The sequence below is a fragment of the Cupressus sempervirens genome, chromosome 9, assembly GCF_028749045.1.
Source record: "Cupressus sempervirens isolate cs-2001-9-10 chromosome 9, ASM2874904v1, whole genome shotgun sequence".
NCBI classification, from domain to species: domain Eukaryota; kingdom Viridiplantae; phylum Streptophyta; class Pinopsida; order Cupressales; family Cupressaceae; genus Cupressus; species Cupressus sempervirens.
Genome location: NC_143126.1, coordinates 804,216,096 through 804,504,453, shown reverse-complemented (window position 1 = coordinate 804,504,453; position 288,358 = coordinate 804,216,096). Strand labels below are relative to the sequence as shown.

General features: G+C 36.9%; 1 protein-coding gene and 1 long non-coding RNA gene across 5 annotated transcripts; both read left to right on the top strand.

The window, feature by feature from the left end:
• The first annotated feature begins 60,777 nt into the window (after positions 1–60,777).
• Positions 60,778–278,078, top strand: LOC149541146 (uncharacterized protein At3g49140-like). 4 transcript variants are annotated; one of them, XM_089802135.1, is made up of 12 exons: positions 60,778–60,872; positions 84,981–85,119; positions 158,135–158,372; positions 158,494–158,596; positions 158,730–158,797; positions 158,901–159,041; positions 159,157–159,273; positions 203,942–204,259; positions 205,261–205,399; positions 257,819–257,914; positions 276,930–277,092; positions 277,294–278,078. In XM_089802135.1, exons 1-10 carry the CDS (start codon positions 60,806–60,808, stop codon positions 257,842–257,844), a joined length of 1,356 nt encoding a protein of 451 aa, XP_089658261.1. In that variant the 5' UTR covers positions 60,778–60,805; the 3' UTR covers positions 257,845–257,914; positions 276,930–277,092; positions 277,294–278,078. The 4 variants fall into 4 exon arrangements, with proteins under 4 accessions (XP_089658261.1, XP_089658260.1, XP_089658259.1 ...); XM_089802134.1 differs by having other exon boundaries at positions 276,930–277,186; XM_089802133.1 differs by having other exon boundaries at positions 205,261–205,413.
• Positions 278,079–278,301: 223 nt separating this feature from the next.
• Positions 278,302–278,780, top strand: LOC149541145 (uncharacterized). Its single transcript, XR_016356478.1, has 2 exons — positions 278,302–278,409; positions 278,517–278,780. It is a non-coding gene; the product is annotated as an uncharacterized LOC149541145 (long non-coding RNA).
• Positions 278,781–288,358: the final 9,578 nt, after the last annotated feature.

The window sequence follows — 288,358 nt, the reverse complement described above, 5'->3', positions numbered from 1 at the left end:
CATAGTGCCTACCGACTGATGGAAGCACAATGTTTACCGAGTGATACAAGCATAGTGTTTACTAAGTAATGAAAGTATAATGTTTACCGAGTGAAAGCAAGGTAAATGAAGGGTTCAATTTTTATCGAGTGATACTATATCCACCGAGTCTCCAATGGTTACCGAGTTCAAAACTATGTCAGGTGATTAGTATGGACCAAGCCTTCACTTCTACCAAGTACATGATGATCCTGAGTAATGCAATGGAGGTCGAGTATCAGAAGGTCATCGAGTTAGTTTAGTGAAATCAAGTTATTTATTGTTTGGCTGAGTCGATAATATTTTGTTCAGTTGTGTTTTAGCCAACCTTTCAATTGTAATTATTGGAATAGTATATATGTAATGTATTATATCATTTTCAAGATGAATGTGATATGGATCAAGGAATAAAAAGAGACATGTAATGTTTTGAGAAGTGTAAATGTGAATCAACAGAAGAGCAGAATATTCAGCAAGGTCTACAAGGAGTAGTAAAGATTTATCAGTCACAAGAGGTGATCTATACTTCAAAGATCTAATCAGCAAATCAAGTTTGTAAGTAGATCTACTATTTCATCCTAATAGGTGAATCAGTTTTGTAAATCCTTTAACAGTGTAGACTTAAAAGTCGTTGTATAAATCTCCTAAAAGAGTGCATACTTTAGTGTATGTTTGTAAATCCTCTAACAAGGTGGACCTAGCAGTCCTTTATGCTCCTAACAGGGCAGATCACTAGAAGTGGTCAATGTAAGCCTTAACAGGCCAACTTCATACTACAGTAATGAAGTTTTGGGGGTATCATCCCCACCCTAGTTTTACTTTCTATTTGGAAGGTTTCTGGGTCACCAAATCACTGTGTACATGTGCTATGGATGTTTGATTTCTCATATATGTAGTAGATTAGATGAATGAATGGTGAATAGTTAAAATGTTTAATTGTTCAAAGTTTTGAGGTTACTGATTCACCCCTTCCCTCTCAGTAACCTATCATATCTTAAATATTTCCAACAAAAGGTATTAAAATGCAACTGCATCCATTTTAAGATGATATAATTAATAAGTTTGGTAAATGTGAAAAATATGATAGAGAAATTGTTAAATTTGGGAATGATGCTCCATGTCATTTGAAAGGAAGAGGTCCATTGATGTTGAACAAGAAAATCAAATATAATGATGCTAATTGGGTTCAAAGACCACAGTAACACTTGTTGAGTGTTGCACAACTAAATAACATTGGTCACAAATTGGAATTTCAAAATAGGAAAGTAAAGGTCTATGATTATGGACTTATGGTTGGTACTGGAGAAAAACCAAGAGGTAACTTATTTTACCAAGACCTACTATAAGTACATGTTTGTTTATTAGAATTAAAGATGTATGGTTGTGGAATAAGAAATTATGTCATTTTAACTTTGAAAATATTGTCAAATGAGTAGAAAGAAGAGAGTGAAAGGCTTACCAAGATTCATTAACCTGATAATTCCATGTGTAAATAGTGTCAACTTGGAAAGATGACCAAGTCTAGTTTTTATAGTAAGTCACATTCATCTAATGAAATACTGGAGTTAGTTCATGTTGATTTGTGTGGTGCTATGAAAGTTGAAAGCTACTAAGGAGATAAATACTTCATACTATTTTTTGATAATTATTCAAGAAAGGTGACAATCATATTTTTAAAGTTGAAATCCTATGAATTTCAAATGTTCAAGTTATACAAGGCTAGAGTTGAAAAGGAAACTAGTAAAAATTTGAAAAATTTGAGATCTGATAGAGGTGGTGACTTTATTTCTGATCAATTCACTAATATTTATGTTGAGCATGGAATTAAGAGACAACTATCTACACTGAGGACTCCATAGTAGGATGGGATTGTAAGAGAAGGAACATATCCATTGTTGATTGTGCTTGAAGACCACTTATTGAAAATGGAGTTGAACACATGTTCTGGAAAGAGCCTTTAAGTACTATTGTTTACACCCTCAACTAAGTCTAGTTGAAGAAAGAAACAAACAAGAGACCATATGAACTCTGGTATGGTTATACACCAAATGTAAGTTATTTCAAAATCTTTGAAAGTAGGTGCTATATTCATAAAGATGCAAGGAATGGGAAATTTGATTCAAAAGGTGATGAAGGTATATTCCTAGGTTACTCTACTAGGAGCAAGGCTTACAAATGTTTGAACAAGGTGACTAAAACTATGATTGAAAGTAAAAATATTATAATTGATGAGTTTGAATATAAGAATGATGATTTTTAAAGTAATTAGATATTTCCTAATTAACTCTAGTTTTCTTAAGTTAAATTTTAGGAATCTAATAATTAATTCTTTTATTAATTATTATGATGTAAGCTAGGTTAGACTTTTTTAGGGTTTCAATCTCCTTTATAAGAAAAATCTCTCTTTGTAATAATTAATTAATTTAATTTTGATAATGGAAATATTTTTTTGCTTATCAAGAATGTCTCATCTATGGATCTAGAAATTCCAGCCTCCATAGCTTTTTCCTTCTCTCTTTCTATGAAGTTGTTTGCAGAAAGGTGATTCTTGGGAGTTATGGGGTTGATCTTTCATCAACTTCAACATGGTATCAAAGCTCCAAATCTTCATGCCCCTATTCTATTCTTGAGAGATTTAGCACTAGGTTTTTTAGATCTATCACTTTTAGAGGATTTTGTATTGGGTTTAGGGGGATTTTTTTTTGGAGTGCTTTGAGTGCAAATGGACATCACCATTGAGCTTAGAGCACTCAAAAACCCCCATTTCCATAGAAAATACATCCAGTTTGGACACTGTTGAAATCTGAGGTAATTTTGTTTACACCTAGGCAATATAGCCTTGGTATGTAAAATGAGGTCACAATTATTATATTTTTTAAAAATAGAACTATAATTTTTTTGATATTTATTGTATAAAAAAAATAGAAGCTGATTAATTAAAAAAGGGTTCTTGGGCTTTTTTCTCCTTTGATCCTTGGCTCTACGCGTGATTAATAATCAAGTTAGCTTGTGTCCTTTCTGACAGAGACTGGGCACAACACATTTTTTCATGCGATCTTCCTTTTTTTGGTGCACCTTCTATTTGTGATTGGGCATCGTTTTTGGCACATATACCCATGCCTATCCTTGTTTTGGATGGGCACCATATTCATTGAGTGCCTTATTCTTTTATTGGAGAAGAAGCACATTTTAGTCGTTCCTGCTCACCCCTCTCCAAGGAATTTTTTTTGGGTGTTATCAACTTGGGATATGACCGCATAACATGTTTATGGGTCACCATTGGTGGTTTGTGAAACCCCTTATTGGTTTCATGCAGAGGGTGGATTTTGTGGCCAAAATTTTTTGGTGGGTTCGATAATTGTTTGATGGCTTGGAAGGATATGTTTCAAATGGTGTTTGGCAAAATATTTTTTGGGATCCAAATTGTGTGTGTTTGGACTACTCCATTTCCCGTGTCCACACATTTTTAACTTGGAGGAAAATTTATTTTTGGGCTTTTTCCTTGGTCCACAGTTTATGGCCTTCTCCTCCTTGCTGGAAGGTCCTCCTCCTTTGGAGATTGCATGTGTTTGGAGAAGGCATGACCAATCCTGCTTGGACGTCAACCTCTATGCAAGGACATCCACCTTGGGACACATGGACACCTTTTTTTCCACATATTTTTGCCATTTTTTTTTTTTGATTTTATGATCACCAAGCACATGCAAGGGGCTTCATCTTGGTGGCACTTTGGGTGCCAAAGGCTTCATTTGAAGCCCCTAGGCTACCGTCATGGGTGCCAATGGGCTTTGAATGAAGCTCATAGGATTTTGTTTTGGGTGCCAGGGGCTTCACTCAAAGCCCCTAGTCGGCCCAAATTTTTTAAAAAATAAAAATTGTTTGATATTAAAAAAAAATTGTCTTCATTTTTTAAATCAATACACAAAAGGCTTAGAAGGAATTCCTTGTTTTTGAAGAAAAAGGAAGAAGAGTGAAGACCATTTCAAATATTTTGATAGTTTTTTGAAGACCAACTTGACAATTCAAAATATTTTGATAATTTTTTGAAAATCAAAGATGGGACAACAACAAGAAAGATAAAGTAAATATGTAAGAAATAGATCAATTAATGCAAAATAGAGAAATCATGAGAAAAAATTAGCATATTATCACAAAAAAAGAGAACGTAAGTACATGTGTAAATTCATATGGATGTGTATATTTGCAATTTTATAATTAATTTTCTAAATTTATTTATTTATATGCATGTAGGTCTTAACAAACAATCACAAGACAAGAAAATATATGTTGAAGAAGATTTGAGTCATGACAATCTAGGACATAACAATCCAAGACATAACAATCCATGATATGATAATTCAAGACATGAATCAATGGAACTTGGAGAAGGGTCAGGATCAATTTCCCAAATTGGTATGGATGAATGCATAAGACTAGCCACAAGTTTAAAGACAAATACTAGTCATTGAAATTTAGATCATTTACTTACAATGGATGTGAATAAATTGGAATTACTTGTTGATATTAAATCATTAAGTCTTTCCAAAAAAAGAGCTTTGAATAAGATTGTAAAAGATATAGAAAGTAAATTTGATGTTTTGGAAACACTTAAAAAAAAGTCAAGTACTTTCTCATGTTCTTTTATGGAAAAACTTAGAAGATTCATTAAAATTTCTAGGAGTAGACACAACATAAAAAAAGAGAAAATTTTCTAACATGCAAAGTGATATTGAAAATGTTAAGAAAGAAGAAAACTCGAAGTAAAGATAAGAGCATTACAAGAAGAATTATGTTGCAATCTATTCTTGGTAGTAGTATACCCCAAAATAGACAAATATCTTAAATTTCACCACATATTAGTTTTAGTATAAAAACCATATCAAAATATATTAAGAGGAGAATGATTTTGGATGCTAGCACTTTGGAAGGAAATCGGGAAATTATATGTAGAGCCCCTCGTTGTGATATGATTGATGATAGAATTAAAAATTTGGTAATATTATTTTGGAATGATAATACTTGTCCTTCATCAAATACTAGAGACGTTCTTAGACATAGGATTAGACCTAACCTTTATGAACATCATATAAAACACTGGTTTGACATAACACAACATGAAATTTATGTCTTATTTTGTAGTTCAAATCCTGATATCAAGATTGGGCAGACATTATTTGAAAGATTGAAGCCAAAATATGTTTGGAGAAACAAAGTGTTTGAAATATTTTGTTGTCATTATCATATTGAATATGATCTCCACTATCAAGTTTATTAGAAATTTATAGAAGAAAAATTGTGTTATAAAAATGCCCCTCCTAGAAGATGATCCTGTTGGTCAAATCAATTGCATTAGAGGAACATGTGACACGTGTTCTAATCTGACTCTTTTTCCTTTGAATAATGAAGATATTGATGCCACAAAAATTATAACTTGCAAGGGTTACAAGCATGTAACGAATCAAACTAAATCTGGGAAAGCATAAAAAAGATTAGAATATGTTGAAGAGGAGATGATTATTGGAGCATTTATGGACAAATTTAAAATTTTGATATAACTATATATTCATCATGCATTTTTTGCAAAGTGGAAAGCACAACAATTTCAAACACTTAGAGATAAATTCCCACTTGGAACCATTTTATCAATTGTTGACTTTGCAAAAAACTATTCATTTGTTCATCAAAAGGTTTTTCAATTAGACTACTTTTTTTTAGATTAGGTAACTATTATGGTACAAGTGTGCTATTGTCATGCACAGTTAGATTTGGATGGTATTCAAAGCACAGTTGAAGCATAAGTCATCAAAAAAGAATATCACTTCTACATAAGTGATGATAAAGAACATGATGTTCATTATGTAGAACATTATTTTAAGATTTTTTTTGCATATATCAAAGAAAGAGGCATAAGTATCGATAAACATTATCTTAGGTTAGATGGGTGTCTTGCACAATTCAAATCATCTTGACCATTTTATGCACTTTGTCAATATCATTGTGATGAAAACATACCATATGTATAGAGTTTATTTGAAAGTGAACATGGAAAAGGTGAACATGATGGTGTTGGAGCTTGTATTAAACGTGCTCTACGAAAGTATCAAATGAATTATAAGGGAGTTCATATAAATAATGCACATGACATTGTTGAATGGTGCAAGAAACATTTTACATCAAATGAGGTTGGCGCATCATCAAGAGTGAGTCAAATAGTACCATGTAGAGTCTTTTGGGAGATATTAGGTAAATGTACATGCCCATGTGTGTGTGTGTGTGTGTGTGTGTGTGTGTGTGTGTGTGTGTGTATTCTCTTAAATCTAATTTAAGTTATACATGTCTCTATTTTTTTGTATATATTAAATATGGGTCTTCATGTGTGGATAGAAAAACTATGCATGGTTGCAAGAGGATAGAAAAATGACGATCCTTACATTCCATTATGAGTACCAATTATCACAGTTGGACATTGTACATAAGAGACTATTCATGTTTTTGTTGTTATTGCATTGCTGAGAATTACAATGAATGCATCATTTAAGATCGTGGATATGTAGGTCTATGGAATTTGGTGCCACTTGTTGTTACTGATATAGATAATAGAGATGAAGATGAAAACTTTGATGATATTCCTTTGAATTCTACTAATTATAACCATATATTTGGGCTAGTTTGAATTGTAAGTAAAATTCTAAAAATAATAAATTTATATATATTAAAGTCATAAAGAAATTTTAGAGCACAATATACATGTATGATATTTAAATTGTGTGTACAAGCGAAGTCTTTGCAATTATTGCTGATCCTAGAAATGTAGAAGGAGTAAGTTACTATTTATTGTGTTACACTGCAGAAAGGATGAAGTTATTTGAACCTGAAGAAAGTGATGGGATGTTTTTTTTTTAAAGAGGGGTAAACACTTTGACTTGGAGCTATGAACCAATGAGGCCACAAATGGGGGACCTCATCCCCATGAGATTTGAACCTTGATGGCAAGGATAACAACGCAACAACTTAACCATCACAACATCCCACTCTTGGCAAAGAAAGTGATGGGATGTTATTCCCTATAGGTACATGCATTAAATTAACTAAAATATGTGAACATTTATATTTAAATGATGAATTTATCTATTACATGTATGTACATTAAATTAACTTTTAAATGCATGGTATGCAGGTTCAGTTGTTTTGGAGGGAACATATCTCAGGCAACACAAATTGTTGAAACATGGAATTCACTTTGTTGATTACCAATCTGAAAATAATGTCCTTCAATATAGTCACTATGTTATTGCCACGTCCATTTCTCTACATCCAGTTAAACATAAAGGTGGATGTCAAAAGTGGAGATTAGATACTGAGGACCAAGAGAGAGTATTAAATGTTCTTCATGAGTGTGTGGAACCACCTGGAACCACTTGACAAATTTCATATTTGTAGCACTTGCTTAGATATTTCATATGTCCAGGACTTGCTATTATTAATACTTCATATTTCTAGCTCAAGGAGAGAGAAAGTATGAGGAGAAAGAAACTGAGAAGAGAGAGATATATCAAGGAGAAAGAGAAAGTGATGAGAGAGATAGTGAAGAGAGAGATCAAGGAGAGATAAAGTGTGAGGAGAAAGAAAGTGAGAAGAGAGAGAAAGTAAGAATAGGGAGAAAGTGCGAGAAAAGAGAAAGTAAGGAGAGAGAAGTGAGAGGAGAGAGATCAAGGAGAGAAAGTAAGAAGAGAAGAGAGTGTGAGGAGAGAAAAATTGTTGAGAGAGAAAGTGAAGAGAGAGAGAGATTTCAAGGATAGAGAAAGTGTGAGGAGAGAGAAAGTGAGAAGAGAGAGAAAGTAAGAAGAGGGAGAGTGAGAGGAGAGAGAGAAAGTGTGAGGAGAGCAAAAGTGATGAGAGAGAAAGTAAGGTGAGAGAAGTGAGAGGAGAGAGAGAGTTAAAGGAGAGAGAAAGTAAGAAGAGGGAGGGAGAGTGTGAGGAGAGAGAAAGTGAGAAGAGAGAGAAAGTAAGAAGAGGGAGAGTGTGAGGAAATAAAGAAAGTAAGGAGAGAGAGAGTTCAAGGAGAGAGAGAAAGTGAGAAGAGAGAGAGAGAGAGAGATTTTTCTAGATATTGAAGGTAATTTAAAAAAAAAAAATTCATCTAGAGTTTTAAATAATTTTTTATTTTCTATATCTAATCCTATTGTTGGTTTTCTACATGTAATCATATTTTTGGTTTTCTACATCTAATCATATTTTTGGGTTTTATTGTTTACCTACCTAGCATTTTATATAGACTAAACATATTATTTCTTTCATTGACTACAATTTTATTAATATCGTCTAACATTTAAACTAAAATTCAACATATAAACATAAAATTAATCATTGTATACTAAAAATAGTAAAATACTCATTAAAAAAACTAAATATTCATAAAAACTACTTTAATAATTCATCAAATTCAACTAAATATTTATTAAAAATAACTAAATAATCATTAAAAATACAAAAATTAACATACCTAGTATGTTGAATGCTTGAAGGAGTTTGAAAATGGTAACCTAGCATGATGATGCAATTGAAGATGTCACAAACTTCGCTCCAAGCCCTATTGCAAAATTGTCGCCATGATAATAAAGAGTAAACTGGTAAAATGACTTCTTAAAAGCCATTTTTGGTCATTGCATAGGGTTTCAAAGGGCTTCAAAGGAAGCCCTTGGCTTCACTCAAAGCCCAAGCGGTCTTGTAAGCGAAGCCCACAGCTTTGCTCAAAGTCGTATCCACATGACTTTGATCAAATCCATGTGGAGGCTTCAATAGAAGCCTTGGCTTCGCTCGAAACCACCTAAAATCATTTTTTCCACTTTTTAGCTAATTTGTTCATGATGAGAAGTGGGAACAAGTTGTGTGGTCTTACCCCAAATGCTAGATCATGTTGACCAAATCTCATTCATGCCTTAATCGGTAGCCTTAACCATGGATCAGATATTGGAAATTCATGCTATGTTTGGGAAACACACTTATTTGGGTCTCTAACTTTTGACTTCTTTGGAAATTTGGAGCTTATCTTTGCACATTTTTTGGCATGGGCCTTGCATTGAACTTACACATGTAGTTTCACCATCATATGATGGATTTGGAAAACTCTATCTTTGACAGTGCCACCTCAATTGTCAGACTCTTCTTTGTCATATTGAGCACAAGTAGCTTTGGTCAGTGCTAGGAGGACTAATGGTTTGGTCAAGTGCTTTGAACGACACTTCGTCATGACCCACGCTACAAACATTACCACATGGATGTCACAAATTTTTACCTTTGACTTCACCTCCAATTGGGCATTATATTTGCTCCACACAGGTACCTTTTTGGCCACATCAACAACATGCACTAGTACATTTGAGTCCATTTTTTGACCATTAATGGTCAAAATTTTGACCCAATTTTTGACCAAACTTCGACCAACTTCAACCAACCCATTGGTCGGAATTTTTTCGGTCAAAATTTTGGCCACATCAGCAACATGCACTAGTACATTTGAGTCCATTTTTTGAACAACCTTATGTTGATCAAAATTTCGACCAATACATTGGTCGAAAAACCTCAATTGCCATTTGCAAGTTCTGACAGGAATTGGTCAAAATTTCGACCAACAAAGGTAGAAATTTCCACCAATGAAGGTCAAAAGTTTTGACCAAGCAAGGTAGAAATTTTGACCAATGAGCGTTAAAAATTTTGTGGATTAAGGTAGAAATTTCGACCAATGAAGGTCAAAAATTTTGACTAGTGAAGGTCGAAAATTTTGACCAATGAAGGTAGAAATTTCGACCAACGAAGGTCAAAGAAGTTGAACCAAAAAAAGTAGAAATTTTGACCAATAAAGGTCAAAAATTTTGACCAACGAAGGTAGAAATTTCTACCAACAGAAAGGTGTAAATTTTTTTCAGGCATTCTATAAAACAGTCACATGTCTTGCGTATGATATGACATTTTGCATGCATCCTGCACTCTCTCATCCGGCTGATGATGGATTACGGAGAGTGATCTAAAAAAATTATGCTAAAAAACACACACAATCAAATCCAAAATGAACTTGCATTAAAAATGGATTGTGGAAATCTGATATTGTTAATTTTGCATGCATGTCTACCAGGACAAATATATGTTTAAGTTGTGATTGTCCTGGTAGACATGCATGCAATTTTACCAATATCAGATTTCCACAATCCATTTGTAGTGCATGTTCATTTTGGATTTGATTGTGTGTTTTTTAGCATTATAGTTTTAGATCACTCTACGTAATCCATCATTAGCCGGATGAGAGAGAGTGCAGGATATATGCAAAATGTCATATCATACGCAAGACATGTGACTGTTTTATAGAATGCCTGAAAAAAAATTTACCAGTGAGTTGGTCAAAATTTTGACCAGATAAATTTTGACCAATGGGTTGGTCAAATTTGGTCGAAAATTTGATCAATGAAGGTTGAAAAATGAACCCAAATGCACTAGTATGCTCGCCAAGTTGACTCTTTGAGTTCGATCATCAAGTCACCCCACCAAAGTACCTCAACAAGGTCAATCTTTAGGTCTGCTCATCGAGCTTACTCACCAAGTCAGCTCGCCATGTCACATCTCTAAGTGGCCTCGCTAAGTCGGCTCGCCAACTTTCCCCACCAAGTTGCCACTTTAAGCCCACTCACCATGTTAGATCGCCATGCTGGCTCCCAGCCAAGTCAGCTCACCAAGCTGAAAATTGAAGTATGCTCACCAAGTCGACTCTCTAAGTTTTCTCACCAAGTCTGCCTCCTAGGCCAACTCTCCAGGTCAGCTCACCAAGTCACCCCCACCCAGTCACCTCAATGAGTTGACTCATTAAGTCAGCTCACGAAGTCGACTCACCCAATGGTTTTACCACCTTGCCCCACCAAGTGAGCTCACTTGGTGTGCTTATGAAGTTGCCCCATACAGTTGCTTCTCTAAGCTCACTCACCATGTAAACTCACTTGGTTGGCACGCCAAGTTTTGTCATCAAGTCACCCCACCAAAGCACCTCATCAAGGTTAGTCTTTAAGTACACTTAGTAGGTCAGCTCACCAAGTTGCTTCACGAAGTCGCCTCACCAAGTGGCCTCGATAAGTCAACTCACCAACTTGCACCACCAAGTTGCCACTTTAAGTCGACTCGCCATATCAGCTTGCCAAGATGACTCTCATAGTCAGCTCACCAAGCTGACAATTCAAGTACGCTCACCAAGTCAACTCTTTAAGTTTGCTCACCAAGTCTGCCCTAGGTCAACTCTCTAGGTCAGCCCACCAAGTCACCCCCACCGAGTCACCTCAACGAGTTGACTCTTTAAGTCAGCTCACCAAGTCTATTGTTCAAGTACGCACGCCAGGTCAGCTCGCCAAGCCCACCAAGTCATGTCACCAAGTTGATTGTTCCAGCTTTGTTACTTTTATACCAACTATTGACTTGACCTATCAGAGGCTCTGCAAATGATTCTTCTTTTACATTGACTGAAGGAAGTGTATAGCCTAAAATTTTTTTTGTACTTGTAGAGTTAAGGGCACTACTGAAAAATGGCCCAATTCTTGATGTTGATGGTTGAACTTCCTAAAATAAGAAAAGACGACATCAATGCATCAAGAAAATTGTTATGTGCTCTACTTTTCTAACAGAAATATTGGAAAAGCACCCAAATGCTATTGTAATAATCAATGAAGCACACAAAATAATAATATGAAAGATTAAATTGTATAATGAACATATAACCCAGTCAGACTTAAGCTAAGAAATATGACATAACTTCACATTTCATTACTTTGTAAGTCTAATAAGCAAGAAAGCCAACCTGGTTTAACATAGTTTTTCCAATTATAGTTACCTTTTGGTCAACTTAACTAAATTGCTAATATAATAATATTTTTAGCTCAAAAAAGGGACATGTCCCCTTCTCTGTCTTAATGCATATTAAAAACTTGGTGTATGCAATGTAAAGGCAAAAGGCGATTCAATGATCATTAGCCATGCCATTCAAAGCAGGAGATTTTCAAACTGGACAAGCATCAATATTAAACAAAAACATTCACTTATCCTATATTGTCAGAGCCCTTTCCCTACACCATGTATATAGACTTTAGAGAAATCAATGATGAAGCAACTAATCAACTAACTATACCATTGATAAAGAAGTGGAGTGCGTAATTGACAAACTTGTAGATGCGTAGAAATCTTTTGATACTACAAAATTATTAAAAAGTTGTTGTCTCCAGCATTGATCTTCAATCATATAGTTTGGAAAAGGGTAAAATTTCATAGGATTTGGCCTTACATGATAAATTATTGATGAGCAGCATTGGTGACTTGAGAAGCATGCAAATAAACTGATTTCATAAAGAAACATAATGGGTGAGTACAAAAACTGTAATGACATTTATGTAGGAAGAATTATGAACATTAAGTTGAAAGTGACATCTATGCTAGTTGTGATATTCATATTTGTTGATATATGACAGCTACGGTCAAATTATCTTCATAACAAGTCTGAAACTATACCAGCTTCATATCTAAGTAAGTTGAATCATGTGCATAATATATATATTCAATATCTTGTATATGGATCAATTATATTGGATTCAGTGAGTTACTGAACACCAACTAATCGTGACCTTTCACAATTAAGAGCCATGACCGATCCTAAAGTTTCTATTGAATATAATATATATGCTTTCCTGATGGGAAGATACACATTGAAATCAATAAATGTGACATACTTCCTACAGTTTGAAGATCATCATATTTGCAGAACAATACTTATCATCTTAATCAACTATCTCATTTTAGCTGGTATCACAGCAAAATCTGGGAGACATAAAAGTTACAGTAGGATAGTCAATTGGCAGGTGAAAAGGATTCTAGTTGTCCTATATGAAAATAACTTCATGAAGCGATAATGGAAGAAGGGCATTAACATTAGAGGAAGTATTTCAACACCTTCTTAAAATTGCAATATTAGAGCCACTCGATCTTAGGGGTCTTTCGAAGGACTAAACTTGAATAAAAAATGGATTGCTAATAAACTTGAACTTATTATGAATATTTGGAGCACAGGTGCTGAGACAAGGAAGTGAGAGCACATGTCCCAAGTTTCAGATCTCCTACACAGTGTTGTGAGATCAATGTTTGGACGTGTACTTGTGTACGTCATAGTATAGGATGGAAAGCTTCAATGATGAATCAGAAGTCTATGTCACTCATGAATGTATATACAATGCTTCTTCACTCTTCGCATGGATGTCTTAGCATCTGTGGCACATTTTGGGACCACTTGTAGCTCCCAATCCATGTTCAGGTTGTTGAACACTACAAAACTCAGGCGAGTTAGGCAATCAATTATCAATGTTGTGATAGATGCAAAACATGTTCAACATTATTGTTTGCACTTCAATGTTGCTGAACATCAGAGGGAGATAAGATGGACAATGCCAAGAAGAGATATTGGAGAGTGTTCAATGTCAATGCTCATGGGCACCATGACTTGGGAATGTTAGAATGTCAATGGTTGATTAATGTCAGTGCTCAAGTCAGCACCAAATGTGGGCACTGTCGATGTTTGATGTTTGTTCTGGCATTGCAGATTAATAAAATTTTGGATCACATGATGCTTGAATATGGTTGCTTAAAGGAAATGTCACATGATGTGCTTAATCTGATGATACAATGTTCTGGGAACATTCTGCACATCAAATGTCTAGTACAATCAACATTGAGATGATTTCTTTCAAGGCACAGTAGAATATACTGAGCACTCCCTATTTAAAGATGAGGATTTGCAATGAACATGGTAGATGCTTGCAGATGATGCAAATTTAAGAGAAATACTCATCTTTCCAAGCACTTGTTGAATGGACTTTAGGGATGACACGACAGTGCTGAGCTGGAGATGTATCATTGGGTTTGATGGATCTATATGCTATTGGGGGATTGGGCTTGTTGGGTGGATGTGCAATGCTATGACAAAGCTCTGCAATAATTGACTTCTCTAGATTGAAGATAAAGATTCATGGTGGCTTGGTGTAGATAGCTCAGCCATGATATGAATGCTACCTATGTGACTCAGCTGATCATTTGGAGCAGATTGGGTGGTTGCCAGGAGAGATATAAAGTAATAAACTTTGCATCAAATCAATCGGAGCTCTTGATTAATATCTTTCTTGTGATTTGATTGATTGCATTTGTACCTACTGAGAAATCACCATAACATATGAGGCAATCATTGTTGGGTAGTACGAGCAGTCATCTAAGAAATTATCGCCATGCAAGATTACAGAATCATAATCAGAAGAAATAGTGAACGAGATCAGAAATGATGAGTATGGGTTATCTAGAAAAGATTGAAAAGACTTTGAAGGGTTACTTGGCTTATTGTGGATTTGGACTCTTTTCTTACCTAAAGCAGTTGCAGCATTGGGAATCTTCTTCATTTGGTTTTATCAGCAATATCTACAAACTTGAGCTCACATGCACTAATTGACCTACCTAAGGAAGGAATTGTGGAGCATGATATCAGTGATAGGATAATGGATTATCTTAGTATTCCTCAGATGAATCAATTAACTGGATGGCACAAACTACAAGGGAATGAGCCTCGTGATAATGGAAAATTGATGATAGTGTGATAAGGAAGAGAATTCAATAATAGAGGCTAAGTATACTTTATTTTCTAAGTATACTAACTTCTGCTAATTCTACTAACTGCTACTGATAATGGGGCTCCAGGACTGCCACTCCTTGTCCATGCTTGCATTGTATTATTCTTAATGAGAAGGGTTCAAAAAAGAAGACATTCCATCCAGGCAGACCAAAAGGTCAAAGGAATAACCTCCAACTCGAGCACCTGAAACAACACAAACAAAACCGAAGTAACATAACAAAGTAGAAAGTCTACATGTAAAACTGAGCAAATAGAAGCTAGCAACAAGTATGTAAGGAAGGGTTGGGTACTCCTAAAGAAATCTCTCCATGTAGATAAAAATGTTCCTAGTCTAAAACTCATGGACATGTAACAAAGATTTTGGAACTATTATCCCTTGCTTAGCCACCTCAAAAGCATGCTTACAAGTGGCTTTGTCAACTGGCCTTTTCCTTCACTTGATCGTACACTCTTTGTATTCTTTTCCTTTTATGTTCTTGGCTATTTGGATATCTATGATAGCTTGAACTTCTTTTCTCTTTAGGGGCAGTTATCATACCCACCTTTTCTTGTAACCTTTTGAAGCTGCTCCTTGTTTTCACAATTTTGTTATTGCTAACAATAATATGAATCAATATAATGATCATTAGAAAGGACTGAATTCACTAAATCATATTAACGAAGTAGAATTTTCTAAAATATAATGTTGTTTCACATGATGATACTTTATATAAAAACCCTACTCAAATTATATTTTCATCTAATACAAACTAATTCAACTCTCTCTACCTCAAGAAACTTGAAGTCTGGTTGAAGAGTGAAACAGATTCCTTCTTGAGTCAGCAATGAGTGAATAACAAGAGAAAACCTTTCAGGTATGCGTATTGGATACTGGTACACGAGTCTGTTGAATTTTTCTGCAAATAGAGACTACACATTAATTTCATTAAAAACGAGATTGCCAATAGGAGTTACAACACATGAAAATTAAGAGAATAAATATAAGACTAAAGAGAGTGGAGGACATGAGGATCACTCTTTTCAATTCTAAATAATATCTTTTGAATTAAGAAATTGATCTCCATGTTGTTGACATCAACAAGGAATACAATGGAAGAGGACACATTTGATGTCCATGCTGCTGACATCGACAGGCATATAATCTGGCATTGACACAATGTCCATATTGGTGTGCATCTAAAACCATTCACATTCTATAAAAGGAGATTCTGCATCACTACATAGAGTAACTCAGAGAAACTAAACTAAAAAAATCCAAGGGTCTTTTTTAATACATTGAAGAGAATAGAGACACTCCAAATCTATTCTGTTATTGAAGAGTACAATATAGACAGAAAATGAAGCTATGGTGCAGAATTTATGTAGAAGATACTGACCTGATGTTAATTATTTATTAACAAAGTGCTCTAGTCGTCAATATCCTTAAGACTGAATCAAAAGCATTTTTGTAGTAAAATCATGCATCTAGAATTAGAAACAAAACAAATTAGAGAAAATGTCTTGTACCCTAGATAACTATGGTGCCTATTTGTAAAAAAAAAACATTGTAAATTACGATTTTGTACTAGACCATGTTGATTGTTGCATAACAAGAGAGTTTTTTGAGTTTCTATCAGCGCTCTAAACTGCAAGTTTAAGTCAAGGAATTGCTCATCTGTCTCATATAATTCATCTGATGTCATATTATATATCATAAACACAATATTATATACCCTTGTATTATTTACACATTTCTAGAACTAAGAAGTTTTTCAGTGTCTTGAGCTATAGACAGAATCAGTTTTTATCATGCATCAGACAATCAAATTTTAGTTGAGCCATGGACAAAAGCTATTTTTATTCACAAATCAATCTGGATATTGTGCTAGATATCTTTTGAACGGCAACCATTTCCATGAAAGAATTTGAGCATACATAAGACTTGCACAGGGGAAGCTAAAACGAAAAAAATCCATTTGATGCTTAAATGTTTAGGGAATAATCAATGGAACAATGAAAGCACCCACAAGGCCAGAAAATTGATATGGGCATTGGAAATATAGGCTACCAGATATCTTGGTTCTCACAATGTAAACCACTTTAATGAAAAAATTTAGCAGTCATTAAGTTTTGCAGACAGAAAGCTGAAAAGAATAATATAATTGATGTATAAATGCTTGCAAAGTCGAAGGATCAATAAAGCACCTACAGAGTCAGAAAAATCATAAATGATAGAATAAACATTAGAAATAAAGGTACGATTAAGTAAAAAATTTCATTACATCTCATATAGTAGATTCAGAATTACAGCCCATTGATATATCAAAGACTTCAAAAATAATTTGGCATCAACCGTACAAATTATTTGGGTCACCAGCACAGAAAACAATATTTTCATTAAAAGAGTTATTTGAGCTTAAAAAGGCTAGTTATGACAACATCAAAAGATATAAATGAGTTAAGGTCTCTAATAAAACAGCTAGTAGAGATATCTGTTATTAAATATGAAGATATTCAAATTGTATAATTGAACAAGTTAATCCTGAATATAATAATATTACATTTCACTTGGTATGCTTATTTCAGAATTGTTCGGTACTATGGTTTCTACTCTCTAGTAGAAGAAAAAAAATTACTTAAGATGAAATCCAACAAGATGTAGGTTTTGGAAGAGCAACTAGAAAAAAAGTTGGCAAGAGTGGGCATTAAACTTGCACCATGAACACTGATAGTATTTACCATAGCATGCTAATTCAGAGATTATCAAGAGTCAAGGGCAAGTCAAATTATTACCAAAAATTGCATAGAATTGTCTCTAATTTACAGTGAATACTGACTAATATTCTTAAGCTTAGTTTGAGGCTTGAGCATCAGAAGTATTAAAAGAATGAAAACAAACTAGGAAAATTGATGATCTACAATAATGAAAATTACTCAGAAGCCAAATGAGACAAATTGCAGTAAATTGCAAGGGTTGGAATAAGTGTTGATAAGTTTACCAGTAACAGTCCTAAAATTAAAGTCAGCGAGTCCTTTCCCAATAGAATTCTACCATATCGCTTCTAACGCTAGAACAATAGGAGCTACATCTGTACCAGGAGCCAGAAATCCCAGCCTTGTAAAATCATTTGCCATTTCTACATAATCTTCATTCACAGCATGGACAACTGCATCGATCAAGATTTGTTTATTTTGCTGAGACAACACAATCAAACAAGAGATATTAATTCATTGTTGAGCAATAAATCCACCAGTTATCTCTCCTCTCTCAGACAGGTATAAAATTCAGTTGGTTTCAATTCTACAGATCTAAAAAATACCTTCTAAGACTTTCAGTTAAATCAAGCCACATCTAAGATAAATAAATTAAAAATGAAAAAAGCATCCCCAAAGCATTTGGATGAATTTTGGCATTAAAAATCAGAAAAAGAAAACACTTCTTTCTTAGAATTCTCTTTGCCAAAGCAGCAATATGGGGGGGGGGAGGCACAAGGTTTAAATTCATGTCTATGGACAATAAGATTGAAATGAAGTTCTGCATGGGAAAAGATTTGGCAATAAAAAGGCTCAAAACTTAGAGGAATGGATTAAAATATTTCTTAAAATAGTGAAAATTAAATATGATACAATACATCCATTTAGACAACATGATTTTATCTTTTCTTCCTGTCACTTCTTAAATTTCCATTGGTTGATTGCTTGGGCAGAACCCACATCCATCTATGCAACTTTTGAAATTTGGAACTTATGCATATTATGGTGTTATGACAATATGATATTATGATGAATTTGTAATATCTTAACATTTTAATTTTCAACTCTCGACCATACGAGAAACCTACAATTTTTTAATATGTCAAGCTTACAATTTTCAATTTATGACCTCACACGAATACACCATGTCATGATATCTTAGCTCTATTATTTGAAGCCCCTGATCATATGGAATGTCATGACATCGTAATAGTCAAACTCTATCCTTCTGATCTTATGGCTATAGTGTAGCATCTTACATCTTCCTCCTTAGTGTCCCAACTCCACCAAATTCATAGATTCGTCATATTTTGTGCCTAATTAGACAAATTCATCATCAATTTCATCCTATGAGGACTTTTGATATGAAACCCCCAAATTCAAGCCTTAAAACCCTCAAAATCAAGGGTATCACCAATCTAGGTCAAGCACACACTTCCAGGATCTAAAAATTAAGATTCACCATCCACTCATCATGTCTTCAAAGAATATCAAATAAAAAGTATACCTTGTTAAGCCAGATGTACGGCTGCATAACACCTAGCACTCATTTGGGTACCCAAATTAGTCGTTCCAGCACTCAACTTTGCATTTCTTTCACAATAACCTGAAAATCTTCACTTTTCTGGCATATTAGAGGTTATTTGGGCATGTTAGTGCTATGGGTTCCATCCCAAGAAGCAGTTAAGAGTACACATTGGATGGAACCCTCATTTCTTCATGTTAAACTAGGCAAAACTGTGACTTTTGGCGTGACAGCAGCAATAAAGACAACCCCTAGATTAGTGACCCCAAAACCAAGGGTTTGGTGGAAAATGTGTTGTGTAAAGGTTAGAACCTTAAAATCTTGAAAATATATTATTTCTCAACCCCTAGAAGGATTGTTTCACCCTTTCGAATCGTAGGGTTCAGTGGAGTTGTGCGTTGCTGTGTAAAATTGGAGAATTAGGCCTAGTGTGGATAGGCTAGGGGTATCGGATCTTGGGTATGGTACAAAAGGGTTGATATTGAAACTTAGGGAGGATGTATAGATCCCAAAAGGGTATCTTAATCAGGTTTTAGTTTCTGTAGTTGTTTGGGAACTATTGGAGAGAAATCCAAATTAGTGACTGGTGAGGGCTACTAGCTTTAAGGCTAGATATGAATGTTGGGTAAGAGATTAGTTGTCCAAAATGAATGGATGGATGGAACATGGTGGAAAGGCCACGAGGAGACAATTCACAAAGGAAGAATGAAGGTTGAAGCCTTGGAAGAAGTTATGGTGTTTGGGAAACTCTAAGTGCACTTGGGGTAGCATGGAAGGTAAGTCATTGAGGGGACATTGGAGTAAAGAATTGTTGCTAAATGAATGGATTTGCTATCTCATATGAATAATATGGATACCACACACCACCTCTGCATCATAGAGTAAGAGTGCATTGCGCTTGTTATGGCGCTTGAGAATGCAGTTTCTTCATGTGATGCATTGGTCTTGGGGATCAATCTCGATTCGGTGTCAATGTTGGGATTTCTCAACAAGAAGCAACGAAACTGGTTGGGATTCACTGGAGTGACCTTGGAAGATATAAGGATGAAAGTTTTAGATGTTTAGGTGTTATTCACCATTTGACTAGTCACTTTGTGTCCCTGTTTCATCTAGAGATTGATTGGGACAAGATTCTTAATAAGGATTGGAGCATTGATCAAATTGGTACACTTGAGATCGTTGCTTGGCAATCCTTGGTGAAGGAAGGCTCACTCCTTTAATTGTGAACTTATTGGTTGGTTGTAGACCAGCCACACCACTCTGTAGTTTTCCATAATAGTAGAGAGTTGGCAAGTTCTTCTTGGCCAAGGTGGGGAGAGTTCATAGTCTCAGACTTGTGCAGGCTTCTTCCAGCCACTTCTGAGGCAATCTGGACTGAGGCATTACTCAAAATTTATGCTAAGACTATAGGCCAGTCCTATGCTTCGAATAGAGTGTTGAAATTGGTGATATCAAAATGTATTTCACAAATTCATGTTATGGGCAACAGTAGTCGTGGATCATTTTAGACCTACCACATGCGAAGTGACCATTTTATGTTAGTTTGAGCTTCACTTGGTTTCAAGAATACTATAATATTCTCTACTTAACAAGGCCAACCACGTGAAGGTGGAAGCTCGTCTAGCCTCACCCCCCTCCCCCTAACATCAATCTAAAGTACCCATTATCATCTAATTACATACTTCATTGATTCATTCATCCATTTATGAACCATAACATTCAATCAATACAATCACATAGCATTCATTAATATGATATAAAATTCATTAATACACAATACTAATCAAGACTTCATTAAGACATAACAATATTCATTAACATAAGATAAAAATTAGTATTAATATGCATCATTCATACATAATTACTTAAAACAAAGTTCTTTCATTATCCAACAAGGTTTTTGAAAGAAGATTTTTAAAACATCACTTCTTCTTTTTGTTTTTATGAGCTCTCTTAAGAAAAGTGCTCATAGGAGCATCCATATCTGCATCATTCTCCTCCTCTTCTAGCACGTGTAATGTCAAATTATGATGGCTCCTTCTCTTTGCAAGAGCAGAAGGCTGCTGCACTAAAGGGGGCTCTGTTGCAAGAACAAGTGAATGGGATAAATTGGCATACTCTTTTTCTTTTTTTAACTGTTACCAGTCTATAATTAAGTACTAGTACAACATAACATGCATTTTTCTTACCTGACAATGCCACATCATGTACATTAACATTTTGATCCGCCACCACGTCAACATGTTGAACACTTGGAACATGTTCCACTCCTTCGACATGATGTTCAACATGCTCTGAAATATTCAAAAAAATATTATCATGAGTGATGGATTCATTTTGAGCACTGCACATGAAATATGAGTCAATAAATTTGACTCAAATACTACACAGTTAAATCATGATAGCAATATCAAAATATTTACTCTATGAGATTTGTTAGAACAAATGATTTATCAAAGTACAAAGTTGGAAATCATTATCAACTACTGATCAAAAGCTTAAAGATCCCTATTTTAAAATAATGAATATGTTTCAGCAACCAGAGATAATCTTTAAAGTAGTGTTAGAGAAATAAGAACAAAACTATGTGAATGATCCAAATCATATAATAAATTGCCTTGCCAATCTATAAACCTGGTTCTCATTGCTCAAGAATACCCTAAATACATAATACAAGAAATGAAAACTACTATGATTTAATAAACAACAAATAGCCAAGAGAAAAGTCTCAGCTCAAACAAACAAAATCTCATGTACATTGCAATGGAATTGATTAGCAACACAAACACACCTTCCAATGATGAAAACTATAGTTATGGATTTTCAAATCATACAGTAAAATAGTCTCAACGATCTGAAGACCTGGTGGTAATGGCTCACAAACTAATATCAGTCTTTAAACAATACATTTTCTAAAAGATTTGCACAATGAGCATAGAATATATGTTTTGATAAGAGCATGCTTGGACAATAAATGGAAGGAGAACATTTCATATTTCTGATTGCATAATTAATTTCCAATAGCAAATTAATACCTCCACCACTATAATGCACATTATGGCCTTCACCACGAGCAGGTTCTGTGGTAGGATATGAAGGCTGCAATAAAATGTTATGCACATTGTTATGTAGTCAATTTATGTTCAAAAATAATACCAAAAAAGAAAAGGATCAACTATTCAATTTCATTTACTTTTCATCTAACCAATTTACCTATGAGATATCATTTGGTGAATTGGATTCTTGAGCAAGGCTTATAGATTCTTTGAGTAGGCGTGCAGCCACAAATTTATAGCCTTCCTTCAAGGCAAGTTTTCTATCTTCATCTGTGACCTCCACATTGAATTCTGTGCCCTGTATTTTTTGCTTAATATCATCAGTTTTGTATGTATGGTTTCACTAAACAAAATTGTTTGCAACATTATATTAAAAAAAATTATTTCATATCATTGCTCCTACTTACAACTCGAGACTGGAGATTCATATAGCCACTAGAGCCAAGTTGTGTTGGCCAAACTTTTCTACTCTCGCTTTTGTAGCCACGAATGTGTCCTGCAATTTATGAACAATTTCAAACATCTTAGATTATATATTTACAAATATGAATAATTAGTGCATGATTACAATGTACTTAATACTATCATGACATACCTCTTTTTGCCCTGTGTTGCTTCATTACCTCTATCTTCAGATTGCCTTTTCTCCTTTGCATCTTCTACTATTTCATTCCACTCCATTGGTGGAATCATAGCTGGACGGTCGTACTTTGGGTTATCCTTAAGAGCCCTTCTATATTGATCCCTCACAGTCTTTATATGCTTTTCTACTCTTTTGAGAAGTAGGCCATTGTCAAACATGTATTTTCCAAATTTCTCGTCAAAAGATGCAATGAGCTGCTTTTTTAATTCCATGGTTTGTAAATTCCACCTTTTTAAAAACAAATAGATTGTTAGATCAATAGCTTTAATATATTACAGTAAATGATAGAAAAGAAAAATTATGTAGAAATGATATGAAACTACGTACCTTTTACGTATGGTGGGTCTGAATAGTCTCAATGTCATATGAAAAAGATGTTCAAAGAAAACATTATTACCTACAAAAACATAAAGGATTTATTAGTCCAAAATGAGTAATATAAAAATAGATTTTTTTTACACTTTAAATAAAAACAATTTTAAAGCACCTGGAAGCTTTCGTTCTCTTAACAAAAACATAGTTTTCTTATTCAGCAATAATGTCCCTTCATATGAACTAGTACTAATGACACGAACTGCTCCAGGAAATGGATCAACTTCACTAGTACTGCTCTCTGCTAGTCTATCAACTGAAACATCGTGACAATTAAAGTAGACACCAAATGAATTAAAGCATACTTATGGATATAATCAAATTGAAGAAATTGACTAGCAAAAATGTTTTTTCCTCGCATTCCATTAAGGATTTAATTCGGGATAATCAAATAGTGTATTAAAGATACCATATTTTTAGAATTCATGATATATTGTTGTTTATGTTTATGATAAGATAATGTGTGATTTTTAATCATCTATGTTTAGGATAGCTTTCAATGGTCCATGGTCTGTTATCACAATGACAGTTCAAGAATATAAAAGTATCTATGCACATACATCGTACAGAAACATCGTAGAGAAACATAAAATACAAAATTAAAATATATTTTTTAAATGATGTTTCAGTTTACTTTTGGATTCAAAGGTTAGACTGTTTTTTCCATGTGAATCTGAAACATTAATTCAAAAAGTAGCACAAAATCTTGCCTACGTAGTACAATGTATGTATGTATGTATGTATGCATGTGTTTGTGTGTATGCAAGCTTCTGTAGACATCATTTAAGCACTGATATGCTACTTCGAAGTTCATCAACTTGTACAAATACATTACAAAATATAGAAAAACAAGGTTTTACCAGTTCTAGTGGGCATAGATGAAGATGTTTGCATGGCCCTTGTTGCCGACAATGCACTAGGCAATAGTGGACCAACAACCGAAGGAGGAGTCTGCACATCATAATGAGCTAAGGAAATACAATATTTTTAGCAAAGACATTTGCAATGGATAAAGATCAAATTGGATACTAGCTAGAAATGTCCACAAAAAAAAAGTAAGTGTTATAATGTTTATGAAAACAAAGTGCTACTTACACGAAGGTTGTGCGCAACGACCATCACCATGTTCACCATATGATGTCACAAATGGCACAAATATCTATACAAGTACACATAAAATTAGAGATCAAGATCCATAAGATAGTATAAAATATTCATATCTATTGAACTTCTATTATTGCTTTAGTCGAATTACTGCTTACCTGCAAAGATTGGATTCTACGGCCCAATTCCATTCTCAGTGCCTCTTTCTCCTCACTTTTGTCACCCTCGATGATAATGTTAACAAGTTCATCAGTGTATCTTTGCTTGATTTGCTGGGTGATGAACACAGGGTCAGTACTAAGGGCGATGTTATGTAGATATGAAGCTCATATTTCATATCGCATTTGATCAGCAGTCATTCTAGCTTTTTCCTATCATTTGTGACATTAAATATCAGTAAAATTTCATCAAAAAAACTCCAAAGCCATAAAGAAAAGAACATAATAATATGACATTTGTTTCTATATTAACATTTAAATTTACAATATTTAATGTTTACCTCTACTAAAGGTGTCTGAGATGGTGCATCCATATCGCCCTGTGAAAAAAATTAGTAACTCTTAGAAATCAACAACGAAATTAAAGTAATAGACTTACCAAAAAAAATATTAATAATAAAGTAGATTGTATATGTAAATCATTTGTCTTAAGTTATAAATTGAGTGTAACTAATGTGTATATCTAAAAAAAAATTGACATGTTCTACTTAATTTTTATATGTGCACATATGGTTTACAAAGAAAAGTTTGGTCGTACAAAACCCCATCATAGTTGACATTGATCCTAGCTGGACATTTCATTGATCATCATGATCTTCATCCATGTCATCATCATCACCATCTTCATCACCATCATCATCATCTTCATCACCATCATCATCATCACCATCATCGCCATGATCATGATCGTCATCAACATCATCATCATCATTATCACCATTATCGTCAGCATGACCAAAATCATCACCATCTTCTTCATCTTCACCACTGGGTAACTATTGTTCCTGATAATCATTTACTTCCTCTTCTACTTCTTCAATTTCTTCTTCTTCGATCACATTATACTTTACCGGCCTTCCTCTTAGGTCATGTCTAACAACAAATGACCAACCTGGTTTCTGTGGAACACCAAAATAAAACACTTGCTCGCACTGGCTTGGAAGAACATAGGGCTCATCTTCGATTGGCTCAAATGACCTTGTATTAATCATAGTAAATCCACTATCATGTTCAATAACAGTCCTATCAGGATCATTTCGATTCAGTCGTAACCTGAACCATTTGACGACAAATAGAACTATTTTGAATGAATTAAAGTCACACTCAAGTATATCATCCAAAATGCCATAGTATTAATTTTCAGATCATTGAGGATGTATGTCAGTTCTAGATGAAATATTGGTGACCGCGAAGACAGCACTTATCCCAGAATCACACGTTTTCTTCGTTTCATCTGACTTTTTGGTGCGGAATTTATAGCCATGGTAGTACATAGCTTTGTGGTGTTTGACCTGCAATTATTCAAACATGTCAAGAATATTTGCATCGATCTGTGAGTTGATATTAAACTTATGTGTAATGATTACTAATCTTATGCATACCTTTGTATCTCTTAAGCCATATATTAGATCAAGTACCATTTCTGTAACATTGGGATCTCCATTACGATGAGCTTCTTTAACCAATGATACAACACCATCCCATGTTAATGAGCGACCATTTTATTGAGACTGCTCAATCCATACCGTCATCCAATCAAGATTGTTTGCAATATACAAGTGCAGTGCATCCCACTCACGACCAACTATAAGGAAGACAATTACACTAGTTAGAAACAACTTATATATATTGATAATGAATAATAATTATTAAAATACAAAAAAAAAAACTTATAATTACGTGTCACCCTCCTCAATCTACCTTTCCCCCTCAGGTACTCCCCTTCGAATTTGTCATTAGAGTTGGGATCCCAAATGCGATCTACATGGATATCTATTGCAAACTTTGGAAGATATTCAGTAATGTACACCATGGCCTGGTATATCATATATCCCTCTATCATAGAACCCTCAGGACGTGCTCTTTGTCGAACCAAGCCCTTCATAAATTTCAAGTGCCTCTCAACCATCCACATTGATCTAGCTTGTATAGGTCCACACAATTCAATCTCCTCAACTTGATGTATGAGGTAGTGTTCTTGAGCATTGAAAAAGGTTGGAGGTAAACAATTTTGCATTTCACACATAAGCTGTGGAATTTTTTTCTTCCAGTATTTTATGTCTTTTTTGTCAATTTCTTTAGACGATAACCACCTAAAAGAGATTCAACACACAAAACCACATAAACGAGATTTCAAATAAAATTATACAATAGATTTAAGAGACATCTACAAATCTAAGAAAAGACACTTCTAACCTCGTGTATTTTCCAAGATCATATATAACTTATTTAATATTGTTGTCAAACTGTTGTGGAAGGGATAGAGGTAGGACGAACTGCAATCATTAAAAATGATCATTTCAATATATTATTAAATAATGCAATAGGTAGTACATTCAATCTTACAAATATATTGTAAATGGAGAACATGACTTACCTTGAGGAAGGTATGCCAATCATGTGTTTTCAACCCAGGCCCAAAATCACCTTTCTTTGATAGAAGAGTGCTTATATTTGCAGCAAACCCTGTTGGAAATTTTGTTTTTTTTTATGACTTCTTTTAATGCATCACTCTGTTGCTTCGTTAATAACCAAGGAAGGGCGTTTGTATTTATGCAGTCTCCATTGCTATTTGATTCAATGGAAGCTTTTAGTGCATGATTGGATTCATGAATGTCGGTACAAATTTTGGCAATTTGTTCTCTGTCACGCCTTCCATCCAACATTTTCTAGTGTCTCTATTACATTCTTTCCAATATGCATAGTATCAAACAAATGCGCAATTGGGAGATCCTTGTAGTACGGTAACCTACTAAATTGAGTAGGATAACTTTTCATTCCTCTAGGAAGTTGGTCATTGATGCCTTGAAGACCTTCACAAGCATCAATTACAACATTAGTAACTATAAGACAATATCAAAATACAAATTTTAAACTTCGAACGACAAATTGGATATTACCTCGACAATTTAGTCGATCATATTCCAACTTCCATAAATGAGGTGTCATTCTTCGTGGCCTTGATGATGTCTCTTCTTTCCCATTGAAAAGATGTTTTTTGGCAATTCGATACCTATGATTACTGTGGAGAAAGTGTCTAAATTCATCAAACACCTGCTTTCTTAAAGTTCTCGAATGACGAGATTTCATCTTCGGACCACAAACTGGACATGCGAATTTTCCCTTTGTCTGAAGACCTACAAGATCATGTAGAAGTGGATCATGTACAATTATCATGCGCAACTTAAACATTTGATAGTAATGTGTAAGCATTATAACAAACCAAAAATATGTGATATTAACAATATAACATACCACAAAAATGAGTTAACCTAGGGGCATCATGTATTGTCCATACAAGCATTGCATGGAATTGAAATTGTCGATGTCCTATCGGTCTAGAGATGTCATACATAGTGATGCCATTCCATAATTTCAACAACTCGTCAATCAGGGGCTCAATATACACATTCATATCTTTCACTTGGTATTTACCTAGCAATTGAATGAACATAAACATTACATTATTATTATGACCATTTTCATGCGCTATTTATAAATTAATTTAGATAACTATAAAATGATAAAAATACCTGGCACAATCATTGACAACATTATGTGCTCCCTCTTTATGGACATCCAAGGAGGAATGTTATTATTAATAACAAAAATAGGCCACACTGAGTAAACAGATCTCATATCTCCATATGGATTGACACCGTTCGCTGCCAATGAAAGCTTCAAATTACGAGGTTCTTCTTTAAAGTGTGACCATGTTTCTTCTATCTCTTTAAATGCAAAACCATCGGTAGGAATTCGCATAATGTCATCCTGACTTCTATTGCGTGCATGGTAATCCATAAATTGTGCCAAGGTAGCACACCTGAATAACCGTTGAAGACGTGGAATAATGGGAATGTACCGAAGAACCTTGTGAGGCACTTTTTTTGTTATTTGATCTGACCGATATCTACTACTATGACAATCAGGGCATTCTACTGCAAATTCATATTGATTATGATATAGAATGTGATAATTGGGACATGCATGTATTGTTTGATACTTCATTCCAATCTGATCCATAATGTTACATAATTCTCGGTATGAACGAGGCAAAATGTTTGATGGTGGTAACAAAAACTCACTAATCAACCTACAACAACAAATATGCATTGTTAATATAATGAATAGTAATTGTATGCTAACATTGACAATGACAAAAATGACATACCTTAGCATACGTGACATTGCTACATTAGATATACCATTCATAACCTTTAAGTTCACCAACAACACTATAGCCGAGAGTAGAGTTGTTTGGCAGCCTTCGTATAAGGGCTCGTGTGCCTTCTCAAGAAAAGGTATATCAAGACCATCTTTATCATCATTATTAGATTCGCTAGTACCATCATTGTGAGCCTCTTCATCACCTGCCCCAATACCATCTTCTTCAATCATGTCCTCTGGCACATTATCATCTTCTTCCATGAGAGTGTTATCCTCAACTTGGATATTCACACCTCCATCTTCCTCCAGTAGGAAATCCACATTCAGTAATGGATGAAAATCGTGGCCCCCTTCAACATGACCATGTTGCCTACAATGACTCTGGACTGTTGTGATTAGAATTCTTCGAGTCTTTAAGCCTTTACACTTCTTGCAAGGACAATAACATTTATTAGGTTTTCCTCAGAACTGAGCCCACAATGCAGCCATTGTCTCATTTTGTTCAGCATTCATATTGTTAGGCGTGGTCTTTCTTCACAGGAAAATACATCTACAAATAAATTGGACATCATGTGATTAATGTTTATATCTGCACATACGATTTTTCTTGATTAATGTTTTCAAATGTAACTAAACTGATCCTATAATTTCTAGAAGGCGTAGATGTTTGCAAAATGTGCAGTACCACCCTTCTACCAAAAAAACACACCTAGTATAGAATAATGGATAAGATCAAGACAATAATAATACTGGTCCTTCTATTGATACGCCTTTTGAAGGTTGAATAAGGTCATAATTTTGCTAACCCACTCTGTTTTATTTGCTATACTTTCTGCTTTTAGCACAATTGCACTATGTGCTGGAATAGAAAGCCATGAAACAAATATCAGCAACCATTTGAGCATAGAAGGTGCCAATTTAATATACAAATATGTGCACTTGCAGTTTGAAACTTGAACCCCAAAAAGACACACACCTTTTAGTACTATTCTGTATGAAACCTTGTTGTTGATTTTGAATGTAAGACTTATAGCTACAGCATCAGAACCATTTGCCTTTTTTGAGTTTTTAGAACTTGATTTAGCTAGAGCTGGAGAATCAAAAGTACCATCATTAATTCATTTATTCAAAGACATTAATTCATTAAAAAGTTTTGTGGTGCTTGCTAGATAATGAAGAAAACCAAATACTCCATATAAAATTACACAATGGATAAACAGACAGAAACAGTCAATCTCATTTTTTCATTACTTGATTTAGAAGTTTAAAGGTTCCAATTACAAAATAATTTTTGTATCCTTCGGGGAACTTTTGAAAAAGACCAAAAGCCTTTACAATCACAAGAGATCAACTTATAGTATACTTAAATGTTAGTAAAGATCTGCATTGTAAAGTTTCCTAGAAGTGACTGGCGCACATTACAATTACTATGCCACTTAGGCACCACGATATTGCCACATAGGCACTACGATAAACTTAACCATTTCTATTACTATGCCACTAGCGTAAGAGTCCTACACCTTATCAGTCAAATGCTACAACTCTTGTCATCTTGGTGTGACCCTTGACTAGAGGTGTATCCAACATCTTAGGATTGTCCTACAGTTGAACTAGTGTACCTAGGAAAAGGATTTCAGAACTATGAAGTTAACCTCTCATCCTATCCCACTTGATCTTAAGTCATGTTCGATCATGGGGTTACTAAGGAATAAGATTCCCTCCTTTGGTATTCGAATCCTAGAGATACATGAATTTAACTTCTAATTACAACTGTTGAAGAACATCATCTCATAAATTATAATGATTCTTGTCCATGGATTAGTTTGGTAAGTGTAATTGTAATTTAAAACTTGGCTCCAATGGATCAAATGTCGCTATACTTGGAATTGCCCCACATTTTGTCCATTTGTAAGTTTGATCTGATAATTTAGAATTCATAAAATAGTTGAAAGTGTTATAATTTTCTAAATAGAAGAAATATCTTCTACCATCATGCTACATGCTAGAAGGGAGAGAGAACATACAAAATCTAGTTGTGTTACTGGTAGAGTCCTTTGACTGTTAAAGTATCACTTTCATATGCTTTGACTTTTGAGACACAAAAATTCAAAGCTCATTGTTAAGATAGTTTCATATTATAGCAGATGATTTTTTTTCCATTTACATATTTTATTTTCACATTAAATTCAGTCTCTTTGGTTTTGTCCATCCTATTGTCAACTGATGCAATGGTTTCTTCTTCTAGAGTATTTAGTCAGTTTTCTTATTTAAAAACTATGGTGATTAGCACTACCATTTTTTATTAACAAAAAGGATATACAACATACTAGTAAATGATGTCATTACAATTTTCTCAAGGTTTATTATTTCTAGGTTGTGTATGTTACTATCTAGGCTCAAAAGTTTAGTCTTTTTGAAGATTATCTTATAGGAAGAATTATTAATGTTTATATTTCAAGAAGAATGTAAAGTAAAAATGTAGACATGAATACCTTCTTGGGCATGCTATAACTATAGAAGATTCAAGATCACATATGGAAAGTTTTAAAGTAGAATAAAGAATTGATAGTCTCTAGGGAGCTACAGCTAAGAGGTTAGGAATTTTGTACATTCTAACTATATATGTTAAGGAATCTTAATGGAAAGATCAAATTAAAGTAAGATTTTAGAGATATTGGCTACAATTAACATGCCAAAACCTTTGAGAGTTATATGAGGCATAGGCGACTTGTAGATGGAAATGTATGCTAGAAAACTTGGTGCAGTTCTTTATTACTTGAGAGGGGATCTCAGTGATAACAATCAGTCACTACCTATGCAGTATTCTACATTAATGCAAACCTGCACCAAACACCAGCAAAAGGAAGGAAACAGAGCTAAATTTGCATAGTCTACTCACAGCACCCACCTGTAGACACTTGGACCATTCTTGGCTCAATTTGTAAATCTCATTAAGAATGGTTCCAATTTTTGCCATCACTAGATAACAAAGAGGGATGTCAGAGTCATTGCTAGTTTTTTCACCATTCTTTATGCTGAAACAAAGATTTAGAAATGCTTGTAATAAAATCTATCGGATCGCACATGTAAAATTCAAAATAATATACATCCACTATTCATGTCACGTCATCCCCAAAATAAATGAAGATGCATAAAATAAATGCAACAATACTAATAAAAAGAGGATGGGGATAAACTAAACGTAGAAAAATGCTTCTAAATTGTCTAAAAGGCTCACTTAGATATAAACAGCGGGGAAAGACTTCTTTTGAAGGCATGGAAGACTAGATAATCATAAGATAACCATAGTAAATTCTGGCCTAAGATATAAGACAGTTCTGATATGCATAAAGGGAGCATAGGAATTAAGGAAGGATTGATGGAAGAAGGGAGGGGAAGATAGTAAGGAAGTACCTTCATTTGGTCAACAATGATGAAGAGTTTGACCTTATTTGAAGGGTGGTAATTGTGAAAGGTTGTGACCAATGCAAGGGGCACATGTGGTGAATAGAAGTGACTCTTACATTGTAAGATATAAAGAAGAGGTTTTGTTTGAGGAGGGCATCCAAGGGAGATAAAGTTGGGGAATAACATATTAATTTAAAGTGGTGATTCAATTTTTATGACAGGTGTTGAACCTTCCATGAATAATATATAAAAGAAGAAAAATTTTTATGATCATTTACCATTCATCACTTCCAAATACATTAAATCAACACACAATCATCACTCCTCAATTTATGAATTACAACATTCATTTAGTCATCATTCACTAACTATCAAATTGTCAAATCAAAGGAAATCATTCTATCATTCATCAAACATCAGTTGGGAATAAAACAGACTTGCAATCAATTCTTCAATTAATTCAATCTATGTGCCTGCTTTATGTAGCTTATCTTGCAAAGCCCGTTCATAAAAGGAGTGTAAGCAATAACATCAGGTGGAATTTCTTTCATGTCCATTTTTTCCCACAGTTTAAAAGCTTGTTCTACATTACCATTCTTGAGATGTTCATCAATCAATACACTGTGTACAGTTTTGTCACGAATCAAACCTTCTCCAAACATTTCCCTCAAAAGCAAATGTGCCTCCTGTATATTACCTTCCTTGCATAACCCAATTGTAAGAGTAGTATAAGTAATCACATGAGGCAAAATACCACTCTTTACCATATTATCAAATAGTTTGAATGCAACACTTGTGCAGGAAACCCTGCAGTGTCCAACAATAATGATATTATAAGTAAAGTTTTTTGGAGCCAGACCATTTAGAATTAGTTGGTTTAAGAGTCTGACTGCTTCTTCTAGCCTGCCAGCTCTACAATGACCTGAAATGAGCTGTAAGTGCACATATTAGGAGGTATGTTCCTTTCAAGTATGTAATGTAATATTTGATTGCCTAGCTTTTCTCTGCCAAACTTGAAATAACAAGCAATGAGAGTGTTGATCCCTAGAGCAACCTAGCTAATGTTGACAGAGAAATGTGCTTGGACATTGCAGGAGTGGATTGAACTTCAAGAAATTAATTTGGATTGTGTTAAGTATTTAAGGAAGATGAGAATTCTATGATAGTTGAGCAGCTATATGTGCTGATGAAGATTTCTCTATTTTTTATCAGAGTGTTGAGCATTAACATTGATGTAGCCCTACTCTCTCGATAGAGAAATCAATTAACCAAGATAAAAAGGAGATTGGTGTTAGGATTTCCTTATTTGCTTGCCTAAATGTTTGTCTTAGGCTTCCTTTGGCCCTTACGGCTAAGAAATTTTGTGCTAGCAAATCAACTTCTGAGCATCATACCTGTCAGGACGATATGCTATATTGCAGCTTGTGTAATGTGGAGGTATGTTTTAGATATGTAAAACTTTTCTAAATTGAATTTTTTTATCAAAATCTATAATTAGTGTGGATATTAAATTATTATCACCTAACATACCAATACTAATCTTCTTTAGTTTCAATATATTTTGGTTAAATAATCTGTCGTTGCCTATGCAAGTGAAGGAGAAATGGATCCCAACTCCATCTATTTACAATCAAGTCATATTTTCTAGCTAAAAAATCCTTGTAGAACATTTTTGATGGATGCAAACACTTTTGATCAACAAGGTTTAATAATAAAGCATATGACAAGATTGCATATTAATTTAATGTGAGCATATATATACACAACCATATCACTAAAGAATCCCACTATCTATGCCCTGAATGACATGATGCAAATCCTTTCACTATATGCCAAATATAAAAAATATATCAAGAGACTGCACTCTACGCTTTAGATCTAAAGAATTTTGTTGCTTGCTTCAAAATTATAGTGGTCAATTACTTGGAAATAATGGTACAATTGAACAACCACCACTAGAAATTATGTTCGAAATAACACAACTTAGAAGGAAAATACCATCAAATCGCCTTTTGTTCAAAATACCATCAAGTTAAAGCCTTTTGCCGCATACTCCTGCAAATCCCAGTGGTAGGCCCGTACCGGCCTAAAGAAACAATAGGCCGCTAGAGCAGTTGTTTATCTTCCACCAGCCCAGGAAGTTGTTTACCTTGAATCCACGGCGGAATAGCAGAGACAGTTGATCGGGTGGACCGGGAAGTGGTGTGCACGAGTCTTCTGGGTGCAATACAATAAGATTAGGGCGGCAAACATAACGTATTTCAAGTTTTCGTTAAAGATGAACTAGGAAGTTGTTTACCTTGAATCCGCGACAGAATAGCAGAGACAGTTGATCGGGTGGACCGAGAAGTGGTGTGCACAAGTCTTCTGGGCGCAATACAATAAGATTAGGGCGAAAAACATAACGTATTTCAAGTTTTCATTAAAGATGAACCCGTGTTGGTTGAAATTTCGACCAACACTTGTGTTGGTCAAAATTTTGACCAACACGGGTTCATCTTTAACCAAAACTCATCACAATTCGACCAAATTGACCCCAAATTTTCAAATGGTCAAAAGTTTTGGTCAAAATTTTGAGTCAAATGTACTAGTGGATCTACTCTTCTTCCTATTTTTCTCATAGTCTTGAGCACCATCTTCTGATCCACAGACCCAACAACTATTATCTTGTGCATGCTCATCTCCATGTCCACAGTTTGCACACCTACAGAGTGTTATGACAGAATTATCAGCTAAAGTTTGAATGATTTAACATATCTTATTTAATACCCTCCTTCCTTAGTTTCTCCATATTGATATTTTCTTTGGCAACAGTTCAAACAACAACAATTTTCATTCCACACATTGTAGCACTTGCAGGATTCATTCCATGAGTTGAGACAGTAATGATAGAAGTTTTGATGCCCATCTCCCCTTGCTTAACGATAAGCATATAACCTTTACAATATAAAGGAATGGAGCATCCTCAACATTAACAGTGCCCAATTTCTTTAATCCACTAATAAATGTTCACGCCAAACCATGTACACATTCTACATTTTTTTTCAATCCTTCCAGACCATGATAGATTGCATACATAGAAGATATATTGTAATTAATGCCTATATCATGTAGATATTTCTAGTGGCATTATCTTGCCTAATGTGTTGCTCCCTTGTCTACATTTCCATCCTTAGCACAGGATTCCTATGGGAATCCACATTAACTCCAATAATCCTCCCAGACATCATTCATTTTTACTCTTAAGATGTAACCAAGCAATATAAATGAGGGGACCCCATAGTCCAGGGGGACACCAAATCTTTGAGAAGACCCAAAGATGATATCCACCCCAAATTGTTTTGTGCTGGTCTCATTTTTAGCTTGTCGCATGTTTCCCTAGTAAGACTCTGTGTTGCCTCCCATTATGACTCTAGTGCCCATCGGATAATGCATTAGTTTTTGGGAGATCTTGGGTTCATTCTTTACTTCCTTTGCAGTCCTTGACCCCAGTTAGAATTAGTTGTGCAATTGTTTCACCATACTAAGTATTGGTTCTATCTTATATCTCCTCTTAAACTATTGTAAAAGACTTAGCGGAACAGTAGTTGAAGTCATCGTATAGTGATCCATTATGTACAATGTGAGTCATATGGGTACAAAGTGGAGAGTTTCACCACTCTGTACATTTATGGGTGTCTCATACACTATGAAGTGGCAAGCACGTGCAGGTTGAGGTGAGTCCTACGAGGCATTTTTGTATACTATGAAGTAGTCATACAAGAAATATCACCCACCAGTACATCACATATTGCATTGGACTACCAAGTTCAATTATTCTTATGTGCACAATACATCAAGCAAATTTAAAAAGAAAAAGACCCTTCACCCTTTTTTCTAGTAAAAAACTGGCATAATTGTTCATGATTTTCTTGATATTGGATTTGTCTAAAAATGAAAAATACTTCTTGGGCTTTGAGGTCAGGCTGAAGTTTTATGTAGTTTCAAACAAACAAAAGTCTCTCAAAAGAAGAAATCCCAGTTCGTGGCCAAGGAAGAAATTAGAGGATGGAACCTGGTTTCATGCGCATGGATTTTATTCATAGCCATGGACTCGCAGATCTACAACAGAGTAAGTTCTCCCTAACTGTGCTTTCTTAATCATCATTGAGATTTTGAGTAGAAGATTTTGACAAGGAAAAAGTGGATCCAAGGTACAGAACTGTATATTCATTGTGTATTAAGCAGCTTCAGACAATGAGTAACCTTCAGTTCCTTAGCTGTGGGAGAATGCATACAAAATGGGGAGCTCGAATGCTTCAAATTAATATGATATGCTTCAAACAAACTTTGAAAAATATAATGTTACATTCTTCCTTACTGAAATTTAAAGGCATCTATTGGTTCATTGGAAGAAATAGAAGTTTCAAGCTTAAAAAAGGATAAACTAGGGCACGCCCACGGCTTCCACTGTTACAGCAAGTCATTCTTCCTAAATACTCCACCAATCGATCTTAGCTCAGAAAGAAAATGGATGAATGAAGACAAGAGAAACTTACAAAGAGGACCAATCGATCTTAGCGTTTCACAGTGAGGACCGATCTTTGGCGTTCAAAGGGCGAAAACCATTTTTGCAAGAAGCTCCTGTGTGCGGGCAATTTCATGACAATGAAATGCGAAAGCCCTTTTTGAGTTTTGCATTATAAGCCTGTGTTGGTCGAAATTTCGACCAACACGGGAATGGATTTTTAAAAAAAGATGTTTTCCTTTCAGATTTTGACTAATGTAAAACATTTTAATGGATGGTCAAAATTCTTGGTTGAAAAATAGGGTCAAATGTACATGTGATGACTAATGTGACTCAAAGATCTCCTTGGCCTTCATGCACCCTTAATACCTACCATTAAACACATTTTTCAATAGCCCATGCCAAGTCAACAACACTATTTTTGAGAAGCAGTTTCGTAAGATCCATCGATAGTTTCATATCCAAGGCTTTATGGTTGCATAGGTAGTTTTAAGCTTTCTTTGCAGTGGTTTTTTTTTTTTTTAATGGTCTAATTCCATGCAGGCTACTTTTGACATGTTGGAATTGTTTATCCAACACATGCATTTTTTTAAAACCCGTGGCATTTCATTAGCTACCAAATTTTTTCTTCTGGCACTGACCCTTTTCTCGACATGTATTTTCAGCAATCAAATATTCTTTTTTCAATAGGGGTCATTTTTGTAGGATTTGAGCAAATACGCCAATCAAATCCATGAAGCCCAAGAAAACCTGAATGCAGAAAACCTGTCACGGAGAAGAAAAAGACAAGAAGAGGCAAGGGTTTGATCTAAAAATTGAAAAAGTGTATTTAGATGAAGAAAAATATTATTCAACTGATTCAATAATTTACAATCAATCCTTATAAAGGAGATCAAAACCCGAAAAGGATAACCTAAAGCCTTAAAAAGCTAAGTTGCACATTATAATTAATTAAATATTAATTATATGCACCTACAAGATAGCTAAAGAAAACTAGAGTAATTAATAAGTGAAAACAACTAATTACTCTAACACCCCCCCTTAAGTGAAATTCAGGAGATAAGCTAACCTAGCACAGCTATGAAAGCGGAAAAATGGGTCCTAGCAACAAGGCCTTATCAGGTACCCAATACAAGGAAATCTCTGTAAACCGAAGAAATAGAGAAAACCACATGGAAAAAACCCTACTCCAAAAAGAGATAGCAGAGAATGTTCTAGAAGATAAGAACAAAGAGAGATCATGAAGAGAACATTGAAGCATGAAGAAGCCACAAAACTTTGTAAAAAAGAAACTGTTGATCTGTAGAACCTCCACAGAAATAGAAGGCATGAACTGAGCATGTCTATATGGTAGATGATCCATCTCATCGAAATGCATAGGTGGCTAACCACTACAATCGCCTAGTATATAGGATTAGGTACTAAATACATAGCTCACACTAATGAACCATCAAACCAAGGAAGCATTAGAACAATAGAATAACCCCCCCCCCCTTAATACGGATGGGGAAGGTGAAAGGAAACTAAAAAGGTGGGCCAAAAATCCCCTACAACACAGGAACCAAACACATCGAGAGTAAGGTATAAACACCTATAAAGGCACCTGTCACTAACACTGCATGAGGCAAAAGAGGAAGAGGCAACAAAATCGGCAAACAACTATCCCCCCCATGGAACTTTATAAAATAGTGCGAGTACAACAAATCACAATGATGAAAACAATCCCAAAATGCAAGAGTGGTACTTTATCTTAGTGTGTTTGAAAAAATATGCTTACAAATGATATCAACAATGATCAGAAAAGATATAAGATTGGTACAATAGAAAATACAAGCCAAAATAAAGCATCAGAAGCAACAAAATTGATCTTTGAACCTGAAACAACCAAGATATCAACAAAATGTAAAACTGCAGAAGATTAAATAGAATGTGCCTAGAGTAGAATCTAGAACAACAACTAGCATCACTGAAAAAAGCACAAAAATAGCTTTCTAATGATATAAAGAAGTCCCAAATTAGAGATCAGATGCTCAAGATACGCCTCCCGGAGTGCAAAATAGAACATCCAACTTTGATTACCAAAATAGACAAACAAACTGCATCAAAATTCAAAAACACCTACACAAATATCTCTATCTCATAGCCATCTTTCTGGCACATTTTTTGGATTGAAAAAATACGTCTGTATGCTCAAGTTAGGAAGAAAAAATCAATAGGGCCTCTAAAAGATGCAAAAAAATATTATTTTTTAATAAAAATAATTAAAAAATTAAAAAAACAATTGCCGCCGCACAACTGGTAGAGCAGCGACCGAGGTGGTGGGTAGGTGGATGGTTGTTGTAGGCAGAGCTACGATGAGGTCGTGGCGAGAGCCACTAGCAGGCCGCCAGCGGTAATTACTAGCGATGGTTGCCAGTGGTGACCACTAACAGTTTCGCTGCAGCGTGCTAATCGCGACAGGCAAAAAATTGCTCTTTTTTTTTTGTTGTTGCAATTTTTGTTGGATTTTGTACCTCGAATTGTGTGTAGAGCTCATATAGCCCTGCCGACAAAATTTTTTTGCCTCCCAAATCAACATTGTCCAAATCAGACAAATTTTATATGGAAATGGGGGTTATGATGCCTTCTGAATCCATTCATGAGATCTGTTTAGCCTCAAACAACTCTAAAAATTGGTGACCCCCTATTTTCTCAGAAAAACTCAAAAAAAACCAAATCTGATCTGCCAAACCCTTGTTCTCCCTTTTTCTCAAAATATCGAACAAGCTATAATAGATCTGGCCCTAATACAATGTAGCATTTGAGAAAATATGCCAATCAAATCCATGAAGCCAAAGAAAACTTGCATGCAGAAAACATGTCATGGAGAAGAAAAAGACAAGAAGAGGCAAGGGTTTGATTTGAAAACTGAAAAAGTGTATTCAGACGGAGAAAAATATTATTCAATGGATTCAATAATTTACAAAGAGATCAATCCTTATAAAGGAGATCGAAACCCAAAAAGGGTAACCTAAAGCCTAAAAAAGCTAGGTTGCACATTATAATTAATAAAATATTAATTATATGCACCTACGAGATAGCTTAAGAAAACTAGTGTAATAGGCAACTTATTTAATTAAATCAGAGTGATTCAATTAATAAGTGAAAATAACTAATTACTTTAACAATTTTCTTGCATTTTTTTGCCTTGATGGCTATTTGACTGTCAAATTTGGGCTCATCACTTGTTGATATCAATGCCATGTCAACATTGCATCATCAACTTGTTTGCCCTTCAAACTCTGTTTGGACCTATCTTCATATGTTTGCTCATATCTTGAGCATACAAACTCCATTTTCTTAAAACAACATATCACCAAAAATATGGTTTTGAGCTTGTTCCAGTGGTATAGGTGATTTTCAATTTTAATGTTTTTTATGGCTTTTTCTTCTGTCAAAGTCAGGGGTACAATGTTGCCTGGGAGACATATCTTGAGCCTACAATCTCTGATCTGGGAATTATTTATATCGTTAGAAAGGTCTTTTTGAGATCTTTTTAGTGATGCTAGTTTTTTTTTCTAGATTCTTCTCTAAGCACGTTCTATTTAGTCTTTTGCATTTTTGCATTTTGGTGGATATCTTGGTTGTTTTAGGTCTGGGGATGGATTCTATTGCTTCAAATGATTCATCATGACTTGTACTATCTATTGTATTAGTCTTATGTCTCTTTTGGTCTATTAGACATCATTTGTATGCATTATTGCAAACACATTGAGATAAAGTGCCATATTCCATCTATATTTTTGTCTCGGTAGTTTTGCCTTATTTTGCCTTCTGATTTGAGTAGTTTCATCTAAGGACACTCATACAAATTATTATATTATTAGGATTCACCATATCTTGTGCCTTATTGTATATACACTATTATGATTAAAGTGCCATGGGGGATTGATGTTTTTCCTTTGTTTGTCATCTTCCTTTGTCTAGTGAGTTTTCCTTCTGTGAAATTAACCATGTGATGTGTCTAAGATTGATCACCTCAGCACACACATATGTATTCTTTTATTCATCTTGATCATAGTTCCTTGATATGTAGTTCTATCAGCCCACTTTTCTAGTTGCATGTCACCTCACCCTTGTCTGGATTATGGGGGTTCTTCTATTTTTTTCTCATGCTTCCTTGATTTGATGGAGTGATCTATGTATTCAGTATTTGTTCCTATGTACTAGGTGGATGCAGTGTTTGGGTACCTATGCATTTCAGTGAGATAGATCATTTACCATATAGAAACTCTTCTTTTCTTTCCTACTTTGGTTACAACCTTTCATGTCAAATGATTAGCTCTTTAGGCTTTGGTGTTTCATTCCATTTTTATCTTCGAGCTCAATTATTTTCCATTGTGTGCCTCCTTATTCGATGTAGATTACAATCTTCTCTACCTAGTCAAGTTTTATTTCGGTGGAGGTTCTTTAGATTAGTAGTTACTTTTGATAAAGCTTTACAACTTCTACATGCTTCAGTGGTATCCTTCATGGTCATCTTTGGTTCCTATCTTCTAGAAATTTCCCTTGTTTAGAGGCTTCTTTAGTCACTCACTAGTTTCTTTCAACATGATTTTCCATCTCTTTTTGTCGAGACCCAATTCTTCTCTCATCAGGCCTTGTTATCGAGACCCAATTCTTCTTTCAATAGTAGTTTCTAGGTTTTTAGTTACTACCAAAGTTTATCTTAAGGGGGCATGTTAGGGTAATTAGATATTTCCTAATTAACTCTAGTTTTCTTAAGATAAACTTTAGGCATCTAATAATTAATTCTTTTACTAATTATTATGATGCAACCTAGGTTAGACCTTTTAAGGGTTTCGATCTCCTTTACAAGGATGATCTCTCTTTGTAATAATTAATTGATTCAGTTTTGATAATAATAATCTCTTTTTTGCCCATCAAGAATGTCTTATCTATGGATCTAAGAATTCTAGCCTCCATAGCTTTTTGGTTCTCTCTTTCTCTGATAGGTGTTTTCATGTAGGTGATTCTTGGGAGTTGTAAGGTTAAACTTTCATCAACTTCAACAATGAGGAGATAAAGAAGGAACCTTAGGGTTACAATAAATTTGTATGTATTTATGATAATGCACTTGCTACTATACCTGAGCACCAAATAAAGTCATTACAGTGGAACATCAAGAAATAAAAATAAGTTATCAAGCATTAGTCCACATTACCTGAACCATAGAGAAAAATAACCCAAGTAGAATGCTAAGCCCCAGTCGAGTGAAGATAATGTTGGAGATCATAGAGTTGAACCAATACTAGCAAAGTATATCAGAAGGAATCATTCACAATATCAAATAATTGAAGACAAGAGTACTAGAATCATGACAAGAAGTAAGGTAAATGATTGCATATGTCTGATTGTTGAATTTGAGTTGAGAATTGTGAAAGTTTAACTTGATAATGTGTTAGAATATATAGTCTACCAATATAAGTGAGAGGGAGGGGGTGAATCAATTATCCAACTAATATCACAATTATCAACCTTATTAAACTTTAACCATATGAGCAATATAATCAAAAATCACAACAAGATACTCATGCACAATAACACCATATATGTTAACTAGGGAACCCCTTGATCAGAGAGAAAACCCCAGAGCAGATGGTACCCACAAGATGATGTACTAATATAAATATTCTTTGTCAGAGGATGGACCATGTTAGGAGTTTATAACAACATTTAGTACATATCAGTCCTTATTAGGAGACTTTATATCCTTATTAGGAGATTCCAACCCTATTAGGAGTTGTGGAAGAAAGTTGGACCTACTATCTAAACAGATTCAAAGGCAAGATCAATGAAGCCACCATCCAAATGATCTCTATATTATTTCTTGTACAATAATAGAAATGAATTGTACTTCCTCTTTCTCTATCTTTTCAACCAAACTTTTACTTCTTCCAATCTTGTAACCAGATCAAAAAACTCACATCCAATAATCTCTTGAATTTCTTACTTGCATTTAGTAAACACTTTGCTACTTTTCGCACTTTGCACTCAATATAATACTTGATTCGTCGCACTTACAAACAAGGAAAACATCTTTCCTTTATACCCTATCTTCAAAATAATTCCTTGAGTTAGCCTTGAGGATTTCCCAATTAATTATAATAAGATAATTAATTAATTCATAATTATAAGAGCATTTTTGGCTCACAATATATACAAAACTTCACACGTGCGACTTCATGACCTACACACTTTCTAACATTACCATCAAACTATCATTGGTCATTGGCTGACCACACATCACAAGATTATATCATTCTCAAATAATATAATGAAAACATTTAAAATGACTTCTCATGTACTTTGTCTCTATACTGCTCTTTGTAAATTAGGTATAACTTTCGTACATCTTTGACTTACGTGTTGCACATTAAACCTCAGCATCAAGACACTAGAATGAATATGTTTAAGAACATGAATCACTAGAAAATCAAAATATTGTCCATACAACTAAGATCTTTGCCTGCTACTTTGCCAGTCTTTACAAACTTACTGCTATGCTAACATCAATGAAAAACACAATCATGAATTATCTACTCTGGAGGGTGATTCTTTATTAGATTCCTATTAGGGGTTGGAGTTGACATCTCAACTCTAGGTCCAAACCTCTTTGCTCTCCTCGTTTCTCAATAATTTTCACATCATTTTGCAGATCATTGTTAGTCTCAAAGAAAACTTCAACATTTTTTCTAATCATTCTAGAATTATCTTCTTCTTCATTTAAATTGTAATCTAGCATATTTTCCTTAGTTCTAAACCTTTCATCAATCTTTACATTTATGTAGTCAACTATTGTCTTAGTTCTATGATTAAAACATTTGTATGCCTTGTTTTTCAATGGATAACCAAGAAACATACCTTCATCACTTCTTGGATCAAACTTACCAACATCATCATCTCTCTTAATATAATACTTGCTTCCATATATTCTGAAATACTTAACTAGTGGTGAATGACCAAACCATAGTTCATAAGGTGTCTTGCTCAGATACTTTGTTCATAGTGTACATTGTAGTATTGACTGCTTCTCTCCAAAATGTCTTGGATACATCATTCTCAAACAACATTGCTCTTGTTGCCTCTGCTACTGATCTATTTCTTCTTTCTACAATCCCATCGAGTCCAGGTGTTCAAGGTGAAGATACTATCTTTTGATTCCATTCTCTTCTCAAAACATGTTAAACTCTCTAGGGATGAATTTTCCTCCTCTATCTGATCTCATACATTTTATTTTAACACTAGATTCATTTTCAACTCTATTCTTAAATATCTTAAACTTCTCAAAAGCATCAGACCTCTCTTTAAGAAATGTTACCCACATCATTCTAGTGAAATCATCAACAAAAATCATGAAATACCTTTCACTATAGAATCATCTTGTTCTAGAAGGACCACTCGGATCTATGTGAACAATCTCTAGCTTCTCTATGGTAGAGAACTTCTTGCCGAGAAAAAGACACCTTCTTCTGCTTAGCCAAAATATTTTCTTTGCAAACCACGTTAGTAGGCTTTATTATCTTAGGAAAATTACAATATTATCAAAGTTTATATGATAGAATCTCCTATTCTATAACCAACTATTATCTAATTTAGAAACCAAAAATGTTATTTCAATGGGATTCAACTGAAATACACTACCTCTAAACCTAGTTCCAATTCTAATAATCTTACCATCCTTATCCTTGATAGTGATGAATTGCAATTGATACCCTTTGTCCACCAACTATCCAACACTCAACAAATAATATTTTAATCCATCAACAAAATGAACATCGTCAGTGTTAGTTCTTCCATCTATAGTAATGGATTCAATCCTTGTAATATGATAGGTTGCATTGTTACCAACTCTAACAATACCTCCATCACAGTCTTTAAATTTAAAAAAACATATTCATATCACCAATCATGATGTGAACAACCACTATCTATTATCCAATCAAATTTCTTATCAACTTGGGAAACTAGAGCCATTTCTTCTCTAATTTCTCTATCAATATCATCTTCCTTAATAGCTACAAATCTTTGCTCATAATCACTTTCACTTTGACCTCTTTCATCAAATTCCTCTTCTTCATTAGAATACAAACAGTTCCTAGGTATCCTAGGATGGAACTTTCCCTTATACTTTTTCTTTCTTTTAGGATATTTAGATGCATAATGACCAAACTCATTACATGTCCAACATTTAAATATATTCTTACCATCATTTTCTCTTCTCACAAGAACTGTTATACCTTCTTCAATCTTCTTGTCTTAATTAGATCTAGTTCTACTAATACTAGAGAAATCTCCATGTGTACTTGCACTTCTAGACATATTTAAGGCACTAAAAGTTGTCTCCACTTTTGTCAGTTCTTCTGATTGCCTTAGACCTAGTTGTGCTTCTTCTAATATTCCAAGCAACTTTTCCCTAGTAAACTCCTTAGTGCAAGGTATAAGTAGTTGAATCATCTAAGCTACTTGCTTGAATAGTGGTGTCAAAATCTTCAAGACTTTCCACACAACCTCATCTTCTTCCTTCTTTCCACAATATGTCTTGATTCCTATAACAATCTCTAAAATCCTACCAATATAGCTTCTTACAAATTCATCTTCCATTATGTTAGCATCTTAAAATGCACATATCTAATTCTGCAATCGTACTCTTTTTCTTATATGTATCACCTTCAAAAATAGATTCTAATGCTTTCCAAATCTTATGAGACATTTCTAGTGATTTTACCTAACTATATTCATTCTCTAGAAGAGCTAGTAGTAAATATTCTCTAGCTCTCATATTGCACATGAACAAATATCTCTCTGCTTCACTACATTCTTCAAGTTTATCTTCTTTGGCAATTGTCTTTTCACTCTTCATCAAGAGCCAATAACCTGGACCCATATACAACAAATGAGTCTTCATCTTCTCATTACAACTATCATAGTTGGCCCTATCAAATCTAGGACTATCCTTTCTGAAAAGATTCACTATCGATCTCCCAAAGTTGTTAAGATTATCCTTCAAGGACCTGATGCTCTAATACTAATTGTTAGAATATATAGTCCACCAATATAACTGGGGGGTTTGAATTAGTTATCCAATTAATATCACAATTATCAACCTTATTAAACTTTTACAATATGAGCAATATAATCAAAAACCACAACAAGATACTCATGCACAATAACACCAGATATGTTTGTTAGAATATATAGTCCACTAATATAAATGAGAGGGGGGGGGGGGGGGGGTGGGGTTGAGGTGAATCAGTTATCCAACTAATATGATCAATAACAACTTTAATCAATTTTAACCATATGAGTAATGTAAATTGAAACCACAACGAGATACTCATACACAATAAGAAAAGATATGTTAACTAGGGAAACCCTTGATCAGAAGGAAAACCTTGGTGGGGGTGATACCCACAAGATGATGTACTAATATAAATATTCCTTGTTAGAGGATGGACCCTATTAGGAGTCTATTACAACATTTAGTACATATGAGTCCCTGTTAGGAGACTTTGAGTCCTTGTTAAAAGATTCCAAGCCCAATAGGAGTTATGGAAGACAGCTAGAACCACTGCCCAAACAACTTCAAGGGTAAGACCAATGAACCCACTATCCAAATGATCTTTGTATTATTCCTTGTAGAATGATATAAGTGAATTGTACTTCCTCTATCTCTGTCCTCTCAACTAGACTTTTGCTCCTTTAAATCTTGTAACTAGATTTCAAACTATGCATCCAATAATCCCTTAGATCACTTATAGGCATTTAGTAAGCACTCTCCTCCTTTTCACATTTCACACTTCTTACATCAATAGATACACAAATACTCCATTCTCCAATTAAGGAAAACATCTTTCCTTTATACCACATCTTCATAATAATTCCTTGAGTCGACCTTGAGGTTTTTCAAATTAATTAAAATAAGATAATTAATTATTTACAATTACAATATCAATGTCAACTCATTGTCTATACAAAACTTCACACGTGCAATACTAAGGCTTGCACACTCTCTGATGTCATCACCTGACTGGGCATCTCTTCATTTTGTCTTAGATGAAAGATAGCAAATAAATATCAAGAACTTATTTCCCAATACTCTATAACTAAAGTACTCTCAATAAATTAGGTACAACTTCCATACATATTCGACTTAGGCTTTCCACACTTTGCCACATTATGAGGACACTATGTTGTCCATGTCCATAACTACACATGACCAAAAAATCAAACCATTGTCTGTACCATCAAGAGCTCTATCTCAATACTCTACCAATCTTTATAGAAACCATGCTATGTTGACATCAATGACAAACACAATCATGAATGCAAAATATTAATACTCTCCAATGCTTAGGATTCTCCCTCAATGTACTATCATCAACATTCATGCTAACAATGTTAACTAGGAAAACCCTTGATCAGAGGGAAAACCCTGATGGGGATGGTACTCACAAGATGATGTATTAATATAAATATTCCTTCTCAGAGGATAGACCCTGTTAGGAGTCTATAACAACATTAAGTACTTATCAGTCCCTATTTGGAGACTTTGAATCCATGTTAGGAGATTCCAACCCTATTAGGAGTTGTAGAAGACAGCTGGACCCACTGCCCAAACAACTTCAAGGGAAATATTAATGAACCCACTGTCCAAATGATCTCTATATTATTCCTTGTATAATAATAGAAACGAATTGTACTTCCTTTCTCTTTCTCTATCTTGTCAACCAGACTTCTTCTCTTTCTAATCTTGTAACCAGATAACAAAACTTGCATCGAATAATCCCTTGGATCGCTTACTCGCATTTAGTAACACTGTACTCCTTTTCACACTTCACCCTCAATACAATACTTGATTCATTGCACTTACAAACAAGGAAAACATCATTCCTTTATAGTCTATCTTCAAAATAATTCATTGAGTTGGTCTTGAGGCTTTCCCAATTAATTATTATAAGATAATTAATTAATTTGTGATTATAATAGCATTGTTAGCTCATAGTATATACAAAACTTCACATGTGCCACTTTAGGACCTGTGCACTTGCTGGTGTCACCATCAGGCTATAATCAATCATTGGCTGACCACACATCACCATATTATATTATTGTCAAAGGATATAATGCAAACATCAAAAATGGCTTCTCAAGTAATCTATCTCTATACTACTCTTTGTAAATCAGGTATAACTTCCATATATCTTCAACTTACCTGTTGTGCAATAAACCTCACCATTAGGACACTATAATGAACATGTCCAAGAATGTGCATCGCCAAACAATCAAAATATTGTCCATACAACTAACATCTCTATCTGCTACTTTTCTAGTCTCCACATACTTACTGCTATGTTGACATCAATGACAAACACAATCATGAATGCAGCATGTCAGTACTCTCCAATGCTTAAGATACTCCCCTAGTGTAGTGTCATCAATATTCATGCTAACATAATGATGATTAGATCAATGTTATGAATGAAGAAATAAATCAAATTGAGAAGAAAAACACATGGACATTTGTATTGAGACCTAAGGACAAAAATGTGATGGAACCAAATGTATATTCAGGAACAAATTGGATGAGAAAGGTGATGTTGAGAAGAACAAAGCCATATTACTTTGTAAAGGTTATTCCCAAGAAGAAGGAATTGATTATGGTGATACTTTTGCACCTGTAGCTAGATTGGAAGGAGTTAGAACCTTGTTGGCTTATGCAACTTACAAGAGATCTAACGTCTATCAAATGGGTGTTAAGTTTGTGGTTTCTAATGGAATATTGGAAAAAGATGTATACATAGAACAACCTAAAGGATTTGTGGATAAAAATTAGAAGTACCTAGTATGTAAACTAAAAAAAGCACTATATAGATTGAAGCAAGAACTAAGAGCATGGTATGAAAGATTGCATTCATATTTGATCAATATTGTATTTGTTAGAACAAGTGAAACACAATAACTTGTACTTGATAAGTGAAGATGAAAAAAAAGTTCTAATAGCTAAAATATTTGTTGATGATATTATATTTAGTGGTAATGATTTGTTGATCAAATGAGCAAAGAATTTGAGATATCTATGTTTGGTGAGATAAAAAAAATCATTGGTTTACAAGTTCATCAAACATAAGGTGGTATATATGTGACCCAACCTAAGTACATAAAGGAGATGTTGAAGAAATTTGGTATGGATGAATCAAAGCCAGTTGGTACACCCATGGTCACTAAAAGAAAATTATCTAAGAAAGATATACGGTGAAGTGAATTAGACACTATATAGATCAATGATAGGGAGGTTGCAATATGTTGTACACAATAAACTTGATATTGCATGTGTAGTTGCAATAGTTACAAGATTTCCATCTAGTCCTAAGGAGACACATATGAGTGCAATTAAGAGGATAATATGATACTTGAAAGGAACAAAAGATTATGGATTATGGTACAAACAAGAAGGTGATTTTTAACATAAAGTTTATAACGATGCTAAATGGGTAGGAAAGATGGATGAAAGAAACATTGCTAGTGAGGGAGCCTTCTTTTTAGGAAAAAGACTAATTACATGGTTGAGCAAGAAATAAAATTGTTTATCCCAATCTACTGTTGAAGCTGAGTATGTTGTTATTGCTATTAGCTATTCAAATATTGTATGGATTAAGAAATTTCTAGAAGGCATGCAAGAGGAAGTAACTAGGCCTATTACCATCTATTATGACAACATAAATACTATAAACATATCAAAGAATCTTATGATACATGCAAAAAAAACACGCATATTTGTCAAGTATCATTACTTGAAAGAACAAGTTAAATTGAAACAAGTGAGGCTAGAGTATGTGAAGTCTAAGGAACAAATTATAGATATATTCACAAAACCATTGCCTAAGGATTCTTTTGAGTACCTTAGAGGTAAGCTAGGGTCCTTCCACTATCTGTGGTTCACTAGGAGAACATGCATACTACATCAATTATGAGAATATCTTTCAAGATTTGATGCAAAGAGTTCACTTTTTAGTGACTGTTTCCTGAAGTTTTGAAGGTGGTTATAATGAAAAAAAAAAGGAATCAGTACATGCAATGTGCAAGGTATCACTTATAGTTACCTTTAGCATTACTATCAAAGGGGGAGAGAACATGAAGAAAGGGGAGAGATTGCAATGACATTAGGAGATGATCTGAAATATAAGAGGGAGATTACTATGAAGAAAGGAAAAGAAGAACAAGAAAAGGAGAACATCAAATGACTTCTCTCAAAGGAAGTGATTGGAAGGATTGAAAGATTGTTGAGACAAAGAGGATGTTGAACTAGAGGAGTACACCCAAAGGGGGACATGTGAAGAACCTAATGTTGAACTTGTTGTAGAGAACCTTAATGAAGTCAAAGAGCTTAAGATGTGATTTGAATTTTATGTTTTTTTTAATTTCATAATGTAATCTTATGTAATGTGATATCTTATGTATTTTTTGTTTCCATTAATGCCAAAGAGTGACATTTCTATCCCCAGTTGATAATGTCATTAATACATCTCAAAGAGTCATATCAATATTTATGTTGTCATTGATGTCAAGCCTTAGTTGGTTATACATTATGCTAGTTGAATAGAGTGCAATATCATTTTATTAATGAAGAGGATTTGGTTGATGAAGAGGATTTGAAGGAAGTATGATGAAGTAAGTGTTAATAAGTGTATGGTATTCAATGACCACTTGAATGAGCTAGACTATGACATTATAATGTTTGTTTGATTGTTTTACATGATTTGATTAAGTGTTGATATTATGTATAAGAAAGAAAGTTTGGTAAGTGAATGTATAACTATAATATTCACTAAGCTACTATAGTTGTCACTGAGCACCTGAAGAAGAAATGAAGAATGTCAAGTGCCAACGAAGAAATTACAAGATTGGTTGAGTCTAGTGTTGACTGAGCGAGATGTAATGTTGACCGAGCAATGAACAAAATAAAAGATTTAATTAGAGGCTGACATTTGATGAAAATAAAGAAAGTTTTAAAAATTTCAAAGAAAAGGATGAAGTTAGTTATGAGGTCAATGGCTAGAGAAATTCACGAGAGATATAATGAAGGAGATTTCCTATTTTCAAAATAAGCACAAATTTTATGGTGAAGAAGTATTAATCGAGTGTCTAGATTCAATGAAGTTGAGCATATTGAAGATCTATGATCATGATTAAGTGGAAAAAAATGGATATGATGGAATGACAAAGCTAGAAGACTACTATTTAAAGGATGAGCATGGTGTTCATCATTACTGAGCAAGTGGAAGAAGTTGAAGAAGAAATTGATAGCTGGAGGATAACTGAGTGAGCTACATTATGAAGATCAAGCAAAAAAAATGCTAAGTTGATGTGTAAAATATGTGAATTAGCCAAAAAGATATCAGAGGACAGAGATTGAGTGAAAACTAAGATTTGAACAAAGTGGGTAGTACTAAACCTAACAGATCATTTCATCATTGCTCTCTAATTATTATAGCGTAAAAGTATCTTAATCAAGTAGACCTAATAGCCTTTTGAAATCCTATATTGTATCATTCAATAGTAATGTTCATAATTCCTTTAAAAGAGACCATTCTTTAGAAGTGTCAAATAATTAATAAGGTCTAGATGATTTTTGGTGGAAACCCTCTAATAAGGTAACATACAATGACCTGTATGTAACCTTTGACAAGGTTGGCTCCTCACAGAGCTCATTCTAGAAGAGTGAAAATTTTGAGTTTCCAGTTCCTAGGTGCTTTTTCCCTTTACAAGGTTTCCATATGAAATACTTGTGTCAAATTGTGTGGATGTTTATTGAGTCTCAAGCTATTTCATTTTTATTGCTTATTGTTGCAACTCGATAGAATCTAGAAACGTTATATTGTTATTCAATAAATTGAGGAAATGAAGTTAACAATTTAATGCAAATGATTTATCACTTTAGATTGTGATGTACGATATAGTTACCGGGTTATTGATATGAAAGATATAAGTGTTTGAATTGGTGGAAAGTGGTTTTAAGGCCTATAAGATAACTAGCTATAATTAATCCCCCCAAGTTATCTAACAATATGCATGTATAATGTAGGATAGCTTTAAAAATATGATAGATTTTTAATTGGAAAAGTTATTTTTGATAACTTGGATAAAAAAGAAGGAAGACGAATGTGCAGATCCTCTTGCTCAATTAGGGAATCCTCTACTAATCTCAATCAATAGAATATTCTACTTAAATATATGGATCGAATTAGAAATCGAATGGATGGGAGCCTTAAAATCTTGGAGCCAAGTTCATTCTTGCTGAAAATCATCAAAAACCTCTTGAATTCACCTTGGTGTTGATTTTTACTCTTAAGATGATAACATGTACTCAAATTGATGGATGTCATGTGATGTGAAAATGGGGGGGAGCCTTCTTTTATAGTAATTTTGAGGTCCAATATTGAGAGGGTCGAGTGTATTGGGAAGGAAAAAATTGAAATATCCTAAAACGGGCCCTAATGTTCCATAAAATCCTTAGCTATAGATTCACCTTGACCTATACCTGTATATAGGTTGTACATGTGGTACTTATACTTAAGAGGGCCTAATTAAAGGGGTAAACTTTGGGATCTTAGGTGCATAAGCAATTCGAAGAGAAACTGAAAGGACATGCAAAAAGAAGAAGTATAACCAAATATATAGTCTATAGCTACAATGGGGCCCAATAACTCCTTTAGCTTCCAAATTAATAAGAGTTAACTTTTTATAATGGTATAAGATTGATACAAATTGAAAATTCAATATCCTTCAACCACCACTTAACCCTAGTCAGTTATTTTGTAGTGTTTCTTACTCCTATCCACTCCTTTCATAGTTTTGTAAGAAAAACTTTAAACAATTCTCCTATTTATTGAATAAATAATATTATTTATTTTATAAATTCTCAAATAATTTTCTTTTTATTTCTACTAATAACCTTTTTTTCAATTGGTAAATGACCGAAGCCTTGTTTAGTATAACAATTTAATAAAAAGACAACATAGTATCTTTGTTCAAATGGGCACTGGTAGGAAAGAATGGAGGAGAAAACCTCCAGTCTTGCCCGAGACTATAGTCCTTTATTATTACATAATTAAAAGGGGTATACCCCAGTCTCAAAATTTTAATTTTGTTTTGTTTTATATACAATATAATTGATAAGATTCCCATCTGAATATTTTTGAATATATTGATCTTAATTACATATATCTTATACTTTTTAATGGCTAGGGAGTGAATGATAAAGATATGTTGATCTTCGTTTCTCTGCAATAGGCTAATCCTCTGCAAATCTGGATAATGTGATTACACCTTGCTAATCTATTGATACGTATTGGAACTCAAATATTACATTAGTTCTATTAGAAAATAATCATCAGAATGGATCTCCTATTTTCTAGTCTAGAAATCCTTATGATATATGGTTCCTGATATTTTTTTTTGTTTAAATAAACTTACTTTACCTCTATCATAATATCCACCTATTCTTAATACATATGTCTTTCAACCTCTTTGATTAGTGTTTTATACTTAGTCAATTATTAGGAATTCCTCTTTAAGTAGTATTAATTTGGTAGATTTATCCTTAAGACTAAATTTCCTAATTCCTTAGATTTAGCAAGATAATCTTCTAATCAAAATTGAGCCCAATTTGAGAGGAAAATCTCTACTATAGCCTTTGTTTATAAAGTACATGACCAAAAAGATGATAATTCAGATAACATTTTGCTTCTTTTTAATTTGTCTTATTGTTCCTTTACTTAAGTTAGGATGCATTTCACATGTTTTAAATTCCTAGTGAGCCCAAATCTTATGGTTTGAAACTTGAAGGTTTAATAAAGCAAATACGGCTCAATGTTGATCCAAGGGTTATATTTATACATTATATGCATCTAACATTCTGATATAATATAAACTCTTACATCAATAAAATCAATCCAATGAAATACAAAATCCAATTGCACCCAAATCGTATACTATATTGATATATGGAGCAATATAATTGATCTTTCAAAGGTTACACATAACATAACTATACAGACTGAATTATATATTTGATATCAGTTGATAACAATATCCAATACTATAGAGGATGAAACCTTGCTGCAAAAATGGTTTCATCCTTAGAAATTCTACTATACCCAACACGAAAAAAGGGGGGCAGAAAGGAGATTCATATATAAAAGGGGAGAAACCAGACTGCCTATGATACCCAAAAATATTAGGCTTTTCTTTAAGAGATGACCAAGGGATCCTAGAAAAAACATAGAAAGGGATCACATGAAGAAGATCTGGGACACAAGAGAAGATTATCTTAGCTCTAAGAAGAAAACTGACCCAAGCCCCAAAATAACATGGTTTTAAATAATACTGCTAATAGTATATGGCCTACAACCTATATATCAAAAAACCTAAACCTCCTCCTTCTTCAAGCATATCATAATGGTTTCAGAAGCTTCCATAATATTTGTCACTTGGCTCCCTAGTGGGAAGATAGACACAGTCTTTTCTTTGCTTCACTTGTATAGGTTCTGAAGGATGAACTCTACATTGTTGAGATTATCCCACTCCACCCCAGGTTTGATATATGCAAAATACATATTCAAATAATTCTAGAGCCACTCCATGTTCTGTTCCTCCACAATCCCTCACCAACACAGTAGGCAAAAATGTTGGCTTCCATCTTCAACCACTCTTGAAAAAATAGAACATTTTCCCTAATTGATAGGATAGGACATCTATAAATAGTCACTAGCCCTAAGATTCCTGGTGCATGATTTATATAGACCTTTAGAAGGGGAATCCTCAACTGAGTGTTTATGCTACAAACTGCATTTTCCAAGCCCTGTAGTCAAGTAGAGTCAAAGACATTATGACAGAGGGAGATAATCTCAAAATGATCAATGTTTTCCCTAACTAAACATGCAATGAAGGACCATAAGACCGAGCTGTTGGTATGCCAAGTAAAGTTGTAATTGAAAATATGCTCACCTAAGCCTCTGCTAATGACAACCCTGTCACAAATCATCCATGGGATTAAGGATTCTATTCAACCTTTCTAGCTTTACATTTCCCCTAAATGCCATGGTTAGAGTTTCAAGGGCATGAAAGACTACTATTGTCATTTCCATTTGTTATAGAGACTAGGTACAAATAACATGGAAGACACAAATAAGATAGTACATTAGAAGAGAAATCCTCTTTTACAAAGGATACCATAATCGAAGGATCTAGAGACAACAAGATATTTTGGGATGAAAGTTTCATGATTGATAGCCAACTGTCGAGACCATGATAAGTAATGCTCCATACTCCTCACTGCTAAACATAAATAGATTAAATCTAAAGGTTAATGGGCTTAGAAAGGAAAAATAAAAAAGTTGAGGAAAAGTTAGGATAAAATTTAAATGCAATGTCAAATGTTTAAATGTCTTGATGTATTATAATATCCTCCCCATCCACTCCCTTATTTGCAAGGAGATATGCTTTTTTGTTTCCTTCTCTAAATATATACTAAATTATAGTTATTTCTAATAAATCTAATAAATTTAATACTTTTTCAACTTTTGAATTCAGTACCCAATTTGGGGTTTTCCTTTTCCTTAAAGCATTAAGTACAATTTTGGAGTCCCCTTCGATTATAAGTTTCTTAATTCCTAATTTTAAGCTCAATTGAAGCCCTTCTTGGAGAGATTTTAATTTTGCTAAATTGTTCGTGATGAATCATATAGGATTTTATCTTTTAATGACCCATTTTTCAAAGTCGGAGTTGATGATGCAATCTATTCCTACTTTTTCAAGATTTCCCTTAGAAGCTCCATTAGAATTTAATTTATACCAACCATTTGGTAGAGATTCCCATTTACATTCCATTCTAGCTTTCTTATTTTGTTTATTGCATACTAGATATGGATTAATATGTTTGTTAGAATTTCTCTTCATTTCGCTGTCCCATTTTGTGAAAGTTCCTTCGTCTTTCACTATTCTTCTTAAATGATTATTCACGACTTCAATAATATAGGCTTCAATTTTGTTGAGTAGTGTTGAGATGTCGAGTTTCAAGTCACATAAAATCCATATGTTCCTTTCTTCTCAGATATCCCGCATAAGGATGGAAGGACTAATATTCCAAAGTTTTCCATAGATTTTAAAATAGCTTCCATTAGGCCATCCTAATAGAAGACTCTCAATATTCCCAGGTAGGGGAGAGGTCCAACTAAGCTTTTTTTTGGAGCCACTCCCAACATTTTGTTCCATACGAACATTGGATTGAAAGATGTTCAGTAGTTTTGCTTTATTGTTTACATAGATAGCACCTTGACAGTCCCTTAATTCCTATCTTCCTAAGTCTATCTGTTGTTAGAATCCTCTTTTGTATTGCTGCCCAAAGGAAGATTCCTACTTTTGGTAGACATATTGAATCTCAGCATAATTCGAGAGGCATATTACTAGCTTCCCATCTTTGTGATTGGATTATTAGGATGTATCCTCTTTTAACGTTGTATCTCCCATCTTTAGAAGCTCCCCAAATGTGTTTGTCTCTCCTTTCTTTATGATTGACCTTTCGAAGTTTATGAGTTTCTTCTAACATCTTTTTTTTTCCTTAGGTTCCAAAACTATATTTTCCATGGATTTTTATTCCCACATATCTTTCCCATTCTCCTTCATTAGTTGTTTAAAATTGCTTACCTTAGCTCCCCATAAACTTATTAAAGTGTATTTTGCATTGGTCGGGATGTTTAAGTTATCTAGTGGGGGGAGTCCATTCCATGAATCTTCCTAGAATAACGCTTCTTCTAAACCTATATCCCAGGTTATATATCTGCTAATAAGTGATTGACATTTTGCAATGAAGTTCCAATTTTCTAATCCTTTTGGTAAGTTACACATCCTAAAAAGGGATGTGAGATCCTATTCATTTAGATATTTCTTACACATGATTTTTACCCACTTTTTCTTCTGTTGTTGATATATTCGCCATACTAGTTTTGCTCCTAATGCTTCATTTTTCTAGTTGAGGTTTTTTATCCCTAAGCCCTCAATTCTTTGGGTTGCAAATATTATCCCATTTTATTAGGGCCATTTTCTTTTTTTCGTCTGAATCATTCTAGAAGAGACTTCTAAGTTTCCCTTCTAGATTTTTATTCACTTTTTTGGATAACGGGAGGCAAGACATTTGATATGCGGGGATTATTGACAAAATATCTTTAATTTTTGTTGCTTTTCCTCCCTTAGTTAACCATTTTCCTCCAATGAGTGCTAAGTGTTCCATTTATTCTCATAAGAGATCTATTCGTGTTGAATCACTACTCATGAAACATGGGTCAATGAGTTTGACTCAAAAATCACATAGTTAAATCCTAATAGAAATATCACAATTTGATTTCTTGTCGAAATTATCTCCTACTTATCAATTGATGAGCTTAAGGGGCTTTCTAATGAATGGTTCATAAGGCACAACACTAGGTGAAGGTTTTGCAAATGGGTTTGTAAGCTTTGGGCTTAACCATGGAGGAAACTCCGTAGTTCAACGTGCCCAAGCTGGAGTAGTACTTGGATGGGTGACCTCCTAGGAAGTCCCAGTGCTTCACCTCTATGAGCATCACCTAGATCCAATGAGTGCTAAGTGTTCCATTTATTCTTATGAGAGATAGATTCATGTTGAATCACTACTCATGAAACATGGGTCAATGAGTTTGACTCAAAAATCACACAGTTAAATCCTGATAGAACTATCACAATTTGACTTGCTGTGGAAATTATCTCCTACTTAATTGATGAGCGTAAGGGGCTTTCTAATGGATGGTTCATAAGGCACAACACTTGGTGAAGGTTTGCAAATGGGGTTGCAAGCTTTAGGTTTAACTATGGAGGAAACTCCATAGTTAAGCTCGCTCAGGCTAGAGTAGTACTGGGATGGGTGACCTCCCGAGAAGTCCCAGTGCTTCATCCCTGTGAGCATCACCTAGATCCAATGAGTGCAAAGTGTTCCATTTATTCTCATGAGAGATGGATTCATGTTGAATCACTACTCATGAAACACGGGTCAATGAGTTTGACTCAAAAATCACATAGTTAAATCCTGATAGAGATATCACAAGAACTAACATAGCCAATCAATCTTGGTACTGTAGAATCTCCCAAAACCATACATGTGGTTCAATCTTTAGCAACAAAGGAAAAAGATCAATCAATTTTTCTAAGAGAAAAAGGTCAATTTTGTATGGACTTATGCTAACATGCCTGGACTCGATACATAGTTTGTTATGCACCATCTCTCCATAGCTCCTGGAATCAAGCTCATTAAACAAAAATTGAGAAAAATGCATCCACATGTGGTCCTATTGGTGAAAGTTGAGTTAGAAAAACTCCTGAGCACCAAATTCATTAGAGCTATTGATATTGCCGAATGGATCTCAAACATTGTTCCTATTTCTAAACATGAAAAACCTATTTGGGTGTGTACTAGTTTTTGAGACCTTAATAAAGCTTGCCTCAAGGATGATTTTTCACTACTAAACACAGATATGTAGTGAACATGACTGTGGGCTATGAAATGTATTCCCTCATGGATGGCTTCTCAAGATATAATCAAATAAAGATAGCTCCCGAGGATTAGGGAAAATGACTTTACATGTGCATGGGAAACCTTTTGCTGGAACGTCAGACCTATTGGTTTAAAAAATGCAGGAGCTATATACTATAGAGTCATGACCACAATCTTTCATGATATGATGCATAAAAACATGGAGGATTGTATTGATGACACCCTAACAAAATCTAAACAATGAAGCACTCACTTATCTGACCTGAGTTTGATACTAGACCACATGGAACAATTTCAACTTAGGCTTAATCTAAAAAAGTGTGCTTTTGGTGTCACATCTGGAAAATTGTTAGGGTACATAATCTCAGCTAAGAGGATAGAAGTTGATCCAAGAAAGGCACAGGCAATTATGGAGATGCCACCTTTCAGGAACATTAGTCAACTAAAGAGTTTCATTGAGAGGTTCATCTCTCAATTAGCTGATAGATCAAAACTATTTAACAAAAATCTACATAAAGGATCAATATGCATACATATCGAAGAATGTGAGAAAAACTTGGTTCATCAAAGCTACCTATTCTCATGCCTATGATTCAAGGGAAGCCATTGATTCTCTACATTCAGCTAATACAAATTCCCTAGGCGCTCTAGGAGCACAACACAATGAGAATGGGAAAGAAAGAGCCATATACTACATCAACCACACATTGGTCGCTTATGAGCTTAATTACAACAACATTGAGAAAACTTGTCTAGCTATAGTGTTTGTGTCACAAAAACTTCGCTGCTACATGCTCGCACATACAACGCAACCGGTTGCCAAAATTGACCCTTTGAAGTATCTCTTGAGTAAGGCTGTGCTTACGAGTAGACTATCAAAATGAATGATGATTCTTTTTGAATTTAGCATTCAATATGTTAAACGTAAGACCATCAAAAGATAGGTTATTGCTGATCAATTGGCTAAGTTCCCCATCACAAATAGTGCTCTTATGTAGATTGACTTCCTAAATGCTTCTATCATGTATGTTACAGAAAGAACTTAGAGGATGTTCTTTGATGGGTCATATACTCAAAATGGCGCTAGTGCTAGAATTATGTTTGTTACACCTCATGGCTACACCATTCCAAAATCCTACAAATTGCTATTTCAATGCACAAATAGTATAGCTAAATATGAAGCCCTGCTTAATGGAATCAAGCTAGCTCTTGAATGAAGAATAATAGAGCTCCATATCTATGGAGATTCCCAACTTGTCATCAATCAAGTGAACAATGAGTACCAAACTAAAGATGACAAGCTAATACCTTACAAGAAATTGATTAATGCCTTGAGGAATTACTTCACATTTGTTATTTCCTAGCAAATTCCTAGGGCAAAAAACAAGGATGTTGATGTTATGGCAACTTTGGCGTCTATCTTGCAATTACAAGAGCATGAATCACGCTTTCAGTTCCTGGTGGAAGAACTATGCCATCTGGCTTATGCTTCCCCTGATGACCAAGTAATTTGTACTATTGTCGATCATGATTCCTCCCTCTATTCTACAATCTTCTCCTATTTGCGAGACCAAAAAATCTCTAAAGATCTTACACGCAATGAAATGCCGGCTTATCCGCAATGCCTCTCACCACTAACTCGATTAATACATTATTTAAGGAAACTTGACAACATGGATAGCCAATGTTGGCCAAAATTGCAATGAAAGAGGACTTGGCTTGTAGGAAGAAGACTTGGATGAAACAAAACATAAAGTGGTTGAGCACGTGGAATATCAAGTTGCAAAAGTGTCCTAACACTAACACAGAAATACATAAGTTCATCAAGGGAAAATTTCAAACTGCCATGTGGTCTCTTAACATGGATCGGAAAAAGACACATTATATTAAAGTTTTCAATCCTTCTATTGGGCATGGGGATCAAGCATATATGGGGCCAACTATTAATCGTAAGGCTAGGATGTTAATTGCTTAGTTAAGGATTGGAGCACATCCTCTAAGATGCAAGACTTGTAGATGGAAGAAGCCTAAAGAGGAGTGGGAGGAGAGGATATGCAAATTCTGAAGAAAAAGGGTGGTTGAGACAGAATGTCATTTTTTTACTGATTGCAAGGCATATGAGGATATTCGGGCTCAATACATGGTCATCTTAGTAAGCTTACATAGTTTGTTCGATGATGATAAAATACGACACATTGTTGGTTTGATTGTCAAGACTCATAGTAGGAGGTTGGATCTGGAAAAATACGACACATTGTTGGTTTGATTGTCAAGACTCATAGTAGGAGGTTGGATTTGGAAATGAATCTGGATTAATGCTTCTGATTTGTGATCTTTAGATTGATGATTTCGTGGACATCATTAAGATCCTTCATTCATTCATTATACATCTACAATTCCTTACAAAGAGACGCGGGAAAAAAAAACTGCAGACATGCATTCTTTGGGATAATATCTTAGTTGTTCACCAATGAAAGTGGGTTTTCTTTCCTACGCGGAAATGTAGAAATATGACGTGGCCAACACTGCTGTACATTAGTGCAATATGCGATATCCGCCCCCAGAGCATATTCCTCAGTCGTGATAAGAAGCGCATTCTGGAGGTCTTTATATGCCGTTAAAATACCTCGATCTCTCATCTTCTAGTGCGTAAATGATAAACGGCTGTTTTGACGCCGTTAAATATCCGAAACAATAAATGGAGGTCTAAATGTAACTTTAAAAAACAGAAGCAGTAAAACTAGCAAATAAAACCATGGTGTGTCTGCCTATGAGTATCGGATTTAGTTGCAGCAGCAAAATCTCTTCTCTGCTCTCGCCAGGTAATTTTGACCTCACCAATTTGGTGTTGTAGTCGCATTTGCGTCTAATTTTCTGGCTATCGTCGTCTAATTGCCTCTACACTGAGAAGAACACATTCGGGGATTGGTTTTTTTTTTTCGTTTTCTGAATTCAGAGTTCAATAATTGTGACAAATTAAGAAAGTCTAGTTGAGGTGAATTTGCCCGACGAATCTGTGCCCACTTCTCTAAATTTGGAGTAACAATTTACTGGATTGATGTGTTTATCAATAAGAGTTTGATATTTCTATCAATTGCGTGTAGTTTTCGTAAGACAAATTTGTCTTGCTAGTCTGTGTCCATTCTCTAACAGTACAACGCTGAAGTTGCCATTTCCATTATACTTGGAAAGATATTTGGGAACTGTGGTGGCTTTTTAGGCAATGGTTAGATATGTGGTATCATGATATTAGGCTGGGTTCCTACGGAGGGGGAACGGTCCTAAAAATTTCAGTGAATGTTGTTAAAGATTTTTAGGATTGTTTTAAAGCTGGTGGTTTTATAAATTTTGTAGTATTGTTGGGGCTTAAAAGTTAAGTTCCAAAATTTTGATTGTATCATATATTTTGTAGATTTAGGCTGGATTCTATGGGAGGGGGCTTCCTTCAAAATAGAGTTGAAGTTGTTAGAAATAATTTAGAAACATATTAAAGCTGTTGGTCCCATGAATTTTATAATGTAACTAAACTTAAAAGTTTAAACTTCAAAATTAAAGGAAGTTGGCAGTCTCATGAATATAGTAAAATTGTTTTTCATACTTTGTGCATAAAAAATATTAAATAAGAAACATCTTCTCATCAAAGTTATTTTCTTAGAAAAATCTGAACTTAGATATTTGACAAATGGCAGATAACATTTCTAAGCTGGTGGGGCAATATCTAGTCCTAGCTCATTTTTACCGGCTCAAATATGCAACTGCAAAAAGTAGTAGCTTCTATATTTTAGGAGAGGACTACAAATAATCTCGAAGCAATTTTGTTTTGTTTTGTTCATGAGACCTCTTGATGCAAGAGCATCCTTGGTTTAAGGGCAATCTTGCATCACCCAAAAATATTTCTATTTCTAGTTTTGTGTTTTCAATGAGGGCTATATTTGTGCAGAGTTGTTATTTGTGGAAGCTTGTCAATTTTTAGTAAGTGGGTCTTATATGTTCAGATTTCTAATCTCATGTGTGGAGGTTTATGTTAGACATATCAGCCTGCCAGATGAGTTTCATTGTCATATCATATGTATTAATGCAGTTATTGGAGATTTCTGGTATGAACTTTGGCTATCCAAACTTCAGGCTCAGCGATGAAGGCCTAAATGGCTCCAAAATGAGGTTGAACCTTGGTTGATAGACATTTGCACTTTACATAGTTGTAGAACTTTAGCCGCCATTTTCGAAAAGGGGTTATAATAGCCCATTAGGTCAGCGGTTTGTTAGTTATGGTCTATAGAAGTGGGTCATCCAAAAACATAATTTGTAAATTGTTTTGAGTCAATTATATGTAATAAAGTGTAATAAAATAATATAATTATGAGATTGTTCAACCTCAAGAGTTAGGGCTTAGTGTCTAGAACCTTTCTGGGTGGTGAAAAATGCCTATATAAGGAAGGCCGGTAGGTTGTCTAGGCTAGTTCTAGGTGATAGTAGCAGCTCTGTTTAGCAGAGTGTTGTAAGGAAGAGGCCCATGTGGGTTTCCATGTGGGTTTTCATATTGTAATTCTGAATTCTATTGTAATGTCCTTTTTTTAGCATTCATAGCATGATGTTGTCGTTAGCCTATTTCCCCACGGTCCCGTAGGCTAACCAGGACATCAAAAGGGCTTAGAGGCCATTTGGCCTAAATAGTTTCAGTTGCAGGTCTTTCTGAGGGGTTTTGAGGCAACTTTGGGCATACTTACTATTTATAGTAAGTCATCTTGGGCATGGGTGGACACCCAGTGGCAGCGGTATGTCGATGGTAATTGTTTAAAATCGGCAAGAAGACTTGTTTATCATTGATAAGATTTGTTTTGCATTGATAAAGCTATTTTATAAAGTTAAATTTAAATATTTAACTTTATTAATACATAGACTATAGTTTGTGGGAAATATTTAAATTAAAAGAGTCCCTTTTATTTTATAACACATTGGAGACATAAGTTACATAAAGGGAGTTATGTTTTATCCCACATTGAGAAAACGAAGGATGGAGCTCTTGTGAGAACATTATAAAAGAAATGGAAGAGCTTCTTTTAAGCATGGTTGGAAATATCAAAGAAATTGGAGAATTTTTTGCAGGTTATGTCTCAATAGTTTGAAGGACGAAATCCTTTCAAGCTGAAAATCTTGATGCCATTGAAAGATATGTTCTTGAGATTCAACAGGGTAGCAATCCGAAAAAGCAGAAACGAAAAAGCAGTCTGGAAAAGTGGAACCGAAAAAGCAGGCGGAAAAAGCGGAATCGAAAAAGCAAGCGGAAAAAGCGGAACTGAAAAAGCAGGTGGAAAAAGCGGAATCGAAAAAGCAAGTGGAAAAAGCGGAACCGAAAAAGCAGGCCGAAAAAGCAATTCAAAAAAGTAAAGCAGAAGGGGCAGCATTGAAGGAAAATTATTACAGCCATCTACAACCAGGTTTCCTTTTTAGTATTGTTTTTTTTAGGGTATTATAAGTTTCAGCTGTAAGTGTGCATTATACCAGCATTGTCATTTTGGTAATCCATGTAAATGCCAAAGTCTTGGCCATACTTTATGAGCATTGTATTAGAAATTTGATTGCAATAAAAAATATAATAGTTGCTGGTGTCATTTAAGCAATTCAATCTCATTATTTATCAGCTAGATAGTTTGCATACCAACTGTTTGCAAAAATGCCAGTTGGCTGTTGGTGTTCTTTTCTCATGCTTAGATCATAATATATGCACTGAATATTGTCAAAATTAGGAGCACACTCATGTTAGGTCATTGTGTAGTTCATTGTAATCTTCTATCACTAGATTCTCACTGATGCAAATTGGAAAAAAGTTATTTAAAGCAAGCTGAAATACTATATCAGTCATACGTCCCTTGCATGTGAATTGTTTGATAAAATTCCTTGAGCTTTCATCAGCTTTTTTTGAGGGCAGATTTGAGGAGGGTTATTATAGCGGTATCAGAGCTTGCTTGCAAAGTGTTTGACGAAATGTCAAACAACTGAAGTATAAAGATTTTTGGTGTTTGAAGGAGTTATAACTTGTTGGGGTTATTACAGTGGTATCAGAGCTATAAGTCCTGCCATCCTGTGGAGGTCTTATAGGGAATTTGGATTAGCCAGAGAGAGAAAAATGTTTGACAAAATGAATGCCGGTTCAGATCAGGGAAAGGAAAGATTCTTACAATTATTAGACACCTCAGCACAGGGACAACGATCAGCAGAGCAAAGAGCATAGGACCAGAGTCAGAGATTTGAGCTTATGATGCAGGTGATGGCTCGTCAAATGGGGTTGAATGCTAATGTGGTTGGAGGAAATAATCAGAATGGTAATAATCAGGATGGGGCACATAATGGAGGCGAGCAAGTTGAGAACAATTTCGGTCATGCACCCCAGCAAACTAGGACAGTGAGTTCGAGGCCCATGGTTCCAACATTTTCTCCTAGAGCTCTAGAGCAGCCCGTACCAGAGCCCCAGATCACTGATATACAAGACCACCTGAGGAGAGATTGGGAAGCCGGAGGTCCAGATTTTACTGCTGCAATTACCTTTAGGGAGTATATAGATGTGCGGATGAAGCATATGCCTCGTGGACATGACAAGAACCAGAGCTATGAGCTACGGAAGAAAGTAGGGAAACTTCAATTACCATATTATGATGGCTCGGAGAAGTCTACAGCAAGAGCTTGGGTTCAAAGGCTTGACACATACTTTCAAATGAACCCTATGCCTGAGGAAGAAGCTATGAAGTATGTAGCAATTCACCTGGATGGGTTAGCACACGAGTGGTGGCATCATGGTATGGTCACTATGGGTCATGCACACATTACCTCATATGTGGAGTTTAAGGAGAGACTGATTGAACGTTTTGATAGGCCTAAGGATCGTACCTTCCCTATGACAGGCGAAAACTTGTATGAGGAGTTTAACAGACATGCAGATTCGATACAGGGAGACTTCAGCACATCTTCAAGTAATGGTTTATCTGCATCATCTTCACAGGCAGAAGGGGTTTCAGATGTTGTGCAGGTTGAGCCAATTGCATCAGAAGGTGATATCATAGGCACACCGGATTGCATGATTGACACAGATAGTGATTCCAGTACAGTTGGGCTAGATGAAGTTACAGCAGTTGAGGATACTGTCATGTTTGAGGATAGTACAGTTGATCAGAAAGTGAGCATTCAGGACTTTGCAGAAAATGAGTATCAAGCACAGTTGGATGCTTCTTCAGATGAGATAGAGGCTAGTAGCTCTTCACTTGGTTTGGCAAGCCAGCTGAAGACAAGGGACAAGGATATTGTCACGGCTTTATCTCATCATGACAGGATACATGGATTGATTGAGAATCACATTTGGATGATTCAACTGCAGGAGAGACAGAAAGGAGTCACAACAGGTTCTTCTTGTGACGACTTACAATAGATCAAGGAAGATGCAGTGAAGAAGGAGGAGAAGGAGGTTGACCGGCTTTTTCATGAGCTGGAGGATACTCGAAATTCCTTGGTGTGTACTCGGTTGGCTCTCCAGGATTCTGAGAGACACGTGGACGAGCTTTGTCTTGAGGTGAGTTTAGTTCGGAAGTTAGCGCGTATAGCAGGGACTCAGTTTTCTTTTACAATTGAGTCACATGATGATGATATGAGTATGTCTAGCATTCACACTCCGGATTCAAAGATTGTAGACAGGTGCGTGAAGTCAGTTGGTATTGTTCACATACTCAGGTGAGAAGTTTACTTGAATTGACAGCTAGTTTCCATTCATGGATTAGATGTTGGGATCCTTATCTTAGTACTTGGGATTGTTTTGACCAGAGATATTTATCATTCCTTGGTAGTAGTATCTATTGCACCATCATGGACTTGATTAGTAGTTTGCCAGGTGTAGTTCTCATCCATGCCAGCAACTTGTTTGATGTTGGAATTAGTTTTTACACACCTGTGTTGGGCATTGTTCATATATCCAGTCGACCATTCTTGTTGGAATGGGTTGATGATCTCTCATATATGATAGAGTTTACAGAAGAGTCCCAGGATCCGAGTATTACAGATGATAGCTATTCCGAGGTTACTCCTTTGGACAGTGTACCAGGGATAGAGTATAGGAGTTCGACTAGTCGGCACAATCATGTGTCTAGTTAGCTAAGAGTTGGCGAGCGAGACATTTCTATCGTTTGCGAGCATTTCGATGCTGCTCGTCAGTTGTTAGCAATTTATGGATGGGGTTCTCCTACTAGTGATGAGGAGGGAGGCAATTATCTTTCCTTGACAGAGATCCACTCTTTATGGGAGGCTATTTGGATTCTGAGACAAAATTATATGCAGTTGGTAGCTGCCAGAGGTTATCTTATGGAGTGGGGGAGTACAACATACGATGCATTATTGGCCAAGGAAGATGAGGTGAGTGAGCTTACTCAGCAGCCCGAGGTGTCTTCTGAGATTCTTGAGAGTACACAGTTGGCTTTCGAGGAGTCACAGTTTCATTTGGCTAAGGTGACCATGGAGTTAGAGCGACTTCAGTCTTTACCAGATTCTGTACAATCACGGACTGTGGTGTCTAGTGATCCGCGGATGTCCATGGTCGAGGTTGATAGAGGTAGTGGAGATGAGGATATATCTGCCCACGACACTACTATTGGCATATTTGGTCCATTTCCACTGGAGGCAGGTTCAACTGAGTTGGGCACTACAACTGAGCATTGTGATATGTTTGACTTGGAGGGCACAGAGACTAGTGATGTTGTTGTTGATTCTGCACTCTTGGCTATATCATCCTCTGACTTAGCTGATGATCAGTCACAGTTGGTCATATCACGTCTGCAAGATGAGTCTTTGACTGAGATTGGTTCTTTTTACTGGCATTATACTAAAGGATATGTTCATCGGTTTGCTTTTGATCCATGTGTTGAGGAGTTGATGGCAGACAGGTTTGGACTGGGCTCTCATTTTTGCTATCTACCGTGTAATGACTATTTACTATCAGTAGTGCATGGGTGTTATGGTTATGAGACAATGGCCGGTAATCTGCAGAGTTGTGTTAACTGTAGCAGATGTACAGTGTGTGGATTCTCTGTATTTGGTGCAGTTTCATGTGGGAGTGGTCACTATTGTAGCAGAGTTGGAGTGTGCATTCCACATAACACGGTGGGTTGTGTGGATGGTGTTTATTATGTTGACAGTTTGGGTGATCTACTCTACTTGGGGTCTAATATTTTGAGAGTTTGTGCCTCATGGGTTCCTGCCTGTGGCAGTAGTGGATTTGGAGTTCAATTGCACCGTGATTCACGATTCATTTATGGATTCCTCTTGGTTAATTTTCACAGGTTGTTGCAGGAGCCTATGTTGACTGACAGCACTATAGTTCATGACTACATTTGGGATCCAGGTGGATTGATTGGGTTATTGTTCGACCATTGCTTGGGGACAAGCAATTTTGGGAAGGGTAGACTGTAATGTCCCCTTTTTAGCATTCATAGCATGATGTTGTCGTTAGCCTATTTCCCCACGGTCCCGTAGGCTAACTAGGACATCAAAAGGGCTTAGAGGCCATTTGGCCTAGATAGTTTCAGTTGCAGGTCTTTCTGAGGGGTTTTGAGGCAATTTTGGGCATATTTACTATTTATAGTAAGTCATCTTGGGCATGGGTGGACACCCAATGGCAGTGGTATGTCGATGGTAATTGTTTAAAATCGGCAAGAAGACTTGTTTATCATTGATAAGATTTGTTTTGCATTGATAAAGCTATTTTATAAAGTTAAATTTAAATATTTAACTTTATTAATACATAGACTATAGTTTGTGGGAAATATTTAAATTAAAAGAGTCTCTTTTATTTTATAACACATTGGAGACATAAGTTACATAAAGGGAGTTATGTTTTATCCCACATTGAGAAAACGAAGGATGGAGCTCTTGTGAGAACACTATAAAAGAAATGGAAGAGCTTCTTTTAAGCATGGTTGGAAATATCAAAGAAATTGGAGAATTTTTTGGAGGTTATGTCTCAATAGTTTGAAGGACGAAATCCCTTCAAGCTGAAAATCTTGACGCCATTGAAAGATATGGTCTTGAGATTCAACAGGGTAGCAATCCGAAAAAGTAGAAACGAAAAAGCAGTCTGAAAAAGCGGAACCGAAAAAGCAGGCGGAAAAAGCGGAATCGAAAAAGCAAGTGGAAAAAGTGGAATTGAAAAAGCAGGCGGAAAAAGCGGAATCGAAAAAGCAAGCAGAAAAAGTGGAACCGAAAAAGCAGGCCAAAAAAGCAGTTCAAAAAAGTAAAGTAGAAGGGGCAGCATTGAAGGAAAACTATTACAGCCATCTACAACCAGGTTCCCTTGTTAGTATTTTTTTTTTAGGGTATTATAAGTTTCAGCTGTAAGTGTGCATTATACCAGCATTGTCATTTTGGTAATCCATGTAAATGCCAAAGTCTTGGCCATACTTTATGAGCATTGTATTAGAAATTTGATTGCAATAAAAAAGATAATAGTTGCTGGTGTCATTTAAGCAATTCAATCTCATTATTTATCAGCTAGATAGTTTGCATACCAACTGTTTGCAAAAATGCCAGTTGGCTGTAGGTGTTCTTTTCTCATGCTTAGATCATAATATATGCACTGAATATTGTCAAAATTAGGAGCACACTCATGTTAGGTCATTGTGTAGTTCATTGTAATCTTCTATCACTTGATTCTCATTGATGCAAATTGGAAAAAAGTCATTTAAAGCAAGCTGAAATACTATATCAGTCATACGTCCCTTGCATGCGAATTGTTTGATAAAATTCCTTGAGCTTTCATCAGCATTTTTTGAGGGTAGATTTGAGGAGGGTTATTACAGTGGTATCAGAGCTTGCTTGCAAAGTGTTTGACGAAATGTCAAACAACCGAAGTATAAAGATTTTTGGTGTTTGAAGGAGTTATAACCTGTTGGGGTTATTACATCTATAATTCCACATCTGTGGAGATAATAAGAAGCCCATATTTTGTTCTTTCAATTCACTGTTGTTTTTGCATTTTTGTGGTATTAAGGGGAACAACCTTCATCACATTTTCTATTAAAATAGAAGGCAACATCGATATCAAATAAGATTCAACTTATCTATCAACATTTCCTTCAATCACCACAAAAATGGTATAGATTTATAAAATAGATTGATAATAATGCTGATTCCATAAAGAATCGATAATATGGTTATTGCCCAAGTGCATCACCAATAGTCATTTACAAATCATTCGTTATGTCGTTAACCAATGGTTAGGCAATAATCATAATCGAAGAAGCATCATTAAGCAATGAAAGCATTCATTGATGTTGGGATGTATCCCATTTGCGTTACTATTCATTGAAAACTAAGGATATCTGAAGACTTCTGCAACATCACTTGAGCATCGAATGTGATTAAGGGTACTCCCCTTATTAACATAAACTAACACAACAAAATAGAGAAATACCAACAATTTGGAAGAACAAGAAATCGGCTTCTTATTATATCCAATAAAATGAAATTACAATATTCAACAACATGAAATGCAAAGCCACATGGACATTTTCCTTACAATATTTTGCAAGCTAGAGCCACCATATACATCCCCAAAACTCCCCTAGATAACTGTACGAACCTTGATTATATGAGCACTTTTTATCTGCTCAAGAAGTTTCTAAAAATTTTAACCCTAAACTTTGAGACCGACCAACCCTTAGATATTATTATTTATATTTAATTACATTAGAGTAGGCCCCAAACAACTTTAGAACCCAAAACAAACTTTGAAGGAAATTCATTTTTGTCCATTTTAGGTAGCGCAACTTCTGGAGACCATAACTCATCGCCACCTACTCCAGTTGACTATTATGACCCCATTTCTGAAATACCACAGATTTCTCTGCAATGTTAGAGGATTGTTACACATGTATTGGTACTGCCATTTAGTTTTGGTATGTGTTTTTCAAGTACAGTGATTTCTTGCATATATACATGGTTTAAGACAAGAAGAGGCACATGTCTATTCATTAATTTAAGATTAATAATTAGACAATAGTTATTATAAGATTACATATATGTATACACACACACACATTAATTGTCTAATGATTAATAATCATAATAATCAATCATTCCAATGTATCTCGTGGGTAAATCAATCCGACTAAACCTACCAAACATCAACACTCCCTCTTATCTAGGGAGGATAAACACAAGATCGATATTACGCCATTGGTAGTATTAGGAATGACAAATTTTAAGGATATCTGTGATCAGACAATATCCACCATTTTGATATCGTGATTATTGGCTTGCAGAATATCAACATATTATATTCACCAATTACTCAATAAGGTTTGATATCATGAGTATTGGTCTTCTAGAATATCGAAACATGATGTTCAAGAAGTACTTAAAAAGGTTTGATATCACATCTGATAACATGTGTATCCGTCTTCCAGAATATTGATACATGATATTTACCAATTACTCAATAATGGTTTGATATCACATCTGATATCTTGGTCTTCTAAAATATTGACACATGATATTCATCAAGTACAAAAAAATGTTTATAAGGTATGTGCACATGTATTTTCATAATGTATACCATATAAACATCCACCATACAAAGTATAATCTATCATGATTTGCATAGACATTGTAAGATATCCATCATAATAGAAAATTAAGTTATTGCAAGAGCGTCACCTTTCAATAATTTCTGCAAATATGAGTAATGATCATTTGGAAGTTGTCACTTCCTCATGATGTACACAAGGGGTAGGCCCATTAAAATCATAGTCACTCACAGAGACTTTTGAACTCCCTCTGAATATCAATCCTCTGAGCTCCTCAACCAAAGTTGCCTTTGATGAAGTGTCATACTCCTTTTGAATCGGATATCAATCCTCCTTTTCCCGCAAGAACATTCTTGGAGGAAAGATCAAGGCACATAGCTTTTATAGTATGTATTAGAATTTAAAAATAATTCTATATAACAATAATATCATTCCAATAAAATAATACCGAAGATAGAAAAATATACTTATCGCTTTCCTTATCTGTACATCAACATCCATGATGCAATCTTTTGTACTTCTTAGTTCGTCCTCTTGATACTAATATCAATACTCCCTTTGAAGTTATAATTCTGAACCATATATCTTTTATTTTCAACACACTTCCACTCACATGTTCTCAATTTCTCTATGTTCTGATATATATGCATATCAGATTAAAAATCTGAATATATATATTCGCTTGTCTTGTGTAATATTCTATTCTCCCTCCTTGTACTCGGGTACTTAGTGGAGATTTACTCATTTGTCTCTATTTCGTTATTGCCCACAACGTATCATTTACTTCTACAATATTTGTGCTGTCATTATTGTGTCAGATTACTTCTGACTGCGAACCCTGCTTTCTTTCCCCATATGTTAGGTATATTTGTGCATTAAAAAACCTGTATGTATAATTTCATTATTGAGCCTTGCTGACAGTATATACTTGAAATATTGTAACCTATATTCGATATCAGTCAATCGACATTTGTCACCTATGTTACTAATTTCTATTCTCCAATTGGTGCGTAATCGGCTCCCTGCTGATTAAAATGCAGTCATTGTATTGTTAAATTAAAAGCCCATCAAGGGAATTCAAATCAAATTTATAGGGAAGACAAAGTTTTTGGAAGTTATTGCAGGCAGTTTGTAAGTAGCCTTCCTTTTTTCGGATGTGACTTGGAATGCCAAAGTAAATGCCAATATGCTTTAAGTACTTTTAAAGAACCCCAGAAAATCTGTGTGTGTGATTTGTTCCTTCAAAATTGCATTTTGTTCCAGGACTCAACACATTAATGCTCAGAGTTTCCAAGTGAATCACAACTAACATAGTGCAGAATTTTCATGGATCATAGACGACTTTAATTGCTTCAATCAATAAGTTCTTTATGTTGCATATTGTACATTGATATATTCAAATACCACAACATTTAGTGTCAATTGCATATTTTCATTATAAATAAAAAACATAATACATAATCAATCTGTCACTCAGTGATAGAATGCATTTCTCATATCATAGAGATTCATTATCAAACATTATCATTGCCATATATAGTATCAGATAAGCTTAGGTATACATTTATCTTCTATAAGTTTCTTAAAACATTAACAATTGATATAATAAAGAAGGGCAAATGGAGTAACAATCCCAATATTATCTTTATAGCTAAAAGGGGATATTACAATTGTTATTAGAACCTAAAATCTTGTTATATTATGAAGTTGATGAGCGAGAAGGAATTTAGAACTTAACTTACAAACAACATGATCAATTTGTCACTATCAGTTATAGAATACGTTTCTCATATTCTATAGATTCATTATCAGACGTTATCATTTCCATATAAACATACTGTGAAATTCATAATAATATATTGGATTTGGTCATTGTTGGACTACTATTATTTGCATATAGTATCAGATAACCATATATATTTATTTATTGCTATTTGCATATTGTATCAGATAACCATAGACATTCATTTATCTTCCATTAGTTGCTTAAAACATTAATAACTGATATTGCAAGGAAGGGCAATTGAAGTAATGAGTCCTGAAATTATCTTTGTAGCTAAAAAAGGGATATTACAATTGGTATCAAAGCCTACACTCTTGTTATATTGTGAAGTTGATGAGTGAGAATGAACTCAAATCTATCTTCCACAGAATATTCTGAAAAAATGTAAAACACAAAGAAGCAATAGATGAGGAAGGTGATCTGAACAAAAAGTTAGACCTGATCTTTATAGAGAAAAGGGAGACTCAAAATGGGTTAGCACGACTAGTGGACATTTAAACTAACATATTAATAAATATATTAAAAAATAGTGGGGTAGTGAATGGACACAAAGACAATCTCAAAATGGGAATCCAAAAAGTAAAGCATCTGCATCAAATTCAAGGCCTGAAATTCCCACATTTACTACCCAAAATGGTCAATCAAAAGAAGCCGAACCAACCATTGTAGAGTTACAAGACCATTTCAAAGAAGATTGGATCGTTGTCAAATGGAGATCTGATTAAAAGAATACATGGATCTAAGGATAAACCACCTTCCCCATAAAGGAAACAAAGAGGAACTTTCAAACTTAAAAGGGAGGTGGGCGACTAAATATTCCATATTTTAATGTGTTGGAAAAAACTATAGCGAGGGCATGGGTGTAGAAACTAGATACTTTCAATTAAACCCCATGACAGAAGAGGAGGCCATAAAATATGTAGCATTCCATTTGGATGGAGTGACCCATAAATGGTGGTATCATTGAATGACAACTATGGGGCATCCCAAGTTACATCCTATATAGAAGTTACAAAAAGATTAATAGAAAGATTTGATAACGAGGACCCAAAATTACATCTCAAAGAACTAACCCAAGTCAAACAAAAGGGATTAATTGAGTAACATATTGTGGAATTTCAAAGAATTTTTGTTCTAATAACTGACATATGTGAAAGATGATTGGTCATCCAGTTCATGGATGGCTTAATGGATCCACTCAAAGGATGGGTCAATGAACTAAATCCTAGTTCCTTACAAGAAGCAATCAAGAAAGCAATAGACATGGACCTAGGATCTAACAAGAGCAATGCCCCATCTAGAGAAATACCAACTCCCAAGAAACCAACCAATTATAACTACGAACAAAGCGAATCCCATCAAATTCAAATTAGACATGGAGACAAGACAAGAATTACAGAGGAAATTATGCTTCAATTCCAAAGAACCCAGGGTTCTAAGACATCGATGCATGGGAAAAGGACAAATCCATTTTATCAAGGTTAGACCCAACCGTGAAGGAGAGAACGATGATATTGACAGTGATGACAATGATTCCAATGATGAGGCTAAGCCACCCTTGTGTACAAAGAAACAAAGGAAATTCTATCAAATTCAAATTAGACATGAAGACGAGCAAGAATCAAGGAGGACATTGTGCTTCACTGACTAAGAACCATGGGTACTAGGACATCGATGCATGGGAAATGGACATCCATTTTATCAAGTTTAGACCTATTGTTGTGAATTTTGTTCCACTACAACATGTAGAATCAAACACTCAATGTTTCAAAGTGGAAAACTAAATATTCAATCCTGTCTTGAATAAGGTCACATTTTATGCTAAACTTGCAATGTAAGATCGTGAAATGATTTCCAGGTTCCTTCAATTGTGGATGCTCGCTTAATGAAATGATGTTGACTTAAAACAAAAGGTGGACTCTCCAGATGCAATTGCATGATTTAAAAAAATCATGTTATATTTTAATGTTGACATTCACTTTTTGAAAAATATAACATAAATTCACTTTATGTTATGTTTTTAAGTTGCTTTATCATTTAAATTTGTCACATAAAGTAACTATAGAGTACTTTATGTTATATTTTCATGTTGAGTTGCAATTTTTTAAATTTTCATTAAGTGCTTTATTAACTATATAGCTTGATTTATTTTTTAGTTAGTTTATGTTTTTTTTAAACATCTAAGTTAAATATTACTTTTTGAAATGATATCTGCAATAATTAAACTATATAGTGTAAATGTTATTTTTGACCCAATTGAGTGATATTTTCTCAAAAATCAATTAGAAATGTGCTTAATTGATCACTTAAGTTGTGCGTATACATGTTTTTCAACTTGTTTACATGTATATGCCTCTAGAGTCTAAGATTTTGCACGAGAAAGACATTTTGAAATACTTTAAACATGTAAATACATGTATTTTAAAATATGCAATGGGTTTCCTAGAATGCGACTTGCATCTAAAGGCCTCTTCAAAACATGCAGTGACCCTCCAAGAGTGTGATTTTGCATTACATGTTTGCGTTTGACAAATTTAAAACATGTAATGCCTCGCCTAGAATGCAATTTGCATCTAGACTCCAAATGCATACTTTTTAAAACACAGAAATGCACTCCAAGAGTGCGATTTGCATAAGAGACTAAGTTTCATGCCATTTAAAACATGCAAACTCCCTTATAGAGTTTGATTTTCCTTTGAAACACATGCAAATGCATCTCAAGACCACAAATTTGTAAAAGAGGGCAAAATTGTTCATGTTCTTGCTCTCCAAGAACACGTTTTTGCTAAGAAACTCCAGATCCGCCCATGATATGGCTCAAAATTTATGAGTCCAAGGTCGTTTTTTCCTTTTTATGCATTCTTATGCTGTAGACGTTGAATCTCATGCAAAAAACTCTTTATTTCATGGTGTTTTGAGACTTTTTTTTGCAAAAAATGCTTTGATTTGGGGCAATTTTGATCACGTTTTTGCTCAAATAAGAATCGTTTTGAGGTTTTGAGCCTTATACTTTCTAGCAAAGAACACATTTTTGCCATTCATTGTCATAAATGACTTATATCCTGGCATTCCAAGAACACGCTTTTGGCAAAAAACGTCCCTCTATTTGATATTTAGCAAAAATAATTTGTGTATTGGAGGTAAGAGACAACGTTTTTGGCATATTCATGCAAAAGCATCCATTCATGGCTCATTAATGTCCATCACTTGCAAAGTTGAAGGATTCGATATAGTTATTTGTGGATTCAAAGTTGGAGAACTTTTCTTTAAACCTATCAATCCTCTACATTTGGCTTTTTGATCACCAAGTAAGTTAAAGTTTTCAATTTTTATGCCATTTCATTACATCTTCCCATTCATCTTTGTACATTTGTCTCAAGATGTGCCATGTAAAGAGCAATTTTTCTTTAAATAAGATGAGAACTTCCATTTTTTAGTGTTTAGAATTTTCCCAAATTCTAAATTCGAATTTGCATAGGAGAACAACTTTGTTCTTGTCATGTTTGAGTCAAAAACCAAAGGTATGTTTTTGTTTTGTTGTTTGCTTGCTGTTTTCTTTTGCTCTTTTGAATAAGCTAAGGTTCTTTCCCAAGAATAAAAGAGCATTCTTCACCATTTCTCTTCTCACCTTTTCATGCAAGTGCATCACACCATTTCATATTCCACCAACACATGCCAAAGCACATCGCATCTATTTTCCAATTTATGCAAATACATTCATTTACATTTACATGTAATCTCATTCTCTATCCGCATTTACATGTAACTACCTCCATACCCACTTACATGTAATTCCATACTCCGAACCTAATTACATGTTTACATCAAGTCATGATTACATGTACATCACTTTACATGTAATTGCATCCAGAGAATTCGATTTTGGTAGAAGGTCACTCTTTAAACACCCAAGTCACCCTTTGCATACATCCATATGCATCCCAACTTGCATTCTTGGCCATACCCACAAAAACCCATTATTGCCCACATGCAATCCATCCTTCTAAGTCTGACTTTGGTCCTTTCCATCCAAATACATATGCTTTCCGGTTCATTTCCAGCCATCATACTTTGAAAACTCATTCCTCATGGATTCGTCATTGAAACTCAAATCCAAAAGTTTTCATGGATCCAATCTCATTGGAAGATGTTTTCATCTTCATGTTGCGGCGCACTCTTCAAGACATGTCAGAACTTCTTCAAAGAACAGAGACATCTCGTCGAGAAGATATGCTTTGATCCTCAAGAAGATGTAATTCATTTGGTCTGCATTTTCCCAATGGCTGTCCAAGAACTTGAGTTTGTGTAAGAATGCACTAGGCAAAGTGAGTTAAAGGTGCTGATGGAAAGTTGTTTTGAGTTTACATTTGGACACCATCGAGAAGGTTTTTAAAGTGTCAGAGACTCCAAAATGTGCCAATCTACAAAGGAGAATTCACAACTCGAACGAGTAAAAACTTGGTCATATCAAGTTTTCACATGACAACGGTAATTCATCAAAGAGAGTCAGGCTATCAAAAGATGCAACACGATGATTATCAAGGTGAATGTAGTGGCACAAAATACAAGAACTCTCAATCTTGTGATCATCAGAGATTGCATTATCAAGTGCAAGGCCTTTGCCAACAATTTACGAGATTGATCCATTCAGAATCAACAATCTAAACTTTTTCTTCTAGTGTTTTTATGTTTTTTGTTGGAGAGAATGAATTACATGAAATTATGTGATTATATGTAATTTGATTGCATAACATTATGACACATAATCCAATAATTTTTCTCACCTAGTTTGACAAGGTCAAAGTTAGTTGAGTTGCTCCCACTTTTTCCTCCTTTTTCTCAACTCCTTTGCCTATATAAAGGAGTGTCCCCTCATTGTAAAAATCATGTTTTGTTGTATACAAGAAAGCTCTGCCAAACTTGTGCAAGCATAATTTTGATTGTATAGTGCGAATTTGGGAGAAAAGTGAACAAAAGAAGCAATTGGATTCAGAGCTTTGATTGTAGTTTGTGCTTATTGTCTTTGATTCATGTTATTATTGTGTGTTTAGTCATAGAGCATAGTGAGTTAAGAAGCAATCAGAGCTAAAGCTTTAATTGGGAGTGGTTGCGGTAATACATAGATTAGAAGCTTTGACTGTAGCTTGTGTTACCATCTCAAATTAACGAAAAATAGTTAGAATTTCCCTACTTTTGGAAGTCTTTGTGCCCCAATGGTAGAGGTTTGTCTTATAGAATCGATAGAACTAAAAATAAGTTATAGAATAGAGATCGTTTACTTCTAGAAGTCTTTGCGCCTCAATGGTAGTGATTTTTCTTATAAATTAGACAAACAAGACTTAGAGCCAAACCAATGTGCTTTCAATCAATCTTTGAGTTGGTGTTGGTTTATCGGTATCACCGTTTCTAGCTATTAGATAGAAGTGTAGTTAGAGATTTCATCTTGCTCATTACTCACTCTGCAGGTAAATGGATTCTTTTCTAAAAGTTAAGAGGAAAGAATATTGATAACAACCCTTACAAATCTCTCAACTTCTTGCTTACCTTGAGTTGATCCAAGGAACAGTGAGAAGGGGGAGCCTTCTGTTGAAGGTGGGAGAGACTTTGTCTCATACGTTGTGGCTAGTCATTCTATTTTGCAACTGGATTTTTCACAAAATTGTTGGTTGCAAAATGTCCACCCAACAACTAAGATATACCATTTCAGCCAGAGCTTGCACCATACTGATGTAGATACTTGCAAATAAATTTCTTCTATGTCTTCCATCTTGAACTTTCATAGATAAAAGCTTAAAGCTATTGAGACAGATAACTCAGGCTATACTAATTATATTTTTGCTTCAAGCGAAGCCTTTAGCTATTTGGATCTTGCTTGCAAGTATAAGAGAAGAAAAACATATTTAACGTAAGCAACCTCCTAATGAAGTAAACAAATTCCATTGAATCTCAAAGTAAAAATATCAATTCTTTTTTGTATTAAATCACTTTGTAATATCCTTGTCCAAATCTGATTGAAAACTTGCTTTATTTGCTTTTAGAAATTTTGTCAAACACTTGTACAACAGAGGGATATATGATTGATTTTATTTTCAGTTTGTTTTCAGAATAAGAAAGATGACTTCTAATATCATAGGATGACTGAAAATGACTTTTCTTCCGCTTAGTCTACACCTAACATGACATGCAACTCTTTTTTTGTTTTTTCTTGATGCAATATATGACATTTGTTTAATGCAAATTAACACTTACAGCCAAGTGACATTATGTCAAACAATTGGCATGCAAACTAACATTATATTTCAAACTTCAAAATTGATATTTTGCTGATATAAAAATTCTGATATAAAATCAGGTTACAATGCCTTCGACAATCTAACTAGATTGTCCATACAGAACCATGTAGATGTATTTTCAAATAATGCATCAACATGAAGACAAAATGAAGGGAACCTGAGATTGGTAGGCAGCTTTAAAATTGTTATTCCTGTAGCAATGACATTGTTCACAATTCTTGTAGCGATGGCACTATAGCAGATGGGTATAAACTTCCTAATATGCCTCCGAATTAGCTGCTTAACTCCTTCGAAAGTGCAGATAAAATGAGGGCATCGAATGAACCTTAAATCTGAAGTGTATCTTTTTCATGAATTGCTGCAAAAACTCATTAAGCTTCAATGAGATGACTGAAATATCACCTCAGCAAATGCAACAATATCAGCTGATAGTTTCATAGCCTCAAAGTTGCCAATCAAAAAGAATTATCGTTCTCAATGATTGAAATGTCCTGCAGAAACCCTTGGCTCCACAAGTGCACAAGCAAGTGTCAATATCAAACTTGGATGCCCTACAATGAGGCTATCTCCTCTATTTGTTCTATTCTTTCACCCCTTCTAGAAGAACATAAACTTTTATTTTATTGCACTTTTCTAGAAGCTTCCTCCTTTCCAACAATAATTAGTTGTGCTTCTAGAAGATTCCCTTTTACATATAATATAATATTATTTTAGTGACTTATGATTTAATATTTATTTGAGTCATTTTTAAATTAAATTAATTAAATATAAAGTGACCTTTTAATTTTTAAATTATTTAATGACTTTATAAGAAATTAATTTACCTTATTTCTCCACTTAGCCTTCAAAGAATGAAAGACTAAGAACTCCATTGAGAGGCTAAAAAGATGGGGACATTACAGTCCGCCCTTCTGGAAATTGCATGTCCCCCAGCAATCTCAACTCTGGATGTTGCAAAATCTCTTCACTCTCCCATGTAGCATCCTCAATAGGTAGGTCCTTCCATTTAATCAAATATTCTCTAATGACACGGCTTCTCAACTGCTTCTCTCTAAAATCTAATATAGTCTCTGGTATCAAAATCAACTTACCCTCATCATCTAAGGGTGGTAGAACCGTAGAAGGAACCACATGATGTCCCAATGCCTTCTTGAGGCGTGATACATGGAAAATATTGTGCACTTTGCTGTCCGCTGGCAACTCTAGCATGTAAGCCACCTCCCCCACACGCCTAATGACTCGGAAGGGTCCATAGTATCGTGGCTTGAGCTTCTCTGCACCACTCTTCTTGAGAGTAGACTGTTTGTAAGGCTGTAACATCAAATACACCATGTCCCCAACCTTAAAAGAGCATTCCACTCTCTTCTGATCTGCATACTATTTTTGTTGGTTTTGTGCCTTCCGGATATTTTCACGAAGAGCCCTCATGATATCATGATTTTCCTATAACATGTCTCCAACACTAGGCACTCTACTATCACTCATCAACAAATCAAGAAAGCTAGGAGCCTCATAACCATACAAGGCCATGAATGGTGTCATCTGAATAGAAAGATGGTAAGTGGTATTGTAGTAGTACTCACAAAGGTATATCCACTTAACCCACCCTTTTTGTTGCCCAACAATATAATTTCTGAGGTATCCTTCCACCCATTTGTTGACTATCTCCATCTGTCCATTTGTTTGAGGGTGGTAACTAGTACTTGGAGAAAGCTCGGTCCGACACAATCTAAAAGGCTCCTGCTAGAAGTTGCTCATAGACCGATTGTCGTGGTCACTAACAATGTTTCGTGGTAATCCATGCAATCTAAACACCTCACAAAAAAATAGTTTGGCAACCTGTGTGGCTGAATATGAAATAGTGACCGGAAAGAAATGTGCAAACTTTGTCAAATCTGTAAGTGGTGCTGCATGGTGAGAATACCCATTGACAAATTTGCGATAGAATCCACATAAGCCCAAAAATCCTCTAAGTTGTGTCAGATTCGTCGGAGTAGGCCACTCAACAATTGCCTTGACCTTGTCTAGATCCATCCGAACTCTTTCAGTACTAATGATGTGACCCAAATATAATAATTCTATCATGCCCAAGTCACATTTAGATTCCTTGGCATATAGAGATTTGTTACCAAGAATACCCAAAACTATGTCAAGATGTGCAAGATGCTCTTCCCATGTCCTGCTATAAACCAAGATATCATCAAAGAAGACTAACACAAATTGCCTCAACTGTGAATGAAATACCCTGTTCATAGTAGACTAGAATGTAGCAGGTGCATTGGTTAGCCCAAATGGCATAACCACAAACTCAAAATGTCCACAGTGGCAACAAAAAGCTGTCTTCTTAATATCTTCTTCACTCACACGAATTTGGTGGTAACCCGATCTTAGATCAATTTTGGAGAAGTGCTTGACACCATGCAATTCATCAATGAACTCATCAATCCTTGGAATGGGATATCTGTTCTTGATTGTTCTCTTGTTAAGCATTCTATAATCAATACACATCTTTAGAGTACCATCTTTCTTTTTAACCAATACCACTGATGAAGCAAAAGGTGACTTGGTCTAATATGGTCCATAGCTAGCAACTCCTTGATAGTTTTTTCTATCTCATCTTTGAGCCGCTTAGGTGCTTGTAGGGAGTGACTATCATGGGCTTAGGACCCTCCTCCAATTCGATGATGTGCTCTATCCCTCTATCTGGAGGTCTACCGGGTGGAATCTTGCTAAAGACCTTATCATGCTTGATCCTCAACTCTTGTATATCAGGAGGATAAACAGGTTTTTGCTGCTCTTCCTGTGTTGACTTCAAAACACAACCTGCTGCCTACTCAACCATGTCATGACGCAAGAGATGTTCCATTTTTCTGAAAGAAAGTCTTGCATTTGGTGTGTTTGAGTGCTTTCAACACATGAGTTTTTCCATCCATCTCAAATCTCATTTCCATCTCATGAAGGTTGAGGGTGAATATTCCTATGTCATGTAACCATGTCATTCCCAAAACCATATCTATGTCTCCCATGTTCACCACATAAAAATCTGCCTTGAACTCATAATTATTCAAGCGCATGGGCAAATTTGAAATCATCTTGTCACACCTAAGAGTGTAACCATCAGCAACCTTAACTCGAATTCTCTTAAACTCCTTAGTGTGTATACCATGCCTCTCAACAAGCCTAGCATCAATGCAATTGTGTGTCGCACTTGTATCAAGAAGGGTAGTAATCTTTTGACCAGCAAAAACCCCTCACATCCTAAAAGACCCTTCTCGTTGAATACTTGTGAGACGAGCCTCTTTAAGCTTCACTTCTTCCTCTAATTCTTCATCATGTTCTGGTTTTTTTGATTCTAAATCATTAATTTCAGATTGCTGATCTGAATCAAAATCTTCAATTAGTGCCCACATTGCACGATTTGACTTCCCCTTAGGTTTCATAGGGCAGTCATGGTTAATATCATATGGTCCCTTACAATAGAAGCATAGTTTCCTCTTCCTTAAATCATTAAGAGTCTCACGGTCAAACAGAAAAGTAGACTTACCTTTAGCTTTGTCCTCTTTTTTAGGAAACTTCTTGTTGTCACGATTGGAAAATGTTCCCTTTGATGTAAACTTGCTGGTAGGGGTAGTGAACTCCATGCTTTGTGCCTTCTTCATTGCTTCCTGTAGTGAGAGAGGATCAAAAGTTTTCAACCAACTCTTCAATGGCTCCATCAATCCTTCCATGAATAAGACTACCAATCTTCTTTCACTGATGTTAGCAACCATGACTGATAACTATTGGAAGTCATTCACATAAGTATCAAGGGAACCATGTTGTTTTAGTTGTGCCAATTCACGGAAACTCACCTTAGGATCTTTGACATCAAACCTTTCAATCAGCCTATTGGTAGACTCCTCATATGTAGTGATAAGGTTGTGTCCAAGAGTGACTAACCCATGATACCACCACTCATGAGCAGCTCTTTCAAGATGTAGTGTGGCAAATCTTATGACATCCTCTTCAGGCATTGGTCTCAAAGAAAGATAATTATCAAGCTTTTGAAGCCAAGACCTAGCTGTGCATTTGTTACTTCCATCATAGTAAGGCATGGAAATCTTACCAAGTGTTTGTTGATAGTCATTTCTTGGAGCATAGTGATCATTCCTTCCTCTTCTCCTATTTCTTTGATTCATGAATTGATCAAATGTCTATATTTCTCTCATATCAAGAGGGAGAGTGGTATACTCCAAGTATGCCTGCCTAACTTTGTCTCCAAAAGAAACAGCTAGAGCAACATGTGGTTGTTCTTCTCTTGGTGTAAAGGTGGGAAAAAGAGGCCTAGGGGCTAATCCTCTAGTATCTTCAGCATGATGTATAGACCTTTCCTCATTAACACCACTATGTTCAGCTGTGTTTTGATTTTGAGTGGCTTGCTGATCCATTTATGCTAATAAGCGTGACATCATATCAAGCATAGTATCAAATTTCCTTTCAACTCTTGCATCTCTATTTTCTTCTTCTGCCATATTTTGAACTATTTTTCTGGTATCTCTTTCTCTTAATGCTTCTGAGAATGTATCCCCTTCAACCTGAGGATTCTGATATTGTTGTCTCCGTTGTTCCCTACTATAATATCTGATTTCTCTCTCACTCATCTACTATTTGACTGATCACAGGATGGCAGGATGAAAGCTCTGATACCACTGTAATATCCCTGTTCATATCTGATTGAAAACTTGCTATATTTGCTTTTAGAAATTTTGTTAAACACTTGTACAGCAGAGGGATATATGACTGATTTTATTTTCAGTTTGTTTTTAGAATAAAAAAGATGACTTCTAATATCATAGGATGACTGAAAAATGACTTCTCTTCCGCTTAGTCTATACCTAACATGAAATACAACTCTTTTTTTGTTTTTTCTTGATGCAATATATGACATCTATTCAATGCAAATTAACACTTACAGCCAAGTGACATTATGTCAAAAAGTTGGCATGCAAACTAATATTATATTTCAAACTTCAAAATTGATATTTTGCTGATATAAAAATTCTGATATAAAATCAGGTTACAATACCTTCGACAATCTAACTAGACTGTCCATATAGAACCATGTAGATGTATTTTCAAATAATGCATAAACGTGAAGACAAAATGAAGGGAACCTGAGATTGGTAGATAGCTTTAAAACTATTATTCCTATAGCGATGACATTGTTCACGATTCCTGTAGTGATGACACTGTAGCAGATGGGTATAAACTTCCTAATATGCCTTTGAATCAGTTGCTTAACTCTTTCCAAAGTGCAGATAAAATGAGGGCATCGAATGACCCTTAACTTTGAAGTGTATTTTCTTCATGAATTGCTGCAAAAACTCATTAAGCTTCAATGAGATGACTGAAATATCATCTCCAACAAATGCAACAATATCAGCGGATAGTTTCACAGCCTCAAAGTTGCCAATCAAAGAGAATTATCGTTCTCAATGACTGAAATGTTCTGCAAAAACCTTTGGCTCCACAAGTGCACAAGCAAGTGTCAATATCAAATCTGAATGCCCTACAATAAGGCTCTCTCCTCTATTTATTCTATTCCTTCACTCCTTCTAGAAGAACATAAAATATTATTTTATTGCACTTTTCTAGAAGCTTCCTTCTTTCCAACAATAATTAGTTGTGCTTCTAGAAGATTCCCTTTTTCATATAATATAATATTATTTTAGTGACTTATGATTTAATATTTATTTTTGTCACTTTTTAATTAAATTAATTAAATATAAAGTCACCTTTTAATTTTTAAATTATTTAATGACTTTATAAGAAATTAATTTAATTATTTCACCTTATTTCTCCACTTAGCCTTCAAAGAATGAAAGGCTAAGAACTCCATTGAGAGGCTAAAAATATGGGGACATTACACACTTTTCATTGGCTGTATCATCTCTATTTTATGTCATCCATTTCAAGTTTTCCACCTGTCTGTAATTTATGAAGAAAAAATGTATAAAATAGTTAAGCACATGTAGTGAACTTGAAGTGCTATTAGTTAAGGAAATGTGAATCATTGAAGGTGGTCCATAATGTTGCTTGACATTTATCAAGCAAAAGGAAGGTCTTTGCAGAAACATAGAATATAATTTTTGAAAAATGCAAGTTTGAAGCTGAAAGCAGTTAATTTGGAAACATTATGCTCAAATCGTATATGTCATTATGTCCTCCCTATATCCAATTGGAACTTTTTCTTACAGAAATTTTATTTCATTTTGTAAAATCAACAAGTTCAATGATTGCTAATTGTTTATGCAGGTGGCAGTTTGACAGTGCTTTGCCAGGGTTTAGAAGATTTTGGTTGGTCTCAGTTTGGTTGCCAAATTAGCCAAAAAAGAGCATCTTATGCAGGGAAGAGGCATACACTTGGAGGCAGCAAGCCAACTAGTTACATGAGGTATTTTTTACTAGAATATGATTGTTCATCAATACTTGCCAATACCTAAGGTCAAGGTTGTGGATTTCCATGGTGTATTTAGAACAGTCAAGCATCTGCATTATGCAGTGGTCTGCAGATGTCAGCTGGAAAGTAGTTTATGTCTTTTTTCTTATTTTAATAAAACTTTAAGATTACATTAATGACAATTTATTCGATAGGTATCATCCAGAAAAGTTGATAAGTACTGGTATAAGTTTAGTCTTTTCATCATTTTTTTATTATCTTCACGAGTGGCCAAGAGTGGTCACTGGGCTAAGAAAAGTACATGTTACTCAAAGTGCACTATGAAAGTGATTCAGACTTGATCAGTAATCCTTTGGATAACACACTAAATTGCAGAAACTTAAATGTGTTATTAAGGCAGTGAACTGAGACTAAGGAAGATAAACCCAATAAACATGATGGCACTGCAATGGTGCAAATGGAAATGTTATGGTAAATGGTAATTTTTAAATTTTTTTGAGACTGGTAATGGGCCGGAGCATATATCAACATGATGCTTGAGTAGACTTGAACCCAAGACCTCCTAGATGAAAGGCTCACAACTTACCGTTGTACTGTGGGGTGTTCCCTATATTATGGTAAATGGTAATTACTTGAGAAGAGAGTAACCTTTTTTTAAAGATGTAAGTCGCAACATTCTGTTTCAACATACAGATAATTTTTTAAGCTATTTCCAGTGAGAAATAAAATAATCTATCAAACAAAAACAGACAGCCTGGGAAATTGAGGAGTCACGTACCAAGTGTTACATAAGAAAGTGAAACTGAAAACACCCTACTGTGACATAAAATTTGTTAGAACGCTACATATTGTATTTGTTAAAGTTTCAAACTGCATTTTTGTATTTCATGATTTCAGGGACACTTTTGTGTATTTAGAAGGGTATGTTACATCTAAAATGCTTCATTTTGATTGACTGATTGTACGGCAGAACTCAGGCTTTTTGTCACTCTACAATTTCAGATTCCAATTAATTGAAACCTAATTGCAGAAACAAAAAACAAAACCATTCTTACAGATATACTACATTGAATGCTATGGAAAATATGGGATTTTTCCTATTGAATAGAATTGGGCTTTATAAAAGCCATGAACTAGTTCAACTTCCCAAACTTCTCGACAACTAACTGATAAACGAACATATTATTTACTGACTTAAACATTTATTTATATATTGATATTAAATGTGATTTTTTAATTTAATTCTAACCTGTTAGCACAGTGAGACACAATAAAAATTCCAACACAATTATTGGTGAAGGAAGTTATTTTTAAAAATATTTGTCCCAAACCACCACTTAGACTAGAAATTGCTTCCACTTTCAAAATATGACGCATATAATTTTGATATGGTGTAATTTCCCGAAATAATTAGATGACTCAATTAAATTAATTAAGTGGTCCCAATTTAGTGATAATATTTTATGGGCCCTTTTAATTAATTACTTTAATTATAACATAAAAAGTAATAAGCTATTATTGGCTTGTTTGTAATCCTTTGTGAAACTTTTGGGAGCCCTTTATAAGGTTGTGTTGGCATTGGAGGAAGTACTGTGAAGTTTTATTTTCTTGTGTATTTGCAATTCCAGTAGGAATTGGGTCTTTTATTGCAGTTTTGGAGGTGCAAGACCCTCCTTATTTAGTATTCACAGTTTTGGTTGGAATTACTCCTTACCATATTTAGCCTATTTTCCAATTGTGTGAAATCTTCACTTGAAGACAAATTTGATTTAATTTGAGATATATAACTTGAAAATACACATTATCTATTTCTTGCAATTCATTCTGGTGGTTGGTGAGTGGTCTTTGTTAGAATTTATTCATCAATAATATATTTGGTGTTTGTGAACCATATAGTGGACTCATCAATTTAGGGTGTTGAGGTAACCAAAGGGGTACCAAAGCGGAGTTGAAGGGATACTGAAGGGGTACGAAGGGAGCCCGAAGTGGTGCTGATAGGGGCTAAGTGTTGAAGGGAGTCGAAGGACACTGAAGAGACACCAGAGGGAGTCAAAGGTATATTGAAGGGGTACAAAGGGAGTTGAAGGGATATTGAAGGGAACTAAAGTGGTGCTGAAGGGAGCTGAAGGGTACGGGGTGAAGAGGAAGCTATTGAAGGGGAACTTGTCATATGATAACATTACATATACCAGGAACATGAATAGTGAAAAGTCTACCAAGGAGGAACCATTGAAGGAGGAAGTAAAAGTAGGGAAGGACAATGACTTTGTGTTTACCATAGGGATGGGAAGGGCATCGACGATGGTAGAGATGGAGATTATGGGGTGCAAATTGACCAATACTGTTGTGGATGGAGGCTTAGGTGTTAATGTCCTCTCTAAAGAAACTTGGAAGGCTCTTGGGAAACCAATCCTTTGGTCATCCACTTTCCAGTTGGCAGGAGTAGATCAATATGGGATCAAGCCCATTGGGACCTTAATGAGACAAAAAGTGGTGATTAGGACACAACAATTCTTCCTAGATTTTTTAGTGATTTCCCTAGAGAAGAAGGGTTACAATGCATGACTAGGGAGAGGATGGTTAATCTCAATAAAAGTAAATCACATCTGCAAGAAAGTTACCCTTTCTATTGAAGTAGATAGTTTGAAATACACAATTGACTTAACTAGCCAGTTTGTAAATCAGGAGCTTGCATATGATTTAGAATCCGGGGGAGCGGATGGCAATGGAATTAAGCTAGATGAAGAAAGCATTCTACGGCTAGGAAAATGTTTAGAAGATTAAACAAGTTCCTTCAACGATCTTTTTCATTGGCAATTTGGGGATTATGAAGTGTTGCAACTGGAGTGCAATATGTTGTAGATTCAAGAGATGGAACCTGATGAAGGCTATCTAGGGTGTTACAAGGAGCACATAGAAGGCATGACCTCAATTGATGATACCCCAGTACATACTTTCCATAAGGACAAAAGAATAGAGTACGATGAGGCTAAGATGGAGGAATTGGAAAGACAGGAGTCTTTTATTATTTATTCCATAGATGTAAAAGAAAAAAGCCAGCCGGAGGTAATAAAAGAGAAAATAAAAGAGAAGGTAGAGGAGAGGAAGATAAAAGGAAGGACTAAAGAGAAAATAATAAAATCAAAATGCAACCCTAAAATAAAACAATGCTACGGGCAACAAAAAATCACATACCAAGGAACACTGCACATAGCTTTGGAGCACGAGTATGAAAATTAGGAGTACGTAAGGGAATTGTAGTACGAAGAACATTCTTCGTATATAGGATTGGAATACGGAGGCATGATAGAGTACAAAGGACTGCCGTACGACCAACAATAAGAGGACAACTTGATGCACGAGTATCAGAGGGACAATTCTTGTATGATGGAGGGAAGATGGGACAAAGGCTAGGACTTCATGCAACAGTCCGCGTATGTGTATAGACAATAGGACAACCATGTATGGTTAGTTATAGTGGAGAAGCCTGTAGGAAAGATGCTGTTACGAAGGATGTTGGTATGAAGAATGCTGGTACAAAGATTTTGGTATGAAGGATGCTAGTATAGAGGATGTTGGTATGGAAGATGCCTGTATAGAGGATGCTAGTATGAATGATGTTGGCATCGAGAATGCTGGTACAAAGGATATTAGTACAAAGAATGCTAGTATGGAGAATGTTGGTACAGATGATGTTGGTACGGAGAATGATGGTGTAGAGGATGTTGGTACAAAGGATGTGGGTATGGAGGATGTTGGCACATAAAATGCTGGTATGGAGGATGATGGTACGAAGGATGTTGGTTTGAAGGATGCTAGTATGGAGGATGCTGGTGCAAAGGATGTTGGTACAAAAAGTATTGTGGATGCTATAGACGAAGTCCGTACAGAGAAAGTGCTGCTGAAGGACAAAGAGGAGGGGATGAGGAGCAGATACAGAAGAACCAAGTGGACAAAAAATCCCTCAATGGGTCACAAAACAAATTTCCCTTCCTGTGAACTGTATTGCTTCGGATCAGTTGCCTCACACCAAGATGATAGATCTCTGATGCCATAGGAAGGCTGCACATAGCATTAGACTGGAGACACCAGAAGGCATAGAGGTGGCTTAGCCAATTTCCCTGTTGGTTCAATCTACAAGCAAGAAGGAAGAGAAAAATGGGAAGCCCATAGAGGGAATGTGTACAGGAGAGAAAGTAGCACAAGATGAGGACACAGTGTTGGTAGAAGTAGATAAATTGTTTGGAAAATTTGAAATGATACATCCCCCTTCACCAAATCCCTTTGAGATGAAGATAGAAGATCGAATGGAAACTCAAGGGGAGTACATGGACCCATTAGCAACAAGAATGACAACACTTTCATTTGAGCTAAGCAAATGGCCGCGGAGCGCGATATACAACGTATTCACAAATGGGCATCCAATCCAGGGACATCCTTCTACCCTACTTCTTGGAGTACAGTTTTCTTTTGGGTTTCTTGTTGGATAGTTGTCGAGAAGATGACTTCCTTTTTTGGGGACATAAATGTAGGGCATAATAATACTTTAATACTTTGATGTAATTAAAGATAATTAGTATTGGGTTCGGGTAGTTAGGTAGCAAGGGGATGCGTCAGTTGGTCTTCATAACCAATTGTCTTCTATTTAAGACCATTGGAACATGAACAATGTACTTTTTGTTTTGGTAATCAATAAAATATTTGGTTTCCCTTGCAACCTTTGGTACGTGTGCTATTGGTATTAAATGCTTTGTTGATACATACTTTATTGTTCAGTTTGGTAACCATTCTACAAGAAACAACCCTAAACAGGAGAGTTTACAAAACTGCCAAACAATTAGTGGTTCGTAGTTGTCGAAAAGCAGCTCAGCACCAAAGGATAACTATCTGTGTGCGAGAAGAGAATTTCTTTATATTTACTTTTGGAAGAGATGAAGATTCTAAGAGTAAAATTCAAACAATCTGCTTGGGGAGAAACGATAAATCTAAAAGTAAAAATGAGTCAAACACTGATCATGGTGAAGGAATTATGCCTTTGGTGATCTATTGTTTTTTCTCTTAGCTCCCTCTAAATTTTCCCTAAATTGCCACCTAAAGTAGAAAGTGCTCATTGCATGTCCAAAAAGAAAAACATAACAATGATATGAAAAAAATATTAAGTTTTGGAAAATGTTGAAGAAAATGAAGCAACATTATCCTAAATTGCAATGCTCTATAATCCAAAGCTCTGACATGAAATTCAAGAAGTTCCTTGTTATGTACCATGATTTCACTATTTGCCTCATAGAGAGGTTCCCTTTCTATGTAGACTATTGTATGCAATATTTTTAAGAACACAAAGTTTCGAATTGTATTTTTTTCTTTCTTATAGTTTAAGGTTGGCATTAATAATTATTATCATAGTTAAAAAATATAAAGTCGAAAAAAATTGAGGGACCCAAATTTGATTCAGCTTCAGCGAGTTGACAAATTTGGAAACTTACAAATAATTTAAAATCCTTAGGAAAACATAACTTTGTGCAAAATACAATTACAAAATATTGTAGATAAGTTAGCAAAACACCGAGGAATTGTTTTTCTATTTTATTTGAATGCTGAAAAAATATAATATTGCATCATTGTGTGAATACAAGACCAACCAATAAATATAATATTTTTTATGATTTATGAAAACTTAAGCACAAGTTCAAATGTGGATGTTCTTTTAGATTGCTCCAGTATTAGATATCTTGGTGAATGCTTACAATATGAAAATCCTTCGTTATCTTTGGAGATTGCATCATGTTTTGTGTGGTTGTTTCTGCATGGCGAAGCAAAGCTTGTTTTAAGGAATTCTAATATCCAAGGATCATCCATTTCTATTATTGTCTTTAGGAAGTAGCGTTGACACTCTAAACCCTTTTTTAGTTTTCTTTTAAGTTCAAGTTGGTTGAAGAACTCAAGTTCTAGTCACTTTGAGGGAGAATAATTGATCAAGTCCAATAACATCTATGTAGGCCCCCTCGTGATTACCAATTAGATCACGTCATATTACTGAGTCATATCCAACACAAATTCACATAATCTCATATTGTTTAGCATTTCAGGTTTCCTTGTTCAAGAGGGGATAGGATAGTGTTTTATTTTGCATGTTGTGGTTACAAAACTCACATCAATAAGTACTAGGCATGTTTTATATCTCCGTGTTCCAATTGGATAGAAAAATGCATATAGTTGTGAATTTCAAAACTTATTTGAGTGAGATGGTTGTATGCAACAGTATTATATGAAGCCTATTATAAGTTGAATCTTGGTTGTGTATGATGGTACACTATTGTACAAGTTGCTATGTTGGATTGTATACATGACTTAAATTTGGTATAATGTTCAACTTTAATGTACTTAATGTCAAATGTTGATAAAGTACCCTTTGTTGAGTGGGCTGTTGATGGATTGAGCATTTGTCTCCTATTTTGTCCCTTTCACATAGCTAAAGAATTTATAATATTTTAAGTGGCCCTGATCACTTCATTTTATACAATTATAAAACTCTTGAGTGTAATGTCCCCAATTTTTAATGTAATAATTAAATTAAATTAATTAATTAACTGGTCCCTGAATTTAAATAATATAATAAAAGGACCTTTAATTGGTTACTTTAATTAATTAATATGGGCCCATGTTAATATTTGTATTTGTGGTTCTGATTGAAATAATATATCTCAGACCTATTTTAATTTTTAGTTGCCATATTACCTCCTTCCATCCATACTCCTCCCTCCATCTGTACCTCCCCCTCCATCCGCCATACTACCCCCTCCATTTGTACTCCTCCCTCCATCCATCATTCGTACTATCCCCCCTCCGTACTATATACACTTCCATATTCCACTTTTCATACTTCATACATTTTCATTCCCTTCATACTTCAATTTTGATCTTCCACTACCAACCACCATACTAGGGTCCTCTTCATTGTACGTACGCCACAGTTCATAGATCCCTCCATATTCACAAAAAGTTTGACGTAGTCTTTTATCCACTGCCTCTTTGTTCGAACAAGGGACATTACAGTGGTATCAAAGCTGGTGATTTTGCCAGCCTATTGGGAGAATGGAGAACTTTGACTTGGATTACACTATGGCTTAATTTCCATCCGATTGGAGGGCACATTTGTTAGTTGAATACTCCAAGAATACTTTTGTGTGCCAACTGTTGGATGGTCAAGTGTAGGATGATAGGTACAAGGTGGTTGGCAATGTCATTTACCACAAAGACAAAATCTATTTGGTACCCGAATCGAAGATGAAGGAAATGATTATGGAAGAAGGTACTTGCACAAATAACATTAAAGCAATGCTCGACAATCAACTTGATGGAACTTTGGGTTCTACCAGCAACCCTCTGAATAAGCAAGCTCTACCGGTAGTTGTTCAGCCTCCTGGTGATGCAGATTCGATCGAGGATTATTTGCAAGAGCAATCTTTACAGTTGGTTGATTATGAAATCTATTCCCTAGTGGCAATCATGATGGATTGCGCAGATGAATTTCAAGTCTGGGATCTTGGTGACTCAGGACGGAACAATATTAATATCAGAGTGGCGTAGCGGAGCCTGAATGATGGTCTACTCATCTCAATTGAATTCAATTATGCACATGTGATCCGAAAGAAGCATGGAGTTTTCAGCAATTTGCATCTGCGCATGGTTTGGGATCTTGGAGTTTGCATATTGCTTGAGGACAAGCAATCTTTGGCTGGTGAGGATTTGTAATGACCCCAATTTTTAATGTAATAATTTAATTTAATTAATTTAAATAATATAATAAAAGGACCTTTAATTAGTTACTTTAATTAATTAATACGGGCCCAAGTTAATATTTATATTTGTGGTTTTGAATGATTTAATATAACTTGGACCTATTTTAATTTTTAGTGTTCGTTGGTAAGTGTTCCCATCGGCTATCTTTGTAACCCTCGAAAAGGTTTCCCCGATGGGTATTTAAGCATGGCTTGTAGGTAGTAGTTGGTATGCGATTTGGATTATTTTTCTTTGTACTGCGAATTCCTTTTGGAGTTCTCTACTGTTCGCCATTTTGGAAGTGAAAGATTTTCCCTACTTGGCTTTCTGGTTTGGGTGGGATTCAACCCTCACCTTATTTCGTTGCCTGTAATACTTTGCTTGGATTTGAAAAATCAGAGCTCCATCTTTTTTTGTTAGTGTTAATTGGAGAATATCGGTACTTAATATCTAGTCATGCTTGGCATTTATTTGATGGAGTTGTGTTCTAATATTATTTGCATATGAGTTTGTATGCTATTTCCAATTTCTGTACAATACCTGAAGTACTCCTCCATCCACCTCCCTTTGTACCTCTCCCTCCAATCATACTTCTCCATCCGTACTCCTCCCTCCATTCGTACTCTTTCCTCCATCTGCCATACTACCTCCCTCCATCTACCTCCCTCTATACCTCTCCCTCCAATCGTACTCCTCCATCTGTACTCCTCCCTCCATCTGTCATACTACCTGTATATGCTACTTTAGTATGTTAGAAACACCAAATTAAAACAATAAAAAACATTTGCATACTAATTTAACATAACTTCATGAGAGACAAAGTGAAGTCCTCAAATGAGAATATGAGCCATGGATAGGCTCTCTCAATGAGGATGATCACTTGATGTAGAGGTGTGTCTAATAGTTAAGATGGCTTGATTATGTATGTATGCTCAAATGCTCAAATGGGCTTCAATGGAGGATTTTTGATAGATTTTGGTGAATGGATTTGATGTAAAAATGGCTTCTCAAAATGGCATTATGGCTTTACTTTCTAGATTGTGTTGTTTTTGCAAAAGGGAAGGATCCAATTTATAGGCAAGAGGCTTGAGGGATGGAGGGCTAAGATGGAAGGAAAGGAGAAAGCTTATGGAGGGCTCAGATTGAATGAGAGGAGAGCACATGGATTGTGCTTCCTTACAGCCAATCAGGGAGTGACACATGTCACAGGGTGAGAGGATGGAAGAAAGGGCAAGGATGAGTCAACAAAGGAGGCTCAAGGGATAATATCTTCATAAAGACCCTTCATAAGTGCTTTGTAAGAGCATTGAAGGAGAGTGTAAGAGATATTTGAGGGTCATTTATGTTGGAGGGTGAGGAATTTTGACTTGGGTTGGATTAGGAAGGTTTTAAGCTTGCTTAGGATTGTGCAAATGATTAGAGGATGGATTAGGATGGTTTAAGATTAGCTTAGGGATAGGCAAGTGGATGGCAATAAATGAGGGTGGGTGAAGGTGGAGATATTTGTTAACTTTGGCTTGGGTTAGCAAGTCTTAACCCATATTTAGGGAATGTGACAAGGTTAGGAGGGGATTAGAATTAGGATTAAAGATAAGGATTGACATCTTCTAGAACAGTGTAGGCTTTGGATGATGATGAAGACTTTCTAGAAGAGTCTAGAACTTCCTAGGATGAGGATAAAAAAGATTTTTAAGAAATAAATAAAGTTTTATTTATTTCAAGGGTTTGGGTTGAGGAGATATTTATTAAAATATTTTTAATAAACATGAGGATTAATATTTAATCTTAATTAAATATTTTGAGTTGGGATTAGGGGTAGGCAATGATGGGATTAGTCTTTAATCAAAATTAAAGAAGGATTAGAAGATTTTGGAAGAGGTTAGTGGTTTTAAGGAAATTGGCCAAGTTTTGGGCAAAAAAAAAAAAATTATTTATTTTGAAATTTTTGGTCAATTTATTAATTAAATAATTAATAAATAAGGAAATAATGTTTAAATAAAATTTAAACATTTTTGGGAGGGATTCCTTAATTAAATATTTTTAATTAAGATAAAGGGATTTAATGGCATAAAAATAAATAAATAAATTAAATAAATAATTAATTAATAAATGATGATGTCATCAAGAACTTTTTTTAGAAAATAAAAATATTTTATTTTTTAAAAGATTTTTAGATGTCTACATTTTGCCCCTCTTTGATGTGATGCCGCAAGTGGCATGGCATCAAAGATAAGAAAATAAGATGCCCAAGGCTAGAGTAGAAGAGGAGACGATAGACTGCGAGATGCCCCCTCAAGAAGGTGGCGGGGAGAGAAAGCAAGGCTCAATGGCTTCTTGAAAAGTACAAGAATCTTGGCGGGTGGGAGGATGAAGAGTGGCTTAAGAGAAGAGGTTTAGTTAGCTCAAACTCTCACTATGGGAGAATGATAAAGGGGAAAATCAGAGGCACAAGAGTAAATAAGCTTAAGACTTTCAGGATTGGGGGGAGGATGAAGGAGCAGAGCGCTAAAAAGGAATCCAGGATAGGGAGATGGATGATGGGATGATAAAGCTGATGCAATAGGATTTCAAAGAGCTAGATTGGCGAGAGATGGGTTTCGGAGATCCCTAGGACTAGGATTGTGGATCTCGAAAGATGAGGCTTGGTGGATTGATTTGATTGGTGGATCCTAAGACTAGGATTGTGGATCCCTAAAGCTAAGAGTGATGATTGATTCAAAGAGATACTGATGCATAAGCTGGGGTAGGAGAGACAGATGCTAGATATGGATGGGGAATAATGGAGATGAAGGGATTCCATTGAAGCTTTTTGAGCGGGGGGATACTTCAAAGAGAAGTACCACCATGTAGTTGAGCACTAGATTTGCTATAGGACTGTTGGTTAATCGCCAAGGTTACCAAGAACATCAAGGCCTTTTCACCAACCGTTCAAAGGACTGACAGACTTGACTCAAAACAAACACACAAGGATTGCCCCAGTAGCACACATGAATCCTAGAGGAAGCAGCGTGGAAATGACATTGGGTAACCCACAAGCAGAAAAGAAAAACAAACAAAAGACTTGATCAAAACCTTACGCTCAAATTGCCCCATTCACAGTATACCATGATATGGAAGATCGTGGCAACCTTGAGGAGGGAACAAAAAGATTGCTTGGAAAAGATACTTCAAGACCCAAAAGGAAGATTCCAAATCAAAAGAAAGGGAAAATTCAAAAAAGAACCGTTTGCCAATGAGATGGGTAGGACGAGGTACTAACGGACCAAGATCAGACATGAGAAAAGCTATATCCTACAAGGATCTATCCGAGAGCACCTAAGCTGATGGATCTGGATGAGTCATGTGTCTGGCAAGCTGAACTAAGAAGGATAACACTTTGGTGACAGGAGATCTAGCTAAAGGATGCATTGGAATAGCTAACCAAGGGTTGTGCGATGTGTGCAAGATGCTGATCAAGGATGAACTAACACGAAAGCTGAATAGATACAAATGGTACTAAGCTAAACAGGATGTACAAGCTGACAGACCAAGATACGTTACAAATGTACAAGGTTGTTCATGTTTGGGTTTTGTGAGATGGAAATGTTTTAGAGTGTGTTGGATGGATAGTTGGATAATTTGATGGTTTTGTGAAAAGCTTAAGGAAAATGGGATTCTTTTTGTGCATGTGATAGGATACAAACTAGGATACAAGATTATTGACAAGCTGAAATATGGTACGAGTTTTGGACAAGATTTGGATATACAAGCTATGATACAAGGGATGATACAAGATTTACAAGGTATGATACAAGCTTTGGTACAAGATTTACAAGCTGAGGTACAAGATTTACAAACTGTACAAGAGGTATTTACAAGCTTCATTAGATGTTGGATATTTGGTTGGAACACCAAGGGAACAAACAGGTGGTTTATGGGATGGTGAGTGGATGGATGAGGGTTAGGATAGGGATAGATAATGGATTAGTCTTAGTACACAAGGCACTTGAATTACCAGGTTTTCACCAAGGTACCTATCCAAGGCGCTTGAATTGCCAAGTTTTCACCATTGGACGCTTATTTCTCTTTACTATTTTTTTTGTATTTTTCAAAAGCTGGGTATACCAAGGATCTTCAAGCATAGAACTTCTTGAGATGAATGATGTTAGTAGGATCATTCAAGAGTTCTTCTAGTGTAGATAGCTGATAGGCTCTGGAGCCGAAAGAATCAGTGACAACATAAGGGCCAAGCCATGTAGGTTCAAACTTACCTTTCTTGTCTTGATTTGCTTGGACTTTCATGTTTTCTTTGAGGACCATGTCGCTCGGCTGAAAGTGTCGGGGAAGCACCTTCTTATTGAAGTTCCTTTTGAGACGAGATTGATAGACTGTGAGGTGATCATAGGCGTGTTGTCGCTTTTCGTCTAGGAGATCTAGCTGGGTGAGCCGAGCTACTCTGTATTCTTCATCTGATATTTGCCCTCGCAAAGATATGCGCAAGGAGGGAAGTTCAACCTCTATGGGTAGTACCGCTTCGGCACCATAGACTAGGGAGTATGGATTTGTTCCTGTGGATTTACGGAAGGAGGTTTGATAGGCCCATAGGGCTGGATTTATTTGTAGGTGCCAATCGTGGCCGAAATCATTGACAACTTTCTTTAGGATTTTGAGGAGGGTTTTGTTAGTTGCCTTTGCCTGGTCGTTACCTTGTGGGAAATATGGGCTAGAAAAGTGGTGATGGATGTGAAGGGAAGTGCATAGTTCTTCCATGTTGAGATTTTCAAAGTTACCTCCGTGGTTGGTAAAGATGGTGGATGGGATGCTGAAGCGGCAAACAATGTGGTACAAGATGAACTTGGAGACCTGAACTCCTGTAGCTGAGACTAGGGGGACTGCTTCCACCCATTTAGCTGTTATTATCCATTTATTTCCATCAGATGAGAGAGGTGTGATAGTTTCAACTAGATCAAGGCCCCAACATGCAAAGGGCCAAGGTGGTGCAATAGGCTGTAGATCTTGTGCTGGAGCGTGCACAAGATTGGCGTGCTGCTGACATGGGAGACATTTTCTGACAAAGTCACAGGAGTTTTCTTCGATGGCAGGTCAATAGTAGCCTGCTCTAAGGATTTGTTGCGCTAGGACAATACCACTCGTGTGGGCACCGCAAAGTCCGGAGTGTACTTCTTTTAACATCATCGCGGCCTCGTTTTGGTCTAAACACCTAGAGAGAGTATTGTGATTACCCCAACGATATAGGGTATTGGCTATGATGACATAGCGGGATGATTTTCAGATGAGGTTTTGGCGTTGGGTTTGTGTGAGGTGAGGGGATATGATACCATCTTTAAGGTAAGCATGGATTTCATGGTACCAAGGGGATTGAGGACCAACCAAGATGCAAACACGATTTGAATCCTCATTTGCATAGGTGGGTGTGAGGAGCTGCTCGACTAAAAACTCATACTCCATAGCCGCTTGGGAAATTTCCAAAAGCAAGCCGATAGTAGCCATAGCGTCCGCTGCCTTGTTCTGCATTCGAGGCACTTGTATAAACTGAAGCTTTGTAAAATGCTGGGTTAGCTGATCAACTAGCTCTTTGTAAGGTAATAGCTTTTCATCTTTGGTTTGATATTCATTTAGGACTTGCTTGATGATGAGCTGAGAATCACCAAAGATTTGTAACTCAGTGATGTTCCATTCTATGGCTATCTTTAATTCTGCTATGAGAGCCTCATATTCAGCTATATTGTTGGTGCTAGGGAATTGTAGCTTAAAAGCTTTTGGAATGTAATCTCCTTGAGGTGTGACCAACAATATTCCTGCCTCTAATTCATGAGATGTGTATGAGCCATCAAAATAAAGTTTCCATGGGGGCTGTTCTTCAATTAGACAGATATGTTCATCTGGAAATTCTGTGATCAAAGGATATGTATCTACTAGAGGTGCATCAGCTAGGTGATCTGCTATAGCTTGCCCTTTGATTGCCTTTCTATCCACATACTGGATGTCAAATTCGCTAAGGAGCATAACCCATTTGGCCAAACGGCCTGTAACTCTTGTTCTAGAGAGCATATACTTGAGAGGATCAATTTTGGATACTAGCTGGACGGTATGACTTAGCATGTAGTGGCAAAGCTTTTGAGTTGAGAAAACAATTACCAAACAAGCTTTTTCCATAGGAGTGTAATTGAGTTGATAACCAACTAGGGTTCTACTGATATAGTAGATGGCTCTTTCTCTGCCGTAGTCATCGTGCTGTGCTAGAAGTGCCCCTAGAGCAATAGGCGTTGCTGATATGTACAAGATGAAGGGACGACTAGGAACTAGTGGAACCAAGATAGGGGGATTGGCGAGATACTGCTTGAGCTGATCGAAGCTGCGTTGACATAAAGAATCCCACTTGAAGTTCTCATCTTTCTTTAGTAGATGTGCAAATGGCGTACACTTATCTGCAAGCTGGGAGATGAAGCGCCAGATGGATTGAAGCTTTCCCTGAAGAGTACGAAGCTGTCGCAGTGTCTGGGGAGGAGGCATGTCTAAGATAGCCTTGACCTTCTTGGGGTTGATCTCTATACCTCGTTTACAAAGTATAAAGCCTAGAAGCTTGCCAGATGTGACCCCAAAGACACATTTCTTGGGATTCAGCATGAGATGATATTTGGCTAACCTATCAAAGACCTTCTCCAGGTCAGCAAGATGATCCATGAAGGTGTGAGATTTAACCAGGATATCATCCACATAATCTTCCAAAATGCTATGGATAAGATCATGGAAAATGGCTGTCATAGCTCTTTGATAGGTAGCCCTAGCATTCTCTAGACCAAAAGGCATCATGTTGTAGCAAAAGGTTCCCCAAGGGGTAGTGAATGCTGTCTTATGTTGATCCTCTTTTGCAATCTTGATTTGATTATATCCAGAAAATCCATCCATGAGGGACAAAATTTCATGTCCAGCTGTAAGGTCTACAATCATATCTATGTTCGGTAAGGGAAAATCATCTTTTGGACAAGCTTTGTTAAGATCTCTAAAATTAGTGCAGATTCTGATGTCACCAGAAGGCTTAGTGACGGGGACCATGTTGGAGATCCACTCTGAGTAGTCGATAGGTCGGATAACCTTAGCAGCTAACATTCTTTCTAATTCAGCTTTAACTAGTAATGCCACCTTGGGGTGCATTTTTCTAAGCTTTTGTCTGACGGGCCTGATCTTTGGATCAACTGCAAGATGATGAACTACCAGCTTTCGATCAAGTCCTGGCATGTCCTGATATGACCATGCAAATCGACCGATGTACTCTCTTAAGACCTCAAAGAGGAGGTCAGATTGTTCTTGCGATAGGGATGCAGCAATGTGAACAAGTCTGGGGATTTCTAAAGAACCGATGTTGACTTCTCTAGTATCCTCAATTAGAATAGAAGACACCTCTGGTTGATTATCTTGAGGAGGTAATGCTAAATCCTCATGTTTTGCTTGTGACTCTGGATTTTCTTGCTGAGGGGCTCTTTTCGCTGCCTTAGCTAGTCTTGGATTCGCCTTAGTTCCAGTTTTGGGTGTATCGGAACTAGGTTGGGGATTTTCTCCAAAATACCCCTTGGGATCTAGCTTATAGATATAGGCAGAATCTAGCTTTGTTTGCTTGTGAGGAGTTTTGGCTCCCATGAATCTCATAAGCACTTCCTCTGATGTGAACTCATCAATGTGTATGATGCTTGGTTGGTCCCAATCTATGAGTTCAGCGTGAGCGAGTGGTAGGTCGATGAAATGGATGGATAGTTCTTGGAGAATAGAGTCTCCCAGGGAGATTTGGTCTGGGATATCGTCGTAGGCTCTCTTTTCAACTTCCTCCGGAATGTCTTCGATTTCTACAAGGTCACGATGGATGTTCAAAAAAGCATGACCATCCGTATTGGTGCCCCCAGTTGTGGGTATGCCAAAGCCTAGACCTAACTTCTTTTCCCGTTTGTGTGCTTTGATGGGACACTGCATGCCTCTTTCCTCTGGTCCTAGACCACCACCTTGATAGTTCCATTTTTCAGTGATGAGCTTATGTGCTTGGGGATACTTCTGGCTGAAGTGATCAAGGCGTGCTTGATTTCTTGGAGGTGCATCTTTATGTAACCAATTGTTGATATCCAGAGTGAGCTCCTCATGAAGAGGGATTCTCGAGGATACAAAGGTTGTTGGGCCAAGCTGTGTGTATTGAGGAGGTGGAGTCTCTTTGGCTCTATGATATGTGGGTCGTCCATTGGTGTGTGGATCAAGTGGCAATGCACCAACTGCAAATGCATCAGACAGGCTATACTCTTTACAACCTTTGTTGTTGATCTTTAGGGTAGATAGGGTGGAGGCGAGGATGGTTTCTGGGTCATTACAGGTGTTGGATGAACTGACGATGGATTGGCGGATTTCGATGCCAAGGCAATAGTTTGTATATGAGGCTTCAACTGCATTGCAATAAGCAAAGGGTTTTGGATTGGCATGGATGGTCACTTCAGTGCCCTGATCCGAAAATTTGAGGCACTGATGATATGTGGATGGAACGGCTTTCATGGCATGGATCCATGGGCGTCCAAGGAGGATGTTAAATGGTAGGTTTAGATTGACAACATGGCAAATTATTTCTTGGATGACCGGCCCAACCTTGATGGGTAGCAAAACTGTTCCCTCTGTGGTTCTCTCCAGATTATTATAAGCTTTAATGGTGATAACCTCATTGATGATATCTGCCTCAGTATACCTAGCTTGTTTTATGAATTTTAGAGTGCAAATATTCAAGGCTGATCCATTATCTATCATTACTCTTTTTACGACGAAATTGGATACCATAATGGCTATGCTTAGTGGAAGGGTGTGATCTGGCTCGACTACGGGTTTGTCAGTGGGCTTGAATGATAAGGCACATGAGGATGAAAGGTGTCCAACAAGATTACGAAAATCAGTCGCATTGATATCCGAAGGGACACGGGATTCTATGAGAGCACTATCAAGGATGTCTTTGTACACAGGACTAGTGAGGAGAAGGTCTAAAATGGAGATTTGGGCTAGCATGTTCCCAAGGTGTTCCAAGATATTGTACTGGCTTTTTGATGGAGCTGATGATGTTGTTGGGGTTGATAGTGCTGATGGGACTGATGGGGCTGCGATGTTCAATCGCGCTCTTCGAGTGGTGACTGCACACTCATTGTTTGGGCCTTGGATATTGATAACATTGACAGAAGGCTCTTTCTCAGATATACAACCTATGAGGCTACCATAGTCTATGTAGGATGAAGTGTGGTCATTGTTCTTCCCATGTTGTTGGTTTGGCTAGCGGTTGTTGGTGTTGTTGTTATTGGTTTGGATGGGTGCTTTTCCAGGATTTTGGTTGTTGTGAGGAGGAAAAGCATTTTGATAGATCTGCAAGCCTGCATTGGGAGAGGTTTGTGCTCCAACTGTGATTTCTTTCCGATCAATGAGGTCCTGCACATAATCTTTCAGCTTCATGCATCTGAGGGTGGTGTGCCCTTTCACCCTATGAAACTTGCAATACTCATTCTCTATACCATGCAACTTTGGATTGGCCTGGGTCGATTTGTTGGGTAGGAGGAAATTTGATGAGGTTTTCCTTGACTAATTTCTCAAAAATGACATCCAATGGCTCACCAAGGGGTGTATAGTTTCGAGGTGCAGGTTGGAACTTGGGCTTTGGTCTTGCAGCTACATTGATGACATTAGCTTGATTGTTAGACCCTTGAAAGTTGGGCTTTGGATTGTGGCTTTGAAAGCTTTTCTGATTCTGCTGTTGGTTGTTGATAGCTTGTTGATTGTTTGGTTGATAAGGTGGGTTGGACTGATTTTGGGAAGGACCAACAGTATTCACATGTCTGGTGTTAGTGACCCCATCTGTTGCAACGTGCTTGTTTTTGTTCCAATACCTAGACTTGTCATTTGAATGTGTTTGATTTTGGTTGGCTTCCTTGTAAATCTTGACCACACCATCTTTAATGAGTCCTTGCTCAAGGATCATTCCTTTTTCTTTGATATCTTTGTAGGTCTGCAAACAATTCATGGTCATGTGGTGAGCTAAGCTGGGATGGGCATTATCAATAAACATTTTCACCAAATGGCGCTCTGGCAGGGTGCAAGATATGCGGGTGGTAAGGGTTTTCCATCTTTGCAGATATTCACCAAGACTTTCTCCACCTTTTTGCTTGGTGTGGACAAGATCAACCACTGATAATTCTGTCTCTACAAGATGGGCATATTGGGCTACAAATGCCTCAGACAATTCAGCAAAGTTTTTGATTGTGCCATATGGGATTCTATAAAACCATTCAAGAGCTGGTTCGGCCAAACTTTTAGGGAAGAGGCGCAAAAGGAAGACGTCACTGTATGCCACTTCTTGGCAGTGCATGTAAAATTCTTTGATATGTGTGACAGAGTCTCCTTTTCCTCTAAATTTATCAAACTTGGGTATCTCAAAGTGTTTGGGAAATGGTGTCATGGTAATGGCTCTGTCAAATGGGTAAGGACACACATTCTCAAACTTGAAGGTTTTTGGGTCATTTCTCTCTTGGATGTTCTTCAAAGCTGTCTTCATGGCTTCCCATTCTGAATTAATCGGTGATGGCTGTGGTGCCTCCACTGTAGGAGCACTCTGAAGGAGATATGCGTTGAATGGTGCAATTGAATATGGATGGCTTTGAGGTATGGGCTGGTAGGGATTGTACATGGCTTGGGCAACTGAATGGTGGATGATGGGTTGCTGAGGTGGAGGTGCCACATATTGCTGCATGTGTTGCGAGGCTTGCTATTGATAGTGGATTTGAGGTTGGGATTGAGGAACATAAGCTGGCTGTGGGATAAATGGATTGCTTTGTGGAGGTAAGGTATAAGATGGTTGTGAAGCTTGGGGAAAGGATGGGGGAGCTTGTGGAACTTGACTTTCGATTTGAGGAGTTTGATCAATATATGTGGGTTGTGCCCCCATTTGGGAGGGTATCTGCATGGCAAAAGAGGCCAAGTAATTGGTGGTTGGTGGTGGTGGATTTCCTCCTAGAAGTGGCATAGCAAAATAGTTAGTAATAGGAGGTAATGGATTAGTTGGTAGTGGAGGTGGTGGGAATTGAAAGCTTGGAAATGGAATTGATGGGGTTTGATAGCTTGGTGGTTGGATTTGAAAGCTTGGTAGAGGGGTGGCAGGAGCTTGGGTCACTTGAGAGCTTGACAGAACATTTGTAGTAGCTTGTGGAGTTTGATAGCTTTGTGAAGTGAGGGCAGTAGCTTGTGGATTTGTGGCTGATGGCACTGAGCTCCAAGGACCTAGTGGAAATGATGGAATTGTGCTCTGAGCTGAGGTAAACAAGCTGGGGGTGATGAAAGGTTGATTACTTGGCCCCATGGGTGGCATCCCGGTTGTATATTGCTGAGGTTGGCCAAAGATGCTAGCACTGATTTGGGAGATGGGTGGATTTGGAAGGCTGGGTTGGAGAGCAGCAACAACAATAGTGAAGGGAGTGAATGATGAGGTGTTTTGGGTGAAGGGGGTTTGGGATGGAGTGGTATGGACCAGTGGTGGAGTGGTGGTAGTTGGATTGGCTTGTGGAATGGAGATTTCAACTTGAGTTGGTATGTTTGGGTCTGTTAGATCATATGAGGTGGGTTGAGGCTCTTCTTTTGGCATATACAAAGGATGATTTGGATCATAAGAGCCTATGGGTGGTGGCAGCTGCCCAAATAGAGGGTGAGAAGAATCTAATAAGGGAGGAGGTCTTCCAAAATCGAAGGCTCCTACATTGTCCCTCTGAAAGTTTGCCATGATTGTTTCTTTGTTCTTGTCTATAATGGCGTTCACCAATACTTCATTTCCTGGTTGGTTCATGAAAGCTTCAATGTCAGTAGGTGATGGTATAGTGTTCTCTGGGCTGAAGGATGGTTGAGTGCTCAAGGGGAGTGATGTTGTTTGATCCAAATGATAGGGCTCCATTGTTTCCTTCTTCTTGGCTAAGCGAGTGACGGGTGGCATGAAAATGTTCCTAGGGATGAGGTGCAACAAATGTTGATGGATGCAAAAGGGGGGAGGCTTTTCTATGCAAATGATTTCCTAGGCTGAGGCAAAGCTATATGACAAACCTAAGGAAGATTGGGTTGGGGATTCTAACTTCAAAAATATGTTGCCAAAGCACGAAAGGTCTGCTTTCCTATGTGCAAGCTTGGTGGTGATTGTGTCAACTTAAGGATAGACTGATGATCACTTGGAAAAAACACGAGATTGACCACTTGTGGATCCCAACCTTTAGCTTAAGGTAATGAGGGATGACAAGTGATAAGGCTAGATTACCCTAGACAAATCTCTGTCAGAGAGATAACCTTGGTGAGACCACTGGATTTGCAATATGATAGGAAAAGCAAGTTTTGGCAATGTGACAACAATTTTGAAGGCTTGGATGTGAACTTTTTGATTGCTGGCTAGACGGTTTGATTCTAAGGCAAAGAACTAGACGAGATGGATGAGCTAAAATGCTTAAAGGGATAACCTAGAATGGTTGGCTTTCCTACAAAGATGACTCTAATGTGAAGTTTATGCAAGAAGATGTGGAGAAACAAGGGGGCCTAATCATAGAAATCATGCCTAGTTGGTAAGACATAAGCAGGGTTAACTCTTGGATGTTTGCTAAATCTGATAGTGCGATCTAACCAGGCGTCCTGAAGGGCTTCGTCGACAGCTTTGTCTTCTGCTTTGTGGAGTTTGGTAATTCAAGGGCTTGGTGTTACTTCCTTTCTCTTGGCTGAAATTTCTTGGTATACCTGAGATGGCTTGAGTTTGGCTTTGTGAAACTTCTGTTTGGGTTTGGGTTGTTCTGACATAAATTCTTGAATCTGCTTGGCTTTGAGAGATCTTGGTTGTTTTGCTTCAACGTGTTCAACTTCTGAAACAGGCAGTGACTACGCTAAGTGTGCCCTAAGCTAGGATTGACCAAGTTTGACAAACATTCATTCAACAAGTAAAAGATCAAGCAATAGATAGGAACAACCAGATAGAAGTTTTGATTCTCAGAAGACAGTAACTGTGCTGTGGAGTGTATATTCTACAAATGTTTCGATCAGTCACTTCAAACACATTAACATCCTAGATGGTTGTCTACAAGGCTGACAGTTGGTTTAGCTAGGGAGTCCTCGATATACCCAAGGTACGTGAGGCCCAAATCCGTAGATGAAACCAAAACAATGTCACACAGCCCAGAGGAGCGGTAACCCACTTCTCTTTCACTTCTCAAGGGTATAAAGTTCCTTGAGGCTTAGCCCGAGTGACAAAATTTTGATCCCAAGAGAGGTGTCTTTGGATTCACCTCTCGATCTTTATACTCTGCCAGAACGCTGGAGTTGAGGTCGTCCCAAGGGGTGATGAAATCCCCAAGCAGGCCTCCTAAAAGCTAAGACAAGATTTTGGATCCTAATCTTATGCACCCAAGATGGCCTCGAAAGACAACAAGGGGAGAGAAGACTTGGATGATCTTGGGCTAAAAGATAGAGTTCTTTTCCAACTAACGCTTTAAGTTTTTTGATCTAGACCTTTTGAAAACACACGTGATTTAAGATGCAAAGGTTCAATTCCAATTTGAAATGCGCGAACAAAAGAGAAGTGATCGAAGAATGAATACACCAAGAAGATTTAGGGTCAACAAAAAGTAAACTCGTGCGCCAGGAGGCCCTCCACGTCAAGTATCGATTGATTTTCTTTAAAGCATTCAAGATTGAGTGTGAGTTTGTTTTAAGTCCAAAACAAAGATGTGTGTAAAGCTCGATTTCAAGTGCGCGCCCGGAGGCCCTCCACGTCAAGATTTGTTCAATTTTTATGCCCAAATGAAGTGTTAGCAAGACTAATGTGCATTCAAGAAATTTTCTATCTTAGAAAAATCAATAAAAACTCAAGTGAGTGGAATTTGATTTTTGTGGAGCACTTAACACCTTCTTAGGTAGACCCATCCCCATATATGGCGCTGATATTGCAACCAATGGTTAGAATGATGGGTGATTAAAGAGGGTGAGTCCAACAACAAATTCACTCAAAGTGTCTTTATTTGTTTTTATAACTTAGAAAGTTTCTAAAATGTGGATTCTTTTTATGCCCCAAAAGATGATTATGTGATCTATGGCATTCAAGATTGGATTTGTTGTTTTAATCATGCATTCATTAAAAAAACAAACTTGATTTTTATCCATGACACTCAAGAGTGATTTTAGCAACATGCATTCAAAGACAAGTGATTAAATATTCAAGTTTTTTCCTTTGAGCATTCAAGATTGAGATTTTGCGTGTTGTTTTAAGAACTTTGAAGTGCTTTGTTTTAACCTTAGATCATTCAAGATTGTTTTGGACTCAAAAGTGAAAATGACTCTTTGGACTTTGGTTTTCATTCAAGATTTTGTGTTCTAGTTTGCATGTTTTAAGCCTAAAATAATGATTTTTGATGCATGAAAAACTTAGGAAACATTCAAGATTTTGCAACAAGACATTTGTTTGGAACAAATAACAAAGCTTTTAGGACAATTTTGGCAACCATTTAGGACTCTTAGTTTTCATGAGATTTTAAAAAGAACTTTAAAATATTTGCAAATGAGGTTCATTTTATCCTTGATTGATGCTTTGAGTTTGATTTAGATTTTAGTGTGCACTTAGTGTTGATTTTGAACCTTTTGAAATGGAAACTTGAAGTTCTTTTCAAATTCCCAAAAATGAAGTGTTCCTAACTTTGCATGAATGCATCTAAAACCTTGATGTTGCAAGGATGCAAATGATTGGATTGGTTTAGTTCAACTTGTTAAAAGATTTTTTTTTTTGGCAAATTTTTAGTTTTTAATGGATTTAAGTATGATTTGGGGGTTCATTTTAAGCACTTAAAAAAAAAAGTGTGTATGATTTTGCTTCCTTAAAAAAAAAAGGCCAAGATCCCTCAAGAAGAAGAAGAAGAAGTAGACAAAATAGAAGAATATAGACAAGAAGAGGAAAAAGAATTCCAAGTGCTCTGTCCACCTATAAGCTTGAAAAATCTGCAAACACTATGAGATAGACTATGAGTTCCTTTGTCTTCTTCATGTTTATGTGGACTTGCAAAACCAATTTATGCAATCCTACCAATCACAAAAACAAGCAAAATAAGCCAAAATAAGCAAATGACATACAAAACTTGACTAAAAAAGCTAATGAAGACGACCCATGCGGGGTCCCACCGGGCGTGCCAAAATGTATATGCTACTTTAGTATGTTAGAAACACCAAATTAAAACAATCAAAAACATTTGTATACTAATTTAACATAACTTCATGAGAGACAAAGTGGAGTCCTCAAATGAGAATATGAGCCATGGATAGGCTCTCTCAATGAGGATGATCACTTGATGTAGAGGTGTGTCTAATAGCTAAGATGGCTTGATTATGTATGTATGCTCAAATGCTCAAATGGGCTTCAATGGAGGATTTTTGATAGATTTTGGTGAATGAATTTGATGTAAAAATGGCTTCTCAAAATGACATTATAGCTTTACTTTCTAGATTGTGTTGTTTTTGCAAAAGGGAAGGATCCAATTTATAGGCAAGAGGCTTGAGGGATGGAGGGCTAAGATGGAAGGAAAGGAGAAAGCTTATGGAGGGCTCAGATTGAATGAGAGGAGAGCACATGGATTGTGCTTCCTTACAGCCAATCAGGGAGTGACACATGTCACAGGGTGAGAGGATGGAGGAAAGGGCAAGGATGAGTCAACAAAGGAGGCTCAAGGGATAATATCTTCATAAAGACCCTTCATAAGTGCTTTGTAAGAGCATTGAAGGAGAGTGTAAGAGATATTTGAGGGTTATTTATGTTGGAGGGTGAGGAATTTCGACTTGGGTTGGATTAGGAAGGTTTTAAGCTTGCTTACGATTGTGCAAATGATTAGAGGATGGATTAGGATGGTTTAGGATTAGCTTAGGGATAGGCAAGTGGATGGCAATAAATGAGGGTGGGTGAAGGAGGAGATATTTGTTAACTTTGGCTTGGGTTAGCAAGTCTTAACCCATGTTTAGGGAATGTGACAAGGTTAGGAGGGGATTAGGATTAGGATTAAAGATAAGGATTGACATCTTCTAGAAGAGTGTAGGCTTTGGATGAGGATGAAGACTTTCTAGAAGAGTCTAGAACTTCCTAGGATGAGGATAAAAAAGGTTTTTAGGAAATAAATAAAGTTTTATTTATTTCAAGGGTTTGGGTTGAGGAGATATTTATTAAAATATTTTTAATAAACATGAGGATTAATATTTAATCTTAATTAAATATTTTGAGTTGGGATTAGGGTTAGGAAATGATGGGATTAGCCTTTAATCGAAATTAAAGAAGGATTAGAAGATTTTGGAAGAGGTTAGTGGTCTTAAAGAAATTGGCTAAGTTCTGGGCAAAAAATAAATAAATAATTTATTTTGAGAATTTTGGTCAATTTATTAACTAAATAATTAATAAATAAGGAAATAATGTTTAAATAAGATTTAAACATTTTTGGGAGGGATTCCTTAATTAAATATTTTTAATTAAGATAAAGGGATTTAATGGCATAAAAATAAATAAATAAATAAAATAAATAATTAATAAATACATGATGATGTCATCAGGGACTTTTTTCAGAAAGTAAAAATATTTTATTTTCTAAAGGATTTTTAGGTGTCTACACTACCTCCCTCCACTTGTACTCCCTCCATTCGTACTCCTCCCTCCATCTGCTGTACTACCTCCCTCCATCCATACTCCTCCATCCACCTCCCTCTATACCTTTCTCTCCAATCGTACTCCTCCCTTCACTTGTCGTTCTACCTCTGTCCATCCATACTCCCTCCATTCGTACTCCTCCCTCCTTTTGCCTTACTACCTCCCTCCATTTGTACTCCATCCATCCATACTTTCCCCAACATCTACCGTACTACCTCCTTCCATACGTACTCCATCTATTCGTACTCCTCCCTCCATCTGTCATACTACCCCCTCCATTTGTACTCCTCCCTCCATCTGTCATTCGTACAACCCCCCTCCGCACTCCTCCATACACTTCCATGTTTCGCATTTCATATTCCATACATTTTCATTCCCTTCGTACTTCAATTTTGATCTTCCACTATCAACTACCATACTAGGGTCCTCTTCACCGTACATACGCCACAGTTCACAGATCCCTTCGTATTCATAAAAAGTTTGACGTACGGTCTTGTACCCACCTTCTCTTTGCCCGGACAAGGGACATTACATTGAGGTCATTCTAACAATTAATTTCACATACATCTACTATTGGCAATGAGGAATGAGTTTTTTGGTACAATTTCACCATCTACATTTTATCCAAACAAATAGAGCATCAGTTTTTGGTGTATTACAAGTGAAACTTTTTGTATAACTAAGCACCATAGTCCTCCATTGCTTGTAATAATTTGGATGGTTGCCACATATTCTGGCAAGATCCTAACAACCTTCTAATCAAGTGATAATGAATCCTATACCTTATTTGAAAAAAATGATTCCAATCATTCTTTAACATGGTAGGAATCTTTGCATAGTCAGAAATACTATTATACAGAAATATGTTTTTCAATTCTCAAAACAATTGTCCACTACATGCGCATCAAAATTTCCTTCAAAAAGAGGGACAAGTACAATTGTAAATTCAATCTCTATCATCTGGCTATTTATCCACTTGTATATTATTTAGGTTCTATGTAAAGTTAGGATTTTTTTTAATTCAAATGTAGGGAGGGTGGTGAGTACTTTGGATGCAATTTTAAAAGAATTTTTAAATACCTGGATGGAAAAGCCAACTAAAATATAATTAAATAATTTGAAGGGCTCAAAAAAGGAAACTACAAAAAGAGATCAAGATACAAGGCAATTGATCTTATATGCCATTCACTTTTCCTTCCAAATTGGAATTTGAAGTATTCAAGGATGAATGTCCATGATGTGGGAGATGTTGAGGACAAAAATCCTTTTGGTGTTCATTTTTTGGATTTGAGCACAAAAGCCCTACAATACACTAGAGGTGATTCCATCTAGGAATCACAATGTTTCCTCATTTGTAAGGCATGCAATTAGAGATCGGAGATGAGATTAGAATTAGTTTAGATTAGCTAAGGGAGAGACTTGGAGAAATTGTTGCCATAATGCTATCAAAGTAATTGCTGATTCATTGTTGGTCTTCATGGTGAATTTCTTGTGTCGCTTTGGAGTATTGCATGGTTTCTACATTTCCTCGGTAGGATTGTGTTTCATGTTCAGTAGATGGAGTTTAGTTGAATGGGAGATATTTTGGATGCATCTTTGGTGAATTTGCTTAAAAAAAACTACTAATTGCTTGCTGATTGTAAGTATCCCTTGCGTGGTTGAATGGCATAAAATCATGAGCTTAACTCTAATTATTGCTTGCACATTGATATGCATCGATGGATGGTGTAAATGAAATGACAATAGTTTGAACATCTTACATCTATCTTAGGAGATTGCACTAGCTTCATTGATGTCAATGGATGAACTAAGTCTAGTAGAATCACACAAAGATGTTCAATGTCTTGCATTCTAGGAACAAAATAGCTTCCTAAACCCTTTCCCTTTGTAGTTTTTTGTTAGAAGTAGTTGATATCCATAGATTGGACAACGTAAGTCCCTTAGTGATACCCATCATGTCACATCATTATAACTGAGTGAAAGTCTACAATAAGAAGGAAGCTCGAGGTTGTCTCCTTTGATTACAAAATTCATCTACATTGTTTGGCATATGAGCATCCTTATTCAAGAGAGAGTTGGAGATTTGGTGTTTTATCCTAGAATACTAAATATTTAGTTCTGCATCCTGTAGTGGAGTAAAATTAACATCAACAACCCCATAGGGCTTCTAGAAACACTCTTAGCCAATAGTCCTTGTCAACTTGACTGCTTGCTACGAAAATAGTCTAATATGTCTTCCAGTGCCTTGTAGGTTCTTTAGACCCATTCCTTGTCAAACGTGGTAGTGTTTTTCAACCCACATTTGGACTTGTCGAAGGAGTCACCATCTTTCTCGCCTGTTTGCTCCTTTTGTGTGTTAGACATAGGTGGACTAATTTGACCCCACTATTTCTCCAATGCTTTTCTTCTGCTCTTAGCCACACATGCATCCTCTATATGTACACTTGTAACATCCTTAACACCTCAAGTACTTCCAAGCTCTAATTCATACGTGTTATCCCTTCGTCCGAGATTCTATGGTTCAGATCCTCTAATTATAGGTTCTCTTGAAATGGATAGATTTTCAATGTTGTGTAATTTGTTTGTTGTTTCAAGACATCCTTTTTTGCACTCAGCATTCAATGTTAATTGTATGGAGGGCTTCAACTTGGGAATCATCGGACTAGTTTTCCTGAAATGATTCTCAGAATCTTCTCCTTTATTCTCTTTGTTCTACAATTCTCGAAGATCATTTGATTGCTTGGTGTTGAACAATGTCTGGCCTCATCTCGCCTTTGTATTAAAAGGCATAAAACACACAATAGTGACCCTATTTCTTAAGACAATGATGCCAAATTTTTATTTAATGTCCTCATTTCTAAGGTTGAATACAATAAATCATATTAAAGATAATAATAAATAAATGAATGAATATTAAATATATTGTTTATTGTTATAATATAATATTATATCAATTGATATAATAGTAATATAGTTGACTATTAGTATTAATAATATAATATTGGTTATATTAATAAATGAATTAAAAAAATTAAATAATAAAAATAAGAAATATAAAATCTATAAGATTTAATAAGTTTAAATTCAAGAATTAAACTTATTAAAAGATGTCAAAGATCATATACTAGTATAATATGTTAAATAATAATCGAAGTATAAATAAACAATTAATTACTAAATGAATTCATTTAGTAGTAATAATAATTCTTTGATTATGAAAGTATTCCTAAAGATAGGGAGATGAGGATAGCAGCTACAAAGTTGAGAGGCCATGCTTCTCTTTGGTGGGAACACTTGCAAATTGATAGACAAAGAGGAGGAAACTAAAAGATCAAGACTCTGATAAAGATGGTTGGTAAGTTGAAAAAGAAATTCCTTCCTATTGGTTATCAAGTTAATTTGTTGAGATTAATGCAAAATTTGAGACAGAATGACATGACTGTGAAAGATTACACTGAGAAATTCTATAAGTTGGATATTAGATCTAGACATGTCGACGACGAGGTTGAGAATGTTGCTAGATATTTGAATGGTCTGAGGACTTCTATACAAGATGAGATTAGCTTTGTAAAGATGGAAAGTGTTGAAGAAGCATACTTGTACATTTTGAGAGATGAAGAAATTTTGACAAAGAAACATGAGAAGAGACAGAGAGCAAGAGGTGGAAGATTTTAGAGGAGCAGAGGTGGATTTTGTGGAGAAAGTAGCAAATTTGATGGTACACTTCATGATAGAGGTAAATCTGAATGGAAAGATGATAATGCTAATAGAGGAAGAGGTAACTACATTAGAGGTAATTCTTTCACTTACCCTAGTAATAACAATAGTGGAAAGAGGGAAGATAGATCTTGGTTGTAAAGGAATTTGTTCTGAATGTGGAAAGGACATAGTGCTTTTAAATGCACATTGTCTGGAAAGAAGTTAGGAGGTAGTAGCAAAAATGCTTTGATTCAAGAGGAAGCTATTGATCCTCCGAATGAATTTGAGAATGGAGAGAACTTGACGATGAGAAGAACTTTGTGGAATGAGCAGTTGGATGATGGACCTGTTTTGAGGAAAAATCTTTTTGAAACAAGATTGAGGTAAATGTTGTAAAGTGATCATTGACACTGGTAGTTCTGATAATTTGACATCTGAAGAATTGGTATTTAGGTTGAAGTTGCAGAGATTGGAGCACCCTAACCCTTTTCATATTGCTTGGGTCAAGAATGAACATAAATTACTAGTAAGTGAATGATGCCTTGAAATTTAGAATTGGGAACTAGTTTGATGAAGTTTTGTGCGATATCATGCCTACGGATTGTTGTCATATACTTTTGGAAGACCTTGGCAGTATGATAGGAAAGCTTTGCATGATGGAAGATTGAAACAATATACTATTTGGCTGATGGGAAGAAACAAGTATTGTTACCTTTGATTGAGAAAATTGAGGAGAAATAGTATTGTACTATAGTTAGAATTTGTTTGGTCGAAGGAAATCAATTTGTTAAAAAGATGAAGAGACAAAATGTTTTCTTTGCTTTGATTCCTAGAAAGATTGAGAAACAGGATGAACTTGAGCATGCACCTAAGGTTAGATCTTTGTTGGCTGAATTTCAAGATATTATTTTTGATAATGTACCTGATGGATTAGCCCCTGTGAGAAGTATAAGTCATCGTATGAATTTGATACTTGGAGCTAGTTTTCCTAATAAAGCCCCACATAAATTGACACCTGCAAAGAATGAAGGTTTTAATAGACAAGTGCAAAAATTGCTTGAGAAAGGTTTGATTAGAGAAAGTTTGAGTTTGTGTGCAATACCTATTGTATTGGCACCTAAGAAGAATGGAGAATGGAGGATGTACATTGATTCTAGAGCTATAAACATAATAACAATTAAGTACAAATTTCCCTTGCCTAGGATGGATGACATTATGAATGGATTGAGTGGAGCAAATTACTAAACAAAGATTGATTTAAAGAGTGGATATGATCAAATTAGGATCAGAGAAAGAGATGAATAGAAGTTTTCCTTTTAAGACTAATGAAGGTTTGTATGAGCGGTTGGTTAAACCTTTTGGTTTAAGTAATGCACCTAATACTTTTATGAGGTTGATGAGTGAGGTTTTGAAAAAGTTCTTGGGAAAGTTTGTGCTGTTTACCGTACAGGGTAAGAAACTCAACACATGTAGTATATCATGATTCAACGCAGAACAAATACTTTATTCATGTATGCACTCAATGGTTACAATCCAAATATAATGACTACAATGATGATTCCAAAGTCCATCTCAGACGTGTACATATACCTTTCCGAAGGGGTGACTCAAGCGTCACACGCCTGTTTGGATACTATTCTACCCGTCAGCTACACTATACATTTTATTGACTACATCCCCCTTAAAGAAAAGTCATCTCCGGACGACAATTACAAAACATCCGAGGGAGATTAACAAAACGGGATACATTAACTGACTAACTACAACAAGATAAATCTGTTTCTGTTACACCACTTTACATTCGTCTTGTGCCTGCACCAAACTGGTCTCCAAACCACAGTGCATTTGTAGCCTTTGCTAACACAATATTGTCTCCTTAGCTGACTTTGATAGCCACCCGTGCCGCTTTCTTTGCTTCCAACTCCTAGGTACACTGAGCCAAGTGTCATCGTACTGCCTTCAATTGCATGATCAGCTCCTGAGCTCTCTATGCATCCACCAAGACAGCCTCATGTCCAAACACCTACTTTGAGTGCCACCTCTGACACAAACACTCCATGCCTATAGCAGCTCTAGGTCTCATCAACCAATCACACTTCCCACGATTGATAACCGCACCGATTGGGGGTCGGGGCATTGCCCCCAGCCGGGTCGAGGGGCAGCGTCCTCGCGGGGTCCTGGGCCAGACTATTTTTGTGATTTTCTTCCGATTCCACACTCTTTGAGCTAACCACTTGTGTTTTCTACTTGTTTATGTCTTTCCCTTCCCTTCGGCATCATACCTTTATTCATTCTGAACATTTTTTATTTGTCGTCGTCTTTTTTTTTTTTTTGCTCTTCCACTTCTTCTTTCCTGCAAACTTCATTTGTTCCTCTGCTGGGTTGGGTCAGTTATCCCTCGACACACAAAAATTCTTCTCCTTCCCTGTACGAATTCGTATGGCTTTCCCTCAAGCTTTGTGAATCGGCTATAGCAATTCCTCTTCCTTACTGAATTGGCTCCTCTTGTGATGGTACGGCTTGGCTTCCTCTTTGATTGGCCGTATGGATTGTTTTTCTTCTCTTGTATGAAATTTACTATTTTGTCTTGGCTTTATGCTTGTCTTTCCCTCCTCTTGTTCTTTTCAGAATACGTTGTACGGTTTTTTAGTTATTTTGAAGGAAATTTAACTCCTTACATCGTACGGCTATGTATCTTCCTTCCTATTTCGACATACGACATCCATACGGCTCTCAATTTACAGCAGCTTCCCCACACCGTATGGTATATACCGTGCAGACTTCAGCCCTCTCCTACATATGTAGTATGGCCCACCATTCCTCCAGCTTGGTTAAGTGTCGTACGGCTTCTGCTCTCTCCTGGCTATTAACATATGGTCTTTATCTTTTGCTCCTCCTATGAAAATCTCCATACGACTATTGTTTAACACACTTTTAATACCTCCATCCATACAACCTTTATATAGGTCCCAATGCTTATGTAAAGTTTTTTCAATCGTACGCTGCTCTCCACTGGCCGTATGGTCTATAGTATCCTATCATTCTTGGCCGTATGGTCTTCAATTTTCTTCCTTAGAAAGTATGTTTTCCTAGCCGTATGGTCTTCAATTTTCTTCCTCCTGCATTCCTCCTATGGCCGTACGGCTCCCAATTCCTCCTGTGCTCTTCCTCTGGCCATACGATCTCTTCCTTCTATCTTCTAGCGTATGGTGACCACCTTCAGAATGTCTTTACCTAGCCGTACAGTCTTTATCTTTCTGTCTTCTAGTGTATGGTGACCATCTTCAAAATGTCTTTACCTAGCCGTTCGGTCTTTATATTTCTATCTTACCATACGGTGGCTTTATCTTTTCATCTTAATATGTCTTGTTCTGTCTTAAGGTCATATGACAGGCCGTACTTCTTATTGCTTGTAATGTCTATAGTTCCACCATCATATTCAAAATTTATTTCTTGTTCCTTCCTGTTTTTATTACTTTATTACTGCGTAGTTTAAAACTATAGTTTATTACTTCGTACTTAAAAACTATGTTTAACTCCACATTTTATATACATATATACATTTATACATTATTTACAGTTGTTGTTTCTTTCTTAGTTGTACATTATTTCGGCGAAGGACCATTCCTTTCATGGTATATTTTTAACTTCAATCCATTTACTAGACTTGGTATTTCTTTTCCGTCCAGTGTCCATAACTTAATTGCTTTGTTATAGCCAACTTCTCGTATCTTGTACGGCTTGACCCATTTGACTTTGAACTTTCCAGATTTGATTTCATTCTATCCGTTATACTTCAATACTAACTGGCCCGGTTGAAAGTTGTTTAATTTTAAGTGCTTATCAGGCCATGCCTTCAGCCGATTTTGTGCAACTTTCGTGGCCCATGTTGCATAGTTCTTATTCATTCGGTACGGCCGCTTCCGTATGGGGACTGCACCTTCGATCAATGGTATCCGGTGAACACATAGCTCCGGTGGCACTCCTTTTAAGTCTTTATATGTCCAAGCAAAAACATCCTTGTACTCCATGAATATTCTGAATGCTGCCACGTTCAACACTGGGTTCCAATCATCTCCTACAAGAATGTTCTTTGGATTTTCCTCATCACCCAAATTCATTGTTTTCACTGTAGGCTCTTCACACTTCAGTGGTTTATCTTTACTGAACGTATGGACTGGTGTTTCATCCACTTGTGCTTCTCCCTCCTTCAGTTCATTGTACTCCTTCGGGAACTCATTGCCTACTTTTTCTTCCTCGACACTCAACATGTTGCAGCTCGGAAAGACCTCATAATCTTCCATTTGCCAGTGTAGCAGTCCGTTCACCAAATCTAGGTCGTCATCAATTGACCCTCCTAATCTCAACACCCCTTCTTCAGCTGGTTCCATCCTCTTTTTACCTTCGTCATCACTCTCGCCTTCTCCTTCTAAGTCCGACGACGTTGCTTCCTCCTCTACCATTTGTGTATGCAAATCGATTATGAATCTCCTGCCTCATCTCTCCATGGACAGGGTGTTCCGTTTCCAATCACGCTTTACCTTTGCCTTCACTAGCCACCCCCATCCTAGGATGGCGTCGTACCCTCTTCTCTTCAGTGGAATGACCACAAAATCTAGTAAGAATGGTTGTGTCCCAATTGTTACCGGCTGTGCCATCAATGTTCCCAATGACTTTATCCCATGCTGATTTGTTGTAACTCAAAAGGTGGCCAAGGTATGGGTTGTCGAAGCTTTTTCCAAATATCTTTTGGCAACACGTTCACCCCCGATCCTTCGTTTACAATTGTATCCGTCAGCACAGTACCCAAAATGCCCATCTCTACTATTGCCGGGTGTCTTCTTGTTGTAAGTGCCAGTAGCATCAGGTCTGTTGCTGCCGTCGTCGTTTCCTTACTATCCTTTGCTTCCTTCGTCACTCTTGGGAATGGCGTCATATTTATAATAGCCGAACGCAACTGTGGCATCATTAGGAGGTCATTTAGTTTAATCGACACTTCTATTTACATTGTTTGTTTCACCATGTTTTGTTCCGCCAAGTTTCTTTTCGAAGTTTCGGCAGTGTCCTTTACTTGTGACTTCTCTGCTTTCATCTGCTTCTCTATTTGTGTTTGGGCTTCTTGTAACCTCTCCTTCTCTTCTTCCGCATTTGGATATTTCACTTTCTTCACTTGTTCCTGTGTGATTGCTAGTACTTTATCATCACATGTTTCAATGCTTAATAGATTTACGCCTTGCTCTGGACATTTTGAATCTTCATGGTCCCTTGGACCACACCATTTGCACAGTAGCTATGGTGTCTCCTTCGTAGGACAGTCCCTAGCGAAGTGGCCCCAAAGATTGCATGCCCGACACTGTATCATCGACCGTCCACTCGCATCATACTGCATTCTACTCTAGCCTTCGTTATTATTGTTGTTGTTTCCACCCCTTCCACGTCTGTTATTATTGCGATATCCACCCGAAGTTGCATCATTGCTTGTGTTATTGCTATTGTTGGACACTTCTTGCGTTAGTAACACCTGCTGGTGTCCTTTTGCTTTCATGTTAAATGAGCACTCTTTCAGGGAATGTTCCGCTACCTGGCAGATGTCACAAAACTATTTCTTCGGGCATGAGCCCTTCGTATGGCCATGCTCTTTACAATCTGTGCACCACAGTTCTCCCTTCACTGTGTCCAGATTCTTTTTCAAATTCTTGAATTCTTTCATCATCCGAAGCATATCTTTCTGTAATGCTTGCACCTTCTTGTTTGATTCCTCATCACTACTGCTACTTTTCGAGGATGAATAATCTGAATTGGAGTATTTATGCTTTTTCTTCTTACTTGTCTTTTGTGCACTTTCTAAATCCATTGCACGAGTATATGCGTCGGTGTACGACACCGATGGTACAATCTTCATCTTCTTTTTCAGAGCCGGCCATAGGCCCTCCACAAACCACCATTTTTTCAAACCATCCGCCGGTTGACTTTCCATTTTTTCGACTAGTTCTTTTAGTCGTCTGGCATAGGCCCGGACTGTTTCATTCTTTCCTTGTTTAGTACTATATATCTCTACCACTATTTCATTATCGTCCCGAAGCAATCTGAACTCTGTTGTAAATTCTTTTTTAACGTTCTCCCATGTATTGAGTTTCTATGGATTGGTGTCGGAAAACCAATCTATTACCACACCCTGCAAGGTTGCTGGGAACTGTTTGACCCAATCGTCTTCATCCGTCACGCCATTTTCCATCCATATGGTTTCACACGTTTTACAATGTCTAATAGGATCTGTTGTACCATCACCATGAAACTTGGGTAATTTTTCTTTAGGGCCTACCATCATTACTTTCCTTTGATTCTGAGGTAATTGCTGAGCACCTGCGTTGTTCAAAGCACCTGCACTGTTCTGAGCACCTGCGCTGTTCAAAGCACCCATGCTATTCTGTACACCCGCGCTGCTCTGGATACCAGCCTTGTTTTCGACAACTGCATTGCCTGGTGAAAGGTCTTCTTCAAGTGAGGTTGTTCTACTCTCCGCGTGTATCCGTTCGTCCAATGTATTGGGAACAAAGAGTTCACTCCACGCTCGTGCTTCCTTGGCACTCTGAGCCGTACAATTTGCTTCCGTTCCATTCGAACACTCTCCTCTTGGCATATATAGGTTAAGAAACTCCTCCGTTGTTTCTTCCACCAAATTTAACTACTGTCGAGTCTCCTCTAGCAATTCCTCGGCACTCCCTAGTCTACTAGGTGAGTGCACTCCCTCTGTCTGTGCCTCTTCACCCCTTGGTGCCCCCTGGCAATTTGTTGAAGCCTCTGCCTGTGCTCTGCCTGCTGTGCTAGAATTAAAACTTCTTGTGCCGTATGTAGTTCATCCTTATCTTTGACCTTGTTCCTATCCTTATTAAGCAAATTCGACATTAATCTTCATATCATTCCTTCGTTCCAAGTACGTCTGGCAATGGCGTCAAATGTTTATCGTACAGGGTAAGAAACTTAACACATGCAGTATATCACGATTCAATGTAGAATAGATACTTTATTAATGTATGCACTTAATGATTACAATCCAAATACAATAACTACAATGATGATTCCAAAGTCCATCTTGGACGTGTACATATACCTTTTCGAAGGGGTGACTCAAACGTCATATGCCTGTTCGGATACTATTCTACCCGTCAGCTACACTATACATTTTACCAACTACATGTGCTTTTTTATCTTGATGACATACTAATCTATAGTAAGAGAAAGGAAGAACATCTTATGCATGTCAGACTAGTGTTGTAGAGGTTGAAAGAGGAAAAGTTTTTGTTGAATTTGAAGAAATATTCCTTTATGAAAGAGGAGATTGTGTATAGAGGTTTGGAGATCGATCTTGAGAAAGTGAAAGCTATTCTTGAGTGGTCTACACTTGAGAGTGTTGGAGAAGTTAGATCATCTCACGGATTGGCAAGTTTCTATTGGAAGTTTATTAGAAATTTCAGTTCAATTTGTAATGCTATGACAAAAACTACGAGGGGTGATAAAAAGGAATTTAGATGGACACGTGGAGCAAATAAGAGCTTTGAAACATTGAAGGAAAAGGTTGTAGAATTGTTTGTGTTTGCTTTACTTGAGTTTTCTAAAGTCTTTCAAGTTGTCTGTGATGCTAGTGGGAGCACAATTAGAGCTGTTTTGAGTCAAGAAAGTAAACTTGTAGCCTTATAGTGAGAAGTTGAATGATGCTAAGAGGAAATGTTAAGTTTGTGACAAGGAATTCTATGCTATTATTCAAGCCTTGAAGAAATGGAGACATTACTTAATGCCTAGAGAATTTGTATTGTACACTGATCATAAAGCCTTACAATATTTGGGAAGTAAGAATAAGTTGAATCAGAGACATAAGAAATGGGTTGAGTACATGCAAAACTTTTCTTTTGTATTGAGACACATAAGTGAACAATCTAATAGAGTAGCTAATGCTTTGAGTAGGAGAAGGATGTTGTTGACAGAGATAAGAGCTGAAGTATTTGGCTTTGACGATATGAAGAGCTTGTATGAAATTGATCCTGATTTTGTAGAACCTTGGAAAGCTTGTAAGAACCTTGTAACTGATGAATAAGACAAGTGGGTTGATTTTTTCATTCAAAAAGCACATTGTATAAAGGAGTTCAGTTGTGAATACCTAGAGGATCTATAAGGGAGAATATCATTAAAGAATAACATAGTGGCAGGCTTGCAGAACATTTTGGGATTGATAAGACAGTAAAGTTAATTTTAGAGAGATACCTTTGGCTATAGATATATAAGGATGTTCAAAAGATGGTGAGAAGTTGCATAAATTGTCAAGTTGCTTAAGGAACTAGTCAAAATTTTGGGGATTGATCACACCTTTTCCTGTTCCTTGTAAGCCTTGGGAAGATGTCAGTATGAATTTTGTTTTGAGATTACCTAGATCTTAGAGAGGTAATGATTCTATCTTTGTAGTGGTTGACAAATTTTCTAAGATGACACATTTCATACCTTGTAAGAAGACATCAGGTGCAATACACATAACAAACTTATTTTTCAGAGAAATTATAAGACAACATGGATTGCCTAAGACTATTGTTTTCGATAGAGATACTATGTTTACCAGATACATTTGGAGAACACTTTGGAAGTAGTTGAATACTAAACTTAAGTTTAGTTCTACATTTCACCTACAGACAGATGGACAAATTGAGCTCGTAAACAATGTTTTGGGCCTTGTAAAATCTTGAGGAAACAGGAAATTGGAAATGCTTTTAAAGTTGAGGTTCCTAATGACATGGATATTTCACTAGTTTTCAATATTTCGGATATTTCACTAGTTTTTAATATTTCGGATATTTGTGAGTACTGTGAATTTGATGAAGACACACCTGAAAAACCTGTTTATCCTAAGAAGACATAAGAAATTGACAACATTTTGGGTACCAAAGTTAGTAAAAGCACCAAAGAAAGAGACTGCAAAGAGTGCTTAGTGAAATGGAAGAATAAACCAGTGGAAGACTGTTCTTGGATATCACAAGCTAAGTTGGATCTTTATGATAATTCTTTGTTGGAGTTATCCTTCCTGTTTTCTCATGGTGTATTCTTTCCTGACAGCACCAAAGAATCATTCATTTGAGTACCAGAGTTAGTAAAAGAACCAAAGAAAGAGACTGCAAAGAGTGCTTAGTGAAATTGAAGAATAAACCAGTGGAAGATTGTTCTTGGATATCACAAGCTAAGTTGGATCTTTATGATAATTCTTAGAACATCAGGGCTTCTTGATGTGGACATCAGTCCGTGGAGTTATCTAAGCTTGCAAAAACTAATTCATTCATTTGGGTACCAGCATTAGTAAAAGCCCCAAAGAAAGAGACTGCAAAGAGTGCTTAGTGAAATGGAAGAATAAACCAGTGGAAGACTGTTCTTGGATATCACAAGCTAAGTTGGATCTTTATGATAATTCTTAGAACATCAGGGCTTCTTGATGTGGACATTAGTTCGTATTTACCCTAGGTGTCTAATGCAGGAGGATATTGAGTACTTTGGCAATCTTACATCATTCAAAAAAATTTCCTTTCAGTTGTTTGAGGAATGGCTTTGTTGTACGAGTTTTCTCTTTCCATGCAATTAGCTCCTTAATGAGGACCTATTGTAGATCTTGTATCTAAGCTTGCAAAAACTAGTTCATTCATTTGTTCGAGTTATCCTTCTTGTTTTCTCGTGGTGTGTTCTTTCCTGACAGCTCGAGTAACATGTGGTTTTGGCTTCGGTGAGGTTCAATGTGTTATCAAGGCTTTCCGCGGTCTTGGGGTTTGCTTCTTGGATCACGTACGGACCTATCTTTGTCCCTACCAAGTTAATTCACTTGATTGTAAGGTCGCTGAATTCTCCTTTGGGGCAAGACTTATATTTTGTAATAATTCGCTTTATAGGTTGACTTATGGTCTTGTTGGCTATATATTTTGAGATCCTGAGTTAGTATAGGTAGAATAAAGTTAGATAGAAGAATAAATGCTCAGAGGAATAAATCTTTTCATAAGAGATGAAAGGGAGGATGAAGGCGAAGAAGTAAATGTTGAAGAAGAAGCGGTTCTGAAACCAAAAGAAGAAAGACTTATTAAGGCCATCTCCAAGTGTGGAACAATACCTAAATTTGAGGTTCCCAAATTTTTGGGAATCTTAACCTAGAGAAGTTGATTGGTTGGATCAATGAATTGGAAAATTACTATGAGTGTGAAGATATCAAGGATCTTGATAGGGTCAAGTTTGTGAAGGTGAAACCAAAGGGATATGCAAAGATCTGGTGGTAGGGAATTCAATTGGGCAAAATAGAAGAGGGAAGGAGAATATCACCAGATGGGAGTGGATGATCTGAATTGAAGCGACAATTCATTCCTGTAGATTATGAGCTTGATTTGCTAAAGAAAATGTAAGGGTTGAAGTAAGTGGGAAGATCTGTTCAAGATTATACCAAGGAGTTTTATCGAGTTCTCATCAAAACAAGCCATGCAGAAGCTGACATGGAGAAAGTTGCCCATTACTTTAATGACCAAGTTTTCAAGAGGAATTGAGTCTGGTCTGAATGAACAATATTGAAGAGGCATACCAGTTTTCCCTAAGAGTTAAGGAAAAGCTGAACAATAAGTTTGATAACAAGAAGAGTAGAAGAGGTTGTGGTGGAAGATCTATCGGACAATCTTATGGAGGCCAAAATGATGATTTGAAGAACAAGGATAAGGCCAACAGTAGCAGTCAAAACTAGAGGGGAAACAATTCCAATCATTTCCATGATTAGAACAATAGAGATTAGAGAGGAAGAGGAAGAGGGCAAGGATCTAGAAGAGGAGGTTTCTATGGAAAATGCTTTCACTGCGAAGAGGAAGGGCATAGAGCATTTAAATGTTCCCAGCACCAAGGAAGGATTGATAGGAGACTGAAGGCCATTCTAGAGTAACGCATGTTGATGAATGTTACAATCATAATCATTCTTCTTATTTTATGTGTCTTGGTTTTGTCTTCCTACTAAGTTGAAGTTGAAGTTGAAGTTGAACTTTCACTTCTCAATTCAAGTTCAGGTTCAAGTCGAGCTGTGTTTGAGTGTTTAAAAGTTAAAACCCTCTTTGTTCCAAGTCTCCGATGGTTAGTCCATCACTGTATCGAGTTGAAATTGAAGTTGAACTTGAGTTTTTCAACTTCAAGTTCAACTTCAACATTTTGTTTTTTGATAGAATGTTGCCGTGCTTTTCCTATAGGGATTAGTTCAAAAACATTTAAGACGGAGTTTTGGAAATTGTACACAATGCCATGATCGGATGTTGAAAGCATAATAACAGTGATAGTTGGAAGACACGTGTTAAAGTACAATTCATCATTGGATGGAGTGCAATCGCAAGCTAATGTCATTCAAGTGTGAGATCGTGTGCCAATTTGACAGGATCATTTAGCTGAAAAGACTAAAATGTCTTGTCAAATAAATCTTCGCACAGATGTATTAATGATTTCACATTCCCATATCTGTTCATGATATTTTTGAAAACGTGCACCTTTAGTACTGATTTTCTGGCCATTTATCTTAAATTTGCTATTTTGGAGTCTAGAGTGACAAGTTGGTAAGGATTTTGCAGGACTAATTTGGCATGCGAAATCGGTGAGTACAAAGCAACCTTCCTTGTTCTTTTCCATTTTTGGTTTCTCTTTAAGAATTTCAGGCAACTTTATTTAGTGGGTCATTTTCATTTCAAATAAACATGACCCTGTTTCGGCTAGAACTCCCGAAACATAAGAAAGCTTGTTTGTTGAGTTCCCTCTCTGAAATTTTGAGATACATGTTTAGTAAATGTAAATTTAACAGAGCTAGTAGAAAGAATCAAAAGCGCCCATAATGGAACCATAGCTCAGAAATTAACCAGTAGTAGATTGTTAGAGGCTATGGCTTTTCTTGCTGCCATGGAATGTCCTAAGTTAATAATAGAATGTGCGAATCACTACGACCCTCAGATAGGTGTATAAAGAAGGTTTTAGGTGAAGTCTTAGGAAGAATTGACATAGTGACTATTGTATCAACCTTGAAAATTCCTCACAAAGAACCTTATGAGCCTTGGACTTTTGAAGAAGCAGCACGATTGTATGAAAAGAATAAGAAAGATTACAACTCTGTGGTAGCACAAAGATGGCTTTTAAAGCCAGCGACAGGAGGGTCAAGTTTGCCCAAACTTTTGACTATTGAGCATTTTATTAAGGAAATCGTCAATATAGTCTTCCTCTTGAATAAGGTAAAAGGGAATGAGCATGCTTTCCACTGGGAGGATTGGATGTATTTCTTCATCCAGAAAATTGTAGGAGGTGAAATTTTTTTTGACTGGGCTGATTTGATAGTAAAAGGATTGCATAAAGAGCTTCTAGGTTTAGCTAACTTCACTCTTTTCTTTATGTCGTCTTTCCTTATTTACATTCTGTCTATTTCAAAGGAGTGGGAAGGTCTTCCTCATGAACCATGGACAGAAGATATGACAATATATCAATACTATAAACATTTACAGTCCAAAAAGCCCTCTCAAGAATTCAAGAGGATCAATGATGTGTCTTGGGAAGGTTGATATTTGAGCTCAGGGGAAAGGAAAATTCCAGACTTTCAAAAGGAGCCATGCAAGTGGTTGAAACCTATGGTTGCTGTTATGTAATGTCCCCATTTTTTCCAAAATCGGAGTTTCAGGGATTAACCTACTATTATGATTCTCGCAGGCTAATTAATGTGGATAGAGGGTCTACTGAGGCAGTGGCTTAGCTTGGGAGGGTCTTGTCTTCTCCACAGTTCAGTAAGCAACAGGTTGGTCTTTGTTTGACTCAGATTGGACTTTGTTTGGGCTTAGTTTTGTGTACTTACTATTTGTGGTAAGTTGGGTGTTGATTGAGATGGACTCTTTCTATTTTTTGAAAGTGCATTTGGTCACATGGAGAACTAATAGGTAAGACTCCTATTTCAAACGACATTTAAATGATGAGTATTTTGGGAGTTATTATATTTTTAGTGGCCAAATTATTAATAGTTATTAAATGACTTATTATAAAGTTATAATTTAACTTAAGTTGAGAGTTGAGTTATCATTGGAAAGAGTCATTTATTAATTAGTTAAGCCAAGTCAAGTGAAAGTATCTAATAGATGCTTCTAATTAATGTTGTGGAGTGAAGCTTCTTGAGTGAAGTTACATTTTGGCAACGAAAAGGGCATCTGGAGGTTATAAATACAAGCCCATTTGTTGAGAAAAGCATGCTGGGATATTTTATTTTCTTTTGATGCCTTTGTGGCTTTTTCTGAGGTTCTAAATTTTGTTGCCCTTGTTGAAGTATAAGGGTTTCAAAGCTAGGTTGTGCCTTTAATCCATAGCTAAGGTATTGTGGATTAAAGTTTTGAAATAATTATTTATATCTCTTGCCGTATATACTATGGTTGGGAGATATTGTTTATTGCTTGATATTTCCTAGGAGGGTTTTAAATTTCCAAGTTGTGCATCTCATCTGCTTTTGAGGTATAGCAGATTTGAATCTGAGTATGATAGTATCGAATTGAACACTCTTCCTACTATATTAATTGTGGCTCAGAGGTTATTGCATGTTGAGAATTTATGGTGGATTTATGTGACAAGGAGGTTTGAAATTCTGCATATAGACATCTATATTTCAGTGTTGCGGCAAAACCATTTTCGTACATTTGTTGGGCGTGAGTTTCCTTTGTTAATGAGTGGTGTTCGGGTCTGCAAATTGGTGTTTGTAATTTGCATTCTAGATGTCTGAATTTCCCAGTAGATTGGCATTTGAATTATATTTGCGTCATGTATGTCACTGATATGGAAGTGGGAATTAATAATAAATTTCTAATTTGAGTTATTTGCTAGAAACTCTTATGTATGATTTCTACATTTTCTATTCATTGGCATTTTTGCAAACTACAAACTATGAAATATATTATATTTTGAAGGTATTGCAAAATTGCAAAATTAATTTCAAGTGACTGGGATGTTCTTCATATAATCCGTAGTGTGAGCCTACTAGGGTTATTACATATTACATCCAGTTTCCTAGGTTCACCTATCTTAGAGTTGGTGTCTTTGATGGCGAACATCTTAAGTTACCTTGTTATTGCTTAGACAATGTTGTTCTATTAGAAATATGTAGACAACTGATCATTGTTGAAAACCTGTTTGAAAGAACTAAGAAAATGATTGCGATACTTTTTCCCATAGAATTTGGTCATTACAAATGCCTGAACCTCAAGCATGCTATGATGGTAAAGGAGGAGATGTTTAACCTCTGTTTTAAACCTTATGCCTCCAGGAAAGGTTTTGACTATGCAGGGTTTGCTAAAGAGAATCTTAAGGTCGCATCCGCTTTCAGGAATATCCTTCATTTAGAGGATTATTGGGCCAACTACTCTGATGAATTAGAAGTTAGAAAAAGGTTGTGGTCAAGGATGACCTTGGATCAAGTGAAAACCTTCAAGATCGACCTAGACACTGGTGGAGTAAAGGAAGATGAAAAAAAAGTGATAGATCCTTGGTACATTGAACAAATTGAATGTTTCCCAATTCCTGAATTAGACTGGAGCAAGAGAGAGGAGGATGACCTATATTCCCAAACTATGGATGTGGTTAAAAGATTAGAGGAATGGATTAAGAAAAAGAAAGATCAAGAAACTGTCATCAAGCCATCAAATAATCATTCGAAGTCTAAAGAAAATAAGTCTCCTCAAAGATTAATTGTTTCCTCTGACCATAGTGTAAATGATTCTATTGCAGGTGAATAGGATCTTGAAGTTGAACCAACCATACCCAAGGTTCAAGTTCAACCTAAAGCAGAAGCTATACAAAAAGTAACTTGTTCAAGCACTAGGAAGAAGCAAAGAGGACATAGCCCTAAAGGTGGTCAAGAAGCACTAATAGATTTCGATTCCCCTAAAGCTGAACCTGAAATAGATAAAATCCCTAGTAACATCATCTCATGCATGGCAAAAAGTCAACAAATCTCAGCTAAAGATGGTAGTATCCTCGTGGATGTTCTTGCCCTCACCAACACCTTAGCAACACCGAAAAAGAATCCCATAGCACCTAAATGACTAGAGACTTTAGTAGTCACGAAGCAAAGCATAGTACCATTGTCCCTACCGATTGATGACCTGGTAAGTGAATATCTGGTTATGTCATCCAAAACCAAGAAAGCTAAGACTGAATCCAGGCTTGATTTTGATAAAGATATAGGGTATTGGTTGGTAGAGATTGCCAAGCCATCTCAGGACAAGGACAAGGATGAAATGATTGCTCAGGATTATCGAGTATCAAAGGTGGACCTTGGAAAAAGAAGCAAGTTAGTGGATATGAAAAATATTTGAAGTTTCTAACAAGAAAATTGCTTACCGAGTCTAGAGAGATGCTAAAGATAAGCAAGATATGAAAGAAACAATGAAAAGTATGGCCCAATACATGAACGCTATCTTAGATCCAGAATCAAAGCTGCTTAGTGAGATCTCTACTATCATTGATGTTAAGTCTCCGCTTACTCAACTGTTTTTAGATAATTTACAGAGGAGTAAGGCAGTTGACAAAACATTCAAAGAGTGGGTTTAGTTTGTCTAGGATGAGACAGTTAAGTAGATAAACTTTCTAAATGAAGCATGAAAGGAAACCGCTAACATGACCAGGAAGATAGAGTCAACTGTTGATGCTCATGAGAAAGAAAAGGCTACCTAGGTCAAAGAGGTTTCATGGATGAATGAGGTGCAAGAGTATGGTCTGCAGAAGTTCCTCGCAAAGTGGTCAGTGACAGGGTTGGATGACAAAACCTTTTATGTGATCAAAGACTGCATCGAATGGAGTAATGAAGCTATCGCATAAAGGATTTTCGAAATCAAAGAGTTGCTCAGTGGACTTGAAGACATTGATGACATTATTCAAGGTGACCTTAAATGGTTCCACAAGCAATGGGCTAAGGCAAGAATTCAGTCTCTCCCAGTGAAGAGATTATCAAAGATTTGTAGAAGAAGTTCCTGGAGGTGAAAGAAAAAAAACACCAACAAATCAGGATTTCTCCAAAATAGCCCACGTAGAAGCCATGCTGATAATTAGTTAGAAACACCTGGAAATAGAGGATTGCGTATCTTGGTTTGTCTCATCAGTTAGTTTTCTCTACCTTCACTTCTGCATACGAGAACTAGAAATCAGCCAAACTTGCTGCTGCTGCTGTGGAGAAGTGGTAGGACTTGATGACACCTGGAGCTGTCTAGTTGACAATAATGTCATATTTTAGTTTCTTTACTTTATCTTGCTTTAGCAGTTAGCGTAGTTAAATAACTAAAAACTATTAACTGCTGGTGGGGTAATTTTAGATCATGGTTTATCCAGCCCCAAGAAGGTTATATATTTAATAACTGACTACTTGAAAAAGGTCGACTCTCAGTAGATACGAAACAAAACTATTTTTGATTAGTATCTATGTTTTTGAATTCTAAGCAAGAACTTCATGATAAGATTTATTAAATTTTGTTAGTTTTATGATTGGAGCTTTTTAGATAGATACTATTGTCTATTCAAAGTGTGATTTATTTTCTTGTGGAAAGAGATTACATGTGAAAGTTCTCTTGACATATTATGAATAAAATCTTATTTTGAAGTAAGAAGAAACTGAGGGAAGAAAGTGAGAGTTACAGTTGGATTTCATATTAATAGATAATTATGTGGATGTTTCTTATTATTAAATTTGAATGGTTTTTCAAACTGTACATTCATTTCATATCAATGAATTTAGTGTTATAACCTTTTAAGTGTTTGCTGGTAAAAATACTCATGAGAAGACATTCTCTTCTAATGGGAAATTAATGAATATCTTTCAAAAGGTAGCTGCTCCTAATAATATTGAAAATTCATATTAAGTAGAGATTTCTGTATTGTATTGTAGGAACTCAAACAGTTGGTGTGTTAATTTAGTATTCCCTCTGCAAATATCATCTTACTTGCGCTGGGAAAAACTGTTCACTAACAATGAAGATGCAAAATCATCACATTCTGAAGATGGTGAAAGAGGAGAAGTCCTAGTTAGTTGAAGAGTCTTTTTGAGTGGTGAGAATGAACCTGATCAAATGAGGAGTTTGTTTCGCACAAGGTGCAAATGTGAAGGTAAGTGTTTTGATGTGATCATTGATGGTGGAAGCATTGGCAATTGGGTGTCCAAAAAGATGGTCACGAAGTTAAATCTCAAGAGGGAGAAATAGCTATGTCCATACTGTATTGCCTAGGTGCAAGATGACCACAAGGTCATGGTCAATGAGTAGTGCCTAGTGAAGTTCAAGATCGAAAGCTACTATGATGAGGTGCTTTGTGATATCATACCTATAGTCATATGTCATATGCTGGGTAAGCCGTAACAGTTTGATCGACATGTACATGATGGGGGAGAAAATACCTACATTATAACAAATGATGGAGTGAAACATAAGTTGAAGATGTTGAAGGAAAAAGAAGAAAATGTATGTAGTGGTGTCAGAATATGTTTTGTTGATGGAAAGAAGTTTCTCAAAGGTATGAAGCGTGAGCATATGTGTTTTGTCGTAATCCCAAAAGATGGTAAACAAGAAGTAGAGGAGGTACTTGTAGAAGTTGCAGATTTGTTGGGAGAGTTTTTTGATATTGTGTCAGATAATGTACCTGATGGATTACCCCCAGCGAGGAAGATTGGTCACCAAATTGATTTGATCCTAGGAACCAGTTTGCCAAACATGGTAGTGCACATAATGACACCAACAAAAAGTGAGGAGTTGAACGGACAATTGCACGAGTTATTGCAGAAGGATTTGATTTGAGAGAACCTGAGTCCATGTGCTATACTAACAGTATTAGCACCAAAGAAGGATGGAGAATGGAGAATGTGCACAGATTTGCAGGCTATCAACAAGATCACAATCAAGTATAGATTTCCATTGCTAAGGATGGATGATATTATGGACTATTTGAGTGGAGCTGTGTATTTTACAAAGATAGATCTGAAGAGTGAGTATTGCCAGATTCGCATCAGAGAAGGAGATGAGTGGAAGATTACCTTCAAGACAAGGGAAGGATTGTAAAATTGGTTAGTCATGCCTTTTGGGCTAACCAATGCACCGAATACTTTCATGAGGCTCATGAATGAGGTATTGAAGGGGTTTCTGGGTAAGTTTTTCATTGTTTACCTAGATGATATATTAATCTTTAGTAAGACATTGGAGGAGCATTTGATGCACATTTGTAAGGTGTTTGATAATTCAAGGGAGGAAAAATTGCTAATAAATTTGAATAAGTGCAGTTTTGTGAAAAAAGGAGTTGGTGTACCTGAGATTCGTAGTATCAACAAAAGGTTTAAAATATGGATCCTGAGAGAGTGAAGGCCATCCTTGAATGACCTATGCCAAGGAGTGCGACTGAGGTAAGATCTTTCCATGGATTGGCTAGTTTTACAGAAAGCTTATTAGAGGTTTTAGCAGTATTTGTGGACCCTTGAGTAAAACAATGAGAGGGGACAAGAACGAATTTAAGTGGATTGTAGGAGCAGATGAGAGTTTTAATTTGTTGAAATAAAAAGTTATAGAGTAGTATGTTTTAGCACTTACATATTTTAATAAGGTGTTTCAAGTAGACTGTGATGCTAGTGGTACTACAATAGGAGTTGTTTTGAGCCAAGAAGGTAGATCTGTTGCTTATTTCAGTGAGAAGTTGAATGATGACAAAAGAAAATATTCTGTTTATGATCAAGAGTTTTATGCTATAGTTCAAGCATTGAAGAAGTAGAGACACTATCTTCTCCCTAAGGAGTTTGTTTTGTATACTGATCATCAAGCTTTGCACTATTTGAATATTCAAGAAAAATTGAACCAAAGGCATTTGAAGTGGGTTGCGTCTTTGCAGAGTTATACATTTGTTTTGAAACATTGGAGTGGGAAGTCTAATAGAGTTGCAGATGCTCTTAGTAGAAGACAACTTTTGTTGAAAGAGATGTAGATTGAGGTAGTTGGATTCAAGAAACTCAAGAATTTGTATCTAGAGGATTCTGATTTTGGCAAAGCTTGGGCTTGTGCAAAACCTGCTACACTTGACAGGACAAGGTAGTTGGATTTTATAATCCAAGATGGTATGTTATTCAAAGGGAGTCAATTGTGCATTCCCAGAAGTTCTATGAGAGAATCTCATTAAGGAGAAGCATAATGGAGGGTTGATTGGACACTTTGGTAGAGATAAAACCATTGCTTTGTTTTCTGAGAATTATTATTGGCCACAATTGCAGCAAGATGTGAAAATGTTTGTGCAGAGTTGTAGAGTATGTCAGATGACAAAAAGAGTGAAGCATAGTGGAGAAGTTCTATGAGAGAGAATCTCATCAAGGAGAAGCATAGTGGAGGTTGACTGAACACTTTGGTAGAGATAAGACCATTTCTTTGGTTGCTAAGAATTATTACTAACCACATTTGCAACAAGATGTGAAGAAGTTTGTGCAAAGTTGGAGAGTATGTCAGATGGCAAAAGGAGTGAAGTAGAATATTGGGTTGTATCAGCCATTACTTGTACCAGAGAAGCCGTGGGAGGATGTCAACATGGATTTTGTTCTTGGTTTACCAAGAACATAGTGAGAGCATGATTTTGTATTTGTGGTGGTTGACATATTTTCAAAAATAACACATTTCATTCCCTGCAAGAAGACTAGTGATGCTGTTCATGTGGCAGAGTTGTTTTTCAAAGAAGTGGTGAGACTGCATGGTCTACCAAAGAATATAGTTTCTGATCGAGATACCAAGTTTGTTGGGTAATTTGGGCAAACATTGAGGAAGAAATTGAAGACAAATTTGAAGTTTAGTTCATCACATTATCCACAGGCTGATGGACAAACCGAAGTTGTGAACCAGAGTTTGGGGAATTTGCTGAGATGCTTAGTTGGAGATAAACCAAAGGGCTAGGATCTGATTTTACCACAGGCAGAATTTGCATATCATAATTCTGTCAATAGGAGCACTAGCAAATCACCATTCTAGATTGTATTTGAGAGCAGTCCCATAAATGCTTTTGAATTTAGGTAGTTGGATAAAGGAGAAATAACCAGTGTTGAAGCGGAAGATTTTGTTGAACATCCATGAGGAGGTGAGGAAGCACATTATTAAGATGAATACACAATACAAGGCTAGGGCAGATGTGAAAAGGAGGTATAAGGAATTTTAGATTGGAGATGAAGTTATAGTTCATTTGAGAAAGAAGTGTTTTGCAGTGGGTACATATAATAAGTTAAACATGAAGAAGTTTGGACCATTCAAGATGGTTAAAGGACATGACTCTAGAAATGCCTAAGAGGCAGAGTTGCCTGTTGAATTGAATATTTGACTAGTATTTACCATTTCAGATCTGACAGAATATCATGAATGAGGTGATGAAGATGATGTTGTAGAAGCACAGTGGAGTATTCCAGTAGTTAGTTTGGCTACAAAGGAGATTGAGGAGATACTGGATAGTCATGTTCGAAAAAGTACAAGGAACACAACTTATGAAGATTACTTGGTCAAATGGAAAGGGAGGCTAGTAGAAGATTCATCATGGCTAGCAAAGGAGGAGGTTAACCGTCTTGGTTTTCCTTTGAACACTTGAGACGTGACAGAGTCTCTTCTTAAATTACCCTCGGTATCTAATACAAGAGCATCCTAGGTGTAAGAGCAATCTTGCATCACCCAAAATATTTCCTTTTTATTTTTTGATTAAGGGTTGTTTCAATGTAGAGTTGTTGTCTGTGAAGGCTTGTTACTTGGTAAGTCAGTCATACAAGCTCAGAATGTCCTTATTTCTGAGGTGGATGTTCAACTTGGATATATCAGCTTGTGAGTTGAGGCTCAATGCCATATCATGAGTATTTTTGAAGTTATTGCAGATTTGTGTTGTGCAATTTTGATATAAAAACTTTAGGCTCATTTTTGAAGAGCTTAGAAGCAACAGATGGGCTTCAAAATGGGGTCATCTAAAGTTTGATCTAATTGGTTGTGTAGATTAGAAGCTGCAGATTTCTAAAAGGGGGTTATAATAACCAATTAGAGAAACGGTTCAAAAGTTATGGCCTTTCAAAGTTAGGCCAACCAAAAATTTCAAAATAAGTGTCAAAGGTGTATCGGACTGACTCTATATGTAATTTTAGAGTTAGTCGGTCTTAAGGGTTAGGGTTTGATGTCTAGAAACTTCCAGTGTTGTGTAAAAATGCCTATTTAAGAAATGGCCGTATATTGTCTCTAGGATAGCTTTGGGTGATAGTTCGCAGCTCTATAATGCAAATTATTGTGAGTAGGACGTCCATGTGGGTTTGTACAGTATATTTCAAAATTTTGTAATTTCCTCATTTACGGCAAGCTGTGACAATAAGAAGCTAATATTTTGTTTTCGCAAATTGTTGTTATTTCTTTGTTTTTGTTATGTGTTTGTGGTATTGAGGGGAGCACCCTTCATCAATCCTCATACTCATCCACATAATCCTCATCATCAAAGTTAGATCCGTTACTCTCAGCCTTAGGATCTTGCACTGGGTCTCTTTGTGCTCTAGCCTCCTCCACTACTATCGCCATTGCCTTTGCCTCTTGATCCACCTGATCAACCCACTGCAAGTCTTCATCACTGAAAATAGGATCATCAATTTTTGTGTTCCACCCTGCTTGTATATACACCTTCTCTAATACAATAGGAGATGTGTTAGTGCTCAAAATCTGTTGGTGGCAGAAGTGAAGGTTGTAGTGAACAATAAACAAGATCATTCAACTTTTTTGCTGCCAACCTATTGCGTCCTTTCGAATGTATATGCGCGAACATACTCCAATTGAGTTCGCATCCTGAAGCACTAGATGGTTGGCTCAAGATACAAACTGCAATCCTTTGTAGATTTGACACCTTACTGTTGAATATCTCCCACCATACATTTGAAATAAGAAAATTTCAAATTGGTCCTATAAATTTGACTTTATCAATCTAGATTCTATTTTCTAAAGTGGTAATAAAATAGAAATTAGAATTTGGAATCATAAATTTTTACTAGGCATCAGTTCTGTCTGATTTTTCTTGCATAAGTCTCATGAAAATAGGTCTCCTAGTGCTTTTTTATACATCTCTATCTTACGGACTATAACTGTTCCAATAGTTGCATTAGGTGACATTCTCTCTATAACATCATAGAGGCCACTCAACACCTCTTCATCAGCCTTAAAATTTGGGCCGAATTAGTATGTTTGATTAAAAAAGTGGGCAGCTATATGTATAGGCCTACTAAGTAGATTGTGTCATCACTTATCAATGACATCCCAAATGGGACCATATTTTTCGTGATTCCTTGCATAAAAAGATCGAATGACCTCTTTTGCACCATCCATGCCCTCAGATGTAACCCATTAAAAAGACTATGAACTGCAATCATTGTGAAAAACAAAACATTAAGGTTTAAGTTTTTTGTTTAAAAATGAATAGTATGAATATCAATGAACATAAACAGGTGTTTAAAACTTTAACAAAAATAGTGAAATGAAATGGAAATGAGCACAGAAAGGAAAAGTACCTCCACAACCTCCTTAGTGGGTTTCCAAAAGCCACTCTCATAAAAAACCCGATCAACCACCTCAATTGTTGCATTGAGCTTTGCATATGATGAATTTGTCTGCTCCTCACATTCAAATATACCTTTCAAACCAACCTTTGCATTAAGAAAAGATTTCAACGTGATAAAATTTGTTGCAAATCTAGTGACTGCTGGACGCCACAACTCTTTTTTCTTTTTGTGTTTCTTTATAAGGTTGAGGACCCAAGCATGATTATATATGAACTTGCAAATATTCCTTGCTTGCTCTATACATTTTTTTTATCCAAGGAATTTTACCTATATCCTCCAATATGAGGTCAATGCAATGGGTAGCACAAGGGGCCCAAAACAAGTGGCGATGCCCCTCCATTAGAAGTTTCCTAGCAACAATATAATTTGCTGCATTATTTGTGACAATTTGCATCACATTCTCCTCACCCACCTCCTTCAACACTTGCTCCATTACCTCACAAAGATACTCAACGTTTTTGGTCTTTCCTTAGGCATCAATTGATTTCCAAAACACTGTGGAACCTGAGAAAAAATAAAGGAATTTAGTACAATCACAATGATCAATCAATTTACCACTAACTTAGTAAATCCTAACTTTTAAAGTACAATATTGAATTACTTGATGAGGAGACAAGAGAATTCCGCAGTGTTCTATTTCTTCTATGAGTCAAACCATCGGTCATGATGTTGCAACCCTTCGCGTCTCGTCTTCACTTGCTTAGTACTCAAATCTAGAAGCAAGTTTGAGAAAAACACGAAATTGGCCATATGATTATGTTTAGGTAGACCGTATGGTAGGATCACGAAGAATAAGTTGGTTGTACGACTTGAGAGGGATGCCCATATGACAGAGATGGATTGGAGGTAACCGTATGACAGGAGCATGTACAGTTAGGCCGTACGGTCTGTGTGGAGAGCAGTTGGCCGTACGGTCTGCATGGTTGCAGGGCTATACGATCTGAGAGTTGTAGTCAGGCCATATGGCGGAGTTTGGTGTTGTACGAACAGTGGTTATGGAAGTTGCTGTTCGCTAGGAATGAGTCTCGATGGGGTGATTTGGGTCTTGGTAGGTGGGAGGAGGATGATTGAAGGTTTCACCATGGATTGAGCTATAATATGAGATGCCAAAACAATATGAATATATTCGCTAGACATGCCAATACATGCCAGTACAAGTATTTGCAATCCAATCCCAGATATATAGATATATGTATTTGCAAACAAAGATGGTGTAGGGATTGCCCAAATTTGAGCAAGTAATACAGAGACAAAATAATGTGGGTTGAATCCCATCGAAATCGGATTAGCCAAGTAGGGAAGATTTTTCACTTCTGAAATGATGAACAACAAAGAATCCCATTGGAATTCACAGTATAAGAAAATACAATCCAAATCTCATATCTTGCTACTACCTGCGTGTTGTGCTTAAATACCCTTCAAAGGAACTCCCGAGGGTTTACAAAGTTAGTCGACGAAAACACTTACGAAAACCATTAAATAAAAATGGGTCCAAGATATACTAAATCAATTAGTCCCATAAACAATGCTTTGATTATTTATTTATTTTATGACTGAAATATTACAATCCTCTCATTCCAAAATTTGCTTGTCCTCAAGCAAATGCAATGTTGGATGCTGAAGAATGTCTTCACCTTCCCAAGTTATGTTGTCTAGTGGTAAGTATTTCTAGCGTGCCAAGTATTCCCTTAGGGTATGGTTCCGCAGAGTCCTCTCTCGTACATCAATGATCTCGGCTGATTCTAACACGAGCTTCCCTTCTTCATTGAGTGGCAAAAGATCTGTGGTTACTGCGATGTTCTGTCCCACGACTTTCTTTAGGCAGGAGACTTGAAAGACGTATGCATGCGGCTCCCTTCTAGAAGTTCCAGTTCATAGGCAACTTCACCGATGTGGCATGTTACACAATAAGGACCATAGAAGCATTGCATCAATTTTTCTTTCCCTTTTGCCTTCAATGGGGATTGTGTGTACGAATGGAGCCGGAGATAGACCAAGTCTCCCACTTCGAAACTTCTCTCGATTTGATGTCTGTTGGTGTAGATCTTTTGTTGTTTCTGTGCCCTTTGTAAGTTTTCTTTCATGAATCTTAGGATGTCTTGCCCTTCTTGAAGCCAATCCTTCGCCCTAGGTGTGCGATTGTCACCTAGGACCATGTCGATAAATGAAATGGGTTCTTACTCGTACAATGCTTTGAAGGGTGCCATTCCAATAAACATCTGATAAGTTGTATTCTAGCAATATTTCCCCAGATGCATCCTTTTGACCCATGCTCGTTGCTGTGCTAAAACGGAGTTTTGGAGGTAGCCTTTGAGCCACTTATTCAAAATCTTCATTTGTTTGATGGTGTTAGCTAGTACTTGGTGACAATTTCGTTCCTACCAATTGAAGCAATTTTGTCTAGAAAATATTGAGAAACTGACCATCCCTGTCACTAACATTTTTTTGATGTAACTTGTGTAGATGAAAAGCGTCTCTAAAAAATTAGTCGGTTACCTTTGCGGCTTGGAAATTTGAGGAGATGGCAAAGAAGTGTGCATACTTTGTCAATCTATCAACTACCACAAAGATACAATCCTTTCCATTTACCTTAGGAAGTTTGGTGATAATGTCCATAGAGATACTTTCCCACTTCTGTTCTAGTATTGGCAAGGGTTGCAATAGCTCGATAGGTAAAGTGTGTTTAGATTTGTTTTGCTGATAGACTGCACATTCCTGCACATACTGCAAAACATCATTTTTAAGTCCCTTCCACGAGAATCTCTCCTTGTGTTGTCTACAGGATTTGAGAAACCCCGGGTGTTCGGCCAAGGGTGAGGCATGTATTTCCTTCAAGATTTTCTACTTCAGTTTGGATTCTGGCATTAAGTATATCCCCTCCTTATAGTACATGATGTCATCCACCACCTTGTATCGGTTGTCTTGAGTGTCACCGTCCATTAGCTTACATACAAATGTGTTTTTGGAATATTCCACCAATAAGTGTGCTTTCTAGTTAGCTGAAATCTGAGACAGTAAGCAGATGGTGGGTTTTCTTGACAAAACATCTGCAACCACATTGTTCTTTCCCTTCACATATTCAATGTCGAAATCAAAAGCCTGAATCTTACCTATTTTTGTTGCCTGTTGTTAAGATCCTGTTGCTCCAAAAAATATTTCAAACTATTATGATCAGTATGGACGACAAACTTGGCACCCACTAGATATTGCTGAAACTTGGTCAGTGGATGCATGATGGTCAGTATCTTTTTGTCATAAATGAAATATAGGCGCTCAACTTGTGTAAGCTTTCGACTCTCATAGGCTATAGGGTGTCTATCTTGCATCAATACCGCACCCATGCCCTCTCCGAATGCCTCACACTCCAGAATGAATGTTTGAGTGAAGTCAGATAAAGTGAGAACTGGACAAGTGCTCATTGCTTCTTTTAACTTATCAAAAAAGTGTTGTGTTTTTTCATTCCACTAGAAGGAGCATATCTTAGTCAGATCTGTTAATGGTGCATTGAGTTGAGAATCCTTTTACAAACCCCTGATAATAAATGCATAATCCAAAGAACCCTCGTAACTCAAAGAGCAATTTTGGTTAGAGCCAATCAAGGATAGCTTGAATTTTCTCTTAGTGGACCTGCACTCCATATTTACTGACAACATGCCCTAGGTATAATATTTTTGTCATTCCAAATTCACACTTGGATTACTTGGCAAACAAGGACTTAGCCTCCATGATACCTAGAATTTCATCCAAATGTCTCAGGTGTTCTTCCCAAGTTTTGCTGTAAATAAGGATATCATCAAAGATTGCCAACAAGTACTTATGTAATTGTTTGTTGAAGATGCAATTCATGAAAGACTGAAAAGTAGCTGGTGTATTTGTTAATCCGAATGACATGACTAGGAATTTATAATTGCTCGTAGTGACAACGAAAAACCATCTTCTCCACATCTTCCCCACATGCAGATTTGATGGTATTTGGAACAGAGATCTATTTTAGAAAAATAAACCACACCATGCAACTCATCCAACAATTCACTGATCTTGGGAATAGGGTATCTATTTTTTATTGTCTTCTTATTTAACACATGGTAGTTGACACACATGCACAACGTCCCATCCTTTTTTACCAATACTACTGATGATGCAAAAGGGCTAGAGCTACGACGGATCCATCCTTTCTAGAGCAGCTCCTAAATCATCTTCTCGATCTCATTTTTGAATTTTTTGGGATGGCGGTATGGCGTGGTGATAACTAGTTTGCTGCTAGCTTCCAACTCGATGGTACGCTCAAAACCACGATGGGGAGGCATGCCAGGAGGAATGTCAATAAAAACTTTATCATGGGTACTCAAGATATTCTAAAGATCATCATCCTAGTGGGGTGTCTGTTGTCTTTTTATTGGTTTTGCCAAAAATGAAACAATGTGCAACCCATGCAATGTCATCACGCCGAAAAATGACCTCCATCCACTGTGCCGAAACTTCCTTCGGTCCCTTATTGGCCATCCCATGGAGAGCAACCTTTTTTCCATTGATAATAAAAGTGAAGTCCATTTTCTTTAAACTCTATGTGTATTCATCTAGTGTCTCCATCCACTATATACCTAGATTAACCTCCATATCATCCAGATCCACTATAAAGAAATTCTCCATCATAGTGTGATTAGCTATGGTGATACTCAGTTGGGGAACAAGGTGCATGCAGGGTTAAAGTGGTCCTCTGATGACCTTGACTTGGAATCCTGTGTGCACCTTTGTAGGTAGACCTCTTCTTTTCACCAAAGATGACTTTATGAAGTTTAGAGTGGCTCTGCTATCGAGCATCACAAAAAGATGGTTCATCCACGCTGTACCAATGCGGCGATCCTCTCCATTTGGTTCATATTAACCATTTTGAAGTCCTCCTTGGGGTGACCATCCTCTATGGATAGATTCTTTTGATCATCCTCATCATCATACTAGACTTTGATGTAGTGTATTTTCCCTTTACTGAGGCATTTGTGCCCAGGTTCCCACGGCTCCTTATAATTGAAACATAATTTCTTCCTTTGGAGCTCCTGTCTGGTAGCTTCATCCAACGAAGGCTTCTTCAATAGAGGTTTGTTGTCTTTATCCCTTGGAATTACTGGCGGTTTGGAGTGGGAGTGACCTTGAGAGGATGATGTTGATGATGATTCCATGCTTTGTGCCTTTTTTATAGCCTTCAAAATAGTGGCAGGATCGAAATCTTTTACCCATCCCTTCAGTCGTTCTGTCAGTCCATCCATGAAGAGCACTATCTGTCTCCTTTTGGAAATGTTCATAACCAAAATAGAGAGTTTTTGAAATTCTGTGATGTAATGGTCGACTGATCCATTTTGCCTCGATTGTGCCAACTCTTTAAAATTTAATTCCGGATCTTTAACATCAAACCAATCTATCAATCTTTTAGTGAATTCTGCATAAGTATTTACTTTGTCATGCCCCAGCATAAAAGTGCCATGATGCCACAATTCATGTGCCACTCCATCCAAGTGGAGCGCTGCAAATTTAATTGCTTCTTCTTTTGGCATTGAATTAAGTTGTAAGTAAGTAACGACCTTCATTACTCATGTTTGGGCAGATATGGATCCAGATCTGTCAAATGGTGACAGATTTACTTTACTCAACTTTCTTCTGAGATTGTCGTTAAAATATCCTTGGTTTCTGCCTCTAGAATATCACATTTTCAATTCAATGTATTCTTTGTAGGATATATCCTCTTCCAATTTTTCATTCTTCTAGTCTTCTTTCAACTGCTCTATTTCCTCAAAGGTTGGTTGCCTTCCCCCGTGTGGTACCTCCGTCTGTGTTTGGAAAGTCAGCATGGAAGGTCGAGAGCGTGTCGGATGATGATTCACCTTTCTTCAAACTTAGTCGCTACTGTGACCATTTTGTTCCTTTGATATCTTATTGTCTACTAGTTTCCGGAGAGTTTCTTCCATAAGTCACTGAGTGTCATTGATCTGTGCCTGATTCCTCGAAAGATCCCTCAATAGTGCCATGACTTCCGTAGGAGTAGGTTCTTGATTTGCTAGTCTATCAACTGGGTGGGATCTCCTTCTTTTCCGGTTATAAACTTCCATTCACCAGCCACAGGTTGGCAGAATCTTTGGCTCTAATACCATTGTAAAGTTCCATTCTTGGGTTCACTTGCTTAGTACCCAAACCCGAAAGCAAGTTTTAGAAAAACACAAAATTGGCTGTATGGTTATGTTCAGGTAGACCATACAGTAGGATTAGGAAGAAAAGGTTGGCCATACCACCTGAGAGGGATGCCGGTATGACATAGATGGGCTGGAGGTAATTGTACAATATGAGCATGTACAGTTAGGTTATACGATATGTGTTAGGCCATACGGTCTGTGTGGAGTGCAGTTGGCCATATGGTCTGGATGGTTGTAGTGCTTGTATGGTCTAAGAGTTGCAGTGGCCATATGGATTGAGAGTTGAAGTGACCATATGGTGGAGTTGGGTGTTGTAGAAACAATGGTTACGGAAGTCATAGTTCGCTAGGAGTGAGTGCCATTGGGATGATTTGGGTCTTGGTAGGAGCGAGGTCGATGATTAAGGGTTGTTTCACCACAGATTGAGCTACAACGTGAGATGCTAGATCAATGTAAATATATTCATCAGAGACACCAATTAATGCCAGTACAAGTATTTGCAATGCAATCCCAGATATATAGATATATGTATTTGCAAAAAAAGATGGTGTGTGGATTTTCTAGATCCGAGCAAGTAATACAGAGACAAAATAAGGTGAGGGTTGAATCTCACTGAAATCGGATTAGACAAGTAGGGAAAATCTCACTTTTGAAATTGCAAACAACAAAAAATCCCACTAGAATTTGTAGTATAAGAAAATATAGTCCACATATTCTACTACTACCTACATGTCGTGCTTGAATACTCTTTGAATGAACTCCCGAGGGTTTACAAAGATAGCCGATGGCAACACCGGAAACAATTAAATAAAAATGGGTCTGAGATATACTAAATCAATTGGTCCCATAAACAATGCTTCAATTATTTAATTATTTTATGACAGGAACATTACAATATAGGATATACTATACATATGATACTTAAAATGCTAATTATGAAAAGATTTATAACAATATAAGACATAAATATGAAGTATAAGTTCATCAAGACCACTATTGCTAGTTTAGTTTTACATTGCATTGAAGATTGAACAATGAACAATGAAAGAGATCTAAGTTCTAACTTCTATCTTCTATCGAATAACTTCAATTAAAATAATCAAAGATTGAAGATTCAAATGGTATCAAAGTAAGAGTATTATTATCTCATCAATGATCAATCATTCAGTAGCATCATAAACTTAATTACATCAAATAACAAAAACCATGATATGATCACAATGTTCAATGCTTCAAACTTCAAATGACAAATATGATAATATCCAAGTCTCAAAAGTACAAACTACAAAATCAAAAGACAAAATGTCAAGTACTAAAGGCCCAAGGGCTGACAAAATGCAGTTGAGGCTGCCTAGAAGCCTCTAATCATCCATGCTAACCTGAGGCTCAGACTCAACAAACTCATCCACCAAATTCTCGACCTCTTCAATGATAAGAGCTGCAAGAGGAATACCAACCAACTCCACATCAGAAGTATTTGCATCCTCATCAGCCTATGAGGGTTCCTCTAGCTCTACATCCCATCGTGCTGTAGGGATCTCCTTGTACACAATTGTCTTGTGATCTCTAATATGTAAGGCACAATGTACAACCACTAGCTTCTCTACTTTCTTAGAGGTAAGTTTGTTCCTCTTAAGAGAGTGGATGAAGCTATAAGTAGACAAATTCCTCTCAGAAGTTGAAGAACTAGATACCTAAGATAACATCATAACAATCAAATGACTAGTATGAGAACCAGAAAATTGAAATTGAAATTCATGACTAAATGTAAAAGACTGAAGTAAAAGTGAAATTAAAATTTGAAATTGAAAAATAAAGGTTCTAAAGTTGAAAAACATGAAACTTGAGATAGGAGACAGATGGCTAGTGTGGTATTTGTTGATTTGGGTTCATCACATTTCCACCACGTAAAAGGATCCTCTTGTGCCACTGTTTTTATGTCGGCCTTTGCTCTAGCTGGATAGCACGTAAGAGTAGCAAATTTGGTTCATTCGGTGCGAACTTTCCCTGCTGTCTCAATGTCATACATCCTATCAATGCACTTGAAGAATCCTTCCTTCACCTGAAATTCGAATTTAAAAATAAGTAAATTAACAAATTAAATGTTCCTAAGTGCTAGTGTACTAACATCTAACTTTCAAGTGCAAGTGTACTAACTTGAAATTGATAATAGATTACCTCATCATCATTTAGTATTATAACTCTCCTAGGCCTAGGCATATACCACTTCAGATTTAATGCATAAGCAACCATATGTAAGGGAGTGTTGAATCATCCCATCTATGTTGAATAATAGGCCGAATATGCTTAGTGTAAAATGCTAAACTCGGGTCCCTCTCTTGCACAACTACCCTCATCTGGCCAATCATAGCATCAATGCACTCATACACCTCTCCAAGAGTAGCTGCATCCACATCCCCATATTTGATGACCTAGAAAATTGGAGTGATGAAAGAGGTAGTGTATTTTGCATCACTCCAAAACACATAACTCTTCACTATCTCCTTCACCCTCACGACCTTCTCTATCTTGGAACCATCCCACCTATTCCACTCATTTGTCATAACCATGAGTTGCAATGACTCCTGTAACTCAATCATTCTCTCCAAAAGAATGAAGTAGGATGCCTATCAGGTCTTAGTTGGTTTCAGGAACTCCTTCCTTGCGAAGCTCCTGAAAGGGCACGTGATGTGTGGGGATTGCAGATAAACATCGACACATCTCTAGCATCGCTCACTACTCCCTTAATCCAGGGAATCTTCCCCATGTCCTTTAGTGCATTGTCCATGGCATGCACACCACATGGAGTCCACCAAATATGTCTGTAAGCTGTCTCAACAAGTCTCCTTGCAGTTCTACACACAGGTGCTGCACTTGTCACTACTTGGATCACATTTTGCGGCCCAACCTCCTCAATAACATCCCAAAGTATATGAAACTGAAATCAACATCCTTTCAATGCCCTGAACAATCAATAGCCTTGAGAAAAAATGGACCCTCTGTGCATGTAATGATGATATTGATAAGTGGACAGTTCCTAATGTCCGTCCACCCATCCATGATGATGTTGCAACCATACTCCTCCCAAACAAGCCTCAAGTTCTTCTCTAAACCGATCTTGGCATACTCTTTATCCAAGATTGTAGTTCACAATTTGTGCTCATCTGGTAGCACAAATGACAGTCCTCCTCCCCCTGCCACTAGTTGCATCATCTCTTTATAATAAGGAGACTGTATCACATGAAGAGGTATGTCATTGGAAAAAAAGAAATCTAACAATGGCCTCGTCTAGCTCATCTCTCAGATAGGCATTAAATAAATCAGCAATGGGGTTACTTTTAGATGACACCTTTCTTTTCCCCTTGCTAGACTGTGCTTCAGGCATAGCACTAGATGTAGAAGGACCCGAGGCTGCCCCTGCAAATGATGTAACCGAAGGTCTCTGCTGTGGTCTACCCCTAGGACTAGGAGTAGAAAAATGTGGGTGCCCCTGCTCATAAGCTTGCTGAAGACACTGAACCTATTGCCTACCAATCAAGGTGGTAGATACCTCAACCCCCAAGTCATCCGGACAGCCCCAAATATTGGTGAACTCAATTCTGTAATGCAATTTTTTAATTTCTTCAAGAACTTGCATGCACCCACACCTTTTCCTATCCAAAAGAGGAAATGTGCATTCACTCTAATGATGCTCCCAAACCATTTTGTCTTACAAATGTTACATTTCCACTTCCTTGTATCACCACTTACAGCTGTCCGTGCAATTACTCTTGTTGCAAACTGTCTAAGAGGAGATTTAGAGTCATAACTACCCCTAGTCCACTTTGCCAAAATAGTGGAGGGGTAATTTGTAGCTGGTGGATAGGGTGGCCAATTAAATGTTGATTTTGAATGTGTTTCTTCATTCTCTTCATCATGCTCAGCCTCAGGGTCATAATCTTCTTGGCTGCTATGAGAATCGGCCTCTAAATCCATCTTGTCATCACTGTGATTTGACCCACTTGAGTCATGACCTTGGGAGCTCGTTTTCACACTGCATCTCACAAAATGAAAAAAAATCTAAAATAAATACATTCTTTCAGCCTATGCCCTTCTTCAAAATCACTATTTTTTAAAGTAAAATTTTAGAAACAAAAATTTGGAAATGAAACAAGAAACATCTACTAATCTAGAAATGAAATTTTTAACTAAGAACTAAAAGCTACAAGCTAGAAACAAAAAACAATGATCTTGATTTGAAAAATCAGAAAATAAAATTAAAAAACTATGAAAAACCCTACCTTTTGCATCACAAATCTCTTGAACAAGCTGAAAAATCGTGCTTCTCCTCTTCTTCTTACTCCTTTTTGCCTTCCACACACTCTCTTTAATCAAATAATCACCCTTCTATAAGTTCTTCACTCTTCTTCTTGCTCCTGTTGCAAAAATTAGAAAACCATGAAATGAATAGAAATGAGAAAACAAAGAGATTTAATGGGATTTTAACTTCTAGATGGGCCCCACATACCATAGGGTTAGCAAACATTAAAAAATATTATAACAAGACCTTTTAATTTTTTAATTTTTTTGCACTATTTCATAAAGTGGGGGACAACTGGCTATCCCTAGCTAGGTTGAGGGATGCGTCACTATCACCAATTGGGACATCCCCTTCTTGGTTGTGATTTGGTGGCGCCGCTGGGGATGCGTAGACATCGTTCTCTGTCCTAGGTGCGGCCTCGTTTCAGATGCAACCCTCAAGAATGACGGGGATGCATCCCCGTGTTACTATGTATCTATCCAAGGTGATATTTCAATCTATTAATGCCCCCCCTATTATGTGTTATCATACAATTTCAACATGTCACAACTTCTTTTTTATGGCCAGGAATGACATGTTTCCAATCCCTATCCCTTACTACTGCACTAGGTTCAGCATAAGGGTTAGTTTTAGGCCTAGTTCCACTACCTTCAGGTTGAGACATGATGTTGCTGCCGCAACAATATACCATAAAGGAAAAAGAATAAGCATCTAGAATATAGAATATCCAACTTACAAACATTAGGGCTGCTTACTTTTCAAGTTTTTCATTAATATAAAATGACACAATTTCAAACAAATGCAATTAAAAAAAATATTCATGAATTTTAAAAAAACTTGCAAAATAACACAAAACAGTGTATCTTACCTCTTCAAATTTTCTCTAGAAATGGAAATGTAACCGGAGTTTGAAGAAGCCTCCTCCAAATGCTTCTTTTAACTCCTCTCAATGCTTAGATGCAAGCTACAGAATGACACAAATAATCAACAACCGATAGATGAGAGCCAACTGATTCGCTAATCTATCTCCCAAAACCCCAATACTCTTTCATCAACTCTTCTTTCTCCATTCTGTGTTTGCAAGTGATAGAATGACCTTTTTTGGTCTTACTCATGCTTTACATACCAAAAAAAACATTAAAAACTTGTTTTCATGAACTTTTTGGATGCTGCGCACCGATCGAGGCATCTTGACAAGACTCGACAAGTCAGCCAAGACTCGATCAGGACATGGCCGAGTCCAAGTCCAGAGGCAATTCGCCTTGTTTTTGCCACCTCGCCTCGAGACTCGCCAAGTCCTTGCCAGACTCACAGAGTCCTATAACTTTGTTTTGGATGTTTATGGCCGCAACCAGATATGCCTTATGTTTGACATGTTAATGGAAGATTGTCTCACATAACTATCTTAAAATTCTCTATAATTTCTTGTTGTGTTTCCTATACTTTGGATTCCTTGTGTAACTCTTAGTGAGGGTAGCTTAGGATTCCCTTCTTTGGGCTTTCCAGCCTTGTGTCATGATCAAAATAAGATAATCTATCTATTAGAATAGTAAATAATTAAGAGTCAGGCAAACAAAGCAATTTTTGGAAGGACATTACGAACCCAAAACCCTTATTGTGAATTTTAGAGAAAAAATGGAGCATGGTTCTAGTTGGGGACATTATAGTTTACTATTATACCTAATAAATTACATAATTGAAATAATAACACAAATGGTAGTGCATTTTAGATGTAGGAGTAAAATGAAAATATATTATTATTTGCTCGTGAATTCATTACAGAGAAGAGGACCGGAGATGGTTAGCCAAGGATGACGATTCCTCTAACTACATTACTACTTTCCTTGGTGGTAAACAACAGATTCAAAGGACCCGACAGTTGCCAGGTGGAACACAACTGTCAACCGGCACGTACACCTACCCAAGAGGGACAACCCACTTACTGCAGGTCATTAACATATTGATGGATAACCAATATTATCAAACATAAAAATAGGCATTTTATGCTGACTGCATAGTACAAATGTATATTCATCAGTAGTACAAGCTATATTTACTAAAATGACTGGAACTTCCTTGTACAAAAGCTTTAAGATACCATTATGATTTTGGGCTTCGTTCTGCTGCAGAATATAAGTTCATGTATTCTTTAGAGAAATGATTGCTTTTGGTGTGAATCAGGTCAACATCTCATGAGTATGTTCACGAACAAAAGTCCCTATGGTGTCTAATTGATCTTGAATTGAGTTTCAAGCACATTGCTTAATCAACCTAGAATTGTATCACAACAATTGCTCTTTTCATCTTAATTCATTAGGGTATAATAGTCAAAATGTTATTTTCATGGCTGATAGAGTTCACATGTAATAAACCCTTGCTGATCCCTGCAAAAACAATGTCAGTATTAGTAAGATAAAGATATGAAACACAAATTAAAATATAGAATTACAGTATTAGACTACCCCTTTAAAATCATTACTAATCCTTTGAAGAGACTCCTTTCGAATCACTCAACCCTTGTTAAGTAATTGTCATAAAGGAGCATCTAGCTTTAGGGATCTTTGATTAATCACTTGATAATGATCCCTCCTTTACCAAGGACCTCTGTCATATGCATATGCTGAACCTTACAATAAATATATTGTCTCCTGCAATTTCTCTTTAAAGAAACTACTCTAAAGAATCCTATAGTTTCTCTCCAAAGAAACTTGTAGTTCCTCTCTAAAGAAACTACTCTAAAGAAATCTATAGTTTCTCTCTAAAGAAACCAAATTTTAATCTTTGAATCCTGAGCTCTTTTTCATAGCAATCAGATCATTCATGAGTTTGTCCAATTTCTTGCAGACTCGTGATTTCTCTCTAAAGAAATCATCATGCCTTATTTGGGTACCTTGATAGTGAGGTGTCTGCTCTTTGGTGGCAATGCCTGCAACTTACTATAAATATGCCCGTCTCAATTTGGATGACAATTCCTATCATCATTTCCTGACTGCAATTTGATACATGTATAATATGCCTATTTCAATGCCAACTCCTTGGAGCGCTTGGTATTGTACTGCTTGTCGTCAAAAGAAATGGCTTGTGCTACTTGTGTCCTGGTTATTTCCAGCGATGGTTCACTCAATCACAGGGGCATTTGATATTTTTCTCAATTTAATACACTACTGTTTTCCTTCCTGTTTCCTCCGCTTTGATATGTCTTTGCGATCTTCTTGCTTGCCGGTTTCCAATCTATTGCTTGGAATTTATATGCTAAGGATCGGTTTTTTCCCAAACGTCGCCACCTTTAATTCTTGCGATCAATAATTTGTACGCGGCAGTTTAAATATCAATATGCTGTTTATTGAATATTATCGTAAATGTAATAGGGATACGATAGTTATAAATGATTGTTAATTTATTATCGTGGTTTTTAATTATTATTTTAGTTTTATTATTATTCTTATTTTGAGAATAGACATTCATTATTATATATAAGAAATAAGTATTTAATTTGTTATGATTATTATCAACAATCTTATATTTATTATGATTTTAATAATAAGAATATTAAATTATTATAATTATTTAAGTTATTATGATCATTATTATCATTATCATTATCATTTTTGTAATGAGAATATTTTATTATAATAATTAAAAAATTAATTATTCAATTTATTATGATTATTATTTTAATGTACATTGGTATCCTTTTATTTCTCTTCAAAACTGACAGTTATTACAAAATATGAATTCTAATGTGGTAAATTACACGGTTTATTACAGTCCCTCCATCTCAAATTTGCTTGTCCTCAAGCAACTTTGAGTGTTTATTCCTTTTCCCAAGTAGCATCTTCAACGGGCAACCCTTTCCATTTAATTAAGAATTCTTTCACGGTTCTATTTCTTAATGCTTTTTCTCGGCTTTCTAAAATTATTTTTGGTTCCAACTGAAGCTGTGCTTCCTCATCTAGAGGGTGAAGTTCTACAGAGGGTACTATCTACTAGCCCAAAAATTTCTTGAGTCTGGATACATGGAACACATTGTGGATGTGACTATAGCTAGGTTACTCCAGTTCATATGCTACTTCTCCAATTTTTTTGATTACTTTGTATGGTCCATAGAAACGAGGTTTGAGTTTCTTGGTTTCGTTCTTCTTAATAGATGATTGTTTATAGGGTTGTAGTCGCAGGTATACAAGATCCCCTTCCTGGAAGGATCGCTCTATTCTGTTTTTTTTTTGCATATAGTTTTTGTTGATTTTGGGCAATATGTAAACTATCCTTTAGCTCTTTGATGATATCAATATTTTTTTGAATAAGTTCCTGTGCACCAGGTACTTTACTGTCCATAATGGTTAGGCTTCCAAATGTCGCTGCTTCATAACCATACAAGGCTTTAAAGGGACTCATCCTTATGGACATATGATATGTTGTATTATAGCAGTACTCGCCTAAGTGTAGCCATTTGATCCAGGTTGTTTGTTGTCCTGTGAAATAATTCCTTAGGTAACCTTCTATCCACTTGTTTACGATCTCAGTTTGACCATCGGTTTGGGGGTGATAGCTGGTGCTAGGGGTGAGCGACGTTCCAGCTAGTCTAAATGATTCTTGCCAAAATCTACTGAGGAACTTGCTGTCTCTATCACTTACAATAATCTTGGGCAATCCGTGGAGGTGAAAAAATTCCTTAAAGAATACTTCTGCTATTTGAGGAGCTTTGTATTCCATAGAGAGTGGAAAGAAGTGTGCAAATTTGGTGAATTTGTCTACCGCTACATAGATACTATCTTTTCCGTGAACCTTAGGTAATCCTGTTATGAAATCCATAGATATACTTTCCCATTTTTTGATTTGGAATAGGTAATGGTTGTAATAGTCCTGCAGGGTGTGATTGTTCTGTTTTACTTTGTTGACATATTTCACATTCTTGTACATGTTTTTGAATATCTCCTTTTAATCCCTTCCAAGAGTATTTTTCCCTTATCTATTTATATGTTTTGTAAAATCCAGGATGCCTTGCTAATGGATTATCATGATATTCCTTCATAATTATCTTTTTTGCTTTAGATTTTGGAGTCAAATAGATCCTTCCTTTGTAGAAGATGAGTTTGTTAGAGATCTTGAAATCTTCATTGGTTATCTTCCCTTCCATAATTTTCGTTGCAATCTGATCCTTTTCGTAATTTGCTATTATGTCTTCTTTCCAACTTGAAATACAAGAAATATAGTTGATGTGGGATCTTTTGGAGAAGGTGTCTGCTGCTCCGTTATTTACTCTTTTAATGTATTCTATGTCGAAATTGTAGGCTTGAATTTTGCTCACTCATTTTTTTTGTCTATCATTTAGATCTCTTTGGTTTAAGAAAAAGCGTAGACTATTGTGATATGTTTTGACTATGAATCTTCCACAAACCAAATATTGTCGGAATTTTGCCAGTGCATGCATTATTGCCAACATCTCTTTGTCATAAATGGAATAATGTTTTTCAATTCCGTTGAGTTTGCGGCTCTCAAAAGCTATGGGGTGCTTTCTTTGCATTAGTACAGCCCCTATTCTGTCTCCTGATGCATCACATTAATGGTATGGAGAAGTCGGGTATGGCTAATACTAGGCATGTACTCATAATAACCTTGAGCTGTTCAAAAGCTAGTTGTGCTTTGTCATTCCAAGTGAAGGCTCCCTTTTTAGTTAAGTCTGTAAGAGGGGCTGCAATTTTTGATAATCCTTTGACAAATCTACAATAGTAACTGCATAATCCCACAAATCCTCTGAGTTGAGTAAGAGTCTTGGGCTTGGGCCATTCCTTGATAGCTTTAATTTTTTCTTCCTCTACCCTCACTCCTTCCTCACTGATTTTATGTCCCAAGTAAAGTATTTCTTTAAGTACAAATTCACATTTTGAAATTTTGGCATAAAGGGATTCTCTTTCTAAAATACTAAGGACTAACTTGATGTGATCTAAATGTTCTTCCCAAGTCTTACTATAGATGAGAATGTCATCAAAAAATATAAGGAGGAATTTGCATAGCTGCTGTCTAAAGGTATGGTTCATGCAAGATTGGAAAGTTGCTGGTGCATTTGTGAGTCCAAAGGGAAGTACAAGGAACTCAAAATGTCCATAATGGCATCTAAATGCTGTTTTAGGCACATCCTCTTCTGTCATCCTGATTTGATGGTATCTGGATCTTAAGTTGATTTTGGAGAAGTAACGTGCCCATGTAATTCATCCATTAGTTCATCAATTCTAGGAATGGGATATCTATTTTTGATGGTTTTTTTATTTAATACTCGATAATCTATGCACATTCTCATAGTTCCATCTTTCTTTTTTACCAATACAACAGATGATGCAAAGGGGCTGCTACTTGGTTGTATGTCCCATTTTCAGAAGTTCCTTAACAGTTTTTTCTATTTCTTCTTTATATTTATGGGGATGCCTGTAGGGTATGGTAATTACTAGTTTTGCCCCTTCTTCTAATTCAATGGAGTGTTCAAATCCTCTCTTGGGAGGAAGTCCAAGGGGTATATCTTCAAACACCTTTTTATATTTTTCAAGGATAGGTTGAATTTGTAGATGGAATGTTTTTTCTTTAATGGGATTATTATCCATAATCAAACATTGAGCTATCATTTCTCCTTGATCATATTTTAAGATTCTCTCCATCTTATTACAAGATACTACCTTGGCTGATCCATACGTCATGCCTCTTAATATTACATCCTTTCCTTAATGTTTGAAACATATTTCCAAATTTGGCCCATCCATGATGAAACGTCCTAGGGAGTTGATCCAGGGCATTCCTAAAATGACATCATTTTGTATGTTTGCTACATAAAGATTCCTTTTAATTATATATCCATTAGTAGCGATTTCTACTTGAGTAACCATCTTAGTGCAACGATCTAAGGTGCCATCTGCCAACCTAACTTTAAATCCTTCAAAGTCTTGAGTTTTTAGTCTTCGTTTTTTGACCAAGTGTTTGCTGATAAAATCATGATAAGCCCCTGTATCCACTAATGCAATCACCTTTTGTCCCTTAAGCACACCTTTGATTCGGAAAGGCCTATTTTGATTTTGCGATATAACTACCAATGTTCCTTGTTCTAATTCCTTTGTTCTGATCCTTTTATTTGTTTCTTCAATTTGATTTGCTTGTCCTCTTTTGCATCGTGTCCTCGTTCCCAAGGTTCCCTACATTTAAAGCACAAATTCTTCTAGATTAGTTCTTCTTGTGAAGGGCATTTGTGTCCAAAACTCCAAGGCTTGTGGCACAGGCGACATGGTTTATCTTGGTTTTCCTTGCTGGTTCCTTCGCTTCAGGAAAAAGTCTTGGAAGGAAAATTTCGGAATCTTTCCTTATTATTCGATTCAACCATTTTGGTTTTCCTTATGGCTTCTTCCAGATATTGTGGTTCATGGGGTTTCACCAATGTCTTTGTTGATTCTTTTAGGCCTTCTAGAAACATTTGGGTGAGTCTCTTTTGAGATAGATCGGGGACCATAACCGAAATTTCTTGAAATTTCTTTATATACTCTTGCAAAGCTCCTATTTGCCTAAGGTGAGTCAATTCCTGGAAGTACCATTCGGTATCTTTCTCATCAAATCTGTTTATGAGTTTTTGTGAGAATTTCTCATAAGTTTTTACATTTTTATGACCTAATGAGATTCGACCTTGTGTCCACCAATCATGTGCTGCCCCCCCCCCCCTAGAAGGATTATAGCAAGTTGGAGTGCTTCTTCCTCTGTCATGGGATTTAGAATGAAGAATGTATTAAGTTTTTCTAACCATTGATGAGCTGACATTTCCCCTGTTCCATTAAAGGTTGGAATTGCGACCTTACTTACTTCGCGTTTAAGTTCTTCATTTACATATCCTCTAGGAATTTCTCTTCTTTTATCTACACAAAATTCCCTAAATGATACTGCTTCTTGAATGTGAGGTTCCAAGGCTGCATATATTCTAGCAATATCTTCTGTATTGGTTAAGGGTTGCTCTATTCCCTCATCTTCTCTCGGATTGGTTCTTCTAGGTAGAAAGGCTGCTTGGGGCAGACTTGAACTTGAAGTTGCATTATTGTTTTTTGAGTGGATGGAACTAGGTTCTCTCCCCAAGTTGGATTGATTCCTTAAATTATTAATTGAGTTTCCCATGTTTTGTAAGGCTTGTAGGAGAGCCTGGTTTGATCTCTCCATTTGGTTTAATGGAGTTTGATTGGTTTGGTTGGTTTGTTCCATGTATGACCTTACCTCATTTGCTAAATCATTCATTGTTGTCTTTGTTCTTCTTTCGTAAGTTTGCATAAGCGTTTACCCACAGGATGACAGGATTATGCTCTGATACCACTGTAATAAACCCTTGCCGATCCCTGCAAAAACAATGTCAGCATTAGTAAGATAAAGATATGAAACACAAATTAAAATATAGAATTACAGTATTAGACTACCCTTTTAAAATCATTACTAATCCTTTGAAGAGACTCCTTTCGAATCACTCAACCCTTGTTAAGTAATTGTCATAAAGGAGCATCTAGCTTTAGGGATCTCTGATTAATCACTTGGTAATGATCCCTCCTTTACCAAGGACCTCTGTCATATGCATATGCTGAACCTTACAATATATATATTGTCTCTTGCAGTTTCTCTCTAAAGAAACTTGTAGTTTCTCTCTAAAGAAACTACTCTAAAGAATCCTATAGTTTCTCTCTAAAGAAACTTGTAGTTCCTCTCTAAGGAAACTACTCTAAAGAAATCTATAGTTTCTCTCTAAAGAAACCAAATTTTAATCGTTGAATCCTGAGCTCTTTTTCATAGCAATCAGATCATTCATGTGTTTGTCCAATTTCCTGTAGACTCATGATTTCTCTCTAAAGAAAACATTATGCCTTATTTGGGTACCTTGACAGTGAGATGTCTGCTCTTTGGCGGCAATGCCTGCAACTTAATATAAATATGCCTGTCTCAGTTTGGATGACAATTCCTATCGTCACTGCCTGACTGCAATCTGATACATGTATAATATGCCTATTTCAACGTCAACTCCTTGCAGCGCTTGGTATTGTACTGCCTGTTGTCAAAAGAAATGGCCTGTGCTACTTGTATCCTGGTTATTTCCAGCGATGGTTCACTCAATCACAGGGGCGTTTGATATTTTTCTCAATTTAATACACTACTGTTTTGTAATAACCCCAATAGGTTATAACTTCTTCCAACACCAAAAATTTTTATACTTTAGTTGTTTGACATTTCGTCAAACACTTTGCAAGCAAGGATCCTCTGACTGATATAACTTTTCAGAGTGCTGCAGTGATTCTTGTTTGGATTTGCCTCAAAGAGAATGCTTACAAAAGACTCCAAATTGTCTAAACAATGACCTAACATAAATATGCAACTAATTTTTGGCAATAGTGAATGCATATATGAGTTCTAATCATGAAAATGATCACCTACAGCCAACTGGTATTTTAACAAACAGTTGGTATGCAAGCTAACTGGCTGATAAAAAATGATATATTAATGCTCAAAGACAACTATTAATGACTAGCAATTGTATCTCCTTAATTGAGAATGAGTATCCAATACAATATTCATACTAAGTTAGCCAAGACTCTTGGCATTTACAAAGATATCAAAATATGATGATTGCTGGTAAAGTAATATGCACCTACAGCTGCCAATGAAAACTAATGCAATACTAAATATCTAACTTCAATACTCCCCTACAACAGTATGCTAATCACATGCATGATTAAAGACAACTAAAGCCATGGATTGCTGATACCATTGTGATAAATGTAAAAATGAATAATGTATCTATTAATGAATGATAAGTCTGATACGAGATGACAGTTACAACAGCACTCTATAGTGAAAGGCAACTATGAAAATACATATCAGACCTGGCATATGAAGTCGCCTTAGAGAATAGATGTATTGCAATACCACTGAACAGAAAATAACCTCCTCAAGTGCCCAAGTTGTGCCTCCCTAGCTGCCGCCCCTGATTGTAAATGGCTGTAATAATTTTCTTTGCTTTTTCGAATTTGCTTTTTCGGATTGCTTCTTTTTTTTTTGGATTGCTTTTCCGAAACTGCTTTTTCGGCCTGCTTTTTTCGGTTCTGCTTTTTCGGCCTGCTTTTTTCGGACTACTTTTTCGGCCTGCTTTTTTCGAACTGCTTTTTCGGCTTGCTTTTTCGAATTGCTTTTTCAGTCTGCTTTTTCGAATTGCTTTTTCGGCCTGCTTTTTCGAACTGCTTTTTCAACTTGCTTTTTCGAACTGCTTTTTGTACTCAAATATTTTTTATCAATGTAGCACAAATAGAAGACTGAAGTATCTCCCTCCCAGCTGCAATAATTCAAGTGATATTGCACACCCTCAAAATTGCGTACCAATTGAGCGTTTTCGTTCTCAATGGCCACAAATATTTTTTTCTCAATGTAGCACAAATAGAAGACTGAAGTATCTTCCTCCCAGCTGCAATAATTCAAGTGATATTTCACACCCTCAAAATTGCGTACCAATTGAGAGTTTTCGTTCTCAATGGCCAGTTGTGACTATTGCAGAAACCCTAGGCTCCACAATGCACATCAACAAACATCAACATCAACAACAACAAATCTGGATGATTAAAATGAAGCCTGGGGTGCCTATTTATTCTTTTTCCTCCACTTTCTCCAGAAGCTTCTAGAACATTATTTTATTTTATCTATTAAGTGACTTTATAAATTATTTTATAATTCAAGTCACTTTATTAAATTAATTAAATATAAAGTTACCTTTTAATATTTATTTATCTGATAACTTTATAAATAATTAACTTAATACCACTTATTTATTTAATTAAAATAATTAATTAGTCATCCTCATAAAATATTCATTATTTTGGAAAACCTAATTAATTAAATTAATTAAATCAAATTGCCTCCAAAATGGGGACATGACATGTTTTTCCTTCCTGTTTCCTCCGCTTTGATATGTCTTTGCGATCTTCTTGCTTGCCGGTTTCCAATCTACTGCTTGGAATTTATATGCTGAGGACCTGTTTTTTTCCCAAACGTCGCCACCTTTAATTCTTGCGATCAATAATGTGTACGCGGTAGTTTAATTATCAATATGTTGTTTATTGAATATTATCGTAAATATAATAAGGATACGATAGTTATGAATGATCGTTAATTTATTATCGTGGTTTTTAATTATTATTTTAGTTTTGTTATTATCCTTATTTTGAGAATAGACATATTCATTATTATATATAAGAAATAAGTATTTAATTTGTTATGATTATTATTATCAACATTTTTATATTTATTATGATTTTAATAATAAGAATATTAAATTATTGTAATTATTTAAGTTATTATGATCGTTAGTATTATTATCATTATCATTTTTATGATGAGAATATTTTATTATTATAATTAAAAAATTAATTATTCAATTAATTATGATTATTATTTTAATATAAATTGGTATCCTTTTATTTCTCTTCAAAACTGACAGTTATTACAAAATATGAATTCTAATGTGGTAAATTACATGGTTTATTACACCACATTAGTAAAATGTGAGGTACAGATTTATACAGAAGCATTATGCATTGCTATGTATATACATGCCTTAATTTAATCAAGTGTCTTGTTTAAGTAAAATGGTTTGTGTCATTGTATGCAACTGTTTTTATTTTGTATGACTTTTAGACTATCATTCTGGTATTTAATTGGATAATTTGTTTATATATATTACTCGACAGTTGTGGCTGTAGAAATCCTTTCTTTGGATCATCTGACTACGATCTATTTGCTACACCAAAGAGGGGTTTGCGAACAAAAGTCCAAGTTGCTGCAGATTATTCAGATTCAAAGTCTGATTCTCTTAAGCTCCAAGGAGAGCTTGGCTACCATCCCTTGGAAGCACTAAATGATTATGAAAATGTTAAGAAAGGAGAATTAAAGTTGAAAGATGCTGAAATTGCTAGAACTGTTCTTGAGGCACGTGCTTCCTTTCTCATTAAACTTATTAGGACCACGTGAGATAACTTATTTTTTAAGTAGAGAAATGCTTTGCAACAAATTAACAATCTTTTTAAATTGCTTTATATGAAACATGCAGGTTAATCATAAAGCAACACTTATGTTTTCAAACACAACAGATGATGAACTGCAGGATAGCAAATTCTGGCCAGAAGTAGACTATGTGACTGATGAGCATGGAGGTCTCAGAAATATGCAACTCTGTTTTTGTTCACTTACATGCTATATTGGCAGGCGAAGAATATTTCTTCATTCCCTTTCAAGCTTGATAAGGGTTTATTCACTTCCACAGATGTTAATTGCTTGCTTTTGCAGAGATATACCTTGAGCTAGATGATGATCAAGATGTTTTGCAGAGCCTTAGTATTGGCAGTATTCCTGTGGTATGACAATTAAATATCTTTTGAGTGTAAAGGACGCTTCTTGAATTTTATGATGGATAATATTATTGATTTAATTTTGCAATTTTGTCGCTGTTATTATCAGATTGTGTTCATTGGACTGGATGATTTACGGTATTTTAATGGACTTGAAACAACAATGCATAGAATGAACAATGAATATGATATTGAAGCAATCAGTGACAGTGATACTGAAATTGAAGACGATTTTGATGACTTTTATGAGGTGTGATGTAATTTGATGAAGTTGTGAGGAACATTACGCTGAAAGAGATCGATCTTCTAAGAAGCATCAACTAACCTTTGGTTGCCATTTTTAATGGTTATTGTAACTGTTACAGGACTGGATTTCTTTCCTTGAAGAGGAGTCAGATTTTTCTGAGTCATTGGGAGATTGGGCGAATCTGGAAACCATGCGTTACATTCATCCTATATATTTTTCTAGGAAGATGGCAGAGGTAATGGAAGAATTATATTTTGGACAATTTGGTTTATATTGATATTTTTGAAGTTATGGCATTTCCTATTGATATTTGGCAGCTTCTAGAAATACATTTTCCCTGGAAGATATTTGGCAAGAGAAATAACAAATGAAGGTCATGTTTCAGAATTTTCCTGTTAGCTAGTGAAAAGAGAATCTAAATTTGAAGGAAGGGCATAGAGGCACTATTTGCTAATGATTACAAATGATTTTAAAGTGATTCTTATTAGTAATTACTATTGCAATTTTTATATCTTGTTTATAGCAAAGCACTACCTGGCTTCTTACCTGTGAAGGGGTGATATCCTAGGCCAATACATTAAGACAGCCACACATTATGTTTTTTCTTTAAAGTATATATTGCGCGATATCATAATTTCATAATTGTGGATGTACATTCCAAAGTTCCTGACAAGCCTTGATGAAGTCCATAAGAACATGACACACTTTTGTGGTGGTTTTGCTAATTATTCCTGAGCAGACAGAAGAAACAAGCAAATATAATTGCTTGCATTCCCTTGCCCCTAAATACTGGAATACTCTCTTCACTAACTACTGATTCATTTGATTTTAAGTTGCAGGGTGTGGCTTATCACTGCTATAATTATATGCTTCCCAAACCATCTGGAGTATTATTTCATCCATGTCCAGCTGGTCTGCTATTGTTAAAGTAATTTTTATCATGAAACAATTTGATTATTGTTGTTTGCATCTCCTCTATCCCTGCCCAGTTCTCGATTCTGAATCAGTCAGCCACATCCCTGGTATGTCCAGTTCTTCTCATTTGATTTTTTACACAATCTATGATTTACCTATCCTATTCAACCCTAGAACCTCTCCCACTCAATCCTAGAAGGGGAATTTTTAGTTTCTAACAAAAGGTCAAAAAATGGGGTGCCTTAAAAGAGCTCTCACATTTGAATTCACTCAAAGTTGCTTGTGTTTCTATAGTATTCAATGGGACTCTGATCAAGCTAGCCCTGCAAAATTATCCTAATTGGAGTTTTATGGATTTTCTTTCTATGGTTGGAGAAAAGTAGGACCTGGTTTGAAGTAGACATGTCCCGTGAGGAAACAATTTGAATGATGGTAAATAAAATATCGTTTGTCATTGGTTCAAAAGCTATGTTGCATGGAGTTTCAGGAATGGGGATGGCTTAGGGGATGTGGATGTGTTTTAGAAATAGGTATAGTTTAGGGCCAATTTTTTGGGGTCGTCTTATAAAGGAATAGGGGAGTTTTTATATATTCAAAGGAATTTCATTTATGCATATTTGTAATGTCCCCTTTTTTGCGAGTTTGTGCATTTGATGGAGTTAGCTCATTATAACTACCCTCATTAGCAGACATGGTGATTTGGGGGGTTCTAGTTGTGGACTTACTATTTTTAGTAAATCTATTTTTGGTAGTGCAATGGGTGGCTCTAGTAGTTGGTCATCACCTACAATGGATGTGGTAATTAATTGCGTGAGCTATTATTTATTAAATATTAAGTTGCAATATTATAATAAGAATATTTTATTATAATAATGTCATTTAGAGATATTTCTAAATGAGTTGTGTTGGAAAGTTTCATGAGCCGAGTTCTTGTAGGAAACTCTGCAATTTTTGGAGTTGAGTTCTTTTGGGAAACTTGAGCCGAGTTCTTTTGGGAAACTCTGTAGTTTCTAGAGTTGAGTTCTTTTCGATAACTTTTAGCGAAAAAGGATTATAACCACGAGCTCATTTGATGGGGAAAAGCATCCGAATATTTATTTGCTTTTGTTGCTTTGTGTTTACCGTACTGGGTAAAGAAATCAACGCACAGACAATAGATATGAATAGCAGAACTTCTTATTATTATTCGCATATACCAATGACATTACATTATGCTTGATAAGATTTGATGAATACAATGCTTCCCGAAGGGGGGTATAAATACTTTCCGAAGAACCTTCCCGAAGGGGTCCGTCGGCTACATGACAATAACCTTCCCGAAAGGGTCCGTCGGCTACATAACAAGAACCTTCCCGAAAGGGTCCGTTGGCTACATAACAAGAACCTTCCCAAAGGGACCCGTCGGCTGATGCACAATTTCTACCAATGACATCATCCCCCCCAAAAAGAAAAGTCGTCTCCTGACGACTACAGAACAAAACTCAAACAACAAACTACAACAAGATAGATTTGTTACATCACTTTTACATTCGTTTTGTGCTTGCGCCAAACTGGTTTCCAAAACACACTGTCTCCTTAGTCAAGCTGACCTTGATAGCCACCAGTGCCGCTTTCTCTGCTTCCAATTATGGGTCCACTGAGCCAAGTACCGCCGAACTGCCTTCAACTGGATGATCAACTCCTCTCGAGCTCTCTCTGCATCCACCAAGACAGCTTCACGGCCAACACCTACTCCAAGTGTAAGACCCCTCTCGAAATGCTTGTTCCGTAAATCTTTCCACCTCTAGCACACTATGCCTGCAGCAGCTCCAGGTTTCATCAACTGGTCACACTTCCCACGACTGATATCTGCAATGACTGGGGGTCTAGGGGGCAACACCCCCGGTGGGGTCGAGGGGCAACACCCTGCGGGGTCCTGGGGCAGCGCCCCAGGTTGGTTCTTCCTCTACCCTGTGGCATCATCCGTTACTCATTCTGAGCATTCTTGATTTGTCGATTTTTTTTTTTTTTTTAGAAAACTTCCTGCCACCCTTTGTTACGTTACAACCTTAACCTTGTATGCCAATTCCTTATGCAATAACATGCAGAAGCCGTACGCCCAAACCATGAAATCCATACACCAAGTTTTGCCTGAGAAATCTGTATAGAAATTGCAAGTTACAGGCCTTCCCAAATCTGTACGCCAGTGTTAAAGTCCATACGCCAAGATATGCAAAAAATCGTACGCCAAGAGATATTGTGAATCTTGTATGGTAAGAATGGCTTTCAAAATCCGTACCCCTATTGGATTCCTGAATCCCGCACACCAAAGTTACTTAGAGTCCATACGCTAGCAATCTTTAAATCCATACGGTCATGTGCCAAGTTGGTATTAGACTTTATAATATTTGCAAAATCAAAGCCTCCAAACACCGTACAGTGAGCAGGTTATAAATTCGTACGGTGACCAAGCTTGGAAAATCCGTACAATGGCCTCTACCATACATCAACTCTGAAAATCCGTTTGCCAATCTCCAGCATCCAAAAATCCGTACGATACAAATTGCCAAAAATAATGTCTTTAAAAAATCCATACGTTTGCCTAGCTTATTAGAATCCGTACACTATATGATATGAAGCCGTACGGTGCATAACCTTTCCTTTCCCAAGCCGTATGGTTAGGCTTTCAGAATCTGTACACTAGCTGCCTTAAAAAACCCATACAACTGTGCTTTAAAAATCCGTACGGTGGCTTTTCCCTAAAAACCGTACGGTGGCATTCTCACACTTTTTTTTCTTTTACTTTTCTCTTTTTGTTCTTTTGTTTGTTTGTTTGTTTGTTTTTTTTCACTTTTTTAACAACTATGTACAATATTTACATATATACAGCACTTATAGTCTTCTTCTCTCAGTTGTTCGTCCACGGAGGTGCGTTACTTCTTTCATGGCAGACATTCAACTTTGACCTATTCACTACATCTAACACTTCCTTTCCGTCTAGCATCCATTGTTTTATTGCTCCGTTATCACCCACTTCCCAAATTTGATATGGTCCGACCCATTTAATTTTGAACTTGCCTGGTTGATCTCATTCCAGTCATCGTACTTCAACACCCACTGTCCAAGTTGAAACCTGCTACACCTGTTCTCTGTCATCTCCATATCGCCCAGTTTGTTCCCGAAGCTCGCTACCATGGACTCCGTCAGTTGCCCCTTCTGTCTGTCAATAACACATTCACACTGTACTGCCACAACTTTTATTGAACCCTTCCTCTTTGTTTCCTGTGCGGATCGTATGATGTATCTTCCTTGCCGCTGGCACCTTTCTGCTATAGCTGTGGTTCGACGTAATACTTTCTTCGTGCGTGGTCGTACAGTGGAATCTTTCCTCCTTTCAGGTTTGTACTGTATGTTCTTTCCTTCAGCTTTAGTCATACCCGCGTTTCCTTCTTCGACTTCTCTGTGTTGCTTTGAACATTCATTTCCTCCTTCGGCTTCTCCATTTTCCTTCAGACATTCATTTCCTTCGTCGGCTTCTCTTTGTTCTTTCGGACATTCATTTCTTTCTTTGACTTCTCTGTGTTCCTGCGGACATTCATTTCCTTCTTTTTTACCTTCGTCGATCCTTAGCATATTACAACTCAGAAAGAGTTCGTAGTCCTCTATCTGCCAGTGTTAAAGACCTTTCACCGAATCTAGATCGTCGTCTGTCGATCCTCCTTCCAACCGCAGGACTCCCTCTTGATTTGGTTCCATATTCTGCCTCCTTTCATCCTCTTCTTCTTCGAAATCTGACGATAGAGCTTCTTCCCCGACCATTTGAGTGTGTAGATCGATGACGTACTTCCGCCCTTTTCTTTCAAGTGATAAAGTATTTTTTTTCCAATCGTGCTTCGCCTTGGCTTGTATCAGCCACCCCCAGCCTAGAATGGCATCATATCCTCTTCGCCTTAGGGGAATCACGATGAAGTCCAACAGGAATGGTTGTGTTCCAATTGTTACTGGTTGTGCTGTGAGTATTCCCAATGGCTTGATTCCATGTTGATCGACTATTAACAATTGGAAGGTAGGTGGCCACAATGTCGGCTGTCCCAACTTTTTCCAAGTATCCTTTGGCAGCACATTGACACCAGACCCTCCGTCCACGATCGTGTCTGTTAGTACAGTCCCTAGAATGCCCATTTTGACAACCGTCGGATAGCGTCCGGATGACAGAGTTAACAACATCGGGTCTTTTGCACTAGCGCCCCCTTGTTTCTCCTTTTCTTGCTCTATTGATTGCTTAGCAATCAGAACTATATTCATGAGTGCAGTACGGAGTTGAGGCATAGTGAGCAATAGATCATTTATCTTGACGGGTACCTCAGCTTGCAATATTTGTCCTACAATGTTCTGTTTTGCGCAGTTCCGTACGGAGGTACCAGGTGTGTCCTTCAGGTGTGCCATTTCTATTTGCGTTGCTCTCTGGATCTCTGTGCGGGCTTCTTCCAGTCTTTTCTTTTCCTCCGTTGGATCAGGGTAGAGCTTCGCTTGTTTCCGAGTGATTGCCAAAACTTCTTCCTTGTCCATCCCAACAGTAATCAAGTTTACTTCGGACTTCGGGCACTTAGCATCGTCATGATCACCAGGTCCACACCATCGGCATAGCAACTTTAGTGTGTTCGCCGTTGTGCACTCTCGGGCAAAGTGACCCCACAAATTGCATGTGCGGCATTGGACTATTGGCCGGCCATTCGCATCATACTGGATTCGACTCCTTCCGCCATTATTGTTGTTGCCGCTATTGTTGTTGTTTTGCCCTCTGCTATTATTCCTGTACCCACCCGAAGTGGCACCATCAATTTTTGCATTTCCATTCCCTCTTGACGTGGAAGCTGCGTGTGTAAGAAGCACCTACGGAGATCCTCTGGTTTTCATGTTAACGGGGCATTCCTTTGTCGAATGGCCCATGATTTGACAAATGTTGCAGAATTGGTTCTTTGGACAGGATCCTTTAGTATGACCATCAGTTTTACACTCCGTGCACCACAGCTCACTGCTCTTTGTCTCCTTCTGCATATTTTTAAACTCCTTCATCATGCGGATCATGTCCTTCTGTAGGGCGCGAACCTTCTTGCTACTGCCTTCATCATCGCTACTATCTTCTTCGGAAGGCTCATCATCATCCGAATCAAATGAGCTAGTCTTCTTCTTCTTCTTTGTCTTCTACTCACTTTCGAGGTTCAATGCTCTGTTATAAGCTTCTGTGTATGACAATGGCGGCACAATTTTCATTTTCTTCAGCAAGTTTGGGCATAGACCTTCCATGAACTACCTTTTCTGAAGTCCATCCGCCGGCTTATTTTCCATTGTGTTTATCAAATCTTTTAATTTCCTAGCGTAGACACAGACAGTTTCGTTCTTCCTTTGCTTAGTATTGAAGATCTTTGCTACAATTTCATTATCATCACGCAATAGTTGAAATTCGGCCATAAACTCCTTTTTAATGTTATTCCAACTGTCCAGCTTCCTGCTGATCTGTACTAGTAAACCAGTCAATTGCTACGCCCCGTAGGGTGGCCAGAAATTGTCTCATCCAGTTGTCTTCATCAGTTATCCCATTTGCCCTCCAAATCGTTTCACATGTTTTGCAATGTCGAATGGGATCAGTGGTACCATCGCCATCAAACTTTGGCAGTTTCTCTTTTGGTCTTGCCATCATTACTAGATGTTGTGGGTTTTGTTGTGTACCTGCGCTGTTTTGCACTCCCGCGCTGTTCTGCACACCTGCGCTGTTCTGCACACCTACGCTGTTCTGCACACTCGCGCTGTTTCCAACACCCGTGTTGTTTTCGACACCCGTGTTGTTTTCGACACTCGCACTGTTTTCAATACCCGCACTGTTCCCAACACCCGCGTTGTTTTCGACACCCGCGTTGTTTCCGACACCTGCGCTATTTTCAACACCTGTGCTATTTCTGACACTTGTGCTGTTTTTGACACTCGCGCTGTTTTCGACACCCGCGTTGCTCTATTTGGTGAAATAGAGGGACTGCATTTGAAGCTGAAGGGTCACTTGTGCCCATCCACTTGGAGTCGGTGACCATTAATTGAGTCCTGTGATTAACTGTGAAGGTTTGCGATTTCAATATCATGCCAAGTATTTAATATTGGCATTTTCATTTTGGTGAGCAAGGGCATTAAATTTATTCAGTGACGTGCATATGCTTTGGAGGCAATTAACTTACAACTGCTTGTGATAGAACTACGCTTACAGGTTCTAGATGTTATTTAAATTACTTTTGTTGCTTATGACTTTCGTTAGTACATATAAATGAATTCAGAATAAAGAATTGGTCATATAAATGTGGAATTGAAGAACTATAAATTGGCAAGCCAAATTGTTCTTGGCAATTAATTAATTGCATTCTGTTTGAAATTAGCTGAGAGGTGAACTTCAATTATATTGGTTTGTCATTATCTTTTTCAAATCAAATCATTAACTTATCTTTATTTACTTGAGTGGAAATTTGGGTTTGTGAAAATTACGACTTTTCCAATATTAGGGAATCTAATCCAAATTTATGGACACTGCCTGCCAAGTGTTTGGTTAAATGCCAAATATTTGATTAGTGGGGGAAAATTGACGAAGTTGGTATTTATTTAACTTATACCAAGACAGGGTTATTCCAATATCATAACATTGGTAAAACATTCATCATAAATATTTTAGAAGCTTAATACATAGCATTAAACTTGAATTGAGATTTCACATGTGAATCTATAAGCAAATTAACAAAATTCAAATGCCTTCATACATATGAGAAAAATGCCCAATGGATCAAAATTTCAACCATGAAATGGCATAAAATATTAAAATGTAAATACTATAACTAAATTGCTAAATAGTAAACATAGAAGTCCTTAATGATATACAACTGTCCATAAGCATTGGATGGTAGGCCTAAGAGTTTAAATTAAGTAGATTTGATGCCCTAATCTCCCCTTTCAAGTGTTCTCTCTTTGACTAGCTGGTCCACCTTTTGCTGCTCTTCTCCTTTGCGAATGTGAAAGAATTTTCTTTTCTGGAATCTGGTTTTTTTATGTTTACATTAGGCTTTGGTATTGTTAAATGTGGTTTGGATATCCTTGTGGGCCAATCAGTCCTTTTTTCAAATTAAAAAATGCCTTACTTTTTAACACCAACAATCCAAAAATGGCTTGGCCATTGGACACAGTAGATGGAAATAGAGTTAGAAAAGAGAGGGAGGAGAGATAACGCATGCACTATTTGATGCGTACTGCTATGGGTCTTTGCATGAGCTGATAGTAACCACAAGTCGGAGAGCATCTACAAATGCCTAGTGATTAGCTTCTATGGCTAGTGGATTAGGTAGATCTTGGTTCTTTGTTTTAGTTATAATCATCATCTTCACCACCTAGGGATCAAAATCTAGGTCATAGGGTGATAGTTCTAGCCTAATGTAATAGGGATTGTCCATTTAGTTACATAGCATTAGACTTGAATTGAGATTTCACATGTGAATCTATAAGCAAATTAACAAAAGTCAAATGCCTTCATACATATGAGAAAAGTGCCTAAAGGATCAAAATTTCAACCATGAAATGGCATAAAATATTAAAATGTAAATACTATAACTAAATTGCTAAATAGTAAACATAGAAGTCCTTAATAATATATAACTGTCCATAAGCATTGGATGGTAGGCCTAAGAGTCTAAATTAAGTAGATTTGATGCCCTATTCTCCCCTTTCTAGTGTTCTCTCTTTGACTAGCTGGTCCACCTCTTGCTGCTCTTCTCCTTTGCGAATGTGAAAGAATTTTCTTTTCTTGAATCTGGTTTTTTTATGCTTACATTAGGCTTTGGTATTGTTAAATGTGGTTTGGATATCCTTGTGGGCCAACCAGTCTTTTTTTCAAATTAAAAAATGCCTTAATTTTTAACACCAACAATCCAAAAATGGCTTCGCCATTGGAGACAGTAGATGGAAATAGAGTTAGAAAAGAGAGGGAGGAGAGATAACGCATGCACTATGTGATGCGTACTGCTATAGGTCTTTGCATGAGCTGATAGTAACCACAAGTCGGAGAGCATCTACAAATGCCTAGTGATTAGCTTCTATGGCTAGTGGATTAGGTAGATCTTGGTTCTTTGTTTTAGTTATAATCATCACCTTCACCACCTAGGGATCAAAATCTAGGGTCATAGGGTGATAGTTCTAGCCAAATGTGATAGGGATTATCCATTTAGTTATATTATCATATATTACACGGATATATTCTTTTGTTACATATACATATTTGTTTGTATTCTGAGTAGATCTTGGGCAATAGGGGACAACCGAAAGTTTCTGGGATAGGTAGGGAGCTTCTAGCTGTCTCCTAGCCATCCTAGGGACTTGTAACAATACTCTATACCCTGCCACTCTCAAAGTGACATTTCTGGGACAGTCCCCTTTTTGGGCTTTTTTGGAATGCCATTGGGGACAACAAAATGTTGTCTCCACATCCCTGTACCTTACCGGGGAGGAGGGTAGCCTAAAAGCCCAGGGGATGCATCCCCATTAAGCATATTTCTAAAGTAGTTGAAGTTTTTGTTGATACATCCCTTCTGAAATTCTCCTCATTGGAACATTGTGGGTTTTCATGCCATGGTTGCAAGACTTGGGTTAAATAGACATGTCACATGGGGAAACAAGTGGAAACAATTGAAATCATGGTGATACCAATAAGGTTCATCATTGCTTTAAATATAGTTGAAGTATAGTTGGTACATGCCCTTTGTACTACTGCATCAAAGAGAAGAAAGGTCTACATAACCCACAATACTTGAATTGGCCTCTACTAGAGGTAACTAGTAGAGTTTTTCTGCAATATTTTTTATGATGTGGGGTGTTCTATGGTGATCATATATCTTTGTATCTATAAAATAAAGGGCATTAGGAGTATTAAAAACATCAGCAGTTTCACTAATTAGGTTCTTTTATTTGTATGGGCTCCATACAAATGTGTGCTCTGTGTGTGGATGTTTGATGACTCAAGCTTGTATTATTTTTATTTTTTGTTGTTTTTTTCTTGCACAAAGAAAATCAAGAGGTTTGGTTCTCTTCTATCTCACAACCTGTGACCAAAAGTATAGCCTGATGGATTGAGCTAATTTATATGAGAGCTTTTAATGGATAGAAGTTGCCTTAATTTTTATGACAGGTCGTATCCTTCAATATCATGGTTGGTTTGAGTTTTGGATTGGTGTGAATAGGTTGAAGAGAATGGAGTCCTTTTTACAGTACTATTTTGAAATGCTTCTTAGAGCTATCCTTTGGCCAAGTTGGGATTCTATGAGGGGTGTTCCTTTGGTGTTGAATTGGCCAAGATCTTGCACCCAGGATCATTGCCATCTACTAGGTAGTTTCAAACTTGGGTCTTAGTCGTAATATAAAGTCTTATAACCTCAATTTACCTCTAGAAACTCTTGTGGCCTTTTTTTCCACTTATTATGCATGCTTTGACTTGGTTGATTTGAGATTTCAGATGGCAGGAATACTGTGAAGAGGAAGTAGTCCTTTTCTGTTTTATTCTTTGAAGTGCTTCTTACTGTAGTATCCCACACTAGGATATTTTCTCAAATTTGATTTGGGTTTTTGGATGTTTTATATTTGTCAAACACTTTGTGTGCAAGATCCCATACCACTGTAAGAATCCTAGTAGGTTCCACCTCCACCAAACCACTAATTTTCTATGCAAATGATATATTTGTTTTCAAATTGTGATAATATATGATTTGTTTTTTCAAATAGATTGCTAGGTAAGAAATAATAATTATTCTAGAAATTAAATAGAGCTGCAATAATTCTTATGGAGCATAATATATGTATTTACAATGCTTTTCATCAACCATTCATACCCAGAGGTCCTCAACCTTTTTACTATAAAATCTAGAAATATATGACAGCATTGTATGAAACTGTAGATAATCACTTGTAATGAATATTTAATGCTGGTAATAACTGCAATGGCTTCAGCAACCGATTTTGGGAATACTCTATAAATTTGCACTTAAAACCCTTATATCATTCAATTGAAAAGCAAAAATGTCATAGCATTTACTATTTATGGGTAACTATAGTGTGTGAAGAACCCAACTGGTTCTAACCTCAATTTTAGTTGTTTGATATTTTGTCAAACACTCATGCAAGCTCTAATACCACTGTAGGGAGCCCTGTTGGCTCTCTTAAAATTATGCTATCAAATTTGTTCTTTTTGGTTTCTCAAATATATAAATGACAAAGCTTGAAATATAGAGTAAATGCTCACAATCCAAGCCAACTTTATTTATTAAAAGAAAATTGCAAATGTTTACAATGGCAAATGCAATATGCAATTAACTTATTAAATAGAGAACCTGACAAACGTAGATGTTCAACATGGATCCTTGTTGATGGCGGATGAAGTTGAATTTTAACCTCTGTCCAAAAATACAGATTATGAATGCCCAAATGCTGCCATAGGAATACTGCTCGCAGCCTTGTTTAATGAGATGCTGCTTCAATATAGAGATCACAGCTTGAAGAAACTCAATGCCGTGAATGTAAACGTGCACACTGCCCTTCTAAAATGCCATTAAAGGCATCAAACACTGATTAGAATTGCAAAATTATAACCCTTTGTGATAGCCGTCCCTTCTCTCAACCATTGACAGTAATAATAAACAATTCTTAGCATGAATATATTTCCAAACCCTGGATTAATTTGCAGCAAATGATAATTATTTCTCTGCACAAAAAATTCTCTCTAACCCAAGATTGATTTGCACACCAGAAATAAGATTATTAGGCACAATTAATTGGCAATGGTGAACCAATTCAAAGTGCTGAAAAGATTGGATGAAATTCATATTTTTTTTTCAACCACAACTCCTTCAACCCTTGAAAGTCTTCAAACTCATTCCAATCCCTCTCCAAAACCCAGTCAGATAATTAATTGCATGGTATGCAACAACAGCATTCAATGCCTCAGATAAATCTCAGACCAATACTCAGCAGATAGAGCACAATTCACCTAGTGTTTCATAGATTCAAAGTGCTGAAATGGTGAAGAATTCATAATTTTCCAACAAAGTTGAAACCCTTGTTTCAAAGTGCACAATAAAATACCATAAGCAAAACAATGAATTCCTTTCTCACAAAGCATTGCTTTTATAATAAATAAATGTGACTTTTTCAAGACACCTTTCACTTAAAAGCCCTTTGCTTTATACTTAGGCACATATTTGAAAAATGCAATTTATTAATTCCCTTTGGCTCCAAAAATTACCTGTTCAACCGTATTATGATATTCTGACACACAAGGTCATTGTTTCCATGTCCAAGATTTAAAACTTTCCAACCTAGTCCCGATGTGCTATAACACTAAGGTGACCAATATACAATACTAACAAAAATAGCAACCTCCATGTATTTAATTAAATAATAATCATAATTCATCTGTCTTGCAAAAATGGCTATAGAAGCATCATAATCAAAATCTGATAGCACATGAGTGATGTTGATGAAGAAAAAAGATGAATGAACCTAACGAGGTGACTTACTAAAAATAGATGTTCCCTCCAAGATTCTTGGAACCCAAACCGGAAGCAAAAAATAAAACTGAGAGCATCACTTAAGTCCTCTAATTCATGTGAGCTCATTGGAACCATCTATTGACTTATTAGAAATAGTGAGTCCCTCAAAACGGAGCCAAAACTCATGATTGGCCAGTAGAGACCCTAATAACTCCTCTAAACACTAGTATCAACCTATGAGGACCCAATGATAGACTAAATCTAACAACTTTGTCACAACTCAAAATTGGGGACATTGTATAGTGCAAGTAGTATGTCATTGTAGCAACAAGATTAAAATTGGAAGTCTATCAATGTCACCATAACTCCATACTGCAAGCAAATTGTCTAGGCGCTCTACTAAAGATAGAAACTCCAACTCACGCAAAATAGATACTTACTATAAATAGTAGGTGTGCTGATCTGACTCAAACAGAGAGAAATCCTTAACATCCCTGACCTTTGGAGTGGGAATTGGCCTCCAACATTTTTTTATATTACAGATAGTTTAAAAAATTGATGAGCAGTACAAAAAACCAGTACATGCCTTGAGTATCTGCTGCTACTGATCATCCACTATGAACTATTGTAGATCTTTACACTTTTGCACATTATACAACAATGATCAATGAGTATTGAGGGTGTTTATACAATCAAGTAAGGTACTTTAATATGTATTGTAGAAGCTAATCCCATGAGCCTATAATGTTATTGCTGTGCTTTGCATGATCAAGCTTGTAGATTCCCAGTGGCGGATCCACAACTTGTAGTACTATTAACCAAAAATGCCTCCCCGCCAAATTTTTGAATTCAAATGCCATATCCCTCCCAACGGTCACCTTCTATATTTAAATAATGAAAGCCAAATGGAAATACAAAATAAATTAAATAAAAGCCTTATTGTATTTTTTTATTGCCCAAGTTGTTTCATGGGCTCCAGAAGCTTTCTCTTATACGTCAGATGCTTTCTGATCAATAGTTGTCACATCCCCGTATTCTCAGATTTGTCAGAATATGTCAGAATGCGGGGAAGCGTCTTTGTGGCACGTGGCATGTGGGTCTTGTTTTCTTGTGGGCTGCGGACAAGGCAAGAAGGTGTCAGATGAGCTGGCGTACGGCGAGTTTTGATTGGCCAAAGTGCTGACATGGGTTTTAAGTGGACCGCTTGTTCCTAGTTTCTTCCCTTACCGTCAGATGCGAGAAGATCTACGGTTGTCGCATTCCCGCTTTCTAAAGATGCAAGGTCTTTAGAGAATGTGGGGAAGTGACAAGCCATTATGTGGATTTTGGTGGACCCTTTCTGTTAGAGTTGCAAACATGAACTTGTTAGAGACAGCCGGGTAGTTGTTAGAACTCGTCGACAGTTTGGTGTGATATCATTGGGCAAAATTGATGACTGGACCAAGCCATGATGCAGATCTTGCGCGACCATCAATATTGTGATGATCGATGCTTGTTGCTTCCCCACATTTTGAAGTTGCAAGGTTTTTAAATAATGTGAGGAAGTGACATCGTGCCACGTGTATTGGTGGGTCTTTTTTTCTTTGTGGGCCGCCGGTGTTGAGGTGGTGCTAGGTAATGCTGCGGTGGAAGATGTGTCAGTTTCCTTGTGTTGATTCGCCGAGGGTTGACGTGTTTGTGGAGGTGAGTGCTGATTGTTCAGTGGGCTCGAAGGTTTTAAGGGGCAAGCGCAGTAATAACTCGGGTCTTTCACGATCATCAATCATCTAGTGATTGATGATTGTCGCTTTCCCACATTATGAAAGTTGCAAGTTTTTTAGAGAATGCGGGGAAGTGACGTGAGGACACATCTCCTTGCGGGCCCGGGTGGTAAGCGGCAGTAAGTCTTATGTTGACAGTTGCTGTTAAGTCGTGGTTTCATAGGCAGTTGGTAGGTAAAGGAAAAATGATGGCGTAGTTAAGATGACAAGGCGGTCAAACCCATGAAGACCTTGCAGAGTGGCAAAAAGAAATAATACCATTGGGCCACGTGGTGGATTCTACGAGTTTCTTCATCGACTTGCTGATTTTTTAAGGGTTTTGACATGCCAAAAGGTTTGAAAACGACAAAAGTTAATGACAAATCTGATGTTTTGATCGATTGCAACCACTCCGTAGTTCTCCCCGTGCACAATTATGGCTAAGCTTTCTATCTGACCATCCGGGTTGCCCATTTTTCTTAATTTTGCATTGATGGCTGCCGTTTCTGTCTTCTCAAGGTTCCATTTTGTTCATTTGCCTGCATTTGGATGTGTACCAGGATCAGATTTTCTCTAGATCTATATGATTATTCTCTGCAGCTTTGATGGTAGTAGTTGTGCTTTGCCTTAGTGTAGAAGTTTTTAAGTTATGCCTGAACTTTATAAAAGGCATTGTAAATACTTGTAAAGGGTTCTGCCCTATTTTGTGGTGTTTACTTCCAGTAGCCTTGGGCTCTGTATTTGTATTCCTTGCCTTCCATTAATGAAATTGTTCACCTTCTTACCTCTTCTTGCCATTTGGTATTTGTGCATGTATCTTGCCTTGTTCTGAATTTTTCTTTCTTGATTTAAGGTTCTTATGTTGTGTCCAAGCTATTGATGGTTGTTGTATTGTGAAGATGTCCTTCCCTTAGCACTTGACCAGTTCTAAACCTGCATGTGAGTTGTTACATCCCAATTTTCAACCCAATTTAATATGTGCATATAGCCATTGAGGTTCACATGAAGTCTGTTGATAGTTAAATTTGTTATAATCCTGTGAAATGGTAAGATGGTTAGTAGTTATAATTTCATATGAAGATAACATGCTAGTTGATTATTTATCATGAATTCATGGAATTGAAAAGACCATTATCAGTTATGATTAATAATTTTTTATGGTAATATGATTTAATTGTGGAAAATTTTCTTGTAGGGAGCACGTCAAAGGGGTGAAAGCATTGTTAGAAAATAATTGGACATAGGAGCATCACTATCACTGGAAAAATGGGTATGAATCGTGAATCACCATGGTTGAGGACCTAGCGACTGCATAACAAGATACACACATTAGACACACGAGCTATTAAATAAACATTTGAAATATTAGTTGTTTTTTAATTAAAAATAATGCATACTTTGAAAGATCCCTGATGGATCTCTTCTGTTGATCTGTTGTAATTTTATATTTTTAATTTGTTTTCCCTGTTTATTAAAATTTTCTTGCAGAGCTAGACAGAAGTTGCTGAAGGGTTTGATTGTTTTATGTTTTGGATGATTTTTCAATAAGTAATAATAGAAGTACAATAACATGAACCAGTTTTGAAAATGTATTCCAAATACATTTAAAGCAAGTTGCTTCAAGCAGATTTTTTTTGTATATACACCTAATATGTAACTATATGAAGATTTACAATAATATCCAGATGATTACAACCAAGAATAAAGCCAACCTAAAGGTGTGAAGGTGAAATATGAGCCTAGAAGGAAGCTACGGCCAGAATCCAGCTCTCAAATGCTGTATGTGTATATGAGCAATGTTAGTATGCTAATAGAAACCAAATTTAAATAAAGCTTCTACAAACTAAACAAAATTCATAAACTTCAAGATAGACTAAGATGAGCTCTCAATTGAGAATATGAGCCATTAATGGGCTCTCTCAATGAGAAGCTCTCTTGTTGAGTAGCTTTGTCTAAATAGATAGGATGTATGCTCAAGCTTTATGCTTCAAAAAGAGCTTCAAATGGAGTTGGAATTTGGGTGTGAGTGTATGGTTTTGATGTAAAATGGCTTCTCAAAATGGCATTATGACTTTACTTCATGGATTGTGTTATTTTGCAAAGGGGAAGGATCCAATTTATAGGCAAGAGGCTTGAGGGATTGAGGGCTAAGATGCAAGGATGGGAAAAAGCTCATGGAGGGCTCAGATTGCATGAGAGGAGAGCACATGGATTGTGCTTCCTTATAGCCAATCAAGGAGTGACACGTCACATGGTGAGAGGATGGAGGAAAGGGGAAGGATGAGTCAACAAAGGAGGCTCAAAGGATAAAATCTTCATAAAGACCCTCATAATGACTTGTAAGAGCAATCAAAGGGCTTGGAAGAGTCATTTATGGCTTAGTGGACTTCATAAAGTTTTATGGTTGAGATATTTTGAGGGAGATGAGAGCAATTTCGACTTGGGCTTGATTAGGAAGGTTTTAAGCTTGCTTAGGATTGTGCAAATGATTAGAGGATGGATTAGGATGGTTTAGGATTAGCTTAGGGATAGGCAAGTGGATGGCATTTAATGAGGGCGGGTGAAGGAGGAGATATTTGTTAACTTTGGCTTGGGTTAGTAAGTTTTAACCCATGTGACAAGGTTAGGAGGGGATTAGGATTAGGTTTAAAGACATCTTCTAGAAGAGTCTAGGCTTTGGATGAGGATGAAGACTTTCTAGAAGAGTCTAGAACTTCTTAGGATGAGGATAAATTAGATTTTTAGGAAATAAATAAAGTTTTATTTATTTCAAGGGTTTGGGTTGAGGAGATATTTATTAAAACTTTTTTAATAAACATGAGGATTAATATTTAATCTTAATTAAATATTTTGAGTTGGGATTAGGGGTAGCAAATGATGGGATTAGCCTTTAATCAAAATTAAAGAAGGATTAGAAGATTTTGGAAGAGGTTAGTGGTCTTAAGGAAATTGGCCAAGTTTTGGGCAAAAAATAAATTTTTTATTTATTTTGGGTTTTTTGGTCAATTTATTAATTAAATAATTAATAAATAAGGAAATAATGTTTAAATAAGATTTAAACATTTTTGGGAGGGATTCCTTAATTAAATATTTTTAATTAAGATAAAGGGATTTAATGGCATAAAAATAAATAAATAAATAAATTAATAAATGATGATGTCATCAGGAATTTTTCAAAAAATAAAAATACTTTATTTTCTAAAGGTTTTTAGGTGTCTACATTTTGCCCCTCTTTGATGTGATGCCGCAAGTGGCATGGCATCAAAGATAAGAAAATAAGATGCCCAAGGCTAGAGCAGAAAAGGAGAGAATGGACTACAAGATGCCCCCTCAAGAAGGCGGCGGGGAGAGAAAGCGAGGCTCGACGACTTCTTGAAAAGTACAAGAAATTGAGATGAGCTAAGACACAGGTTTGGCAAAGAGAAGGGGCTGAATTAGCTCAAACTCTCACTACGAGAGGATGATAAAGGGAAATCAGGGGCACAAGAGGAAACAAGCTTAAGACTTTTGGGATTGGGGGGAGGATGAAGGAGCAGAGCACTATAAAAGGAATTCAAGATGGGGAGATGGATGATAGGATGATAAAGCTGATGCAACAGGATTTCAAAGAGTCAGATTGGCGAAAGATGAGTTTCGGAGATCCCTAGGACTAGGATTGTGGATCTCGAAAGATGAGGCTTGGTGGATTGATTTGGATTGGTGGATCCCTAAGACTAGGATTGTGGATCCCTAAAGCTAAAGGTGAGGAGTGATTTAAAGAGATACTGATGCATAAGCTGGGGTAGGAGAGACGGATGCTGGATATGGATGGGGGACAATGGAGATGAAGGAAAACCATTGAAGCTTTTTGAGCGGGGGGAGACTTCAAAGAGAAGTACCACCATGTAGTTGAGCACTAGATTTTCTATAGGACTGTTGGTTAATTGCCAAGGTTACCAAGAACATCAAGGCCTTTTCACCAACTGTCCAGAGGACTGAAAAATTGAATCAAAACAAACACGCAAGGATTGCCCCAGTATCACACATCAATCCAGAAAGAATCAGAGTGGAACCGACACTGGGTAACCCACAAGCAGAAAAGAAAAACAAACAAAAGACATGATCAAAACCTTAAGCTCTGATTGCCCCATTCGCAGTATACCATGATATGGAAGATCATGGCAACCTTGAGGAGGGAACAAGGAGATTGCTTGGAAAAGATATTTCAAGACCCAATAGGGAAGAGTCCAAATCAAAAGAAAGCGAAAATCCAAAAGAGAACCGTTTGCCAATGAGATGGGTAGGACGAGGTACTAACGGACCAAGATCAGACATGAGGAAAGCTATATCCTGCAAGGACCTATCGGAGAGCACCTAAGCTGGTGGATTTGGATGAGTGATGCGTCTGGCAAGCTGAACTAAGAAAGATAACACTTTGGTGATAGGAAATCTAGCTAAAGGATGCATTGGAATAGCTAACCAAGATGTGCGATGGGTGCAAGATGCTGATCAAGGACGAACTCACACGAACACTGGATAGATACAATGGTACTAAGCTAAAGAGGATGTACAAGCTGACAGACCAAGATATTTACAAGCGGGCTAATCAAGATATGGTACAAGCTAACAGACCAATGATATGTATGATACAGATGGATAAAAGCTCAGGATGAGAGGATAGCGGGATAGCTTGATTTTGTGTAAGATGCAGAAACTAAGGATGAGGTGATAGCGTAAGATATGGATTAGGCAAGATGCATGCAATGATGATGAGAGATTTTGTGACCAAGGATAGCTAGAGGAGCAGGATGAGATGGCTGGATAGGATGGTAGATAGCTAGGATTATGATGGATATAAAGAGATGACATTGGGTTTGCATGAGGATAGCCTAGAGCTAGATACCAATGACAAGGGAGGATGGACAAGACAAGATCTCCAAAGAATATAGTGCCCCCAATCAGAAGATAACATGCGGAAGGAGGTCTTATGATGGATGTGATAGGATTGAAGCTAGGATGGAAAAAGCTGAAGGGGCTAGGGAGATGGATGATAGCTGAGATGATTTGCTGAAGCTGCATAAGATTAGTGGATGGTGTGAGATGGAAGCTGGAGGATGGAGGATAGGTGGATAGATTGGAAGATGGAGGTGGATGTCAAGAGATGACCATAAGCATGAGGGTGATAGGCTAAGTTGGGGATGGCGAGATTACGCATGACACTTGTTTGCCAAGTTTTCATCATGGTACTTGTCCAAGGCGCTTGAATTGCCAAGTTTTCACCAGTGGACGCTTCATTTTTCTTTTCTTTTTTGACTTTTTGACTTTGGACTTAGCTGGAATGATTTTGGCTTTCTTCAGCTATTTTGGCTTTTTTGGGATTTTTCACTAGCTGTTGGAATGTTCAATTTTGTTGCTAGCTGTTGGTACACCGGATGTGTGATTTATGCAATAGATCGGATTAGATGGGATTGATGGTAGGAGATGGAGGGATGAAAATGTTGGAAAGGATCATGAGATGGGGATGCTTGCAAGAGCAACATTGGCACATGTTGGAACGGGTGTGAAAAGAGCATATGGGGGATAGATGGTAGATGCGGGCGTGATGGAGGATTTGTGGAAGTGTGCTTGGGGATATAGGCACCCAAGATGGAGTTAGGAGATGGGGGACATGAGTCACTAGATGGGGGATTAGCAATGGTGGATGCCATTATGCATTGGGTTTCAACTTTTTTCTTGGGGATCCACATGGTTTTGGATTTTCTTTTCATAGGCTTTTGCATTGTTTTGCATTCTTTGATTGGATTTTGCCTTTTTGGAGTATGTCTTTTAGAATAGACATATGATTGCCTAAGATGTGGATTTTTAGCTTTATGCATTTTGAAGTTGGCATTCACATTGCTGTGGTAAGCTTTGGGAAGATGGTTAGGAGAAGCTTTGTGAGATGGAGAGAATATGAAAGAGCATGTAGGGGGATGATGATGGATGATGTGCCCTGATATGTACCTTTGTTGATCTTGCATAGAAATGGATGGAATAGGATTTTTATGATGGCTGATAGGAGGATGGAGGATGGTAGATTTTGGGACATAGGGACCCAAAATGGATTTAGCGGATGAAGGGGGGATATGGTAGGTTGTTTTGGGTTGCAAAGATGGTGGAGGGGGTATGACATAAGATTTCTTGAAGGAGTGATGGGAGGCTGGCATGGTGGGCTTGGAGATAGGCTTGGTTTGGGGGTGTGGTGTACCAACACCTTTAGATGGTGAGCCTTTGGATACATATCCAAGACCATGAAATCCTAGATTTTTTTGTGCAATAATAGGCTCTCTGATTCCTTGCTCTTGTGGTCCTAAACCTTGACCTTGATAATGCCATCGATTGAGCATTTGAACAAGCTGAGGAAACTTTTTGCTTGCAGAAAATGGTAGAAGTGATTTATTAGGTGTATTGCAATGGGGAGATACTGTTCTTAATTCTTCTGCTGAGAGAGGGCCACCGTGGATGAATGTAAGTGAACCAAGAGGGTATATTATAGATGGTGGAATAGCTTGGATAGGTGGTAAGATGGAAGCATGGAGCGGGGGAGATGGAAGGATAGGATCTTGATGTAGCTGGTGGGATGACAAGATATCTTGTAGTGGAGGAGATATGGCTCGAGGTTTTGGAGATGGAGGAGATGGTGACTGCACTATGGATGGAAGACATGGTACGATGATATCTTCATTTATGGTTTGGGGGATGTCAACATGCTTTTGGGCAGGATCTTGATAGGATTGGTTTGGAGTGGATGGTGCGATAGGAGGTGAAGGGATCGATTCTTCAAAGGCAGTGGATGGATAGATGGGAGATTCAGTAGTGGAGATGGGTGAGTAGAAGATGGATGCATAAGGGTCATTACGAGAGATTTGGGAAATGCTTGGAGGCGATGTGGATAGGATTTGGAGGGATTTGATAGGTGGTGGGATTTTGATGCTTCCGGGAAGTGGAAGGATTTTAAGCAATTTGATGGATGGTATGGGGATGATAGCTATGGGAGATGGAGGTGATATTATAGATGGGGAAGCTTCATCACTGACTACTTCACATGGTTGGATTAGATGACATGGCTTATCGACTGTTGGAGGTGACTTTTCTTGTATTTCCTCTAAGAGATTCCTTGGAGACTCGTGTGTCGAAGGTGGAGGTGGATTGACAGCAATAGCTAGTGTGATGGGGGTGGAAGATTGGAAGCTTGGTTGATGGGGTGATGGAGGGGAAGCTGGAATATCGGATGGCATGACTAGATAGTTTGGAATAACTCTTGGATTTTGGGGGATGCTTGGGGGAATGTTTCTAAGGCTTTCAATATAACCGTCATAGTCAACAAGATTTTCATTATCATTGGAATAGGAGGTGGCGGGAGCAAGGACAATGCAACCAAACACATCATGATAGGATTGGTACTTCATGCTTTGATGATGAGTTTTATGGGGATGGGGTCTTGCATATGGATGAACACGGAAGCTCATGGTTGGATTTGGATTAAGCACAGATTTTGGATTGGCTGATGAAAGATTTCCTAGGGAGAGTCAAAGTTGTATGACAGACCTAAGGAGCATTGGCTGGAGATTTTTGGCTTTCCTGTGGATGGAAGACTTCAAGGGCATGCTGTCAAAAAGTGAGAGTTTTGCTTTCCTATGCGCTGGATTGGTGGAGATTGTGTCAACTTAAGAATAGACTAATGATCCTATGGGCATGACACGAGATTGATCACTTGTGGATCCCAACCTTTAGCTCAAGGTGATGAGGGATAACAAGTGACAAAGCTAGATTACCCTAGACAAAGCTTTGTCAAAGGGATAACCTTGGTGAGGCTGGTGGATTGGTCGGATTGATTGGATAGAAAATTCTAGCAGAATGACAACAACTCTCTAAAGGCTTGGGTGTGATTTTGGATTGGGTTGCTAGCTGGCTGGGGGGGATGATTTGGAGAGACTTTGAATTTGGGATTGTTCTAAAGCAAGGAACTAGATAGATTTGGTTGCAGCGGGGGAGCTTGGATGATTTTCTGATGAGGCAGTGACTACGCTAAGTATGCCTTGAGCTGGGAGATTTCTACTTTTCTGGGATTTCGACCAAAATTGGCAAACATTCATTCAAAAGCTATGAACAAACAAGCAGACAAAAGTTTTCAGCAAGCACGTCAAACACACCAACATCCTAGGAAGCTTTCTACAAGGATGAAATTTGGTTTAGCTAGGGAGACCTCGATATACGCAAGGTACGTGAGGCCCAAATCCGTAGATGAAACCAAAAAGATGTCACACAGCCGAGAGGAGCGGTAACCCACTTCTCCTCATTCACTTCTCAAGAGTATAAAGTTCCTTGAGGCTTAGCCCGAGTGACAAAATTTTGATTCCAAGAGAGGTGTCTTTGGATTCACCTCCCGATCTTTATACTCCGTCGGAACGCTGGAGTTGAGGTCGTCCCAAGGGGTGATGAAATCTCGAAGCAGGCCTTCTAAAAAGTGTAAAACAAGACCACATACATGATCTTGGGCTTTAAAAGACACGCATTCATTCCAATTGATGATTTAAATTTTGTAAGCTATGATTGAAGACACTTGTGATTATGACATACAATGTTCATTCCAATTTGACAGCATCGTCAGCATAATGAAAGTCGAGAGATCGTCAACATAAGAAATGCGAGCATCATTGAAAATGCGTCCAAACCATGCAATGTTCATTGATTGTTAGGCATTCAAGATTGAGTGTGAGTTTGTTTTAAGCCCAAAACAAAGATGTGTGAAACTCGATTGCCAAGCGCGCGCCCGGAGGCCCTCCCCGTCAAGATTTGTCCAATTTTTATGCCCAAATGAAGTGTGAGTGAGATTAATGCACATTCAAGGAATTTTCTAACTTAGAAAAACCACTAAAGACCCAAGTGAGTGGAGTTTGATCTTTGTGGAGCACTTAACACCCTCTTAGGTAGACCCATCCCCATAGATGGCGCTGAGATTGCAACCAATGGTTAAATTGATGGGTAATTAAAGAGGGTGAGTCCAACTATAAACTTACTCAAAGCGTCTTTATTAGTTTTTATACTTAGAAGATTTCAAAAAATGTGGATTCTTTTTATGCTCCAAAAGATGATTATTTGATCTATGGGATTCAAGATTGGATTTTTTGTTTTAATCATGCATTCATAAAAAAAATAAACTTGATTTTAATCCATGGCACTCAAGAGTGATTTTAGCGACATGCATTCAAAGACAAGTGATTAAACATTCAAGTTTTTTCCTTTGAGCATTCAAGATTTGAGATTTTGTGTGTTGTTTTAAGAACTTTGAAGTGCTTTGTTTTAACCTTAGATCATTCAAGATTGTTTTGAACTCAAAAGTGAAAATGACTCTTTGGACTTTGCTTTTCATTCAAGATTTTGTGTTCTAGTTTGCATGTTTTAAGCCCAAAAATGATATTCCTAGATTGTTTTGATGCATGAAAAACCTAAGAAACATTCAAGATTTTGCAACAAGACATTTGTTTGGAACAAATAACAAAAGTTTTAGGACTCTTAGTTTTCATGAGATTTTAAAAAGAACTTTAAAATATTTTCAAATGAAGTTCATTTTATCCTTGATTGATGCTTTGAGTTTGATTTAGATTTTAGTGTGCACTTAGTGTTGATTTTGAACCTTTTGAAATGGAAACTTGAAGTTCTTTTTAAATTTCCAAAAATGAAGTGTTCCTAACTTTGCATGAATGCATCTAAAACCTTGATGTTGCAAGGATGCAAATGATTAGATTGGTTTAGTTTCACTTGTTAAAAGATTTTTTTTTTTTTTGCAAATTTTTAATTTTTTAATGGATTTAAGTATGATTTGGGGGTTCCTTTTAAGCACTAAAAAGAAGTGTGTATGATTTTGCTTCCTTAAAAAAAAAAAAAATGGCCAAGATCTCCCACAAGAAGAAGAAGAAGAAGTAGATGGAATAAGAAGAATATAGACAAGAAGAGGAAGAAGAATTCCAAGTGCTTTGTCCACCTATAAGCTTGAAAAATCTGCAAATACTATGAGATAGACTATGAGTTCCTTTGTCTTCTTCATGCTCATGTGGACCTACAAAACCAATTTATACAATCTTACCAATCACAAAAACAAGCAAAATTAGCCAAAATCAGCAAATGACATACAAAACTTGACTAAAAAAGCTAATGAAGATGACCCATGCGGGGTCCCACCGGGCGTGCCAAAATGTATATGAGCAATGTTAGTATGCTAATAGAAACCAAATTTAAATAAAGCTTCTACAAACTAAACAAAATTCATAAACTTCAAGATAGACTAAGATGAGCTCTCAATTGAGAATATGAGCCATTAATGGGCTCTCTCAATGAGAAGCTCTCTTGTTGAGTAGCTTTGTCTAAATAGATAGGATGTATGCTCAAGCTTTATGCTTCAAAAAGAGCTTCAAATGGAGTTGGAATTTGGGTGTGAGTGTATGGTTTTGATGTAAAATGGCTTCTCAAAATGGCATTATGACTTTACTTCATGGATTGTGTTATTTTGCAAAGGGGAAGGATCCAATTTATAGGGAAGAGGCTTGAGGGATTGAGGGCTAAGATGCAAGGATGGGAAAAAGCTCATGGAGGGCTCAGATTGCATGAGAGGAGAGCACATGGATTGTGCTTCCTTATAGCCAATCAAGGAGTGACACGTCACATGGTGAGAGGATGGAAGAAAGGGGAAGGATGAGTCAACAAAGAAGGCTCAAAGGATAAAATCTTCATAAAGACCCTCATAATGACTTGTAAGAGCAATCAAAGGGCTTGGAAGAGTCATTTATGGCCTAGTGGACTTCATAAAGTTTTATGGTTGAGATATTTTGAGGGAGATGAGAGCAATTTCGACTTGGGCTTGATTAAGAAGGTTTTAAGCTTGCTTAGGATTGTGCAAATGATTAGAGGATGGATTAGGATGGTTTAGGATTAGCTTAGGGATAGGCAAGTGGATGGCATTTAATGAGGGTGGGTGAAGGAGGAGATATTTGTTAACTTTGGCTTGGGTTAGTAAGTTTTAACCCATGTGACAAGGTTAGGAGGGGATTAGGATTAGGTTTAAAGACATCTTCTAGAAGAGTCTAGGCTTTGGATGAGGATGAAGACTTTCTAGAAGAGTCTAGAACTTCTTAGGATGAGGATAAATTAGATTTTTAGGAAATAAATAAAGTTTTATTTATTTCAAAGGTTTGGGTTAAGGAGATATTTATTAAAACTTTTTTAATAAACATGAGGATTAATATTTAATCTTAATTAAATATTTTGAGTTGGGATTAGGGGTAGCAAATGATGGGATTAGCCTTTAATCAAAATTAAAGAAGGATTAGAAGATTTTGGAAGAGGTTAGTGGTCTTAAGGAAATTGGCCAAGTTTTGGGCAAAAAATAAATTTTTTATTTATTTTGGGTTTTTTGTTCAATTTATTAATTAAATAATTAATAAATAAGGAAATAATGTTTAAATAAGATTTAAACATTTTTGGGAGGGATTCTTTAATTAAATATTTTTAATTAAGATAAAGGGATTTAATGGCATAAAAATAAATAAATAAATTAAATAATTAATTAATTAATAAATGATGATGTCATCAGGAATTTTTCAAAAAATAAAAATACTTTATTTTTTAAAGGTTTTTATGTGTCTACAGTATGTGGAAAAGTAGATGGCTGTCAGGCGTGGCCGTACAACTGCAAAGTGCCCACAGGTGGGTAAAATACCCAAACCCCAGTTAAAACTCTGACTCAGTATTGTGTTCCCCAGAAGAAACAATGCACAATCTCCAAGATGCTTCTGATACAAGAATCTAGACCACTGTTTTGGTAGCTACGTCCCAAACAGGCAAAGCAAGTGGGTTTGGTGTCCCAAATGTTGAATGCTCAATCAGAGCCCAAAACACAAATCCAAGATGTAATATGTCAATAATGCCTTCGAACTTTGTCTTTACCTCTTTATAACCCACCAAACTTTGCTTGAACCCTAAAAGTGTCCCCATGTGGCGTTGGGTTATAAAATAATATATTTCTCACTTTTAAAGTGGTCAATTATATAGAAAATGACCTTTTTCCCAATAGAAAAAAATCTGTTCACCAAAATGCTCTGAGTCAAAAGAGAAATATTTAGAAAAGTTCAAGACCTTTCCAACGAGCTGTTAAACCAAGGGATATTCACCCAAATGAGGCCAAAAAAGCCCTTATTACTCCAAAATGGTTATAACTTAGCCTTATTTAAATTTTTATTTAAATTTTTATTTAAATTTTTAAAATGCTAACTTAGGAGAATATTTACATATCTTAAAATATTTCCCAAATAGTGAATTGATAGCTAAAACACCTCTACAAGGTGAAACTGATCTCGTCACCTCCTGTGACTGATGTCGGATAATTTGAAATAACTGACAGGGTCATCCCTCAAAAATAGGGATACTCCTAAAAATTAGAAATGTCTTTGAATCTCCCGAAACTGAAACCATAGAATGATCTCGTAGAATGTAACCCATCTCCACCTTCTAAAATGTAAGAAACTCCTAAAATTAAGGAACTGCTCTCAACTGCTCTCCTACTGTCTGAAACTCCAGATTCAAACATTGTGTACCCTGATTGAGTTTCTAAACACCGCTGCCAGTCTACGAGACTCTAATGATAGGACAACTCTATCGTCTCTGATGTCCAGTCTAGAAAGGGGACATGACAATCCTCCCTTCCCAAAGATTGCTTGTCCACAAGCAATGAACAAACTCTTGTTGCACCACTTTGATATACACTCTTGGGTGTGTGATATGAAGCAACACATCAAGGATTGCCCAATCAAATGCACCGCATAGGATAATACCAGGATCCTACACTGGATGAGAGTTCCCACAACCAAGTCGGTAACATACTAGAATCCCTGTGAGACAAGGTGTCAAACAAAACAACACTCGGATTCCAACACCATTTGAACCAACACCATCCATCAAGTATAAACAGGGATAACTGGAAACCTCTATCATGCCATATTTCTCCACAACCATTGTGATACCACCACAAAAGTAATAATCGTCCAAAGCATCATGTCTGCTAATACCCACATCATCCTGTAACCATGATCCCGGATGAAGTCTCTGTGATATAGATGTGATAGCCCATGTCGGAAACTGCTTGACATAATGTTGGATCATTTTCTGATCCCACCAACCAATCCTCCCAAACTACTGAGTCAGGTGCCTACAGTCAATAACTCTATCCTCTGAAGATGGGAGTGCACTATCGCAACACGGATAGTATAAGTCCTGCTTCAATATCCCCATAGCCTTATGAAGAGCATGGAAATCTGCCATGGAAAATCCTCCACTATCTTGCTCATCAGTCATAAGAGCACTCCAACTGAGTGTAGATAACATCTGTTGAGTGACATCAAAGTGCTCAACCACTATGTCTACCCTCCTGTCATCAACCTTGAGTTGTCTAATCAAGCGATGAGGAGTCTGAAAATGATAGTTCTTAGGCATGTTTACTACCTCTGAATCTATGGTATGGTAGAATACTATGTTAGAGTCATGTACATTGGTGTAAGGAGTATCTAGTATGCATTCACTAATGCATGTATCCTCATTTATAGTACTGCAACTTTGTACCTCTGAGACCACCTCCTTTGTCAATGATGAAACTGCTGTCACCACACTATGCTCACTCTCATCAGCTCCCCATGTGTTTGCACATACAACCGAATCACGATCTTGGGATTCAGTGTCATTATGAGTACACACTACTCTGATTTCTAAGATATGGTCTAAGAAATCAGACTCATCATGACATGAAGTCTCATCACCCAATGCCTTTGAAATACCTATGTCCGGATTACTCTCTTGTGCAAACCCACCAAAATAATCCTGACCCTTTGTATTACTTGTTGTTCCATCCAAATCAACATTGGCTCTTCTTCCATTGAAAGAAATAAAAATCTAATGGATGATTCCCTTTGTTTCCTTGCATCATCTATCTGATTATGTCATTCTTTGACTCTTTGGAGACGTTGTCTTGCTTGGGCACCATCTTTGGTTGCATAGCTCTATCTAACCAATATTTATTCAACCTTCGACAATGTTTTATATCATCTACCCCAAAGTACACAAAATCAGGCTTATGATGACTTGTACCATTCCCATCATCACGTCCCATGCTTGCACCATGTGTACCCTCAAATATAGAATACAAATCACTATTCTCTTCTTGACCAAAGGATGCCACATCTTGAGGTAACAAAGTTGTGTCACTGCTGTTATAAACTTCAGAATTATTATGATGTGTTCTAGTTATATTTTTGACCCCTTTAAGTGTATTATCATAGAAATCCTCATGGTCACCACTTGCATATAGGCCTTCATGACTATTCCCAAGTGAAAGAGTTACCATATTATAAGAAGGAGGGTGTAAGCTATCGCTGCCCCAAATCAGAGTTGTGGGAGCCTCCTCCATGCTTCCATTCCAATCATTAAACAACACCCCATCTTGATTTTTCACATGCTTAGATAGAAGTGGCTCAAATAAGTTTTCAACTTGGCTTCTATGAGATTCAAAATCAGACTGCCTGCATACTAAACTTGTCATCCTATTCTTAAGTTGAATACCATCATCAACATCATTATCTCCATTTAAAATAAATGTTACCTCATGATTTGAACTGCTGTTGCAAATTTCAGAATAGGCCTCACACCTTGGTGTCACATTTCCAACATCTCTAATGGTTTGTCCCCTGATTGTAATCTCTTCCAATTTGTGACCAATGGCTTCTTTATTATAATTTAATAATTCTTTCTCTTTTTGCTGCTGAAAGGAGCTTGTAGATACCCAGTTATTATCTGCTTCAGGTACACCCATAAATTCTATAAAGGAAAGGAGGTTGCGTATCTCTTTAGGAAGAGAACAATATTGATGGTAGCTGCTCATAACCGCAACATTGAATGTCTTGGCAAGAGGCATCTCACTTGTGCTTGTTAAATATACGTATTAAATAGAGGCATTTCTAGCCATGGTATTAGCCTGTAACTAAACTGATTTCTTTTTCAATAGGCTGGTAGGTTCCAGGCTCTGATACTATTGAAAGATCCTTGATGGATTTCTTCCGCTGATCTGCTATAACTTTATATTTTTAAATTTGTTTTCCCTGGTTATTAAAATTTTCTTGTAGAGCTAGACAAAAGTTGTAGAAGGGTTTGATTATTTTATATTTTTGATGATTTTTCAATAAGTAATAACAGAAGTACAATAACATGAACTAGTTCTGAAAATGTATTCCAAATACATTTAAAGCAAAGTCGCTTCAAGCAGATTTTTTTGAATATATGCTTAATATGTAACCAGATGAAGATTTACAATAATATCCAGATGATTACAACCAAGAATAAAGCCAACTTGAAGGCATGAAGGTGACATATGAGCCTAGAAAGAAGCTACAACCAAATTCAGCCCTCAAATGCTGTACGTGGAAAAGTAGATGGTTGCCAGGTGCGGCCGTATAGCTGCAAAGTGCCCACACATGGGTAAAATATCCAAACCCCAGCTAAAACTCTGACTTAGTACTGCGTTCCCCAAAAGAAACAATGCACAATTTTCAAGATGCTTCTGTCTATAAGAATCCATACCATTGTTTTGGGGGGCTACGTCCCAAATAGGCAAAGCAAGTGGGTTTGGCATCCCAAATGTTGAAAGCTCAATCAGAGCCCAAAAGACAAATCCAAGATGTAATATGTCAATAATGCCTTCAAACTATCTTTACCTTCTTATAACCCACCAAACTTAACTTGAACCCTAAAAGTGTCCCCATGTGGGGTTGGGTTATAAAATAATATATTTCTCATTTTTAAAGTGGTCAAGTATCTAAAAAATAACTTTTTTCCCAATAGAAAGAAATCCATTCACCGAAATGCTCTGAGTCAGAAGAGAAATATTTAGAAAAGTTCAAGACTTTTCCAACGAGCTATTACACCAAGGGATATTCATCTAGATGAGGCCAAAAAACCCCTTATTACTCCAAAATGGCTATAACTTAGCCTTATTTAAATTATTAAAATGTTAACTTAGGAGAATATTTATATATATTAAAATATTTCCCAAATAGCGATCTGATAGCCAAAACACCTTTACGAGGTGAAACTGATCTTGTCACCTCCTATGATTGATGCCAGATAATCTGAAATAACTGACAGTCTCATCCCTCAAAAATAGGGATACTCTTAAAAAATAGGAATTTCTCTAAATCTCCTGAAACTGAAACCATAGAATGATCTCGTAGAGACTCAAGAATGTAACCTTTGTAGGAAACTCCTACAATTAAGGAATTGTTCTCAATTTCTCTCCTACTGTCTAAAACTCTAGATCCAAACATTGTGTACCCTGACTAAGTCCCTAAACACCACTACCAGCCTACGAGACTCTAATGATTGGCCAACTCTATCGTCTCTGATGTCCACTCTAGAAAGGCGACATGACATACCTCAAATGGTTTTTGGTTTTCCACATCATTTTAATGCATATTTATGTATGTACGCATAGATATAAATTAAAAATGACATCACAGTATTATTTGTACAAGAGTTTATCTATTTAATACGTATATTTAAATGCATGCACAAGAAGATAAAATAAATCTTCTAAGATGAAACATGTATTTAGATATACATATTTAGAAGGTACGACCTTGGATAAACCATTACCATGTGCCATCTTAATAAGATATATTTATGTGCAAGTAAATAAATATGTTTATAATATTCTTTTGACTTATAACCTTCAAATTCTTTTCCTTATTTATTCAATTCTTTACTTGAAACTGAAATGCACACTAGGCATATTATATTGGCGTACAAGAGTCAAGTCTCTTCTTTATAAGTTATGGCTTCTTGGAAGCCAAAGAGACTTCCGAATACCTCTTATATTATGGAGTCAAGTGAGTCGGAAGACAATATAACTCATCACCCGACTTCTTTTTATTCGTCTCAATTTCTTCTCCATACCATTCGACTTCCTCTTTTTGGCACTTGTCTTTTTCCTAAATTTCGAATACCTCTGCAAATACAATATGATATCTCTAAAATTTATCATTGCTATCCATTGTATATGTCTTCCACGAATTGCCATTGATGATTTACTGAAGACGTGATTGTTAATCACACTGGAATTTGCATTTATTCCGTGAAGGGTGGGGCTGATTAATAGCGTCCAGCAAGACACCATTCTATTTCTAGATTTAACCAGGTTATGTGGTGTTTATATTCGAAGTTTTACAATATATTTTATTAACAGCTATTGTTGCATTCCAATTTACTATAGTAGTAAGATATAGTCTTGTATCATGATGCAAATCATTTGCTTAAACATCGTCAGATAGACTATTTCTAATATAGAGCTATTTATGATAAATAAAAGCCAAGTATCCATGACATGCTATCATATTTTATTTATTTTACTGAAAATAAGAATCAAATGATATTTTTCTACAAGTCTTTAAGAACACATTCTTCAAATCATAGATTGTGATAAGTTGGAAACATATAATATTTAGTTGAGGATCAACGGAAAGAGCTGGTTTCTTTGAGATTCAAACACTTGGGACTCACCCAGTTGTATAGCCAAAGAAAAGGGTGAAGAGGTAAGAGAAAGGAATCTGCAATAACATGAAACTAAATCAGATGTGACATAATAATATTTATCATTTAAAAAAAAAATCATTTAATAGCTCATGCACGATTATGTTTATTGTTTTCTCTTGTTATCAAGTTGAGTGGTGTGATTAGATACCAGGATGCTCAGTGGCTGACAAGGTGTTCCATGTCTATTCCGGGTAGGGAGGGCCTTTCTAGTTAAAAAAGTTGTGGGGATAAGATTAAGGTCTATGGTTGGGTGGTTAAGCACCTTACAATGTTTCCCCTTTTCACAAGATGTCAAGATGTGTATCAGAGAAAGATAAGTTGAGCATTCAAACATTTATTGATAACAAATATTTTTACTTTTATGATATTTATACAAGCAGAAGATATAATGGATTATTTACATCATTAAATTCGGTTATTTCCTTGATGAAAGCAACCTTTCCCGTCAATGTAATTGGTAACCATTTAGATTGGTTGACCTTCCAATTGAATTATGAAATATATCTATTGGATTGTTATTTCAGTCTTTCATTTATAAGAATAATGATTGTGAGCATATCTTCTAATCTTATGTTATTTCCACAGTTAACAATAGGAAGAAAATAAATGAAACAAAGGTATTTGATGCCCTAAATGATATAGTGGTATTTGATGTCCAAAATGATACAATGGTATCTGATGCTCTAAATGATCCAATGGTAATTGATGCCTTAATTGATATAGTGATATCTGATGCCCTAAATGATCCAATGGTAGTTAATGCCCTGATTGATACAGTGGTATCTGATGCCCTAAATGATCCAATGGTAATTGATGCCCTAATTGATAGTGGTATGTGATGCCCTAATTGATATAGTGGTATTTGATGGTAATTGTCATTTGATCCTAAGTGGTATTTGATGGTAATCGTCATTTGGACTAACCTGGGTGTTTGCGGAAGCATCCTTAGATTGATTCAGCTTCAAATTCCATGGTATGTAGATTTTAATTTCCATAGTAAATTCACTGATGGTGTTTTCAATTCTTAGTTATGAAATTTTGTTTAATTGATTGTAATTGTTAATCTCATTTCACATTCATATAACCGATATAACTATCTTCCTACAAAAATGAAATAATAACTGTATATCTTTGATATGTTAGTTGTTAGTTAAAACTCGGGAAAAGGGGTTGTTACATGAGTTCTTTGAAAATAGAATAGAGCCAAAATCTGTGTATCTGGACTTTTCATTTGATGTGTTGTGCATATAGGAGTAGAGTTGCAACCACTCTATTTTGGTGCATCACCCCTCAAGTTAGAATAGGTCAATTTTCTTTCATGCATTCCTTCTCCCTTTTCCTCTCCAAGTGTAGTTAGGTGCATCTAGATAGTAAAGGAAGTTGACCTTCTTTGGAGACTCAACCTCATAGTTCAAGTCCCATAGCTTGGAAGTTGTTTCCATGTTACACAAGGCTGCCTGAGATCCATTCCCTTAAGCAAGGGTGCAAACTTTTGTGTCAACAAGTACTTCTGCTGTAGCTTCCCATCCTGGGGCATTTGGACCATGAGTATCTTCTATCTCTATGTTCTTTTGTTCAATATCTATTAATTTGTCCTTAATCACCTTCTTTAGCAAGTCTAGCTCTATTTTTGTCCAACATAGTGTTGTATGTGTGGAAGTAGTGAGTAGATTGGATCTGTGCCTTATAGATTAGAAGTGCTCCCTCCTAGATCAGGGTCATGAATTTTCTTTTTGGGATCTCTAAAAAAGCCGAAACCTGTACATAATGAAATAGTGTGCGAGTTTAAGTTTAAACTCAATAAGACCCCTCTTTTAGCTTGGAAAACCTCCTTGTTTCTCTGTTTCAGGAGGAACCATAATACTTCAATTAGAATAGGATCATTTTTATCTTTTTCTGTAACTTGTAGTAGGACTTGTAGATTTTGTGTTTTTCAAGTTACCTTCTCAATGCATATGTATATGATATTATGAGGCATGTCTCCACAGAGACATGTCTCTTTAATTCTTATTAGTTATCAATAACATTTGCTTATTATCATGATTAAGCACATGGTAATAACTTATATATGTAGTTGGTAATAATTGTAAATGAGCTGATGGGTAGGTTAGTTTACATTATTTGTTATGTAGCCGACTTGTGCCTGATGGGTTCCTTTGGGAACCTTCTGAAAGGCCCTTCGGTGAGTATATATACCCCTTTCGGGAAGCATTGTATTCATCTTATCAAGCATAATGTAATCTTTGGCATATGCGAATAATAGGAGTTCTGCTATTTCTATCTATTGCCTGTATGCGTTGATTTCTTTACCTAGTACGGTAAATATTTGGCACCGTTGCCCGATGGACCTGGTACACAGGCAGACGGATGAAGACTGATGCCGAATCAGTTGAACAAGAATAAGAATAAGCTGCAGGAAAAGGACGAAATATGCATCACACAGGAAAACTTAATTTTGGCACAACAGGCCGAACGCAGACGAAGATTTTAGCAAATTACTGACGGACACCGTAGCACGGAAGAATTGTTAGAGGAGACTTAATAGCAGCTGGATTTGGTGGAAGAAGCAAGGGAGGAGTTTCTGAACCTGCATACGCCGAGGGAAGAGAATCCAAACGGAAGAGGATTGACTCGCATGGCTCGGAGTGCCAAGGGAGCACGAGCATGGAGTGAACTCTTCATCCGAGATATACTTTTGGAACGGACAACTTCAGTTGACAAAAACCCTCCACCAAAAAAACGGCTATCGGAAACAACGCGGGTGTACAGAACAACACGGGTGTACAGAACAGTGCGGGTGTGCAGAACAATGCGGGTGTATAGAACAGTGCGGGTGTGCAGAACAATGCGGGAGTCCAAAATAGTGCAGGAGTGCAAAACAGCGTAGGGACACAACAACACCCTCAACTTCGAATAGTAATGGCAAGACCAAAGGAAAAGTTGCCAAAACTCGATAGTGATGGAGCAGCCGATTCGATCCGTCATTGTAAAACATGCGAAATGATTTGGAGGGTGAATGGCATAACGATACAAACAAATGGGTCTGGCAGTTTCCGGCCACCCTACGGGGTGTTGCAATTGATTGGTTCGCCAATACAGATCCCCAGAAGTTAACCGACTGGGACAACATTTAAAAAGAGTTTATTACAAAATTTCAACTACTGTACGATGACAACAAAATCATAGCGGAAATATACAATACAAAACAAGGGAAGCATGAAACAGTCTGAGTCTATGGCAAGAAGTTGAAGGACTTGATCAATAAAATGGAGAATAAGCCGACTGATGGGTTACAAAAAAGATGGTTCATTGAAGGCCTACACCAGAAGCTGTGAAAGAAGATGAAGATTGTGCCACCATCTTCATACACTGAAGCGTACAATCGGGCAATGAACCTGGAAAGTGAGTAGAAGATGAAGAAGAAGAGTAGTTCGTCTGATTCAGATGACGTTGCATCTTCACACGAGGAGAGCAGTGATGACGAAAAGGACAGCAAGAAGGTTCGTGCCCTCCAAAAGGACATGATTCAGATGATGGAGTTCAAGAACATGCACAAGGAAACTAAGGGCAATGAGCTATGGTGCACGGAGTGCAAGAAAGAAGGCCATACGAAGGGATCTTGCCCGAAAGACCAATTTTGTGAGATTTGCTAGATCATGGGACATTCGATAAAGGAATGCCCTTTCAACCTGAAAACAAGAGCACCGCAGCAAGTGTTCCTCACACAGGAGGCGTCTGCATCAGAAGGGAGTGGGAACACCAGTACGGAGGGTGCCACGTCGGGAGGATATAGAAATAATCGGCGCGATCAAAACAACAGCAGCGACAACACCAAGAATGGCCAGAGGAGTCGAATTCAGTACGATGTGAACGGACGGTCAATCGTTCAATGCCGCGCATGCAATTTCTGGGGCCACTTTGCTCGAGACTGTACAACGACAAGCAGACCAAAATTATTATGCAAATGGTGTGGACCCGGCGATCATGACGATGCTAAGTGCCCGAAGTCGGGAGTAAATTTGATCATCGTCGGGAAGAACAAAGAAGAGGTTCTGGCCATCACACGGAAGCAAGCAAAAGAATACCCCAATCCAACGGAGGAAAAGAAGAGACTAGAGAAAGCACAGGTAAAGATTCAGAAAGCAACGCAAGCAGAGAAGGCCCCCTTGAAGGACATGACTGGTACCTTCGCATGGAACTGCGCAGAACAGAACATCGTACGACAAATATTACAAACCTAGGTACTAGTCAGGATAAATGATTTGTTGCTCACTATGCCTCAGCTCCGATCGGCACTCACAAACATCGGTCCCATTGCTAAACTAGTAGGAGAACATGGAATGGAGTAGGAAAGTGGAGCAAGTACAGCGGACAAAAAGAAGGAAAGTGGCGCAAGTGCAGAAGATCCGATGCTGTTAGCCCTCTTATTCGGACGCCATCCGACAGTCATCGAAATGGGAATTTTCGGGGCTGTATTGACGGAAACGATTGTGGACGGAGGGTCCAGTGTCAATGTGTTACCTGAAGACACCTGGGAAAGGTTGGGACAGCCAACATTATGACTACCTACATTCCAGTTGCTAATGGCTGATCAACATGGAATCAAGCCATTGGGAGTCCTGACAGCACAACCAGTGACGATTGGAACACAACCGTTCCTGTTGGATTTCTTTGTGATCCCACTGAAGCGGAGAGGATATGATGCCATTCTGGGTTGGGGGTGGCTGATACAATCCAAGGTTAAACACAATTGGAAGAAAAATACTTTATCACTTGAAAGCAAAGTTTGGAAATACATCATTGATTTACACACTCAAATGGTCGGGGAAGAAGCTCTATCATCAGATTCTGAAGAAGAAGATGAAGGGAGGTAGCATTTGGATTTTGTCAACGGTCTTTACCATTGGTAGATAGAGGACTATGAACTCTTTCTGAGATCTAATATGTTAAGGGTGGATGAAGGTGAGAAAGAAGAGGAAAATGAATGTCCGAAGGAATACAAAGAAGCGGAAGAAGGAAAGGTGGTTACAACTGAAGCTGAGGGGAAGAACATATAGTATGAACCCAGAAATAGGAAAGATCCCACCATACGACTGCACAGAAAGAAAATGTTACATCGAACCACAGATATAACAAAAAGGTGCTAGCAACACGAAAGACACATCATACGGTCTGCACAGGAAACAAAGAGGAAGGGTTTAATGAAAGTTGTAGTAGTACGGAGTGCAGGTGTTATTGACGGCAAGAAGGGGCAGTCGATGGAGTCCATGGTATCGAACTTCGGGAACAAACTGGGTGATATGGAAAATTGGAGGGAGAGAACGTGTACCTTAAATAAACTTGATGAGTGACGATTGTAGGCACAATGGGCCATGAAGGTGATAGAACAGGCGCAAAGCATGGTATGATAGACACCTGAAATTAAACAAGTCCCAACCGAGCTAGTTGGTGTTGAAGTATGACGGATGGAACAAGATCAAACCAGGTAGGTTTCAAGTGAAATGGTTCGAGCTGTACCAGATTCGAGAAGTGGGTGATAATGAAGCAATAAAACTATGGATGCTAGATGGAAAGGAAGTGGCCGACACAGTGCATAGGTCGAAGATGAATGTCTACCATGAAAGAAATAATGCACCTTCGTGGATGAACAACTGAGAAAAAGAATGATTGTATGTACTATATATATGTAAATATTGTACATATGTAAGATCAGTAAGGACAGTCAAAAAAAAAAGGAGGAAAAACAAAGTGTCCATATGGCAACTGGTGGTGTCTTGAAAGCCACTGTACGACAACTTAAAGTTCTCTGAAGGGCATCGTACGTTAATTACAAAGGAAGCATACAATTTATATAGAGCATACCCCGTACGGATTTGGAAGTATTTGGAAGGTTGCAGATTAAATCTCAGTGGATGTATAGATTCCCCATTTTGGTGTACGACTTTTGCATATTTGGTGTACGGCTTTAGCATGATTCTGCATATGGAATTGGGGTACAGATTTGGTACTGTTTCCACTGTATAGGTCTTGGAGGACACTACTTGCTGCCACCATACGGATTTGCTTTGAATTTGTCACCGTACAGATTTGTTGAATAGAAGTTACCGTACTAATTTTCACAGAGTTGATGTACAAATATCTTAGTCTTTGCTGTATGGAGATTTTTTAAGCGAACTAGAAGATGCATCTTCGGCAACTTGTGGTCTTCTGAAGAACACCGTATGGATTTCCAGTCTAGTGGATTCCATCAATAAAAGTTGCTGTGCAGAGGTTGTAAGGTTCTGTGGAACAACTTCAAAGATTGACAAGCTTCTGATGGCAAAGGCCTGTTCGGATCTACTCTCTCCTAGCATATGGATTTGATAATTGCTTTGGGGCGTACGGCTTTTGGCAACACCTTGGCGTACGGATTTTAACATTGGCATATGGATTTAGGAAGATTGTCTGTAATTTGCGAATTACCGTGCAGCCTTTCCAGACAATGCATGGTTTATGGATTTTAAGGTCTTCATTATATGCATTAAGGGGATATTGATGCTGTACAGTTTCCATTGTTTATCAGGTTGCCGAGAGTGTCTTGAACAATGAATCACTATCCATTGCCGTACGGATTCCAAGCTGCATTTGGAGGCTTCATCGTACGAAATCTGGAAGGTCATGATAGTCATACGGATTTTTAATTGAAGGTTAATCCATTGATTGAAGGTTAAGTTTGATTATTTGTGTATGGATTCAACTGCTAATCTCAGGAAGAGCACCACTGTACGCAAGAGAATATTTTTGCTGGACGTTGCCGTATAGATCCGTACATTTGTGGGAAGGAAAGAATAACTGACTTAATAATATATATGGAGTCTGCAGGCAAAAGGAAGTGGAAAAAGAAAATGGAAGAATTTGAAGCTCAGAAGGGCATGAACATGTGGAGTGCAGGTAATCAGAATGAGGGCACTAGTAGTAACAAGCAGAAGTGTAAGCCTCCGACACCTGCAACATCTGAAATCACACCACAAACTATACAATTCGAGGGGTTCAGTGGAATGGACTGCCGAAAATGGTGGCAAGAAACCCCTAATACGCATCCAGTAAAAGCAAGCATCAGAAGAGCACAGGTGGAATGGGCAATTCGGATGCCTGTGTTTTGCATTCGAGATTACGAAGGGTTCCTGCATGCTATGATCAAGACCTATGGCAGAGCTTCTCGGAGGAGCGCATTTGAGTACTTGGACAGAGACTTGGTGGTTTCATTCAAGGCAGCTAATCTTACACAAGTCTTTGGCATACCAGGGCTGTAGGGCAAAAAGGTTCAACCGAAGAAAATTTCTAAGGAGGTAAAGCTATTTTTGATTAGACTGGTATGTGGAGATATGACTGAAGCAGAGCAGCAGGCATTGGCTGAGACATCGAAGGGAAGGGGTTTAAAAAAAAAAAACATTCAGGAGGGACCATGGCGATGCCTGATGGACTTGGTCAAAAGCAGGCTTACGGGATCATCTAGGGCATCCGATATCTCATTTTCACAGGTGTCTATGATGAATGAAATAATGAACGAAAAGGTGTACGATTGGGCGTCTGTGCTGGCTGAGCGTATGCACGAGTTCATGACTCTCCAGCATAAGACATTCTATATGCCACACTACGCCATTGGTCTCTTCCTCGATGTAGTAGCACAAATGATCCCAGAGGACGAGTTAGAGACAAAACTTGGACCACTTGCTCCTGAGGAACCTCCTATCATGTGGTGGAAGCACTTGGATATAGCCACTGGGCAGAAGGGTTTTGTTGGGCAGAAGAGACCTTGGATGGACACAGGAGGTGATACGGATAGCGGCCGTCAGGAGACATCTTCTGAGGAAAATAGTGTGGGGGACGAAGAAGGGGAAGAAGATGATGAGGAGGTTCAGATTGTCACAGCTACCCCCTTGTTTTTGCGCACTACACTACCGACTACTCCCTGTTTGGTGCCAATGGGTTTGCACATGGCTCACATTCCAGGGGTTGGACAGATAAGGCGGCCGATACTAATGACTGGTGTACCCTAGCAGGCAGTTACAATAGCAGCACCATGGTAGCACAGGGTAAGGCCTTCTCCTGTTCGGCCGGGAGTTGGGTTTGCATGTGGGACAGCACCCGTCAGCCGAGAGACTTTGCCAGCCCCTGTTGAAGTACTTCCGGTAGTAGCAATCGTGGCATAGCCAGCAGCAGGTGTTGCCGTACCACAACTAGCAGCAAGAGTTGCCGAAGCACAACCGGCAGTGGAAGTGGAAGTTGTCGTGGCTCAGCCAGCAGGAGTTGAGGCACCTACAGTAGAGAACGTGCCAGACAGAGGAGAGGAGACGGCCATGGAGGTACCCGACCTCCCAGTACCGGAGATAGTAGAGAGATAGAGTACGTCGGGTGTACACTTGGATGTCGTAGGTTCTGATGCAGTGGTGACAGTGGATGCAGCACTGTTGGCATCACTTGAGCGGGATAGGGAGAGTTGACTTCGGGAGGTCAGTACTTTTTTGAGCACACGGTTCCACTGTGCTTCGGCTCCTCAGATGGCTTATTTGCAAACTCCCAGACGAGATGATATTCCCGAGGTCGACACTCAGCCTCAGGTAGCAGAGCCAGTTCTAGACGTTGGACCGTCGCATAGTACTATTGAGCGTATGGCAGACGTCGTGGAGATGGCTATGGGTATGCAGGACCATCCATTTGCACGGGGATCAGAAATGAAGGAGGCATTTCTTGCCGACTTCGTAGCTCTAGCATCTCGGGCTCGTCAGGTGTTGGATTCAACGGAGACTTAGGCATTGGATTCAGTGGTGAAGGAGCTAGAGGGGGTCATCTCGTTTATGCGACTCGGTTGCCCAGCTGCTTTCACGGTCTGTTTTGAAGAGCAGGGATGGTCGGATGTAGAGACCGATTAGATGCGTCAGGACTAGGCCACCACGGTAGATTTTGGTGTGGACAGCCGGGCTGAGGTTCTGCTCCAGGAGAGTGAAGTTGCATAGGGAGGTGTACTACACTCTTCGAAGGGGTCAGGCGAATCAGGTAGCAGCTGAGAGAGCTCAGGAGGAGTCAGTTGCTAGGTTGGCTTCAGAGAGGGCACCTTGGGAATTTGAGAGGGCGGCCTGGCAATCCTAGAGGGAATCCCTGTTAGTCAGACAAAGTCAGTTGGCAGTAGAGAAGGAGCAGTTGGCAGCAGAGAGGGTGCAAGCGGCAGCAGAAAAGGAGAAAGAAATGGGAGAAGTTGGAGTGATGATGCAATCCGCGCTGGACCTTTAGATGGAAGCAGAGGCCGAGTTGAAGGTTCGGAAGGAGCAGGTCTACAAGCTTCGGGCTGAGCTGAGCGATCTGAGAGCACGGACCCGTCCCCCTGCCTAGTATCTTGTTTGTGGCTTAAGGTCAAATTTTGTTGTATTGTCGTCCGGAGACGATTGTTCTTTTTTAGGGGGGATGATGTAGTCGGTAAATAATTGTAAATGAGCCGACAGGTAGGTTAGTATGCATTATTTGTTATGTAGCCAACTTGTGCCTGACGGGTTCCTTCGGGAACCTTCCAAAAGGCTCTTCGGTGAGTATATATACCCCATTCGGGAAGCATTGTATTCATCTTATCAAGCATAATGTAATCCTTGGCATATGCGAATAATAGGAGGAGTTCTGCTATTTCTATCTATTGCCTGTATGCGTTTATTTCTTTATCCAGTACAGTAAACAATATATTTACACACATTATATCTAATATATATATATATCTATCTTCAATGAGTTTTATCTGACTAAAACTACACTAACATGAACAACTTCAGCTGTGAATATTGACCAAAATCTATTAAGGTTAGCATCAAATAATTCCATGTAGCTAGCAAGAATTTCAATCCAAAATGTTGAGGGTAATAGCTTCAGTCAGATATAGAATGATGATTGATTTCATGTTGCATATATATACATGTTTGTGTATATATATATCAGTATTTTGGATATACTGATATATATACACACATTTAAATTGTTTATATCATTATTTTTGGAAATTAATTATCATTCATCAAACTGATTGAAACACCATATGTTCCAAGTATATTATCAATCTGCATTTAGAGATTATTACTTGCAGATTAAATTGCTATTTCATGTTTCATATAGAATCCTAATTGAGCATTATTATCTGTGAAGACTGATCATTTTCAGATTGGATATATATTTATTTGTGCTAGATAAAATCAGATTGAACTTAATAAGCATTTATGTTTGTCATGTAATACATCCCGATTAGAGATCAGATGTCTAATTTGAAATGAAAAGGCACATTCATATGACATGTCCTTTTATGGGATGTGTCTCTTCCATGAATACTTAATGCAGATCTGACCCACATAAGGAGACAATGAAATCAATACATGTTCTGCCTTTTGGGATCAAATACCATTAATTCAGATTCATACTAGTAAATTTATATTCATTATTTTTCAATATTGATTTAGCATCATCTTTAATACAAAAGATACCAAACTGAGCATTCCAAGAAACTGGACAACCAAAGATCAAAGACTGAACCCAAGAAGCAAATTTACGAGTAAAGAAGAGGTGTTTAAAAGTTTATGGAGCTTGAAAAGAGCACAATAGGGAGGAGTGATGCCAACAACAGACAAGATTGAACCTACAACAAATTTCTTAAGTAAAACAATCCATCTAAAATAAACTTTGTTTCTATAGGTTGGTGCTAAAAAAGATTCAGAAGGAAGTGCTATTTAGACTCAGGCCATATAAGGCCCCATAACTGATTAAAGGTCTGAAGGATTAAAGAATCATCTATGGTCATATTATGAATTAGCTTAGTGGAAATTTCCATCAAAGGGGTGTCATATTCCCATTTTGTGTTCTTAAGAAATTCTTAGTATGACATCACTTTTCTAGGAAAGTAGACACCGACCAACTACTTTCACCAATAGAGTGTAATTTTTCCTCTGAGAGTTGGAATGTTAAACTTTGAACGAATTTAATCCCGAGTAGCTAACCCATTTCCAATTAGTATATCTTTAACTAGTGAAATGCCTTTACTATTCCAGAACTTTGTAGAACAACTTTGTGTAAGAGCCAATGGCTTATTATTCAATGAAATACTCCAAATAGATTTACCCATCACAAACAAATCAGGAGGACCACCAGTGGCATCTTTGGATCATAATAGAGCTCTCACTTAAGTCCAGGCTTTCCTGATAGAAGCAAAAGCATTTGAGCCAAAAAATTTAAGATCAAAGTCATTGAGAATCATGTCACAGAAAGATAGGGTTTCCAAGACTTACCTTTTTTAATTGTAGATGCCATAATATTATTCCTAACCAGGACTTTCCACAGGTCATTTCTAGAGATAGCATTGATAATCCAATTGGATGCTAGGGCACCCCCAAGTGCTTTCAATTCTCTCAACCCAAGACCCCCTAAGTTTCTAGGTGTACAACACCATTCCCACTTAACTGAATGCTTTTTTCTCCTATGCCTTTTGACCACAAGAAATCTCTCATAAGCCTATCCAATTTTTCAAGTTGATAGTTTGCAAAGAGCCAGGAGGAGGCATAATATAGAAGCATGAGAAGCAAGGACTTTTTGAACCTCTTGAACTCTACCTGCAAGAGATAACAAGTAGGCTTTCCATTTCTGATTTGTTTTTCTATCTTGGCATATATCTAGGACCACATCTCCTTTGGGAAGGGGGAAATAACAAATGGGATACCAAGATAACTAACTATAACAAAGGGCCCTACTCACAACCAACCTTTTTCTCTTAACCATTGAGGGGGAGATTCTTTCCATTTGAGAACTGTGGATTTATGGGGAGCAATCTTGGAGCCTGAGGCCATACAGAGGAAATGAAGTCTTCCTACCACATTATAAAAGTTGTGTTCTTCCAACTCTACAAACAAAGCAATATCATCAACGAATTAGGAGTTCATGCCTTCGATAGGGGCCCACAAAGAGGAGGCTCTCAAAATATAAAATAGTGCATCAACAACTATCACAAATAGGGCTGGTGCTATAGGGAACCCTTTTCTTGTGGATCTTTGAAGGGGAATTGCTTTAGACAATTGACCATCAATATCAATGATTGTAGAGGAGTCCCTAAAAAGAAGCTCAATCCATCAACAAAAATAATGAGGAAAACCAAAGGCTTTGAGCATGCCTAACAAATGCCTATTCTATTCTGTCATATGCTTTTTCAAAGTCTAGCAGTGTCATGATTGAGCTCTGCCCATCCTCTTTGGACTAGTGTAGAGCCTCCCAGCTGGTTATGAGGTTCTCGAGTATATAACTTCCTTTGATGAATCCTGTCTGAGTAACAAAGATCATCTCCTGTATGAGACTAGCAATCCTTCTGGCCAATAGCTTGGCAAAGATTTTGTAAGAGATGTCAAGTAAAGCTATTGGTCTCCAATTCTTCACTTGAGTCTTATCACCTTCTTTTGGATCAACTTAATGGCACCTTTGTTAAGATTAGGTCCTAGAGTTCCATGCTCATAAGATTCATTGTCTACTCCCAATAGTTCATGACAAAACCAATTAATACTGTGTTTTTAGAATTCTGTAGGAAGGCCATCAAGGCCAATTGGCCTTCGGCTTTTCCAATTGGACCCTCTGAACAACTCCATTAGCTTATGAGGGTCAGGCAATAGGCTAATCCTTTGAAAGATGACACTTACGATAAAGGGGATATTACACTTACAACTGTTGTTTGGCTAATTTTTCATGTGATGAGGGGTGTATCTGTGCCATTGAACTTTCAAGGTCTTGCACTAGGGATCTTTGACATCTACTTATGGGTTTTAGACCCTATTCGTAGTAGTTATATGAGATGGTTAACCTCAACTTACCACTTAAAACGCCACCTGTGGCCCTTTTATGCATTACTAATGCATGCTTTTACTTGCAGCTTTTTTCCTTTTTGTGGTTAGTTCTGGAAAATTAGTAAACATTTCATTTTTCCTGGATTGTTAATTTTAGATCAAATGTATAATCTTTTCATGGTCAACAAATTATTCAATTAAATGCTAAATGATCTTATGATTGTTTGTATGTTTAGGTGGTATCTACCAATGATTTAGAAAAGATGGATCGACCATTACAAGGTCTTGCTATTATGGGGCGTATAAGACCCACTTTAATGGAGGAGCAAGCCCAAGTACGCAAATTCTTATCTGATGAACAGAGTGATGATGAGGAACTTGAAGAATCTTCTGTTGATGAGGACAGTGACTCTGAGGTAGAAATCACGGAATCACTTACAGATGGTACTGTTTGGGAAAATGGGGCAGGAAAGGATGAGGACTATGAGATTGAAAGCTCAGTTTACAAGCTGGAAATTGTTGACATTCAACTTCTTTCTCATTATGGAAATCAAGTAAGCTTAGTTAATTAATTTTTTTGGCTTTTGTTAATGGAACGTTACTGGCATGTGCTTGAAGTGCATGTTCCTATCTTAGTAATTTGAAATAATTTTTAATGAGTTCATAGTTTCATGGTAGTGAATTAATTATTTCAGAAACCCACTGAAGAGAGAAACCCCATATTAATGCACCACAGTACTTTATTACATGGCCCACTGAAGCATAAAAGTAGTTTATGACATACACTAATTTCTACATTGGGAAGTTCATAAAGGTTTAGGGTTCTCCCTTCGAAACGAAGCTCCTTTTAGTAAATCACTTAAACAATTAACATGCTTCCACATAGAATCTCAAACAGATTTTGCCTTCAAATGATTTGGCCAGTGAGGAATGCAGAATGGACTAATACCGTCTAAGTCTGCGCTCCAAGGAAAAAGCTTATGACTGCCTTACAATGATCTATCAATTAGGGACCAAATTGATGTCAGTTACATTCCTTCTATGGAAATGATTTGATGCCGGTGTCATGTACTCTATTGATACCTGGATCAGGTGTTTTGCATCCTGCGTGAATTTATAATTCATAGAAGGGCTGCTGGATAAGTTCTAGAGTCTATAGCTGAACAGTACGAAAGGAAGGAGATAAGCAATGGGCAGCTGGGAAAATCCTTTTAACTGAAGACTTTTTTATGATGTAGATACTCGATGTCTTTATTGTAAGATGACATTTGGCTCCATTTCTTCTCTGGCTCATGGTTGGCAATGTTGAAACTTGCAATTTTTTGTGATTTTATGAGAACTTTTGAGATTGCTGTTTATTCTTGTACAAACTAATGTGGAAGGAAAGTATATTGAAGGCCATTAAGTGACCAACATTCTACTTGTAAAAAACTCATTAAGAAATTATCATAAGTTTTTATCAATTACTTTCTGTTTAATTTGAGGAAAAAAAAGAGTTCATCTGCTGTTAGCTGCATGGCCTCTTATCATTTTTATTATACAATGTGTTGTGCAGTCTGTTGTAAGTTTACAAGATTTTCAACAAGCTGAACCAGATATTCTTGCACATTCAGCTTCAACTATAATATCCCGCATCAATTCTGCTGGAAAAGGGACAAAAAAAGCCCTCAAATCCCTTTGCAGGAGGATCAAAGGTATTCAAGTTGAGGTAAAAAGGAATCAAATTTCTATTTCTTCTGCTCTTTAAAAAGAATCTACCCAGAATCATATATTGTGGAGCTGCCGTTTCATTATATGAGATAATTGGTCAATGAAATGTGTAGTAGGTTTGGATATATTTGATTTGGGAACACATCTTTTTGTACTATGATTACTTACATTTTTAATTAATTTTTAAAGCTACATAATTTATCATTTCAGTATGAAGTGATTGGAAAATCATAAGGACTTCTGTGTTGAAGTTAACTATGTGTGTGTATCTGATTTTTATTAAAAATAAAGGCTATTAATTAATTAAGAACTTGATTACTAGGTAATATTGTTTATATTCTGAGAGGGACGGAAAATAAATACATTGATGTCTATGACTGATGAGAAATACTACATGGAACTGGTAATATATTAACTGAACTGAAAATTGACCCCAGAAGCGGCTGAGTTACACAATGTGGTCATATTATTGAATTGAAGTCCCCAAAATTGTGATAATTTGATTCTTTGAATGAATTCACTTTAGACCAATGGTAGCCATCTCTCGCAGATAGATATCTAGTTTATGCCAATGATTGTCGGTAGATGGTTTAGTGATGAATATCAGACAGTTGCCAATTGTTGAGAATATAGAGAAGATTGTATCAGATCTCCCATCAGATCGTTTGCTAGTTATATTACAAGAAAGTAAGAAAGAAATTAAGGGTTTGCATCAATGCTCACAAATAAACAAAATTAGGTCAATGAGAGTTGAAAAGTAAATTCAATTAGCATAGACATTCTCTCAACCTATCAATATAATGCAGCAACTAATAAATATAAAATGTAGTCAGAATTGGAAAGTTTATACTCTCTCTCTCTTTCTCTCTCTCTCTCTCTCTCTCTCTCTCACACACACACACACACACACACACACACACACACACACACACACACCAATTGCATATTAATAGTATATTTTCTTCATCTTTCTTATTTAACAAATATATGATCTGTTTCTAGGGCATGCTTTCTTTTCATTTCTGCCTTCATCTTCTCCTCATTTGTTTTTATAAATTTATTTCTGTTATATATTCAACATCCACTTCTCCTCTCTTGTTATTTTTGGGTTGGCATCAGCCTTCTCCCTGAATACTTTCCTTTGTCCATTATGAGTCTGCTGTCTTCAGTCATCTCGTTATTGGCTTATCCAATACTTCAACTAAATTCAACGTTCCACTGGTGTAACTCTCAACCAATTTTCCTTTTCGGCTCTATATTTGCAGGATCGTTATATAGGACTTATGGAATTGCTTTTCAGTTCCTGCCACCGACAGGAATACTAATGCATCCGCTTGGTTTTATTTGTTGATACCAAATGAACCAATGAGTTGCTAGAAGTAAAATAGTTTGACCAAATTTTGTAATACATATCTTTTCTCCAATTTATTTCGAAATATAAATTCAACTTTCTGCCATTGTATTGGATGAAAGGTATGAAGTCTTATTAGAGTGATATAAGCTTCAAAATCTTCAACTATTTATAATTTTAGTTATAAAAAGTTAACAACACAAACTTATTTTCACGTCACTATTTATTGTTCTATTTGATAAATGACATTATTTTTTATTTAAAAGTTTTTAGACCACTGAATGTACATTTTAGTCATATTTAGAGAGACTAAGAAACTGTGATTAAATAATCAATAATATAATAAAACTTACATTTATTATTTCTCATTTTAAAAAAAAACTAACAATAAAAGAAGTTTCTAATAAAAGATAATAAATAATTATATTTTTTAATGTATAAATCCTAACACTTTTCATCAATTGAAAGCTAAATGCATTCAGATTCAAATGTAATTATTAAATTATATCATATTTAGACCATTACTTATCGTTTGGCTGTCTCTCTTTGATCAACATTTGCAACATATTTCTAATTCTGGTTTAAATTGCATTCAGGTTAAAATGTAATTTATAAATTTCATCATATTTAGAGTTGTAATTCTCATTTTTATTGCCTCTCTTTGATAAAATTTGCAACATAATTCTAATTTTTTGTTTAGTTAAATTCTTTTGTTCTAACTTTTAAGCATCATTCATTAGCAAAAACCTTGGAAGTCATTTAATAGATGTCATCTAATAAAATTTCATTATGTTAATAGTATTGACAAATTTATAATTTAAAAAACAAGACTTTAAATCAACTACCATATTAACAATAAGATATGATAAGATAAATTTAATAATGTCCAACAAGAGACCACAAACGAGTCTAAGGGACTGAAAAACATTCAACAAAGGCACAAACAACAATAGGAGCATTAAATGATGTTCACAAGAACAAAAAAGGAAAGCAAAACATTGTAATGTCCCCAATTTTTAATGTAAAAATTAATTAAATTAATTAATTAACTAGTCTGAGGATTTAAGTAAAATAAGGACCTTTAATTAGTTACTTTAATTAATTAATATGGGGCCCAAGTTGATATTTGTATTTGTGGTTCCGATTGATTTAGTATAACTCGGACCTATTTTTATTTTAGTTTCCGTCGGTAAGTGTTGTCGTCAGCTATCTTTGTACACTCTCGAAAAGGTTTTCCCCGATGGGTATTTAAGCACAGGTTGTAGGTAGTTGTAGATATGCATTTTAGATTATATCTTTGTATTGCGAATTCCTGTTGGGATACTCTCTTGTTCGCCATTTCGGAAGTGAAAGATCTTCCCCACTTGGCTTGTTCGGTTTCAGTGGGATTCAACCCTCACCCTATTCCATTGCATATAATACTTTGCTCAGATTAGGCAAATCAGAGCACCATCTTGTGGCAATTATTAATTGAAGGATTTTCGTGTTCAATCTCTTATTTGGCTTTATTTCATGATTTTGGATCTATAAGTTCTGCTTGCATGATAGAACCCTCATTCCATCCGTACACCATCCATTACCCTTGGTTTGGAGCAACACGCAGTGCATCTGTCCATGTTGCAACATTACCATTCCGTACGACCATCTCTGCACCTACTACAACTTTACCATACCGTACGACCATCTCTCTTAGTACTGCAACATCACTATACCATACGGCTCTCCAAGATATTGTATGACCAATAAACACCACCGTTCGTACTCCATTCCAAGCTACCGTACAACCTACCCCAAATAGTCCGTCCATCATTGTTCACTCCATTAAGCTGTATTGTACGACCATTAGGTAACTGCCTATTAGGCACACGGGACCAACAAGTACCTGGCCATTAGGCACACTAGATCGACAGGTAACTGGCTATTAGGCACACAAAACCAATGGTTACCTGGCCATTAGGCACACGGGACCAATAGGTAACTGGCCATCAGGCACACAGGACCAATAGGTAATTGGACATCAAGCACACAGTACCAACGAGTACGTGGCCGTCAGGCACACAGGATCAACGAGTGCTAGCCATTAGGCACATGGGACCAATGGGTGCCTATCCATCAGGCATACGGGACCAATAGGTTATTTGCCATCAAGCACACGGGACCAATGGGTAATTGATATCAGGAACACGGGATGAACGAAACATTACAGTGGTATCAGAGTTGGTGATCTTGCCAGCCTACTAGGATGATTGAGAGATTTCGGTACTTGGATCACACTATGGCCCTGAAGAGCGATGGAGAGTGGTGGTTGAAGGCATGACAAAGAATTGGCAAAGAGCTCAATGAGGGTGTTGATCTTTCATTAGATATATTGGAAGTTTGTTTGTGTTAGGTGAACCAATTACCTTCAAGATTTATACAGAGAATCCTCTTGCTCATTAAGGATGCCTTAAGTCAACCTAGGCTTTTGAGACACCATGACAAGGATAAAAGATTGGCAGTTCCAGCATGTCTTAGTGAGGTCTTGAGAATTTTGGCTCCTTAAGCACCATATGATAATAACACCATGATAGGGATATTGCAATTGATAGTTGACAACTTTCAGAGTCTTAATGACTTCAATAGTAACCCTTTTGGTAGGAGATCTACAATATTGAAGAATTGTGTAAATGTCAAAGTAACCTTGTACTAGATCTCAAATTGCAAAATTCAGTCCACGATATGTTTCATCACTTCTTGATCACCATCAAGGAAGATCATGATACTAAGATTTTAGTTGCTATGGAGAGTCTTATGATTTCGTGCATTGAAGAGATGGATGAAATGTACCAACCCATCACCATCCATGTTATGGGCTGTTTGTAATCTAGAATGTATCCCCTCTATAACAACATATAGATTGCTCAGTAATGTTTTCAAGCATTGTGAAGAAAAACTAATATCTCATTTGCACAAGTGGGGGAAAATGGATGACAACGATAAGAGTGATGCTTTACGTGAGGAGAATAAATGCATGATAATAGGGCTTCTTTAGGAGGATTTGCTAAATCTTTCTACTACACCAACATGGGGAGAACACCAGAAAAATGAAGAGGTTGCTTGCATGGATCTTGTGAAGACATGGACAGATCAAGTTGTGCCCATCATCGAAGTTGTGCCCGAGGTTGTGCCTGTCACCAAGACACTATCTGTTGAGGAAGTTCTATCAATTGCTGAAGTTGTGTCCATCATAGAAGCTGTGTATGTTGCTGAGGCTCATTCTTTCATTGAGTTTGTGTTCATCCTTGAGGTTGTGGCACTAAGGTTGTGTTTGTTGCCGAGGTTGTGTGTTTGTCACTAAATCTATGACCATCATTGTTGTCTTGTTCGTTGCAGAGGTTGTATGTTTGTCACTGTGGTTGTATCTGTCACCATAGTTATGTTTGTTGTCATCATCAATGTCGAGTTCATGTCCATCGTTGAGTTTGTGTCTGTCACTAACACTAAGTCCGTGTCCATTGTCGAGTTCGTGTCTGTCACTGTCTTGTCCATCATCGATGCCAAGTTCGTGTCCGTCATTGAGTTCGTGTCTGTCACCGTCATCGTGTCTGTCACCGTCTTGTCCATCACTGTCATATTCATCATCGACGCCGAGTTTGTGTTCATCGTCGAATTTGTGTCCATCACCGTCATGTCCGTCACCGATGCTTAGTTCGTGTTCGTCGTCGAGTTTGTGTCCGTCAATGTCGTGTCTATCACCGACGCCTAGTCTGTGTCCATCGTTGAGTTCGTGTCCGTCATTGTCATTGTGTCTGTCATAGTCATGTCTATCACTGACGCCGAGTCCATGTCCGTCATCAAGTTTGTGCCCAACACCATCACTGTGTCTGTTGTTGTCACCATCGCCATATCCATCATCGTCATTGTGTTCATTGTCATCACCGCCGCCTTGTCTATTGCCATGTCTGACATCACCCTTGTCATGTATGTCATCTTCATTGTGTCCATTGTCATCACCAAAGTCGTTTTTATTGCCAAGTCCATCATCATGTTTGTCACCATCATTGCATCTGTCAATGTCGTTTTGCCTATCACCGACGTCAAGTCTATACCTGTCGTCAAGTGTGTATTCATCTGTAGTTGTGTCCGTTGATGGCGTCAAGGCTGTCTCCTTATCATTGTGTGTCCGTTATTGTGGGTGCGTTGATCGCAATAGCTACATTTGTTGCCATTGAGACATTGCTTGTTGTCAAGGCTCTATCCATCATCGAGGCTTCAACCGAGGTTCTATATGCCATTGAGGTTTTATCTGCAGCTAAAATTTTGTTTTCCACCGAGTTACTCCATTGAGGTTTTTTTTCTGACATGGTACTCTTTGTTGAGGCTGCCATCATCACGACACCCTTCACCAAAGCTCTTGTTGCCGAGGTACTCACAATTGAGCCCCCCTTTGTCAACATTTTCACCATTGAAGCTCTCTCCATCAAGGTTTCGTCCGTCAGGAATATAATAGTGGTCTTTGTGATTGTTTTAGTAGTTAAGTTTGTGCCAGCATCAACATCTGTGTGCATGACCATACCCAAAGAGATTTTTGAACATAATGATGTGAAAGATTTCATCAATTTGTGTCTTTGGGATTCTGTTGAAGGCTATGACAATGTTTATATTAGAGTGGCACATCAGATGGTTAACGACAGTGTGGTGCAAGGGAGGTTTGATGACAATTCACTCATTTCGTTTACGTGTTTGGTTTGGGATCTTGGTGACTCAGGATACAACAATATTTATTTTAGAGTGGCGCAACGAAAGTTTGATGGTAATGTGATGCTGCAGAGGATTGATGTCATTTCACTTATCTTGCCTGCGCATTTGATTTGGGATCCTGGAGTTGTTGGTGTTTCGTTTGATGACGGATTGCTTGAGGGCAAGCAATCTTTGGGTAGCGAGGATTTGTAATGTCCCCAATTTTTAATGTAATAATTAAATTAAATTAATTAATTAACTGGTCCCTGAACTTAAATAATATAATCACCTTTAATTAGTTACTTTAATTAATTAATATGGGGCCCAAGTTAATATTTGTATTTGTGGTTCTGATTGATTTAGTATATCTTGGACCTATTTTTATTTTAGTTTCTGTTGGTTAGTGTTGTCATTGGTTATCTTTGTACACCCTCGGAAAGGTTTTCCCCGACGGGTATTTAAGCATGGCTTGTAGGTAGTCGTAGATATGCATTCTAGATTATGTCTTTGTACCGTGAATTCCCGTTGGGATTCTCTGTTGTTCGCTATTTTGGAAGTGAAAGATCTTCTCTACTTGGCTTGTCCGATTTCAGTGGGATTCAACCCTCACCCTATTTCGTTGCATGTAATACTTTGCTAGGAGCTGGCAAATCGGAGCACCATCTTGTGGCAATTATTAATTGAAGGATTTTCGTGTTCAATCTATTGTTTGGCTTTATTTCATGATTTCGGATCTATAAGTTTTGTTTGCATAACTGAACCCACATTCCATTTGTACACCATCCACTACCCTTGGTTTGGTGCAACACAGTGCATCTGTTTGTGGTGTAATATTACCATTCCACATGGCCATCTCTGCTCGTACTACAACATTACCATACCGTATGACCATCTTTGTCTGTACTGCAACATCACCATACCTTACGACTCTCTAGGCTACCGTATGACCAATCAACACCACCATCTGTACTCCATTCCAAGCTACTATACGACCCACCCCATACAGTCCGTACATCACTGTTCATTCCATTTAGCTATACTGTACGGTCATCAGGTAATTGCCTATCAGGCACACGGGACCAACGGGTACCTAGCCATTAGACACACGGGACCAATGGGTACCTGGTCATCAGGGACACGAGACCAATGAGTACCTGGCCATTAGGCACACAGGACCAACAAGTACGTGGCCATTAGGCACATGGGACCAATGGGTTGTGGCCATCAAGGATATGGGACTAATGGGTAACTGGCCATCAAGCATATGGGACGAACGAATCATTACAAAGACAGAACAAGAAAAACCGAAGTACTCCTCACAAGCGAGTAATCTAGAAATGAAGGATATAGTTCGGGCGAAGGTCTATGTGTGCCTCGGGCCGTCTCAAGGAGCTGCTGGAGGTAGGATGATGCTACCGAGTGTACCCTGTGCAAGGTCTCATAGATCTGGTGTGACCCGAGGAAAGGCCAAGCATCCTTTTTGTCCCCTGGGCGAGAAACCCATGAGTAAAGGAGGTGATGAGCTGGTCTAACATCTGTCTTAGCGGGAACTGAAGCTCAAGAGTTTGGTCACGAAACTGCACGACCTCCTGGAGATAAAGGGCAAGACACAGTTGATCAGTGTATCTAAAGATAGAAGACAAGCTGCTGCAACCTTTGAACAAGCAGTAGAACCTCCCCCTAATCTCATAGTAGATTTGGAAGTGAAAAACAAAATGGGCCTTGGACTCCACCTCCCCAAGAGTGTAGAGGCGAAAAATCCTATTGTCTATCTCAATAAGAGAAATAATATTTTGAATAGTAATATTAATGAATAATCATTGATTTTTAATCTATTTAATATCTATTTTTGGTCTTTGTTGAGGATGAATGCTAATGCATCTAATGTATTCAATTTCTTTTATTAGTTTTGAAATAAAAGAGAGGTAAAAATTTATTCAACACAAAGAGAGTTACGAAACAAGGACCAAATGAGCAACAATGAAAAGGGCACTGCTCAACCTTGTCTTCATCCATTAATTGATCTAATATGTGAGACAATTCTGGAGATAATTGTCCCCTATCCATAATATACTACCCCTGCATTTTATTCAAAAACAAATTAACCTAGAATCCAATCAGCCTACTAATAAATTCTAATATTCCATAGTACTCCAAAGAGCATTTGATCTAATATGTGAGACAGTGAGACAATTCTAGAGATAATTGTCTCCTATCCATAATATTCTAACCCTTCATTTGATTAAAAAACAAATTAACCTAGAATCTAATTAGCCTACTAAGCCAATAAACTCAAGATAATACAACATGAAACAACAATTGGATCTGTATTCATGCATGGAAACACTGCATGCCCACCTTTTCTATCTATTGTTTCTTTAAACCTACATAATAACATACAATAGTAAAAAATGGGCCTAGCCTTGAAGAAATGGCTCGAGTTGTCAACACATGATCAACATGCATTCCAAATAGCCTCAATATCTGCAAGTGCACCTCCATTGGTCCTAAGGACTGCACCTGTTCCACCTTTTTCTGCAAGTTGGAATATGAGTCTCATAGTGCCCTTCAATATGAGAAAACAACCATTAGAAAGATTTGACCTCACATAATGCATTTGATCATGATGTAAAAAATGTAACTTAGTATTATAATTCTACCTTAACCATTAGTAAGATTTTTCATAATATTCTAACCCTGCATTTGATTCTACCTTAACCATTAGAAAGATTTTCGTAATATTCTAAATGCCATAACTTGAGTAGCATAAACAATAAATAATCCAACTTAGGGGACATGTACAATTGTTTTAAAAATCATAGTACTATAAACACGACTAGGATTAGAAGAATGCAGATACAATTATATTACAACATTCTGTTAATGAACAAAACTCCTAGAACATAAATCTTAGGTCTAATTGAGCTCTTCAGAAGCGTCATCAGTACAATGTATGCATAGGTATTTAATAGAAAGAAACACCAAAACTAAATCTCAAAAAGTGTATTTGAGAAGGGCTCTACAAATGTGTGCCATGAAGATTTCATCATGGTGGCTGCTACAGTTGTCTCAACATGCCAATCTTTGCATTCTTCTTCTTCCACATGCACAACATGGATGGCACCTATGTCTTTTTCAGCTGCTTTGTCATTATGAGGGAGCAAATTCCTAATTCCACTTGTACTGATTCCTTATTTTCTGTGCATAGAGGCCATTGCAAACTCAGATCAAATCAGTCTTGGGATTCACCGCTAGCTGAAAAAGCAACAAATTTTCCTAGAAGAATGTGTATCCCGCAACCTTTTTTTCATGCAACCACAAGGATATGTGTTGCCATGACGAAACTTGGAGAGGGGAAGCCTCCTGTGGATGCGTTTACAACTCTGTCATGCTGAGACGTAGTGCTCTAGCAAGCTTTGTTGAGTTTTTCTTTCCCTTTGACCATCAAAATCTCTAGGGTGTTGATGCTTGGTGCTCTCTACAATGAGTGCACTTGGAAAGTAAAGGAGTTTGAAGAAAACGAGCTTAGCAAGCATGCAAGAAATTGTGCAATTTTGGCATTTTATTTCCCCAGCTTTGGAGGGTAATAAGTTTCCACTTGTTGCTCATAATTCCTAATGGCATACATCCTTGGAAAGTGATGTAGGAGCATCCTTGGGTTGTTGGCAATCTTGCATCACCTAAACAATATATCTGTTGTTTTATGTTTTACAGTTACTTGTTTGATGGTTTTTATTGGCAAAGATTTGTTTGTTGTTTCTAGATTCGGCGCTTTTGGCTTCATATTGGGGACATCATGGATTATTACCCTAAGTGTGCATAATTCTTTGTGACTGTTTGTGGAAGTTATGCTTCATCTTCTCGGGTGTTGTTTTCCTTTGGTTTCTCTTCTAGTGATGCCTGGTATTTAATTTGAGGAGGTTCTGTATTTAAGAGATAGCTTGTGCGCTCTTGGATTTAGGTGTTTGGTTATTGTGTGGACCTATACCGAAGGCTGCATAATGTAATCCCATGTATTATGTATCTGGTCATTAATTCATTGGGTCAGTCCTTGTTATCGCCAAAGTCTGCATCCTTGCCTAAAGTGTGACCTAAAGGCAACTTTACGTAACATGGAAATGACCTCCAACTGTGGGACTTGCGCTTTGAGGTCAAATCTTCGGAGAAGGCCGGCTTCCTTACAGTCAAGATGCACCTAACTACTACTTTGAAAGAAAAGGGAGAAGGAGATGCAGGAAAGTGAATTGCTGAAAGGGAAAGGGGTGATGCACCTAATTGAAATGGTTACAACTCTGCTCCTATATGCTCAACACATCGATGAAAAGCCAAATACTCAACTCTCAATTCTATTCTACCTTCTAAGAAATCACATGAGGGTTCAAGGTTGATCAAATGCAGAAGGGAAAAATACAATATCACAATACAACAACCATCAACAAACCAAACACAACATATAAATCTAAGGAAGCAAAAAAGAAACATTCAAAGGAGGCAAGATACTTGCGCAGACTAATGAATGGCAAGAGAGGGTAAGAAACCAGCTATTTCATTAATGGAAGGCAAGAACTACAATTATAGAACACAAGGCTACTGCAAATAAACATTATCGAAATAGAGAGGAACCCAAAAAAAGTATTTACAATTTGCCTTTATAGAGTTCAGGCAGAACTCATTGTTTACCGTATGGGGTAAATAGATTAATCCATATAGACAATAAACAAGAAATGTAACAGCAGTACTCCTTTTATTATTCGCATATATGCCAAAGAGGTTACATATTGCTTACAATGATGAATACAATGATCTCAGATGGTGTACATATACTTTCCGAAGAACCTTCCCAAAGGGGTTTGTCGGCTACATAACAATAACCTTTCTGAAGGGCCCGTCGGCTACATAACAAGAATCTTCCTGAAGGGGCTCGTTGGCGACATAACAATTATCGACATCAACCCGTCACCTACACAATATTTACCGACGACATCAACCCGTTAGCTACACAATATTTACCGACGACATCATCCCCCCAAAAGAAAAAGTCGTCTCTTGACGAAAATTACAAAATATCCAAGACAGCTTACCCTACATGTCGTAAGGTTTCCTTATGGTATCTTGAAGATGCTCTAAGCTCGTTTGGAAACACTAGACATGCATTACATCATACGGTAGGTCGTCTGCTTCGAATGAACGTACGGTGCCCGACAGATAAATTGCAATTGCTGTACGACAATCTCTGCCGTACACTTAGTCTGCCAGCTGATCTCATCGTATGGTGTCTGCCAATAGAAGTCACACTTCCGTACGGTGGATAACAAGAAGTCCATATGGTATATATATATTTTTGCTGATCCTTGATTGCATTGTCCGTACAAACATGAGGCTCTTAAAAGAAGCTGTATGATGGAAGTATTTAACATAGGCCCATAAAACACTATATGGTTGCTTCCTGAAATTGCCGTACAGTGGCATTAAATAGAAAATTGTATGGTGTCAATTCATTATGTTATTTCACCGTACGGTTATGGAATGCTCTTAAAAGAAGCTGTACGGTGGAAGCATTTAAAATAGGCCCATAAAACACCGTAAGGTTGCTTCCTGAAATTGCCGAACAATGGCATTAAACAGAAAACCGTACAGTGCCAATTCATTATGTTATTTCACCGCACGGTTATGGAATTCACTTAAGAGGCTGTACGGTGAGCTGCAACTTTTTTTTTCCATTTTTTTCTATTTTCTTTTCTTTCCCTCAACTTTATTGCTTCTCGATATTTGTCGATGACAGAATAGGTCTCGCATGATACATTTTGAACTTTGAACCGTTCACCATTTTCGGAATTTCCTGCCCGTCCAGTGTCCATAACTTTATTGCTCCGTTATCACCTACTTCCCGGATCTGGTATGGCTCGGCCTATTTGACTTTAAACTTGTTTGATTTCATTCCATCTGCTATACTTTAACACCAGCTGTCCTGGTTGAAACTTGTTTAGTTTTAGATCTTTATCATGCTACGCTTTGTGCCTGTTCTGTGTCACCTCCGTGGCCCATAGTGCCTGCAATCGTCGCTCATCGAGTTTATTTAAGTTACATGATCTCTCCCTTAGGCTTTCCATGTCTCCAAGCTTGTTCTCAAAACTCGATACCATGAATTCTGTTGGCTGCCACTCTTTGCGGTCAATAGCTGTATTCTAGAACTTTCACTCCGTACGACTGAAGTTTTTATTAAGCCCTTCCTCTTTGTTTCCTATGCAAACCGTACGATGTGTTTTCCTTGCTACTGACACCTTTCTAGTAAATTCGTGGTGTGTTGTAACTTTTTCTTTCTACGTTGTTAATCTCTCCTTTTTCTGAGTTCATACTGTATGTTCTTCCCTTCAGCTTCACCCGTAACCGCCTTTCCTTCTTCCGCTTCTCTGTATTCCTTCAGACATTTATTTCTCTCTTCTTTCTTACCTTCGTTGACCCTTAACATATTACAACTCGGAAAGAGCTTGTAATCCTCCATATGTTAGTGGAAAAGGCCGTTCACCAAATCCAAATCATCGTTGATCAATCCACCTTCTAACCGTAGGATTCCTTCCTTATTGGGTTCCAGTCGTTGCTTTCCTTCATCCTCTTCTTCAGAATCAGATGATACGACTTCTTTGCCCATCATTTGTGTGTAAATCAATAATGAATCGTCGTCCCCTGCTTTCCATTGATAGTGTATTCTTCTTCCACTCATGCTTAACCCTTGCTTGTACAAGCCATCTCTGGCCTAATATGGCATCATATCCTCTCCTCTTCAACGGGATGATGACGAAATCCAGTCGGAATGGGTGTGTTCCAATAGTCACTAGTTGTGCCATCAGGATTTACCAATGGTTTGATCTTGTGTTGGTTTGCCGTGAGCAACTGGAATGTAGGTGGCCACAATGTCGGTTGTCCCAACTTCTTTCAGGTATCTTTTGGTAGGACGTTTACACCTAAACTACCGTCCACAATTGTGTCTGAAAGGATTGTTCCTAATATACCCATTTCTACGACCACCGGTTGTCGTCTGGATGTTAGGGCTAATAGCATTGGGTCCGCTATGTCATCGGTAGAAACTGTGTCAGTCGACGGGATGATTGTCGTCGGTGTTTTTGTAGCTGATGGGGTGATTGTTGTCGGTGTTTCTGTATTCTATAGCTGACGGGTAAATAGTTTGTAGCGGACATAATGGTTATGGCCGACAGACTCCTTCAGGAAGGTTCGGTGGATAGTATTTATATCCTGTCTGGGATCATTGTAAATCATCTTCTATCATTAACCATTCATCTTCTATCTTATCTTATGAGGCATAATGTAATGTTGGCATATACTAATATAATTTTGCTATTTTGTTCCATTGTCTGTATGCGTTAATTTACTTTACCTGTACGGTAAATATTTGGCGCCGTTGCCTTATGAATCTGGAAGGTGGGAGGAATGAAGATTAATGCCAAATCAGCTTAACAAGGATCGAAATAAAGTCAAGGGAAAAGATGAAATCCGTACTACACAAGAACATTTCATTCTGGCACAGCAGGCAGACCGCCAAAGGAGATTCCAGAAGATTGCCGGTGGAAGAAGCACAGGAGGAATTCTTGAATTTGTGTTTGTTAAGGGAAGAGAATCCAAACGGAAGAGCATTGAATCGCATGGCTCGGAGTGCCGACGGAGCAAGAGCGTGGAGTGAACTCTTCGTTCTGGATATACTTCCGCGGGAGACAACTTCAGAACACCCTTCTTCACCAAGGTTTGGAGCTGTTGAGTTTGACGGTGTGGGAGACTAGTCCGCCGGTGTGGGAGACCAGTCCGCCGGTGTGGGAGTGTAGACCGCCAGTGTGGGAGAACAGTTTGTTGGTGTGGGAGAACAGTTTGTCGGTGTGGGAGAACAGTTCGCTGGTGTGGGAGTGCAGACCACCGGGGTGGGAGAATAGTCCGCCGGTGCGGGAGTGCAGTTTGCTGGTGTGGAATTGCAGATTGCCGGTGTGGGAGTGAATAGCGCCAATGTTGCAGGACTGAGCAACGCTTGTTTACAAAAACCAATTGTAATGGCAAGACCAAAAGAGAAACTACCGAAGTTCGATGGCGATGGTATGGCTGATTCCATTCGACACTGCAAGACATGTGAAACGATTTGGAAGGCAAATGGGATAACTGATGAAGACGACTGGATGAGGCGATTTTCGGCCACCTTACGGGGCGTGGCAATTGATTGGTTTACTGATACAGATCCAAAAAAGCTAAACAGTTGGGATAACATTAAAAAGGAGTTTCTGGCAGAATTTAAACTGTTGCGGGATGATAATGAAATTGTAGCAGAGATCTTCAATACTAAGCAAGGGAAGAACAGAACCGTCCTCGTTTACGCCAGGAAATTAAAAGATTTGATAAATAAAATGGAAAGTAAGCTAGCAGATGGACTTCAGAAAAGATGGTTCGTAGAAGGCCTACGCTCGAAGTTGCGGAAGAAAATGAAAATTGTGCCACCGTCGTCATACGTGGAAGCTTATAGCAGAGCATTGGAACTCGAAAGTGAGCAGAAGACAGAAGAAGAAGACTAGCTCATCTGATTCTGATGACAACGAGCCTACTGGATAAGATAGTAGCAACGATGAAGGCAGCAGCAAGAAGGTCCGCGCCTTACAAAAGGACATGATCCGCATGATGGAGTTTAAAGACATGCAGAAGGAGCCAAAAGGCAGTGAGCTGTGGTGCACGGAGTGTAAGACCGATTGGCATACTAAAGGATCGTGTCCAAAAAACCAATTTTGTGACATTTGTCAGATCATGGGCCATTCGAGAAAAGAGTGCCCCTTTAACATGAAGACAAGAGGATCTCCACAGGTGTTTCTTACACAGGAGGCTTCCTCATCGGGCAGTAGCAGAAATACGAATAGCGTAGGTGCCACATCCGGAGGGTACAAAAATAATAATAGAGGGCAAAATAACAACAATGCGAACAATAACAATAATAATGGGAGCCGAAGTCGAACCCAATATGACGCAAATGGACGGCCGATTGTTCAATGCCGAGCATGTAATTTGTGGGGTCATTTTGCGCGGGATTGTACAGCGGCAAACACAGAAATTATTATGCAGATGGTGTGGACCCGACGACCATGAAGATGCCAAGTGCCCAAAGTCTGAAGTAAACTTGATCACTATCGGCATAGATGAAAAGGAGGTTCTGGCAATTACGCGGAGGCAAGCAAAACTACCGGCGGAGGAAAAAAGAAAATTGGGGGAAGCGTAGGCGGAAATTGGAAAGGCATCGTCGGCAGGGACATCTCAGTCGAAGGACATCACTGGCACCTTAGCAAGGAACTTCGCAGAACAAAACATTGTACGACAGATCTTACAAACGGAGATAATGGTCAAGATAAGTGACCTCATTCTCACAATGCCCCAGTTACGGACGACCATTCTGAATCATACACCATTTCCGAAAGCAACGAAGGACACAGGAAGGGACAGTAGTCCAACGACAGCAACAGACCCAATGCTGCTGGCACTCACATCCGGACGACATCTGGCGGTTGTTGAGATGGGGATTTTGGGAAATGTTCTGACAGACACAATTGTCGACGGAGGGTCCGGCGTGAATGTGTTGTCGGAGGATACTTGGAAGAAGTTGGGAAAGCCGATGCTGTGGCCACCTACATTCCAACTACTCACGGCGGACCAGCACGGGATCAAACCGTTGGGAACCTTAAGGGCGCAACCGGTAACCATTGGTATGCAACCATTTTTATTGGATTTTGTGGTCATTCCATTGAAAAGAAAAGGATATGATGCTATTCTTGGACGGACTTGGTTGGTGCAAGCAAAAGTAAAACATGATTGGAAACGAAATATCCTATCAATGGAGCGTTGAGGCAAAAGATTCATAATTGACCTGCACACACAAATGGTAGGTGAGGAGGCAGCATTGTCAGACTTAGAAGGTGAAGGCGACAGTGATGACAAAGGAAAGAGGAGAATGGAACCAGATGTAGTATTGACACTAGAAGGAGGATCGAATGACGACGACCTAGACTCGGTGAATGGCCTTTACCATTGGCAAATAGAAGACTACAAACTCTTTCCAAGTAAATGTAGATAATATATAAGGTTGAGCATATTTCCTTAGTACGGCTTGGAAGTAATAAAGTAATGATTATAAAGAATAGGAATATTAAACAAAAACAAAATGAGTACCGTACGACCCTTGAGATCCTTACATTAGCATACCATAAAGAGGGGAGATTAAGACTGGAACCGTACGACTAATAGTGGAAGGAACAGACCATTGTATGGCCTGTTCAAGTTCAAAGAGGGAACTATCTACACAAGCAACCATCGTATGGCTGTACAGATAGAAGGAGAGAGGCACCGTACACCGGTGATAGAAGGGAAGACAATTGAAACAACATACGGCAAAGGAAGGCACCATATGGCCAACACATGCAAAACATGCAGATACAGAGATATGAAAACACAACAAATGTTGTAATAAACATACTGTACTTTTCGTACGGAAGTCACAAGTAGGGGGAATTGCAATGAACACCATACCAGGCGGCCATTAGCAGAGATTATACGACAAACAAAAAGGAAGACGACAAAAGGAGGGTATAGGAACATTGTAAGGCATACGATAGTCCGTACGGTCCTCGTCCAGAGCATACCATATGACTTAGGAAGAACACCGTATGACCAGTCAAAATGTCACAAGAGATAGGGAAAACTTGTACGGCCAATACAAAAGGGAAAAATTATATAATACAGCATACTAAGGAGCATATAGACTGTACAGACAACATTGTGAGCATAGGAACAGGAAGTTGTGTATGGCTTGAGAGGATTGCAGGAGGAAGGAGCAAGAAAGTCATATGGAAGGCAAAGTAGGTTCTAAAAAGTTGTGGTGTACGGACTCCTCATGTGGGAGAAGGGCACACCGTACAGCCGTACGACTTTGCAATAAAGGGTTACAAATTCAAGAAGTATAGAAGTTACAAACTCCAATAGAAGCAAATTGAAGAGCAATCGTACAAACTCTGGAGAGCAATATTCCATCAATACAACCACAGTAGACAGAAGAGTGCTACCATAGCCATACCACCATTTGGAGAAAATTGCAATTGACCTAACCATCTTTTGTCTTCTACAAGAAAAACGACAAGAAAGGTAACAGTTATGCATTCATTCTAGCAAGAGAGCACGGAAAAAGAAATTGGACGAAGATTCAACAATAACTGCAGCCATGAATAGAAATGTAAAGACTTTGCCATTGTGAGTCCATGTAGCAGGAGGAACAAGTATAGGACCAAACAAAAAGAAAGTGAAGCAACCAACACAGTCGGCTACGATGGATAATCCCATAGCACAGAATGTTGCATTTGAAGGATTGAATGGAGCAAAATGTAGAAAGTGATGGTAGGAGACACTTGATAACTATCCAGTGAAGGCCAACATTCGAAAGGCACAGGTTGAATGGGTAATACAAATGCCCGTGTTCCATATCAGAGATTATGAAGGGTTTTTACGCCTCATGATCGAAACATATGATAGGTTCTCTCGAACCAGTACATTTTCTTACCTTGGTTGCAACTTGGTGATATCATTCAGACTAGTGGACTTCACACGAGTATTCGAGATACCTAGTCATGCACAAGGGGGAAGGAAAATAGATAGCAAACCAAAAACATTTAGTTGGGAGGTAAAGACGCAATTGATACAGTTGGTATGTGGAGATCTGACATAGACAGAGCAAGAAGCTCTCACAGACGCATCAAGTGGCAGAGGATTGAAGAAATCTAACGTGCAGGAAGGTCATTGGCGTTGTCTTATGGACGTTGTCAAGAGTTGCCTCACAGGCTCTAGCCGCAGTTTAGACATTTCATTTCCACAGGTGGCAATGATGAACAAGATTCTACATGGAAGAGTGTACAACTGTGTTGCATTGTTGGCAAAATGGATGTATGAATTTATGACATTACAACACAAAATGTTCTGCATGCCACATTATGCCATCGGGCTATTCTTGGAGGCAACAACGCGAAGATCCCCAATGCTGCACTAGAGGCCAAACCAGGACCACTTGCACCAGGCGAACCCCCGATGATGCAGTAGAGACATCTTGATACACTTGGCACCAAGATCACGATCGAATAGAAACGATCGAGACTGGACGACAGAAATACTGATAGTGGTCGCGAGGAGACTTCTTCCGAGGAAAATGGGACTGATGGGGAGGAGGAAGAGGACGAGGAGGTAGAAGTAATTACAGCTACATCGTTGAGATTCCCACGACTTGCTCTTTCAGTGATGACACACTTCACCCCCGTAGGTATACATGGTATCTCGGTGTTTGGCCAGTTTAGGCAGCCAATAGTAATGACTCTGGCTTCAGTTGCGATTTAGCCTGCCGCGGAGACACAAGCTATTCTCAAGACATTAGTAGAGGCACATCCACCACCAATAGAGACCGCTGTTCTGAAGGTAACGATGGAGCCTGCTCGCGAGGTTTTACTAGAGGCTAGGGCTGAGGTACTTGTACCTGATGCAGGGATGGACACTCAAGGAGTAATGGAGATATTGACAAGCAAGGGTTTGAGGATGCCGGGTGTTCATTTGGATGTAATGGGTTCAGATGCAGTGTTTATGGTGGATATGACATTCTTAGCATCGCTTGAGCCAAATAGAGATAGCAGAACCCAAAAGTTGAGCATGTACCTGAGTATGAGGTTTCATCGTACACCAGTGCCTTGAGTGACATACCTACATACACCTATGCGAGAAGTAGTTTCGGAGGAAGACCCTTTACAAGCACAAGTGGAGGAACCAATATAGAATGATGGACTCCCACATAGTGTTGTTGAGCGGAAGCAGTAGAATGGGCTATGGGTGTGCAACAATAGCCTCCAATAGCGCCAGAAATAGTAATGAGAGAGGCATTCTTTGTTGATATAACGATACTAGAGACTCGGGCTCGCCAAGTAGTGGCCTCTGCAGAGATATAGGCTTTGGACTTAGTAGTAAAGGAGTTGGAGAGAGTGGTATCCTTCATGAAATTAGGATGCCCGACTGCCTTTACAGTTTGTTTTGAGGAACGGGGATGGCTGAGTGTGGAGATTGTAGAGATGTGCTAGGTTGGGCCACTACAAGAGATTTAGGTATGGAGAGTCGAGTAGAGGTTTTTACTGAGGAGATAGTCGAGATACACAGGGATACATATTACACCCTTTGGAGGAGCCAGGCAGATCAGGTACTAGCAGAGAGGGCTCAAGAGGAGTCAACTACCAGGCTAGCCGCAGAGAAGGCAGCCTAGGAATTTGAGAGGGCAGCCTTGTTAGCTAGACAGAGTTAGTTGTAGAAGGTGGCAGCGGAGAAGGAATAGTTAGCAGCAGGGAAGGAGGGGGTGGCAGATGAGGAGAGAGAGTTGGGATGATGTAGTTAGCTTTGGCACTTCAGGTGGAGGCTGAAGCAGAATTGAAAGTACGAGAAGAGCAAGTGTACAAGCTACGAGCAGAGCTGAACAAGCTTAGGGCACAAACGGTCACTACACCAAGGATGCATCCTTCTTCTTAGTATTTAAACATGGATGTAATTAATTGTCTTAGTGAAATTTGAGTTTTGTTGTCTTTTATTTATTTATTCGGAGATGACTTCACTTTTTGGGGGATGATGTTGTCGGTAAATTCTATATTGTAGCCGATGGGTAGAAGTGTATCCGCAAGGGTGCATGATGGTTGAGTCACCCCTTTAGGAAAGTATATGTATACTGTCCGAAAGGGACTTTGGAATATCATTGTAATCATCATAATCATATTGTATGCATTGGAGTGCATATTGCAATGTGAATAAAGTATCTATTTTGTGTTATATCTTACTATACTACATGCGATAAGTATCCATTTACCTTGTACGGTAAACATACATGGCTTGGGCTATGTAGCGTCATGACCCTACATGGAGGATAATATCGTGTGCCAAGATAACATGTTGCTTCAGGGTAATTCGGTAATTACAATAAGACAAAGATACTGATACATATGCAAGGTTAATTGGTGATCATTATGATATAATGATATCGATATAATTGCAAGCTTAATCGATTTTGACTTGGTGTTAGTAGATGGGCAATACGATTATGTCAATTAGAATTATATCCAATTGATGCTACATTTTCAACACTAATGTGGAAAACATTACTGGAGGTTAAAATTGAGGCGAGACTATAAGAGGTGTTGGGAAGATTCAAATAAAGCACCTTTTGGGTGAGACTATACAATTGTATGCATTATTTCTTGGATAAATTCTTCTTTGGCTTCCTTCATTGCTTCCTTTTTTACTTTTAAAAATGCTTTCTTATTCTAACTCCATTTCATAGTAATTCAATATGTTCTATTCTTTTCATAAAACCCATATCGACACCAAGAAGGTGCATACCAAAATGTTTATAATTTAATTGAATTTGACAACACGCATTCCGAACAGCAACTTAAAATCATTATACATAGTAAGTATTACAACCAAAAATCTTCAAACATTAGATGAAGATTTTATCCATAACTTTAATCTTCAATATCCATTTTGATATTCCTCTTTATTCCATTATCCATAACTTCATCTTGGAGCATTAGATGAGGGTGAAGGTGCTTTGTTTGTTTGTTTCTTATGCTTCTTGGAGGCATTAATTTGAAGTTTGTTTTGAGGTCAACAGATTTCTGAATTGGTCAATTTGTTACTTTAGATAGGACAAGATAGCTGGACTTTATGATCTAGGATGATATGTTATTCAGAGGTACATAATTGTGCAGTCCATGGAGTCCCATGAAGGGGAACTTAATCAAAGAGAAGCATAGTGGAGGATTGGCTGGACTTTTTGGTTGAGGTAACACCCATTACTCTAGTTAGTGAACATTATTATTGTCCATAACTGAAGCAAGATGTTAAGAAGTTTGTACGAAGTTGCAAAATATGTCAGATGGCAAAAGGAGCCAAATATAATACAGAGTTATATCAAGCCAGTGGGAGAATTTCTAGACTTATACGCTTTGAATGTTGATGTTTGGTAGCTTCTGTTAGATAAATCTATATATAATTATATATGCGATATAATTTATATATTTGTGTTCATCAAATATGAGATATAAGTTTATATGAGAGAAATTAGTTATATATATATATATAACTAAAGTTTTTATTATATTAATTATCTAATTAATGAATAGACATGTCCCGCAAATGGACGTGTCTCTTCATTGCTTATTCTCAATTTAAATAAGAAATCACTACCATTTGAAAAATATATACCAAAATACAATGGTAGAGCTTAGTACATTTATAGTGATCCTGATAAACCAACATAATATCAGAGGCAAACTGCAAATATAGGACAAGACATATTTCGGAGGAGACTGTCTGATAACCAAAACACAAGAGAGATATACTCAGGGGAGAATATAAATCTAAATGGAGGGTAGATTAATACGATGAGCAGACGAAATACTTGTGATGGAATCAACCCATGGAATTATGGGAATCATTGAATACGATCATCAATAGGGTATGTGTAGATGTTTTTCAGCCAGTCAACACTGACGTCAACCAAATTATTAATTGATGTTCATCTCAGGTGGATGTAAATTGTCTTTTGATCTGAATGTCACTTTTGAAAATAGGGAACAACATGGGAAGAATTTACCTAAGTGACGTGTTTATAGTAAGCAGCAGTGAACAAAATAAAGAGAAGAAACATCGTGGAAGGAATGGCGTGGAGTAAGGATGAAGTCCAATTGCACAGGATAAATTTACCCTCCATCACACGCCAAAATATATAGCAGACATAGCGGGTAGAATAGTTCAAAGGGAGAATATAAATTTGAGTGAAATGAGACAAAGTGGCAACATTGCCACATGTACGGAGGCCACATCAGCATGATGGGAATTATGTTAGTCTCACAGAAGGTCTTACAAAAACATGTACATTTTACTGGTTTATTTTATCGAGGGAAGATTTGGATGCTAGGTATTTAGTAAGGAATATATGTTAGTTCCTAAGAAATAAATAAGGCTCCGATTGGAGACTTACGCATTAGGCATAAGACCATGAAGCATGTTACAATAATCTTCTACCAAGTAAATAAAGTCATATAGGCATCGAACAAAAGTCAAGTCAAAATAACCAACCAACAAATAGTAGAATGGCTCGCGACCAAGGGGAGGAAAAGACGACATCAATCTGGGAAGATAAATGATTGGCGCATCATAGTAGGCGATCCACATTGGCAGCCAACAGTATTTGAGATGGCCCAAAATTGCAATAAACTCCTTCAGTTGAGTTCATACACCAAAACATACTTAGAATACCACAATTTAGAGTAAATCTAGGGTGTTAAGAGACACATCAACAACATTTATTAAAAGATGTGTTATCGACTATCAGTTGAACAAGCCGTTCTTGATTGGTTACCAAATATTTTGCAACTAACACAAACCATGTTTTAATAAAAAGGTCATGACACTTGGAAGCAAAAGCATAGTATTTTGGATTTTGAGAAACAACAAAGATAACTATTCCAGAAAATATTTATTTTGTGGAAGAAAAAGTAGTTATGCATTTATTGGAAAAGAAGTGTTGCCATAAGATGGTGAAATACGAATAAGTTTAATCTTACTGATGCGTGGCATGACTCTTCAATGAACCACTCTACATGCTATCACCTACCATTTTTGATTTTGAGAATTATCATTTGTCTATAAGGAGGAGCGAATAGTAAACAATTAGTAAAGTAGGTCATATACTTATTCATTTGTGAAGTGGCCCACCACTTAGAGGGAAGAATGTTTACGATCCCTACATGTTGACCCACTATTAACACCAATAACACATACTTCCATTCCAAGAAAAAGGAGGACTGAATCACATGCAAGTCAAATTTGCCATTGACTTTGTAGCACTTATAAGGAGTTAAGACCTCTGACACCTACATGTTAAAAGGGAGTATTGATATTAGCATCAAGAAGACAAATAAAGAAGTATAAAAGATTGCATCAAAGATGATGATGTGCAGATAAGTATTTTTCTTAAGTACAAACATCTATCTTTATTATTAGATAGATCTTTGAGTATTATTGTAGTCTCTCTCTCTCTCTCGTATTCTTTTTCATATGCACTATACGAGCTATTTGCCTTGACCTTTTCCTCCGAGTATGTTCTTGCAAGAAGAGCGAGATTGATATCAGATTCAAAGGGAGTCTGAAAGTTCTTCACAGGTAAAGGAGCTCAGAATATTGATGTTCAAAAGGAGCTTGACATTTCATTAGAGGCAACCTTGAAAGAGGGGGAATAGATAGAGAATATGATTCAATCAATCTTCGATGATCTTGGTCGTATTGTTTCAAAGGGAGTAAACCATGCTATGATGGATTCTCCAATGATCAATAAATTGTAGCAATTAAGAGGACTGTGATTTGTTAAATTTGTAACTCTGATCACCATAATGATCTCACTGTGTAGATCGCACAAAGCTTATCATTCTGAAATGCCTTATAAAGTCCTATTACTCCTTGTCTAGACATGATCGACAGGGTTCTTAAGACAACTATGTGCAGTTATTATCTTAACTAAATCTTAGTGAAGTATTCTCAAACCATTACCTTCTTAAGATTTCCGATTATGAGAAGGCATGTATGGGCCGACCTAGATAGGTTCATGTCCCTTCAAGGGACATGCCCTTTGGATTTGGTATTTATGTAGGGTATGGTTGAAGTTCAAGGATACACAAAATTAATAAGTCTGCTCCTTGATCAATACTGCCCTAAAGACAATTTGCAGAAAATAAAAACATTTCTAGAATTATATTTACTAATTCACTCAAGTCTGCATATTGAAGATCATCCTCAGCAAGTATAAAACTAGAAGGTATAATTTAAGTCTGATTTATAACAGAATTTGTAAAAAATTTACATGGTATCAAAGCTCTGGTAGTCAAACCTAGGCTCTGCAAATTAAACGATCAGACTTAATATATCTAGCACCATTCTTCTATCTTTAATGGCATACACAATTAGACCCGAGGACAAGTTTGATGGGAAAGAACACTTCAATGCTTCGAAATTCAGAATCATGATGATTCTTGAAGAAAATGATGTGTGACAATTTTTTGATTCAGCATCCAAACAAGCTACTGTTGAACCTAATAAAACAATCTAGAGTAAAGGAAACAGGAAAGCAGTGTAGATCATATTAGATAGAGTGAAAAATGATATAGTACCCATGCTAACAAAACATCAAACAACATTTCATATGATGAATGCATTATTAAATGCATATGAGGTCAACAATGCAACTAGAGTCCTCGCACTACAAAGGCAACTAAATCATATACAGATAAAGAAGGGAGAATCGATGAATTCTTACTTCGTAAGGGTTGCCAATCTAAGAGATGAACTTGCAAGTATAGGAACCATAATTGGTGACAAGGAACTAACACTGATGGCTATGGATGGGTTACCAAATTCATGGGAAACGTTCGCACACAGAGTAAGTGCTATAGAAAATCTTCCTGACTTGAGTAGACTTAAGGGAGATAGTCTTCAGGAAGAATCTAGAAAACTTAAGGGGGAAAGTTGAAAATTGAAGATGAAGAACTTCGTGTTTTCAACATGAATTCCTATAAAGGTAAGAAGAAGCACTTCAAGAAGAAAAGGGTAATCAAAAGAATGACAAACTTAATAAAGATCTATCCAAAATAAAATGCTTCAAATGTGAAAAATTTGGACACTATAGATCTAATTAACCTTAGAATTCTAAGTAGCAAATAAATTGTACAAACATTACTAGGAAATAAGATAATTATGATCACGAGAATTGTGTATTGTATTTGATTCTATCAAATGAAGTCTCAAGTAAGGCATGGGTGATTGATAGTGGATCATCTAGACATATTACAGTATGTAAAGAAGCACTAGACTCTATATCAGAAAAAATTGATGGCAAAGTTACCATCGGTGATAATTCAACACATTCTGTCAAAGGAATTGGAAATTGCACCCTAAAATTGAAATCGGGTATTGTTCTATATCTCAGAGGAGTACTCTATGTACTAGGAATAAAAATTAACCTAATCTCTATTACAACACTTGAAGATGATGGACATAATATTGCATTCATGGATGGTAAAGTATTGACCTAGTCCAAGAACTCAAAGTTGATTGGTTAAAGAAAGGGATACTTGTATGAATTAAATTCAGAACCTGGTCGAACTATTAAGCCTTAATCCATGAAGCTACTGATATAAGCAAAATATGACACAGAAGGTTAGGTCATCTAAATTCAAAATCTTAACTGAAAACTTATCAGGACACAAAATTAAAACTCTTAGGACTTATAATGGAGGGGAATACACTTCAGACTTGTTTAAAGAGTTTTGTAAAGAAACAGGAATTAAGAGGGACTATACCGTTTCTTATAACCCACAACAAAATGGGGTACCAGAAAGGAAAAATAGATAGAAGCAGCAAGAGCTATGATATTTGATCAAAATTTAGAATATTATCTTTGGGCGAAAAACCTCTTGTGCTACTATTTATATTCAAAACAGTAATCCTCACTCCTACCTTAAAGGTAAAACTCCTGAAGAAGTTTTTACTAAGGTTAAACCCAATATAACTCATCTTAGGATTTTTGGGTGCCCTGTATATATACATGTTCCTAAAGAAAAATAACCAAGTTAGAACCCTCCGAGAGTTAAGGTATTTTTGTCGCATATAGTGAAATATCTAAAGCATATAGGATTTTCATAAATGGTCAGAAAAACATTGAACTCAGTAGGGATGTAATATTTTAAGAAGATTTAGCATTCAAAAGAACCCTAAATTCTGAAGATCCCTCTCCCTTAGTTCTGAAGAAAATACTGAATCTGAGTTTCAGAGGGAGAACATTGAAGAAATTGAAGATGAAATTCAAAATCTCAATCTTGAGGAAACTCAAAATTCAAGGAAAAGAGAACTTTGGGCCATCAAGATAGTAGAGGAAGCACAAGATTTCGCTGCACCATCTAGAACCTCCAGAGAAAGCAAAAGACCCAAAAGATTTTCTAGTTATGCAGTAAACATGAGTGATTTCTCTAAATTAGAACCAACCAATGTTTCAAATGCTATTAAACATACAGCTTGGAAGGATGCCATGACGGAAGAATACCAATCTATTATGAAGAATGATGTTTGGGAAATTGTTCCAAGACCTAAAGGAAAATCTGTTGTTTCTTCTAAGTGGATATTTAAAATCATGCATGCTGTTGACGGTAGCATTGAAAATATAAAGCCAGATTTGTAGCTAGAAGATTCTCTCAGAAAGAGGGGATAGATTATGAAGAAACCTTTGCTCTTGTTGCCAGATACACCTCTGTAAGAGCAATCCTAGCTATTGTAGCATCGAAGGGATGGAAAGTACATCTGATGGATTTAAAAGCATGTATGAATGAAAAGATTACAGAAGAGGTATATTTGGAGCAACCTAAAGGATTTGAAACTCATAACCCTAAAATCTTTGTTTGTAGGCTCAAGAAAGCTCTCTATGGGCTTAAACAGGCTCCAAGGGTATGGTATGAAAGAATTGATAAGTATCTCACCGACTTGGGATTCTCCAAGAATGACGCTGATCCAAATCTATATTATAAAAGGGATAAAGATGATATGGTAATTTTGATACTATATGTTGATGATTCACTAATAACATGTGATGATCATCTCATAGATCAATGCAAGAAAGATCTAATCAGAGAATTTGAGATGAAAGATTTAGGACTCCTTCATTACTTCCTAGGACTGAAAGTATGACAAAATTCTGACAGCATCATACTTAATCAAGGAAAGTATACATTAGACATCTTGAAGAGATTTGGAATGTGGAAGTGCAAGCCTATGTCTTCTCCCATGGAGACTAATCTACATCAACTTAAGGAAGCAACAACAGAATCACCTTCCATAGATTCTACTCTTTACAAACAGATGATTGGGTCCCTTATGTACTTGGTAAATACAAGACCTGCTATTTGCTATGCTGTTAATGCATTAAGTCAGTTTATGTGTGAGCCAAAGGAGATTCACTAGTTGCAGTCAAACACATCATGAGATACTTACAAGGACTCTTAACCTTGGGCTCAAGTATGAGAAAGTTGAACTGGACCTACATGGATACACAGACTCAGATTGGACTAGAAGTGTTACTGATAGGAAAATAACTTCATGATGTTGTTTCAGTTTAGGTTTAGTGATGATATTGTGGATATGTAGAAAGCAGTCTTCAGTAGCACAAAGTTCCACAGAAGCCGAATACATTGCAACAACGATGCCCTCTTGGGAAGCCATTTGGCTTTGAAAGTTACTTGTGAGATTATTTGGTCAAGCCATGAATCCTACGATTATTCATTATGATAATCAGAGTTCAATCAAGCTTTCTGTGAATCCAGTTTTTCATGACAGGTCCAAGCATATTGAAATTCCTTACCATTATGTAAGAGATATGGTAGATAGGAATACCGTAAAATTAGAATACATTTGCATTGTAGATTAGACAACAAATATTCTTACCAAACCTCTCTCTTGAGCGAAGATAGATCACTTCAAGTAAAGACTTGGTATGGTTGAATTGTAATTCATTTGTATTTTTTAAATTATTATTGAAATAATTTTTATTGTCAGGCTATTGACTACTATGGGATCCACCATTTGTATTCATTATTTAAGAGGTGACAATCTCTAAGATAATGAACACTTGTATAAAAGACATTATGAGAGATGAGGATCTCTTAGATAATGTGCTAAATAGTAGAGAACTACTGCCAGATCTAGACGAGTTCAAGATCATTTGTGACAGACATTTCTATGCCTATGAGTCACAACTTGGATAAAGGAAGAATTTATTCTTTGGACTTTATCCTATGTTCTGGCAGATCTTAACTCAGGATCATGTTGTGATATAAGATTGGCAGTACCTATGAGTCACAACCTGGATAAATGAAGAATTTAATCATTCTTCGGATTTTATCCTGTCTTGCATTCCATGCAATACTGTCATCACTAGTATAAGTGATAAGTCATATCACAAGATGGTAATATGACGTAATATCATGTGTTCAATGATACCACATGCTTAGAAGATTCAGATAGACATAGAGTATCAATCTATGCTTAATCATTGTAATTGATGATGTTAAATATGTTATCTCTCAGTATGATTATGAAGTTAAGAGGGAGTGTTAAATTCATAACTCTGATCACCATACTAATCTAACTGTTTAGATCGCATAGAGCTTATCATTCTGAAATACCTTATAAAGGCCTATTACTCCTTGTCTGGACATGATCTGCAAGGTTCTTAAGACAACTATGTGCAAGTATTAACTTAACTAAATCTTAGTTAAGTATTCTCAAACCATTACCTTCTTAAGATTGCTGATCATGAGAAGGCATGTATGGGCCGAGCTAGATAGGGTCATGTCTCTTCAAGGGACATGCCCTTTGGATTCAGTATTTATGTAGTGTGTGGCTGAAGTTTAAGGACACAAAAATTATAAGTCTACTCCTTGATCAATACTGCCCTAAAGACAGTTTGTAGAAAATAAAAACATTTCCAGAAATATATTTATCAATTGACTCAAGTCTACATATTGAAGATCATCCTCAACAAGTATAAAACTAGAAGGTATAATCCAAGTCTGATTTATAAGAGAATTTGTAGAAACTTTACATGATTCATGAATATACCTCATGACCATGTGATTTTAATGGGGCTACCCCCTGTGTACATCATGAGGAAGTGAGGGCTTCCAAATGATGCCACTTGTATTTGCGGAAGTCATTGAAAGATGATGATCTTACAATGACTTAATTTTCTATTATGATGGATATCTTATGATATTTGTTTAGACCATGATAGATTATCCTTTTGCATGTTGGATGTTTATATGGTAAGCATTATAAGAATGCGTGTGCACACACCTGATAAACATTTTTTGAGTACATGGTGAATGTTATGCAAATTGATGTTTTGGAGGGCCATTACATCGAGTACTTGGTGAATATCATGTAATTTGATGTTCTGGAGACCATTGCTCACAATAATTGGTGAATATCTTGCATCTCGACATTCTGGAGGCCATTGCTCAAAGAGTATTTGGTGAATATCATATGTTGATATTATGCAGACCAATACTCAAATGTGGTATCAAAATGGTGAATATCATATGTTGATATTCTGCAAACCAATATTTTACAGACCGTTACCTTATTGATTACAGGGTGAGTATCAAGTGTTGATATTCTGGAGACCATTACTCAGAGTATTCTATGAATATTATATATTCTAAAGGCCAATACTTAGATATCAAATGTGATATCAAATGGTGGATATCTTCTGATTAAAGATATCGTTAAAATTTGTCATGCATACTATTACCAATGGTGTAATATTTATCTTGTGTTTATCCTCCCTAGCTAAGAGGGAATGTTGATGTTTGGTAGCTTATGTAAATCTATATATAATTATATATGAGATATAATTTATATATACGTGTTCATCATATATGAGATATAATTTTATATAAGAAATTAAAATTTTATACATATAAAAAACTACAATAATAGACATGTCCCGTAATGGGTCATCGCTTATTCTCAATTTAAATAAGAGGCCGCTTCCATTTGGAAAACACATACCAAAATATAATGGCAATGCTTAGTACATTTGCAACGATCCTGATAAACCAATATTGAATAATGTCTATACTCTATTATGAAGCTTAGTCAATTTATCACAGCAAGAAAGATGGAAAAATTTAAGAGTGTGACTTCATACCTGAAATTACATTTTTCTTGGATGTTTCTTAAACCATTCAATAAATTCATTTCTTGTATATTCCATAATCTGTGTATTTTATTTCTGTGATATACAAGAAATTTGCATACACAACTAGTTTCAAATGTTGTTGCACAAATATAAGCACAAATGAACAAACACTAGACTCCCTTGCCTAGACCTTTGGTTTAATGAATGAATGCAATGTCGAAATATTAGAATGATTATGAGTAGGAAACAATCTAATGGTTATGATTTGGAAAATAACTCTATCTTAACCATTAAAAAGATTCCATAACATTCTAATCTTACATTTGATTAAAAGCCCATTTAACCAAACAATATGCTACTCCATTCCACTTCCTAGGAACATGAATAAAAGTAAAAGATTGCAAATTGCCACACAACCTTAGAACCTGGCTAATAACTAAAGCTAAGTGCCAATTGACATCATCTAGTCATTGCTCATTTAACACAGTCACCACCACTTAAGAATTATATTCACAAATAATCCTTTTCTAGCCAAGACCACAACATCGCACTACAACATAGAAAATGGCAAGAGCCTCCATGTAATTATTTGTATGAACACCCTTATAAATTGAAAAACTCAAGTTGTTAGTTTAGCGAATAGCGATATAAAATTAAAACTATATCTGTATTAATTTTATTTTTTAATAATTGTATAACTGTCATTTATTTTTCTTTCTATTAGTTAATGTTGAGAACTTGGGAATATTCAGTATAAGAACAAAAAAAAATGTTTATATGAAGCACATGTCTAATCTAATACATTTAAGTCATTAATCAAACTTCAAGTCCATAATACATCATAATAGCCATTTTCTATTTGACAAGGTAAACTTAATACGAAATCAATTTTTTAAGCCTAAAACGATTAAACTTATTCTGTCTCATTTAATGATATATCTCACGTTATTCAATTCATCAGACAATAGAATTTGTTAGAGTCACTAAAACATGGCACTAACTTGGCATAATGCCACATCAACAACAAGGCTCAAACTTGTGAGCACATTGGATCAATGAGGGCATGAAGCCCACAACCACAATAACCCATCAGGGGTTTGAACTTTGATGGTAACGGCACCAGTGCCACATTTTCATCACACTATGAGATCAATCCAGGACATTAAAGTTATTATGACATACCCAATTGTGAACTGAAATAGTTCCAAATTAAAGTCATGACAATATGATTTGTATATTAACTCTATGTTCGACAATATTGTATTTGGTTCATATTAGTGATTTGTTGTTGAAATTCTAACTGAATTTATCAACTATTAAATTGTATATATAGTGCATTCCAATATCAAGATAAGCATTTATTTGAATATCCCAATTTATCTCTATTTTCATCAGGATAATCAGTTTGTCCAACTTTACCATCTCATGCTTGGCGTGTTGTTATAAGCATGCATGGTTGTGCATTTTAAAATTCATGTCCAGCTTCTTATGTCATGTTCCACTATTAGCCTTTTCTCATGTTACATGAGCAAATCTTTATCTGCTTGGCTTCATATTATGAGTAGCACATTAATTCCATGCTGGCTTCTAAATTTATTGAATCTTTCATTTTTAAAACCAATAAGAAATTTGGATATTCTCATTTTGGGCGTATTCTTCTGAAATACTGTACTTCTGTTTGCTTTTATTCAAATTGTATTGCATAGGAAGAGTAGAGGATCCTAAAACTTTTGGAATTTTGTAATTGTACTTCCTAGTTATTTTATTGAGCATTATTGTTCATCAATTCATAAAGTATAATATTTTCAATCTTTTAAGTTCATCTAATAAAATAGTCTGATGGTGAAATTTATATATTCATATTAATTCATCGTGTTCATTTTGATGGGATGGTTTTATCCAATTACATATTTATAGGTATCACACTTGTGTTAAGATTGACATATTTTCTTACCATAGCTGATTGATTCTTCTTAGATCTACCTATTTGTATATTTGTTCCTATTTACATATTATCTCCAACACCTATGTTTGCACCCACTTTTATATGTTCACTTCCTACAATGAGATTATCGATTCTATACACTAGCTTAATCCCAAATGCTTTAACACCCTCAAAATTCAAAATTTTAAATTCCTACTCTTTTTATTAACAATTGTGGGTTGACTTTGTACAAGTTTGTGTAGTTGGTAAATTATGTTTTGGTATTAAGGGCATTCAATGTGCAATTAATTTATATGTAGTTTTCAGAGATGAATTATTCTAGGAACATTTCAATTTGGAAATTAAAAGGTCTATTAAACTTAAATCTACTTTTAGACGTTTTGCATGTCTGTATTTTTAAATGTTACTTATCCTTGGACATATGTATATATTGTATAAAGGAAACACATTATTTTTTAAGCCAAAATTCTGTTAATCCAAATTCATGAATTACAAATCATGACAAGTCAAATATATGGTACTTAGGACTACATGCATGGTTTATCCACCTAATTCTAAGACTGACCTAGTTCATATTTCATGGTTTGACTGTGATTTAATGTGATAACACCCTTGATTTTGTTTTGCTTGAAATAAAGGAAACAAGATATGTCTATTGCTAATCGTTAGCTTCAGATTACATGCATGCATCTCAAACCCACATATACAAATACTCTTACGATAACAAACTGGTTGAGTGGGGCATATTAACTCCAACTAAATCTTATAGTAATATAAAACCTGCAAATCCAATGCTGTTAAAGATGAACAACTTGATGAGTGGGGGATATCCACTCCAACTCATTTAATACAATACCATGATGTAGAAAATGAGCTTGCAACTGTCTAATTGAGTGGGGTTTGGTCAACTTTGCTGCATTGAAGAATGTATAAAATAAGCAATGATCTTGGAAGTACAATGCAGAGGTCAAGCTTGAGATACCCAAGTGGTAAAATCTTTACACTCATATATCTAAACAAACACAGTTGCTGATAAATGAAAATGATGAACATGCAACAGCAGATAAAAAAGAAATATCACTTAAAACCCTAGACGTTCAGATCAAAATCCACAAACTGAAATGGAATAAAGAAATCAGATCTTACTATACTCAGAGTGGTTCTCAAATAGAAGATTTTTGCATGCAAATCTCAAATTGAAGAAGAATGGAAAATCCATTCACCGATGAAGCACAATGGCAATCTTCATTAATTCACCAAGTTAATTTCCTAGATTCTCTTTTAAAAATGTGAGAAACGATGTCTACAAGGGATTCCATCATCACAAACCAAGAAGTTACAACTCCTTTAAAAATTAAAAGCATAACAAACCCAAATCTTCAACAACTCAAATTGAGAGGCCAAGTCCTTTTATAGTTTTCAGTTGCTATTTTGAAAAAAACACCTTTTTTCTTTTCTCGGGTATTTATTGGGGAATACTTTCCTGCTAATTTTTTGGGAATGTTTTTTGCTATTTTCAGTGTAACACTAGTGCTCAGGTACGTCAGGACGGGGAGACCATGGGCATTAATTTCGGGACAACTAGGGGATGGTGGTGAGGGGACGGTGGGGTAGAGAGGGACATTGTATACAATGCATAGAGAACTTGAAATGCTATTTCATTACAACATACCAAATTGAAATACTTGAGCATAGCAAATTTGCAACATGAACTAGAACCATTGAACGTTCAACATAGTAACATAGTACATACCTAATAGTAACATTTATAAATCAAAATTCAAATAGAAATTCAAGTACCCATCCTAGTGGGGGTGTGGTTGTGGAATCGCAGAGGTGGGGGTACTTGGGTACTCCAATTACCTAGTGCAAGGATGGGTAGTTTGAGGTTTGGAGGGAGTGCGAGTCTCTGGGTTACACTGCTATTTTTCCAAATGCTTTTTTATCTAGTTTTTGCGAATGGTTCTTTGCTATTTTTCTTCGAGTGCTTTTTGGCTATTTGTCCGTGAATGCTTTTGTTTAATTTTTTTCCCCATGTTATTTTTAAATAAAAGATCATTTTGAAGTTAGCACTTAATATTAAATGTTTGGCCTTTCCATAGTCTCATAAAATAAATTGAAACAACAATAAAGCTAAATATTTAATTTAACTTTATAAAGTGATAAGTTATCTTTATTTAAATTTATAGCTCCAGACTATATCGAATCTTTGGATGAATGTTAAAGCCAACTCCATTAGCATTACTAAAAATGTCAATGGACTCTCTTGATGCTTATCACTTACATGCTAAAATAGTTTGTATAAGAGAAAGTACTCGATTTGGTCTAAAAAATGCATTACACACCCTTTACCCATCTGAAATTTAAACTATTTACGTAAAATTAGAACCACCAGACCATTTTGGACTAAAACCACAATATCCAAGGGTCTTGTTGATGTGATTTTTATTCCACTTCAACATACAAAAGTGAATACTTAGTATCCCAAGATGAAATACCGAATGTCGAACTCTCTATTGAATAAGGATACTCATATGCTAAACAATGTATCTGGATTGTGTGATCAAACAAGATAACCCCAAGGTTCCTTCTAAATTGTGGACTTTCACTCAGTTTTATAGTAACATACGAATTTTACATAGCTGAAAATAGATAATCATGCCCTAGGGTTAGGTAACATATCATTCGTACTAAGCTAAAAATAGATAACTTGCGCTAGGGTTATAATCGAATGATCAAATATGACATAAAGTAACAACATTTTGGAAATGATCAAGTAATTGAAATTTGAAAGTATTATAATACAAAACAACGACTATTTCTATTTCATATGAATGATAATAGATTAACATTCATAACTAACTTCTAGCATACATTTAGAAAAGAACCAGAAATGAAATCTACATTGACGAGTATACATAAAAGTAAATAAGAATTTTAGATTTCATACATGTTTCTGAACTAACTATCGATGTGTTGTGCAAGCCTTGGCATCCGAAGAAGAGGAGAAGTATTGACATAGACTTAACCTCCCAACCGCAGATCTTATCATATCCCCACACAATCTCTTACGAGAAATGCCCTCCCTACCCCGGGTTGGGCTTGGGGCACTATAGTCCAACCATTCCAAGCATACTGGTGTTAGAGTGTCTGTTCAACAATAGACAAGGTTGAGGATATACCTCCACTAACCTTCTCTCTATCAGTTGGCACCACCGACCTTGTTGTGATCTAATTAGGCAAGCATGCCTTTAATCTACTTTGACCAAGGATTTAGATGGGCAAATGAATAGCCTGATCACCACCGCTCAAATTGACAAGAGAGTTCAAATTGGACAATAATGAGCTGAGCTGGGTTTAGAACTTCTTTTAAGATGTTTTAATGCATTTGCGTTCTGATCATAATAGTTTTTCCCTTGCAGGAATCCTCTCTTCACCCATTCACACCGGCTTCACTAGGCTTGGGTGCATCCCAAGATTTTACTATTAATATTATGATCTTTATCATATAGTTTTCTTTGAACACTTTTCTGATTCATGCCATAGCTGATATACAACAAATACCAATGTGCAAGACAGAATGTCATAACTCTGATTTCAGATTCCATACAAGAATACTCATGCAAAATATGATTAAGAATATGTGAGAAGGGAACTACAAGCTGTCCCTATGGTTATGCAATCAGCATATAAGGAGCTATGATTTAGAAGTAAATAAAATAACAGAGCTTGAAACATGTTGCGTTACATGGTATCCGCAACTTTTAATATGGTTATCATCATACCGATGGAACAAATGCTTAATGGCATTAATGAGAACATAGAATGGAAAGAAGAGTTGATCATGAGTATCCATAACCTGTAATGATAAGTTTGGTTGATGGCAATCGATTTAGCAACAAAGCTTTTACCCTGTATGGAAAAGTAGACAAGACCAAGATGCTGATAGAAAAGGGAAAGAAGACAATAGGAAGTAAGATAGAAAGGAAGAGCACGAATATGTTCTGAGATGCCGCACGATAGCAATATGATTTCCTTATGTTTCAGCTACCTATGGACGAGAGAGTTTATGGGGAATGCTGATTCGAAAGAATTCAGTTTCAAAGAGTCAGTTTCCAAGCAGGCTTCAAAATTTAAAATATTTAAAAGTTAATGCCAATCTTGAAGGTGGCCTCCGTTCACGGGAGGAGTTATAAGGATTATATTTTTATGGTTTTAAAAAGAAACAATATATATATATATATATATATATATATATATATATATATATATATATATATATAAAATCTAAATATATTATATCATCATGCTATTTTTCTATATCTATAATTGTACCTATATGTATACATATATCTATATACGTGTGTGTTACATATGATTTATTTCTAATATCATATTGTCTTTATATACGCGCGTGCACACACGCGCACACACACACACACATATGCATAGGTATGATTCATAGATATCTTCTGAGTATCATGGGGGTATATATATATATATATATATATATATATATATATATGAGCAAATTCATAATGTTAATCACTTCCGAGGTCTCAAAGCAAGAGAGAGGTAATTGTTCTTATTATGATTATTAAATGTTTTTATGTTATAAAAGATCGACGAAGTAGCTCATGACTGCCCAAGGTGTACTGCCTAGCCGTTAATTTTTTTTATCATGGTAGTTAGATGTAAAACCTCGATTGGTCTCTACTACTGAAACTGTTTATCTCAATTTTTTTGTTTTTTCAAGTTTATAGTTTTTTTGAAATTCTCAAGGGGTTTTAGAAACAAATACCATATAATTATGAAATTTTGAAACAAATAAAACAACCACTACAAATTGTATTGATTTCACTATAAAATGACAAGTACAATAAATAGTTTTTTTTCCGATGAAAATGCTAGTGAAAAGCAAGTGTTACAACCAAATGAAAAGCTGATTTTGCTTCGTAGACTACTGCTATAAACTGATATGCATTGGCAAAGAATGCAGTTTTCTGTAGCTGAAAAATATTGAAGCTGCAAATTTACTGTTCATGTGCACTGTTCATGCATATTGTAGCAGCCAGAACAAATCTCAAAAGATGATTACTAATGGCTGCCAATGATGAATCTTTAGGTCTGCACTTGATAGTCCTTCAATATTCTTCAAACCCTTCTTTTATTCCTTCAATTTAAGTTGGTTTTGGTGAGCTCAGATGAGTTAGAGGAGTTGAGTGATGCTCTCAATTTGTATTTCTGGCTTTTGGTTTGGGCTCCAAGAATCTCGAAGGGAGCATCTATTTTTAGTAAGTCACCTTGTCAAGTTCATTTATTGTCTTTCTTCATGAGGATCACTCATGTGTTGTCAGATTTTGATTATGATGCTTCTTCAGTCATTTTTGCAAGACCGGTGAATTAATATTATTATTTAATTAAATACGCTAAGGTTGCTATTTTTTCAGGTATTGTATATTGGCCACCTTAGTGTCATAGCTCATTAGAACCGAGTTGGAGATCTTTAAATCTTGGGCACATGAATCAATGACCTTGTGTGCCAAAATATCATGATATTGATGAAAATGACATTTTCAGAGCCAAAGGGAGTTCAAAAATTATAGTATTCAAATATGCACCCAAGTATAAAACAAAGGGGATTTAAGTGAAAAGTGTATTAATGAAACACTTGGGCATTTGTTGTGTGGGTAAAGCCACACTTCATTTAATGTTATTGTCGTCAGTAAATATTGTGTAGCTGACGGGTTGATGTCGTCGGTAGAAACTGTGTCAGCCGACTTGATTTTCGTCGGTGTTTTTGTATTCTGTAGCCGACGTTGTCGGTAAAGATTTTGTAGCCGATGGGTAAATAGTTTGTAGCGGACATAATGTTTGTGGCCGACGGACTCCTTCGGGAAGGTTCGGCGGATAGTATTTATATCCCGTCTGGGATCATTGTAAAGGATGATTCATCTTATCATAAGCATAATGTAAGGTTCTGGGATATGCGAATAATCTAAGGAGTTCTGCTGTTCGTATTTCCATTGCATTCATTTATTTTACCCGTACAGTAAACATTTGGCGCCGTTGCCCTATGAACTTGGAAGGTGGGAGGAATGAAGATTAATGCCAAATTAGCTTAACAAGGATCGAAATAAGGTCAAGGGAAAAGATGGAATCCGTACTGCGCAAGAAAATTTAATTCTGGCACAGCAAGCCGAATGCCGAAGGAGATTCCAGAAGATTGCCGACGGAAACCGGAGCACGGAAGACTTGTTGGAGGAAACTCGGCAGCAGGTGGAATTGGTGGAAGAAGCACGGGAGGAGTTTTTGAATTTGTGTTCGCCGAGGGAAGAGAATCTAGACAGAAGAGCATCGACTCGCATGGCTCGGAGTGCCGACGGAGTAAAAGCGTGGAGTGAACTCTTTGTCCGGGATATACTTCTGCAGGGGATAACTTCTGAACACCCTTCTTCACCAAGGTTCGTAGTTGTTGAGTCTGACGGTGGGGGAAAACAGTCCGCCGATGTGGGAGAGCAGTCCGTCGGTGTGGGAGTGCAGTTCGCCAGTGTGGGAGACTAGTCCGTTGGTGTGAGAGTGTAGACCACTGGTGTAGGAGACCAGTTTGTTGGTGTGGGAGTGCAATCCGCCAGTGTGGGAGACCAGTCTGCCGGTGTGGGAGTGCAAACCACTGGTGTGGGAGATCAGTCCGCCGGTGTGAGAGTGCAGACCACCGGTGTGGGACACCAGTCTCCCGATGTGGGAGTTCAGTCCGTCGGTGTGGGAGACCAATCTGCCAGTGTGGGAGTGAAGAGCGCTAGTGTTGCAGGATCGAGCAACGCCTGTTTACAAAAACCAATCGTGATGGTGGGACCAAAAGAGAAACTGCCAAAGTTCGATGTTGATGGTATGGTTGATCCCATTCGACACTGCAAAACATGTGAAACGATCTAGAGGGCAAATGGCATAACTGATGAAGATGAATGGATGAGACAATTTCCGACAACCCTACGGGGCGTGGCAATTGACTGGTTTACAAGTACAAATCCGCAAAAGCTGGACAGTTGGAATAACATTAAAAAGGAGTTTCTCACAGAATTTCAGCTGTTGCGCGATGATAATGATATTGTTGGCGAGATCTTCAATACTAAGTAGGGGAAGAATGAAATTGTCCGCATCTATGCCACTAGATTAAAAGACTTGATAAACAAAATGGAAAATAAGCCAGCAGACGGACTTCAAAAAAGATGGTTTGTGGAAGGTCTACGCCCAAAGTTGCGGAAGAAAACGAAAATTGTGCCGCCGTCGTCATACACGAAAGTTTATAACAGAGCATTGGACCTCGAAAGTGAGCAGAAAATAAAGAAGAACACTAGCTCATCTGATTCTGATGACGACGAGCTTGTTGGAGAAGATAGCAGCGACGATGAAGGCAATAGCAAGAAGGTCCGCGCCCTACAGAAGGACATGGTCCGCATGATGGAGTTTAAAAATATGCAGAAGGAGACAAAGAGCAGTGAGCTGTGGTGCACAGAGTGTAAAACCGACGATCATACTAAAGGATCCTGTCCAAAGAACCAATTCTGTGACATTTGTCATATCATGGGCCATTCGACAAAGGAATGCCCCTTTAACATGAAAACCGGAGGATCTCTGCAGGTGCTTCTTACACAAGCAGCTTCCATGTCAGGAGGGAACGAAAATGCAAACATTGATGGTGCCACTCCGGGTGGGTACAGGATTAATAGCAAAGGGCAAAATAACAATAACAATGCAAACAATAACAATAATAATGGAAACCGAAGTCGAATCTAGTATGATGCAAACGACCGGCCGATCGTGCAATGCCGAACATGTAATTTGTGGGGTCATTTTGCGCGGGATTGTACAACGGAAAACACACCGAAATTATTATGCAGATGGTGTGGACCCGGTGACCATGAAGATGCTAAGTGCTCGAAGTCTGGAGTGAATCTGATCACCATCCGGACGGATGAAGAAGAGGTTCTGGCAATTACGCGGAGGCAAGCAAAAGAGTACCCAGACCTGGCAGAAGAAAATGTTACCGTACAGGTAAAGAAAATGAACGCATACAGACAATAGAACATGAACAGCAGAACTTATATTATTATTCGCAATAGTAGATGAATCATTCATGCTTTACAATGATCCCAGACGGGATATAAATACTACCGCCGAACCTTCCCGAAGGAGTCCGTCGGCCACAATTATTCTATCCGCTACAAACTATTTACCGCCGACGTCGGCTACAATATACAAAAACACCGCCGGACCGTCGGCTAAACACCGCCGGACTGTCGGCTACAAAATATAGAATACCGCCGAAACTATCAGTCGGCTAACAGAAAAGAGGAAATTTGGGGAAGCATGGGCAGAGATTGAGAAGGCATCATCCGCAGAGACATCTCAGTTAAAAGACATCACCGACACCTTGGCAAGGAACTATGCAAAACAAAACATCGTAAGGCAAATCTTACAAACGAAGGTACCGGTCAAGATAAGTGACCTTCTCACAATGCCCTAGTTACGAACAGCCATTCTAAATCATACACCATTTTCGAAAGCAATGGAGGACACAGGAAGGGACAGTAGGGAAGTGATGCCAACAGACCCAATGCTGTTGGCACTCACATCCGGACGGCATCTGGCAGTTGTCGAGATGGGGATCCTCGGATATGTTCTCATAGACATGATAGTCGACGGAGGGTCTGGTGTAAACGTCTTACTGGAGGAGACCTGGAAGAAGTTGGGAAAGCCGACGTTGTGGCCACCTACATTCCAGTTGCTCATGGCAGACCAGCACGAGATCAAACCGTTGGGAACCTTGAGGGCGCAACCGCTAACTATTGGAACGCAACCATTTTTATTGGATTTTGTGATCATTCCATTGAAAAGAAAAGGATATGATGCTATTCTGGGACATAATTGGTTGGTGCAAGAAAAAGTAAAACATGATTGGAAATGAAATACCCTATCAATGGAGTGCGGAGGCAAAAGATTCATAATTGACCTGCACACACAAATGGTAGGTGAGGAGGTAGCATCGTCAGATTCAGAAGGTGAAGGTGAAAGTGACGACGAAGGAAAGAGGAGAATGGAATAGGAAGGAGTATTGACACTAGGAGGATCGAGTGACGACAACCTAGACTCAATGAATGGCCTTTACTACTGGCAGATAGAAGACTACGAATTCTTTCCGAGTTGTAATATGTTAAGGGTTGATGAAGGTGAGAAAACAGAGGAAAATGAATGTCCGAAAGAATACAGAGAAGCGAATGAAGCAAAGGAGGTTACGGTTGAAAAAGGGAAGGACATGCAATACAAACCCAGAAAAAAGAAAAATTCCACCGTCCAAAACACAGTGAACAGACCGTGTGGAAAGAAAGTGTTACAACGCTCCATAAAATTAGTTGAAGGGTGCCGACAGAAACAAAATAATCCAGATGCGTGACGATCGCAGGCACAGTGGGCGACGAAGGTGACACGGAACAAACGTAAGGCATGGCATGAAAAACATTTCAAATTCAACAGGTTTCAGTTGGGGCTGTTGGTACTCAAGTACGATGGTCAGAATGAAATCAAACAAGAAAGGTTTAAAGCAAGATGGTATCAGATCTGGGAGGTCGGTGACAATCGAGTGATAAAGTTGGGGACGTTGGACGGGCAAGATGTACCTCATGCAATCAACGGATCCTACCGTGCCAGGAAGATGCCATTGCCATCACTGTCGTAGAATGATCAGATGAGTCCCTCGTCGTTGTCATTGCAGAACGACAACACCTTGAGGCAAAATAAAGGTGCTGCATTTTTTTAATTGCTAAAAAAAAACATTTAAAAAAAAGAAAAAAAAGAAAAAAAGAAAGATTGAGAAAAAAGAAGAAAAAGATTTAAAAAATTTTTAAAAAAGAAAAAAAGAAAAAAAAAAGCAAGCAAAGTGACTGTCTGCAGACTGGGTCCTGCGGGTAGGTTGTCCGCGGATTGCGTCCTGTGGGCAGATTGTCTGCGTCCACGGCCAGGTTGCCTACTAAAGGCAACCTGCGGGGTCTTTTTTTCCGCGGTGTTGTGCCTGTGGAGTTTTTTTTTGGTGCAGAAATTAGTCTTTCTGCGGAGTTCTGGGAGATGTTTTTTCGCGCGTATCACAAACAAACCTTCGCACTGTCGCGAATCGAACTCCCCACCTCGACTGCTTCAATGCTAGGGTTTTCTTCAGGCGCCCTTATCGGAATCTTGGCGTGTTTCTCATTCTGCCCTTGGATGTAGTCGAACAGCCCCAAAAATCTAATGCTCGTGGCGTCCATAAAGGAAATATTGCGAACTATGCTCAGAAAATTATAACATACTTATTCCGCGCTCAGCATTTGCTCCAGGAATCTAAACTTCTAGAGCTAACATGCACCTTGCTTGTTGGGGAACACAAATCAGGGAAGTGCTTTCTGTGTGAGCAAATATTTACCAACGAAGGAGACTCTCAACTTCAATCCCTTCTTTATAGCAATAAGATCTCAGAGTTCTGCGGTTAAGAATTCCTTGTAGCAACCACGAAAATAGCTTGGCCGTGGACAGTTTCTGATAGTGCCATTTGGTTTGAGTTTATATCGAAGTTATTGCAGTGTGTATGCAGATTTGGTTGTGCCCGTTTGGTAGGGATACCGTGTAGAAAGGTAGCACACGGCTTTAGCACGACTTTCTAATAGTAAGTTGGAGAAAGTCTACGATGTGAGTGTGTAGACTAGTTACAGGCAGATGCGAGTGCGTGCTTGAGCTGAAGATTCGATGCTTAACAGTGTTGTCATTTGTGCTGCAGACTAGTGTTATCATTTGTGCGTGTTGAGTTGAGAAATAGTTGATTATCCCATCAACCTGTGGATATTTCGAGAACCGCATTGGCAACAGAAGGCAACAGAAAAGAGAAGTCTTCGGTTGTGGTATCCCCAAAGTTGTTTGTATATTGCCGAATGAGGCATTCTGGGGAAAAATTTATTTTCTCATTTGCGGTGCTCAGATTCAAGAGTTCTTCTGCCGTTATCCGCTGCCTTATCTCTCCGTGGGAAAGGTGTGCTTGGTTACGGCATATTTCTTTGGCCTCTTCCGCGGGGTAACAGACGGAGGAAACTTATATAAGGAGGAAAGACGCTGTTATTATATGGAATCCGTACAGGGAAGGAGAAGAATTTTTGTGTACCGAGGGATTTGTGGTGGATTGTAGAGGAGCAGGAAAGAGGAAGAGGAAGCAGTAAAAAAAAAAAAAAAACAACGACAGATTGAAGTAGTTCAAAATGAGTATCGGATGATGTCTAAGGGAAGGGGAAGCATCAGTGGTTGCCAGAAAGAGTGGAATCGGCAGAAAATGACAGAAATAGTGTGTTCCGTGCATTTTTGTGTGGGTTCCGGAGTGCTAATTTGGAGCACTACCCCAAGACCCCGCGGGGGTGCTGCCCCTCGACCCCGCCGGGGGCATTGCCCCCTAGACCCCTAGTCGTTGCGGATATTAGTCGTGTGAAGTGTGACCAGTTGAAAAGACTTGAAGCTGCTGCAGGCATGGAGTGTCTATGTACCAGAGGCACTGGGAGTAGGTGTTGGCCGAGAGGCTGTCTTGGTGGATGCGTAGAGAGCTCGGGAGGAGCAGATCATCTAGTTGGAGGCAGTGCAACAACACTTGGCTCAGGGTACCCAGGAGTTGGAAACAAAGTAAGCAGCACGGGTGGCTATCAAGGTTAGCTTCATTAAGGAGGCAGTATTGTGTTAGCAGAGGCTACAGGCACGGGACGAAGGTGAAAGTGATGTGTCAGAAGCAGATTTATCTTGTTGTAATCAGTCCATTAATATATTTTATCTCAAATATTTTGTAATTGTCGTCCGGAGACGACTTTTTCTTTTGGGGGGGATGATGTTGTCAGTAAATATTGTATAGCTGATGGGTTGATGTCGTCAGTAGAAACTGTGTTAGCCGACTTGATTGTCGTCAGTGTTTTTGTATTCTGTAGCCAACGTCATCGGTAAAGATTTTGTAACCGATGGGTAAATAGTTTGTAGCGGACATAATGTTTGTGGCTGATAGACTCCTTCGGGAAGGTTCGGCGGATAGTATTTATATCCCGTCTGGGATCATTGTAAAGGATGATTCATCTTATCATAAGCATAAAGTAAGGTTCTGGCATATGCGAATAATCTAAGGAGTTCTGCTGTTCGTATTTCCATTGTCTGTATGCATGCATTTATTTTACCCGTACGGTAAACAGTTATAAAAAGGACTTCCTTATGAAGATCGATCATTCTCTTGCCTATTAATTTTATTACTTGTGATTTTGATGAAGGTTTTCAACAAGGGTGTTGTGAGGACTGATTCCTCTCTGTTTGCACTTTGAATCACTGAAAGATAGTGATGAATTGTGCTATGAAAATCTGAGAATTAATTCTGATTACAATGCTGGTGTTGTATACCAAAATTGTCCATTATTTGCTGCAAGTCGACCAAGGTTTTTTGGCATCTCATTTGCGTTCAATGTTTGTAGGTCCGTACTTAATATTCATCCTAGGTGGCCAAGATTTTGTGAATGGTTAAGGCGATTGGCTGCTGCTATTAGACGCCGCTGTTAGGCGTTCTTGAGGATGTGGTTATCTGTTAGAAATAACAGCGTTTGGATATTTGTAATGTCCCCATTTTAGTAGGATCTTGTAGCCAAGATTTTGATTAGGTCATCATTGCGACCCTCGTGAGTTGGGAGTGTGTTTTGAGGGTCTTTGTTGATTGACTTTCTATTTATAGGAATTCAATTGTGCGCAATTCCTACTTTTAGCAGTGCAGTTGAGGCACTTGGTGCTTTGGCTTCTTTAGTGATTGATTGGGTAAATTCATGGATCTCTATATTATAAGTTGTTTATTAAGATTATCTTAGAAAATAACTTTACCATATAAGTGTTATAATTTGATGGTGTGTGGAAGAAGCCTCTTAAGTGAAAAGTGTCTTCATGAAGCCATGCGCTCGAGAGTTATTTATTTAAAATAATTAGATGGAAGCTTCTAATTGAAAGGTGTGTTGACGAGGCAACTTTAATCAGGTGTATTGGAGAAGCCAAGTGCTTTATAAAAGTGGCTTCATGAAGAAAATAAATTTCATTCTTGCCTATTGCTTTTAACATTTGCTTGTCAGAGTTTAAGTTGGTGAATATCTTGGACTGATTCCTCTTGATCTGTGCATCAATTGCTGTTGTTGTAAAGCAATTGAATCATTATTCTAAATCTGAATCGAGTATTTAATTCACTGTTGTTGTATAGTGAATTAAGTTGTCTTGAATCTGATTTTGGTATCCATTGTGAGGGTTATTATTCTGCATGTTTTCTCTGTCATTCTCTACAGTGTTGACTGTGATTAAAGGATGAATGTTTGCTGCACATTGACATCCATTTTGTGCAAAATCGGTGTCCATTATCTCTATAGCTGGGCATCCTTGATCTCTGCATATTTGGTGCCAATTTACCAGCAGTTTGGTGTTGGGTTTTAAACGATTTTACTACCTTGCTGGGTGGCAATTTGGAGCAGCATTTGGGCATTGTTATCACTATTATCTATTCCTTTGGGCAGCTATTTGGTGGACAATTTCACTGGTTATTGAGTGCACACAGTACCCTGTCATGCTCTTGATGGTAACACCATTGAAGGGCAATTTTGCTACTGTTATTGTGGACACCAATATTGATGTTTTCCAACTGCTGCAATCACAATTCTTGGTGTATAGAACCTGATTGGGGGTCTGGTTATAATGCCACTGTTTGGGTGTTTAAGGCATTGCAATTCATAACTATTGTTGGTATTGTAGATGACTGTATAATTGATGTGGGCATCTCCCATACAGGCTGCAATTGTTGATATTTCAAGCCAAAGGTGGAACGTTATCAGTCTGCTGCAAATTGGCACTATATCAAACAATTCAGGCTCCCCTAATATTTGAATGTAATTTCATAATTGTGAAGCATCATAACAGGTTCAAATTAAACCTTCTGTAACCACCTATTAGACTGACAATAAATTGTAGTTTCATCGCTGCAAATTCTAGTTGGAAGTTACCTGGTTAAAGGTAAATATGTTGCCATTTCAGTTTACATTGTAGTATTGGTTGTATTTGAAAATTCAAAAAATTATACATATTGCAAAAACAAGAGAATTGCAAAAATCTAAAGCACCCAGTAAACATATTTCTTCAGCATCGCTGGTGTGAAATCTGTTATATATAGCAGCGCTTTGATGCAAGAAGCTGCGTTGAAAATTGTTGGCATTTGTTGACTTGTGGTGTGATCAAATACTGGTGCAAAATAGCATCACTTCCTTAATTTTGCAACTCCTTGGGTCTGCTGCAACTAAATTGGACACCATTCATATATAGGTTACTATTTTATTTTATTTTATGAATTATAAGAGGATTATTTGTAATAACATTGCAAGTAACATGATTGCAATTTCCTATCTTGCTGTCGGTACTATTAGTAGTTGTTTCTGATTGTTCATTTCCGCATTTCTTAAATATTAAAAAACTACAAAAAATCATATGTTTCAAAAAAATAAAAAAATAAAAACAGTTCATACATCATTGTAGTAGTGCAAGTCAGTGGGGCTCTTATAGTGGTATCAAAATTTGCATTTTGAGACAATATCCTTGTGGGATTCTATAGTGGTTTCGTACAATCCTGTGCAATAGGAAAAAAATTTATTATCTTGGTTTTGTTGGTTGATATTTGAATGACCGACACTTGCACTTATTTTAGTTATGGACAAATACAAGAAATCTAGTAAATATGGAAACTAATTGAATAGCAGGAGTAATCTTAGGGAGAAAACAAATGCCCTAATGGAATGTATGGAAAAGCTAAGTCAAAATCAGAAAAAGATCGAAGCAAATTTTCATACTCGACAACTGTTGAAAGGGAAACTAGGTATATGGTTTCCATTTTTAAATGGTCCTCACCAAGAATGCAGGAAAATAGACTCGAGTTTTTCACATGTGAGACATCCATAAGTCTTTGCTGTAAGTTTTTAGTAGTTGGTGATTATGGTGGAGATGATCATGTTCTTTGTGGGGCAGCCACTAGTCCTATATATAGTCATAATTTTGGAGATTCTACACAAGGACATGTGGATGTGCCTATTTTGTTAGAGGAGTTCCAACAATTTGAGGATTCCAGAGCTAATGCTTTGGGAAATGCTAAGGACATGCTAACAACCTTCAATGGTAGCCTTACATCAGTTGGTAGTAGTGCGGATATGGGTAATATTGAGTCTAATTTTTAAGATACTAGTCCCTTATGTGAGTCTATTGATGGTGTTGCGGATAGTCTGAGTGCAAAAGATGCAGTTGTTTCCACTGTTAGTTTAGACTCTCTTAATGAGGGTGTTGTTTTTGAAGACTACTTGGAGGATATGAACACTGAGAGTTCTGATTTTTATGGCAGTTGTCATAGTGTTGAGTTAGTACAGGAGACAACTGGTATCTCAAGTGGGTCGAGTGAGGGCATGGAACTAGCTAGCTGTGACATTCATGATTTGAGTGTTAAGGAGTCAAGTGATGTAGATTTATGCCATAATGTTGTGGGTTCACATGATGACATTGAGTCATGTATGCAGTAGCAAGCGATAGCAAAGGGGCCTCAGTTGGATGGTATTGGTATTAGTGATGTGGGAACCTTTGATGTTTCACATGATGATGATTGATGACACATTGAGTCTGGTAAATGATATCAGATATTGGGTGATGACTCAAGTATTTATTGGATGGTGATAGGTCCTAAGATCGTGATTTCTAATTATGGCACTCATCCATACGAGTGTCACCTGTACGGAAACAATCCATATGAGTCGGGAATACTTGCACCAGCAATCTTGTACACACTTATGAGTATGATCCAATCACTAGTTTACACATAGTGTACGAGGGACAAAGAACAATAAGGCGGAGGAAGCCAAGCTGTATGACTTGCCCAAAATCTATACATAAGAAAATCTTGTATGGCTAACAGGACCAGTCAACCATAAGTACATGCAACAGGAAGCAGAAGATTGAGCACTAGCCAAAGGATGAGTAGCCACAGTACGGATAGGAGGAAGATCATCCCACATACAGTAGAAGAGATTGGTGTAGGTCATACAGGGTATAGGAAAGTTAGATTCCTTGTCAGGAGGGAAGTGGGAGAATTGACTTGTTGTGAAATTTTGTGTGGTTTTAAAGGTGTTAATTGTTAGAGTGGGGTTGTCATTGCACCAAAAGACCAATTTGTCAATGCCTGATACAACTACTCAACTTATAGTACACAAGAGATGGTTAAGCCCTTGTCACGAATCCTAAGGGGAGTACTGAACAAATTTCTAACAATCTCCCCCTCAGTGTTACCCGAGGGTCTAAGGATTCGAACCTGTGACCAAGCTTTGATACCACTTGTTAGAGTGAGGTTACCTTTGCACCAAAAGACCGATCTGTCAATGCCTAATACAACCACTCAACTTATAGTACACAGGTGGTGGTTAAGCCTTTGTCACGAATCCCGAGGGGAGCGTTGAACAAATTTCTAACATTAATTTGGTCTCAATGGTGGGGGTGATGTCCCTCGACCTTGCACCGTACTGCAATAGGGAGTGCCCCTGAGGTGCTGTCCCCAAACCATGCAAGTGGCGTTGCCCCTCGACCCTATTGGGGGTGTTGCCCCCAGGCCCCCCTTTTCATTTTTGAACTACACTACAACATTTAGTTTGTGCAGTACAAGTGATTATCTACACTCTTATCATTTCCTCAATATTATTGGATTTATAGTTGTCATTTGGAAGAATACTTTCTTTCTTTTGGGGGGGATGGTGTAGGCAACAATTATGCCAGGAATAATTAAACAAGACTTTTGTTAGTTAATGCAATAAAACATCATTCCAAAGGGGTGTGAATTGGTGATGGTTGGAGACTTAACCAACAATGTCAAGTCTATTTGTTAGAGTTTGGAGAAAGTGAAAGGAGGGTGGTAAATGTTGGAACGATTATGCTATGAAAGATATATCATTTTGTCATTTATGGTGTAATTGGATTCTATGTTATTCCATGCTATTGTTGTATTTCATTTATTTTCAGTATTATGCGAACCTATACAATCCATATCTAGCATATAAGCACTTCCACATTTCGCATATCAACACTTGCATATTTGGCATGTAAACACTTCCGTATTTGGCATAGAAACACTATTGGAATTGTTGTTGTCATTACACTAAAAGCTTGAGCTGTCAATGAACATCACAACAACCAAAGACAAGGATCCATGGGAGGCAGTTAAGCACATGTCACAAATTCATTAGTCTATGTTGAACAATACCTTTACCTAGAGAGGGCAGAGGCACCAACCTCCCAACAATCCCCCCTAGCCCCCCACAGGAGGCAGTTAAGAACATGTCACAAATCCATCAATCTATGTTGATGGTACCTTCACCTAGAGAGGACAAAGGCACCAGCCTCCCAAGAATCCCCCCCTGAGCATGACTTGAGGGATTTGAACTCGTAACCTAGCACTCAGATACCACTTGTTGGAATCCCTGTTGCCGTTACACCAAAAGCTCGAGTTGTCAATGAATACCACAATAGCCAGAGATAAAGATCCATGAGAGGCAGTTAGACACATGTCACAAATCCATCGGTCTATGTTGAACGGTACCTTCACCTAGAGTGTGTAGAGGCACCAACCTCCCAATAAACACTTCCATATTTGGCAAGTAAACACTTCTACACTTGGCATATAACACTCATCAGGTCAATGTTTGAAAAGTTATGGGCTTTGGAAGTTGTTGTACTTGAAATAGAAAAATAAAATTCCTTCAAAAAATCATTTGAGTTTTGAAAGTTGTTTGGGGTTTATTCTAATGTAAGAAAAGATAAATAATAATATTTTAAGGATAGTCGGATTCAAAGTTTAAGGTTAAAATTTCTAGAGCCTTCTAGGGTAGTTAAACTTCCCCCTATATAATGAAGGGTCATAGGGTTATCTACAATAGTTCTTAGGATGTATATGGTGGCTCTTGCTTGCAGAATATTGTAATGAAAATGCCCATGTGGTTGTACATTATATATTTCTGAATATTGTAATTCTATTTCATTAGAGATAATAGAAAACGAGTTTCTTGTTCTTGCAATTTTTTGTTGTTTCTCTATTTTTTTTGGTTCTTTTGTTGATAAGGGGAGTACTCTTCATCAAAAAGGCACAAATCTAATAGATGAGTGAGTGTTTGAAGGTAGAAAAGATAGTGATGTGATGCCTCAAAACAATACCAATGGATGGATCAAAGAGCAAAGGCTATGTAACAATAGAGGCACTTATATCGTGCGAAGATTCAATGTGCTCCAACTAATGAAGTATTTGAAAGAGGGATTGGATCTCGTTCTCTAATTCAAGGATGAAGTTCCGCAATCTAGCGTCCAAGAAGAAAATTTAGATAGAAATGATGTATAGTCATAAATTATGACAATGTTTTATCAATCAATGATCTTTATCATTATATAATGTTCTTTCTATGCTAGATGTTTGAGCTTAGAAATGCGAATATGATAAAAGGATTTGGATGAAAGGATAGGGTTTGATTAATTACAAGCTCGGTCAAAGGGTCAAAATTGTCATGTCCCCTTTTTTTGGAGGTAATTTGATTTAATTAATTTAATTAATTAAGTTGTCCAAAATAATGAATATTTTATGAGGATGACTAATTAATTATTTTAATTAAATAAATAAGTGGTATTAAGTTAATTATTTATAAAGTTATCAAATAAACAAATATTAAAGGGTAACTTTATATTTAATTAATTTAATAAATTGACTTGAATTATAAAATATTTTATAAAGTCACTTAATAAATAAAATAATGTTCTAGAAGTTTTTGGAGAAAATGGAGAAAAAAGAATAAATAGGCATCTTGGGCTTCATTCTCAGTAGGAAGATTTGTTGTTGTTGATGATGATGTTTGATGGTTGTGGAGCCTAGGGTTTCTATAGTAGTCACAATTGGCCATTGAGAACGAAAACTCTCAATTGGTAAGCAATTTTGAGGGTGTGAAATATCACTTGAATTATTGCAGCTAGGGAGAAAGTTACTTCAGACTTTCATTTGTGCTTCATTGGTTAAAACTTTGGGGCATTCGGCCAAGTTTTGTATGATATTGATTGGTGTTTGCTTTGGAGACTTTTTGGAGTTTATAGTCTTCAACGAATTTGCATTGAGGAGGTGATTTGCAGCATCTACAATTTATTTAGAAGTCTGATATACTGCTGTTGGGGCATCATTGGAAACATATTTTTGTTCATATCTTCACTTAGAGGTATCCGATGGTTCTGGGTATTGTTGCATTCAGTTGCTATCATCGAGACAATCTTTACGAGGACAAATTCGAGGAGCTTAGAGGCTGCAGTTATTTTTTAAAAGTATTGCCAGGGAAGAACAGGGGCGGCTGGGTGAAAGCATCGATTGGGCCTAAGAGAAGTTCATTTTGCTTGAAACTTGATTCTTTCATCAGCTCTTTTCTAAGGCATCATCATTTCTCCAGGTTCCTTTGTTTATCATTCATGTTAGCATTGCATTTTAGGTGTTATAAGTTTCAGCTGTAGTTGTGCATTATACCAACATTATCATATTTTGTAATCCATGTAAATGCCAAGAGTCTTGGCCATATTTCATGAGCATTGTATTAAAAATTTCATTGCAATTAAGGAGATAATAGTTGCTGGTGTCATTTGAGCAATTCAATATCATTTATTATCAGCTAGTTAGTTTGCATACCAACTGTTTGTAAAAATGTCAGTTGGCTGTAGGTGTTCATTTCTCATGCTTAGATCATACATATGCATTGAATATTGCCAAAATTAGTTGCACATTCATGTTAAGTCATTGTTTAGACAATCTGGAGTCTTCTTGCAAGCATTCTTATTGATGCAAATTGAAGAAAAGAGTCATTTTAGCAAATTGAAAAGTTATATCAGTCATATGACCCTTGTATGCAAAGTGTTTGACAAAATTTCTTGAGTCTTCAATTAGAAGTTTTCAATCAAATTTGAGCAGGGTCATTACAAAAACCAAAAGAGATAAAAATTTGAACATACAAGGTGAATGAAAAAACAGCCCTTTGCAAACTTTTACAATTAGGTTCTCATTTGCCTCATTGACATCTCGCTTGGAACTGACCTAGGAAACTACCTTTACCTTTGTGATCAGATTCCTGATTTGAAAAGCCTAACATGAATTTCAGATCAGTTTTAAACCGTTTGTGTGATTAGCTATTATATATTATTGACTTTTTATTTCAGTCAATCATAGCATGATGCATCCGGATAATGTTTTTTTTGAAAGTGATCAGATAGGTCAATAGTATAATTCCTGTTAGATGCATGAATCAAGTTTCTTGTCTCATTGTGACTTTATTTATACTTCATATTTGTGTCTTATTATCCATGTATGGCCTTTCATTAAAAGAAGGCAACTATATGATCTCTCTTTCTAGAAATTTGATTTCATGTCTTCTTTATGGCATTTACAGGAAGCGACTCTTGTTGGAGTAGATAGTCTTGGAATTGACATTAGAACTTGCTCTGGTATTGAACTTCGAACATTGCGATTTGCATTCAAGTGTCAGGTATACATAAAAGCAAACTCTGTTAAAAGTACTTAATTGGTTTGAGGTTAGGTATTTGATGTGTTGCAATCAAACATTTTCCAAGGCATTCAATTAACTATAAAAATAAATGTTACATCACATAAGATTGGAAAATAGTGTTCATTGAATGATATAACGTGCTGGAATATCATTGGAATAGTGTATTTAAAAGAGTTTAGGAATGCATAATATGCATACATGTATGTATGGCTAAAGTATTCATGAAATGTATTGCAAGGAGCTTGCTTCTAAGAAGATATAGAATGCTATATTTATCAGATTATGATGCCCATTTAGACATTGATTCACAATATAATAAAGAAATAGATTGTTAATTAGGGATTCACAACCATTCTGTTATTGGAAGTTTTGGGCTCCATTTTTTTTGTCATACTCTAATGATTATTTAAATCATCAAATGTTTGTGAGAGAGAACAAATTCCAATGAATTTAACACTTCTTTGAAGCATTATTTTAATACAAATGACAATGTAGATTACTAGCTTTAGAAGCATGAACATGTGTATAGATTCCCAGTGTATAGCTCTAGAATCTCCATTCCAATGTCTCCATCCTTTTGTTCTATAGCGATCATGTTACCAAGAAAAATCGGGAAAATATATTGGTTTTGAGCCCCAAGTACTTTTTGTGTGTTGTATTTATACCCGACTCAATTATACAAAGGGAGCAACGAGTTAATCTAGGTAGATTACTAACTAGTTAATTGAACATAAAATTATTATCAAATAACACATCACAGGGGTCCATGAAATAGGAAACTCTTTCCCTTTCCCATTTGAAGTGAACAAATTTATAAGCCAAAAAACTTCTTTACTTAGCATAGCTATATTTAAACTAGTGTTACCAGCTTTAGACTTGCCTCGTATTCGGCCAAGCCCAAATTGGGGTCAGACTCGATCTTAGCAAGGACTAGGCAAATTAAAAAACCCATGAAATTGGAAGACTTTTAAGGATTTTAAGTTTTTTTCATGCATTGTTTAGCCAATTAACATTAACTACACAATAATTGAGATGAATAGAAGCTACTTTGCACACATACAACTTTTCATAGATCAGGTAAGTATAAATAGAAATTTTTGATAGAAGTTTCTTAAAGTTAAATTGAATAACATAATAGAACTCTGAAATATAGTGTAATTGTCAAATGTCTACAATATCCATGGAATATGCAATCCATGGAATCAAAAGTTCAAAACATATATTAAAATAAAGGCTCATAGTAGCCTATGTCTTCCTATAAGTATGCCTAAGATAGGTCATGGAAGACTCTTGAGCCATCCTCTCTCCATGTGTCTGAGGTTGAACCTTAGTGACATGCTCATCATGATCATCCTCCTTATCCTCATAATCCTCATCATTAGAGTCGAATCCATCACTCTCAGCCTCAAGGTCTTGCACTGGGTCGCATCGTGCTCTAGCCTCCTCTATTGCCCTCGCCATTGCCTCTGCCTCTACCTCTCGATCCACCTGATCAAACCACTCCAAATCTTCATCACTAAAGACATGTTCATCAACCTCTGTGTTCCACCCCACTTGTATATCAACCTTCTCTAATACAATGAGAGATTTGTCGGTGCCCAAAATGTGTTTGTGGTGGAAGCGAAGCTCGTAGTGAACAAAAACAAGATCATTCAACTTTTTTGCTGCCAACTTGTTGTGTCTCTTCAAATGTATATGCTCGAACATACTCTAGTTGTGTTTGCATCTTGAAGCACTAGATGGCTAGTTCAACATACTCCAATTGCATTACCTCTTCAAATTTTATCTAGAAATGGAAATGTAACCCAAGTTTGAAGGAGCCTCCTCCAAATGCTTCTTTTAACTCCTCTCAATGCTTATATGCAAGCCACGAAGTGGCACAAACAATCAACAACTGATAGATGAGAGCCAAACTACTAATCTATCTCCCAAAACCCCAATACTCTTCCCTCAACTCTTATTTCTTTATTATTTGTGCTTGCAAGTGATAGAACGACCTTTTTAGGTCTCACTCATGCTTAACATACCCAAAAAAACCAAAAAAAACATTAATTTTTAAATTTTTTTTCCTTATCCAAATGTTGTGTGCCAGCCCAGTCATGCTGATAGGACTCGGCTCGAACTCGCTTGAGTCCAAGTCTGAGTCCTACGACAATTTTCCTCATTTTGATTGGCTGACCTTAGGACTCGACGATTGAGTCCTTGCAGGAATCGTCGAGTCCTATAACACTGATTTAAACCTCCCAAAGAATATAGGCATAATCACTTTTGTTATTTATATGTTGTTTTAATTATTACATAAGCATTACGACTCAAATTGAAATGCTCTACATTTTTTAGGTTTGGTATAGGTATAAAAAGAAATTTGTAATCCTTAGTCATATCCCCAAGTGACTAGGGGTTAATGAAATAGGAAACTCTTTTCCTTTTCCATTTGAGGCGAACAAATTTATAAGCCAAAAAAACCTCTGCTATGCATAGCTATACTTATAATATCCAATGAATCTAGGCTTAACCACTTCCATTGCTTACATGGAATTTTAATTTTCACATAAGCATTACGACTCAAATTGAAATGCTCTGCATTCAATCCAAAGTAGGTATTCTTTCTAAGTCGATCATGTTAATGTTATAATTCTGTCGGATAAATTATATTATATATATGAGATATATAAATAATATATGGCAGATATTATATATGGGATAATTTAACTTATGTGATATATATATATATAACCATAACCATTATAATATATTGAGAATATATTACTTGTATTACAACTATAACTAATGTAGGTTAATATATTAAAGAGACATGCCTCTTTATTTCATATATATATTCATTCATATAAAAACTTGGAAGACACATAAATATCTATAAGTGCTATTACAAGTTATCGATCAGATTTAATGGATCCTATCACTAACATGGTATCAAAGAAGGTGCCCCACTTGTCTGTGATCGTATAACTATTGCTAAGAGTTTATAATAGATTAACATCAATGATGATGGATCTATGGTTGTAGAGTCAAAGGGTTGCCTTTACTTTACTGGAACCGTAGGTTGAGACTGCATAGAAGGGATGTGCTCTGTATAAGAACCTTCAAGTGATTTGAATGTAGAAAAAAAAGAGGAATGACAGATAGAGACTAGTCCCAATAAGGAATAATATGTCACCATTATAAACATTCGCCAGTCTTACCCGATACTTGATGGGTGTGTTTTAACAAAGGTTCAATACAAAAAGTTTTACCTCTCTATCTGCTCTTGCTACTGTAAGTTGGTAATACCAGATAATAGAATCAGGGATACGAGATATAAAATCCACCAGTGAATGAATATTATCTATAGAAAGAGCAGGTGTAAATATTCAGGAATTTCATTATATTGGTATGTGAACATGCAAGTATTGCAATTGGTTATTGAGCAGATATATATATATATATATATATATATATATATATATATATATATATCTGCAACTTTGTCTTGGGATGGAATCAAAATTATATTACGATTAAAGATTTTAATCATCCTAGTAACAAACAATCGTCACAGCATTGACTTATTATGATTAATGGTCAACACGTATCAGCAAACATTTAACCAACAAATAATTAAGGCTTCCGATGCATTTGGGCATGAATGACTCAGCAGATCATATTGTTCATTGGTTATGATGGCTGTAATAATTTATACACAGCATAATAGACACTCCAACATCACCCCTTATCATCCACGATATGGCTATCCAGAGGCTGCTACGATGGTTGATATCGCAAATTCTAAAGGAGAAGTTATCACAGAGTTTGTGGCTGCAATGTTGTGATAAAGACAACTCTTGTTTGGTTACAAAGATTACGGCTGAGAGACCCTCACATTGGAGATGGAACAAAGAACTGGGGGTACAAATGTCGAAAGAGGTGACAACTGCAGATTGCAGGCCTCTGCTGAAAGTGCTTACAGCTACATACTCAATTGGGTGTGTGCAATAAGGGATATTCTTTTGGTACATGTGCTCAGCCTGTGTGTGTTCTGCTGCTAGGAGAGTTGGGACTCACCAATATATTATGTGCATGCATTGAGACCGCCATAAGGGAAATATTATGTTTGCAGCGCTGAATCATATTTATGACTTTAATTAATGATATCGACCACTGGAAATTACTCTAGAACATAAACAAAATTATTAAGTTTAGGTGGTGAAAGATGTGTGGGCCAGCCTTTGTGACTACACGCAGGTCAAACTAAGAGGAGTCAAGAATATCTAACAATAATGGTTATGTCTAAACCATTAACAATTAATGACGAGATTTATGAAGGCACAAATAGTATTAATAATAAAGTGGCATAATTTGTAAAGAAAGTATTTATGAATTGGCATATTGCATGCTCTATGGCTAGTGACTTATGAGCCTAAATACAAAATATGAGAAGGTGATCACACTCATTAGGAAGACAAGAGAGCGGGAAGACTTATCCACATTTGGATATTATAATATGGAAAACTGCTCTTTGATCAGATAGAATAATAATAAAGGGATTCAAAGCAATTTGTATTAAGGATGCATATACGATAAGCATTTATTATTTTTGTGTATTACATTTATCTCTCTATTAGTTTTTTGTGTACTATAAAGAGCTATTTGCCTTGATCTTTTCCTTTGTCTCTGAAATAACCCCAACAGGTTATAACTTCTTCCAACACCAAAATCTTAATACTTCAGGGGTTTGACATTTCTTCAAATAGTTTGCAAACAAGCTCTGATACCATTGAGATGTCCCTTACTATATGGGTCACTAAAAATAACAATTCTGGACTGTGGGTACTTCGTCAAACTCTTGGCACAAAAGTTTAATTCGTAATGTTATGGTAACCAAAGACAAAGGGATAGTAATAATAATAAAAATTCAGGAAAATATAATTTTAATGCAAGCACTATGATAATGACGAATTTTAACAATCAAATAACAGTGCTTGAACTGAAACATATATAACCAAATAAAACCTGAATACATGCATGAGATTTTTGGAATGGTGATGGATTCAGGTCTTGACCTTCATCTGCCCTCCATACTCTGAATAAGTAACTGATGCCGCATATGCTATTGAATTCGCCCGTTTCCAAAGAATGCAGACTCAAGCCAATATGAATCCGAACTATGTAATACGTTGCTCAAATAAAAAAATGCCGATGCCGTCTTGTTCTGTGCACATTACTCCTGGCCTGAAATTGGTCTGAACCTTGAAGTCGTTCCCAGCTTTCAAGTTAATCACCCAATATGTAATACAAATCGAACTACAGATTGCTTCCCACCTGGTCTAAGGAATCCGCATTTACTCTTTAGATTGTCACCTGCGAACTATTCAGGCTTGCGATTTCCGAACAGCCGGTTGTTGAAGAAAAATGCCCAACTTTTGATACGATCAAATTTGCAAAATCGTGCCCCCAAAAACGCTTCAAATTGCTACATGGAACACCCTTGCGATATTTTCTTGGTACCAATCAATGACGGAAAAGAAGAGACGCGTGACCAGATGGCCCTAATCCTGCTTGCTGGAGATGTATCGCTGCTTGTAATCTCCTTTTAAAAATTCGAACCCTTTGACCTGATGATTTGAATCGAATCCTTGCTTGATGTTAATTGATTCCACTCTCGTTGATCCTTCAATGAACAGTGATGCAGGAACCACAAAATTTTGCTGACTGATTCTGCAAGAGGATGGTGAACTCCAAACCCTTGCAAATAGGTTAAATCCTCAAAAAATCAATTCTCGGAATGAACCTCCAAAATTGGCCTTAGACCACAGATTTTGCCCCGATGAAATGACTAGAATGTCACCTCCAATCTGCAATAATTCAGATGATATTTCACACCCTCAAAATTGCGTACCAATTGAGAGTTTTCGTTCTCAATGGCCAGTTGTGACTCCACAATGCACACGTGATTGAATCACAATTTGATATCAAGAGAGAAATAAAAACTGATTGATTAGAATGAAGCCCCGGGGCGCCTATTTATTCTTTTTTCTCCATTTTCTCCAAAAGCTTCTAGAACATTATTTATTTTTATCTATTAAGTGACTTTATAAAATATTTTTATAATTCAAGTCACTTTATTAATTAAATATAAAGTTACCCTTTTAATATTTATTTATTTGATAACTTTATAAATAATTAACTTAATATCACTTATTTATTTAATTAAAATAATTAATTAGTCGTCCTTATAAAATATTCATTATTTTGGACAACTGAATTAATTAAATTAATTAAATCGAACTGCCTCCAAAAAAATGGGGACATGACAGTCCGCACTTCCTGAAATTGCTTGTCCCCAAGCAATGGCTGAACCATAAACCAATCAATCCGCCTGGATCCCAAATAAAAACCTGTGTAATATCCCAATCCTCACCATACTCCTGTGGAGAAACCATCATCATCAACAACACAAAAATCAGCAACTGAGAAATTGCACTCAACACCCAAACCACTGACATCACTGACAAAATCATCTGAAGACCAACTGTAGATGTGGATAGAAGAAACCATTCTGCAAAACTCAAGCCAACTGAAACATCGACTCTATCAAAACTCAAGTCTCTGTCTAATTGATACTTGCACCCAACTGCACAGCCATAGGTACCTGAGTCACTGCCAACAAATCCCATCTCCGATAAACTGTTCTGAATGTGTTGATATTGCAGGCTGTGTAACTTGCTACTACCAACTCTATTTTCAAAAGATGGTGCCAATCCGTCCCATAATGGATGGTAAGAAACTGGAGCCGATCTACACCTGCGTGAAATCAAATCTTCTATCTCTAGGTCAAAAGAAAAATGATGAGTGTACCCCACCATATAATGCTGGTAGGAACCCTCAAACTCTGCTATTGGCTCACCATCACTGAACTGGGAATCAACAAATGGCTCCAATCTTTGACTCCGAGTGGCTGTAGGCTGGACTCCTACCTCAAAATCTCTGTGAGGTAGCATAGTAGAAAGGATCACTATAATCTTTCCAACCAAACTGCAAATAACACTAGTAACTCGGATGAGAACACCTTTTGACACTTTATGCGAGTCCAAACGAACACGTGCACTATCCAGCAAATACTTCATGAACGGTTCAGTACAGTAAAAATTATACGAGGAAGCATCAGCATACTCCCCTGCACACCACAACTGATCCCCCTGTAAAGGTGGCACGATCAACTGTAACACACTATCATCTGTCTGAGAAGAATCAATCTGGAGGCTCGACTCCACTGGTATCCCAAACTCATTAGGACCAGCTACTTCCAAATCCTGAACATGTGTGTTAGCCCCAACAACCTGTGCCTCAGTAACAACTGCAGGAGTGTACTCACCACCAACCGCCTCAATATACAAATGAACTAGGTTTGGGGCTGGTTTTGACCACAAATGCTCCAACTCCACGGTCACCTCCTTTAACTGAAACTGCGACTCCTGTAGATCTCGCTGTGTGTCCTCCAAAGCCTCAGTAGTCACTATGAGCTCCTGGGTAAGCTCACTCACCTCCTCTTCACGATCCAAGAGTGCCTCATAGGCTGTACTCCCCCACTCAACCAGGTGATCACGGTCTGCTACCAATTGTAAGTAATCCTGTCTCAAAATCCGAATAGCCTCCCATAAAGAGTGGATCTCTGTCAAGGAAAAATAACTGCCTCCCTGTTCATCACTGGTAGGAGAACCCCATCCATAAACTGCTAACAACTAACGAGCAGCGTCGAAATGCTGGCAAGTGATAGAAATGTCTTGCTCACTAACTCTTAACTGACTAGACACATGATGGCACTGGCTAGATTGTCTCCTACAAACCTCTTCTGAAGCACTGTCTAAAGGAGTATCCTCAAAGTTAATGGTCTCTAGAGTATTATCATCCGTATCCTGCAAATCAACTCCAAAACTCATGTCAACATACGGAGTATCATCAACTGTAGCACTGCTGTCCAACTCCTCTGTACCCATAGAAACTGCCAAGGAAACTAGGTCTTCAAAACTGTCCACTGCATCCTCCTGGGTGTCATTAATGCCAATATGATCCTGGGACTCATCTGTACACACTGCCAGATATGAATGATCATCAACACATTCTAGCAAGAGTGGTTGACCGGATACATGAACAAAGCCCAACACCGGTGTATAAAAACTAATACCAACATCGGATGAGCTATTGGCACAAGAAAAGACAACACCGTGTAATCTTCTAATCAAATCCATGGTATCACCCAAACAATCACTGCTACCATAAAGTGTTAAAGATCTCCAGTCAATTGAATCCCAAACATCAATGAAACAATCTCGAGTCCATATCCGTAAACTAGGATCAGTTGGTAACTCAAGAAAACTCCTCACCTGAGTAATATGATCAATACCGACTAACTCCACATACTTGTCTGACATTGTCCCTGTATCCTGGATGTGAATGCAAGATGAACTCACAACATTATCAACGACCACATATGATCCGCCTGCCGCAGAAAGCTGAGTAATAGGAATGCAAGATGAAAATAAACTCAACTTCATGCCATGCTTATTCCCATGTCTCTCCCAATCCTGTAATGCCAATGGAGTATTTACCAAAGAAGCTTGAGTGTCCTCAAGCTCGCGAGAAAGCTTGTCAACTTTCTCCTCCTTCCTCCTCAAGGCATCTGAATAGTCTCCGATAAGGCTAAGAAGATGGTCACGATCTGATAGAAGATGTAAATAACTCAACTTCATCGTTCCCATTCCTTCCCTAATCACCTGTAAGTCAACACAAGAAGACTTTCCCTGAACTCCCTTATGTCTACCTTGTAACTGAATCATCCGAATGTGATCCTCTATCATATCCCGCATCCTGTCATGATGAGATAATGAAGTCATAATACTGTCTTCGCTCACCTTCAACTGGCTGGACAAATCATGTGAAGTACTACCAGCCTCAACCTCATGTGATGAAGCATCTAACTGAGCCTGGTACTCTCTCTCAGCAAAGTCATGAATGCTCAATGTCTGCTCATCTCTACCAGGTATCTCACCATCATGCACAACAACATCCTCATAATCATCATCCGAACCCACTACGCTGTAGTCACTGCCTGTTGGAACCAAACCATCCTGAGTACCTGAGACATCACCCTTTGGCAACCTGTATACAACTGTCTTAACTTGAGTATCAAGTTGACAGTTACTATCCATCAGCGTAATATCCTTCACCACTTCTTCCTGTGGCTGAACTGAAACCTCTGACTGGTTGCAAACTTGTTTCTCAAACTCCTCATTAAGGTTCCTAGTAACATCTCTCACTGTATCAGTCAATGCTTTGTGAGAAGATTTGCCAAATAGAAATCCCATCGACTTATCCACCTTAGCTGGGTCGGACAGCTTGTCATTTATACGGTGGTGCTTAACCAACAGTTCAGACATGTTATGCCTTATTTTCCCAAGTTCATCTCGAATGTCTGAATAGCCATCCTTTCTACCATTCCGACTCCGAATACTGTGTCTATCAATTGTCCAAGATTGTGTCCTCAGAGACTTTGTACTGTACCTGTCCATTTTGGATAAAGTAGAGTGCTGATCACTCATGTAAGTTGGTTCTCACCCCACAGGATGGCAAGAAAACCGCTCTGATACCACTGAAATAACCCCAACAAGTTATAACTTCTTCCAACACCAAAATCTTAATACTTCAGGGGTTTGACATTTCGTCAAACAGTTTGCAAACAAGCTCTGATACCACTGAGATGTCCCTTACTATATGGGTCACTAAAAATAACAATTCTGGACTGTGGGTACTTCGTCAAACTCTTGGCACAAAAGTTTAATTTGTAATGTTATGGTAACCAAAGACAAAGGGATAGTAATAATAATAAAAATTCAGGAAAAGATAATTTTAATGCAAGCACTATGATAATGACGAATTTTAACAATCAAATAACAGTGCTTGAACTGAAACATATATAACCAAATAAAACCTGAATACATGCATGAGATTTTTGGAATGGTGATGGATTCAAGTCTCGACCTTCATCTGCCCTCCATACTCTGAATAAGTAACTGATGCCGCATATGCTATTGAATTTGCCCGTTTCCAAAGAATGTAGACTCAAGCCAATATGAATCCGAACTATGTAATACGTTGCTCAAATAAAAAAATGCCGATGCCGTCTTGTTCTGTGCACATTACTCCTGGCCTGAAATTGGTCTGAACCCTGAAGTCATTCCCAGCTTTCAAGTTAATCACCCAATATGTAATACAAATCGAACTATAGATTGCTTCTCGCCTGGTCTAAGGAATCCGCATTTACTCTTTAGATTGTCACCTGCGAACTATTCAGGCTTGCGATTTCCGAACAGTCGATTGTTGAAGAAAAACACCCAACTTCTGATATGATCGAATTTGCAGAATCGTGCCCCCAAAAATGCTTCAAATTGCTACATGGAACACCCTTGCGATATTTTCTTGGTACCAATCAATGACGGAAAAGAAGAGACGCGTGACCAGATGGCCCTAATCCTGCTTGCTGGAGATGTATCGCTGCTTGTAATCTCCTTTTAAAAATTCGAACCCTCTAACCTGATGATTTGAATCGAATCCTTGCTTGATGTTAATTGATTCCACTCTCGCTGATCCTTCAATGAACAGTGATGCAGGAACCACAAAATTTTGCTGACTGATTCTGCAAGAGGATGGTGAACTCCAAACCCTTGCAAATAGGTTAAATCCTCAAAAAATCAATTCTCGGAATGAACCTCCAAAATTGACCTTAGGCCACAGATTTTGCCGCGATGAAATGACTGGAATGTCACCTCCAATCTGCAATAATTCAGATGATATTTCACACCCTCAAAATTGCGTACCAATTGAGAGTTTTCGTTCTCAATGGCCAGTTGTGACAATTGCAGAAACCCTAAGCTCCACAATGCACACGTGATTGAATCACAATCTGATATCAAGAGAGAAATAAACAACTGATTGATTAGAATGAAGCCTCGGGGCGCCTATTTATTCTTTTTTCTCCATTTTCTCCAGAAGCTTCTAGAACATTATTTATTTTTATCTATTAAGTGACTTTATAAAATATTTTTATAATTCAAGTCACTTTATTAATTAAATATAAAGTTACCCTTTTAATATTTATTTATTTGATAACTTTATAAATAATTAACTTAATATCACTTATTTATTTAATTAAAATAATTAATTAGTCGTCCTTATAAAATATTCATTATTTTGGACAACTGAATTAATTAAATTAATTAAATTAATTAAATCGAACTGCCTCCAAAAAAATGGGGACATGACAGTCTCTGAGGATGTTCTTGCAAGAAAAGAAGATTGGTACATTAGGCATGCTACCAAATATTGTGCAGACTCAATCTTATGATAGTAGCTTCAAAGAAGCTGTGATTTAGGATTCATTAATCATCTGACGATCAGGTTGGATAATTTGAGTCTCTTGAAGTGAATATCCTTGATGATTGACATTATGAGAGGGAGTCTGACAGTTCACTAGAGGCAACCTTGGAGAAAGAGATGGAGCAAAAAATAAAATGCTTCAATCAAACTTTTGATGATCTTGGTTGAGAAGGAGTAGACCTTGTTGATGGATTTTCCACTAATCATAAACTATAACAGCTATAGGACTATGATTCATGGGATAAAGTCTCATGTTTGTAGGCTGGAAGACCTTATGCTATCAGGATACCTATTGAACTAGGGAAGCATTACATGACTTGTTACCAAGAGGTTAGAAGGATGATAATAGATTCAGAGGAAGTTTGACACTTCATCGGAAAGAACCTTTTGCTAAGAGGTCAGAAAAGGTGATATCAAACTAAGAGGGAGAAACCTTATTCTCTGAAATGTTTTATGGTGAATGTTGTGACAACACCACACGACGGTATTCATGGAGACTTCATGGGAACTTTTGATGTCATACATGTATGAGCCTGTCCCCTGTGTACATCATGAAGAAGTGACGACTTCTAAATGATTATCACTTGTATTATGAGAAGTTGTTGTAAAGTGACGTCCTTACAATAACTTGTAGCATGATTCATTTTTGTGAAAGTGTTTCATGTAAGGGCTTTATCTTGTAAATCAACAACTAGGCGGTTGATATCATTAATTTGATTATCTACAAGTTGTTTGTATAGATATATTTTCGGTAATTGGTCTATATCATGCCCTGATATTTTGATAGGCCATTACCACATTGAGTACTTGGTGGATATCATTTAGTTGATGTTCTGATAGGCCATTACTCAGAGTATTTGGTGAATATCATTTGATTGATATTCTGATAGGCCAATGCTCATGTTACCAAATATGATATCAAATAGTAATTGGTGAATATCATATGTTGATATTCTGATAGACCAATACTTACATGATATCATATTCTAGAAATCTTCTGATCAAAGATTTCCTATATGTATTATTTCTGAAATATTACCTATGGTATAATATCTATGTGTTTTATCCTTCTTCATTAAGAGGGAGTGTTAATGTTATAATTCTGCCGGATAAATTATATTATATATATGAGATATATAAATAATATATGGCAGATATTATTGTAGACACTAAAAATTGTCCCGAATGACTTTATTAATTTAATTAATAATGATCACATTCTTCTACTTATTTAATTAAAATTATTTTAATTGAATAGGTTCATTTTCTGCCTAAGTATTTAAATTTAATTTAAATACTTCCTAGCCTTAATGTGTTAAATTTAATTTAACACATGATTCTCCATTTATTCCCTTTTTTAAATAAATTTTATTTATTTAAATCCTCCATATCCTATTAATTTCTTCTAGACCTAAATTAAATTAAATTAAATTTAATTTAATTTTTATCCTAATCTATAAGCTTAAGAGTATGTGTACTCTTATGAGTTGTCATCATAAGGGTTTACATTTCTTTTTAAGCACATGGTGTCTACAACTTGAGAACTTTCTACACACATGTGCCACCTCATCATTTTATCCTTCCAACTAAGGATATGAGATAAGGTGCTTAATTGTTAATTCTTATCCTTATCTTTTAGACACCCTCTAGATGTTTTCTGAGAGTCTTTAAATAGAAGCCTTGTCTCAAGCATTGCATATAGAGGATTATTGGATTGCATTGACACGCCGTTGCTTTGAGTCTAGAATCACCAGATTGAGAGCTTGCATTATAGCTACATTTCCATATGGAGTTCATAGGCTGCATATTAGTGATTTGATAGTTGGTAAGATTTACATTTTGTATTGCATCTTAGTTTTTGTTGTGCATTCATATTTAGTTTACATTCTAGTTTTAGTTTTCATTCTAGTTATTAGCTTGCATTCATAGATAGTTTTCATCATTTCATGTTCATTGCATCATAGAGTACCTTTGAGTATGACTTCCTCCATAGTCATATCTTGAAAGTATTCTTCTTTTCATATAGTCTAGGATCATATTGCACATTCACTTTGCACTCACATTCACATTCGCACTTCCACACAAGGGATTTACTTATTGTTGTGTTTGTGAGAGCATACCAAACACACCCTCCATCAAAGATACACCAACAATGGCTGCACATAGCTGCCCTTGTTGAGTAGTAGAGGTGGTTGGAATTTTGGTTTGTTGGTTGCTTTTGTGAATTTCTTTTAAATTAGCTTGATTCCTTAGGCTTCCAGCAATTTGCACATTTTTCCAGCACACAATTATATATGGGATAATTTAACTTATATATATATATATAACCATTATAATATATTGATATTACTTGTATTATAACTATAACTAATGTAGGTTAATATATTAAAGAGACATGCCTCTTTATTTTATATATATATTCATTCATATAAAAACTTGGAAGACACATAAATATCTATAAGTGCTATTACAAGTTATAGATCAGATTTAATGGATCCTATCACTAACAGATCAATTAGAATGGACAATGTAGAGTGTTGATAGAAACATTAGAGGATTAAGGTATTGGTATAAAATTGCTTCAGAGGAAACATTCAGTCCTTCCACACATCTTTGGGTAATAGGAAATCAGGAACAAAATAGTCATAGGGAGGAATACAACTGCAACTTTGTATTTGTGGATGAAAACATTTTATCCACAAAATTCTGCCATCCTAGGTCAAAGACAAATTGCAGAGACAGTTCTTCATGCAAGTTGTCATAATTTTAATTTATATCCAAATTGTTCATAAATATGAATAATCTCTCATTTTCTAATCTAATATAGTCTTGTCAATTTACATGTTGATGTTTGATAGCTTCAGTCAAATAAACCTATATATAATTATATATGAGATATAATTTATATATATATGTGTGTGTGTGTGTGTGTGTTCATTATATTTGAGGTAAAAGCTTATTGTTATATGAGAGAAATTAATTATATATATATATATATATATATGATTAAATTTGTTATTATATTAATTATCTGATTAATGAATAGACATGTCCCATGAAGGGACATGTCTATTCATGACTTATTCTCAATATAAATAAGAGATCGTTGTCATTTGGAAAACACATACCAAATATTATGGCAATGCCATTACATTTGCAACGGTCCTTAAAAAAATAACATGGTATCAGAGTCTAGCTGCAAATGTAACGAAACAAAAGAGAGAATTGCAATGTGATGGAGCACAATCACATATAGAAGGAAAAATACATTGAGAAGTTTGAGAATTCATGTTGAGTGCATTTAGAAATGGAGTTTATTTCTCAGTGTCGAACCATACATATGTTGTACAGTCCACTAATACATAGTCATATTGCTTCAATGAGGCATTAATAGGGACAACCTGCGAAAGAGTGAGCTATGGACATATTCCGGCATTCCATGGGAAATAAGAGAGTGACATTTATATTAGCGGGAAAATATCCTTGAGATTGTCACATCTATTATGCAGTTTGGTTAAAGTTATCACAAATAGTATATCATACAATGTTCTTGTGAATGCAAAACCTATATCAGATTTTCAGTCACAGATATTGATCGAATATATAGAGAAGTGGATGATGGGAACACAGAAACAAAGAAGGGAAGCCAGCTTAAAAGTGAAAGTCAATAAACACTACACCATCATTGCATATTGTCAAGGAAGCCACACACACTAATAACTATTATAACCATCCTTCTATGGTGATACATTGAAGGCAAAATACCAAATAAATCCACACCAACATATGGGAAGCAAATCACACAATTGGATTGTGATAAACAACAAAACAAACCTAGGAGAAGAGCTACCAATCACCATCGTTTGGAAGGAGGGGAAAAAGTATCATAGTAGATCAAGGATCATGGTGGCATTAAAAGCAGAGGCCCAATTAATCTTGCAAAACCAACTCACGTACCACACACGTGTCAATGCATACAGCTGAGTTACAAGAAAAGGATACATATCGATACAAATACAGAGAGCATCCAAGCTTGAATATGAGGCGTATTTAGATTGGCTTGGGCACACATTATGTGGGTTTGGACATTCACAAGTGTGGCACCACCGAGCACTCAAATTTGGGGAAGACATTGGAGATTATTTTTGAAACCCGAAATTATAGGGTTTTCCACACCTTGGGCATGCTTAATCCAAATTGCATATGATTGGGGGCATGTTATATGTGGCATTACTCAGGCAGTTTTGAATTCATTGTATGGAGATATTTGAATCATCCTTGTCGATGGCATTAGTTGTTTTGAGGGGATGCAACATTGTTTGCAAGTCTTCCATTGAGCCTATTATGGATTTGGCATAAATGTTTTGCTATGGGAAATTATTGGTCCACGCAAGCACATAAGATATGGTCTACAATGAGCTATGGGATCCCTTATCCCTATTGTATAATATGTTATATGCTAGAATGTGTCTTATATGCTAAATTTCTATGTAGTTAGAATATGAGAATTTTGTTAATAACTAATAAAATTGTTAAGTGATAAACTTATAATAGATAGTAAATATGAAATAATCTATTATAATGGTAAGGCATATAATATATCTATGGATATATAATATGCTTATGGAAATAAATTATAATAAATATATTAATAACTACATTGAATATTGGTATAGAATTAATTCATGATGAATTATGTATAGAATCAAATTTCTAATGTTCTTATAATTAATAATATTATTATTTAGAATAATTATTAAAGGTGATTTTGTATTACTATAAGAGCTATGCACCTTGATCTTTTCCTCCGAGATTTTTATTGCAGGTAAAATGATTGATATCAGATTCAGAGGGAGTCTGACACATTTGTTTGAAGGAGCGGATAGAGGACCTATTTCAATTTCTCCTTGAATATCTTGATCATATCAAAATTAGAGGGATTTTTAACTTCATGGAAAATTTTGGTATCATGTGTGTGATTGCATGATTTAATGGGCCTACCCCCTATGTACATGAGGAAGTGATGACTTCCAATGATTATCACTTGTATTTTTAGAAGTTATTGAAAGGCAATGATCTTTCAATAGCTTAATTTTCTATTATGATGGATATCTTACAATGTCTATGCAAATCATGATAGATTACACTTTGCATGGTGGATGTTTATACATTACACATTATGAGAATGTGTGTGCACATACCTCATAAACATTTTGAGTACATTGTGAATGTTATGCAAATTAATGTTTTAGAGGCCACTACACTAGAGTACTTGGTGAAAATCATGCAAATTGATGTTCTAGAGGCTATTACTAACAATACTTGGTATTCTATCTTTCATTTTGACATTCTGGAAGCCCATTACTCAAAGACTATTTGGTGAATATCTTATATTGAAATTTTGGAAGACCAATACTCATAATATTAGATGTGATATCAAACCATATTTGAGTATTTGGTTTTATGATGTGTTGATATTCTAGAAGACCAATACTCACGATATCAGATGTGATATCAAACCTTGAGTACTTGGTGAATATCATGTGTTGATATTTTGGAAGACCAATACTCATGATATCAAATTTGATATCAAACTGCTACTTAGAGTATTTGGTGAATATCATGTGTTGATATTCTAGAAGACCTACTCATGATATCAAAATGGTGAATATCTTTTGATCAAAGATATCCTTAAAATTTGTCATTCCTAATATTACCAATGGTGGAGTATATGTCTTGTGTTTATCTTCCCTAGGTAAGAGGGAGTTGATGTTTGATATATGAGATATAATTTATATGTGTGTGTGTTCACTATATTTGTGATATAAGCTTTTTAATATATATATATATATATATATATATATATATATATATGTATATATATATATGTATATATATATATAGTTAAATTTGTTATTATATTAATTATTTGATTAACAAATAACATGTCCCATGAAGGGACATGTCTCTTCATAGCTTATTCTCAATATAAATAAGAGGACGCTTTCATTTGGAAAACACATACTAAACATGATGGCAGTGCTATTACATTTGCAAGGGTCCTTAGAAAAATAGCACATGTAAATGCTATTGAGGGAAATTGGTGGAGTGAAGTGGAATGATTCAAATTTATTCATATCTTGATGTTGTAAATCAACCATAATCCTCCCACCAAAATTGTTCTAAGGTGGCCTTCTTTGGGTGGCTAGCCAATATGGTCTCATAAAAACCATTCACACATATAAACAACATGTATTGTCATTTTTATCACCTCTTTGAGTTCACCCATGAATTTTTTTTGTTTCTACCTTTTGGTCCAGGAAGCTCCTTGACACATGACTATTGAGGAGTTGCAACCCCACAAGACTTACTCTTGGTTTGGATACCAAGTTGAACAGGTATTGATTTCCTCTTAAAACAATGTAACCTTGGTACTGGGGTACGTTGGAACGAGTTTCCGGGACAAGGAGAAAATGGGCCTCTTTTTTGAGATGGCTAGGGGACGGTGGCAAGGGCAGGACGGGGAAGGGAGGGGTGTTGTATGGTATACATATAGAACTTGAAATGCTTGTTATAAAATGATGTTAGTAGAACATATAAAATTAAAATACCTAAACATAGAAAAATTGCAACGTGAACTAGAACCATTGAACATTCAACATAGTAACATTCAGAAATCAAAGTTCAAAAAAAAAAATTCAAGTACCCATCCCAGCAGCAGCATGATTGTTGAATGGCAGAGGTGGGGGTGCTTGGGTATGCAAGTACCCGGTGGGGGGTCATCTTGGGGATGGGTACTTCAAGTTTTGGGAGTGGGACACAAGTCCCCGTGTTACACTATCTCAAAATCATTGGGGACTTCCATTGCCTCATGTTTTTTGTTCATGTCCTTTTAGGTGGGAAAGGCTGCAGCTGCATGGAACTGTTTTTAGGGAAAACTACTCTCTCAGAAGCAATGGCTCCAGTGAACACTGATGGGATTTCTTTATTTTTTATGCTTCTATTTGATTCAGATGGCTCAGAATTCACTTTCATTCGTTGGCTGGAGTAACTTAATAATTTTTTTTTTTGATTGACCATATTCTATACATAGCATGGCTATTGAAACTTACATTCCCGTAACACTCATTCTTAACAGAGTTACTATCTTTTGAGTTATGAGGCATAAGCCTGATGTTCTAAGCAGGCCATAAAAAATTATAAGATTATTGTTTCTCTCATCTATACTTTGTAATCTCATTACCTATGAGCTTGGCAGCAACATAGTAGCTTTGTCCAATATTTCTGTTTGTGTTCGGGTTGGGCAATGATCTTCTGCTACTACATTATCAATATTTCTGCTCCTTTACAATGATGCTCTAATTTGCTTATTTTGGATTGTGTAAAGTACTGATACCAGTTTAAGTCACCTATTCTGGCCTGAAGCTTCAATGCAGATGGCCTTACATTGTGATTGCAACATCTTTCTTTTTAATATATTTTAAAATTAAAGATAACTGTTTTGTGTTGATTTAACATGCAAACAAATTGATGGATGACTATGTTTAATCTTGGATATATGCAGGCTACTTCTGAATTCACTGCTGAGCAACAGCTTCGACAGTTATTATTTCCATACAGTTGTCGCAGGCACCATAAGCAGCATAAATCTCATCGTTCAGGAAACTAATATTTGCTATATAAGATGTAAAGGCTACAATGTTTCTCAACTTTCAAGAGAATGTTTGGTATGCAATTCTGGTCACAAATTTCAGTTCAATAAATTATCCATGGTTTCTGAAGAGGTCAATTTCATAAAGAAGATTTTTCCTTACTCCGAAGGTGTCTACATTATCTTTACCCACAGAATTATCATAAGAAAAAAATTATTTAGCTCAACAAAACTGTAAAATTGGTAGATAAATGTTGTCTAAAGTTTTCTTTTACAGGTTCAGTTTGCTACTAGTTTGCTTGAGGGGGTCACGCCTAGAGAATGTACCAATGTCTAATACAGCAGACAAGTGCAGCGTTCCAAAATGAACCAAAGAAATGCCCACTATTCTTCTGGATTGTTATCTCCCCGAAGATAAGAGCTGATTATTGTTTTATGTAAAATTAATATTTACATTTAACATGAACCTTTCTTTAATCTTTGTTACTTACAGAGAATAATTTAAACTCACAATGTATGATAAGGGTTTATGTTTTGAGAAAGTAATCATCTTTTACCGACTAGACTCAAGCATTTGACCAGAAGTGTGTTGCTTTGTGTGAATATTACCTTTAGATGCTGGCTGGGCATAAGCAGTTGATTAGGATGGCATATCATCCCGAAAGGTTTAGAAGTTAATTTTAACAACCCCTTGGCAGCATAGGGTGGTGTATTCTGAGTTATTTGAGACTGAGAGTATGTTATATGAAATTCTCTGGTACATGGGATGGTGAGCACTACAAGCATTGGCTTCAGTTTGTTGATTACGAATGAGATGGAGCCTTGGGAGATGCAGGTGACAATCAGCCATTTATTCATTAAAATCTGGCAGTGATTTGTTCTATTTACATGTTTATCAAAGAAGATTAGTCTGATCATCCTCAAAAGGCATATTTAGCAATTCTGAAGACAAATCTGTAAGGTCTTGAAGATATATTCTATTCCATAATTCATAAGGCAGTTTGAAGAAATTGAATGTAAGCAAGACAGTTGTTAAATACATTTTTGTCTTTCCACTATGCAGATTCATGCATTCTAGATGAGAGCATGTTTTGTGTTTTGAGTTCTTGATTGCAAGGTTGGAATATATAATCATCATATGTGGTAACTAACCATCAAATGTGGCAGAATTTCCCTAGCTAGATGCAAATTCTGTAGAGTTCATGAACCGAATTTTGATAAGTTCATGTGCAAAAAATGAAAATGATGCATATTGGAATTTTGGAAACTGAGTAAACCTCCATTATGTTGTTTTACTTTTGTAACAGGTCGCTAAAGGCATCAAAGTAGGATATAGTTCATGGGTAGTGACAGTTTGATACTTATAATAATATACAACTGGTCCATTACCCTCGTAATATTTTATTAACCTGAATATTCTTTTCAAGTTCATTTATTCACTTTGGCCATTTATGGACCATCAATATAAACCCTCTCTTTCTCTCTGTGGATTATTGGCAGCTAACGTGGACGGACTTCTACACTTTCATGGTAAGCGAAAAATTTATAGGTGGATTTCTTGCATTAGTTTTCTCTCTAGGCAAACCAACTGTAAACTTCAGATTGCTGACTTCATCACCATTGTTGATATGAGAACCACAAGGCGGGCTAATTTATCAGTCAATCAATATCAATTGTTTCTAACCAGTGTTACACCACCTTGTATGCTGATATTCTATTATGATTTCGATGTTTTAATTAATTAAAAGATAATGTTGGATTGTACCTGCAAGTTCTATATCTGAGTTAGGGTCAACTCAATTCATGGAAGCAAGCATTATTGTTTTTTTCCTGGGCTTCATTTTCTAAGATACCTGCATTGCTAAAGAGAATGTCAGATTGTACGTACAAGTTCAATATGTGGGTTAGGGTCAACCCAATTCATGGAAGCAAGCATTATTTCTCTTTTTTTCTGGGGCTTCATTTTCTAAGGTACTGGCATTGCAAAAGAGAATGCCTGATTGTACCTACAAGTTCTATATCTGCATTAGGGTCAACCCAATTGCATGGAACTAAGAATTACTATTTGTTTTGGGCTCTATTTTTTAAGGTACGCACATTTGTTACATTGGAGCTATTAATATTAGAAAAATGTTTCAAATTAAAATTTTCTACATTTGAATTAAATTGTAATTATCTTTTAGTTGTCATGAAAATTGATAAATGCAATTGTGAAAACTCAAAAGATGTTTTTAAAGTGCCAAAATTGTAAAAGCATGAAAAAGGGAAAGATAAGTCAAAGCATGGATAGGATAAGGAAGTGTAGGATGAAGGAAATTGTGAATTAGAGATTAAGGATCTGATTGTTTCAATGTCACAAACAATGGAGTCCACTTCATTAAAATGCAAATGGCACATTGCACAAGGGGTTGTGGAAAACAAAGATTGAAATTTTTAAGTCACTAAGAGAGTGCTTGAGTATGAGAATTGGGCATATTTGTGGTGGTCCTTAAAGGTAGAACTTAAAGGAGAAATGTGTGACAAAGAAAGGTGGTTAACCAGTAGTTAGAGAAACTTTTATCCTACGTTCCATAAGTTGATGTAATTGGTAGGGATGAAAAGGTTATATATAAGTTATGTTTATGATATAATAGAAGTTAAGATAGAGTTAAGGATTCATTAGGTAAATAGATTAATAGATTTTAAAAATATCACATGACTAATTTGATGATTAACTGATTTAATGAACTGTTGGTGTTTTGAACCCCAATTTTGAACTTGGAATTTCAGTCTTCCTAACGTTTGTCCTCTGATTTATATTGAAAATGTTGTGTTAAGTCATCTTGTGGAAGGCAGGTTTTAGATGAAATTTCATGATAGGGGACCAAAATATTCAAGCCCAAGGTTCAAGTCTTTCCTTTGTAATTTTGGAACTATAGTGAGCAAGGTTCAAAGTGGTCCCGAACCATTTCGTACTCATTGAACAAGACTCAGTGGTTCACAAGTTCAACAAGTTCAAAGGTTCAATTTGTGTTTCAAACAGGTTCATTGGTTTGGTATGACACAACAAGTGTGCTTAGATGATTGTTTCCAGATTGCGCAAGACCATTGTCGGAACCTCACGTGCAATGGTTCTGAATTTCGTAAGTGCAAAAGTGCAGTTCAAATTCAAAGCCAAGTTCAGAAGGCACATGCAGGTGTATAGCACAAGCTTTGTATTTTAGGCAATCTTGGGATTTCAAAGTCAAAAAGATCTTGGTAGGACCCAAGTATCTATATTTATGGACCCAAATGCTGGAGTTTAAGGTCCAAATGTGCAAATCTCAGTTCAAAGGTTTATTTAGACTCCCAAGTCATGACCATCCATAACCCTTTTTGGTACAATTTGCATAAGCTAGTCTACATACATGAAGTTGAAAAGTGCAAGATTTGAAGGACTCAACTCATAGACATGGTCTCCTATCAAATATTCTAAATATCTTAATGAATGGCACACGGTTGTGCATCCTAGTTATAATCACAACCCAGTGTATTGATACACATTTGGGACATCATTGAAGGGACTCCAAAGCATCATCCTCATATATGAAAGGACCACCTGCTTGAAGTAACTCAAACAAAGGATCATATTGATAACTCAAGAACATCATAGATAGCATATGGAACTTATCACTCACCTCATAGATAACATATGGAACTTAAGTGTCTCGTGAACCATCGAATGTCACAGATTGACCCAAAAATAGATGTGAACACTTGGCAACATTGAAGATGGTCGACTTTGGTGGCATCAAATTAGTTACTTAATTTGGAGATGTAAAGCGGCAAAGGGGATCACTTCTTGTGGGCATTCAATAATCTATTAATTATGAGTATCGCTCGATGCTACATTGTATATAGATTTCATATATGTTGTAGTGCCAAGGATATATGCAATCCGTTTGATAACTACTCAATATGGATGCATTTAGGTGAGCATGTATACGGGATCAAAAGGGAAGTATAGACTGTGTTTGCCAATCTAGCATCATCCCAATGGCACTTCAATCCAATCCCTCTTCTCTGAAATTAGGCATAGGCTCGAGTACCTTTGGTATAGAGATGAATATGAGACATCCACAATGCATGCAAGTCATGTGACAAGATGTCAAAGTCTGATGAGAAGACGGTGGGGGATCTAAGGGAAAATCAGAAGAGATTTCCGCCATGAGATGTCGATGGTGGAGATCGAAGTGTATCACGTGAAGTTGTTGTTGGGTTCCAGTTTGGATCGGAAACAACGCTACCAAACTATTTGACAAAATGTCAATAGCTGTAGGTACAAAGTTGTAGCTCCCAATGATAGAGAAGGTATTGTGAATGTTGAAACCATATCGAGCAAAGTATAATCTCAAATTCTTTGTGTGTCCATTAACGAATCTTATTGATTCATCAACATTCACTGCTTGGTTTGGCACGAAGGGACTTTAACAATTCTTACTCAATGTGTGCGATGCACAATAACTTGGAATGGTAATATCGAAGACATAAGAAGGGACCCCAATGGTGAATGTGAAGGATAAGGCTCTATGATGCTCTCATGATCCCATTTCAAATTCGATTGCACATTTTGTATTCATTTTAGAATCTAGGCGATCATGATGGGAATCAAAGTTTGACACCCATGGCTATTTGGGATGTGTAAATAATATATTGAAACTTGCCCACAATTTGGTAAATTCAAATAGAAAGATGGATTTATTGCAGAGGTCTTCAAAAGGAATCGACGATCGTACAAAGTCACCATGATCTCTGTTGAGGTGACGAAGTGCCTCACCATATGGTAAGTCCATCCGTACGGTGGTATGCTAGAGTATAGTGACAATTTTAATTTTTTAATTTTTTGAATGTATGGAATAGTGTACGGCGTTTAAAGTGTATGGGTATTATTTTCTGTTGTAGTGTCGGAGGCGTGGTGCCGATGGTGTCGTGGTGTCGGACAGTATGGTGCTGTCGTGGTGTCATAGTGCCAAAGGTGTGGTGTCAGACAGTACAGTATGGACACTACGTGGTGTCATACGGTGAAGTCATATTGTGTACGGCGAAGCAGACCATGTTCATCGAAGTCATTAGTTGATAGAAAGTTGGCAAACCATTTTGCCTGTAATTGTTTGTGGTATTCTATAACGAATTTGCAGGGTGTTTTAATGGCTACAAGAGTTCGTTTGAATGCATGTTGATGAAATTAGGTTGATTGAAAAGGCAGTCTGAGCTTATGAAAATCTAGTGTTGTATGTAAACTTTGTTTACTGTAATACAAAAGTTTGCTTGGGTTTTGGGTGGTGGGTTTTTTCCCAAAAGGGGTTCCCACATTAAATCTGTGTTTTCTCTGTGTCTTGTGTTTGATATGGTTTTTTGATAGTTTATTAATTAGCACATCTTTGTAACTTTGTTTACGCTTATTTCCCTATCATTAGGCATTCGAAAAGTGTTTTCACACCATTTCTTTCCTAACAAGTGGTATTAGAGCCTAGCCAGTTGTGTTATCCTTGTTGGGTAGGGTTTGGTTTTTTGTGCCAATTTGGTTTCAGTGGGAGTTTGCAAGTTTTTTGTTTGTAAATTGAGATGGCGAGTACGTCAGGACGAGTGGACATTGAAAAGTTCAATGGCACGAACTTTGAGTTGTGGAAACTTAAAGTGGAAGATTTGCTAGTTCATTGAGACCTATGGAATGTCATGTCGGGCATTAAGCCTTCAGGTATGAAACATGAAGATTGGGAACTAATGGATTAGAAGGCCAGAGGATTGATAAGATTGAGTCTTGCAGACTTAGTTTTATTGAATGCCCATGAAGAGAAAATTGCACATTCCTTGTGGAAAAATTTAGGAGACATTTATCAAGGAAAATCTTTGGTAAACAAAATTTTCTTGAGAAAGAAATTGTACTCCTTGAAGATGGATGGAGAAACGGCTATTTTGTCATGTCCCTTTTTCAAATAATTAAAAATAATAATCTTTGCTAAGGCAGACAGGCCCAAAAAGGTGAAGTTTTGGAAAAAGGGGATAATCTGTGGAAGCTAATTGACTAATAAATGAAGATTATTATTAAAATATGTTTTATTAACCCCTCTTGGACGTGAGTTAGGGTTATGCCCTCTTTTAAGGGGTTTGGAGGCATTTTGGGGGGATTCCAGAATTTGATTTTTGCTCATTTCTTTGTTGTTCTTCAGAGGTTGCCAAACCTGTGGAGAAGGAGACCCAAGAACGGGAGTTTGCAGGTTTTTAGGAAGGCTAAGGACGGGAGTTTGAAGCCATTCCATATGCATGCTCATACAGAGTTTGCCTTTGTGTTGAACAGTGCAGATTTGTGGATTTTTGAGTGTGTTTTTTGTATGAGTTTGGTGTTTTCAGTTGAGTATTTCATATCAGTTTGGGTTGCTGCTATATTTCAGATTTTAAGATGTTAAAATAGAGCTGAATATATGTATTGGGACGTGATTAAACTTCTGAGATAGATTATTAGTGTTTTTGTGGTGTTTCCATGCATTTTTGTGTAAATTTCGAGAGCCCGATGTGCATAGTTTTTGTCCTACATTTGTGAACTGTTGTGTAAAGGCTATACAGATCTGGAAATGTCATTTTGTAGGTCGTTATGCTACTGAAATTTCTGTAAAAATGTCTATTTTCATATTTATTAATAATTTGTGAAGCTGTGAAGTTTTTTTGGCACTATTTCGGACATATCCGATTTGGGTTTTATTGAGAAATTGGTGGATCTTTGTAATATTGGTTGTTTGATTTTAAAGATCTGATTTGAGGCTTGAAATATCATACAAAATTAGTAAAGGGACATTTCAGTGGTATCAGAGCAATGATCTTGCCAGCCTGAGGGTTTGTAAAAGTTTGCATGTTAGTTTTGACAACTACCCAAATCTTGCATGTCAAAATTTATGGTTGCATGCTACTTCTAATCATTTGCATGTTAGTTCTTGGTGAATTTGGTGGTTGCATGTTGCTTCTAATCAGCTGCATGTCAAAATCTATGGTTGCATGCTACTTCTAATCAATTGCATGTTAGTTCTTGGTGTTTGAAGAAGTTATAACCTATTGGGGTTACACTCTACTTTATCCAGAATGGACAGGTATAGTACAGAGTCTCAGAGGACATGATCTTGGACAATTGATATCCAGAGTCAGAACAGTAGAAAGGATGGTTATTTAGACTTTCAAGATAAACTTAAAAAAATAAGCCATGACATGTCTGAACAGTTGGTTGAGCACCACCGTATAATGAATGACATGTTGTCCGACCCAGCTAAGGTGGATAAGTTGACTGGATTTCTATTTGGCAGATTTTTCTCACAGGGCAGATGACACAATTACCAAGAACTTGCATGAGGAGTTTGAGAAACTAGCTTATAGCTAGGCTGAGGTCTCAAATTCTACTCCGCCATAGGAGGTAGTGAGAAAGGATATTACGCAGATTAATAGTAATGGTCAACTTGATACTCAAATTGAGACAATTGTATACAGGTCGTCAAAGGTTGATGTCACAAGTATTCAGGATGGTATCGTTACAACAGGTAGTGACTACAGCATAGTGGGTTTAGATGATGATTATGAGGATGTTGTTGTGCATGATGGTGAGATACCTGGTAGAGATGAGCAGACATTGAACATTCATGACTTTTCTGAGAAAGAGTACTAGGCACAGTTAGATGCATCGTCACATGAGGTTGAGGCTGGTAGTACTTCACACGATTTGTCCAGCCAGCTGAAAGTGAACAAAGACAGTATTGTGACTTCATTATCTCATCATGACAGGTATGTGGAGTTAGTTGGTATTGGTCATATTACTCAAGTGAGGATTTTGCTTGAGTTACCAGCTGATTCTAGTTTACAGATATGAACTTGAGATTGTTATATTGGCATTTGGGATTCAGTTGACTGGAGATCTTTAACACTTTTTGGTAGCAGTGTTTGTTTGGGTGCTATCATGAATTTGATTAGCAGATTGCATGGTGTTGTCTTTTCTTGTGCTAGCAGCTTGTCCGATGTTGGTATTAGTTTTTATACACCAGTGTTGGGCTTTGTTCATATATCCAGTCGACCATACTTGCTGGAATGTGTTGATGATCTTTCATATTTGGCAGTGTGTACAGATGAGTCTCAGGATCATATTGGCATTGATGACATCCAGGAGGATGCAGTGGGCAGTTTTGAAGACTTAGTTTCCTTGAGTGCAAAGGAGTTGGACAGCAATGCTACAATTTTTGATACTCCGTATGTTGATATGAGCTTTAGAGTTGATTCACAGGATATGGATGGTAATACTCTAGAGACTAGTAACTTTGAGGATACTCCTTTAGACAGTGCATCAGAGGAGGTTTGTAGGAGATAGTCAAGCCAGTGCCATCATGTGTCTAATCAGTTCAGAGTTAGTGAGCGAGACATTGCTATCGCTTGCCAACATTTCGATGTTGCTCGTCAATTATTAGCAGTTTATGGATGGGGTTCTCCTACTAGTGATGAGCAGGGAGGCAGTTATCTTTCCTTGATAGAGTTCCACTCTTTATGGGAGGCTATCCAAATTCTGAGATAGGATTATATGCAGTTGGTAGCCGACAGAGATTATCTTATGGAGTGGGGCAGTATAGCATATGATGCATTGTTGGCCAAGGAAGATGAGGTGAGTGAGCTTACTGAGCAGCTTGAGGTGACTTATGAGATTCTTGAGAGTACACAGGTGGCTTTCAAGGAGTCACAATTTCATTTGGCTAAGGTGACCATGGAGTTAGAGCAACTACAATCTTTACTAGATTTTGTATAGTCACAAGCTATGGTGTCTGATGATCTGAGGATGTCCATGGTTGAGATTGTCAAAGATAGTGGAGATGGGGATGCATCTATCCTTGATACTAACATTGGCATATCGGGTTCATCCCCACTAGAGTCAGGTTTAGTTGAGTTGGGTGTTGTAGCAGATTGTTGTGGTGTGCTTGACATGGTGGTGACCTCTAACACTAATGGGACGAAGACTAGAGATTTTGTATCAAAGACCATGTGTGATGTTGGTGAGCCGATAGTTGGCATGGTTCTTGCTAGTAATACTACTCCCTTAGCGATGTCTTCAGAGGTAGTAGTCAGTTCCAACTTGATTAGTGATCGATTGCAGTTAGTTACATCTGGATTGTAGTCTGAGCCACTGACTATGATTGGTGCATTCTATTGACATTACATTGTGAGGTATGCTTATCAATTTACCTTTGATGACCATGTTGATGAGATGATGATACAGAGATGTACTTTGGTTCCTAGTGCTTATCATCAGTTATGGGATAGTTTGATGCCTCGGGATGAGAGTTGTGATGGGCACGACATGGCGATAGGTTTTGTAGTTGACAGCTTGATAATACGTGACTTCGAGCAGGAGTTTCAGAGTGATGCTTCAGCGGGTGTTGTTATTGATTCTACTCCTTTGGCTATGACATCTCCTGACTTAGCTGGTGATCAGTCACAGTGGGTTGTATCACTTGTTCATGGTGAGCTATTGACTGAGGTTGGTTTTTTTAATCAATATTATATTGCAAGGTATGTACATCAGTTAGCATTTGATCCTTGTGTTGAGGAGTTGATGGCAGGCAAATTTGGTTTGGGTTCCAATTCTTGCTGTTTATCTTGTGATGGCTTTTCACCATCAGGGGTGCATGGGAGTTATGGTTATGAGACAGTGGCCGATGATTTGCAGAGTTGTGTTGAGTGCAGGAGTTGTACAGTGTGTGGATTCTCCATACTTGGTATAGTTTCGTTCGGGAGCATTCACCATTGTTGTAGAGTTGGATTGTACATTCTGTATAGGCCAGTGGGATGCGTTGATGGTATTTACTGTGTTGGTAGTTTGATTTGTCCACTTTACTTGGGTTTTGATGTTTTAAGAGTTTGTGTCTCGTGGGTTTCTGACTGTGGAAGTTGTGACTTTGAAGTTTGGTTGAGCAGTAATTGTCAGTTTGATTATGGATTCCTCTTGGTTATATTGCAAAAGATATTGCAGGAGCCTGTGTTAATTGACAATAGTATAGTTCATGACTAAATTTGGGATCCAGGTGGATTGATTGGTTTATTGTTCAGCCATTGCTTGAGGACAAACAATATTTGGAAGGGGAGGACTTGTCATGTCCCCTTTTCAAACAATTAAAAATAATAATCTTTGCTAAGGCAGGCAGGCCCAAAAAGGTGAAGTTTTGGAAAAAGGGGATAATCTTTGAAAGCTAATCGACTAATAAATGAAGATTATTATTAAAATATGTTTTATTAACCCCTCTTGGACGTGAGTTAGGGTTATGCCCTCTTTTAAGGGGTTTGGAGGCATTTTGGGGGGATTCCAGAACTTGATTTTTGCTCATTTCTTTGTTGTTCTTTAAAGGCTGCTAAACCTGTGGAGAAGGAGACCCAAGAACGAGAGTTTGCAGGTTTCCAAAAAGGCTAAGGACAGGAGTTTGAAGCCATTCCATGTGCATGCTCATACAGAGTTTGTCTTTGTGCTGAACAGTGCAGATTTGTGAGTTTTCGGGCGTGTTTTTTGTATGAGTTTGGTGTTTTCAGTTGAGTATTTCATATCAGTTTGGGTTGCTGCTGTATTTCAGACTTTAAGACATTAAAATAGAGCGGAATATATGTATTGGGACGTGATTAAACTTCTGAGATAGATTACTAGTGTTTTTGTGATGTTTTCGGGCATTTTTGTGTTAATTTCGGGAGCCTGATGTGCATAGTTTTTGTCCTACATTTGTGAACTGTTGTGTAAAGGCTATACAGATCTGGAAATGTCATTTCGTAGGTCGTTATGCTGCTGAAATTTATGTAAAAATGTCCATTTTCAGAGTTATTAATAATTTGTGAAGTTGTGAAGTTTTTTTGGCACTATTTTGGACATACCCGATTTGGGTTTTATTGAGAAATTGGTGGATCTTTGTAATATTGGTTGTTTGATTTTAAAGATCTGATTTGAGGCTTGAAATATCATACAAAATCAGTAAAGGGACATTTCATATTGCAGATCACCTAAACTCATTTAATATGGTGATTGCACAGTTAACATCTGTTGGTGTGTCCATTGATGAAGAAGATCGATGCATGTTATTGTTATGCTCATTGCCTGATTCATGGGATCATTTGGTAATGGCCATCGGAAGTACAACTACTAAGTTGAAAATGGACGAAGTAGTTGCTACACTTCTGTCAGAGGAGATGCAAAGGAAGTCCTCTGAGGTAGCCAAAGAAGCCCTGAGTGTTAGAGGAAGATCTAAGGAAAAGAGTAAGAAAAAGGACACGAAGTCAAAGTCTCAGGAGCAGTTTGCCACTCTTGGAAAGAAGTCCAAGGTGAA

Bases quoted from the DNA above. Each gene is read 5' to 3' on its own strand.
- LOC149541146 (XM_089802133.1), top strand. From the start codon at position 60,806: ATGGTGTGTCTGCCTATGAGTATCGGATTTAGTTGCAGCAGCAAAATC. The intron at 85,120-158,134 runs GTATTTTTTACT...ATTACTCGACAG, and splicing joins AAGCCAACTAGTTACATGAG to TTGTGGCTGTAGAAATCCTT. The intron at 159,042-159,156 runs GTGTGATGTAAT...TAACTGTTACAG, and splicing joins ATTTTGATGACTTTTATGAG to GACTGGATTTCTTTCCTTGA.